The 266,927-nt window shown below is 30.0% G+C and overlaps 20 protein-coding genes across 51 annotated transcripts; 11 read left to right on the top strand and 9 right to left on the bottom strand.

Annotated features, from left to right (window-relative positions):
- Nucleotides 1-6,362: 6,362 nt before the first annotated feature.
- LOC126844179 (uncharacterized) lies at nt 6,363-10,752 on the bottom strand. The gene is made up of 2 exons (XM_050582125.1): nt 10,627-10,752; nt 6,363-7,826 (listed from the first exon to the last, which is right to left on the bottom strand). The coding sequence occupies exons 1-2, from the start codon at nt 10,633-10,635 to the stop codon at nt 6,462-6,464; spliced, it is 1,374 nt and encodes a 457-aa protein (XP_050438082.1). The 5' UTR covers nt 10,636-10,752; the 3' UTR covers nt 6,363-6,461.
- Nucleotides 10,753-11,562: 810 nt separating this feature from the next.
- On the top strand, nt 11,563-16,761 carry LOC126844180 (uncharacterized). Its single transcript, XM_050582126.1, has 5 exons — nt 11,563-12,243; nt 13,592-13,925; nt 14,992-15,063; nt 15,708-15,797; nt 15,859-16,761. The coding sequence occupies exons 1-5, from the start codon at nt 11,786-11,788 to the stop codon at nt 15,967-15,969; spliced, it is 1,065 nt and encodes a 354-aa protein (XP_050438083.1). The 5' UTR covers nt 11,563-11,785; the 3' UTR covers nt 15,970-16,761.
- Nucleotides 16,762-18,127: 1,366 nt separating this feature from the next.
- Nucleotides 18,128-22,981, top strand: LOC126844366 (beclin 1-associated autophagy-related key regulator). Its single transcript, XM_050582511.1, has 9 exons — nt 18,128-18,535; nt 19,137-19,242; nt 19,397-19,478; nt 20,370-20,610; nt 20,685-20,869; nt 20,967-21,120; nt 21,180-21,356; nt 21,500-21,623; nt 22,528-22,981. The coding sequence occupies exons 1-9, from the start codon at nt 18,351-18,353 to the stop codon at nt 22,663-22,665; spliced, it is 1,392 nt and encodes a 463-aa protein (XP_050438468.1). The 5' UTR covers nt 18,128-18,350; the 3' UTR covers nt 22,666-22,981.
- Nucleotides 22,982-23,402: 421 nt separating this feature from the next.
- Nucleotides 23,403-25,633, bottom strand: LOC126844453 (uncharacterized). 3 transcript variants are annotated; one of them, XM_050582661.1, is made up of 4 exons: nt 25,488-25,633; nt 23,918-25,395; nt 23,671-23,819; nt 23,407-23,598 (listed from the first exon to the last, which is right to left on the bottom strand). In XM_050582661.1, exons 2-3 carry the CDS (start codon nt 25,365-25,367, stop codon nt 23,674-23,676), a joined length of 1,596 nt encoding a protein of 531 aa, XP_050438618.1. In that variant the 5' UTR covers nt 25,368-25,395; nt 25,488-25,633; the 3' UTR covers nt 23,407-23,598; nt 23,671-23,673. The 3 variants fall into 3 exon arrangements, with proteins under 3 accessions (XP_050438620.1, XP_050438617.1, XP_050438618.1); XM_050582663.1 differs by having other exon boundaries at nt 23,403-23,819; nt 25,525-25,599; XM_050582660.1 differs by having other exon boundaries at nt 23,405-23,819.
- A 6,069-nt stretch (nt 25,634-31,702) lies between these two features.
- Nucleotides 31,703-43,481, bottom strand: LOC126844371 (uncharacterized). Its single transcript, XM_050582517.1, has 3 exons — nt 43,146-43,481; nt 38,778-39,067; nt 31,703-33,780 (listed from the first exon to the last, which is right to left on the bottom strand). Exons 2-3 carry the CDS (start codon nt 39,058-39,060, stop codon nt 31,949-31,951), a joined length of 2,115 nt encoding a protein of 704 aa, XP_050438474.1. The 5' UTR covers nt 39,061-39,067; nt 43,146-43,481; the 3' UTR covers nt 31,703-31,948.
- Nucleotides 43,482-47,961: 4,480 nt separating this feature from the next.
- On the top strand, nt 47,962-66,117 carry LOC126844561 (lysophospholipid acyltransferase 7). Of its 5 annotated transcripts, none has more exons than XR_007686599.1 (10): nt 47,962-48,153; nt 63,254-63,536; nt 63,614-63,740; nt 63,814-63,970; nt 64,037-64,188; nt 64,623-64,834; nt 64,917-65,078; nt 65,224-65,365; nt 65,435-65,710; nt 65,786-66,117. XR_007686599.1 is itself a non-coding variant. In XM_050582848.1 (9 exons), the coding sequence occupies exons 2-9, from the start codon at nt 63,328-63,330 to the stop codon at nt 65,621-65,623; spliced, it is 1,350 nt and encodes a 449-aa protein (XP_050438805.1). In that variant the 5' UTR covers nt 62,760-62,974; nt 63,254-63,327; the 3' UTR covers nt 65,624-66,117. The 5 variants fall into 5 exon arrangements, 1 of the variants encoding a protein (XP_050438805.1); XR_007686598.1 differs by lacking the exon at nt 47,962-48,153 and adding an exon at nt 60,357-60,422; XR_007686596.1 differs by lacking the exon at nt 47,962-48,153 and adding an exon at nt 62,760-62,974.
- A 2,457-nt stretch (nt 66,118-68,574) lies between these two features.
- LOC126844238 (eukaryotic translation initiation factor 3 subunit I) lies at nt 68,575-70,422 on the bottom strand. Its single transcript, XM_050582262.1, has 6 exons — nt 70,278-70,422; nt 69,945-70,191; nt 69,716-69,865; nt 69,280-69,407; nt 69,020-69,220; nt 68,575-68,935 (listed from the first exon to the last, which is right to left on the bottom strand). Exons 1-6 carry the CDS (start codon nt 70,278-70,280, stop codon nt 68,687-68,689), a joined length of 978 nt encoding a protein of 325 aa, XP_050438219.1. The 5' UTR covers nt 70,281-70,422; the 3' UTR covers nt 68,575-68,686.
- A 201-nt stretch (nt 70,423-70,623) lies between these two features.
- On the top strand, nt 70,624-74,614 carry LOC126844426 (uncharacterized). 4 transcript variants are annotated; one of them, XM_050582617.1, is made up of 4 exons: nt 70,624-70,941; nt 71,017-71,300; nt 73,161-73,285; nt 73,380-74,614. In XM_050582617.1, exons 2-4 carry the CDS (start codon nt 71,267-71,269, stop codon nt 74,124-74,126), a joined length of 906 nt encoding a protein of 301 aa, XP_050438574.1. In that variant the 5' UTR covers nt 70,624-70,941; nt 71,017-71,266; the 3' UTR covers nt 74,127-74,614. The 4 variants fall into 4 exon arrangements, with proteins under 4 accessions (XP_050438574.1, XP_050438573.1, XP_050438572.1 ...); XM_050582616.1 differs by having other exon boundaries at nt 70,625-70,916; nt 73,157-73,285; XM_050582615.1 differs by having other exon boundaries at nt 70,625-70,941; nt 71,036-71,300; nt 73,157-73,285.
- A 2,711-nt stretch (nt 74,615-77,325) lies between these two features.
- Nucleotides 77,326-78,226, bottom strand: LOC126844538 (mitochondrial cardiolipin hydrolase-like). The gene is made up of 2 exons (XM_050582810.1): nt 78,095-78,226; nt 77,326-77,955 (listed from the first exon to the last, which is right to left on the bottom strand). Exons 1-2 carry the CDS (start codon nt 78,103-78,105, stop codon nt 77,397-77,399), a joined length of 570 nt encoding a protein of 189 aa, XP_050438767.1. The 5' UTR covers nt 78,106-78,226; the 3' UTR covers nt 77,326-77,396.
- A 1,241-nt stretch (nt 78,227-79,467) lies between these two features.
- Nucleotides 79,468-121,601, bottom strand: LOC126844261 (vanin-like protein 1). 5 transcript variants are annotated; one of them, XM_050582310.1, is made up of 8 exons: nt 121,095-121,601; nt 107,239-107,474; nt 84,750-84,923; nt 84,300-84,443; nt 83,596-83,765; nt 82,634-82,848; nt 81,653-81,974; nt 79,468-81,473 (listed from the first exon to the last, which is right to left on the bottom strand). In XM_050582310.1, the coding sequence occupies exons 2-8, from the start codon at nt 107,455-107,457 to the stop codon at nt 80,918-80,920; spliced, it is 1,800 nt and encodes a 599-aa protein (XP_050438267.1). In that variant the 5' UTR covers nt 107,458-107,474; nt 121,095-121,601; the 3' UTR covers nt 79,468-80,917. The 5 variants fall into 5 exon arrangements, with proteins under 5 accessions (XP_050438267.1, XP_050438269.1, XP_050438271.1 ...); XM_050582312.1 differs by lacking the exons at nt 107,239-107,474; nt 121,095-121,601 and adding exons at nt 86,625-86,703; nt 86,889-86,950; XM_050582314.1 differs by lacking the exons at nt 107,239-107,474; nt 121,095-121,601 and adding an exon at nt 94,529-94,769.
- Nucleotides 100,563-128,776, top strand: LOC126844831 (uncharacterized). The gene is made up of 6 exons (XM_050583254.1): nt 100,563-100,597; nt 125,705-125,762; nt 126,036-126,112; nt 126,180-126,280; nt 127,040-127,686; nt 128,652-128,776. The coding sequence occupies exons 2-6, from the start codon at nt 125,735-125,737 to the stop codon at nt 128,774-128,776; spliced, it is 978 nt and encodes a 325-aa protein (XP_050439211.1). The 5' UTR covers nt 100,563-100,597; nt 125,705-125,734.
- Nucleotides 128,777-130,621: 1,845 nt separating this feature from the next.
- On the bottom strand, nt 130,622-134,020 carry LOC126844262 (protein SHQ1 homolog). Of its 2 annotated transcripts, XM_050582316.1 has the most exons (3): nt 133,893-134,016; nt 133,730-133,808; nt 130,622-132,225 (listed from the first exon to the last, which is right to left on the bottom strand). In XM_050582316.1, the coding sequence occupies exon 3, from the start codon at nt 132,213-132,215 to the stop codon at nt 130,869-130,871; it is 1,347 nt and encodes a 448-aa protein (XP_050438273.1). In that variant the 5' UTR covers nt 132,216-132,225; nt 133,730-133,808; nt 133,893-134,016; the 3' UTR covers nt 130,622-130,868. The 2 variants fall into 2 exon arrangements, with proteins under 2 accessions (XP_050438273.1, XP_050438272.1); XM_050582315.1 differs by lacking the exon at nt 133,730-133,808 and having other exon boundaries at nt 130,623-132,225; nt 133,893-134,020.
- A 1,579-nt stretch (nt 134,021-135,599) lies between these two features.
- LOC126844218 (piwi-like protein Siwi) lies at nt 135,600-145,488 on the bottom strand. Of its 8 annotated transcripts, none has more exons than XM_050582228.1 (19): nt 143,806-143,995; nt 143,532-143,707; nt 142,434-142,669; nt 142,320-142,362; nt 142,115-142,222; nt 141,630-141,844; nt 141,371-141,556; nt 141,114-141,293; nt 139,625-139,780; nt 139,409-139,557; nt 139,092-139,200; nt 138,727-139,016; nt 138,495-138,646; nt 138,149-138,273; nt 137,916-138,087; nt 137,706-137,827; nt 137,485-137,636; nt 136,162-136,305; nt 135,600-136,082 (listed from the first exon to the last, which is right to left on the bottom strand). In XM_050582228.1, the coding sequence occupies exons 2-19, from the start codon at nt 143,536-143,538 to the stop codon at nt 136,037-136,039; spliced, it is 2,592 nt and encodes an 863-aa protein (XP_050438185.1). In that variant the 5' UTR covers nt 143,539-143,707; nt 143,806-143,995; the 3' UTR covers nt 135,600-136,036. The 8 variants fall into 8 exon arrangements, with proteins under 8 accessions (XP_050438185.1, XP_050438182.1, XP_050438177.1 ...); XM_050582225.1 differs by lacking the exons at nt 143,532-143,707; nt 143,806-143,995 and adding exons at nt 145,238-145,324; nt 145,409-145,488 and having other exon boundaries at nt 135,602-136,082; nt 136,158-136,305; XM_050582220.1 differs by having other exon boundaries at nt 135,602-136,082; nt 136,158-136,305; nt 143,806-143,994.
- A 4,765-nt stretch (nt 145,489-150,253) lies between these two features.
- LOC126844336 (transport and Golgi organization protein 6 homolog) lies at nt 150,254-154,904 on the top strand. Of its 3 annotated transcripts, none has more exons than XM_050582463.1 (9): nt 150,254-150,373; nt 150,950-151,049; nt 151,122-151,362; nt 151,443-151,742; nt 151,807-152,025; nt 152,097-153,200; nt 154,019-154,211; nt 154,273-154,538; nt 154,602-154,904. In XM_050582463.1, exons 1-9 carry the CDS (start codon nt 150,316-150,318, stop codon nt 154,764-154,766), a joined length of 2,646 nt encoding a protein of 881 aa, XP_050438420.1. In that variant the 5' UTR covers nt 150,254-150,315; the 3' UTR covers nt 154,767-154,904. The 3 variants fall into 3 exon arrangements, with proteins under 3 accessions (XP_050438420.1, XP_050438422.1, XP_050438421.1); XM_050582464.1 differs by having other exon boundaries at nt 150,292-150,373; nt 150,953-151,049; XM_050582465.1 differs by lacking the exons at nt 150,950-151,049; nt 151,122-151,362 and having other exon boundaries at nt 150,259-150,373.
- Nucleotides 154,905-159,187: 4,283 nt separating this feature from the next.
- On the top strand, nt 159,188-160,706 carry LOC126844585 (TOX high mobility group box family member 4-like). The gene is made up of 4 exons (XM_050582875.1): nt 159,188-159,363; nt 159,453-159,558; nt 159,890-160,019; nt 160,083-160,706. Exons 1-4 carry the CDS (start codon nt 159,340-159,342, stop codon nt 160,198-160,200), a joined length of 378 nt encoding a protein of 125 aa, XP_050438832.1. The 5' UTR covers nt 159,188-159,339; the 3' UTR covers nt 160,201-160,706.
- Nucleotides 160,707-161,922: 1,216 nt separating this feature from the next.
- LOC126844297 (uncharacterized) lies at nt 161,923-171,790 on the top strand. 4 transcript variants are annotated; one of them, XM_050582387.1, is made up of 25 exons: nt 161,923-162,152; nt 162,861-162,982; nt 163,101-163,246; nt 163,401-163,460; nt 163,543-163,696; nt 163,813-163,976; nt 164,705-164,791; nt 164,856-165,024; nt 165,683-165,834; nt 166,597-166,690; nt 167,464-167,615; nt 167,718-167,789; nt 167,853-168,039; nt 168,382-168,515; nt 168,636-168,831; nt 168,896-169,095; nt 169,163-169,225; nt 169,299-169,365; nt 169,425-169,566; nt 170,250-170,454; nt 170,536-170,618; nt 170,678-170,801; nt 170,874-170,936; nt 171,048-171,165; nt 171,227-171,790. In XM_050582387.1, exons 2-24 carry the CDS (start codon nt 162,943-162,945, stop codon nt 171,150-171,152), a joined length of 2,859 nt encoding a protein of 952 aa, XP_050438344.1. In that variant the 5' UTR covers nt 161,923-162,152; nt 162,861-162,942; the 3' UTR covers nt 171,153-171,165; nt 171,227-171,790. The 4 variants fall into 4 exon arrangements, with proteins under 4 accessions (XP_050438344.1, XP_050438345.1, XP_050438347.1 ...); XM_050582388.1 differs by having other exon boundaries at nt 161,923-162,156; XM_050582390.1 differs by having other exon boundaries at nt 161,927-162,054.
- A 28,944-nt stretch (nt 171,791-200,734) lies between these two features.
- On the top strand, nt 200,735-253,620 carry LOC126844919 (papilin). 2 transcript variants are annotated; one of them, XM_050583403.1, is made up of 40 exons: nt 200,735-200,926; nt 220,258-220,318; nt 232,237-232,442; nt 232,872-232,932; nt 233,030-233,112; nt 233,193-233,343; nt 234,273-234,396; nt 234,534-234,614; nt 234,702-234,874; nt 235,875-236,010; nt 237,013-237,206; nt 237,399-237,545; nt 237,638-237,817; nt 237,893-238,063; nt 238,134-238,316; nt 238,378-238,519; nt 238,578-238,693; nt 238,762-239,686; nt 239,812-239,955; nt 240,034-240,280; nt 240,363-240,538; nt 240,815-240,988; nt 241,058-241,210; nt 241,273-241,674; nt 241,759-241,935; nt 242,480-242,656; nt 242,721-242,900; nt 243,718-243,888; nt 243,968-244,183; nt 244,496-244,666; nt 244,744-245,009; nt 245,076-245,208; nt 245,323-245,625; nt 245,706-245,894; nt 245,969-246,099; nt 246,590-246,740; nt 249,930-250,403; nt 251,640-251,795; nt 251,876-251,989; nt 252,100-253,620. In XM_050583403.1, exons 1-40 carry the CDS (start codon nt 200,904-200,906, stop codon nt 252,339-252,341), a joined length of 7,704 nt encoding a protein of 2,567 aa, XP_050439360.1. In that variant the 5' UTR covers nt 200,735-200,903; the 3' UTR covers nt 252,342-253,620. The 2 variants fall into 2 exon arrangements, with proteins under 2 accessions (XP_050439360.1, XP_050439361.1); XM_050583404.1 differs by lacking the exon at nt 243,718-243,888.
- LOC126844921 (uncharacterized) lies at nt 246,762-249,915 on the top strand. Its single transcript, XM_050583410.1, has 2 exons — nt 246,762-249,285; nt 249,355-249,915. The coding sequence occupies exon 1, from the start codon at nt 247,577-247,579 to the stop codon at nt 248,843-248,845; it is 1,269 nt and encodes a 422-aa protein (XP_050439367.1). The 5' UTR covers nt 246,762-247,576; the 3' UTR covers nt 248,846-249,285; nt 249,355-249,915.
- An 869-nt stretch (nt 253,621-254,489) lies between the features above and the next one.
- Nucleotides 254,490-258,962, bottom strand: LOC126844920 (probable Dol-P-Man:Man(7)GlcNAc(2)-PP-Dol alpha-1,6-mannosyltransferase). Of its 5 annotated transcripts, none has more exons than XM_050583408.1 (10): nt 258,748-258,962; nt 258,624-258,688; nt 257,966-258,146; nt 257,300-257,432; nt 257,037-257,210; nt 256,766-256,919; nt 256,521-256,665; nt 255,870-256,096; nt 255,535-255,792; nt 254,490-255,275 (listed from the first exon to the last, which is right to left on the bottom strand). In XM_050583408.1, exons 3-10 carry the CDS (start codon nt 258,089-258,091, stop codon nt 254,894-254,896), a joined length of 1,599 nt encoding a protein of 532 aa, XP_050439365.1. In that variant the 5' UTR covers nt 258,092-258,146; nt 258,624-258,688; nt 258,748-258,962; the 3' UTR covers nt 254,490-254,893. The 5 variants fall into 5 exon arrangements, with proteins under 5 accessions (XP_050439365.1, XP_050439363.1, XP_050439364.1 ...); XM_050583406.1 differs by having other exon boundaries at nt 258,775-258,962; XM_050583409.1 differs by lacking the exon at nt 258,624-258,688 and having other exon boundaries at nt 254,491-254,805; nt 254,876-255,275; nt 258,775-258,962.
- Nucleotides 258,963-259,062: 100 nt separating this feature from the next.
- LOC126844369 (sorting nexin-14-like) lies at nt 259,063-263,465 on the top strand. The gene is made up of 8 exons (XM_050582515.1): nt 259,063-259,357; nt 260,064-260,132; nt 260,280-260,448; nt 260,511-260,642; nt 260,883-261,082; nt 261,243-262,550; nt 262,609-262,952; nt 263,016-263,465. Exons 1-8 carry the CDS (start codon nt 259,260-259,262, stop codon nt 263,246-263,248), a joined length of 2,553 nt encoding a protein of 850 aa, XP_050438472.1. The 5' UTR covers nt 259,063-259,259; the 3' UTR covers nt 263,249-263,465.
- Nucleotides 263,466-266,927: the final 3,462 nt, after the last annotated feature.

Here is a 266,927-nt window from a genome sequence, read left to right as displayed (position 1 = left end):
GGCCTTTATATTACTTTTTTTTTGTTTGCGAAATTTTCCGTCGGACAAAATGTTGAATACTGAATCGGTTCAAAATAATGAAAAAATATTTTCCTAATTTGTTCATATTTATATTTCATTCCCTTAGTGCCTCATACCGTTTGCGCGTCAAATTTATAGCTACTTAGAAAAATATGCAATTTTACACAAGTTCCAAATTAAACTTAGGTACTAAACTGATGCAAAACCAAACACAAAGACATGTCAAATATTCAATATTAGATTAGTGTGTGATTTTTTAAAAAATATTCGACAAAAATGGTATTTTCTTTGCTAAGAATTATCCTAGTAGTACACTCAATTAAAAACTCGTGTAAATTTGTACATTTTCCTATTATTAATAAAACTTAATATGCAAACAATGAGGGGATGATTGGAGCCGAATGACGGCTATTATATAGCCATGTCTCGTGACTACCCTATTATATCATATAAAAAGTTACTTAAAACATTAGCTATTAGCTGTAATAATTTTTGGTCGTTTAAAAATGACAAAAAATAAGTGAATAAATTTAAACATATTTAAAAAGATTGGTATTTGCGCCGAATTTGTTGTGCTTAACAGAGCACTAGATTTGTTATTTAGTTATCATTGTGACAACCTGCATGCCTTTAATGTCAATAGGTAACTATATTAAATATGTAATTTAATTATGCGCGTATTTAAAAGTTCATCTCAAACAATTTATATTATACTAGTAATAGGAATCCGAAAGTCCGGATTTAAAAAAAAAAGAAAAAGCTATTTAAGCCACTTAAAAATCTTAAATATTATTACAGTATAAAACTGTGTTTTTCCTTTTCTTTACGACTTCAGTCGTTTGATTGGTTTGCTGAAGATCTCCATGCGTCCCTATCGTACTCAGTTCTTTTAACTCCTTGTAGTTATTCTTTCCCATGTGACATGTCTATCATAATTTGCTTCATGTACTCCATCCTTGGTCTTCCTCTTCCGATATGACCTTCAACGTCGCCTTCTATGGCGCTTTTCGATAGGCTATCATGGCGTAGTAGATGTCCTATCATTTTGTCTCTTCTAACTTTTATGGTACAACTAACAGTATCCCTAAACGTGTCCTCCCATAAACAAATCAATTTCCGATCAGGCACACGACCTACAGGCGCGATGTTGAAATGCTTTCTGAAGTTGAGTTGTGATGACCGAACGGCCGAAGGAAAAGTAGGCCTCCATGGCGAACGCGCGCTCCTCCTTTGTCCACTGCATTGTTGACATTGAACTAATCATAAAAAAAAACTTTAGATACCGAGCTTTCGAACGCGCCATATACCAACACTCTAGGAGTAATGGTCACTTTGTGGCGCGAGTTTCAAATAAGGAAGTAACCGCGCCCCACCCTGTATATAAATCATATTGATAGTAAAAAGTATTTCAAATACTTTTAAATACTAACAAAATGTTTAAAACTTATTTAGATTATTAATTTGATACTGCGTTTTGGTACAGAATGTCTCGCGATGGTGTACACACTCAAATATATATTAGGGCAATGGAGATTCGATTAGTTATTATATTATTTTGAACAGATTATTACAATATTTTGCTTTTCTTATTTAATTAATTATATTATGGCTTACAAGTATTAAAAATCTCGAAAAAAATATAAATACCTACAAAAAAATAAAAATATTAGTTTTTATTGAAAATCTGCAAACTGGACCGTCTTTAAGCTTCCCAATATTATTTAAAATATTGATCAAAAATTAAGATAAACATTTTCAGAATAAGGTTTCTGAAGATGTTGACTTGTAGTCGTAAACAAGTTTAGTAAAATTATTAATTACTTTTAGAGTCATTAATGTTTTAAATAGTAGGCAAAGTAAGAGATGAAGCGAAGCATATTATTTTTAATAACACAATTAACCTTACAGTGACACTTACAAGATTAAATAATTTAAAAAAAAACTACTTTAAAAAGTATTCGATATTGATAACAGTATTTTAATATTACTACACTAATTATGTGCATACATAATAATGACTAATGTAGTATTGTACGTTTAAAGGTGCCTGTGATTAATATTTGTAGTGTAGGTAACTGACAATCGTACAAAGAAAGATAATAATATAATATAACTTAATTTTAGCGAACTTGAAACTGCTAGTATACCTGTTTGTCAAACATTACAATATAAGAAGGAATTAAATGTAAAATTACTATAGCTAAAATTGTAAATAAAATTGATGTATACAGTATACGGTATATCGCATCTACAGAGAATAAATATATAAACCATTCTAAAATAAAATAAAACAGAAAACTCTTTTCATTTTTATTTTTTGATCTTACAAAATACCTTTTGGGCACGATTTCAGATCTTATAAACTTGCTATAATACCTATTTATAAATCGGTTCAATGGCTTAAAACGTATCATAGGTCAAGACACAGAAATTAAATTAAATAATATTTGAAAAACAATATTTTTTAGGCTTTGCATCGAAGCTAAAAGATATTATCACAAAAAACTGACTTACAAAATATATTTATTTGACTGATCGTAAACATATATGACTGGATTGAAAGAATGCCTCATATTAATTGGTTATCAGAATTTTGACATTGGAAATGTTTTTACGGTGTCGTTTCATTAAAAAATGCAACCACACTAAAATTTCGAAAACTGGTGATAATATTTTCAAAAAACATGTATTTTTGGAAAAGAGGATTTTAACGTTAAAAAACAACTAGGGTCACAGGACTGGATACGTTGAATTTATTTGCTTTTGCCTAGATAATGTAAAAAAATTAATTAGCATAGGCATCTATTATAAGCAATATCTCAACCATACCAATGAATTTTTCTTCAAAAAATGCACAATGAAGCTCCTGCAACCTTTACTCCTATTTCCAAATTCCAAGAGTAATTGTCCCTTTCCATTTATTGTTGGTCTTAGTAAAAATATAATTGTGTTTAATCTTAAGGACTCGGTGTACATTTATGCATAAACGATGTTCAAACTAAATTAATGAGAAAGTAACTGCACGCTGTAAACTGCAAACATGTTTGTGTAGGTGACTAGGTGTACTTAATATTCTTTCAATTTACTCGTAGAATGTAGGCGATATTAAAACTATTTATTATAATTACCTGATTATATTATTAACAATTTTATTATTGACGACATCGAAAAATACAGGGTGTTTTTTTTATCATGAACCACTCAATATCTCATAGTGTTTAATAGAAAATTTAATTTTTTTTTTCATATTATTTTTATACAATGTGATCTCAATTTTTCACTATTTGTTTTTGTTTTTACTTAGTTTTTATGATAGCAACTTTTGAAACTGAAATAGTAACGCTTAGATTTCATTAAATTTGTAAATTGAAAATAATGTACTAAAAATTTAGACTGGTTGATAACTAGTTTTGGACAACTATTTTTAAAGGTATAAGAGTTTAAAAGTTAGGATAGGAGGCTAAGTGCGGTTGGGAAGTGCGCGCAGATAAAAATAATACTACAATCCACCTTTCCTCCTGCCCTAAACTTGAAACTTTAACAACTTCAAAAATAGTTATCCAAAACTGGTTATTGACCAGTCAACATTTTTAGTAAATTATTCTCAATTGAAAAAGTTAATGAAATGTATGCATACCATTTCAAAAGTTGCTATAAAAAAAACTAGGTTTGGAAGGGGGAAAACTAAAACAAAATTGTGAAAAATTGAGATCACATTATATATAAAAAAAAAAATTGAGTTCAATTTCTTATTAAACCTTATGACATATTGAGTGGGCCATGATAAAAAAATCACCTTGTATACCTATTTAAACAAAGTTAGTTAGGTTAACTTATAATATAATTCGCATTATTTTCTGCGTAGTTGCAAATCGCACTGTTACACCAACTTTCACAAACATTTCAAGTTAAGATCATCACTTTTGTGCACACAGTATAAAGCTATTTGCTGACCTAATAGATATACATTTAAAGAAATCAAATCAAAATGTATAGCTGTTGAGGAGGCCGGCATACCTCATTAGGTATGCCATTGCAGTACTTTAGAAAGAGACAGTTGTCTCGATATGACATTAGAATAGTATAATACATACAGCAAGTATTTCACGCTCAAATGTAAACAGTTATATTTCTAACAAACCATCGTCAAGTTCATAAAACAATATTAAATTCCAATATAACATTAACATTAATAGTAACCAGTAACGAGATAATTTTTTATTAATAACTCCCATTTAAAGTTATACAGGGCGATTTATTAAGGATAAGGCACTCATTTTCTCTACAAATAACACATTTTATTGTATTTTTACAATATCAGACAAGTAATGTTGAAATGTTTATATTTTTTATCATACATAATCATACTTAATTAAGTGTTTAAATTCAGAATAATTTGGTAACCTTTTTGACTGACAGATAATCAGTTTTTTTGGATATATACTTTTAAAGTTACTAAAGTAACTAAGTTACCCTTCCTACCATCCTACATTTTAAACAAATTATTCAAAGCTGAATTAAAAAAATGCAATAAAACATTTACATTACAAAAACTGATAGAGCTCTGGAAAGTACTAAAAGCGATAAATATTTAGTAATTTTATAATACTCTAAAATAACATAAACAAAAGCGTTTTCAATAAGAATAACTACAATGTTGCGATTATTTGTAGAAAAAACGAGTGGCTGATTCTTAATTAATCGCTCTGTAGACGCTAAGTGAAATGCGGTAAACTGAAGTGAGGGCAAAGATAGTACGTGCAAATAAAAAAAATTATAGTCCTCTACTCTCCTAGCTAAGACTCAAGTCACACCTAGTCTAATACTACACTAGTAACAACTAGTCATAATTATTAGCATTACATCATTACGTCTAGTAAGCAAATCAAATGCATATGTTATTATTAGACTTTTAAAAGTTTTTCTTAAAAATTATCCACTAAAACACTAAAAACATGTTGTGATAATTTAATACAATATAGATACTATTTAATAATTTTTTAGCTCAAATAAGTATTTTATAAAAAAAAAATGGTTGTAAAGTAAAATTGTGATCACTTCGATTGACTAAATATTTGTATTAAATAAGAAACGAGCTTTAATTAGAAGGAATGGTTAATGGTATTTAATATTTTTATCATGTATCATTATTTATGGAGTCGAAAAGAGCACAGTTATTCACATTATCTGTACATTGTCATAGCCTAAAAAAGCACACTCCAAGGTTATTAACAAATTATTCTCTTTTTTTCGATAGAATAATTTTCTAAAAATAGGCTATATTTCCATGCTCTTTCGGGTTATACAAAAATAAAATGGTACTCTTTTTGGTTGTTTTTTCATGTTCTTTTGGCATTATTCATTACCAATTCGTTCTTTTTTTGGGCTAAGATTTAAATATACTATCTATCCAAAAGGAAAAAATATTTTATAAAGGTGGTTAAATTGTACTCTTACGCTCCATTACAACATTATTATTTTTTGTAATAAAATGTATTATTAAGGAATTTTCATGGGCTAAGAAACTAGTAGGAAGGGAAGTTGGTATAGCTAAACAATTTAGACAAATTAATTATTACGTTCATCGTCAAAAACACATTTTTAATTTATAAATTAAAAAACTAGATGAATTATTTTTAAAACATTTGTTCTTTTAACTTTGAACGAAATAGGCCCATATCAAAACAAATTTTTTGACCTTCTTATTTTTTTTTGTGACTTAATTTTCAGTAAGTTATACACAAATAAAAAAGTACTATCCAAATTTTCATAAGTCCATATCTTCGGTTTGAGGTTAAAACTTCAGCTTTCTTCGAAGGGTACACAACATTTTAGAAAAGTCCTAGATACAATATGTAGTCAAATGGGGTACGTATTGACTTGGAATATCCCAATTATAAATATACAACATACTGTTATGAAGGGATTTTCAGCCCCTTCATAATTGTTTTTTACTTGCACTACCAAATTTTATAATGGAAAAACTACAAAAAAGCAATGGCATCCACATATAAATGTCGCCCACTTAAATTAAATCAACGGTAAGGTATTTTATGTACCGTATTTTACAGCTTTGCATTGATACAATTTTTTATGAACTTATAAAGGTTTTATTTTTAAATTAATAATAATTATCAATTAAAAAAAAAAACTTTTTGCTATAACTTATAAGATATACAATAAATATTATTGTATATCTTATAATCATTATAACAGTTAACACTTAACCCTATTAAATATAGTATTGAGGTACCGTAGTTTCAATTTATGTAAATGCTGCTCAATATGCAATGGGTAGTTTTTTTTTTCTGTAAAATGAGTTGACATGAAATTGTGTTCGTTTACATAGAATTTATTAAAACATTTATAAAATGTTGTCTTACATAAAATAAATATTAATTTACAAATAATTTAAAAATAGAAATTTTCGATCCGTTTGCTTAATAGCCATTTCCACTTGAACCAGACGGTCCGGAGTTACCTCCATTCGAACCTCTTCCGCTTCCACCATATTGTCTAGCTCCAGCGCTTGCGCCACTGGCGTCACTTCCATACTGTCCGCCTCCAGAAGAACCGCCATATGAACCTGAGTTACCTCCATTTGGACCGCCAAATGAATTTCCGCCGGATTGATTGCCGTATGACTCTGATCCTCCGCCAGATTGGTTGTCGTAGGCCCCAGCTCCAGTTCCACCACGGTTTTGATTTCCAAAGGAAGAACCACCATTGCGCGAGCCGAAACCGTTAGGTCCATCGGATTGGCCTCGTCCACCTCGTCCAGAGCTACCAAAGTAGCTGTTAAAACTCACTTTAGCAGCAGGTGGAGCATTTTGATTGGGATTTGTACTTGCACCATTGGGTCCTCCAAAACCTCCACCACCAGAATTACCTCCAAATCCACCATTACCCCCTTGACCATAGTTACCTCCAGATCCACCATTACCCCCTTGACCATAGTTACCTCCAGATCCACTATTTCCCCCTTGGCCATAGTTTCCACCATTTCCACTGTCGTGCCTTTCAAAACCTCCACTACCGGCGTTACCTCCGAATCCACCATTACCTCCTTGACCATAGTTACCCCCCAATCCACTATTACCTCCTTGACCACCACTTCCACTGCCATATCCTCCGCTACCTCCATTACCACTGTGTTGTGCTCCAACACCTCCGGAGCCGCCAGCGTTTTCACTGCCATATCCTCCGGCTCCACCGGCTCCACCAAAACTACTACCACCATTGCCATAACCTCCACTGCCTCCAAGACCGTTTCTATTGCCACCGTAACCACTATTTCCTCCAAGCCCATTACTTCCACTGTTGTACCCCGCACTACCTCCGTTACCCCCTGCACCGTTCCTGTTGTTGCCATAACCTCCATTTCCACCTAAACCGTTGCCCCCACTGCTGTGCCCTGCACTTCCTCCATTACTCGCACCACCGTTTCTACCGCCATAACCTCCACCACTGGCACCTTGACCAAATCCTCCACTGTTTCCTCCGTATCCTCCACTGCCGCCACCTATTTCACTTCCAAAATTTCCACCGACATTGTTATCGTCGGGACCACAGCCAGAGGAGCCTGATATGCCACCGTCTTGACTTCCCGGACCTCGGCTGTTACCATATCCATTTTGTCCGCCCAGTCCTTGGCCTTGTAATCCGTTAGCTCCATTAGATCCTGGTTGCTTTCCAGACGCACCATATTTATTCGATCCCGAGGACGAGTAACCGTCTTGACCTCCTGGTTGTCCGTACTGCTGACATATGCAAAACCGCATCAAGGTAACCACAATAAGTAATTTCTGTAAAAAAAAAAAATAGTGTTCTGATTAAGTATAACAATTAAGTAATGAGGGATATTCAGTTATACCCGTATCACGATACCTACGAATACGACTTGTAAATTGAACAATCCGGTTAAACAATTTTAAGAAAAAAAAAACCGAGAATATTGATTATGTACCAATCACTTGCATTTGAATATATTGTTCATATTATTTTGTCTGTACGACTATAGCCATTACCTAAAGGTGTATTGTATTCTTCAGCTTACATCGTATATGTTACACAAATAAAAACGTTTAGGAAAAAATGAATGCGGGGGCCTTATGAATGCAAATATATATTATTGCGAATGAAAGTACTGGGTTACGCTTACCTACGTGTAGTGGAATCGTGTGGCCAGTGGCTGACATGTTAACTGTACGGTTGGGCAATACGCAACAAATATATTCGAAATAATAAATACATTTAAACAAAAATGCCTGAATAGTAAATCATATTTAGCAAAGTTATATTTTTAACTTAGATGCTAAGCAGAAAAATATTATACTTTACATACAGTGTAATTAAAAAAAAATTAAATTAGCACTTCTCAATATTATGTAGTACGCCGTGTATGATACGTTTTTTAATGCTGTCAGTTGAGCATATTGCAATTACTATTAAAGAAAACAACTCTAGTTAACTGGATAATCATAGTCTATATAATTGTTATTCATTTTTATATAACAATTACTATGTCTACCGGTCTACCTATACAAAATCGTGATTAAGGTTTAATTAAACCGTCGAGACGTCGAGTAATAATTAGCGTTTAGTTATTCAATTAAAGTGTAGTAAAATTATGCAATAAAAACTCATACAAGTTAATCGTAAAGGAAACATGTAATTATCAAATAACCTAAATAGGTAATTATACCTACAAAATGTTTAACGACTAACGTACTAAACTAATAGAAAGGGTTGAAAATAAATACGATTAAAACATTTTCAATACAAAATTATAAATCTTACCGATGGTTCATTACAATAATAGATAGTTTTAATAATTACATTAATTACAACAAGAGAAAATGTTTGGTGATAATTAATATGACTAAACGGTATTTTTAACAATCAATTACGATTAATAAAATAATATTATTTTAAAAATAAGTACGTTACAAATAACACAGTTAAATGTGTCGTGTTACTTCTAGAAAATATTAAATAAGAAAGCTGACTAGTTTTGAATGAAACAGAAAGGTTTGTAAAGTTAAACCTATACGTAAGGAATAAACAAGCCGCAATAGATTTAGAATATTCAGCAAGTGTGAGAAAAAAAAACTGATTAATGAAAGGCGATTAAATAAAGTGGTGCTATTGTCGGTAAAAGGTACTTATGACATGTAGATGTATAAAGTTTAATGGCTGGCTAACATGAATAGACGGATCAGTCCGAATGAAATTAAAGTAGATACTTATTAAAATTAATTATTACTCTGTACTTTTTCAGTTATACATGTTATCATAAAGATTTTGTTTTATGCGCCAATACCAAACATTAATAAAAAAAAATTGCTTTAATCAGGATTTATTTTTTTTAGTTAAAACAATAAAGCATATATGCACAATGCATTATAATTTTCGAAATTTATTTTTAATTTATCATTTTTTCAAACTTTTTATTTATAAAATATGTCATTTGTAAGAAATTTAATTATGCAATTTTTCTTTTTTGCGTATTTTCAGCTAAATCTGGGGTTTTTTTTTGTAAAATAGTCCGGCGTTTGTATATAATAAGTTGAATTTTCTTTTTTTATAAATATAGTTAGTTTTAAATTTATGATTTAGTAGTATTTTTTAAACAAAAACAAAAATTTATACATTTTGTACGATTTTTTTTGTGGAATCCGAATTCAACAGATGAATGTATTATCACCATTAAAGTTGTATCTAACCAAATTACAAAACAAAATAAAATTTTTCTAGATTTTGTCGTTCTTTTGCGTTTCAAAAAAAATTATATTAATAATAAAAGCTGTACATTCATTTTGAGACAAAATTTAGATTTTGAATTCAGCTTAAAAAAACATATGTATAGAATTTAAAAGATTTTAGATTTAAAAGACACGCTAGAGAAAATATGTGGCCCAATTGAGAGCAGAATTGAGTGCCGATATAATCGATAATATTTCGTTCAACTTAATTTATTGTGAATCTTTAACTTGCATATAGCCTAGTCATAAATTGTAATTTATAAACTGTGAAGTTTTTATTTTTGTTTTCAAAATTTCCTTTAAAATAGTTTTTTTTTAATTATTACACTAGTATTTAATATAACACATATAGCTTATTTTACCTATCTGTGTATTTGGTTGTATGAAATTAATATTTACATATTTTACATATCTACTATTATCATTTAAATTTCTAATGGCAACCTACACAGTTAATATTATTGATAATTTTATAATTTTTTTCAATGTATTTTATTCATCAATAACATAAAACATTTATCTACTTATTACATGATGCCACAGTAATTCTGAACTTTCAAATGATCTTGTGCTGGTTGTAGATCTAGTTGATGAGACCAACATGAAACCGTGTTTGAAAATTTATTTATACCCTTATTTTTGTTACACCTGACACCAGTATTCACAAGACTGACGGGTGTTGACAATAAATTGAAAATTTGAGGGTGTAAAAAAATGTTCAAACGTGGTTTCATGTTGAACTCGACCCAGACACTAGGTTACTTAGTAGCTCATATTAGTGAAGTATTATTATAGAACATCAGCGGTTTTGGAACGTTAAAACTTTAAAAAGCCGTCTTACCTTTGCCATCGTGGAGATTTGCGTCCACGTTCTGTTGGGTTGAAAACGTCCAAGGAACGGTTTATTGTGAAACAAAAACAAAAATCAGTCCGACAGTTGAAAGCACAAATCGTAAACTGGCCGTGTTCAGTGCATAGACGACTGGCGTTATATACTTGCCGACAAACGCGGAATATCCGGATAAAGTGGCCGAAGACCGGAGGTCTGACCTTCTTTCCTGCCGAAAAATGATATCATTCAACCTTTCGCATCTCCGAGGGTATACCTCTCGACCACCGACGCACACAATAGCTATACATACACACACACACACACACGATGATAATAATATGCCACTGCTGCAGTCGTCACAAACGATAGTTACATCATACTCGGAGCATAGTGCAACGGTGGCCTGTCATTCATTCAAATGTACCTATTTTTTTTTCCAACACCGGTCCGGCAGCGCAGGTATACATTGTGCACCCGAAATGGTTCGACTTGTAAAAAAAAAAAAAAAAAGCGGTAAAGAGGACCTTGGGACGTTTGAACAAGTCGCGACCACAATAAAAGAGCAATTTCGAGGACTTTCTATGTGTATAGCAGCAGCTGTCACTTGTCGTGCCCGGCCAGCCTTCAACGCGCTTGAGGATGATCAATAACGATTCGAGTGGCTTTTATACGCTGTTACACGCGCTGTTTGTTCAAAGTCGAACGAATATTATAATAATTATATTATATTATTATTATTATTATGTAGGTACAATAAATATCATGGCGTCGCGGCAACTTTAGAAAGCGGAAGAGCCCTCAGTGCCATAAGAATAACTGTCGTGGACGGAGACGTGTTAAGGATTTTCGCGGCCGGCATAGCGTATTATTATAATTATTATTGTTATCATTGTCGACGTGTTTCCTCCCTTGCCATCGCGAGGGTCAACACGTCATTGTGCTTTAGAACATACAATTTTTGAGAGTCTACACAACAACAGAAACCACTTTGACTTATCTGAATGATTACAATCATTTCTATTGTCTTTCTCATTCAAAATAATTTATCCCGTGTTTTTCGTGCGACGACAGTTCTTCGGGTTTTGTCTAGGCATTTTCTCTGCGTTCACCCGTGTTCTAAAAACAAAGGTCGTCAACGGCCCTAAACACGGCGTGTCACCCACCCATCATGGACGGTCCAAAGGCGATATTATTCGGACTTTTGACGTTGCAAATGTATTCGGTGGCTGATGTGATCGTGTCGCTCGTTAAGAACAGTTGGCCCATAACCGACGAAGACTTGACGACCAGACTGCAAACGTTAATCGCCAACGTGTCAAGCTTGGCCAGTTTGTACCTAACCGCGCTACAGGTGAGTCGACTGAGACAGGTCCGGCACACCATGTGTCCCGCGGCGGCCGACGGCATTCCGGGCGCGCAGGGACAGCAAAGCGTAGACTGTCACAGATACACGTGGGTCATCGTTACGATCATCGGGTACACGTACCTTAAGTGGGCACAGGTGTCGGATCAAGTGGACGGCGGTTGGTACAAGGTGACCGCGGCGGTGTTGACGCGGACCATAGCAGTGACCGTCAATTGCTACGTGATCAATTTGTTTATCGACCATGTGGTATTGGCAAAGAGGTCAGTCTAAAGCTGTGGATCGAGAAAACTCGAAAATTACTGAAAACCCCCGACGCTCGTTGAGTCATCAAAGGAAATTTATAGGGAGAATTTCGGGGTTTTAAAAACCTTAGAACTTAAGCTCGGCGCTGTTAAAAATTTCTACATTTTTTATTTTATTTTTTAACAATATATTTATTAAATACGACCAGTTAAACGATCCCAATTAAAGTTAACAGAGTTTTGAGTATACTTAAATAGCCCCCTCCCCCTTAGATTTCCAACAATACCATTCAACTAAACCGTTACACGGAAATCATCAAAATGTTTAATCTTGTAAGAAGCTTGTAAATTTTTAAAAATGTAGATAATTTCATGATAAAACTTTATTTTCGGTAAAATGTTTATAAAGAAAAGAAATCCACGATGACTTAATATTCGTTTCTAAATCATACACCGTAGCTGTTTAGCCTTTATTGTACAAAAACATGGTTCGAGAGATGTCCCATTCTAAGGAACTAAGCAGTTTTAGCGTATAACTACATCCATACAAAATTCTATTTTGACTAGAATGAGTTTTGAAAAAGTTATTAAAAATTAGGTTATAAGACATTTAATTTTAATTTTTACAAAGTCTCAAACTTAAGCCGACATTTCTTTAAAAAAAATAACCTTATCAAAATGTAGACAACGTTTTGGTCTTTTATTTTGTTTAAATGTATTTTTATGCTAAAACGGATCAGACTCTTCAGAGATGCGCTTTCTCAAAGCTAAGATTTTTTCGGGCCTGTACCAAATCTTTTAATAAGTTGGACTTGTAGAGTCCATAAGACATCCAGAGTTATTCAATATTAGTAAAAAATCTATAAACAACCAAAATATTTGAATATTGTATTATAATGATTTATTCGAGTCGGGTTTTCTCGAGTTCCTTGAATTTTCGAAAATACTTGATATGGGTGTTGATTTACATTTTTTTACCGTAAACTTTTAAAATCGTGCCCTCCAACTTATGTAGTTCCTTGTTAGGTTGTGATAATTAAAAACTATTTCATAGGCTCTGTCGCTATACAATCCTGGCAAATTATTTGCGGATTTTTTTAGGTGTTCTACTACCAAACTTATTACAGGTAAATTATACAAAACATGTAGTTCTGCAAACGTGGTGAACACAAGCCTTTTGGCCACGTGCTCTTCTGGTAGAACCCCTGGGCCCTTTGTATTTTGGTATATCGCCAAGATCGGAGAGCACTACCGCTGCTCAAAGACTTTTTTTTTTAATATTGATAAAAACTGCCACAAAAAAGTTGAATGGGTATTATTACGATTTTACCTGTCCCAGCTGATCTATTGCTGCTTTTGGTTAAAGGTTATTGAAAGCACTGAACACTCGGGTCGAGAATTTGTACGGTTTGACGGCCCCGTACGTTTACGTGGGAAACGACATTTCCACCATACGATCAGCCTACATTGATATCCGCGACGCTTGCATAATGATCATGCAAGTGTTTCAGACTCAGCTGTTTTTGAACATTGCCGGCAACATGTACGGGATAACTTTTATGATGCTCACGGCATTCAACCAACTGATGTCTGATAAAATTGATTCGTTTTATATCACATTGTCCTGTCTGTACGAGTCGATAGTGCGGGCGTTTCAATTGTACTTTATGGTGAACGCGTGTTACACAACTGCTGAACAGGTAAATATACGAGTTAACCCAAAAACGATACCACATGTTTGGTACAAACCTTGTAAACCTTGTTTGGATACATAACATAATATCGATGGTGACACGACAAAAGGGTCTAAGCGACATATTTCATAGCTTTCAGGATAGCCACTAAACGTTTTTTTGTGATTTTACTAAAACGCTAAAAAATTGTTTACAATATTTTCTGTTCTCTATTAAATTAAAAAAAAAAATACAATATTTAACTGTTCTAACCAATAGTAATAAGCCTTGTCGCTTAGACCCTTTTGCCGTGTCACCATCGATATTTGATTGAAACAATTTTCAATTGTATTAGCACTTAGCAGTGGGGTTTTCTACGAATTCGCCCACGAGCAGAACCCATTGCTCGGATGAAAATCGTTTTTGTTAAAAATAAATTAAAATAATTGTTATTATCAATTTAACGTAAGGCACTCATTTCCTTGGAAAATAATAATTGCAGTTTTACTTTTTATTTATGTTATTTTAAATATACATATTTTTAAATCACTAAATGTTAATCTTTTTCTGGTATTTTCCAGAGCCCTATCGACTTTTGAAACTTAAATGGTAACGTATATTATATTTAATTTAACGTATTTTTTTAAATTAAGAATAATTTGCTGAAAATGTTGACTGGTCGTTAACCGATTTTGAATAATTACTTTTAAAGTTTAAAATGTATGACGGAGTGTAGTATTATTTTTATCTGCGCGCATTACTATATCGCGTAGGTAATTATCCAAAACTGGTTATAGACTAGTCAAAATTTCGAGCAAATTATTCTCAAAAATTAAAAAATTCAATTAAAAGTATACATCACCATTTAAGATTTATAATTTGATAGTGTTCTGGAAAATAATTTAATAAATACAAATTTGAATATTGTAAAATAACATATTAAACTAGTGTCTCCAAAAATAAATATTGCAAAATTATTTTAATAAAAAATATCAGATATTTCTATACAGCAATCTGTATATATGTAATAATAATTGTAAGTGGATTAAAATGGATCATAATATTTTGTGGTTTTTGGTTATCAATTTTTCAGGCAAATCAAATTTCCATAACGCTTCAACAAAAAGTTAATGAATTTTATCTATCGAGTTATGCTAGAAAAAAAGTAAGTATACATATTACACCAAGAAGCATAAGCGCGTCCAAGAGGGAGGCTATAATCCCCCCCCCCCCAAACTGGTGCTTGCACTTAAAATTTGCCGCCGTTTTTGTACTCACTTAGGCACAATATGGTGATGATTTGACTTTTTTTTTGATAATTTGTTAGAAGAAGTTTCCTGAAAAACTATTTAACTTTGAACTTTCATCCTTTTGTGCATTTTTATCATTTTCATGAGTTTATTTTTCTTAAAAAATCCTTTAACAAAACTTTTTTTTCTCTATTAAAGGTATAGCGACAATTTTTTATCGTATTGCCGAGACGTGTCGATAAATATTGATTATTAAAATTGATAAATATCGATTTTGGAATACTATAAAAAAAACGTCATGCGATTACGACAATTCTAGTGCCCCACCGAAAAAAATCCTGAGGCACCCCTTATAAAATAAATTATATCCAAAAACCAGTAGTGTGATCAGGTTTTAAGGTGTTTGCGGTTATACTACAAATACTAAGTCAAAGACCATCTTTTGAAACCAATTTTTTTTTTGTATTTTAACGGATCACAATTTTACCAATAACTATAGTATAATATTATAAAACTCTCTAGGTCACAGTTATTTGCTTACGTGTGTTATTTTTTTCAGGTACAGTTATTTATTTTGGAGATGTTAGACCTTAAAACGGAATTTATCATTTACGGGTTTATACGCATTGACTTTGAAAAATTCGTCTCGGTAAGTGTACCGAAAAATGTACACAGTTTGTTATTTATTCGAGTCAATTATTAAATTACAGCTTATGGGTTCTATTTCCACCTATCTCTTGATTCTCGTACAATTTAGATCTTCGCCCGACAGTATGGTAAAGCTTAATGAAACTACTACGACCACGGAGAGCAACAACTGAAACTTGTCAAACACCAACTCGATGACAATATAATCGATTCGAACGGGAAAATACACAATACCTACTTCGTTTGGTTTTGACTTAAACCACTTGAGAATATCGAATGTGAAAAAATAATACATTTATAATTTATAGATTTATACCATTAAAAAAAAACTCAACTCAATTATTTAATTTAGTTACCCATCACTTATAAACAACTAAATTACTGGCCATACATACACTGCTTATAACGGCTAATGGATTAGGCAATTTATACTCACACAAGCATACTTGCAAACATATCCGTGCAGCGCACTGTGTAGGTGTTATATAAAATAACAAAATATTACACAGATTAACGATATAACAATTTATTACACTTGCACTAACCTAACCTATACCATTGAGTATATATCATAATAAATTTCAATATATTCCTATTCAATACGAATACCCACTAATTTACTTAATGTGATTTTCCATGATATATTTAATATAAAAATCAAACAAACAATCTAAAAGTCGATATTATAGTGATTAACTTAAAAGTACAACACACTATAACTTTTTGAAAAATACATTATTGATTATTTTTCTCTAGACCGTATGCAAATATAGACACAAAACGTCTTTAAAAAAGGAAAAAAATTATTAAAAAAACCCTTTAAGAAGTAGCTACCGGGAGAATCTACTTTAACGTTTTAACAGTCAATTCCTTTCCACAAACGAGCATTTATGTAGCTATTACTTTGTTTTGAGTATTTGCCTAGTTCTTGTTTTCTTAATATTTAGTTGTTGTTCATAGTTTGCTAATAAGGTAAATATTAGGTGTACAATTTCAAATTTGTTGATAGTCGCTATGTTTTTAAGACATATATTATAGTATTTATTATATTTACGGTTAACCTATTATACGACAAGCAATATTATGAACAAATACAATTTTAAAATATATTATTAATTAATTTTGATTTTTGTAATGTATTACTGAAATATATTTTATAGTTTTAGTCTGAGTCTGCAGTATCTGTATAGAAGTTAAAAAGTTTTGAAACTGCCACAACAGGTTGGGTACTGATCTGTATGTATTACACATTATATTTTACTGTCACGAACTTGTAACCATTTTTAATTTGATTATTTTAATATTACAACGATTAACGCTGACACATAATCAAGTGGTAGACCAAACGATTACTATTTCTGCCCACGCAGAAATGTATTATACACTATAGTAGATAATAGTATACATTTAAAGTTATTATTGCTGTGGCCTGTGTCCTATATAATAATATAATAAATAATAATTATACATAGTATACTAGAAATAATTATGTTTTTGTCGTGTATGTTCTAATATCAAGTGATTGTCCAACTATGTACGGCCGAGTCAATTTCTCCTTCAAATATCAATTATTAATTATATATATATACCTAACTACTACTATATTATGTTGTCTACCTATTACAAATTTTAACCTTTATTTTTGAGAAAATTATAAACACAGTATTACCTTTCATTATAGCAATTTTGGCTACTGTACATGAACCGATAACAAATTTAGATTAATTAACTCGCTTTTGTTCCAAAAACAATAATCTCACCTCACTATAACTTTTTTTATACTGGCAGTATTCATTTACTCGTATTTTACGATTTCATCAAGCGCAACGCAAATGATGCACTTTTTATTTATAGAGTTATTTGCAAAAGCAAATTTTGTATTTATATCATAGCTACAGATAAATAGACCTTTTACGCTATTCACTTTTTTGGCAACCTAATTTTGAACGCGTGCCTACATTAATCATTCAAATGTATCCGTTTTGTTATCATAAAGGTTGCCTTCTTTCATAATTCATACGCCCGTGCCTGTGGACTATCCATGTATATGTTAATTTTTAATCAATGGTTTATCTATATAAATATGTTTAGCTTTTTCTCCAATTACAATATTTACAACAGCAAAAGTGCTTCAATTAAAATATTTATTATACAATAGTGGGAAATAATAAAAAATAAATATGTATGTACTAGGTTATTAGTTATATGAATATTCTGATTTCCGATAGTTGTTATCAGTCGAAAAACCTTGAACAAAGGTACATCGAACAGCTGATTTATATATGGCTTGATAACATTATGAAATAATAATATTAAATTTTTGTTTTGATTTTTATATCATTCAATTCAATTATTTTTAATCATTACTGGTTAATCAACGTTATTACTTATTATAATTTATAATTATTTGTGTTCTTTTAGTTTTAAATATTTATTTTCTAGTTTCTACACTTAGGTTCATAAAAACTGGATAACTTGGTTGTGGTTATTTATTTACTAAACAGTAATACACTTCCGCTACTTTCAAGTTTATTTTGCATTGGATTTGTGACTTATGGATTATCCAGTAAGTCGGGGAAGTATTTCTCGAACAACCATTTATAATGTACCAAAAAACAATCAGAAGTGGTATTGTGGTACAGAGCAGTGTCCCATGTGTCGACATTTCCAAAAAACCTTTCATTGCCAGAATTGTGTGAGCACTGGCGATTTTGGGCATTCCTTGATCGATAAGGGCAAGTGAGTGTTCTTCAAATATCCAAGTAAAATGTTATTGTGTCGTTTATTATAAAACTTTTGTAAACTGGAGTTACGATTTTTCAATAAATCCGTAGCATGCAAAAATTGCATTCAGTATACACCTGAATGAATTTAGCTACCAATCACACAAAATAAAATAAAAATATTAATTACCACTTGATGTTTTGCAGTTTAATTTAAAATGGCATTTTAATATGATGGAAATAAACATTTACATATTAAAAGTCGGTTGGAGAAGGGGAATTCAGTATAGAATAGCTGGTGGCAAGATAATGTTCCAATATAACGTTTAACCTTTTAGTCAGCATATTCCTTTTGACTTATGTATAATATTTTATTTATGATGTTTCATTTGCTTTCTATCGTAAAAATGTCATTGAAAAGTTAAATAATATAACACTACCATTTATGTTACCAACAATAAACCAAATATATATAATTTAAACTAAAAATAATTGAAACCCATATATTTAGCTATTATTTATTAATGATAAATGAAAGAGTCCATTTTTTCCATGAATTTGAATCCACTTAGTTAATATGAATAATTCTAATGGTATTTTAAATTAATACTTTACAGATTTTCAAAGAAACAATTAAAATATAATAGTATTGTCTACAGTTGCGAGTCATTAAAAACCGATTGTACTAGAATATACTCGAAAAAACATCATATTATATTAAAAGTATGTATAAAAAAGGTTAATAAAACCTTTACCGTTAAATAACATTTATTTTAATTAAACAATTTATGTAATAAATAAATTAATAACAATATAAATTATTACCTATCATAATTGATTTAGATTTTAATATTATTGCATTGGTTTTGTTATTTAGAAAAATGAAACTTCAATATTGCAAGAAAAAATAAGATTGCTTAAACTTTCAATATCGGACAAAAATAAAGCCATTGTCGACAGTAAGATTTAATTTTTGTTCCTATAATAAATTACTAATGAGTATCTTTTGTGTATTAATATTAAATAGGAGAGGAGAGAAACACAATTTCTTACTATTTCATAAAAAATGATTTTATAATTTTAATACCTATTTCAACAACTTTAAACTGCGACACCATTCATTATTGTTTATTAACCTTAGACCACTCGTCAATACGACGAAGACTGATAATTTTATACTGACTATTTTAAGCATTTTTGTCGTATGCTATTCTACCCCATCTATCTCTTGTTTATATTTTTGCATATATTTTATAATAAAATACAACGACCTACTGTTATCAGTTAGTCATTGACCTTTGACTGTGCAAAACCCACATCGTCGAATCGATAAATAATACATGTACATTATTACATACAAAATACATGCTGTTAGTTTATCTATAGGCTGCAGGTTAGTTATAAGGGGTGATTAAAATATTACAAAATATTATTGTACTTATATTTATTAACTTCGATGAGAAGGTAATGTATTTACAATGATATGTTTTTATTTTTTTTTTTATAATATTATATTTAATAATTATATTAAAGAAGAAAAACGATCACAGTCATTTTAACATATTTATTTACATATTATATTATTCGACAAAAGGTTAGCAATAAAAAGGTAAAATTAGGGTTAGTGTTCTAGGGTTAATAAATCATATTTTAGAATTTTGTATTACTTTACATTACCTTAAGTGTCAATTATAAATATATTATATATATATCATTAAATATAAATTTTATATTTTTTTCCTTAACACACATCAAATAATTAAAAATTACAATTTTCTGACATTTTTATTAAGTTTATATGTGGATAGTCTTTATAATTATTCACATTTAAAATTATATTTAATTTATAGAAAAAAGCTTACTGAAAAAACTAAAAGTAGAAATTGATAGCCAAAAATCAAGAGTCGATCGTTATGGCAGACGTGTGGTACGGCTAGAAGATTTTACCAAAAGCCAAGAAGTTATTTTGAATGAAAAAATAGACAAATTGCTTACTATTAGACCAGACTTAAAAAATGTTATACGTGCGCGTATCAAACAACTTGTGACTCATATATTCTATTTAAACGAAGTACAACCAATAGTTTCACAGTGAGTAAATAACATAAGATTGCAGCTATGTCCAACTAATAATATTTTGTGTGTTTATTATTTGAATTTATCAGAAATGAAGAATTGGGTAGTAACAACAGTTTGAGCAACGCCCTTGCCGAAGCTTCTCAGCTGACTTATGTGTGTGGTCAGTGGGTCGACACTTGTGAAGAATGGTCGAGGCAAACTGAACTTGCATACCAAATTGTTGCACCAACGTTGCCAGCAAACGGAGACTATTCTTCATATTACGAATGGGGTTCATAATATATATATATATTTAAAATAAATGTAGTTGTTAATTAAGATTATAGTTTCAAATAATAATTTTTTTTTCATTTGTTTGGATTTTGCAGTTTCAGATAAAAATAAAGATTATGCATTTAATCAAACTTTTGCCGAACCCAATCCGGCGTGTACAATTAGTGCTGCATTAACATATACCTCACAACTAGTAAAACAACTATCGTTTTTCCTTGATATATTTTTGCCCAGACGACAAAATATTAGGTATAAAATTTATTAATTTTTTTTAATTTTTAAATTTTTCTTAACCTTTTTTTTTTTAGCGAATTTTGTGGAAATGAATTAAACGAAATCAAATTTTCAAAATATGTCACCCATTTAAATGCTAATATTTTGTATTTATGTTTTTCACAAAATGTTAATCCAAATTTATTGCATCCTGATTATACATTAAAAAATTTACTTCAACTGCTCAACACAAATATTAGCGACTTAGGAAGGTAATACTAGATGTTCTTAGTCTTACTATGTATATTAATGAATATTAATTCTATCAAAGGCAATTAACATAAACAAATACAACTTTTAATAAATAATTTTTAATTGAAAAAAGTATAGTTCATTATCAAATTTTTTTTTTTAGAGTTGAACCAGCTAATATTGATAAAAAAATATGTAGTATACTTGAGGAAAAAATTGCTGTACAATTGTATTCGTTCAGTGGTGATTCTGATTCAGAAGACGATAACTATTATGAATGGGAAGCTGTGAGTATATACTTTGTTTAGAGGTGTCATACAGAAATTGTCTCGTGTCAATTGATCAATAAAATTTGAGACAATATTGATTGTTGTTCTAATTAAAAACTAACAATGTTTCATACGTGTACAAAATAACTAGTCTAATTACTACCTTTTAAAATGTGGTTTTTTATTTAAGTCATAAATGTTTGGATTTGAAGATAATTGATAGTCTGTAATAGCATTTAATCACCGAAATTTAAATTTCTTCATGGTTGTTATTTGTTTCATTTATCTCTACGCCTAGGTACTTGAAATTAAGAACTGTTTCAAGAAGTAGGAGATGTGAGTTCTCCATGATTTATTGCTGTTTAGTGATTACCATATGTTTGGTCTTTGTTTTATTTATTGTAGTCCAATGTTTTTTAACATTTTTATTAGTTGTTCAGTACTAATTTTTACTTTCTGGCTATTTGATCCTAAAATTATGGTGTTATCATCATAGTCACAAGTATTCAGCTAATTCCACTAAAATTAATTTAAATGTTAAATCAAAATGTTTTATTAAAATAAATTACCTTAAAATTGCAGTATTTAGTCAATTTAAAACAATCGCTCAAGGTAATGGTTTTTAAAATGTTGTTATTCTCAAATAATAAGTTTAAGATAAAAGTTCAATTTAAAATCATGAATAAATTGTATTATTACAATATGATTAAAATCGTTAAGCATAAAACTAACTTAGTTTTTAACTTCAATGAATGTTTATTTCAGAAACCCCTCAAGTAGTACATAGGGGTTTTCTTGGTGTTTAGGTTTCTGAAATAAGCAATTTAAATAAATATTTTGCCTAGCGCTGTTTTGAGAAGCCTGATAATTGTATATTTATATTTCATAAGTATTAATAAACTAAAATTTTTTGTTTTTTAAGGTTCCTAATGTTGAATACCCGGCTGATCACAATCAAATATCGTTGCAGTCAACCAGCAGTGTGGTCAGAGCAGGCCTCGTAGCCAGTACGGCGGCAAGTTTAGCCTCAATGTGGCGTGGATGGACAACCAATAGATAATTTTGACTTCAGTATATAAATATTACATAAAATGGCGTATACTTACAAATTTTCTTTAATCCATTTTTTAAAAGAATTATATTTGCACAAACTTAGTTTGATTCATAAGTTTTATTTTGTATACAATACTATTTAAGTTTTTTTAGATTTAAACATATATTATGACAGAACACATTATGGAGAAGCTCTATTTTATATTCAAATGAACCAAATAATTTTTTTTTCTTGTAGTAAACTCTTGAACCAAACCTAAAAGGTTCCTTTTTGCCATAGGCAATTAACAAAATCAAATCTATTTTAGCATAATGTTAATTTTTATGACTAATTGTTAAGTAAATATATAATATTGTTAAATGAGTTCATAAAAAGGTTAAAATTTTCATTTTTACGCTGAAGAATGTATTACAGTTATTAGATTCTAGTAATTATCTCTCATAGTATATTTCCTTGTTTTTCAACTTTCAGAAGTTGAAAATAAAATGTCCAAAAAGAAAATTCTACTTTATTTGCCTTAAGGCAATTTTATTTTTTCTTCGGGTATACAAAAATCATTCTTTTAAACATACCTTATAAATAAAAATAAAATAAATGTAATCAACAATTTAATTTTTTTTTTTTATCCAAGTCATTATACTCTGTATAATGTCAACAAAGAGTTTTTATAATCAGACAATCCCAGTTATTAACAAAATATACTTAATATATTTAAATGTAAAGTAATATATAAAACAATAGTGATAAATATATATATGTATATATAGATAAATACAATTATTATTTGAATGCTTTTGAGCACACAATTCTTTATTTAGTATTTCTAGATTATAGGTTAATGATTTAAATATCTGGCATTTGTAAGAATAGATAGCCAGATTTTGTGGATTTATCAATAGCAGTTGAAACTTGTCAATGTCAGTCATATAGCACCTAATGCTACAATGAATTATTATTGTTATTAATATTCTAGTGACCATTTTAATTAAAGGTAGCTCTGTAGCAATATACCATTTAAGGTGTCCAAGCTGGATCGATATCAGAATCGGCTGAATCTTCAGCTGCTACGGCTGATTTAACAGCGGCCACAGTTTTTGACTTGGCCACACGATTTGACAACTGTCTTCGTTTGGGTTGAGTTGGTTTACGATTTTGAGATTCTAAAAAAAAAATGTGATAACAAATAATTTGTATACAAGAAAAGGTATTCAAAGGCATTAATATTTATAGTGTCATAGGGATTTGAAATATTATTTACTTGTTTGTTTTGATTCTGAAGTAGTTGTTGTCGATGAACTACTACTTTTACGTTTTTTCTTTGGTGAACCCTTCGATGCAATACTTGTGTTTCGTGTAAGGCTGTTTGCAGTTGTAGCGGTGGTATTAGTAATCGTCATTGTAGCGGCAGTAGTGATGGAAGTTGATGATTTTGTACTCCAGTAATGGTCTTCATCACTATCTGAAGAGGAAAAACGGCACGTGGATTTCGCCAATGGAAAGTATCTAGGATCGTCATCCAACGTTAATGTAGTTGAAGTTTTGGTTGTTGCATTACTTTTTGTTGTATTTAACGAGCCGGAAGCTTTTGGAGTACATACTTGAGGTGTTTTGACAGTGGGTTGAGTAGGTGGTAAAAGCAGTTTCTTAGCCGGAGGCGGAGCGTTAGTTTCTCGTACAGCAGCATCGCCTCCATTGATAAATTTTAAATAACTATCCATAAATGACGGTTTTGAGCATTTGACTATTGCAGGTAAACTAGATGCAGTTGCGATTTCCGATGCATTTTTCGAATTGCAACTGACTGGAGTCATGAGGTGACCAAGTTCCGATTCAATATCGGGTACGACTACACGTATTATTGGGTAACGATCCTGCTCGGCTGTAGGCGTTGTAATAGATTGTTGTAATGGTTGTTCAACACTATGCTGATCCTGCACTTGTACATTATTGTTATATAAATTAGACGTACTATTATAATACGTGTTTGGAATGTTATAGTTGTTTTGAGCTTGATTGGTGTTGGTATTGTATTGATGTGGCTGAATTAATGATTGGGATTGTGGCCAACGTTGCATATCGAAAAAAGAAGACGACGTTGGTGACGGTTCGACAGTCATACTATTACGGTTAGTTACAGGTACCCTATCATTATAATAGGATTGCGGCGTTGTGATGACCTGGGCAGTATTTTGTTTCATGCGCAAGTGATTTCCTTCACGACTCGTACTGTGCAGCTGATGATTAATCTGTTGAGTCTGCGTGGACGTACCGCCATCAAAGTAATACAAAGTGGTTGGAGCGTTGGAATGGTTTGCGGTGCTTGGCATTTGTATCGGGTTACTGACTTTGGATTGATAATAATTGTTGTTAATCGTGTGAGGTACCGATGTGTTTAGGTTGCGTTGCGTAATGACTGACACCACTTGTGGAGTCTGCTGTACGACACTGTAAGGTTGATTGTATCCATTCATAGAGCCGTTTATGGTTTTATTCACAGCAGTATTGACAGACGTTAATTTACGACTATTTTGATGTGCGTAAGGTGATGGCGTGGTAGTAGCGGCACCGGGTTGTGGTAACAAAAGAGGCATGGGTGCCGGATATTGTTGTTGGTGTAACACGGTGGCAGTATTGTTGACGACGTAACATTGCGGCCCCAAGCCACCTACTCTAGCCGACGGCGTTGGTGGTCCAATCGAATGGTTCATCTTTAAGTTTTATTGTAGAAACATAATCCTGTATGAAACAAATATGATTAATATAATAACATTGCACACGGACGAAAAATATCGATAAATGTTGAATTAGTAAAATGGTATAGAACGTACACACACACAAGGACTACACAAGAACCAAGAGCCAAACCTGGAGCGTAGAAAGTGTAACTGGAAATTTTAATTCCAGTCGTTCGGATTTTGGAATGAAAATTAGATTGTAAATTAAACAGCTATCAACAGCTATCAATTACCATTTAATCAAATCACTATCATATAAACATTGTCCAGCTTTGCGATTGATAACATGGAGGTACATTTGTCGGCGGAGGTAAATACAATAACAATAATAATACGAATGCCTCTTAGAAAGAAAAAAAAAGTATGTAATCACTACCAATCTCTCAAGTCGGTCATGATTAAAATTATGTATGATTAGAAATACAAGTATACTTTTACCCATAACGTAATCTCATGTACCTATCTACCTACAAAACGCATACCATAAACGGGTCTAGACGGTTACACGCCAAAGGAAACCGGTTTGTATCCGATTTCTCAAAGTAAATGTGTAGGAATGTGTGGTCTCTTCCCTCTGTGCTATACACCGGTGTTTTTGTTATTATTTTTATTTTTTTCACTACCAACGATAATCAAATAACTTAAGAGTCCGGTGGGTGATGAATACAAATCTCGAAATGTAGCCAGCGGCTCTATCATATTATCAATGATCTTAGGTCAGAGGTGAATTCCTTCGCGCTATGGTCATTGACAACTTTTCTTTCACATAGCATAATTCTTTTATTTAGGTAGGTATAAAAATTATACCTAACTTATACACGTATATTATTTTATTTTACACGTCTACCAAGTCACCAAGTACCTAGTCGATGCGTTGTAAGTATATACATAATAACAATAATAATACTATTTTTTTATGTCAATAATCGTGTTGTAGTATTAATATGGAAATTTCCAACAACGTTATTTGTTCTGTGTTCATGTGCCAAAAATACATTAGGTACCCGTTGTCATATTATAAATCTAGACTAGATAAACCCTAAGTGGTTTTTTGAAAAATATAAGGGTTTAAGTATATTATAGGTCATAGGCAAAACTAGACATTTCTGTTACACCAAAATTAGAGAGTTTTAGCCCTTTAATTCTATTAATCAAAAGTTAGTTATACCGTTTACAGTGTAAATCAAAACCCTTTTACACAAAATTTCAACTCGAGTAATACATACCTATAAAGTGTTTGTGACTGTATAGAAAAAAATAAATACTTAAAGAAGTGATATAGTAAGACACGAGTAAATTTAGAATGTTTACGATAGAGCGGGGAGTTTTTATTTTTTTACTACTAACACCAAATATTCTAAATATAGCTTGGTAGTAGTTGTGTTTATCATCAAAGTGAAGCGACCGCCCTTTCCCGACCTACCTTAAACCTGCCCCTTCAATGTTGTTGTTTTTTTTGGAAAGATTTACTTTCACAAAAAAATATCCATTTGCTTATTGCTTGTAGTCGTAGGAAGTGGTGGGGCTTAAACTATAGTTATCTACCAGGTTGTTGATAATTACAGGATAATACCTAATCGGTAATTACTTTTTTTTATTTATGGTTTCCAGGCGTTTTGTTAATCTATAGTTCATTGATCGAAAATAATGAATATACCTACGCCTTAACATTACATAAATGGGTATAGTTGTTATTATCTAAAAATAAATACAACACGATAATGATAATAATATGTTATTTTGGGCGAATTGAAGATTAGACACAAGTCACGACATTAACAACGAAGTAAATATGTCTTTCTCACATTATTTTATTTTATTATACCTACTTTCGTTTTTAATTTTTATTTTTAGAACATTTTTAAAACAATTGTAGGTATATTTTTGTATACTAGATACTCACAATTATACTTTTTTATTTTATGTTGCTCATTATTTGTTATATACAATTCTTTTAACAATAAAGATGTTACTGTTTTCTTGTTAATATATAATATATTTTAGTTCCCAATTTGTAACTAGGTAAACTTGTGATTGTAAGAAGAAATATTTTTGAAAGCTCGTAAGTGTATATATTTATTATTAATTAATAATAATTATTGAAGAACTAAATGTCATCCGAAAAGTAACATAATATTAATTTTGAAAAAATACACATTTTTTATTAAAAGATACTACCTGATAAGTATTGACATGTTTTCAAAATGTGTTTGTATTCCAATGATTTTTTCTAGTACCTAAGTAATGTATTTTTCATAACACTGATGTACGTATGAATGTCAAAAAATAGTTATAAAATGTTTTATTATCTAAATTATAGAAACAATGACTGAAGTATAAAATTTAGATTAAAATAATATCTACAATAACGGTCTAAATATAAAATGTAGACCGTTAAAATTGTGAAATATTATCTCGTAAAATAACATAAACCTACATTAAAATACAATTCTTCTGCGGCAATAAATAATAACATTAACAATAGTTAGGCTTAGACAAATTCCCCTCCCCCCCCCAAAAAAAAAGCTATAAAGAAATAACAAATTACCAATGTGGTAACAACAATGAATTTTTAGATTATAAAATAAAGTAGTACTTTTTCATTTTAATCAACTGCAATATTTTGTTGTCATTTTTTTTCTCAGTGCACTAGTTTGTTTTCTTATATGTTTAAACACATGAATACATCAGTGTGCATTTAAAAATACATTCTCTTTATTAGAGGACGCTACACATTTTTCCTTGAAAAATGGTTTTGCAGAAGATAGTATATGAGGGCGGTGTTTACTGTAACCGTATACAATTTTTACAATGGATACATAAGAACTTTATTGGTGTCTCGTGTAAATTATATTGTAAATATTTGGTTAATCTACTATTATACTGGCTTCACATATACGTCTTGTCCCGCGCAAAGAAGTTGATGGGAAAAAATTGTAATTTATCCACTGTGATAGTGTGGCGAAAAAAATGGCAATCAATAAAGAATTCTGATTCCTGTATTAATAATTATACCCTTTAGTTTCAGCTCTAAGTTAAGATTTTTCGAACAATTGCCTAAACTTTATTTCTTAGAAATGGGCGGTGTAGTGTCCTCTTAATGTGTTCGATTTCTTATTTTTTTAAGCCTATTGACATGTTTCAACATAGGATTGCCTTAAGTAATTACAGAGTTAGGCCTCACACATTTCACATTTACATATCATTTACATATTTACTGCCATCTGTAGTGGCTTTATGGTCTTATTTTGATACTTACGACGATAAAAATTATCTAAATAAAATGCAGAGAGAAAGCTTTCGCGAACACGCAATTTATTATAACACTTCTATCAACCTAACCCAAATACAAGGAGAAAACTATATATTACGATTGACACTATGGAATAGTAAGCTACCTAGCTATTTCGAATAACAGCAAATTGTTTAACTTTATTAGGTACATTTGTTTTGAGATTAACTCCATTGAAACGATGTACACATTCTAGAGCATAATTAATTGGAAAATTAAAACAAAGAAAACTAAAAACGTACTGTGTACTTACCAACTATTTTTCAATTCTATCAACTGTTATTTGAAAAGACAATTTTTTTAATTTTAAGTTATTTAAAACAAAAGTTTGTTTTAAATAGAAACGACTTTACTAAATATGTTTTGCTGGAATTAGGTAACGGCGCTTGATAAAGTGTCATAACTTGAACGTTTTAACTGTTTTACTTATAAATTAGGAATATATGTCTATGTGAAGTGTTCGTAGTGTGTAACTAATGGTTTACTTACTATATGTATTTATTAGTAAACAAATGATAAAATTATTGTATTATGATATGTGAATTTAGATAACTAATGTATACTACATATTTTAACTAAGCAAAACTCTCAGTCTATATAGATACCTATACTTTACACCGTGTTGGGACTAAATTTAGATTTCATACATTATGAATTTAGTCTTTAGAACTTAATCTCATACAAAAACACCACGACTATCTGCAAACTTTATTCTTTCCCATATTGGTGTTCTTAAGAATAATAATTTATGAAAAATACTTTTATGGGAATTTTATGGCTATCGTTTCATACCACGCATTCACCATGATTTACTTTTTACAGTAGGTAAATAGTCTGAAAAATATTAACTAAATACTTAACAATTTACAGTAGCTATATATACTTTGGTAAGTGGTTAACGCCACAGATTATATTACAGATCATATTACTGTAAAAAAGGTATGATTTAATATTAACATACTACTTCAGAAAATTAATTTTACATAAAACGAGATAGGTGTATCATATTTTAAATATTACCATATTTACATTAATGAGAAATGGCACACCAAGATGTTCAACATAATAGGCGACACGCCATGGCAATTAGACCATAATATATAATATTACCTATAATATTAACACGTTAAATTATGTCAACATCTTTCATAACTACCGGGTTACTCATTGATTATTATACTTGTTCAGTTATAAAAGAAAAAGGTTTTTTCCATTTTCTACAAATAGTCCTATCATTATAAAACCTAATACCGATAATATGTAGATACGCTATGATGAACACACAGCTGAACTGTAGAAATGAACTTAATTATTTGGTGAAAACGAATCAGAATAATATCGCAACTAGAGAAAACGGCAAGAAAACATTTTTAAACGGTTTCGTTTGTATCAAATGTGATTGTTCACTGTTTAAATTATCAATTATTTTGTTGTATGTATTATAAGGAAGTGAATTTAATTAAAAATATATTAACATTATTGTGGTGGTCGATTTTATAATAAGTCGCTGCAACTGGTCCAAAATAAAAATAAAATATTTTAATTTATTTTGAATACATTTTTTCTCCTGAATAGTCGGCTTTCGAAAAGATTTTATTTATTGGGAAATATATTTGTTTATTATCGTTTCATATATTTTTTAAATTTAATAAATCGTAAATTTGATCGTAAACATTTTTAATGGCATATATAGTTTCATAAATATCTAATAAGTTTGACTCGTTTTCTAGCAATAAAAATCAATCTTTGGCTTCCAATATTCGTACTCCAGTCACAATGTAAAGTGAAGGCTTTTAATTAATACTTAAGAGTTAAGTATCTATTGACTATCAGTATACGTTACTCAATTTCTCAAAGAAATGTACTTATTAAACCTGTGAGCTATGTACAGATATGTATATCGGTATATGATATTTTATTTAAAAAAATGTTTCAAAGAAAATGTGCTTAATTAAATTTGTACATTTACGAATTCTCTTACCTAAAATTAATGTTTTACAGATTTCTTCGAAAAATGTGTATTAACGCTTAGAATTTAAACTAAAAGAAGAAACTAAAAAGTTTTAGCGTTATATGTAGAAAAATATGGAGTTATAATAATTTAAGTTTACAATCTTTTTATATTAGTATTAAAAATTATTTTCAAAAAAAATATTATTTTCTTTTATCTACCTATTGGGTGGTATCTATGTATAGCTCAAGTTAAATTCTTACAAATTATAAAAATTAAAGCGAACAATAACATATTGCTTATAAATTATCTCGCGTTTAAAGTTCTTGTTATTCTAAAATTGGGTTCCGTTAGCTTTAGTACAAGTAATTTTTTGTGTACTAAGTATTATAACTAATGAGTTAGGTACAATTGCCATTCACCAAAAACTCATATGGCTATTTATCGTAGTTATTATTTTTAATGTGAGAACTGAATAGTGAATAGTAATCAATCTAATTTTGTTAGTTTTCGAATAACGTAAATAATGAATGTACTCAGTATATTAGGCATACCAGTTTGCTAATACTTTATTTTCTCTACTATATTTTATTTGAATTAATGTTTTAAAAATCAAATGTAATTTAATAACTCTACGTTATGAAGTTATTAAATGTCCGTTGATTTTTTGCTTACCTCATATGATGTTAGACTAGGTACTGAAATGTTAAGTAAATAGAATTACAGTATGACTTCTGTTTGTTTTACATTATGTAAATATGTCGACAATCAATTGTGGAACAATCTTTTTAGCACTTATGGTAACGAGATCAAATTATTTTACTACTGTTTTTGTCTTGTAATAACAATATGTTATTACAATATTATATTATTGTATACGAAAACTAAATTTTGCTAATATCTACCTAGTGTTTTTCATATTCATGTCGAATGGAGAGAGAGGTAAATCAATGTAAATAGGACTTGTAATAATTTTGTATATATTACGTATAAATAATCCATTTATAAACATATTATTGATAATATTTTAAAAATTTAATAATAAATTAAATAAAAAGTATAAAGTTTTTAAAAAGACAAATAGGTATATAAATAAAGTACATTATCTAGGTAAAGGTATTGCATTAGTAATAGGTATAAAATATTAATTATTTTTAAGTTTTGCATATATAATTATACTTATACGACATCTTTAATAGTGTATATATATATAAGATATTATATATTATGGCCAACTAAGAAAATAGCTGATGCAAATTCGGCAATCGTTTCCTTTACTTCCTCCGAATTTCGTTGAAAAAGGATGGTAGGTTAGGTATTAATCAATTTTGGCACCGAGCTGTTGGTCGGCGGCTTCCAATTTTTTGGAGGCGAGGTACCGGATATAGCGTTACCGGTGACGTTAATGCCGTTACTTCCCGACGACGACCTGCGCACTGGAATTTTTGATGGCGACACCGTCGTACCGTTTTGTCCAGCACCAGCATCACGGCTGATGGCCGTCACAGGAGCTTTAAGATTAGGTTGGAATATCACTCTGGGTACTTTGGTCGCAGACTTGTTGTGCTGTTCATTGATTAACGTTGACAGCGTTTCCTCCTTGGTGTCATAAGACCCAGGCTGTTGTGCACCGTTGCATTTGACTGGTCTCGTCTCCTGTTTTCCCTGTGTATCGTTATGTGCGGTGAACACAGACCTAACTTCTTCCTCTTGCTCGGATGTGACATAAGCTCTGCCGGTTTGGCTATGTGCTTCATCCGGCGGCGGAGTCTCTGATGACGCACTGTAGTTGCCGCCGTCAATCTCCTCGTCCGACGATGGTATCATCGTGTCCTCTATTAGAATACCGCTATCGGTGATATCGTTAAGATTACACACAATGTCCTCGATTTCACCGCCAAACGAGTTATTATCCGAGTCCGCATCGTCGGTTTGATGCATTTGCTCGACGGCATCGTTGCTGTGCACTGGCCGTGCAGCATCGTTTTCGAGCACCGATTCGGCAACATTAATTTTGTGCGTTGACTCGACTTCATCGATTTCCTTCACCGGTTTAACAGCGTCTTTTTGATGTATAATCTCGGAGGCATTCTTTTGATATGTTGGTTCAATGATAATACTGTTATGGTTCAAAGCCTTGGACAAATGGTTTTCATAATTAATTTTGGCGTTGTAGTTTCGGAAAGTGGACATCTCAAGTGGTTCTCTCTGGTATATTGACTTGGTCACTTCATTCTGGTGTAATGGCTCAGCAACCTCATTCTGGTGTGTTGACTCAGCAACATCTTTCTTGTGTATTACCTCGACAGCATCGACATTGGGTTCACTCGCCTTTGGCCGTGGATCCTCTGCTTCTTCAAATTTGCTAAATACAACGATTTTGGCTGAGGAGTCTGTCACAATGCTATGTTTTCTTGGAGGCGGTGGAGGTGGCGGTCCTCTCTCCTTGTCGTTTGAGTCTTCTCCGTGATGTTTTTTCAAGTCACCGATTAAAACCTCCTCGAGAGGTCGTTTTTCTGGATTTTCCAAAACAATTTCGTTCCGTACCCGTTCTTCGACGTTTAAAAACTCCTCGAGTTGACGTTTTTCTTGATTTTCCAAAACGCTTTCATTCTGTACCACTTTTTCGATTCTCAAAGTCTCTTCTTCTTGCGGCGTCTCTTCTTTCTGTGTCTCCGCTGCTGTATAGTCTAGGCTGTGGTACTCAGGAGACGTACCACTGTGTTGTTGGACGTTTATTTCATCATCTATTTGTACCACTACCGAATCACACTTGCTTTGTTTGGGTTCATCGAGTGTTTGCACGGCAATATTGTCAGAGCACGTGGTTTGTTCTGGTCCAGAGTTATTTCTCGAACGCGTTGTAGCTTGCCGTATTGCCGATATCGCGTTGCGATAGTACTTTGATATACCTTCTTTGACAGAGTTGTTATTGGCACTGGTTTCAATTGTCTTTTCCCGTTCTACATCAATGATAATGCCAGGATAACGATCCGACAACGTTTGTAACTCGTCCAAAAATTGGTGCTCCGATGCAGTTTTCCCGTTTATCGGTGCTCCAAATTTGACCAACACTTGTGCATTAACTGGTGTAATTTCACCAATATTTCCATTGTCTGTTGACTGGATCGTTGCGCCGTTATCTGTAAACAATTTAATATTTATTTTTTATTTTTAAAACAATGGAGCGCTTACAAATCGCTAAGAAATAGTTATGAATTAATAACTTGCAACACTGGTGTTATTATAATGTATAAAAGTTTATTTCTGTGCATATTAAAAAAATATTATTTTATAATTTATGAAGTTATATAGTACTTATTAACGATCGTGTTGACTATTAAGTAAGATTAAAAAAAAAATTACAATTTCGCTTAGGTTAAATGTCCGACTCCTCAGCCTTGTTTTAACACTTTTTTTTTGGCGTTGTGACAGTTGTAGGAATTTTGGGTGAATATAGTCTAAGGTTATATGATTTCGGTGCTTATGTTGAAAGAATGTGAGAAAATAAAAACACGATTGCTTCGAATTGCTTTGTTTATTAATCCGTGAGTTAAGGTTTCTTAAAATGTGATTTCTTACTTATGTATAATTTTAAAAATTTTTTTTATTAGAAAAATATACAATCTGTACAATACAATATTCGTAAAATAGGCTTATGGTATGGTTAATATATACAATTAGCAGTGTATCACTTGTTTGAAGAAACCATTCAGTGATGGAACTCCAATGGCTGGAAGAGGTCTATAATTTAAATGTAAAAAGCAGAGGTGCTATGATATTTATACAAAATCTAAAGATTGACCTACTAAGCAAAAATAATCAGGTGAAATTTAAGATTGATAGATTTCGTTTCCCATTATACTATACCGGAATTCATAACACATGAATAGTGAATTTAGCATCTTTTTTAACTGAAAAACATTTTTTAGCAATTATTCAAATTTCAGCCGAATGTAAATATTTATATTTTATAATTAATTATACCAATGTTTTCGCTATAATAAACCGCGTTATTTTTACATCAAGATCGAATAGCTATTAATATGTATCTATAATGCTATAATGTATCTATACACGGGTTTCTCTTTAATTGTGACCTGTCTATCGAGTTTTGCAGTATGATTAATATGCCTCGTACCTCGAGCTCACGTGCTGGGATACACTTATTTTAAGTATTTATGAATTCAAGCCCGAGTAATTTTACAATGAGTTTTTATACTTAGCTAAAACACAGGGAATTTCTATTTTATAAATATGTGTCGACAAAATTGTTCAAACCACCGACGTAAACAACTTCAATCTTCATTAAGTTGGACAGTCATAAGTCATAACTTATAGTCCGAAAAGGATAACAATGTGGCAACTAATTTATAAAATAATGACACCGTTTTAATAACTGAAAAAGGTACAGATATATCTATGAAAGCATAAACGGTACTTTTGAATAATGTAAAATTAATATAGGTAACACATACATTGGCTAAACAAATATGGAAAATGAGCCGTTCAAAATGATGTGGCTTGTGTACTCATTTAAGTTGTTTACATTACAATACATTAGTGGCAGTTTTAACTGCCATTTGTCATTATGGTAATAATTAAGCACTGACAAAACGAGAGGATAATTCTGTACCTGTTTACAGTTATAAGAGAACTTTTGATATTGTAATGAATACATACAAATGTGGTAAAAATAAGATTGTGTACAACAATCATGATATTTTATTTATTATTGTTTTATCCCATGAAAAATAGTTTTATAAAAATCACAATCGTTTTAAATAGAACTATATTATTTGTAAACGTCAGATATACTTTCAGCCTAATACAGACTTAATAAGTCCAAAAAAATCAAAATAGTTTATGTTTTTGACTGTATATGGCAGGATACATTTAAATATTTTTGTCATTTTATAATATTAGATAATATTTAAATAAGTATTTTTTCCAGAGCTCTATTATCTTTTAAAACTTAAATGGTAACGTATATTATGTTTAATTAGCTTTTTAAATTAAGAGTAATTTTGCTGAAAATTTTGACTGGTCGGTAACCAGTTTTGGATAATTACTTTTTAAGTTACTAAAGTTGGATGCGATAGAGTAATGTGTAATGATAAAAATGTATTACTATACTCCACCCTTCCTCTGGTTCTAAATGATCCAACACAGGTTATAAGCCAGCCAACATTTTTAGCAATGTTGACCACGACCAAATATACTTTATTTTAAAAGTTAAATAAGTATATACGTTACCATTATAATTTCTAATGTAGAGCTCTGAAAAAAAAAATTGTAGTAAAAAAGGTAATAACAGTAAATAACATTAAGTAATTTTATAATATTGTAAAATAACATAAAAAAACATTTTTTTAAAAAGAAAAACCACAAAATTGCAATTATTTGCTAAATAAATGAGCGGCTTACATTAAATTGATCACCCTGTTTCAAGTATTTTCGAAGTACCATTTATGACTTATAGACTGACAACTTGAAAAAATCGAATAGTAATTACCAAATTGTCGTGGGTTATTTTTAATACCTTAGCTCCGTATTGAAGCTAAAACGTAGTTTTAAGCGTTTTTATGTGCTTGTATAATTTATGCTGTCCTACTATAATTTACTTATTATTTGTCAAAATTGTATGATTAATTAGCATAGTGTTAAATATCTAACGGAGCGAAGCCGGTTGTAACAACTAGTAATATTTTACTGACATAATATAATATTATACGCAATAGATTTCCCTAATTCACCATTATTTATAATTGTAACTGCAAATGACTAATCGTATCACAGATGTATCGCTAGTATATTCAAGGTTAACAATTAATACGTCATTTAACATCTTTGTAAGGTACCTTAGTTAATTTTACCTCTTTTTAAGTGTTAATTTAATTGATCGTTGTTTTAATATTACTGACAAGTAAGTTTACGTTATACGTAACTACTTCTATTTCAGATTAATTCAAGTTCAGTTAGAGAGCATTTACAATAATATGAACTTTTGCCTTTATCTGACACTTATACAAATAACATTTGTCAAAAAACCAGATTTCAATTTTGAAAATACCAATTGGGTTGTATCTATATGAATAATCAAAATAGTATTGATATATTGTTTTTATATCAGTTAGAAGGCATTGAATATATGTTATATATAATATATACTAAAAAAAAAGAAAGAAAAATATTTACATTTTATTTTTAACTAAATCTACCGACTTAACATTTAATCAACATACTGTATAAATTAAATTTTGGCTCGGTCACACACTTTTTTTTTGTAAGGTTGATACCTACAAAACAACCCAAAATAAAATCTTGAAAAACCGGTTGATTTTTTTTTTTAGATTTTCCTGCTAAAAGGAGATTTTTTTTCTACTATTAAGTATTAACCCTTTAGTATTCTTTATTGCCAACACTATAATATATCCTCTGTAAGACTTTTTTTTACAGTTGTTCTACCACAATCACCATAGTACCTCCTGCAAGTTAAAAGAACGATACAAGGTCCGTATTTAGCATGCTATCGCGGTTTAATAGTTTTTGCAAAATATTTTTTTTCTATTTCTTTTGACGCACAAACCGGGCTTGTTGTGGTGTTACTAAGACGAATCGTCATCGACGTGACTTTCATTAGCCTTCCATATTTGATTTCTAGACCAGGGCCTGTAATTAATCGTTGACTTGTCCGGCCTCGGGCATTCATTGGTATGTGTGTATGTATAACATGTAAAATTGTATCCTATTCGTTTTCGGTTTGCGCAGAAACGACGAGACGTCGTATACAGGGTGATTCATTAAGGATAAGGCACTCCTTTTCTCTTCAAATATTCGCAATTTTCTTGTTTATCTTCTTGGAGACACTTTATGCATTGTAATTTAACAATATTAGACAATTTTCAAATTTTTATCTCTGTTAGAGATCTTTGAGAACTTGAAGCTCTGTCATGTTTCAAAACTTAAATGGTAACGTATATATTTAATTCGATTTTAAATAAAGAATAATTTGTCGAGGTCGATAACCACTTTTGGATAATTATCTAAATTTAAAATTTAGGACGAAAGATGGAATGCGGAATTACTTTACCGCAGCGGACTGATAAAACTAATACTTCAATCCACCTTTCCCGTTCTAAATTTTAAACTTCAATAATTTTAAAATTAATTATCTGGTTATCGACCAGCAAACATTTTTAGCAAATTATTCTTAATCTGAATAGGTAGTTAAGTATATACGTTACCATTTAAGTTTAACAAGTTATAATATTGTAATGTTATAATATTTTAAAATAATCTAGACGAATCACTTATGATAACCAACATAATATATATAGTAGAGAAATAAAATAATAAAACAGCTAGAACAGTGGGGTCGGGGCATAGTGGAAACGGGCAGGTCACAGTCTTCAGGAATTATTATAACTGAAAGTGATAAAATAATTTTTAAATAAACGAGTTGATGCGAATCTGTAAAGAGTGTAATTTGTTCCTATTTTTTTGGGGTTTCCTTCATAAAAAAAAAGTTTTACTACATATTTTTAAGAAAACTGTATATGTTAAAGCTCCGTTCTAGATCTACTTTTGGTCTAATTTTCAAACCTAAATCCCTAAAACTTTGTTTGAAAAAGTGTAATTAAGAAAACAATTCTATCCCTATTAGGGGAAAGGGATTACGGAATGTTTTTGGTTGGTCAAGGTTTATGTTACATTGTGTTGTACTATGCTTAAAAAATATTTCCTACAAATTTTGAACTAATTCGGCTATTTTTCACAAAGTTATAGAGAATCTTAATTTTACGTTGAAAAATATGTAAATTTGTTGGGTATTTTTCTCGATTTGGAAGAGGAAGGGGTGATTTTTTAAAAACTCTCGGCCCGATAAAATACCTTACAGGTACTGTTTCTAATCTATAAAGTTGCTACACGAAGAAATCGGTTCAGCGGCTTAGAAGATATTATCGAAGGTACAGACACAAAAGTATTAAAACAAAAACACATCATTGTAAATACAATACCTTCTCAGCATACATTACATCACTAGGTACTCGCAAACACGGTTATATCTACTAGTATCTAGTATCTAACCGTTGTTTGCAACGAAAATGATGTTTATTTTTCCCCATTAAATTATTACCTTTTACTGGATACGGCTGGTTATCGGCCGCGGTTTCCAACACAAGGTCTTTGCCGGATCGCCAGCAACACGGTAAGTTGAAGCAGGCGTTCGGGCATTGCCGTCTCCACGCTATGATACCGACGGCGACCGACAGCACCACGGCGACGGCCGCTATGCAAATCCACGTGACCGCCGTGCCGTCGTCACCACCGCTGCAGCTCCTCGTTTGGTCGTCGGCCTGGGCGACCGCATACCCCGACAGCAATAAAAAATGCAAACCGACAAAACTGTACCTTCGCATTTTCTTCCTGTAATAAATAAATAAATAATAATAATATATACAATTGCCGGTAAAAACGCAGTCTGGACTACGGCGGCGGCGGGTAGCTCGAACGGCTTGTGTGTATGTTTTAACTTTCTCTCGGGTAACCGGATACACACACATGCGCGCGCGCGCAATGTCACGGTCAGAGGAGTGTTGCCAGTAGAAACTAGAAAGTAGTAGCGTGTATGCATCTTTTAAACTCGCATCACAAGTTAAGTACCACAAGTTGAATTCTTTTCCGAATCACAAACACGCCGACGCTGTATCGTAACACTTAACACAGATACACAGACACACAAGCCTGGGTCTCGCATTAACAGGTTACTGCGGTCGAGTCAACAAATTCAGCTAATTTTAACATTTGAACCCGACCCGGTAGTGTTTCTGCTGTTTGTTAATTCGGTCGAGAATGTTTTTTGAGAGAATTTTTCCAAACCATACTAACATCCAATTGAGAATAAAACGGTAGGTATGGGTAATAACATTGAGTATAGATATAAATTGTACAATTACTGAAAAATACCGTACGATCAAAAAAATGTTTTGAAGAAAAATTCTCACTTGTACCTACTCTTTAAGTTCTCGTAAATTTAATTAAACTGTACGACTGTTTTAGGAACAAGAAACAAAATAAATTTATTTTATAGCATTTTGATCACTAAATCTGACATCATATTGTGTGTATAACTGGTTTTTCTAAACTCTAAAAGCAATTCACAAAATTTACGATCAAATTAGGATTTACCACAAAAAAAAGTCTTTACATAATATTAATATATTTTAGTTCTTGTTCCCAAATCGTTTCCTGCAGTGATATAATACTTATGTTTAAGGTTTTTTAATTTTTGCAATAATACCTTTACAGTTACAATTTATAACAACGCTCAATCAAGTTCCATCCTTTCAGATACAAAGTAACTTGTGAACATTAGGTACTTAATCATTTTTCTGAAATTCGATACAAATATGAAGTATAAGACTACTTCCCTGCTTCGTCTTCAAAATAACTCGATTAAAATTACCTACTAATTACCCCCCCCCCCCGTCTCCACCTAACAATAAATATAACCGACCATTTGTACCCTGTAATTTATTATTTTAAAATTGAATTTAAATATATTTAAAAAAGTAAATTATAACATAATATAAAAATACAATATAAATAGATAGGTAACCGGTTAATTGTATTAGAGATCAATAACTCCGAACAATTAGAAGTAAACTAATACCCTTTTAAACATTAATAAATAAAAACAATAAACCATTTAAATGAATCGGGATTTGGAGTGTGTTTAATAACTAAAGTAATTTGTTCACTTATTATAATAACTTATTAATATAATATATTTTGGTCAAGTTGTAATTATACATTCTCAGATGTAAAATGACCTATTTATTATAAATATCTATACATATATTTTTTTGTAAGCTAAATAAGACAACAGATATATTTTGTGTCCGACATCGATTTAATATCTAATTAATGGGGTCTACAAATTAATCATAAAAGAATGCCGCCAACTATGGCATTGAATACATAAGCTTATACTGTTCGACTGAATTAATTAAATAAATTTAGTTATTTTAAATTGTATCTAAACAATACTTTGTTCAACCTAACAGAGTTAATACAAAATCATATTTTTTTTCACCAGTCTTGTAAATATTTGGGTTTGCATCACATTTACTTATGAGGACTGTGTATTTTTTAGTATTAGGAATATCTGGGTGTACAAAACTAAACAAAAAAACATATTGATTTTCTTACTATACGGGGGCCCATTACCATTGTGATTTAGGTAAATTTTGGATTGTACTCGTGCTAACTGTACTATAACATAAGTTCTAGTAATAAAAAACAAATTAAATAATAGCATAACTGAATAACGTACTTAACAGTTAGTTAATAACATACTAATTATTGTATCAACGACTTTATAAGAAACTAAACCAAACCGATGTTTAATTTAGGTCAATCAAGATTAATTTAGTAAATTAATTGTAAAACTGCGGGGATCGATTTTAGATTTAATCATGACAAGCGTTCTCAAAATACAAAGTACTTTCAACAAAAACTACATTAACTTGTCCATTATGTAAACAATAAAAATAATAGGAACAACAAAATATTAATTGTTTAAAAACAAAAAACGTTAAGCTCTATGTACTAAAAAAAGTTCACATTAAACATAAAAAAATAATAAACATTTTATTAAAATGCTAATAATTTTTCAAAATTAGAGCAGATTTGTATAGTTTATTTTATAAATATTTGTACACCATTCTGTACATTTATATGATAAACTTTTTTGATTGATCGAAAGCAAAAACAAATTCTTGTTGAATAATAACTAGTTCTACTAACGCAAGCTATTATTAAAACGATTTTGCTAATCACTATGGGTTATTATAAGTTATGAACTTATTATGTTATACAAATATAGGCTATAGCAAACATTTAAATTGAAGAAGAGGGTCAAATTATTACAAAACACTAGAAATGCTAAATCTATCTTGCGTCGACTTCCAGAAACTTTATCGTCTCTATGAAAAGAATAATTGGTATGGTGTATATATTATTCTCATCCATTATTACAAAAATGTTGTTTTTTGTGTATCATTATATGTCTGTAATTCGGGTCTAAGAGGGTCAATTAAAAATCTGAAACTTGTTTTGGCAAAAATTAACTTTTTATTCTTAAATTAAAAATGTATTATTTATATCAGTATAAAAAAACAAAATGTTTGAACATTTTTTTTTGTATCATCCCTTCTAAAACGAATTGTTTTTTGTTCCGGAATAATTCTTTCCAAAACGAATAAGTTAAAAAATCAATATTTCTAATATATAAAAATAGATTTAAGAATCTAGAAACCTATTATATTGGCATGAAAGTTTTTAGTTCATAATTAATATGTAAATTTTGGCCGTACAAGTTCCAAACCCCCAGGGATCAATATAACTTTTTGCAACTTTTGGAATATGACGTTTTTTTTTATTTATGAATTTATGCCAAAGGCTAGGTAAGTACAGTAATTAACTATAACAAAAATACAATATTAAGAAATATAAGATAGAATAGTGAAATATAAAATGTTTTAAAACAAAATATTGATAATATTCGAATAACATGTATCATAACATGCAACGTTTTAAGATTGAAGGATTATCAGGTTTAAAAAGAAATAAAAAGAAGAAAATTTATTATATTCAACAAAAATTCAATTCAGAGGAGTCTAATATCCGTATAAAGTTTTATGAAATGAGATGGAAAGTAAGACAAGAACGAAAAAGTAATGGGGAACTTGGATTGGAATGGGACTAAAGTATTTTGAAATTTTAGATGAGGTTCAGTGTTATTTGTTTAAATGCTCCCAAAACTTTCTGAATTTTTGTTCGGGAGTGCCATTTTTTAACACAATGACATTATCTGAGGTATAATGGTCTAGCTCATTTATTCCAAATGTCGGCATTGATCCTTTAAGACCCCAAGTATAAGATACCTGCTTGTACTTTATTAATATAACATTCTAAGTTCACCTTAAAAAAAGTAATCTGGTCATTATGGACACTAAAGTGTGTCCCAAGGGTCGGAGTTCATTCGGGTGCAAAACCCGAATAAGCTCTAAGTACATATTGTTATACATGGTCCGTGGGAAAAAAAACAATCGTTTCTCGTGGAAGACACTCACGCTAATACTATACAAACCAGCGGGGTTTCTCATAATGACAACATAATATGTACAGTATTTCCCAGAATAGCGTAGGGTAACGCTTGCGATTTGTTGACTATGCGCGTGTTCAGTCAAAATAACATCTAATTAAACTGCATGTTTGTGCATAATATAGTGGCGTTTTAGAAGACTAAGAAAACAGCAATTATAAATCTCATCGAAAAAAGAACGGTTAATGGAATAATATTATGAACGTGCAAACTTCTGGAACGCACCGTATAATGTCGGGTGTACCAGCTGCTGTATTATACCATAATACGGCCTATTGTTATAGGTACGCGGCGTATTACCGCATGGAAATATTATTGTTATCATGTTATACGTACTCGTGATGAGGGCTTCTTCATTATATTATCGAAATCATAATATTGTTTTGGACCGGCGCATCACCATCATCGTATCGAGTGAGACAGAGACAGAGACCAAACAACAACAGCAGCAACAATAATGACAAGAAAAAAAAACCGCACAATTGTATCGAACGCGTGTGTAATGTGTACGAAATATTATAGTATTATTATTGTGTTGAATAATGGAAATGTTTTTTTTATTCTTCAAGTGCACCGCGCGCAATGACTGAGCATCGAGAGGAGGTGTACACGGTATACAAGCACCGCAGTATTTGGTCGGTCGTGGCGGCACAACGACTCAGCAGGTGTATGTGTGTGCGCCGCCGCCGCCGCCGCTGGTGGATCTGGGTGCAGTTTAGTTAAGTTCTGGTGGGGGACAACCGGATTCCGTATTAATGTGCCGTATCTTTTGCTCATAAACAAAACCGTACTTGCTTTTAATTTACATTTTCAAATTCCCATAACAACTGCGCGGTGCCCGGCGGCGGTAAAAAGAAATTGTCAAATCAACCGCATAAATAACGTCTTGTGCTTACACTCTACTGCCGTATAGGTTCACGAAATAAAATAATAATAATATCTAATATAAGTTCGACGAACTTGTGCTCGGTGTAACTGTAGTGGTGCAGATTCGAAATTCGGGTAAGGGGAGGCTTAAGTCCCGAAAAAATATTGACCAAAAGTGATACACGGGAGGTTGTTAAAAAATCTCGAGAGGCCTAAATAAATCTATACATACTAGGGTGGTCCTTAAAAAAAAGATTTTCGAATTTTAACCTCGACGCCCCCCTAAACATTTTCTAAATACAATAAAAATAAGATAAAAAAAAAATTGAAAAATATTAATTTTAACCCTAGCCCCACAAGGGTTGAAGTTTAAATGGGATTTAACATAGGATTTCGACACTTTTGCCCAGATCATGTTTACATTTTTTCCTACTCCTTAGTTTGAGGTGTGGTTTTAATAGTAGTGTAACTTGGAGTCTGCTGAACACGTATACCATACCCAAAAGTTCATAACTGTCAAAATTGCTGCCAGAAAATGAATATTTAACTAAATATAGGCGTTTTTAAAACCAAACAATTTATATTTTTCAAATTATTTTTTTGATCTTATTTTTATTGTAATTATAAACATTTTAGGGGGCGTCGAGGTTAAAATTTGAAAATTAACTTTTAAAGGACCACCCTATTCAATTTCAATTGTGTAAAAAAAATAATACTATCTACTATGTAGTGGAGTCGAATTATACCAAAAACAAATCTAATGCCTCAAATTTGCCAAAAACCTAATAGATTTTCCTGAAACCTTCCACAATGATCTTTTGAATGGATAAACTAAAAAGTATACCGATTAAATATGTACGTTTCTTAAACCCTAAATGTTTTGGAAAGCCCAATTTTTTATAGTACAATTTGTTTTAACGATTATAGACATAAAAATGTATTAATAATTATAAATTATAATTAAATTACATATTATTAATATTTATTGTATAATCATAATTTGTCGTATTACTCAATTACAACACTTATTACCTGGATTTATAATATTTACTGAAAGGGACAAAGTTCAAGCACACACTTCAAGGTGAACGCTAATAATATTGGCACCTGTCCGTAATCGCGGAAACTGGTAGACGGCTCTACTAATAGTGATTAATCGATTATTCATCACAAGCACAATAACTGCACTATAACGGATAACCAGATCCTACTAATGATAAAGGCAGTCCTTTAAAATTGAGTGAAGCACTTACACAATGTTTGTACTTTTATAGTATGCAATGGATATTATAATCTACACAAAATAGTATAGATCACACAAAAAACATTTTAGTATAATCATTCAAAAGTATTTTGTAAATGGTTTCAGTAAAAGCCATTAAATTATAAGTAATTCAAGGAATAAACCATATCTGACTCCATTAAGGTAGTAGTGCCATTACAATAGTGTAAATGTAGATAATATCTTAATACACATAATTTCAATTATAATACAACACTTGCCAAAAAAACTGTCACTACAATATTAATAATAACAACATGGTAACATATTATTTTATATCTTATTAAAAATTATGGCCGTTCAATAATTTTCGGGCCCAAGAAAAATGTCTTATATCGTTTGGGATATTTTACTTATGTATTACTATACAACTATATTATATTGATATATCTGACTAAAATGAAACTTTTGAATATTGAAACTATTGACTTAGCTTTAAACTTCAATTTTAAGATAACATAGGTTACTAGTGAGTAGTATACTAATCCTACAAAATATGTTTTTTCATTTTTTTAACAAAATTATAAATAGATTATCTCAAAAAACAAAAATGAGAAAACTTTTTAAAATATGATGGCAGGATCTTTGATCGATTTTAGATTACAGACTTTGGTTTTTGAAGTGGCACTGCGGGATTCTTTATTTAACACATCACAACAATCTCTACTTGAAATTTAAAAAAAATTGGCAGAAGAGAGGAAGACTTAAACGCTAAAAAGTTAACGATAAGGTATAAATAAATATATTTAGGTAAAATCAACATACCTACCTACTATGAACATAGCTTAGAACCTAAAGCCTCTATATATGATCTAGAGCTGTAGTAATAAAATTATTTCCAATTTTTTTATAATAAACTGGTCAGGGATGCGATATTGTGGATAGCTAACTTCTTACTGTTGGATTTTGATTGTGATATTTTATCCTGGCGTATTATATCATAACTGTATTATAATTTTAATAATAAAAAATAAAGTTCTTAAGAAAAAAGAACAATACCATAATCTTGCGGTGTCATAAAAAAAAATATAATTATTTTTCAATAATAGGTACTCTATTTTTTATCTTTCATGTTAACATTAATAGTTGTTTTTTCTTGAAAAGGTATTCATCAATTACAAATTTACATTATTTACCGTAGCTGATATTTGTGTTGTGGTATTTTAATTTTACTATCACTTCATCAACTTGCAAGAATGACTTCACGCATGTTATGGGGAAATTATTTTTAATTTCGGTACTAAAAGTCGTGACAATAATATAGATTTAGCGTCATCTTTATTGCGTATTCTACACACGACCTTTTTATTTTTAAAAAATAAATATTAAATAATATAATACAGATTAAAATTTATATTATAGTACCTAAAATATTATTGTAACCCCTCCCCCCTCATCATAGTGTTTTTAACTTCCATACTATATTTCTATAATAACTATACCTACTATAAGTGTTTTTTATTAAATTTAGCTTAATGTAAAATTAAAACTGGTTTATTTGCTTATCAACATTCAAGACATTAACTAAATGTTGACGTGAACGGTTGTCGATAAAGTTGTAAGGTACAGAACAACTGCGGACGTTCATTTTTTAACTTTCCCGAAGTTATACTCAAAAAGTGATCAAAGAGAACACAATATGTAAATATTTAAATAAAGTCTAAATTTTTAATACATAGATGAAATTTTACCATAAAACTATTTGTTTTAAGTTAATAAAATTATATTTTCTAAAATATGCTTTAGATGTAAAAAATAAAGTTGGATGACTCATACTTAAACCGTATATATTTAATAAAGCGTAAATATTCTTGGACAAATCCGTGATATACCTATATTATATAACTATATTGGTATACTTACTAAAATATTCAATATATGTTTATGATCAAATAATTAAACGATGATCATGTCTGTTTACCTAATCTATCAACTCAATCTTTTTTAAGGATTATTATTGAAAAAAAATAATAAAGTGTGAGAGCTACATCGATTATCCTTACAGTGTGAAATTCTTAATGTAATCACAATAAATCTATCAGCTTGGCTCTACTCCAAAAAAAACGGGTCGTTGGTTTTACTCACTCGAATCGTCAAGGAGTAGATGTTTTAAAATGACATGTAACTTGTTTTCTTGATATCGACGTTGATTAGGTATTTTTAATCAATTGGATCAGCCGTGTTTCGAAAAGAAATTAAGCTGGAAAGTACATATATTAAATAAATTAACATATTATTGCATAACAAATAGATATGTTTGACCAAAATAAATTAGTCTTGTATTTAGACATGATCATGATAAAACAAAATTATATTCCTATTGATTATTGGATAAAATAATATTATTATTGTATAGTTAACTGAATAAACTATACATTATTATTCAAACATTTCTTTCAAATAATTATTTATATATTATTAATTAAGATTTTTTCGAAAAGAATTGTATGATTCAATTCATTTTATGATTTTTATTTTAAGTGATTGCTCATAAGACCTCATTGATATTGGCTCTAAATTACTATTAGACATTAGTATAAAAGTGTAGCGGGTAAGAATTGTAAGTTTGACGTTTGTGCTTAGTATGTCCAGTGTATTGAATGTGTATACGAATAAATTAATTAATTAAAAAATGTGTAAGGTTAATGTAATTTTGTGATAAAATGTGAGAACTGAAACTAAAAAAACCAATTCAGATTTAATTGTCTTTATTATAATGACTTTTTAATTATGAAGTATATGCTGACAGTAGAATACTGTGAAAAATACATATATTTGAATAATATTTGTGGAAATAAAATTTCGCTTGCCTGAATTGTTACATTGTTATGTGTACATTATAATTTTTAATTAAGAGTACAATACAAAAAATGAATTTATTAATTTTATAAGACTATATTATTATATCTGAGTATTTCATTATCCTTGTTTTATTGTAATACTATACGACAGAGCTTAATTTAATCGCAGTTTTTCCTTTTTTGTTGCTTAAAAATGGTTTTCAACCTTCATAATGTTAGCAGCGTAACCTCAGCAGACATTAATTTAACTTATTCAACAAATTGGATAACATTTTGGTAGTTTGCTAGAGATTGTTTGGAGAAGAACGAAGTTTTGTTGGACCTTATTTTCGCCACTAGAGCTTTTTTAAAGTTTGTACTGCTAATTTTACTCTAACAGTGCGACTTTTTGTTGGTGAGTTTTTTTTGACAAAAATATTGTAATTGATTTGTTGGATTTAAATTATCACTCGACATAATAATAAGTTATAATAATTTGTATAACAAATAATTGTTATAACATTTAGATGGATAATTTTGGTTGCCTTGTCAGTCGATCATTTTCATTCATATTTTTGACTAATTTTAAGTATAATTATTGACTTATGGGATGTTCAACAAAGATTTAAATAGTTTGATTGTATTCTAGATAAATTTTGATTTTAAAATATTTATCTTAAATACTCAATTTATTGTAGACAGCAAAGTATATTTTATTTTATAATAAGTAAAAACAAGTATTGAAAACTTTACCATATTAACATAGGAAACAAAATAATTTCTGAATTTTATTTGTATAATATTATGATAACGTTTTTAATCTGTGAGAAAAAACATGTTATAAAAAAAACCAGCACAGTGATAAAATTGTTTTTAAATAAAAATTCTGATGTTAATTTTTATATGCTAAAAAATAATAAAACATTATTTAAAAATAAATATTTTAATTCATGCATTCTAAGTAGTAAAAATTGTGTCAGGCTTTTTGGTCTAAGACGTCAAAAACAGTCTGCTTTCAATATTTTTAAGAGAAAAAATATAAGCAATATTCGACGAAAAAACGTTTTTAACAATTTAAATTACGTTAACTAATTTATATAGGTTTTAGAGTATGAAATTTCATTTGGGTTGTAAAATGGGAATGAGGATGTCACCTCGCATACATAAGAGGACTTCCTACAGCCTACATCATGCATTGACCTTAGATTTTTTATTTAAATATCTTGACACTTTCACAGTTTTTGTGGTAGTCTGAACTCGATACATACATGTTAAAAATATCGGCTCTATCCCAAACATTTTAAAAGTTATGACTTTTATTGGTTATATAAGTGGAACTTACTTTATACCTTTTGACCTTGATAAGATTTTTATTTTGGCTTCGTTACCATGGCAATTTATATTTTTTTGGTTCCCCGTGATTTTGTTTCTAGTATAAGTAGAATTCGTTTTTGAGGAAGTAATGTGCCAATGATTTGGCAACGTTTTTTTCAGTACAGATAAAAAAAAAATACTAACATTTTATATTATATCACTAGAAAACACAATAATACAAATTATGTTCATGTAGCTGATCAAAGCACTATGTAAAAGAGCATTTCCGTAAGTGTGGTTGCATCACATTTTATTTTGCGGAGTTACAAACAAATGCAGTTATTTTCCGGGTTATTTGTCCAACGTATAAGGAAACTCTGATATTGCGATTGATTTAGACAAATTCAATAACACTGATAAATGTACTCTAAATATTTTGTAAAAAAGTTTGACAGCAAAAATTGCTTCTCCTAAACCCTTAAAAGGTGTCGTATTTTTAATTATAATTTGTGTACCATAACTATTATTATTTAACGAATATATAATATTATGTTTTAATGAAATATGGTGCCTCCTTTGTTCTAAGTAGGCGTATTTCCGGTTTGGTCTAAATGGGTTTAACTTAAGATGTTTAAAAAGTTATAACTTTTTGTTTATAACATTAATAGCCAACGCACAAATAGGTAACAGATAACAATAATTATATTGCGTACGAGTTCAATAATATTATTTTTTTAATTCTTGTAATCTATTGTCTTTAAAAAATGTGTAGTTATTTTCAAATATGGTTCGTGTTTATGTACAGGACAGCTACATATTTATTGTCATGTCTTAAGTTTTCAATATTACAATAGGGCGTTGAAATAATAACAAATATTTATTTTTTTTGCTCGGAAAAAAACGCACAGTTTAAGCCAACACCATTATGCTATGTAGTTATTATAATTTATGAATTGTCGCGAAAAAACAAATATTGTCAGTAATTTAAAAGATGTAGGCTGATAAGATGTCAGTAAAAACCATATTTTGTAATATCAATATTATCACAGCTTTGCGCCGAAGCTTAAAACGTAATACGTACATCTTGTTTCGGCAACGGCAGCTGTTGCTCGGCGTGTTTTTGTATTCAATCAAACGAAAAACATGCCAAAAAATAAATAATATAAAATAATATTTTTGTGTGAACACTGATATGGTTATATTATGGATTAGGCAAGACGATTTCATAAATGACGCAAGTAGTTGTTGTTGAGAATTACTAATTCCGGGTTTCATAAAAAATGTATACATTTAATGCACAAATTAAACATCTTCTATTGGCTAAATAAACCTTTAATAAACGTTTAGGTAACTCACCTAGACTTCTAAGATAAAATCGTTATTGTTGTTAGTGCGTTGTATCACTTTTTCCCTCATTGGCCAACTAGGTGTAACTTTTTCTCACACTACTTCCAGCCATTGTTTATGAAATGTGTTACTCTTTATTTACTTAAAAATAAATAATTTGTGATAAAAAGCAAGTTAAAAAAGTACATATAGGTTAGGGTGTACCAAAAAAAATTTTTTTTGTTCTTCTCTTGACATTATGTTCTTTGGGGTAAAATAATATTTCCCTATTTTTCAGATTTTTTAAATTATTTTTAGAGGTTGCGAGCATCAGTTTTCCAAAAAAATATTTTTTTTTAGTTTTAAATTTTTTTAAGGTATAAATATCAATTTTAAACAAATGTTGCTTGTATACAAAATCATCATTAGAAAAAGAGGAATAAGCCATATTTTTTTTTTTACAAAAAAAAACTACTATTCAACTAATTTAGGCCTTAGAATGTAAAATTTGCGAAAACATTGATATATATACCCTTAATAGTACCCTAAAATATTATTTTTAGGGGTATACATTTTTTTAAACTTATTCCTCATTTAGTTGTGAAGAATTCCGATTTACTTGTTTAACACATTATTCTAATTTTTTTGGTACACTCTATTACAGGTCAATAAGATTTTGTTGGATAATGAGATATATTTAATTTATGTTTTTTTATTTAGACTCGAACTTACAAATGCCGTGACTTGTTTTTAACTCAAAACGTACGCTTTGTATTCATTGTACTTTTTTTGTGTCACTAACCTACCATATTTATATGAAATATAAATTATTTATGATTCACAAAATTATTTATTTAATAGTATTTAGGAATATGACATGTTTTTTATGTATTGATTTTGAATATCTAAATGGATTACTCAAATGACGCAATTCAGTTAAGATAATATCAGCATCTGCAAAATAATTGCAACTATTATGACTAATTTTTTAAAGCCTACAAATGAGGGCAGATAAGTATATTACTTATTTCGAGGATAAAAGCAATTAGAATTATTTTGGCGGAAAATTCGATTCGATTATATTTATTAGTAATTTATGTTAAAGTATAAGTATTTAGAAAAAAATATGAATATTATTATTTATTAAATGAAGTGTAGCATTTATTTAAAAATAAATTTAAAAACGTAAAAGCAAAATATTAATGTAAATAGGTGTTGTTAATGTCGTAACGTGGAATATAGAAATTATATTTCTTTAAAAATGTTTACTAATTAAATACCCCGAATTTTAGTTGTGAATCGACGGAGTCATTTTTGGTTTGTAGTATGTTCTATGTAGTTTCGATACTTCTTAAATTGACTGTTTTCTTTGAGTTCATCTCTGATGTCATCAGTCAATTCCATTACCGAATGAGCTACTTCAAAAAATTGGCCGTCGCTGAATATATACCGCAAATACGCTATATAAGCTTGAACACTAAAGATAGCATCATCTATAGGTTTATTTCGAGTCTTACCAAGAAAAGATGGAATCTTGACGACAATTTCGGTGAAAACTTTTACCCTGTTAAACGAACCAGGGGAGTTCACGTCGTCCAATATAATCGGTGACTCGGTGTTACAGCCTAGCTTAGTCAAAATCGAAGCCAGCTCATTATTTATGTTATCTATGACTGTATTTCTAGCCTCTTCTTCTAAACTTTCTGACTCGTAGTACGCGAGTACGTTTTTAAAGAAGTAATCTTCATTTAGACATACGAAATCTACAAATTCCTTTAAATTGCTTTTGTATATATTCATAAGTTTGATTTTCTCCTCTGCGGTCTCCTCTTCCAGTTGTTGCATGTAGAATAAATGTTTACACGTTATCCGCATAATGATCGCCTTTAAAAAGTCGACGAACATGTGCTGGTACTTGCCAATATTTATGATTCCCTTTAAACCAGTGTTTTTGGCATCGGCTAGGGCATTTTTTAGACTTTCAAGCGTGTCAGCCCATTGTGCCATTCCACCGAAAACATACACAAAGTTGTTCATCGCCTTGTCCCTAGTTACTAAATCGTAGAAATACAAAAATCTGTAATCGATTTTATTTGCATCGCTATATTCGACACCGTAATAGATGTTTTTCTCTACAATATCATTATACAAAGCCATTTTATTGTTTTGTATAATGTCCATTATTTGGGCGCGACCATTTTTGCTCCTCTTCGCCTTTCTATACTTGTTAATCACTTCGCACTTGTCCCACTTCATGTTATAAACGTTCTCCAGTAGACAATGATTTTTAGTGTACTGTTTCACGTAGGCTTCGACAAAATTGTGCATGTCCAGGTTCGATTTTTCCATTTTCTTATCTATGTTGGCATTTGTTGTGGGAAGCTCGTTGAAATAACTTTGAATTTTGTGCGCGTACATGAATATCAGCAATAGTTCATTCAACTGTAAATCTTTGAATCGGAATAACGTATTAACCATTATCGACGCTTCCGCTTCATATGAAATTATTTTGACATTAACATCTTTCCTGTGCACCGCGAGCAAGAAGTCTTTGGTCATCTCCATGTGTAACTGTGAGTGAAATAAATACCCGCATTTGATTTGTCCGATCTTATATAATTCAATACGTTTTAATCCGTCTTCGGATACACCAGACACATCATACTCCTCTTCCACGGGATAGCCAGTTTTAATTTGTTGTAATTCCAGTAACCTCTTTTTTATCGGCGATCGCTCATTTTCATTCGAAGGACTGTCGGAGCATCTAATGACTTTCAAAACGCATAAGCCGATCAGCGCAATCGATTTGAATAAATTGTACATTTTCAAAATGACGTGAACCGTGTGCTAGAGTGTCTGCTACACTAATCAAACGACGGTGGTGTGTTAAGTGAACTTTTGCTTCAGATTGCCTTAAATAATAATTGTAAATCAAGTAAATAACAAATTTACTGATATCTGTTAACAGAATAATTTTTTTTCTGTAGATTTATCAAAGTAAATATAACGGTATGAGAGCGAACTGACAGCGAAAATGGATAATTTATCTTTCAGAATAATAAAAAAATGGGCGTTTCCCTACAAACGCATCGTTTAAGTGCACTTTTGTTACACTGTGAGTTTAACATACACAATACAAAGGTTAACGAAGGTTCATTTCAAAATTTTTTCTTATGTCTTTGTGGGGCTTATCAAATACAGGTTTATGAGATCAGACGTAAACACATAATTTTAGGCACATTATCGAATGCACAATGATTTCATCGATATTATAAACTTCTATCTACCGCAGATTCATAAAGCATGCGACCCGTGAAAAAAAAATGGTTGTATATGGTAGATTGTTGACAAATGGATTTTTTAGGTAGTCAAATAACCATTTTATACATAGTTACTTAGAATAGTCATTACTTATGTTATAATTCATAACGATCAATAAAAGAAAAAAAAAATTGTATGTAATTTTTGTTACAGTAAATTTTATAAAAATAACAGGCGTCATAGTTTGTTCGTTGAATTAAATTTTCTTGCCAAATTTTAGTTTGGATATTTAATATTTTATCCTTAGGTAACTGTAATCCTGATTTACAGAAATCAAAGGATTTTAACGTTAATGTTCATTTGAATAACATTGTTGGATGTAGTTCAGTAGCTAGTTAGTTATTTTTTACCTAATTTCTGATAAGCTTATTGATAACCGCTGTCTGCTGTAAAAGGCTACGGTGTTGATTATTAACTATCAATATACTACAGCGGCTTTGGTTTGAATTCTTAAAGGCATCACTTTTTTTTAACATTTCATAATATAGACATGATTTAAACAAAATTTCATTTATGCCTTACGTATGTATAATTGATTTCTGACATGAAGAAATATATATAAGGGTCCTGATGCCGACAATTTTAGTGGCAAACTATGGGCAATTTTTTAATTTCTATTATGTCAACTTATTTTTAGCTTTACTTTTAGTATCATTTTTGTTACACTAGTTGTAGCTATTTTTGTGGTGAAAATTAACTTAACGAAAAAATAATGACGTCTTGTAGAGTAATTGGATTTTGATAACTATTTTTGTGTTTGAAAGTGAAAGACATTTTACAGTCATTAAGTTACAGTTATTGGACTTTGAATTTTGATTACATTACTAAAATAATTTTAAAATAACAGGTTAAATTTTTTTGCAAAACGGTCATATTGAAACTCTTATTACGACCTATATAATTAAAATGTTGAAACTCGAAGTTCTATGAGAGTTATAGAAAGTTTTCTTTTTTCAAACGAAAAAAAATATCGACAAAATGGTATTATACTTATTTAACCAAAAATATTGTTTTGTAAGATATGTTATTGTCAAAAAACGCATCTGCTCAAGCCGCCTAAAGAGTGTTTGTTAATCAAACCGCCTTATTTACTTACCTTACACAATAGATTGTTTGTTTTGACTTTATTGAAAAAATACGCGGTACACTTAGACTGTATACGGGATTTAAGGTACTATATTTTCACCTTCAAATGTATATATTTGTTCAAATATAAAAAAACAACATAAGAAATTTTCGCCCAATCGTTACAACTGAGCGTTGTGTACTTCATTAAATCGGTTTCATACTGAGCACATTAAAGTGTCGATTTGACGTATATTATATTATTATACTTGTTGAATGCAAATTGCCGTTCGTTCTACAATAGTAAATCTGTTCGTTTCTCGTTGTAAGATGCATTTTTCGAGGTTTTTCATCATTTTTACCGTCGCGGCTTGCGCTCAACATTTAGCACATTGCATATCTTCGGCCGAACAGAGGTCGAAAGCTGAGCACGAGACAAAGGTAGCGGAGCTAAAAATTCTCAAGGGCTATGATACCGGTCACGAGAATACCAAAGAGTTTGCTTACTCCACAGCCACGACCGATGAAATTCAAAGCGAGATCGACCGGGTATACCATGAACTCAAGTGCTCTTGCCTGTTCAACGCCCAGGTGCACATGAATCTGACTGAAAATCTATTGAGGTACGGCGGAGTTCTTGAAACCCGCACAAACAGTATAGTTTGGTACGAAAAGATTGCCAAGAGAATGGTCAACATTTTTCTGGCCGCTAACAACGACGTACCGATGGATGAGATATGGATGTTGTACTGTTACGCTTATGATGTGGAATCTTTTTTCATGTTGCCGTTGTTCGTCGAAGACATGCCGTACATAAATGACATAATGACCATGCACGACTTCGTGGTGGAACGCCTCGAAGAGTTTACGAAAACCGAATGCGACCAGGGCAGCAGATTTGACGTTAAACCGCCGGAACAGAGTGAAGATTACCCTGACTTGTGGTTGCAGGCGATTTCAAAAAATAAGAAGACTATAGATAGTTTGTTACTCCGCAACGCGTTCCACAATAGCAGAGTCAAAGACTTGTTCGACTATAGCACTTTGTTCTTCAACACCGTTCCCCTTCACGACAAAACAATAAATCATTTATTATCCGTTTTCGCCGGACCGATGAGTTGGAAAGGCACCATAGAAACACTGTACGATGCCAACTACGAGGCCAGAAAGGCATTAGGGTTGAACAGTATAGCATACATTGGCACGTATCAATGCGCGTTCGTCGATTTACTGAAAACCATCGTGTTGCAGATATTATGGAGACACATGCTGTACTTGAACAGTATCAGTGCCGAAACACTTTCAGAGAATTACATGGCATTTATATCGCAAATTAAACAGTTGTTAGTCGAGTTCTCCAACCTAGTTGGTCTGAGTCAAGACGATTCTATTGAAAATGTCATTAAATTCTTTAACTCGCACGATTTTACTGTAGAAGACGCGAATAGCGTCATCGGCGATATCAAGCAAGAACTAATGGTGCTTTCTAAGACATTAAATTTTAATGTTACAGAACCCACCAATTTAGATACTGCCACCAACTCCAAGTCGTTTGATAGCATAAAAATGTTCGCAAACACAAACCTCAGAATAAACTGTTCAAAGTTAACAAGACACCATCCTATAAACGATACCATTTTAACTCTAGACGTTTTTGTAAGATATTTGAAGGATAAGTTTGTAAAGAACCCCGTTTTCAAAACTGTCCGATCGTTTAACAAAATGACAAAGGCTTTGAAGCAAAAAATGGGATTTTTTACTAACTGAACATTAATGCTGTTTTTAATATTTCATAATTGTTTCGAGACGTTAATAGTGCATCACAATATTGTTAAAGGTTATAATGAACTTATTGTACAATTTTAATTGTTATTACCTATTAAAAAATTTACATAAATAATAGTTGCGTTATTATAATAATTAATAATTAAATAATACAATATTATGCAACACTCATATGATAATACAAATAATAAAACATATAAATGATAATATTTTAATGTATTGATTTTTCCACGTAATTATTAGACAATGATTATTGGCTGTGTCTATATAACTATATGCATGCAAATTGCAATTGGCTGTGGCGGAGATAACGAAATCGAGAAAAGACGATTTCCGTGTTTCCAATATCTCATGAATAAATTATATAAAACGATATTATTAGTATTACAAACATTTCATGATATTTTGGTAATAGCGAAAAAAACTGCTCCACGTGTTTAATAAGAATTCGAAAAGAACTTTGAAAAAGATGTAGTGAGCCAAGCCGAATCGGATTTAAAAAAAACTCACGAGCCAGGTAGACCTATTTTTTTTTTAGATTGTACAATTTTTATAAAGACTTAAAAAACAAGAAATGACAAATGTTAAAAAAAAAATCTGAGGCGATAACAATAAATCGCGTATTTTTAGAATCCGAAAAAGCCGATCGAAACTGGATTTTTCAGAATGGTCGTAGAGACCTAATTTTTTAGCAGTTGTTAACTAAGTACTATAGTATATACAAATACACAGTTTTCATTTATAACATTTTTTGAAAGGCCAACTACTATTATTTTTACCTTTAAAAATACTCTATATTTAATCAAATTTTTAAGGTATTAAAAAAAATATTTAGGAAAAGTTATATACGTTTCATTATAGCATATTATCCAATTTAGTTATAATATATTGCTACCCCACTTCCCCCCCTTTTTTTCTGGTGAAAAACATTTAAAAACAATCATTTTTATTTATGGTTTTTGTATGAAATTCAACTCTACAAAAAAAGAGTATTAAATAGTATTCGCCAAACCGGCATAAAAATATACTATAAGGTATACTAAAACAAGAAAAAAAAATCAGCTGCAACTACTTGCAATTAAAGTGAAGGTGTTAGTTTAAAACTAAATAATTGTTATAATTGAGGCACACAATACAATAGTTATATAAATGAACAGATAAAAATATGAATTTAAAGTTGATTAATTACAAATATTTTTGTTACCTAAATAATTGATTATAAAACTAATACAATATTTGATTTCACTGACGCCAAAAACATAAGAATATATATTATGCAACATATGAAGTTTCTTTTAAACATAAAATCCTGTGACCTAAGTCACTTAAACTTCTAAAATACGGTTTTTATTTAAAAACATATTTTATATTTGAATTCGGTGACTCCGAAAACATACAATTTGATATGCAGCTTGACATATTTTTAAAATTTTTAAAAAATTCCCCCCTTACCCCCTAAGTAGGGGGATGATTCAAAATATTATTTCAAATCTGAATTCAATGACCCCAAAAACATATAATTGGATATGTTGTTTTGTTTTTTAATCAAAATTTTAGGAGATATTAGTTTCGATCGTCTTTTTTGGATTCTAGACCACTGCGTGAGTCGTCGGTGACTATTATAAATAATATTATTGTAAAAAGCGTTGTTTTTTTGTTTCGTTTTACGAACTTCAAAGTTAAACGTCTGTCATCGCTGTTAATGTAAATATTTTTGTAAAAAACACTTTGTCAATAGTAAAAAAAAAATAAACTATACGATTCGTCGAATTAGAACGATCTTTAGTTAGCTTTATCGACAAAACCTAATCTAACCAGGAAACAAAACCCCAATAGGCCAATTCCACATACGGTGTATGCCTAAAGGATATTATGCAAGATTTCCGGTTAGTTGGGACGTACAAAACGAGAACCGTGTTGTCGGTGTTGTTTGCAAATCGTGGCTAATAAGAAGTATTTGTTTTATATTGTGCGGTGGAAGATTCATTTTCAATATTATTTTTCCGTTGAAAGTTCAACGCTCTTTGCGGCTGTGCATTCGTGTTAAAACCGATGCTCCTTTTGATTTGAAAGATTTCGAATTGTCCAAGTATTTTTACAGTACAAACAGAATCGTCCGCTCTGCCAAAACCCAGCAATGAGATAATCCGAAATTTTCCACTAGACGACACTATTCTAAGCGGTATGGTGTTTATTGGATATTTGAAAAAATACATAGGCAAGTCATTTGTATTCCTTGTGATCCGTTCGTTTAACAGGGCAGTCAGGAACATGACGCACATAAAAAGTCATTACTAATTAAGTATAGCATAGTTAATTATAAGAATTTGAACACACACCATGTTTATATTATCTGTATCTGTGACAAAAAAGACAATTTAAAACAAAATACACACGATCATTGAATAGAAAAAAACCTTATGTCTTGAATTTGACTAGAGTATTCTTAAAGATTGTAAAAAATTGTACTTGAATTCCGAACATTACAGAATCATAGGCGTGCGCACTGGACGATTATACTTTTTCTTTCGTAAATTAAGTACTGTAATTAAAATTAAGTTAGTAAAAATGTGGTTCTTGGTTGAAAAAAAAGTTATCCCAGCTACAAATTAAAAAAATGATTTCCGGTTCATATGTTGTTTATTGTGTATTTAAAAGTTTAAATGTATGATTTACACTAAAATACTTATAAATACCGTCAAATAATTTACAATACAAAATTCAATAGCTTGATTTAATTATCTTTTTTTTTGAGATTTTTCCTTAATAAAAAAAAAAAATTTACTACAGATTTTTTAGAAAATTGCATATGTTGTAGTTTAATTCTAGATTGTAATTCAATCTAATTTTTAAATCTTAATACCTTAAACTGTACTTGAAAATTTTAAATGTGAAATAAAGTAAACATTTCTATCCCTTCTAGGAGAAAGGGTTTATGATATTTTTTGGATTGTCAATGTTTATCGGTAGTACTAGGTTTAAGGAATATTCTATACAAATTTGGAACTAATTCGAATATTTTTAAGAAAGTTGTAGAGCATCGTAATTTTAAGTTGAAACGTATGTAAATTTTTTTGGTGTTTTTCTGGATTTGATGGGGAAGGGGTGAATTTTTAATTTGTTTGCCCATTAAAGTAAACTTGAAACTTCAATAGTAAAAAATGGTAAAAAAATAGTAATCCGATAATGAGTGATTCACGATAAGTGGATTACTTTGTACATTTGTTGAGTGTTTTTTTTTTAATCGTGACTTTTTTTAATGTTTGGCCTAAAAAGTATCTTTTAGGCACACTTTCTGTTCTTTGTTCTTGCTTAAGACATCGTGAGTCTAGACACAAAAAAAAAAGTGATAATAATAAAAAAACATAGATATCATTGTAAAAATATACCTTCTCAACTCTTAAAATCATAACTTGCGTTTAAAGTACTATAATTCGACGATGTGTCACATATATTTTTTTATGTTGTGGGTCAGTGGGTGGTAACAACCCGTATTTTATTAGATATTGTTAATTATTTCAGAAGTATGCTGAACGGCGCGTGCAATTATCTGTCTATATATAATATATCTATATATATATATATATATATTTTATATAGACACTTTATAATGGCGAAAACAGCTGTAACCACCTGACACCAGAGCGTCCCCGGCAAAAGTTGCAAATCAATAGTGTCGACATAACTCGGTATAATAATAGTAAGACAGAACTCACAAGCAGTCAGTATAATAATGTGCTTGACTAACGCTGCTACTCAATATTGACTTGTTAATTTAGTGTGCATTAATATTTTAATTTGTCTAATGTTTCACTAATACGGTTAGGTCATCGTTACATCGTTTTTTTTTTGTAAATTACCTATTATACAGCTGTAAGTAAACTTTTTGTAATTTATCATGTTATTGATACCTACCAAAACGCCAAATGTTTCTATAATAAATGTCTACACATTAATTTGAATAGGTGTAACAAAAATAACACGAGCAACAGGTTTTTTTAATAGATAATATTTGTTTTTTGATCAGTGTTTAACGTGGTTATTCGCATAGGTTGATGGATAGTATTCAAAACAAATAACCGCTTGACCTGACCAGAGCCGCGAGGTTGCTGCCCTGAAAGTTTTGGAAGCCCAGGGCAAGCCTGACAATTAACGCAATACAGGTGGTTTTTTTATAGTGGGCCTATCAATATCTCACTGAGTTTAATTATTAATAATTTAATTTTTTTTTCATAGTTATTTTTTATAACGCGATCTCAATTTTCCGCAAATTTGTATGTTTCTACCCTCCTCCCAAATTAGTATTTTTGATAGCAACTTTTGAAACTTCAATGGTAACGTACATATTTTATTAACTTTTTAAATTAAGAATATTTTACCAATAATTTCGACTGGTTGATAACCAGTTTCAAACCACCATTTTTAAAGTTATAAGAGTTTAAAAGTTAGGACGGGAGGGGAAGTGCGCGCAGATAAAATTAACACTACATTCCACCTTTATTCCTGCCCTAAACTTGAAACTACATTCTACAATAACTTCAAAAATAGTTATCCAAAACTGGTTATCGACTAGTCAACATTTTTAGTACGCTATTCTCAATTAAAAACATTAATTTAAAGTATGCGTTACCGTAAGTTTCAAAAATTGATATAAAAATAATTAGTTTAGAAAGAGGAGGTAAAAACGTAAAAATTTCAAAAAAATTGAGATCAAATTATATGAAAAAAAAAATTAAATTAATAACTAAACCCAGTGAGGTATTGAGTGGCCGATAATAAAAAAAAATATATGTACCTAGGTGTTAAGCCGACCCCTCTTCAATACAATAGTCAAACATAGGTTATAAGTTTGAAAGACTTGAAAATTTATATGAAAATTGTTCAGTAAATATATATCGTTTTGGATTTGTTACAATAAGTTTTTTAGTGTTAAAATGATTGTGCCTTAACCCGAAAATGGAAAACTAAATTATGACTTTGGCTAAATGTAGATTTTAACTTTGATATAGGTATATATATGGGGCATTATAAGTCAAACAGCGCAGTCATTTTTTAAAATTTGTTTTATGTACTTCTTTTGGTCAAATATGAGACCTTCAATTTTTTTTTTTTAATAATGAAATTTTTTTTTGAAAATCTGAAAAAATGTATAATTTTTTTTTATTAAAAAAAAATAAAACATGTTTTGGTAAAATTTGATTTTTTGCATATTTTGAGAGTAAAAAGTGAAAAATGTACCCTACGAATAAAATTGAAAATGAAAATTTTCAGAAGTTGAAAAAAAAATTATAATTACTTGATAAGTTAGGAATAAAACTCCGGCCCATTCCCGTTATTAGACAAAAACATTTGATTTGGATCGCTGATTTTCTGATAAAAATTTCCAAATTTTCGGTCGAAATCGATTTTTTATGAAAAATATCATAAAAAACCTCCATTTTAGGGATAAATATGAGTGCTTAAAATTTCTAAAAATCCAAGGTCTTATATTAGACCAAAAGTTCATAAAACAAATTTCAAAAATTGTTGAGGAGGTCGGGCCGATATATTATATAATATATAATTAAGTACAAATCTAACGGAAAATGTGAATTTTTATTAACGTGGAATTAGGAATATAATCAGTTTTACTTTTTAATTTCAAGGGGTTGCGGTCAACATCAGTTGTTATCACAAACTTGTAGACTGTACTTTATCATTTGAAATTGTTTTCGCCGGTGAGCAAAAATTGTGACGAACGCTTCAATTATTTTTTGTCAAAATTTTATCACTTTCATAAACCAAATATTACTTTTGTATTATTATATTATTCTCATCGCACCTACCCCTCGGAAATTCCGAAGTACCAACTCCCAAAAGGAAATAGGATTATTGTACTCCTATGCAAATTGTTAACGCTCGTAAAAAAAAAAACAATACACCTATCTCAGATCTCCGTGTCCGTTACTAAATGCAATGGAAAAAATTCAAACTGATTTTACCGCTTTCAAATTGTTCGATTTTTACAATTGTCAATAGACCTCAAGCAAGACCACAGCATAGACTAAATTTTAATTTTTATCTTTTCTGTGGCGAGACGTCCATTGGTTATTGTTTCCTTGTTTGTTGATAATTTTTTTTTCGTTGATGCTGTCGCCGATCAGCTGATAACGAAGAACACCGCAAATAAATTGATAAGATTATTTTGTTTTGGGAAAATATGATAAATATGATCTTATTGGACGCGTTTGCTGAGTTTATTACGTCAAGTCTGTAGGTCTGTAGTCTGTAGTCTGTAGTCTGTAGTCTGTAGTTTGTAATCTGCATTCAGTTGTCAAACTCGAGTGTAATGATTTATTAACTGCTCCGAACAATTCTCGTTAATTACATTTAATGATGTATTCATGAACAATGTGCTTATTGGCAATGTTCTTTAGAGAAATAAGGTAAGACTCGATGTGCACTTGCAAATTACCGATGAACTATAAAAGTCACCTCTTCCTAAAAGCCATAAAGGTTATCATAATGTATTATGATGTATATATACAGACACATAAATTCATGTACGCATCCTTCACTAATAATGGACCATAGTAATTAAACGTTTAATGTATGTGTATATGTTTTTTATTAGCCCCTTACACAATACAATAAAATACAGTTATTATTTAGTACATTTTTGATTTTACTATTTTTATTTTAGTTAAATTTTTTTTGTTTTGTAGGTAACACATAAGAAATGACAAGCTTTGAGTTGTAAGCGAAGTTGACATAACAAAAAAAATCAAAACAGCCAACAATGTATTCGGACGATCAGGTGTATATTGGCTTTTTGATTCTGTCATTTTTATTTAGTTTTTTATTCAGAAAAGTCAAACATAAAAATATCAAACAATGGCTATCTACCGTTTTCGGAGTGTTAATCGTGCTATCCGTTTCGGGCTATCATGTTTTCCATCCTATTTTTTGTACCCTAGTCAATTCAATACTAATACAAGTCGACAAAAGGTTTGAAAAAATTACTATACTATGCTGTACAACAGAGCGTTTGAAACCATGTAGTTCAATAATTTTTTTTTCCTTAGGAGATGTCACATACTTAGTTTTATATTTACTTTTGGATACCTGGTTTTTTTCCGGACAACAACATACTTTGGTTTTCCATACCCGCCTGCTCATGCCAACTTGATACAAATGATGTTAACTTTGAAGGTGAATACATTATTGCTCATGCTTATTCGACCTCAGATATAATAATAATTGTTTTGTTTTTGGCTGTGATTAGTTGGTCGGCCTATCATTTGAAGTCCATGACAGTTACCAGATTTTGTTAGAATCAAAGGATAAAGATGTTGAAGCTAAAAAAAAGTTTAAAATTATTAATCAACCTAGTATTTTGGAGGTTTTTCATTACAGTTTTTGCTACATAGGAGTATTGACAGGTATATTTAGAATATTGCTTTAGTTTTACTTTTATCAATCATTTATCATTTAATCATACTAAACAGGGCCGTACATCACATATCGTACATACTGGGATTTGTTCAATCGACAACACTGGCAAAAGGCTGCATATTCTGATTTGTTGTGGGAAAAATTACGAGTTATTCCACCATTGATAATATGTTATTTCATTACATTTTGGTTATTTCCATTGAGTGTAAGTACAAACATAATAAGTTGGCAGTAGCTTATAAACATTTTTATTACCTTTTTAATTTACGAAATATTAATTTTACAATAATTACTATTATCTATTCTAAATTGCTTTGTGTTGGTACATTTTTTTCTAATATTTCTTTAAACTATAAAACTTATTATTATTATTATTTTTATCTCTTAAATCGGATAACAATTTGTGTTTACCAATACAGTAAATTATGAAATTTAATTATTTAATTGGTTATAATAATTAAATAATTATAGTTAAATAATTAAAAAAAAGTGCTATAAATGCTTAATTGTATTTATTATTAAATTAAATGATTTAATTTGTTGAAACCTAACATCATAAGTAATTTAAAACACTTTAAATTGCTATTACTATTTAAAATGTATATACTATTAATATTATATTTTTTTAATAAATTATAGGAATTCAATAACGAATCATTTTATACAGCCACGTCGTTATTGTACAGAATATGGTATATGTACACGTCATTTTTTATATATCGAACACGGATATATTTAGGTTTTATACTTTCTGAGCTTATTTGTATAGCTTCTGGAATGGGTGCTTATCCTGTATCAACTAATCCACAGTCGGGACGTGGACCAACCAAAAATTTTGATGTGATAGAAACGTTTGTTTTTTATTTTAATTAACGTGTGCATTCAAATAGTATTATTACTATTGTCAGTTACATGTTTTTTTTATTTCAATAGGTCATCTGAAGAGTGTTATAGCTTTGAGTGTATTAAGAGTATAGACATCATGAAAGTAGAATCTATCTCAACCGTCCGCGGTGCTACCAGAATATGGAACATGACTGTGCAATATTGGATTGCGGCTTATGTGTACACGAGATTTCCTATAAAGAAATTAAGGTAAAATATGCAATAATTGTTAAGTGTAGTCTTAGGGTCTTGGCCAAAATACTGGGGAAAATGTTATTATGTTTTAAAAACACTAAAAAATAAAAAATAATCCCATTGTCTCATTATTATTAATGTATTTATTATTATATTTTAGAACACTCTCGGCGTTTTGTATCTCAGCTTTTTGGCACGGTATTTATGCAGGATATTATGTTAGTTTATGCACGGTTCCATTGTATTTAGTCATTGAGGATATCTACGACAGACGATATCGAGATTATGCGGATTCAGCCGGGGTAAGTTTTTTTTTTAAAATATCATAATTATCATTTGTTTTAAAATTTATGTATTTGTTTTACATATAGAAACGCATATTGTGGACTTGTCTTTTGTACATAATGAAAATGTTCCAGTTTTCATTTTGGGGTTGCACCTTTCAGCTGCTTCATGTCGACCTTATACTGAAATACTGCCAATCTATTTATTTCCTTCCTTATGTTCTCATAGCTGTTATGTATACATTCACTCGGTACAGTAATTCACGGATAAGTTGACCAAATACAACACAATGGTCAACTTTCGATAACATCAAGAGAGTTCTTAACACGAACCTCGGGTGCTAACTAAACTTTTATTTTATGGTAAAGTTCACCATATTTTTTTAATTAAAATTTAAGTTGTTTATTAAATATATTGTGTTAATATTATCGTATCAGATGAGCTCTCTACAGTACCAAGTCTTTGTATACTAATGCTGCCTTTGGAATCAAGAGACAAAAGACATTTTTTTACTGTTTTTTTTTTCTATGCATTATTGCATACTACTTTCTTTTTTCTTTATCCATCACATCTATTAATTATTTTAAGTTTTATTTTATCACACTTGAATAGTTTAGTCATGATAGTCTTTAGATTAACAAAGCTTGCAACAATATCTATTGATTTTGTTCTAAAAAATAAAACTGAATCATTTCATTGTAAATAATATTTAATTTTGTAGCTATATAAATATCAATTACACTTGCATCTACCTTTTCGTTTTCAAAAATTAATTATATAAAATAAAAATATTAAGTGTATTTGTGATATTAATCAAACTAGAAGATCTTTAAAATAACTTGAACCTTTATGATAGATTATTAAATAATTAATTATATGTAACGTATATGTTGTTTAAAGAATTTTTAAGTTATATTTAAAACAACCATAAGTCACTTTTTCTAATGTTTGTTTTTTATTTATGTAGGTTTTTGTAAAAACGTATTAAATTAATTTTTTTCTATACATTTTTTTATTTTGTATTTTGATACTGAATTTAATATTGAAAAAAAAATGTTGTTCAATATTTACGCTTAGGGACGTTAAATTTATAAAACTTAATTGGTATTACCATGCATATGATTATGTATTTTTAATAAACAAAATTATAATATTATTTAAGTTGACAGTGTTATGAATATATCTAAAACGTATAACATTTTTGCAAGCATAAGTTATTGAATTTCGGTATCAGGAAATCATTGCCTAATAGTAGCCTGTTAGAAATATAAATTATATGTATATTACAGATGTATAAATATACACGTTAAAGTTCAAGTAATTAAACAGTATAAATCAATCATTTTAATTTTTATTATTTGAATTGGAATTATATTTTTGACATTATTAATCTTAAACGATTTTTTTTTTTGTATTTCAATAACTGTGTATAAAACGTGGATTCCCTAGCTTAAATGATTCAGAATTTAAAAAAAAACCACTCAAATTGCAGAATACAATTCTTTTACATTTATAGCCTATTATTTAAGTATACAGATTTAAAATTTAAGCTCTTTATTAATTAGTTATGTAATAATACATTAATGATAACTGTATACAAATCATCTATATCTGGAAAAATAAGTCAAATTTTTAACAATAAAACATAAAAAAACAGATGTATTATGTTCTTCTTTTGTTCTCAAATAATCAATTCGCCTCAAAAGGTACCCGGTCGGTGTCCAGTGGACAAACTAATCTTATTTTAATTTATTGTCTTAATAAAGTTATTTCTCTAATTTAAAAATTACCAAATTTTTTTTTTCAATATTTAAAATATTAAATTAAAACAAAGTTATAAAGAGATGATGTAGATGGAATTGTTTTTTTGTACAAAACAGTAATGTATGTTTCCTGAAAAATTGTTACATATTTAAATTAAGCAGGTAAATTTTATTCTTAAAATTTTAAACGATTCATTCTGTGTTAATAGTTATAATATGCGAAACTGGACTGCGTTTTATTTACTACCTACTTTTTGTTACCGGTTTAAGTTAATGTTTACTTAAACAGTAATAGTTAATTGTAGGCAACACATAAGTAAAACTTATCTTGTACTAATTTTTTTTTTTTAAATATTTGATTTCCTGTTTTTAACATTGTATACTGAAAAGAAAAACTAATCAAGCTTTATAACTTTATTGATCACTGATTTTTTACTTATAAGTTACAAATTGCTATTAAGCATAACGACCATTTAAAATTTATTAATAAGATACTATGCATTTTTTTAAATAATTTTTCTATAATAGTGGTATTAACGTTATTTAAATAAAGATACATACCAATCAAAAGCGTGTTTGGGTTTTTTATTTTCAACTAACGAACATGTTAAATAACAATTTTTCATCATATATTTTTTCAAGTTACAAATTTAGGTTTGCAAAAACTTTTTTTATTGGTGTATAGGAGTGTGCAATTAAAAAACTTTTGTTTGAACATATTTTAAATCATATTATGCAAACAAACTATAAAAAAGTTTGTGCAGTTCAACTGAACATTAGTTAACTTACCTTAAGATGACGTCATAACCCCAATTTTTAGCGTAAAAACACAGAATAAGTTTTACTTGTACCATGAGTTTTTGAGCATTAACACCCAATATGAAAATGTATTTTAATTTAAAGAAAAACATACCTTTTTTAACAAAGTATTAAACTAAATAATAAGCATATTAAAAAAACTAACGGCATTGTCTATAAAATGTTATCATCTTTCGATTTCATAATAGGTTAATGCTCTAAAACCTCCATGGACGGAGTAAAACACAGAAAGTTAACAAAAGCTAACAGAAAGTTCCTTAATAAATCTCTAGTATAATGCCCCATCTTCCTAAACTCATAAAGTAAGAAATCACAATAATTGCACTGTACACTTTAGAACAGATTTGACAAACACATGAAAATAAATCTGATAACATATTGGCTTTTCATTTTTAATAATAAATAATTTATTTTATCAGAAAATAATTCATCACAACAATACGTTTGGGTATAAACATTGAATTTTGTGAATATGAATTGAAGAACAATTATAGTTAGAGGAATAGACAAGGTTCATTCGTTGAGTTGTAAGCTGAAGAGGATAAGACGAGAACGAAGCTACAACTGATTTTTGAAAGCGTACATTGTGTTTAACACTGTGTACCATGTTGATACGGACATAGGTATTACTTATACTCAGTATATTAAATATATCAGATTTTTTTTATAATATCATAGATGAACAATATCGGATTCATCGGCTTGCAGTTTATTGTACAAAAAAAAAAGGATTTAATTTATCAAGTCTAGGAATAATCAATAATCAAATTTGAATTCTTTGTACGAGGGATCAAAAGATTGTACCCTAATGAAACCATCCTCTCCGCCAGTGCTAAAGCTCTCGCCGTCCGGGTGGAATGCCAGCGAATTGATAGGACCGAAATGGCCTTTTACTCTTGCAAATTCTTCTTCGAAAATTACATGGAAGAATCTGGCATCGAATTTCCCAGCTTGAGCCGCAGTTGTTGTTACATCCATAGCTTCTTGTCCACCACCCAAAACAACCTGTTAAAAATCAAACTCGGTTTTTAGTGACACTTACACTGTTTACATAATTCAGCAAATAAATAAATGAAATTTTAAAAGTACATGATCATAGATGGGAGAAAGTGCAGCACTGTTTACAGGTCGCTCAGTCATGTACACTTTGTGTACAGATAAATCTTCCACATCAAACAATTTTGCAGAATTATCTTTTGATGCAGTCACAAACATTGTTCCTTGTCGATTCTTTTGCATGTCATTAATCGATCCATTATGGTCTTTGACTGTTTCGATACTCTTTCCAGTCTAAAACAAACTCGGACAGTAATAATAAATTCTATTTTAATTTTCTAAATAAATCTCACTCTTAAGTCCCATTGCATAATTACACCATCCTCGTGACCAGTGATGATTGTTTTATCCAACGTTCCCCATATTAAAGAAGTTACTTTAGAGTCGGGTACAGTCATTCTAACGATTGGAGCGCTGTTCTCTACAAAAACAATAAACATACTAATAATAGTAATATATATATATATACATCAATACTACTAGGTACTCATATATTACTAGGTAATATTGATTCATTTTTATTTCCCACTAACTAGATTGCAATTTGGGTTATTCATTATCATCCAACACAAAAAATTAAAATATGTAAACCACATAATTATATTTACATATTTTTAATTAAATTACTATAGTTTACAAAACACCTATTTTCCTTACCATTAAATAATAAAAAATATAATACAATACATTTAAGAAGAATCTAGTAATACCGCAATAATAATGACTTACTAAAAGAATCGTCGTCACGAACATCGACAATAAAGATTTCACACTCCTGTTTCATAGCTTGATCGGTAGAATAACTAGCCATATTAGCAGAATAACTAAAAGAACAGGTACGTACGGCGGAATTACTGCTAATATTGCCAATCTCAACACCTGCAAGTTACCACATTGGTAAGTGTTACACACTTAAAATGCGTTACAGAGAAAAATAATGTTTTGGCCAAGAGCATACCTGTGGACACATCCCATAACCTTAAAGAATTGTCTGCAGCGCCAGACAAAAATTTAGACGTTTGCCAGTCGACGTCGATACACCACACAGCTCCAGTGTGGCCGTTGTACGTACCAAGACGTTCTCCGTTTAACGAATACCAGACATTGGGTGTAACGTCCTTAGCCGACGTGAAGAGTAGATCGCCTTCTCGGTTATATTTGATCTGAGTGATGGCACGTTCGTGCCCTTGCAACATCAAAGGTTTCTAAACGGTAAATGAACAATTATAACGACATTAGCATTACAACGACCAGATTATAATAGTTAATTAATATACACCGAATTATTTACCATGATTTTGACGAAGGACGACTGCGTTTCTCAGTAAATTAGCAATTAACCAGACTAGTTACCTACCTACTAAGATTTGTTAGTAAGCTGTAAAGTAAAAATTGTAAACGTAAATAAAGATATGCCAATCGGACCGGGAACACACCACCAAAAGTTAGGTTATGTCACTTATGAAATTATGATTATGATGTTGGAGGTAAAATTCTCAGTGTGGCCAACACTTGGTTTGGCAAAATATTGTACTGCAGTCGGTCTGTGGGGTCCAAGGTAGAAATATTTTTGTTTACAGTTGACACTGTAATAATAGTGTAATGCAAATAAAATAAATATTGATAATGCAATATTGTACACTGCCCGACTCGTAAGTATTAGGCATATGAATTGGCCAGTGGCCTGTACCTATTACCATATTTTATTATATTTTATTTGTAAATTGTAATTGTAATCTTAAAATAATGTTCGACTTCGGACACGAAAGTGTCAATACAAACATAACTATTAAAGTATCGATTATCGTATAGTTTTTATTTGTGTATACATATACACTTTTATATATAAAATAAAAGCAACAACGATATCTGTTTGGGTACTTATTTATTTGAATAATTTCATTCAAGTGATAACCTGAGAGTGATGAAGGTTCGTAATTTTTTATTGTTTAGTGGTAAGTAATAATTTTTAAATAACTTAATTTGCCCACTTTTTTGTTTTATTTCTAATAAATCTATTATTTCTACAGCTACCTGTTAAATTTTCAGTCGTTGGTTCATTATTTTATTTCCGTTATAAATAATGCCTCGTGTGTGTTGTATTGTGGATTGTCGAACTGGACGCAAACACAATACTGAAAAAGTTTCAACTTTTTCCTTTCCTAAAAATGAAGTCATGTATGAAAAATGGATTGAAGCAATACCTCCAGAAAAATTAAGGCGTTGTAAAAAGTTAACCATTTGTGCAAAGCATTTTACTGATGACCAAATTGTTAGAACATGGACTTCAGGAACTGGTCGGACACAAATAGTCGTGAGTATTTATATATTATAAATTAATATAAAATGTGTTCATAGTATGCATTTATAGACCTACTGTCCCACTCTAGAGAAATTACTACAGATGTTCCCTATTAGTCTTATAAGAAATTTTTTTTTTTTACTCGCACACAAACATTAAACATTCAACTTTACAAAATGTTTAGCTTATTTTCTTTGTGATTTACTTATCACTTTATCAAACTGAATACGTATATTATAAACTCTATGCTTTTTTGGATTATTAACAATAAAACGTTTAATAATAACCTACGAATAAGGCTCTCAGTTAACCAAAGAAAAAATCAAATACATGTTTCTGTCGAGGAAGACGAAAAGCAAAGAAGACATGAAAGACTTGAAAGCTGTCTCTACTTTCAACAAGTTAGCTGTCATAATTATCTAGGCGTTAATGTAAATAATATAAATTGTATGCACGAGAAAATCAAACTACGCCTAAAGTGTGCTAAAAAAACCTATTTTTCTATGGTTTCATTGTCAAAGTCTAGATTACTATCCAGAAAAACAAAAAGAAACTGTACACAACTTATTTAAGATTAATGTTACTTATGGCTGCAACACATGGGCCACAACAAAAGCGGACTACAATACACTTTTCGTTTTTGAGAGAAAAATTTTAAGAAAAATATATGGTCCTGTATTCGATGACAGTAAGCAAAAATTGAAAAGGAGGTCAAATAAAGAATTACAAAGAATTTGTATACAAAAAAAGATATAGTGCAGTTTGTAAAGAGTTCAAGACTTGCTTGGTCTGGTCAAGTGTGGAGAGCAGACGGCTTATTAAGATGGTATTGGTAAATCAAATAAATCGAAAAAAACCATGGGGACGTACACCCTGATGCTCCGTTTACTAGTATAAGGTCTATGCATTTTTTGTAGGATATTCATTTTTTTTTTTCAAAGCTTTTAGGAGCCCTTTAGGCTCTGCTTCTAAAACCAATTCACCCCGAATTTCTCATGCGTAAGCTAGGTCCGTGATTCTGTGCCAATCTGGTTTTAACACCTTTAGGTTTTTTTGACATTTTCATGTCTTAGCTCTGGCACATAACCGAAAAAAGCGTTATCAAAAAAGCATTCGTTACAAAAGGGTTCTTTACAAAACCGTTACAGGGGTAGGGTAGGAGATAGGGGGTGGGAGATAGGAGATAGGGTGGGAGATAGGGGTGGGAGATAAGAAATATGTTGTACGTTCAACGTTCAAATTAGAACTAAAAAAAAAATTTTAAATAGTTTAATTCTCTATGTTAAGTTACTTTTGGCCAGATAATAAACACTACAATTTTAGCCAGACACTTGATTGTACATAATTTTTTAATCTCCTTGGCCTTATGCTGTAACTGGAAGCTCCATGTAATTTTTTTTTTTAAATTATTATTCCACCACTACTCTAAATTTATTCGGTACTTCAACGAGGCATGAAAATGCTCTTTCGTGGTTGCAGACTCGGCTGAAAAACTTTTTAACAACATCAAGCCATCTTTACCTTAGACGTCCAGGACGCCCAGTCATATTATTAAATAGTGAATTGTATGTTTGTTCAAAGATGAGGGAAAAGGTTAATAAAAAGTTATGTTATTTCAATGAAATTTAAAAAGTTAATATTATAATTTTTACTTTTCGGTTGAGTTCCGCCGTCTGTGCAGTAATGTCGGCTCGCTTGAACTACATACATGCTTCATCCAGTAGTATAAAGTCTATGGAAAAATGTCATTTTCACTATTTTATCTTGTAAATGTTGATAAAATGTTATCTTATACATAAAATACTTTTGATTAACATAACCCCATGGGTATTTTCATCACATTTTTAATTTCGTTTTGCTATTTTCAGATAGATTTGCAGATGCCAAAGCTGAAAAAAGATGCAGTACCTTGTATATTTTTTGAGAATAAATCTAATGTAAATCCAGTTTTGCCCCCGAGCTCACAAGAGGATGACAATTTAATTGATATAGTAGAAGTAATTTTTGATCATATTTTTTTTATATATATATATATATATAATAATATAATACTTGTGTACAAATTTTTCTAATTTTTTTATTCTTGAATAGGTTGATTACGAAACGTTTATACCAACATCTATAAAGGAAGAACCAGATACAGAAACTTCTGAACCTGAACAATTTCATTCAGTGACACCAGAGCAAATTTTTGAAAACATATGTTCTAATATTACGAATATTATGCTGCCAATTAATTGGAAGTATGAAGTGTATAGAGCAAAGAAGCAATATATTACATTTTACACAGTTACACCAAAGGACACTGAATTGGGAGTTTTGATTGAAAAAGAAATTATTTTACAAAGTGATATGGTTATTACATTGAAGGTATATAATACAAGTTTTGATTTACAAGGTTTATCCTCAGATTCAAAAGTTTCATCTATTGACGAGCTGTTATCAGTTTTGACGGTTGTGAATGCCAAAAGAGTATGTGCTGGCGGACCTTTGGCTCAAGAATTTAATGGAATAACAGTCAGTTGTGCCAGTACAGATGTTCAGAACCGCTGGAGACATGATAATTGTCCGTATTTGTTTGACACATTACTCAACATTAGATGCAATTTTTGCAAAAGACTAAGAGCTACATTCCGTACGCAAAAATCAAGATTATCTGCAGGTCAGTCTTCCACAACAGTATCTTCACTAACAAATAAAAGTAAATTGGACAAGTGTCGACATAAAGCTCGCATTTTACAAAAACAAAACTTGAGAGCCAAGCACAGAATTAAGATTTTACAAAATCAGTTAAATGAAGCCAAAGAACAACTTAAGAGTTGTCAAACCACTTGCTAGAGGATCTTACTATTACTCTTTAATTTGCAAATATATATTTATTATAACAAAGAAATGGAATTCTTTTTAAATCCAATTTTAAAAAACAATTCTTTTTAATAATTGTTATTTGTGTTCAACATTTTCATTGTTTGTAATTATTCTTTTTCTAGATATTTGTGCAATATATTTAATTAAGTTTTAAGACTGTAGTGAAATACATAAGTGTTGTAGCATTTTAAGTTTAGCATAGATATATTATGGAATTTTAAACCTCGCCTAAGCCGTTCTTCTAATACAATGAATGCATGATAATTATTGTTTATTGAAAAACGGTAAATATTGAGTACAAATATGTTACAGCATAGAGATATATTTTCTAAAAAAATTGTATGTGTATTTTATTTTTATGTTTAACAGCACTTTAAAAACCAAAGAGAAAGTTTTTTTAACATTTATTTACAGGGATTATGTATCACTAATATTATTATTAAATATGTTATAACGCAGCAAAACGATATTGACATTTTACATTTAATGTACTATACACTATATATACTGTATATTAAGTAACTATTTAATATAACTATAAAATATAACAGTTATCTTCATAATATTCACATTTATAAGTTATCTGTGTAACACTAAAAAATACTAATTATAGGTAAATATATCAAAATATAAATGTTAATACCTATCTTATAAAATGTATATGGAACATAGTCGGTATTTTTGATTTTCAAATGTATAACTGCTTTGCTGAGTTTTTACTGTACTTACTAGTCGATATTATACTTGAGTTTTCAAAATCAAAAAACCTATTTGTATAGACATTTTTTTTCCAAATATATATTTAAATGTATAATATTATTAGTTATCTTATAAAATACCTAAAGTCGCATTGTAACTGTATGTAATTATCATATTTGTACTTAATAATGTTGTTTGTACATTTATAATATTTACTATAAATAATATTATCTCAATAAGCCATGGGCTAAAATTGTTTAGTTATTTAGGTACCTATAATGTATTAAACATTTGTGACCATTTTGGTATGAACAGATGGTATAAAATTTTTTAAAAAATGTATTGTTTTCGTATATTTTACCTATATATTCCTATACTAGTTAGTTTATTGTAAATTCAATAATATATAAATCATTTTTTTTTTCTATTTTTGGAAATGTATAAAAACTTTTTAACACTGCTAAACATGCTAGTCAATAAAAAAAAATGATGATAACGTTTTTCTTTAGTTATAGAATTATCTGGAATGTTCAAATAGTTAATGATCCAAAATATTGTGAACGACTGTCTTCAATAATGTGTGCAAAACAATTTCCTATTTTTGAGGAAATTATATATTTACTTACAGTAAATATATACCTGTGAATTATAGATCACCTTGTATTTCAAATCAATATTGCCTACTAATCTAATTCTCTGTGTAGCTTTCTCAATTTTTAGTGATCTGAACGGTTAATACAATACAGTTGTCCACACGTAATTTATGTTGATTTGATACAAATAAAATAATATTGTGATAACACAATAGTTATATCTGTATAACATCTTGTTGTAGACAATCGTTAACCAAAATAATGGTTGTTTTTTTTCATTCTTCACAGATAAGTACACATGAAATTGTTTTAAAATTTGTTTGCAATATTATTTGTTTATCGATTGTGATGGTCGTTAAAAAATTCTTCTTATTTATGTATTTTAGTACTTAAGCATAATTCATAAATATAAAATAATACATTTTATATCGGAAGTCATTGTTCGGACTTGACTCGATGAAGGTTCTAGTATAAAAATTAACTGAATGATTTATAGTTACAATATCAATTGACCAATTTCGAAATAATTCTTATAAAATGTTTAAAATTCGTACTTTACAAAATTTATGACTATAATCATAGATTAAGTAATACTTATTATATTATAGTATTATTTAATCTGTTTGTAGGAACGTTGTTTTCACAAAATGCTTGTCATAGTTTATAATAAATGTTTATCTAAAAACATAAAAAAAATTGTGCTAAATAATTTCATAGGTTTCTTGGTTAGGTATTAAAAAATGTCAATCAACAGTTGTAAAAAATGTACAAACCCATCAACAGCCATTTCTGTATTAATAGGTACCATTTTTGTTGACATGTAATTATATATTAATATGCAAATCGGTGGCAAGTGTGTATTAATAAAATATTCGTTGTGCTATACAATAATTATTAAGTCTGTCTAGAACTATTTTATTCTAATTTATAATTTGAACGAATTGAAATGAAATAGGAACTTAAAACATTAATGGCTGGTTGAATGTTCTTGCGGTTTCGCAGCTCAAAACTTTTTCATTATCAAAGTATAAATCAATTCACTGTACTTATGCAAAATGGTTAGTTTTTAAAACCGTCCTTTTCTGATCTGCGCAAGCGAATTCGAGTTTTAGAACAAATCCCTATATTAAGGGGGTTTGCATGAGGTCGGTATTTAAGGAGTTTTGTATAGGCAATAATTAAGAAAAAAGAGGTTTGATAAATGTCCACCATGTAAATTCATTTACCGGTTAAGTTGTATTATTGTTAATTTAAATAATTTTTTCTACGAGTAAAAGCCATTTTGGTTTATTTTAGACCAAAAAGCCAGACAAAATTTTAAATTATAAGCTGGTCCAACTTCAATTATGCAAAGAGATTTGAGTTCTTTGGCTACTTTACTATGTTATGTAGGGAGCTGATTTACATTTAAACGTTTTAAAATACGGTTTTGACTGACATAGCGTAACTGTAAAATATAACAAAATATTTATTATAATGTTATAGGTAATTGATATTTATGATAATTGTATTTAATGGTCAAATAATTTTATTACGACGGCGGCAAATATACATAAAGCAGGAATGATAGTAAAATAATTTAAAATAACTTAAATAAGTTATCGTTTAAGTAAGTATATGCCTTCTCTGAAATCATGATGTATTATTTTATCGCTTTTTTAGGGTCTTTAGATTTTTATGTTAAAATTAGTTGTTTCAACTATCTAAATTGTATAATAAGCTAAAATACTAAGTTAAAAGTTTAACATAAATAATAAACTATCGTTGACCGATAAAGATATTTTTAACTAAAAAAACATTTTCTTATTTACTATAGAACACTGAATATAAAACAAATCCAGTAGGTATACTTCAAATTGTTAAAAATTATTAAAACGTTAATTATAACAACTTATATTACAGCTTAAAAAGAAAAATACATCTAGTTACTCATTACACAATATAACCACTATTCAATGGAAATCCTGACCCAAACTCTATCAAAATATTCATTAAAAGGTCGAACAAAACTTGGATTGTTAGTAATTAAAACGCTTTCCCAATTTTGGAATGCCCCTTGATGAGTCCAATTCATTGATCCATTTATTAACGTTGAAGAATCGACAATTGCAAATTTATTGTGCATATATACGTTGTAGTCTGCTTGAAACTTAGTTTCCACACCGTATTTCATTAATTTTTTTACTTCTTTTGAATATAAAAGTACGCCATTGCTAACAACGACACGAACCAAAACACCACGGTTGTATGCATTTATAATTGCATCCGTTAGAGGTTCGCTAGAAATGGTATAGACACAAACATCGATAGATTTTTGTGCCAAATTCAAGCAATTTACTAAATCAGCGATGTTAGGACATGACGACTCTTTAGGACGGTAGAACAAAGGTTCAAAAAATAAAATTCTCATGTTGTATTTTTTCTTCATGTAATCCTGGAACAAGTAAGTTACGAGTGCAGTAGCACTTGTCAACAAGGTCCATGTTGTGAACGATTCTATACTGAATCTAAAATGAAATAACAAAAAAAACATGATAAGTAAAGTAGTTCAAACGTTTAATTACACTTGAGGTAATGTAAAATAATATGCTGCACGCCATGTAGTTATTATAAAGAATTACAGTAAAAAAAAACAAAATTTCTTACTTGAAAAACATTTTTAGTTTTACATCCTACGGCGGACCGAAAACAAAATTCAAAATCAAAATTACGTTAGTGGTTTGATTAAATAACTGGATCGTGATAGAAGTTTATCTATCAGTCAAAGTTTATAGATAACAAACGATTACGTACAAACCACATTTTTGATAACGCCACCATTTCCAAAATCCACAACATGTCCTTAATTTACATTATATTGCCCAGTGACAATTTTCTCTGTCATCCACTTGACCTAAACATAGATGAAATACTAGGTAGATAGATTTAATCTATGACCTCTGACCAAAAAGGATAAATAGATACCTAATTGGAAAATGTGGCTATTTGGCTGTTAGTATTTACTTTTGCTCCATATTTCCCAATTTTAAATAATCATCCCACAGAAAATATATTCATTGGAAAAAGTAGATATAAGCTAATGCGTTTTGGATATTTTCTTATTTTTAATAAATTAGATTATTAGTTAGTATTATGACTTTTATAGCAATTGTGTAACTGTAATTGTGAAATCACTCTACTAAGTATAATGTAATGGTCATACGATAAACCAGTGAATTTATCTTGTATCGATTTTTATCATTTGAATAATTTTCTTTTTTTATTATCTCTATTTTATTTTAGACCAAAAAGTCAGACAAAATTTCGACTACATATGCTGGTCCAATTTCAATTATGTAAAGAGATTCGAGTTCTTTGGCTACTTGACTATGTTATGTAGGAAGACGATTTTCATTTAAACATTTTCATTTTCTTGTAATTAAATAAATTAAATATGCAATTTTTTCAATATTAAAACCTGATTTTTTACATAAAAAAATATAAGATCTGTTTCCTACATAACTTGTAAAGTAGCCAAAGACAGTTTTTTTGACATCTAATAAAAGTTCACGTTGTATAATGTGTAAAAATATTATATTTTTTTAATATCATGATTATGGGCTATAGCCATGTTATTTTTTTATCAAAATATCAAGGAAATATTTTAATTTTTCAGTCAGTGGTGCACACGCAAAAGTAACACATTATTTCTATTCTCTCAAAAATACATTTTGGTTTAGGTGAATTTATCAAAATAATTGGTGGGTTTATGTTTTGCTGTTATAAAACAAATTGACAACGTTTAGTAAATTCGTGTGAAATTAGTTTTAAACTTTTTTTGTTGAAACTACCAAGTTAATATGTTTGCATTAAATCGTCCAAGTTTATTTAGGTACTTGTATTTTTACCTTTATTACACCGTGTCATAGCTTCATGCGTTTACAACATAATAATATAATATATTGTTTGTAAGTACCATTCGTGTAATTTTCAGTTGATGTCTAACTAAATAAGGTAAAAGGTAAAAAATAAAAATCACGTACAGGTGGTTCAGTCGTTTATTGAGACACAAAATAATATAAATTAAGTAAATAAAAAAATAAATAAATTAACATAAACATGTTATATACTTGATGATCCGTATAAGGACCACAGTGTTATCTAAAAACAGCTACTATAATAATCCTGAATTGTGCATGACATCAGACATATTAAGTAGGTAGGTACATATTTTATGTGCTGAGGGTGTTTACTGTGATTGAAGGATTACCGAATTAATTTTGCATTTTCATAACATGTGTTGGCAGTGTTATGCAAAAATGTCTATTAAGATGAAACAAAATACATGAAACATGAAAAAAAAAATGGTTTTTTAAAAGTAATAATTATTCACGAGCAGGTACGGCGAACTCTGAACTCTGAACGTTAAATTATTCGTCATACTTATAATATTCAATATTGTGTTGTTTTGGTGTCTACATCCGATTTAAGGTCTAATCTAATAAATTGCACAAGGTTTAAGTATACCGACAAAAATAATATCACTAGTTACTATTATACACACATTTACTGTTGTAAGCAAACAGTTACTATGATCTTAAAATATGTTCGTTTGAATATTCAATTTTTTTATAGGGGGGGGGGGGCTAATTGTAAAATTGTAATAACAAAGCAAGTATGCAACATTAAACCAATACAACGACGTTTTCCATACCCATCGCATAATAGTCTAGTCGACTACCCACTATTTTAATGGGACCATTACTTATAATTTGTTTACTCTCGTTTAAATAGTATAGTAAAGATGAAATTTTCGCGATAAACTAAGATTTACATTAATCACGAGAGCGTAACGGCATAAACGTTGTACATCTTTATTTCTAATACAAAATTTTTAAAAGATTTACATACATCGAACAAGCGTTGAAAGTATACAATTTTCGGTAACAAAAGCAGTTTTGATCATATATATATATATAAAAAAGCCAGAATTACCTTTAAATATTTATAAATATATTTTTACAAGTTAACTTACGCGAAACTAAATACATTAACTACTATACATTTACATAGAGATCAACGGTATACTAAAATAAACATAATCCATTATAGGCACTCGATGCGGTCCCGTTTTGTCGGTTATCATTGTTGCCGTCATAATCGTATACTATCATATTTTTTTTTTTTTACCACCAATACAGACATTATAGAAGAAAAAAAAACATGTAATATTACAATGTGCCAAGATTTACGGTTATTGTAGGGCGGAAAAAATCGTTATATTAAGATTGGACAATTTTATACTAACAACTAAGTACTAAACGATAAAAAAAAAAAAAATGATTTAATAATACAATTTGGTCCTTTCGTCGCACGTTTTCCATAACAACACACACGTGACGCGATGCCAGACGAAGCTGCAGTAAGCCTTAACCGGGTTTCGCCTGGGAGTAGGTGGGGGCGAGGTGGGGTGGGGCGGGGATGGCTTGATCAGTTGACCGCCACGTCGGTCCGGGGCAGTTTGTACAAGCCGAAAGTGATCAGGTTGGCGACGGGCTTGCACAGCTGCATGCTGACTTCGAGCACTTTGCGGCCGTCCTCGGCGGCGACGGTCCGCTTGGCGAACGTGAAGTAATCGTTGGTCAGCGGATAGCTGGCGGTGTTCAACGTGGTGGGTATGACGGCCGTGGTCAGGTCCGACGTCCGGGCCACGATGTCGATGGCCGTGATGGTCACCAGACTCTTGGGCGGGTCGTAGTAGGACACCCCGCCGCCGCCGGCCGAAGAGTCCCTGTACTTGTACGCGGTCAGGCCGCACGTCTCCACGTGCGCGCTGAGGAAATCGCCGAAGGTCCGTCGGCCCGAGTACGCGAACATGTTGTAGTCCGTGGTCGCGTTGTTGTTCTCGTTCCGCCAGCTCACGGTCATGGCGCACGCGAAACCGTCCTGTTCGTACTCCATCGACGCGGTCAACGTGTCGTCCTGCTCCAGCTCCGACCGCATCGTCTCCACGTGGAAGTACTTGAAACTCTTGTCCATGAAGAACCTGTTGGCACCAAGACGCGGCCGATTAGGGTCTGCTACGGTTACAAGCACAATACAGGGCGAAGAGCAGGATGTGTATGATCATAGGAGTCAACCGGAAAGATAGTTGAGAATATACGAGAAGGTTGCAAAAGAGAAGAACAGATTGATTGGCAAACAGTGTACGAACGCGGTACTGACCTGAGATCGCTGGGTCGGTTGATGTTGATTGGACATTTTTCTTTTCCATAAGGCAAGACTAAACCGTCGGACATGAACGTCATGAACGTCTTATCAATCGAGCACTTGCTTTTGCATATGGTGTCCGGATCGGGAAACTGTCGTTTGAGTACTCTGGACAACAGTATCTGCGTTCCTGGTCGATCGGGCATGACCATGACCAAAGGACCATCGCGGCCGGCGTATATACCACTGCCGCCCACGCTCATCGAAGGTGTATTGTAACCGGCCGCTATTAGATTCACGTCGTTGGTGTACGCCCAACCGGACTGAACCGAATCGGCTGTAACGACATCAAAGGGTGTGTTAATAGGTCTGTACTTTCAGGAAAAAAGAATGGTGGAGCAGATAAAAATGTTAACATTAAAAAGAATACATTTTGTGGAGTTCAAAAAAAAAGTGTACATAAAGCGTTTTAATTAAATACGAGAATAAATCAGCGGTGTACTTGACCTCCTTGAAATGCAACTATATACATAATTTACTGACAGTTCTAGTGGTTCAAATTAATTGACTCTCATTATAAGTGGTTAGGTACGCTAGTTTATGCACGTCAAACGATAATAATTGTCTAGTACAAAATAGCATGAAATACATGTTTTCTGTATACCTACGGTAACAAGTACTCGGTGGGAAAAAAATCATTCATTATAATATACCTATCCGAGTACCAAAGTTGATATAGTTAATATGTTGTCGATTTGACCGACACCGTACATTTTATCGGGTCTAGCCTTAAAAAAAACCTGCTGGGATTTTTAGGTTTGGATTTTTTTTGTTGCATACTCTGATCCAATAATGTAAGCGTTGTAATTCAATTTAGACACGAACAATGAGCTTTGTCTGACAATACACTCGTAGTAGGTATGTGTGAATGTCTTCTAGTATTTGTTTTACTTTGCATATACCTTTTGTGTGAAACTATGTATTGTATCGACTTACCCGTAAGCAGAGGGATTTCTGAAAACCAAGCCGTGGAATACACTACGTCCTTGACGCCTTTTTCTTGAATGACAAGATTCGCCGGATTTTGAAATAATATGTCAAAACATATGAACATTCCAAACCGAACCCCAAAGTCAGTATCGAACGTGCATAGTTCTGACGAGTGGGTAACGTTGAAACCACCTTCTCTAAATAAATTAAATTTCCTGTACCTGAAAAACATAAATGAAAATACAAATAGAATCACCTTCTTATTCTTCACTTTATTTCAGACAAGTCAAGTGGGCCAATAAAATCCATTTTCCCCCTATCCGTACATCTCCATGTTTTATTTATCCTTATGTGCTACTGCTCCGGTTAGGTTTAGAACATGGGTGACAAAGCCGATCCCAAATAATAGGGATGGAGACAAAGGAAAAAAAAACTACGGACTAGGAAATTCTCGGTCCATATTAATAATTTTTTAATTATGTAGTTCTGTCGACGATCATGGATGCATCCTTAATTTGTTTTCTTTTAAAGTGATGATATTAAATATAATTACTATACGACGACTATAAAATGGATGTCGGCATGGCAAACGGTTAAGTTTAATTACTGAAAAAAAACTACCGGTCATTATATCATATATATTTATGTATAATATGTGGTTTGTAAACGAGTTTTGATTTAACTATAGACTAGCCAACGACGTTTAAATCAGAAGAGAAAAATAATTAAATCGAAACCCGGTTTTGGTCGGTCTAAAGAAGAAACAACTATTTATATTGGCTACACATGTGGAATAAACGATGTCTAATTGGATTTTTCATGATGAATTAAGGAAATAAATATTATTATATTTCAAATTTACATTAAAGTTATAGCTTTTTTTGCAGAATATCGCGCGATTTAATCGGCTGCGCAGTAGGCCATTGCGCACGTTCTTAATATTTTTGGAATTAAACAATTTCAATTACCTGGCTACTATTGTTCCTTGTCTGTCGAAAACCACGTTTGTATTGTAATAATTGGCCAGGTCGTCCGCACACGAAGGGTCTTCTTCTTTACTACAATATTCGATTTCCGGCAAGTTGACCACCACATAGATGCGATTCAGACGAGCGGCGCACGACAATTTTTTCAATATCTTAAAAAAACAAACGCCACATTCTTTGAATTTCGTATCGATCGGTTACAGGCTACAAGGACATTTTTTTGGGTAGCTCGACAGGAGTGCATAAACAATTCGAACATACAAATGTCGGTGTTAAAGTCATTAGAAATGCTACAGCGTTTCAAAAAATAAATTCAAAATCTAGTAATATTGTTGTTGGAATTTTTTATTTGTAGGAGATGAATTTTTTGAAAATGCTTTTTTAATTTTTGCTATATCCTATTTTGTTTTGTTTATTTTCGCCAAACCCGTCACACTTCTGCGGTTATACTAATATTAACAAAGCACCGACAAATAACTATGCTTTGCACACAGTTAGGCGAAACTGTAAATTTTGTTCACCTAAGTATTTGTTATGGAAATGTCGATACATAGTAGTCATTATAACATTATTATTATTGTTCTATTGTATGCGAATTTGTTTGGACGATTAGTAAATATTCTAATAATTATTAAGCACGAGTAAAGAATAAAAATTATCTGTAACATAATTGGATATCGACTTACTATGCTGCATTTGTCCGTAAAACAAGGGATGGTATTGCTTTCCGGCGAAGGGATTTCTGTAACAAATTGTTGGATGTCTTTTCTGTCGTCGGGCAAGGTGAGCCCGGTGAGGCCGCCCTCCGGGAAAACCAATATGTCTACATCCTGTAATAACAATTATAATAATATCATTTTTTTCCCAATACAACACACGAATAGAGCTGAATAATTAGTCGCCCTATTTTTCTTTCTTGTAAATTTAGAGTACAGTTTTGAACAAGCGATATGGTACGTATGTATTTTTCCATAAGCGTCTCGGCTCTAATAATTAGTTTGCCATTAACACTATACTAGAAAATACTTTCACGGTAAACGTGTCTCTCCGGTGTATAGTATTTCGTAATTTATATTATTTAGGATATTTTCGAGAAAACAAAATATTCGATTGGTTGATTGTAAACATGCACTCACGTATTGACTAGCGTTTGCTATGATGTCTTCGTATACCGGAAGATTCTTTTGGATAGACTGCAACGGGTTTGAGCCTAATGTGGGCAAATATTCGACGACAGCCGCCACGTAATACTGGCTGTCACATCCTTTGTTTTTATTCGCTTCATTTCCACCGCTAACCATTAGGGTTAACTGTAAAACACACAAACGGTACATTGAAGATTTCAATTTAATATATACATATATATATATTGTTATCAAAAACGTTTATTCTTAATATTGTTTTATCTAAACTACTACGACTATAACGGTCGCCGCCATATAATAATATTAACTCGTGACTACAACATCTTAATACTGTTCGGTACTATTGTTTTTAGTAAAAGCACGTTCCGTTAATTAGTATACATTGTGTGAAATTATAAAGACAGATTTTCCACTATCATACACAGGAACGTGTAAAGCTAATAGTTTGATACGAGTTCCCTGTTATTTGTAATGTGTATATTTTATTTTCGGTTATACAGTGTGGTTTTTATTGAACTCTCGTATAAAATATGTGAGAACACATACATATCAAATAACATAAAAATGCGAACTAAGTATACACTATACGTGTTTGCACATCTTATATCTATGCAATAAGTGCCAATTGATATATTTTATTGCCCCTTTGGTGGCAATAAAATATATTAATTTATCAAGACTTAGGACTTCACAAATAATTTGTAGCACGCTGATTCTCAACTTATCACAGATAACTATTTAATTGAATTCAATTTAAATTCGTCAACTACGTATGCACTTGACTCAACTATTTTGAAATTAATACACGCTATTTTTAGTCACTGTTGATTTCATTTGATAAAATGGATACCTACTTTGAATTAAAACGTAGGCCAGGGATAGCGAGGTTGTAGGCTTTGCTTTTTTTTTATTAATAAGTCAATAATTAATAACCATAATCGACTATAAGACATTTATGGCAATTGTAAAAAATGAATGTCATGATTTTATTATAATTTGATTGCTTTAAGATATTATTTAATTGCAAGAAAATAAGTTGAGACGATGAAACTATTTTTTTTATCTAGATAAATGTTTATATTTTTACTTCCCATACTTTATCCATTTTAGATCCAGTACCTGTCGACTGGTGATTTAAATAATTGTTTTTGAAGTAAATACATTTTAAATCGTGATACAAGCAAGTGTAGTGTGCATAGATAAAAATTACTTCAATGTATCTATTCTTCTTAGACTTATAATATCAAGTTAAAGTTTAAGAGACAGGCAGATTTTAATGTAAATGTTATATCTACGTACTATGCACTCGCCCTAAACCGTCTGAATGGCTTGAAATAACTTTTAAAACGACATAAAATTATTTAATACTGGTTGTCTACTGATCGATTTTTTTTGTAGAACAATTTTTTAAACATAATAAAATATAATATAAGTCGCCGTTATAATACATTAATAATTAACCGTTGTACCGTCAGATCGAAAGGGGAGAAAATATGTAAATGGTGAAAAAATGGATAATTATGATAATGTTGGCATGACTCAGGCATAAAAAAACTGGTTTTATAAACATTTGTAATTTACTATGTATTTTATTTATATCATATCTCTAACTTGTATTTCAAAATGACTATACTAAAATAATACCATGACCAAATAATATCATGTACCATGACGTGTTGACCAGTAAAATGTATCATTAGATAACATATTTTTATTTAAGTTATTAACAGAGTCACTGAGCATCACCTGTATTTTAGTAAATTCTACAGTTATATAGTCGATGTAACAGTTTTGAGCGAAAAATTAATAAATATTAATTAGGCCTAAGTATTATTTAATTAAGCCTATATTATAACATCTACTTACCCCTGAAATGCACGTAACAAATACTAAAATCAGTAGCATTATGTAATTGTAAAAAACTGCCTTAACTATGTTCTTAATTCTAAAACAAATAAGTTGAAAATAATTAACGTGCATATTCATTTGGAACAAAAAATCATCTACTACTCGTCGAATTAAAAAAAAAAATAAAGCACAGACAATCATAAAAACATAATAAACGGATTATTGTAGCAGACTGTTCGGATGTTTATTAAAAGGCACGAAACGTATGTTTTCAATTTTTACCTATCATTCAATTTAAGCCCCCACTTTTCGATAATCGATAAAAACATTATATTATATTCTGTATAATATAATAATCTACTTATTTCACCACCTTTAACCGATTTGGAAGGGAGATGAATAATAATGAATTTTTTTCATTTTAATGATACTTAAATGACGTAAACGTCGCGGACTGAACAATATGTTTTCGACGAAAATACAAAATGAAACTGTGCTATTTTAAATTAGTATACAAATTAAATTAATGTTAAAGGTACGCTAAAGTGTCGATCAGTTCAAACTTAAACGTCCACATAATATACTTGTAACTTGATTAATAACTGTTACACCGGACTTTGTGATGTTTACAGGCGCTGACTGACCTCTAGTTTTACGCATGTTTTTTTTAGCATTTATTTTATCGATATTATTACAGCTCAGACGACGTATCATATATTATTATAATAAATTATTCCCGGAGGTTATTTTTCTTTGACGTCAGAAATAATTTACGTATATTATTATTTAATCGGTGTTGACAAACCCTGGTGGCTTTTAAGACCTTGAAAGGATAAGACTTACTTACGACAAAGGTGTAGTAATGCTTACAAAATATAATTGAGTTTGAAATATAAAATCGGTTTATACTTTTATGTATTCCTAACAATCAATATGTATTCATACATTGTTTTAATGTTAAAACGAAACCATTAATACAATTACAATTGTATATAATTAAGTTCGGGATATAAAAGACTTTTGACCTATGAACAAAATGCCCCTAATGTACATATTATGGTACAATAATGTATTATGTAGTCCTAAATCCTAATATTACTCTTTGATGTTTGAAATATATTTTAATTAGCCAGTACCACAAAAATTTAGCAATAAGCACACAAAAAACACTTATTCGTGTATTGAAGCATTATTGAAGTATTCTACACTAATAAAACCAACTATTCAAATCAGAATATTATTGGTTCTTGGTCGGTAAGACCAACAAAGGACCCAAAAATGTATCGACCTTGATGTCGCACCCTACTTGTTTCTTTCAGGTTTACATTTAGTCCGAGCCTTAGTAAAGTAATCACTGAGAATATAATAACTAATTAAGTATTGAAATTAAAAAAAAACCTATGACCTACCATTATTGAGTCGTGCCGGCAGCTATTATTTGACATAGGATTGTATTTGTATCTACACATATTGTGGAATTATATTGACTAAATACAATGCCAAGACAATAATAATAACAAAAGCCTTAACAAAACAAGAGTCTTAACTTAGACAACATAAAATCGATATAATAATTAAAACGGTAATCCAAAAAGTCTATGGTTTAGACTACCCGTGGCAACATTGATTAACGATAAACTAAGACCAATAGAGTAATGGTCTGTATTGGTTTATAAAAACGTACTTTGTACGGTCATCGGTGATGACTGTATAGCAATTATTATTAGATAAGTCACCTTATGATACACAACGTTTCGAGCTCAGGTTTTTTTATTCAATTACTAATCGCGGGTACCAATTATAGATTAACCTCTAATAAAACTCCCAAAAAAATGTGTTATTTCTAATTAGTAATGTATTTTTTAAGAGCTTTTTAAAACATTGATAATTAGTATAATATAATATAATAATAAAACAATAGTTGAGAGTATAATTGTATATATATATAATTATGTATACATAAACGTCATAATAGTTAATTGACAAAATCACTGAATGATCTCGCTACTCATATGATACCTTTGGCTATGTTGTAATCTAATAATTATCTTTTTTTCTTATTGTGCCTTGACGTATATATTGTAAACGTATTAAATTGCCGTTATCTCTTGTACCAAAGTATAACACTTGTCTGGTATCAGAAATTTCGTACTAAAGTGCGGGCAGTTTTTTTTTATGTATCGAGATTTTAACCCTGAGGTTAAAGTAGTTATAAAAAACATAATTTTAAACAACGAAACATAATTGAAGAATCAAGTTCATGGTATTTTAAATTATTAAAGCGCTGTTTAAAGGAATTATGGATGTTGAACGGACTAAGTTGTTGTGTTTTAAAATTATTGTTTCTAATTTGTGTGGTTAAGGGGAAATTATAGGTTTTTAGTTTTTAACCATAATTCAGTAGGGTTATACTTAGTGATATTTTATACAAATAAATAACAAAATAATTAGCAAAAAAACGGATTTTTGTTGGGTTTACAAAAACCTAATTTTTTTTGTTAAATATCAAATATTTGCTGGGCTTCAACAATAAAAAAGTTAGTAAACAGTGAAAAATATGTTTTCAAAAATAACAAATTATTAAATGTAATATAACCATAGAGTATAAAATATCATATCGAGTTAGTTTAGTTAGAGTAGTAAACTAGCTATAATTATTATTATTTATTATTATTTTTAATAAACCTAGTACAAAAATGGATAATTATAATCCATATGATATATTCATGGGATCATGATCATGGTTATTATTATTACTATTATATTGAATACTTTAACAACATAATAATACACAACACACGTTTGTTACATTTATACTAATACAATTATTATGCGTGGACTTATGGTGCTTATGTACGTGACCAGCGGGCAGCGACTGGATGTTAATTCGAATGCTTTATCATTTTAGCAGGACAATATCTTATATTTTTAAAACAAAATTAAAATAGTATACAAACAATAACGGTATAACGTGATAATAACGATTTACCTCTAGTTATAAGTAGTTGTGGTTTGATCTAAAATACTTTACTCCAGTTGAAAAATCGATAAAAAGAGTACTAAAAAATATATAAACATGTATATACTCTATAGTTAGTTATAACTAATCTATAACAAAGACTATCTTCCGGTACTTTCAGCTATTTCGTAGTTTACCGACAGTTAAATGTATACAGTATATAAATTGAAAAAAGATTTTTACACGGATAAGAGTGTGCGGAAACAAAATTTTCTAATTAACTATTCTTTTAATTCTAAAATTGGCAACAAAATTTGTAATTCTAATCTGACTATTACGTCTTTATATACATGATATGCACAAATTCTCTATGGTATATTATATAAAAAAAAATAAAACAAATTATGAATACATAATGTAAAGATTTAGATTTATTAGATACATCGTAACACAATAGGTCATTCAGTAATCATTGACACCCATTGTTGGTATGACGCACGTTCGTCCATTTTATTATGTACATAATATTTTTAATAATTTTTAAATAAATTATTGCTTTTAATGTATATTATGAGAATCCAAAAACACGTGGTATCAACCATGAGGTTAATAGGAATAATGATTGTACTATATCTCTTTGGACAACAATAAAAAAAAAATGTTAGACTTATATTGTACGACTATAATATGACAAATGTAAGTAATGTGTTGAATTTTGATAGACTATTCTTGTTTTCCCGCTAATCCTTTCAGTTTCCGCATTGGGACACGTTGGCATTGACCTCTATTATTACCTACCATGCTTGTTTGTACGGCAATCGCCAATAGGTTTGCCTTAATAGTTTATATTGTAGGCGATTACATTTCCGCAGCCTATTAGAAGAAAAAGAATGATCTAGTAGCCCGATGCCCTACAAATAAACATGTTTTCATCAATCATTACCACCAATGACTACTAAAACCATTTGGATTTACTGTAGCAAACGATATTTTTTTCACGATTAGCCTAACTGAAGATTTATAAAACACTATTAACTAATTACTAAAAATATTTCCTCGTGTGCACTAATTGTTTTTTTTTTGTACCGAGAGATTACAATGCTATGATGGTATACTCTATAGTCTAAAAATTAGTGGACATATCCATGTAGCTAATTCATATGTGTTGCACATATTTCAATCTTTAAGATTTTTGCAAGTACGAAAATTGCGTCTCATAAAAAAATGGTGTTTTAAAATAATAAATTATAATAGTACGAAGTGTGAATAGCAATTAGTACCATGTCGTTTAAAATAAATTAAGTATTTTTTGTCGACATTTTCTTTTGTCATATTTTTTTTATTAAATGCCAAAAAAAACTACTTGAAAATAGTTTCACGTGTAAACAAACACGGACGGCCGTGACAAGTTTTCAATTGATTAATTAACAAAAGTCTAACGGTAATTAGACTTCTGTAAATCTTTTCGTATCCAAGTTTACAAAATTACAATTGTGATATATTTATTTTTGTACTGTCGGAATACATATGCTAGTATTACTAAATCTAGTTAACTAGTGTACCTAAACTTTTTTTTATGATGTATTGCAATGAAAAACAAATTAATATTTATCACCTATATTGTGGTGGTAATGTGGTATGTTTTGAAGTAGTAATGCAATTTCCAAACAGCGGCATATTATGTATAATGTTAAAATTTTGCTTTAGCGATATCTACAAAAACATACTTAGTGACCATTACTTAGAGTTTTTCTTAGAGGTTTGTCTATAATATACAACAAAGTTGAATATTTGATTTCCACTAAATCTAGAACACATTTAATGGAACATTTTTGCGTTTTTTAAGGTTTACTAGAGAAAATAAAGATAAGTATTTTTCGAGTGTATATATATTTTTCACATATAAAAGAATATTTAATATATGATTTTTTTTTTTTTTTTATGCCAAAATCCAGCTATGGTTTAGGGTGTTTTTTTTAATAGAGCAATGCTCGGTCGCCAGGTACTTAATATAATCAGACGAAAAACCAATTGATTTATTCACAACCTTGAACCCACCAAATATTATGTATCACGATTGTATCTCGGTTTGAAATCGTTTATACATTCACTATTTGAATGCGTTATTATAGTTTCAATGTAAAACAAAAAAAATTCTCTTTGCACAAATATATTTAAAAAAAATACAATTATAATGATTAAAAATCATATTTTTGGAGGAAAAGTTTTTAAATTAAAAAAATGAACAAAATGTTTAAATATAATATTAATATGTAAGAAATATTATAATACAAATATAAGTAAAACTATATATTTTTGAAATATTAAAATTTTTTCAGAATGGGTTGTTACTATCGTTATTTTAATTAACTAATATACCTAAAGTTGCTTAATCTGAATAAGGTAAATTAATTCTATTGATTTCGACCATACTTCTACACTGAAACTACTGCAATTTAAAAAGTAAGATATATGTATATGAATAGTTCTGGTCACACTTGGATAAAATACAAAATTGCTTGAGTAAATTAGGTAATTAGGTCGAATGATGAAATGCGCTGTTTTTATAATATTCCTTAATTGTACAGTCCATAACAAAAATTGTTTATTATCACTGTTATTATTGCTTATACACAAAAAAATATCTTAATTTTTTTATGTACATACAAATTAAGAGACCGATTGGTGTTATTATAATTATAAATTATTATTTATGTACAACTATCTCTACTTTAACGAAAACTCAAATAAGACATAACAATAGGATGTATTATGTAAGTTTACATATACTACGCTATATGTATAAAAAAAGCTTTTATAAATTATCAGTTTAATATTAGAACATTTATATTGGTTTATATTATTTAAATATTATATTATAAATTATATAATACAGTTACTCACTGTAAAATAAAATTTTGTACTTTATTTATTCTCTAGGTATTTTAAAATATGGTTAATAGCTTAAGAAATTCTGATTTTAATAACCACTTAAAAGTATTACGTTTAGTTATTTGTACCTCATCTTTTAACTAGTTAATTCTGATTACTTAGATGACAATTAGCACAATTTTAATTGAAGGTCGATACACTAAATGTATTATTGCAAGTCATTGAACACGTTGATACGGCTATCGTAAAAACATCTAGAGTGTAATAAGCTTTTTTATAAATTAAATACTCATTAAATAAAAAATATTTTTTGTGAATTATTTAAATAATAATATACGAATAATTTAAACAATAAAAGCTATAGGAATATTATTAGTCTTATGGACCACCAGCAAATAAAACATAAAACCTTATCATTTTACTACCTGCGTTTATACTTTATACACCTAATCAAATGAAAAATTTCCAAAAATTGTCTGAACAAAAATATGTGCGATTGTTAATAAAAACTGTTTGTTACCGAAATAGGGATAGAATTAACACGATTTTTATTTTCCTAATTTCTCTTTGTTAAAAAATATTTAGTATTGTTTTGGAAAAGAAAAGAAAAACACAAGACAATGTAAAATATTGCATGTAATAATAACACTGTAATTAAACTAAGTTCCTTTTACCGAACCAACAAATTATTGTAAATAATAATAAAATGTAAACAACGGCGACCGTATAGGTATATCTATGTATGTATATCTAAATTACATCGTCCCACTGGCAACTTAAAAAGTAATCAATTTACTATTTAGCCTTGTCGAGTTAACAAATATAATGTCAATATATTGACATTACTCAGCAATTTCCAAAGAAATTATTTACTTACAAAAACATAAAATTGGCCTCTACGAGAGTTTTCAAGTAAAACTAAAAGTAAAAGAAAAAGGATTACTTTAACTAACAAGTATACAACTTTAGTGTAGACATTTTGTCCGACGCATAAGAATCAACCTTACTATTCAGTTAAATTGAATGTAGTTTAATTGTTTTATAAAAGAGGAATTTATTTTCAGCTTTAATATACTTTAAGTATTTATCATAGCACAAAATCACAATAATATTAAATATTATCATGACACGGAAGTAATAGTTTGTATAATATTAACGCTTATAATATCCTGTACACTAGTATATATTTATTTTTCAAACGATAAAACAGTGTTTTTTTATCAATTGAAGAGGGGCCATATAATATTAATATACTTAAATTATGACAAAGCAATTACAGCTACAAAAACAAAACGAGACCAAATTTAAAAAACACGCAAACAAAATATAGCTAAGCAAATTGTAACTTTTTTTAAGGAAATTTAGTTTTAATAAAAATGTGATAATTAAATTTCCATGTAGTTCAAATGTAATACTATTGAATATAAATGATGAAATACAATAGATTCTCAATAGGGTGACACCGACTAATTTTTAAAATTAAAATTAAATGTTTTAAATAATTTTGAAGCGTTTCAATCGTTGATAATAATACGAAACTATTGATTACTACAAAAATAATTAAACTTTAAATATTCAAAAACTAAATACTCTTTTACCCTTTATATCACTCACTGTGCTATTTAATGTTTAAAAAAAATATATTTGAATAATGATGACCACCGTTTTAATTAAGAATACTATATTACTTTTATAATAGAACCTATAAAAATAACGGTATTTTTACTAATAAATAAATAAATATTTTGCATTTACTACGAGTCGCTTGATTTATATACATGTGTTTAATGTATTTACAAAATTGCAAAAAATGTTATTCTAATATTTTTGAAAAATTACTAAAATATTTCTACAAGTTTGTGAAATAATGACATTTTACTTCATAGTAGTACGTGACAGCCTACGGTTAAAATGTAATGATTATAGAATATGAAACAATAACACCTTTGGAATAATATTTTTTTTTATGTATAGAATATCTTTTAAGAAAATTGTTGCAAAAAAATCACGCGATAGAATTAATTAATGGTGTGGACAAAATGTTTATATTATAAATCACTCAAGCCCTTACCTCTTTGGTTAGTTATCCTTATGGCGACACATACAATATAAACTGATGATGTTGATGATATTGTTTAAAAGACCAAACGATTTTTCCGGATTAAACGAACGGTTGCTGTACGAAACACGAACTGGCACGGGTCGCAAACAGTTTGTCCCGAAGAAAATGACGAGAAGGAAAAAAAACAAAATCGTCCAAATCCAGTCTATCTAAGAATCGTATTACTGCACAGCTATTGAGTATTATTATATTGAGTCGTTCACCTTGATGGCCGTGTGTGCGTATGATCAAACCAGGAAACCGTGGTCAGAGTGCGGTAGCGGATCGGAACAAGATGCCGCCCGTCTACACACACGTTTGGATATCTTTACATATAATTATTATTATTATCATTATGGTATTGTTTGGGAGCAACAGTATGACTGCCAGATACGGCACCGGCCATATTATGTATATTATATGTGTATATTATCATCATGTTATGACCATATTACATACTGAACACAATATTTTTGTAAACAAGTACACGACGTACAATATTCGATAGTGGCCAGTTTTTTGTGTATAGATTGTTTAATGATATCACTTAGAGATTTTTTTTCGCCGCCCGCCCCGACAGATCTGATTCTGAATTGGTTGGTTTTTTTATATTTGTTGCCCACGAGGCTTGCGTCAACGGCAACTGTTCATTGACGCGTTGGATTTTTTTTTCCTTTAAGTACAATTTAACTATCTTAGCACAGCAACCCTGAGTGGGAGGTGATCTGCCCATTTGCGCTCGGAAAGTACTTACAACCACCTGGCTTGAGTAATTGTAGCAATGACGTCAGGAAAACAGCAGACACCTCTCTCAGTTCTGATAAAAAATTGAAAACTTTTTCTTAGCTTTTTGAGAACAATTCTGGGCCCAATGTCCCCTGTCCAAAAGGCGAGCAAGGAAATACGAAGTCTACTTTCCTAGGAGTTAGTAGACAATGACACAAAAAAGAGGAGGTGGGATTAGAGGAACTTACTCTATCCCCGCCAAATTTCTTCAAGCCCTCCTAGAATATATTCGAATGTGTAGGAGATATTTCCTACTTACACATACAATTTTATTTCTTATACTATTTTCCCAAATTAAGAACTCATATAGAATTTGTAGTTTTTTAAAAGAACAATATAATAAGTTTCTGATTTTTGTTTTGAAAGCTGTAACTTTGGAGGCAATTCGGAAAATAATTAGATGTGCTAGGGAAAATTTTAGTTCAAAATTGAATTCATTATGTTTTCAAAAAAAAAAACGTTTAAATCGAGGATACTCTAATTTTCATTGCGACTAGGTTAGGTTCGACTGGTCACTAAAAACTTTTTTTCTACTCTGCATTCTAAATTATAATTAGTTTTAGAAAAAGTTAATGACATTATTGTTTTCAATCAAACTTGCTGATAGATTACGTAAAATAAATTAGGATTATGTTTTTTTAAATGGGAGCATGAGTTTTTAGTTCTAAAATATGTAGACAAAAATTTCAAAAAGAATTAAGCGTTTGAATTTTTAATTTCCATCAACCTGTTTGCTATGACTTAGTAAAGATTTAAATTTAAGATCAGTATTCGTTCGAGATTTACAACACTAGCATTCTCATTAAGTAATACATATTAATATTAAATAATAATATTGACACCCATCGATAACACTGACATCTGTGACAGTATTTGAAAATGTATACAAAAACAGCTTGTTATCATTATCTCAAAACATTTCATTGTGTCTGGTTATCGGTGTATTCGTCTATCGGACAATGCGAGCATAAATATTCACTTTATGGGCTACTGAATTTTGGAAAACCATAGTAAATGAGAATTATATGGGGAAATGTAATATCTTTGTAAAGTTATAACAAATAAACAGATTGATGAAAATCAAAAATTCGAACTACTAATCTCTACTAATATTGTATAAAAAAATAAAGGCCAATACAGATTTCAAATATTTAAAAAAATTCATTTCAAAATACTTTTCACCATTTCGAAGATTGTTTTTTTTTTATATTTTATAAATATAAATAAACATGAACAATATCCGATTAGTAATAATTAGTTATAATACTATGTATTATAATTACATACACATATATATAATATGTAGCAAACTTGGGCTGGAAACTTCTGTAAAGTTGTATGATAAAGGTTTATTTCTGAAAAAAATTTAATTTAATTTAAGAAACATGTACCTGTCGCTATTAATATAGCTCATATTATATTTATAATAATGACTAAGTACCCTAATAAAAATTATTAAACAAATAAATGCAATTGTATATATTAACACGAGGTCAATTGAAAACAATGATGCGAATGGAAATTATTCTTAATTTTGATATTCATATATTAAAATAAAATAAACGAATAGGGTTTTCTAGTTGTTTGTGATTTTCAAGGTGTATATCATATAATTTGTAAGTCAAATAAAATAAAATTGTAAATGTAGTACGATATTAGTTTAGAAAAATAACTTTATGGGCTACTGAATTTTGATAAACCGCAGTAAATGAGAATTATAAGGGGAAATGTAATATCTTTGTAAAGTTATATCAAATGAACAGATTGATGAAAATCAAAAATTCGAACTACATTTTTGAAAACAATTTTGGCTACATATATTTTAAAGAATTAAAAACATGTTTCCATTTGAAAAACGAGTTTTAAACATATTTTACGTATAAGGGATGAAGATAAAAATGTTTAAAGTAATGAAAACTCAAGTAAAATATGTACCTATACGTATGGAAATTTTTTTTTTTTTCAAAATATTTATATTTCCAAAAAAGAGTATATTACATTAGATGAATCATTCTGTATATTCTACATTTCATAAGATACTGTAATTGGTAGGTATATATAATATATAAATATAACAAACTCGTAGATTATTATGCATTTAGATTAAGTAGATTCAGCAATGAATAGATTTGCGTAACATTGGTGCTTTTAGGAATCGTGTGTTGTTTAGTGCAAACGCATTACGGAAAAGAATAATAACAATGAAAATTATTTAAAAGAATAATCATCCATTTGTGTTCTGCGTAAGCAGCATGATGATGGTAAATTCTACCTTAAACAGTCGAAAGAGGTGTATTTGAACACCTTAACTTATGAAAACTATATTAGTAAATTTGATGAATAAATACATTACAATGAATATGTTATACACATGACTTGAAATGACAGAGGAGGGAAATCATTATTATTTATCACCAATAACCACAGCGCCAAATAAACGCAAAACAAGTGTTTCACAAATAATTAAATTAGATAGTTTTATAGCATTTTTTGGTAACTACAAAAATAACGTAATGTTTCTTTAAAGAAAAAACAACCATAAAAAATGTCTAAAAACTAAATTTCTTTAGAATATAGACCATTCTGTATTATATACGTAATTAAAGTATGCTATAATAATTACTGAAAAGAAAACATGTGAAAATTATTATCTAAAGAAACTTAAAAGTAATTAAACAGCACTCATTTCTATTTTTGAATTTTTTTTTTATAGTCTGTTTTTTTTCTATTGTTTATGCGGTCTATTGTTTTAAATATTGTGGAAATAATAGTTATAATATATTGTATTGTATTAACGTGGGTATTCTAAATTCTATGGTGAGTTTATTTTATTAATTTATTTATTTATAATTCTGACCTTTTATTATTATATATATATATATATAAACACTTTATTGTAAAAAAAAAATACAATAAAGCGAGTTGACCAATGACGTAACGTACTAATTAGTAAATTTACATACTGAACACAAATAAATTAAAATTAGATAAAACAAAAAATTTCAAAAGTAACTTATTTAAAAAAAAGCAATAAGAATAATAAACTAAAAAAGTAAATAAAGAGGAAATATTTTATACCTACAACTTTTCCTGATTATTGCATAGATGGCAAATCTAACCGTGCCACAAGCAATATATTTCAAGCTCTTGAGTATTACAGGACAAATTACTATAGTACGGCATACTTTTACGCAAGAAACACATTGCTTCAAACCGATTATCATCAACGTTTTGTTTTCAAACTGATGTGTTTACGTCGAACCAATCAATACCTTAGTGCGCATATTATAATAATTATAACATATTTTTTTGTTTGAACCAAACTGTATTGTCGGGCGATCGTTTTGTTTTAACCTACTTCTAAGCTACAGTCGTAGATATACAGCGCAGTAGGTATAGTTTCTTATAAAAAAAAGGCTCTACTACCAAACTTTTACCAGATCTTCTATATACATATAAGTAAGGTCTGTACAAATTTCAGAATTTATAATTAAAGCCCTAAATAGTTAAAGACTCTTAAATATAGCACTTTTTAGTAAAATGCCAAACTTTGAAGTTCCGTATACATCATAAAAAGAAAATTGTCCAAAAAAATTATGAACCAAAAGAGTGGTTAGATGTGAAGAATAACATTTTTTTTTTGAGATTTTCAATTTTTAGTTACTTTAAAGTTTGAAAAAAAAAATTGTTTAAGGATATAATGAAAAAAAAAACATTTAAATTACAATTGTTCAATTTTATTTCAATGTCTTAATTAGTCTTTAAGTAACGTAGTCGTGAACTTAGGTGTTTTTACAATAAGTTTACGAAATATAGCAACTATTTGCATAGGATATATAAGTTTGAGGCATTTAGAATATCCACTAGCATACACAACAGGGGAATTGGCATGGAATGATCATCTAAAAGTTTTAGTAATTTTATTGGCTAAAAACAAAATCTACTCCTTTAGGCCCTTTACCCGTTAGTACGAAAAAAACTAAAATAAATATTTTTTATTGTCTACATTTACCTTTAATATACATTTGATATGAATCAATTACTAGGCATTGTTTTATCAAACGCTACCCTCATACCTAAAACTCATTAAAAAATGTTCATGCTTAGCACATGTGTTAACGTACGATGAGTTTACCCATGGGCGGAAATTTGGTGGGGGGGGGGGAGCTTGGTATACTAAAAACCTTAAAACTTAAAATTAGTGCTTTTCAAGATACTTACATTTATTATTTAGTGAGAGATTTGTTGAAATAAAAATAAATGTAGCACAAATTTTAAGTTTTAGGTTTTCTAAAGGCTTTTAGAATTTTTATTTCTACTAATTTAATATTTATGAACATACACGCTATAGAATACATCAACAAATCTTTGTTTGGTGAAATGCCTACTACAAAATGTATAGTAGATTATTTACTTGAATAGTTACATAAAAAATAATAAGACTACAGAGTTGGACGTGGTAATACATTTGAAAGCGATTTCATCACTAGAAAGGTGAGCGCTTTATACTCGTATACAAAACAATTTTCGAGAGGGATTTTAATAGTATAAGATAAATTTGAGAAAAATCGCCGGTGAGCTAGGGCGTTTTATTACAATCATGAGTGTATTAATACACCCAATGTGTTACTATACACAATCTATCAACTTGACCTACAATCGATAAAGCACGATTCACGAGTACACCATAACGAATACACTGTATGATAGATTGAATAACCGAGTGGAATGTGTTTTCGGTCTTTAATAGTGAATTTAATACTAGTGTTGGGTGTCATATTGCATGTATCGAGCCATTATGTCGTTGAAAAAATAATCGGCCGTGTGTGCAACTCAGATATTACTTTTATTGTACACGTTATGGCTCTAGTATTGCGTTATTCAATGGTGTCGATGTGTCTATCTTTGTTCTCCGCCAGTTTGTCTGTAAGTGATTCTCTCGGGAATAGAATCTAAAGACGATGCAAAGCAAATAACTCGAAACGGTCAGTATGATTACTTTAACTTACAAATGAATAAAAACGCCAACAGTGATCTATCGAAAAAAAAAGAAACTTATAGGCTTATTTAATTAAGCGCGTGACTGTAGCATTAAAATATTTGCCTTTTATAGACAGAGAAGGTAAAGAAGCAGCCTTAAAGAAAGAGATAGAAAGTGCAATGAAACAAGCAGCTAAAATAAATGTAATGCACTTGTTGACACTGAGCCGGAAAATAAAACACACAAATAGTGTCGTTAAACACAACTCAAAAGTAAATAAAATTGAATTAACTCAGTTGTGTAAAATCGTTCCACTGACTAAAGATAGGAAAAATTAAGCTTAATAGGTTTCACGAAGCATTGGAAACTATAAATTGTTACCTCGTAAATGACGAGATTATAAGTATAATCAAGAAGCGTGTAAAGATAAAAATATCAAGCAAAAACTTAATGGAAAAAATAAAATACAAATTACCAAAATTAAAAAAAAAAAAAATAATGAACACAATTTCAATTATAAATGAAATGAAGTCATAGTTGAGATGCAATTTTCAGATTTTCTTACATAATTATAACTATACATTTTCTTGTATTATTTGTATTCATGTAGTAATCATTAAAACCTTAAACACTTGAGTACTATTAACATTATTTCAAAGACTAAAGAAATACACGTCGTATTAACCTGTTTTACTTTACAAGGTAATTAAAGTCAAATTCAACTATCACAAAATTCAGTCGTTTACTAATAAATATCGAGCCAGCATTTACTAATATTGCATAAAAAAATAAAAGCCAATTCAAATATTAAAAAAAATACATTTCAAAATACTTTTCACCGTAGTCTAGGATTATTTTTTTTAATATTTTATAAATATAAATAAACATGAACAATATCCGATTAGTAATAATTAGTTATAATACTATGTATTATAATTACATATACACACACACACATATGAAGGGCTGCGGGGAAAAAAGATCAATGTCAATTTTTTTTGAAAATGAGATTTTGGTATCAAATTATTTGCATTGATGTATTGTATCTTTTATGCGCTCGAACCAGGAGAAAAAACAAATAAGACGAGAGTAACGACCGCCGGAAGTTTAGGCATACAGGCAAAATGTATTACGTTTTGAAATTTTCTCAGAATGTTAAAAAATTGACATTGATCATTTTTCCCCGCAGCCCTTCATTTATATATATGAAGACATTATTTCAATGAAGTGCAACTTAGAGACGTCGAATATGAGTTAGTCATTTTAGCAAACTTGGGCTGGAAACTTCTGTAAAGTTGTATGACAAAGGTTTATTTCTGAAAATAATTTAATTTAATTTAAGAAACATGTACCTGTCGCCATTAATATAGCTCATATTATATTTATAATAATGACTAAGTACCCTAATTAAAATTATTAAACAAATAAATGCAATTGTATATATTAACACGAGGTCAATTGAAAACAATGATGCGAATGGAAATTATTCTTAATTTTGATATTCATATATTAAAATAAAATAAACGAATAGGGTTTTCTAGTTGTTTGTTATTTTCAAGGTGTATATCATATAATTTGTAAGTCAAATAAAATAAAATTGTAAATGTAGTACGATATTAGTTTAGAATAATAAAGTAAAATGATCAGTAAAAATTAATATATGTACATGCAATAAATAAATTTATAAGGTATTTTGGTTCATATTCGATAAAAGATGTGCTTTCAGTTTCATTTTTTTTTTACATTATATACCAATATTAATAAATACACACAACACCTACCTTGTGAAAAACTGTTTTAACTTTACATACTCTAAATCGTTTAAAATGTATTTGTTGATAATAACAGTCAAAAATTGGTTTTAAGGAAGTTTTTATTTTGAAAAGGAAAATCGTTTATATAATATTTATGTTACGTCTTATATGTTTATTATGTTAATACATGCTCTAGTAGATATAATTAAATGTAGCTCAATGAAACATAAATAAATATATGTATATATTGATTACAATGCATAGAAATGAGTAAGAAGATAATTTGTATACTCCCATCCCAATTAGCTGATAAGTGTTTTTCTTTCTATTTATTTCTAATTATTTACATTTGGTTATAATTGGCACAAACTGACAAATCAACAAGACAAATTTAATTTTACATTTTTACAAATATACTTATAGTATTTTAACCGTTTAAAATAGACTGTCTCTATCAATTAACAAGTAATGCGTATTACGCCATAACATAGTTTTTCAGCAGCTAAAGGTATACCCAAAGTTTTTTAACCACATTATCATGTACTGCCAGACCGAGTGTTTGTAACAATGACTCATATTATGGTTCATTCATCGAGTAGAATAATTATTCGTTGGTGGACGATGCACGCAACAGGTTTTAAGGTATTTTTTGTTTTTGCCATTTGCATTTTAAATACTGCTGCTGCTAGTAGGACAGGACAAGATCACACAGCCTACGCACATAGTTAACCCTGGAGCACGTGTTCCGGATTATAATAATATTATTACAATGGCCTTGTTTTGACGTCAATGAACCACGCAATTGAGTAAAATACCCAAACTATGAAAGTTAATAAATAAGTAAATGAAGTAAGCACGACGCGACTAATGACACACTGCGAATAGGTTCATGCGTCAGTGTTCAGAAATATTGAAAATAATAATATTCAAGTTTATGTTTCGTTGGCTATTTATAATTATAATTAATACGAACAAACCGAGTAGTTTGTCAAATGATTAATAATAATCTTTAGACTGGTTCACATGAAGAGCGGTTAACGCGCGTTTACAACTACATATAATGCAGTTGCTATTAAGTGTACATATGACTAACGCACGAAGTCATATGTACATATGTCATATGTACTTATATCACCCTTATATCGAAGGTGATGAGCGATCAGTCAAAAGATAATCGCAACTTATTGGATGTATACCATGTATAAACGTCGTCTTATTTACAACAGACCCCACACCTAAGCTTTCGATTATATAAAAGGATAGAAAAATTATATATTTGGAAAATGATTCAAGTGGGGAATTGTATTTACATTATTTACACAACATGTGGACACTTCCACTCGAGTAGCTTGACTTGTCTGCCGTGTTTGGCAAACAAGTCAAACTAGTCAAGTGCGAGTATTTGCAAGTTGTGTAAACAGTGTAAATAATTTGTATTAATTATTTAACTAGATTTAAAACGTATCTGTACTCTTGCCTCAATGGGCGTCATTATTATAATAAATAATATATTTATTTATTTCTGACTTTATCTATCCTTGTTATCCCACAAATAGACCTCAACTACATACTTGAAGTTATAATTACTGCTAGAAAAAGAAATTTATAATTGTTTGTCTGTAAATTTCTTGTACACATTTTGCGCTTATCCAGTTTATTAAAATATATTTTAATAAATCATAGGACACTACAACGCACATTATTATAGCACATCAATACAATATTATGTTATACACAATTAGTTTTAGAACAGCTGTGTTTTCGAACAATGAAACTGTATCGCACCAACTCGTTAAGATATACACAATCATTATACTTATTATACTTAGGATTTTGGCACGTTTTGACGTATTGTAGAACTGAAAGATAGTTACTGATAGTTAACTATCTTTAATAGGAACTAGATGACTTCCTTCATTATACAAATGTGCTCATCAGACCTTCTTCGGTAATGATAATAATTGATAAAAACAAATCTATTTTTATAGCTATTATTATATCAAAACATTACTCTTTTAACACACTGAGAAATAAAAACAACTTTTTAGACATTATCATCATTTTGTCGTTACGCCAATAGATTGTTTATCTAATGATGTTTAATCGGATAATTACATTAGAGATTGCTTACGGCATTGAACTGTTTAGCTGATTATTGTTGTCTTTGAACGATTTATTTTACTTAAAGCTTTGACCCATTTTATAAAAACAGGTGATATTTTTATTTATTTAGATCGTATTAGTACCTATAAATGTAATGCTAATGTATTGTACACAGTTATTTTATTCCTCGGTTAATACTGATTTTTATCATTATTTCAACTAATTGTATTCACTAATCTAAAAGCTATGACCGAACTTTCAAATTCTATAAAGACATTAGCTGTACAATATACCGGGTAATCCAATTAACGTAAGACACTTTTTCTCGAAAAAAAATTACAAATTTGTTACGATATCATCAACTAATAAATATTTACTTTATAATATTTTCTATAGAGCTATTAAATTATGAAAAATTATGAAATGGTAATGTACAGATTGATTCATTAAGGATAAGACACTCAATATTTTAAAAATAATTGCAATTTTGTAGTGTTTCTTTTTGAAAATATTTTTGTTTATATTATTTACAATATTATAAAATTATTAAATATTTTCCTTTTTTAGGGATTAAGTTTCTTGCAATAAATGAATCACTTGTATGTTAAATCTTCAAAAACTCCAGTCATTATAATTCCAATGTTTTATTCATAAATAAGAGTGAGCTGCTGCCTCGATTTTGTGAAATCAGATTACCTATACAATTCGTGCGCTTTACTACACTATGTAAGGAAAACATTTATCCCGAAAAGATTGAGCGTTATCTAAAAGTAAAAACTGTTTGCTGTATTCTAGGTTGGGTTTGTCTAGATCTGTATGGTAGACACGATACAAGATCACCGCTAAAAATTCTGTGTGGTCACCCATCAGAGATCAAGCAGAAACTGACTCTTTTGTACTGTTTGTATAATTTTTAAAAATAATAATAAAACTTCCCATAGCGCTCATTGTTGTCCGTTGAATTATTCACTACTGATTTGAAATAGTATTATATTTACGGTTTTGTGTGATAAAAAATATAAAAATAACAGATACGACTTAATTGTTTTAATTGCATAATTATTGACCAGTTATAAATTACTTTGTTTCCGACTAACGAGTTTTAATAATTTAAAAACACCACATTAAAAGCAATTTTTTGCTATAATAACGTACTTATTAGGCTCCTTCAAGTTTAAGTATTTCACATTTTGCGTGAAGGCCAGGCTTCTGCGCTCAAAGTATTACAGAGATTCACTAGTGGAACACAAAAGTAATAATAATATTACAAATGACGACACTTCACAAAAAGAAGGAAAAAGTAATTTGTTTCGCAAGATTTCTAATGCACATGTAATTTATATTTGAACTATTATCACGCGTAATGCACTAAAAAATTAAAACATGGATATTATGACTGTGAACGTTGGATTATAATATGCCTGTACGAAAAATAACGACATTTTATCTCACTAATAATGATCTGCACATAATATATATATTATAACTTTAATCCTTGATGATTCTTTAATATATTAGATAATTTTATTTTTACAGTAGATTACATTTAAAAATACATTTATAAAAAAATATGTTTTTATGGCTTTTCTCACTAGTTTAGTTTATAAACTAAGCATGGTAACAATAATAGAACAATAGACTAAACTATACTTAAATGTCAACCCAAACTGGTTACAACGGCCAGTAATACTTTAAGTACAAGGGTATAAGCTTTAAACTGTCATCCATGTGAGTCTTGATTATTTTGTTTATTGTTTGCATGGCATTGCTGTATTTATTTAATTATTTTATTGAACAAGTAACAAATGAGGTTTAATATGTTTAACAACTCAACTGATGATGTGTTAAAGTAATTACATAATTTATTAAATATGAAAGATTAAGGATTACCAATTGTGGTTTATTTTCAATAGTAGACTCATAAAATATGACAAGTAGCGGTGGATTTCTGATTTAAGCTCAATTGATATAAGAATCCAGTATAGAAGCTAAAATGTAGTTTTGTTATCTGCGCAATACGGGTCAGTAAATCAAGTTTAGGAAAAATAATATAATTACTATTGAATTAAAAAAGATGAATATATTTTTGGACGTAATGAGTGACCTCGGTCGGTTTTACTAGCCTCTATAATATTGTAAGACGTAGGTATTGTTGAAAACCAATTAAATTTTTGAAATTTAGAAAAAAACATAAATTGGTATAAATTATAATAATTGGCTTGTATACAATGCTCAAATATTCTAAATTTTGTATTTTCAAATTATGTACTTATTTTTTAATTTGTTGCAAAAAAGATTTTGAATATGAAGTCTGATAAGATATTTAAATTTGAATCTCTTACCGATAAGATAAGACATTATCTTACTTTTGGCTCTCAGCCGCAGAGAGCAGATTTTTGTTCAATTGTAATATGCTGTTTAATCATTAAAAAAAAATTGTCGTTAAAGATAAGTTATACAATATGTTTATAAAGTTGCTATAAGAAAGAAAAAAAGAGTACTTATGTTTTCTTCTATGTTGACTAGTGCTTAAGTATTAACGAATTCAACAACTTCTTATACCGTTTTTTACATACATCAAATTGTATTAATTTTAAGTTATAGATATTTATCGATTATCATGTATTTTATTAGTCCAACTTTAAGAGGGGACAATCAATATTGATTTGCCAAAGAACCCAAAACTTCAAAGATTATCACCACTGGGCGTTGGTATAAGTGCTCTTTGTTAATCCTGTAGCTTTAATGTCCTCAGTTAATTCGATTACTCATACATTTTTTTCTTATTTAAATGCGTATCGGACAACGTCGTACGTTAAATGGGATAAACATGTCTTTGTTAAATGTATGACCACGTGTACCCCATCGTGCACTAGCAAATGCTATGTAAACCTGTTTTAGTGCACGACTCTTCTACATTATATCAGATATGGCTGTTTTACCAACAAGACATTGGGATACGTCCAAGACTCGACAAACACACCGAATCCGGTCCAGTTTAGCGTGTTTGAAACTCGGATGAAAATATAAATGCGCGACAGAAATTTCCACCTTACCTGATTGGTGGTCGTGACTTTTTTTTGCTGGACCTTTGTTGAGACTTGACGATCGACAATCGAGTAACACCTGCGTCCGGCCAAAGATTTGATAGCCACGGTCGACACCATTTTGGCCAAAAGCCTTAGGCCCGACGTTGTCTGTATCTTGTTTTTCAACCGGACTACCCAGTTGACTAATACTGCTGGCATGTGCTTTGGTCGAAACACACCGCACATACGCTTTTATACAATACCTAAAAACACAAAGACACAATAATATATGAATAACTGTTGAAATTATCAAATCCAACACGTAGAAAACCAAAAAGATCTACAGGGTTTAAGTGTACACGCGAAGGAAGACGACCAAAAACGATTTTGTAATACGATATTAATATATATATATATATATATATACATATTAGACATGGAAATAAAATCGGGAATTACGAATTTCAAATTCAATTTTTATATTGGTATTGGTTTTCTAATGATGTAATTTTTTTTTGTGTTCGTGATCAGGATTAATTTCTTTTCCTGTGGACCGATTTACTAGAGTAACAACTCTACAGAACTGAAATCATATGCGATTGGCATTAAGTCAAAGGTTGAAAGAGTCCTATTTAAAAAAGGGAAAACGGTAAAAAAAACTGTATGATTTTTAATTTAAAACTTTAAATCTATTATTTCAAGAAAAATGTTTGGATCGAGTTGAAATTTTTAAAAAATGTTTATTTGGTGTGTCCGTATACGTCAAAATTTTCAATTTAAAATTTTACCCATTTCCAAAGTATTTTATCACTTTCGGTTATAATAACTCCTGTAGACCGGTGATGTCCCAGTCCCCACTATGCCCCGACCCCACTGTACGGGCTTTTTTTATGTATTATTAATTTATTAAACCTATTTTTAGTATATATTTTTACGTCTTGCTGTACACTATACTGACATTTTTTAAATTTAAGTTAAACAATAAAACTACTGTTACACAAAACGTGTAAATACCTACATTAATAACATTTATTATTGTGTAACGTTAAAACTAATTCTAATAAGACTAAAAATAATATTTGTATTGTATTTAACTTATAAAGCCATAAATTCAACAAATCCGGATGTCTGAAATTCGGATATTCCCATCACTAACTATATGATTTAATGAAAACAATTCGTAAAATTTAAAACTGAAGTTGACGATAAAAATTAGTATTTAGTGAATATTTTTAATATCTGATATTTATTGAAAATTGAGTGAAGTTAATTTTGTCATTTAAACATTGAATGTTTTTTTTTTAGAATATACTAAGAGTAGGCTTATCCTGGAAAAAATATAAACAATACTATTTCAATTTTCAAACAAATCTGGAAATAGAATATGTTCTTGTTTATATATTTTTCTATGTTTAGCATTAGTTAATTGTTACCTAGTATTACCTAACTAAATTGTTAACCTATTGTTACCTAATACACAATTAAACGAAAATTATAAGTGACATTTAAGTGATTTATAAATTTCTAAATAACAAATAATTAACTTACAAATTACTACACAATAAAATGTAAATAGTTGGTAGTAACTCTCTCTACCTGGTCAACATTTTTATTTTTAAAAAATCGGTAAATCCTTAAAAAAATACATTTTTAGTTCCACATTGAGCTAAAATATTATCAATATTGTACAATTTTTAAAAATATAGATATAAATATGTGCAAGTATATTTTAATAGTATTGTTTAATTTACATGATAAATAAATAGAAAATTCTTTAAAAGAAATAAGGAAAGAATGTCCTGAAATTGAATTTTGCAGATAACATAGTGTTAATAGCATAAAGTGAAGAAGAGTTAAGTGTCATGTCATGTTATCGAAAATAAATAGTATCTTTGACGAATACAATATGAAGAATAATAAGAATAGAACCAAAATATTAATATTTAGTAAACAGCAGTTTAAACTCAAGAATAAACAATCGAAAATGAAAAATTGGTTACAGTGCAAGGTATTTATGTATATAAAAAAATGATGTTAATGTTCAATTTAAAAATTATTTTTACAAACATAAAATTTTTTTTTTTACAAAATACAAGTACATACAAATAAAGACTTGTAATTAAAGGTTATTTCAACAATTCATCACGATAATTGTTCTTACCCAAATTAGTATTATAATTTATAGGGTTTTTCAATTATTACACCATATAACATTATAAAACCAGATACTTAAAATGCCTTAGAAGTAGATGTAGCTGAAGATCATATTTTACAACAACAATTCAGTTTCAATGTTGACCTCTTATAGTATAAGACTAAAGAATATAATATATAACTTAGATGCTAGAGCTATGTTAGTTAGGTATGCCTAAAATAGAAATAAAATAATACTATTTTTGCATCGATGCTAAAAACAACTCATAAGACTAATTCAGTAAATACTGAAAATACATATATGTACATCAACTATACTTAAATTGTATTTATGGTGGATGCAAACGGCTATAATTTTCTAATTTGCATACACTATACAAGTTCACTCCAAACTAGACGTAAACAGCCATTGACTATAAAAGCATGTTCCTCATATAAAAACAGTAACTACGTTACAAAATCTAAGAAAATTCCCATTCAGATAATTAAAAGTTGTAAGGTATCACTAAGAGTAGGACGTAGGCGTAAAGGATACGAGAACTAGGACTTCGGTGAGAGAGTGTGCACAATGGACCTAAAGGTCTGAGTGCATGGGCACTTCTTAGGCCCACCCACTAACCAACTAAAACTAAAGGTATTGCTAATGAAAGACAATGTTCTAGTGCATAGAATAATATAATAGACTGTATATGAGACTTGAGCAAAAAAGTAGATGACCATTTACAGAATGTTCACATATTCAATGTTAATGAATTATTTGGATGTTAGTTCTTGAAGGTCATATAAAAATATACATACAAACAAATGTTAAAGAATAAGGAAACTTAAATTAATGATATATTTTGTTTAATATACATTAACAAGTAGTAAAACTAGGAAGAATTCAAATTAATAACATTTGAATACTTTTATAAATTATTACTGATAGGTTAACGGTATTAAAATAATTTTACCATAGTTTATCGGGTAAATGTTTTTTAATAACTTTTTTCTAAAACCTTTATAATTTCATTTCACTTGCAGTTTTAATAACATTTTTTATTTTATTTATTTCATGTTAGTAGTATACGTTTAATCTTACCTTATTAAATATAACATACAGGATGTAAAAACCAGAATCTTACAATTTTGTACTTTGGTAGGTGCACAATTATCGTACTTGGTAGTTAAAAAATATAAAACAGCTTTACGAGTGAAAAACATCATACAATTTATCTAATATTCAAATGTTGACGGTAGTTGTAACTTAAAATTGTCTATTCTCAACCACTTTACTCGCTGCAGCTGTTGTGATATTTTATGATACAAATTGTTATCTGATAATAAGAGATAACCGATAAGCTATGATAATAGCATAAAGTTTATAAAGCACTTATTTATAATCGTGATAACGTTAAACTTGCAGAGCTATTGCTGCCTGTTAGCCATAGGTAGAAACCTAACAGAGATGTTAGCAGTTTAATGTTGAAACTGTTGATTAAATAACAGATTGACATGGTTGTATATATGCAAATTCTATATAATATAAGGTAATCCCAAAAATGAAAGATAAATACAATATTACTAACGTTCTAGGTACAAACAAATTTTTCAATTAATGGACTAAACAGGGCAATGACTCGTTATACACTTAAGTAATACTAATTGAATGTTTATGAGTCATGGCATAAGTCATAGGTTATTACTAAAAACCAACTATATAGTGTTAAATCAGCAGTTTAGGTAGACATTACTCTGAACACGCGTCCAGAAATTAGAAAACAGAAATTATTTATAAAAATGTCCTACCATTCAGAGATATAATATATGAGTTATTATATTACCTTTAGGCTGGGACTCAGTTGGGTAAAGTTGATGCATATATTATAAAAGCAAATTTCGAACAGTTTTTTACTATTTTTTTGAAACGTTAAACAAAGTCACATCAACAAAAAAAGTTATTCGGTAAGGTGAATTAGATAATATATTGTTTATATTGTTGCATTACTTAAGCTATTTTTTTCGTCGAGGGATTGTGAATAATACAAATTTACATGCTGAAATTCAACGAGATAAGGTACCTACTCCTATGACTGACCGAGGTCCATGAAAAAACAATCTTGAAGAAGGCCTTGAAGATTTAATTAAGTACAATTTTCCCTACGCCTCCGTTAATTTTCATTTCTTGGTTTTCGATTAGGTGTATAAATAACCTTTGCATGTAATTTATTTATCTTGAATTTATTTTATAAAAATAATACTACACACTAACGTTTTTATAGTATACTTTGTGTTTGGTAAATCACTCTCCGAAGTACAATACCTAGTAATTTTAATTACTTGAAATAATTAAAACGCAATTAATGATTATTATGTCTATGACAGTAGTGCATTGCAATCCCACACGTAACTATGATTTTATAAAACAAATTATCAAGCTGGATAAAGTTACATTTTCAAAACGATAAATAATATAAATTACAATTTGTTAAGTTCCTTAATTACTTAAAATACATTTTTACTTTAAAATTTTCAAATCTTAAAACAAATATTGTTGTATTCATAATATTTTCCGCCAAACCACAAAAAAAAAAATGTTTGCAATTGCCAAGTGGGATATTCAAGTAAATATTTGTATGACTCAATAGACATTATTATTAAGGACAACTATAGCGGATTTAATTTAGCATTATGATTTCAGGTTTTGTATACCTATTTATTTTCATGAATAGGTTTAATAAAATAAAGCTTAAAGATTTGATGATTAAAGTGTTCACACGAAAGAAATTTATTGAGCGATTTTTTTCAAAAAAATAATAGTATTAAACTGAGCAACTCAAAACATCTCCAGCGAACTGGTTACTGGTTAGGTGTAGGTATCCACGGGAAATAGGTATTATTTACCAAAATTGCATAGAGTGAAATGTCATGGACACAAGGACACGCTTCGCATTAAGCCTTACATAATCATTCGTAGGTTCACATAATAAAACCTATGAATATAGTATTACATTATGTATTGTTTTTTTTTCATAAAGAAAATTATGTTAATCTATGTGAACGTGAATATTAAAATCCGGAAATGTAGAGAAAACAGTAGAGTAGAGTACAGTCGTTTTCAAGGTCCGTTAGATAATGTAGATACACCTTTAAGAGTCACCGTGACTTTTAAATCATGGTCGATTCGTTTTAATAATCATTGTTGTACTTGCAGTGTCAAATAAGAAAATTAACTACGTAAAGGTACAGTAATAATATTATTATTATGTAACAAATGATATATTATGTGTTTATTTCTATCTACTAAACACTATTTGTTCAATGTACACAAATCATAAATTTGAAATTATCCCACAACGTATATACTTTACAATCAAAATGATAAAATATTTAAACTTAAATAATAACAGACAACCCCTTCTTAGTGTCACTACAGAAAATATATTATATTCGTTGATTATAAATTGTTTTTCTCTGTAAAAAAAAAAAAAAATATTATTATGATCAACTATAACGAAAACAATAAAAAAAAAAAAATATATATATATATATAAAGGTAATTTTTTAAGTATAACTAATTCTATAAACAATATCGAATTTAGAAAAAATCCTTTCGTGACCTTGCCAACAAAATTTGTAATTATCATTTTTTTTTCACTCGACTGTTTATTTAATTTATTATAATAAATGTATTATAAAAAATAATTGGAAAAAACAACTGCATACCAAAAATACGTCTGACCTATATATTGTATCTGATAGGCAATTTGATATAAGATATAATATAGTATGATCAATTTATGATCATAAGACACTCGTTTCTTGGAGAATGATGACATTTTTTAGTATGTCTTTTTCAAAACACTTTTGATTATGTTATTTTACAATATTACAAAATTACTAAATATATAACTATTTTAGTATTTTCTAGAGTTCTGTCAAATTTTGAGTCTTAAATAATAACGTATACATTTAAATAACTTTTAAAAATAAGAATAATTGTCTAAGAACGTTGATTGGTCGATAACCACTTTAAAAGTTATTAAAGTTTAAAATTTAGGATGGGAGGAAAGGTGGAGTGTAAACTTTAGTAGATTTAATAGTATTTATCCAAAACTGGTTATCGCACAGTTAAATGTTTTTCAGTTTAAAACATTAATTCAGTATACGAGTATACATGACTTCTTATTAAAACTTAAATAAGCGTTATGAAAAAAAGCTAAGACATTAAATTAAAGATTAAATATATTTAATTCGTATACTTTACTCTACTATAACATTGTATCATCTGTACAATATCTCATTTTTTTTTTGCGACGTAGGTAAAAACAACAAACTACCTTAAGAAATTCGTGCATTGATTAACGATATTATAAAAAAAATTATTAATAAAAAACCGACACATTTTTTATAACTTTTTTTATAACAATTATAATTAGTCACTACGCTAAACTCGATACAAAAGTAGAAAAAAACATAAAATATAGTTTTTTTAGGAATACTAAAATATTAGCATACACATTACTCATTTTACCATAGGTAATAATAATATTAAATGAATATATATATAATATAGCCATCAGGATTTTTTTTCAAAGCACAAAGGGTTAATTAAAATTATATATTGCATAAAAATACATGAACTATTTAATACATATTTAGTTTTATATTTAACAATAACTTATGTTTATTTATAAGACTATTTATTTGTATATTCGGATTCCTGACGAGTAAAACTTTAACGGGTGTTACATTTTTTAAATTATTACTTATTACTAATAACTAATGGGTTATACGTTTTCGTATCAAAAGTTATGGCTAGTTAACATGTTTCGCCAGACGATTTTATTACCATATAGGTACCTCAAAATTATTAGAAATAACCTACATTAACTTTTCTACAACTTATCTACTCTAAATTTCTAAAAAGGACACCAGTTTACAGGACAGTTTAAGGTTAAGAACAGTAAAATCAAACGTCGAAACATGATCGAATAGGAAATATAATATAATTCCTAATCGATCAAACTTTTTTTTATAAATATTCTTTTTAAATGTCAGCACAGTTTTTAAATATTGAAAATTTTACGTTACTCATAAAAATAGAATCAAAGCCTAAAATTACCCGGTTCTCCTTGGAAAATATTTATGAGAACATAAAAAAATTTATTGGATTTAAATGTGTAATACATACGCAGTTTGATTGCGATGAGGGTACAACAATAGATGACTTACTAACTATTGAAATATATCGAAATTCTTTGAAAATGGGAAAATATTGTTTTATGAACAACTGGTTTTTTTACTGCCGAGAACAATACAAGTTAATAATAATTTAATTATATGTGAAAATTTCACAATATTTCGTGGTAAAGTACATATTATACTATAATACCCAAACAGTAAAAATATAAATATGTTTTTTTAACGTATAAAAAAATAGTTTTACTTAATAAAATCGAAAAAAAAATTTGAAATAAAATATTTGTGACTGTGTCCAATATATATATTTATATAATATATACTTCCTTCATTGTATCCACCATAATACTAAAAGTATAATTTTAAGCATACTATTGTAATTACATTGCTTTTATCTATATTTGTATATTTTGTATTATCTATACAGATTCACACCGAAGTGTTGATTTGAAAGTGATTTTATTTTCATACTTTCAGTTATAATAATTTCTTTAGAACTGTGATTTCCAACCTCCCCTCCTCCCGCATATGCTTTATCACCATTATGCCCCGACCCTAGCTAGTATAGCTTTTTGTATTATACTTAGGACCTATACCGGATAATACCACTAAGACCAGGCTTTAGAATTTTAACACGCTTAACTAACCGTTCAAAGTGTCGAACAGAAGGAAATGCTATTTTATTAATCATTTTGACACAAATAATAACTATAAACTATTATTAGAAGTACCTACTTTTTATAGTACGATATTTTACGGAAGTTAGCGTGAATCGTAGTTTGAACAAGTGAAAAAATTATAACTTGTAGAAGGTCAGTTAACAGGTTTTTTACATGAACTAATAACAAGTAGATACACCAACTGGATTTTAGTTGCCGATTAAAAATTAAGTTGACTGGTGCGTCATTTGGACCATGCAGGTTTTTGTCCGAATCTTGACTTTGTAATATAAAAGATTATGTAACATTGATATTACTGATTTTTCTTTTTCAAAAATAAACATACCCTACTGATTTACCCATCTATAGTTTTGAATTTCTTAGTGGTTTAGATTGATTCTTAGATTTAAAAAAATGGTATAGTAACTTAGAATTTGTACATAATAAGTGCGAGACTTGTTCGAAAATAGGTAGCGGAGTGGGATTTAAGACTCTTAAAAACTTTTTAAAACTATTTATATCCCCTCCAAAATTTTAATAATCTACTGGTGTGGACAAAAAAGCATTTTTTTTTAAATGGACAATTTATACTTCTAATAACTCGGAATTATTATATACCTATTTGGATTTATCTATTAACATAAACCATTTTTCTGTTAAGTATGAGAGAGTAAAAAATAAAAAAACAATGACATAGGACACGTACTATCGTTTTTTATTTTTATTTACCGTAAATTATGTGTACACAGCAATTTTTTATAACAAAGTTACACAATAATTGAGTTGTAAGCTGTTATGCTGTAAGCTACTACATACTAAAAAAAACTAATTTTAGCAACAAGTAAAATTATAAATCTATTTTATAGCGTTTTCCCGTTGGATCCAAACCCTAACCTAGATTTTCTGGAAAACTGGTAACTTTGTTTTTTTTTTTAATCGCTTCTAATTAGATTTAACCTATATTCTAGTTTTTAATATTCTAAAAATTATTTAGAAAGCAAAAATTTGTTTGTCAAATTATGTAAAATTTTTTTTTAAATAAATCAAAATGCAATATAAACACGGAAAACCATAAATTCTTAAATCGTACAACAGTGTAAAACACTTATATGATCGGTAAGGGCCACTCATAACTCATAAGCAAAATCTGAATTGGCATTTATTTTTGCGTATTAAAAAACTAGAAATCATAAAACAATTCCTATACTAGTTCTAAATTTACCAAAAAATATCAAAATTAAAATTTTAAATAAAAAATATTACATTTTAAAACTAACAAATTGTATTTTTTAAAATTGAAAACATTATTATAATTGATGTAGGGAGAAACAAAAAAGAAAATTGTTTTCAATGTGTTATTATGGGTGATGTTCGCTAGTTTTCGTAATAACCTTAAATCTCTATGACAAATCTGATTATACAGGGTTATTCAAATTGCATGTAACATTTTACATTGGAATGTTTCATTATTTGTTACACGAAATGTGTATGAATAACCCTGTATAGTGTGTGTAGGAGTTTTTATCTCACCATAGGCGTAACTAAGTTTCTGACTAATAAAAATTTTAACTTATACAATTTTTTCCTACGAGTATAAACAAATTTGTTCCTACAATGAACTAATTTAGACCTAAAAACCTGACAAAATTACGTTTACTTACAATAATCGGATTTTAATTCTATACAATAATTTAAGCTCATCGGCCTTTTTTCAGGTTATTGTGGAAGTCGATTTTTGAAAAACTATTTCATTTACCTAAAAAAGACAAGGAGTGAATACTAAAAATTTGATAACTTAAAATAGGATTCGAACACAATTTTAATTGAAATATCAAAAATCGATTCCCACAATAACCTAGAGAAGAGGCTGTTAAGCTCAAATATTCTTACAGAATTGAAATCGGCTATTCTAAGTAGGCGTAATTTTGTCAGTCTTTTAAATCGAAAAACGTCCAAAAAGCTTCTCCGTAGGGCTGATTTTTTATTAAGCTTTTAGAAAATTGGTTAAACGCTTATAGTAAAATTTAAAAAAACCAAAAAGAATTTTATAACAAAATACAACACGTTTTTAATCACATTTTAGAAAGTAGGGGAGAGATGGTGAATGCCGGTCAGTGGCTAAGAACGGTCACGCTGGTAATCCCAAATAACATGATTGATAAAAATCCGTTTTATCACGCATATGATAAATTATTGTATGATAACTTAAAATTATTCTTCCCGCCATAACGGTAACAACTGATAACAGAAAATCGCTTGTTTTAATTTTTTCGACGTTTGTATAATACAAAATATTTGTTCTTCGAAAAAAATGTATGATGTGTTTAATTCATCTAATTAGGTTAGTTAATAACCTGTTTGATGCTAAATGTTATGTATTTTAAGATGCATGCAGTGATAAAACTCTTGGTTGATTTATTGTTTGAGATACAATGAAATAAAAAAATTAATTATAGTCTGCCAACACCGGTCAAACTAATGGGGTAATCCCGATTACAATATATAATATGTGACCGGTTTTGACCGCTGATAAAAATACAAGTTTAAAAGTGTAATATTTTTTTTCTTTTGTTATTACTTATTTCTGCAATAAAATGATTTATTAATTTTGAAATATTTAATTTATTTTTTAATATAATGATTTGAGAACAAAATGTATTTTTACAAAAAAATATAAGATGATTTAAAAAAAAAATTGTATGTCCTATCTATTTATATGTATTAAAAATATGACCAGTATTACCTCACAGTAAGGGTAATACCGGTCATTTGCAATTTTTTTTAAAAATGTTATAAACGTCATAAAACACACGTTTAAAGATTTTAAACTCAAATATATTGAAAATATATAGCAAATATATTATGTTTATAAATCAATTTTGAGGATTGACTTAAATTTCGGAGTTATAATTAGTAAGATATTAGAATTTTCCCTTAGGTAACCGGCATTCACCATCTCTCCCCTAAAATCGCTTTTAATACTTGATTAAATATAATTTTGTACTTTTTTGTTACCTTAAATATTTTATTTATTGCTTGTTTTCTAAATTATCATGTAAACTTAACAAAAAATAAATTTTCTTCTGAGCAACCGCATTTTATTCTTTATCAATTATCAGTTATCTCATATTTATTTCATAAAACATTTCGTTATTTCAGAAATTAAAAGCTTTAATATACTAAATTGAACATTTTATTTTTACTAAAAAAAATTGATAGACATTTGTTTGCATCTTTGTGGTACTAAATTACAGTCTCGGTAAAATTGTTGAGTATTTAGTGCTATTAATTTCGGACTATAAAGAAATAACAATAATTTACAATAACAATAACAATTATTATGAATGAACAGTGAACTTATTACTAAAATAAATTCTAATTACATTTTTTCGACTACAAAGCAAGCTTAAGGCTACAAGCATACTACCACCTTCCTATCCTGTTGTAACCTTGATTTAGCCAAGTTATATGAATAAATAAAACCAGTACATTTATTATGTCTGGGTATAGTGGGAACGGAGCATATTGGGGCGTGGGAGATCACAGGTCTACAGGAATTATTATTATAACTGAAAGTGATAAGGTCACTTTTAAATAAACGCTTCGATGCGAATCTGTAAAGCTAATAAACATAAAAATATCGATCTAAGTCTTGTACCTAATTACAATAATGTGCTTAAAATAGTATTTTTAGAACAAATAATAACACATCACGGTTTAACCTTTAAGTTAAGTTTTGTAAAAAAAATTGCCTACACTTTTCACTTTTCACAATAATTTATCACTTAATAATACCAATTTTGCTATCTATTAAGGTTGTAATAATTTTAGATGATAAATATAAATAATTTTACGTATATAAATAGATGTAACGACGTATTGCTTTCTTTTACATGTTTGTTTTTAATAGCTGAAACACTAATTATTACGATTTGTAAAATTATATTTGTATTATCATCGTATTCTACGTTAAAACATACACAAACGTTTTTTTTTTTAAATCCAATAGTAGGTACAAATTGTAAAAATCGATTTTTAAGGGCGACCCTAATGTTTACTCTCACATAGGCAACTCAAAAATACACGAATATACGACCTCTGCGAAGTTTTACCCTAAAAAAAAAAAAAGCAGGCATTGAAACCAAAAAAGTGGAATAAAAGTACGAAAAAGTGAAATAAAGAAAAAGTTTACAATAGGTATTTATCGATAATGTTCAACCTAAGAATATTCCATACAAATTTATTAATATTCGACTACTTTTAAAAAAGTTGTTAGCCGTTTTAATTTGGAATATATGTAAGCTGGATGTTTTTCTCAATTTTGAAAGGAAACGGGTGAACTTGTTATATAAAAATTAACTTGTTGTATAAAAATATCATACTTATATTGGTAATAGCGATTTATAAATATATACATATATATATATATAATGCAACACCGAAAATGTCGTTTTTAAGATACCTGAAAGGCTATCTTAATTGTGAGAGTATATACTCCTGGTACCAAAGGTAAAAACGACATTTTCGGCGTTGCGATGACGCTGTACTATCGATTTGGGCAAATCCATTGAACTCGGTTATGAATGAAAAGAGGAACTACCCTTCACTGTACGACTTTTAAAGTAACAGGAGCACATAAGACCGACGTCGTCGTCAAAAGCTCGCCGGCATAGATAATACATTAATACCTTTTTAAATCTTTTTTAGATGCACCTTTAGTAAATTTATAAAAAGAATTACGAATCTCAAGTTTTACACATAGACGAGGAAGGGGTGGCGGGCATGTACTTTGCCATCAAATGGTTTGAGTCTAAATAACAATCATATTTTCTGAGAAAGTTTTAGTTTTACAATAATGCGTTTCTATTTTATACCCAAAAGGTACTTTTTGTAACCAAAAAGTTCGGGTCTTCTCAATTGAAATAAAGAAAAAAACAAAAAATTTACGCATTATTAAACTTGATATCACGGGCCATTCATTTAAAAAAAAATTCATTCAACTCACACGTCATAGCAACCAAGAAATTTGTGTATTGATCGTTTTTCGCTTTGAACTTTTTAAATTTTTGACCCAATAAAATATCTTTCAGCTTCAATTTCCGATATATATACGTGCTACATGAAAAAATAAGTTTACCAGCTTAGAAGTATCGTGGCGAAAAAAAAATACAAAAACACATAATTGTAAAAACAAAACAATACCTATGAATGTGTTGAAGCTTTCGCGGATTGAAATATCACATGAAAACAATACCTCATGCATCGAAGCTGAAATCATATCATTAAATTAATTAGAAATATATGTATAACTAAAATTTAGAATGACTATCTATTATACATGAAAATAAAATTGAAGAGTTTATCTTTTTATCCAGGCTAAACGGCTAAACCAATTTTGACGCCAATAAACTCTCGGGTAACAGCTAGTATCTAATAATAATTTAGATAATAAAACAATTTAAACTGTAATATAATAGAAACTTATTGATGTTTTAATACCTTTAGCTATATGGCACTCTAGCTAGAATATCGGAAAAAATCATTTAAGTACTCAGTTTCCCCTCCCCCAACTATTCCAAGTGAAGCACAGTAGCACGTAAATAAATAGTAGTACATTATTCTCGACGGTTATAAATTAGGTTATCGATAAAAAAAAACATTGTATAATGCGCACACAATATGTTACGGTCTCATCTCGACAGTTAAAAGTGTTTTTTTGTATTGTTAATAAATTATTGTAATCTATTGTCTGTTAATAACTTGTATAACATGTATAAATAGCAGATTTTTTCGGCACAAGAGTAGGTAAACCGAATTTTATCCATAGTCATAGTATGAAAAATATTATTTTACTCTTAGTTGTGATTTGTATATGAATAGTGTACTTACTCAAAATAATATTGTGTTGTCCAATAAATAGCGCCGATTTATTATTACTTAGGTAGGTACAACCAGTAGTATACTTGTCTATGGGTACAACACTCGGGTGATAAGACGTTTGGCATTTAGGCAGACATTATTCCGTTCGGCTACTACATGAAATGCGGTTAATCACAAAATTCACAACAGTAATACTATAATCTATTATTATAATATAAATATACAATCATCAAACACGAGTTGTATTTATCGGTGTTATCTTTAGCCTCGGTAAACGGCCGATTAACCGAAGCTGTTTGGTCTTTTGGTCGTAAGCCGCTGACCTATTTACGTGTAAACTATAACCGTGTTTGGTGTGTAAAAAAAAAAAAGCTAGGTATATTATTTATTCATAGTATATTTTAGACGGAAGTTGGAAGAAATATAATATATTATGGTTAAGTTGATAATAGCAACAGGCAGTTAGTTGAGCAGCTGTTGACTGTAATTTACAAATGGAATCGGTTGTGCGAACGGAACTGACGCGAACAGCAAACTCGATGGCGACTGACTTTTTTTTTTTATTATTATTATTATTTTTTTTTTTATTAGCAGAAATGCCAATGACCTTGGCCGACACGAGACAGAACGCCGGAGACGCGAGAGAAAACTAAGAGAGATAAAACAATATTTAAATTTCCGCCGACCGGTTTTTGTTGTATAATAACAATAAATGGTTACTCGTCGGGACAGCTGCTCGAGTGTAAAACAAAATTGTATCACGATTAAAAAATACATGTATAATAATTATAAACTTTGCAATGTCGTTATATATTTATATATTTTAAAAAAATAATTAAATTAGTTTAATATTTAATTAAACAAGTATAATTTAAATGTTATAATTTGATTTTGTTGTATAGATGATTTTTATTAAGGTAGGAATGTCAGTCCTCCCTCCCCCTGGTGCTAAGCACTACCAACATTTTCTACAGTTCATACATTACGTTACATGGGAAGGGGGCTTTATTCAGTATTTAACTCCATTACTTCTTCCAATTTTGTTTAGCGAAATGCGCCACTGGTTGACCAACCTGGGTCCAGACGATTTAAGAGGCAAACCCTTGGCGTCGTCACAAATTATTATGAAGGGTATATACACTTACAAATCAGTGGCGCAACTGGGGGGAAGCTAGGGAGGCTTAGCACTCCTTGACTAAAATTTAGCCGCACCCCTACCCAAAAATATTACTTGTTGACTTGAATATCGGTTAAACTTTATTATTTTGTCATTTGAAAAATTGAAAAGTAATGATTAATGAAAGTAATAAAAACTCAAAATGGTTTTTCAAGTAAAATTGTTATAGATTATGTATTGTCTGTGATAAAATATTGATGGAAAAAAAAATGTTTAGACTATTCTGTAAAATTGTTTTAACTCGAGTTGTGCTTAACTTACAAGTGTCAAAGTTTTACAGTGTATAAGTAAATTCGCAAGTTATCTACTGATAATGCTTGATAACAAAATGTTTTCAAACACATTTTGTCATTTTTATAATTAATTATTATTTATAAAAAAAAATGTTTTTAGTTTTAATGGTTTAATCATTTCACCATAAAGTATCTTTTTATATCCGTGTATTAAGCATATAATTGATTATATTGTACAGTGACACGAAGAAGAGAACCAATATCGGTTAACCTTGAAAACAACTGTTGACTAATGTCCAAAAACTATAAAATTATTATAAAACAAGATTTAAGGAAAAGGAAACAAATATGTTGAAACAATAACTTATTTACGAGGAAGTGCCCAGTAGGGTGTATTGAACAAGATGTAGAATTATTGAAAACGTTTCCACAATATCTTACAAAAGTAAAGTATTGGTATTAATAAACCAAAAGTAATAAAACCCAAATTTAACAAAATGAGTTAGATTTTCCGTCATAACTCAAAATATTTTAATACTTTAGAAATAAAAAATGAACACTGTTTCAAAGGTAATTAAATTCTAGAAAGTGAGCATATTTTATCTAAAACATTAAGTATTTCATACCTAAACAAATAAAAAAATTATATTTTTAAATATTTTTAATTTTACTTTAATTTTAATTTGATAAAACAATTATTTTGAAAACATATTTTACAAGTTAGATACGACTAAACCAATTTGTAACATATAATAATATAATATATACGACCAGATTATATGTACACGTGTCATGTTATCGTAAAAGCGACTGCTAAATTATATACCTGGAATTTGTGATTAAAATAACTAGTTTGGTTTTGTAACAATAATATTATTAAAATTCAAATATTTTAATTTACAATAATATAAACACAAAATGACATTACATTACAATTATTTACAGAAACAATAAAAGTTTTAAAGAATATGAATAGGTACTTTTTTTCATTTTAACATACGTTTTTATAAAAGTGTAATCTATTATTTATAAACTTATTTTAACTTTTTTTTGGGGTAGGGAATGGAATTTTATAATTAATCAATATTATATTTATGATGGTAAAGCCTAAGAACTTGTAGTTTTAATAACTCTTTATTATTATGACAACACCTTCCAGGATAATAATAATACAAATTCCAATGTATATCAAGGTAATTTTATAGCTCTGACACTTTAGGTAAGCTAATGGCTATCAACCATTTACCTGAGGTAAATAGTAATAACGCCAAGTTCTTCACGGGCCATTATATTAAGAGTTATGACGCATTCGGTTTAATTTATTATCAGCGACAGAATCTTTACTATACAAGAAAAAATTAGTGTTTAAACAATTTTCAAGTTTTCAATTATAGATGTACAACAATGATTATACAGTGGCTTTATAGTCATTATTCCTGACTCATTACTTTTAACCGGTACGATAACCAACTCAACTAGTTTGTAGAAAGTAAAATAGTATAATCATTAAAAAATATGACGTGATTCAAAAAATCATTAGTTTTGTCAGTCAAATTATAAAAAAATCTACACCTATTAAAATTGAAAAAAATGTTTTCTAAAGTATGTCAATCTATATTGGTCCTAGCTATTACTAATACTTGTTTATGTAGTTAAATTATTATTTTGTTGTCATGTTATAAATATTATGTACTACTTTTGTACGATTAAAATATACAATACTGATGTAAAAATAACACAGCTCATCATTCTACTACTTAAAACTGGTTAACATTTTGAAAAGTACTTAACGTCGTAGTTTTCATTAATGAATTTCTCTTCAAGTACAATTTATCTCGGCTGATGCAAATTTAAACGAAATCTGTCTATGTCCGTTTGACGGTTGAATGTACCAACATATAAGATATTTTAGATATAGATAGTTTTTATTTGGGAAGCGAAAATAATTATATTTTTTATTTATTTCAAAATATACGTTATTTTAAAATACAAATTGAAAGATCTGCATTGTTTTTTTTCCTATATAATAATATTAAGTAATATATATACTATACGTACAATTTTATAATTACAACTAGCCTTAATGCCCACAGAAATAAAAAAAAGATAATAAATTACAAATCCGTATATTTTAAAATATGTACTGGGAATTATCGAGACAATTTCGGAAGAGACAATAATTTTATTTTATATATATATATATATTTAAATTAATTCTAGCCGCAGACATTGTTATTAAAGTGTACACAAATATTCATTTCCATGGTGTCACGTTATAATAGTTAACAGTCCTAAAAATATTTTTTGGGCATCTTACAATGGCAAAAACTATTATTAACGTTTTTATAAAGCCCATAATTTCATTTAAAAACGGTATTAAAAATTAAGGAATGTTATCGTTTTTAGGAATTTTTACACTTCAGGTCGGAGTTCTTGTTTTAGCCACATCTTTTACAGTAAGTACCAGCTTGTTGAGCGTATTCCACAATTTGTATATTGGATGATTTAAATATTCGTTGCCTGATATTATAACTAATTCTAAAACTTTATTTTTACTTTTGCGAGTTAAAAAAACCAATCGCATTTTCCAAAAATGAAATCAATCGACATGGTGTAATTTAATTTAATTTTACAGTAACCAAATAACCTAATGTGTAAGTATGACAAAAAAAAAATGTATTTTACCAAAACTGGACTTATTTTCAAGTACGTCAAATCTTATGTACATTTTAAACAAAATAACATATCAAACAAAACATTTTATTCTCTTTGTTTTGATGTATATTTTAATATTTAACTAGATTTGTTGTATGAAATAAAATAATTCCCAATAGTAATTTTGGTAATATTTCACCGTTTATATGTCCTTTTTCGGGAACATCTACATCATCATTGATAATCAGCAATTTTGTAAACAAATGAGTTTTTTTAAAATAGCTGTACAACCTTGAACTCCACCCCCCCCCCTTTTAGGAATTTATTTTAAGAAGTCTTTACTAAACGGATGCCTACGTCGTACAAGGAACCTACCTGCCAAATGTCTGGTGTATATAGGCTTTATAATTCCTCAAGTTTTGTGATGAGTCTGTGGTATTTCGCTTGCATATAGATAATGTTAAGCTTTTAATATTATATTTTGCACTGTCTGAATTATTATATTTATTAACTATACATGTTTTAATTATATAATACATATTTTTTCTATTTAGACTTTAGCATTTTGTTCAAACCTCAATAATATGTTGAAATTGGATTCAGAAACACCGCGTAAGTCGAAGCTTTGTACATTACTGAAAGTGCGCATTTTAGAGTGGGGGAAGGGGGATGGGGTATATTTACCTTTTCTCCCCCGATTAGTATTTTTATTGAGTATATATTGTGTACAATGTAATAATATACTCAACGGTATTGTTTAATAATGCTCGCAGAAATATAAACCTTAAACGCTGATGAAAATTACCCTCCTCCCCCTCTTAAATGGTGACAGATATGTGCTTGTATTATTGAAATTTATATTATTATGTTGTATTTTATTCGCAGTACCGTGGGTGATCATGTTACTTTGTAATATATACATGATAATAACTTGGGGCCTGTCAATTGTAGGAGCAGTTTCAGTTAGTAAAATTTGTTGTATTTTGTAAAATTATATTTATTTTTTTACACAATACTCAACGGTTTTAGGAATCGTTCAAGCTAATCAGAAGTTCTTTAATCATGTGGACCATTTTTATTTTTGTTTGGATGTCACTGTTTATTTGGTCAGTGTTTCCTTCCGGCGTCAGGTAATTATATAAAGCTTTTAAAACTAACAAATGTTAAATTTATGTATGCTTGTTTTTCTTAAATTATGACGGCTAAGTTCCACAGGGATTCCGTTTTAATTTTATCCAAAATAAGAAATCGCTAAAATTTCAAATCCATAGGCGCAATTTCAATTTTTAACTTGGGGGGGCTGGAAATTTTTTTAAAATATATATATATAAGTAAATATATTTTTGTATTTCAAAATTGTATGCATAACCTAATTTTTTGGGGGGGCTAAGCCCCCCTAGCCCCCCCGTATTTGCGCCTATGTTCAAATCCCTAACTCAACAATCAGTTCTTCCTCATGAGTTTTTTTTTAACATTTGATAAAACGTTTAACTTGTTAACTTGCAAAAAAAAAAACACGACACTTTAAAATCCTTCTTTTGATATTTCGTTATAACAATTTTGTTATAGCAAGTTTTCCATTAGTTTTATTGGGGCTGTAACTTAAAAGAAATAATTTTTATCGTGAAATATTATGAAAGTGATTATGAAGAGTACAATTACTTAAATATTTTCTAAAACTGGAAAATTTAGAATTAGTTCACAAGTTAGAATTTTTCAAATGGTCAAATGTAATAAGAAAATAATTCACGATGAATTAATTGAGAGTTGAGCTTGAGGGATCTGTAGTTCTAGAGATTTCTCATTTGAATAGACCATATGGACTGGGGTAGGTCTCGCTCTATTTTGTTCACACACAAACCAATGTTGATGGAATTTGGTTCTTTCAGTAACGTTTGCGTACGCGACCATTGCCCAGAAAGTTTATGGCTGGTAGACAACGCCTGGCAAGAGACCGTTTATTGCGACGGAGCTAACGCTGCTAACCCTCCAGCCGATAATAACGACAAAGGACTTGGTGAAAACGTTACAGCGGCGACGGCGACAGTAATAGCGCTCAAGTTTCGCGACAGTGATACAAGTGGTACTCTGAAAGTTCTAGCACACCGGAGTACAGAGTCCAATGAATATTATGGACTTGGCGAAAACGTTACAGCGGCGACGACGACAGTAAAAGCGCTTAAGTTTCGCGACAGTGGTGATACAAGTGGTATTTTCAAAGTTCTAGCACACCACAGTACAGAGTTCAATGAATATTATGACGACCCCGACAACAGACTTTCCGCGCAAAACGTTACGACGACGGCAGTAAAAGCGCTTAAGTTTCGCGACAGTGATACAAGTGGTACTTTGAAAGTTCTAGCACACCCGAGTACAGAGTCCAGTGAATATTATGACGATCCCGACAACAGACTTTCCGCGCAAACATTCGAAAGCAACGGTATGGGTCCAACACGAACACAAGCCAAGAAGAACAAATACCGGAGCCAACAAAGCGCCATCATCATCATGGTGCTCACATTGTTGATGTTTTTCGGTAAATACCGCCAGAGCCGGATTTAATGACTCGGGGATCTGCCCGGATCCTGGGCTTCCTGAGACCCGTAGTAAATCAATTACCGCACAACAACTCGACCGAACCTGGTCTAACGCTAACAAACACTATCCAATTTGGCAATGTAACTCTGATTACTTTTGATAGCATACAGAAAATTACCGAACTAAACTCTAATCACAAGTGTAGATGAGCGTAATGGTGGTTTAAAGTGAGACGGGGACGGTGGGCCTATAGTTTGCCCGTTTACGATATTTACCTGTTAATTTATAGACAAGCTAGTAGAGATTAGAGTGAGAGGAGAGACGGTTGACGAACGTAATCAAAGTAAGGATGAAAAATAAGGATCTTCATGGAACATTAACATTTAACCATCCTAACTACTCGCCCTACAATCACTTAGAACTATGTCCTTAACTTTTCCGTCTACCCTTCCAACAAAGGCACACATCATGGTATTTTGAATTAATAAAGCATATCTAGAGAGAACTTTTTTAAAGTAAACGGTCGGATAGAACATTTAGACATCGAAAACCGCTATTCCTACATTGTTCCGATGTCTATTTAATAGAAATACAAATATATATATATATACCATTTATCTAGAATTTGCTCTCCCTCGATAACATAATCACATACAAAAGTTATATTTAATATAACTTCTTTTTTTTTTTTTAATCTTTTCGTTCTGAGTGTATTAAAGATTTTTTTAGGCAAAAAACTTTATTTTGAATGTTTAAAAAATGCACAACATTTAGCTCAGGTAGCTAAATCGCTTAAAAAAACATTAGACGTACGATAACAGTCAAAATATTATACTGTATAAATTATATTATTTTTTACTCGTTTATCATTGGCCATAAAAACGTATTCCGCTCATTTGAAAAATCTCATGTATTAAAAAAAAAATGTTTACCCCAACATAAAAATATTGAACTGTGTTTCAGGTTATTTCATATTTGCGTGGGTGATTCTTCGAAGTTACATGAGGTGTTTAAAACAGAAAATCATATGTGAAGCATCAAGAACTGCCGGACAGCCCTGTGTAAATGAAATGCATGGTAGCTGCTAAGACTTCAACGACATTTGCATTTAGCGAATGTTACTAAACATGTAAAAAGCAAAAAGAAATCTTCAAAAAAAAAAAGTTCCTACAAATGAATTATAATATTTTACAATGAACGCTGTCCTATACTAATATTCGGTGCCTATTCGTTTCATAATATGTTCCTAAATAATAACCAATTCTATTGTTTGTTTACTATTACTGCAAATTGCATACAACTATCCATTGTTATTAGGTACCGATTCAGTAGCCCAAATGGCAAATTCTAAAACAATGTCCGAAGATATTATCTGTAATTGTCTGTATCTATAGCTGTTTATACACGTCATGTTAAATTGTATTTTACTGTTATATTGGAATCACCACAGCTGTAACAACCCTCGTGTGATAATTTTACTAATGTCAAGGATTCCAACGCTCCCACAAAATAATGTGAAACCCAATTTTCTATCTAAGTATCGTATATTATATATTTTCTTATAATATTTGTCTCCAAGTGCTAGTTTAGTGTTTAGTTTACTTTTAGCCAGACAACGAACGATACCTAAATTTCTTTTAACACTTGTTTTCGATGGTCATTTAACTACATCTAAATTTACCAACCATAATGTTAAAATCTAGTGGTACCTATATATCCGATTGGTACCTACTATTAGAACCATGCGAACGTCCAAGGTCCGATGATAAACTCTTTTTATTTAAGATCAAGGCTTAAGTCTTACCAAAAAAATCAGGCCTCGTTTGACCAACAGCTCTCAAGGGTAAAGACTTCTAGGGTTTGGTAAATAATATTATAACGATTGTATGAGATTGCAATCTATTAACTGTTGAAATTAAATCAAAATTAACTACATGACTAAACTAAAAACTGAATTGGTCAAGTTTATGCCTCGGGCTAACTTTAGCAATGGCTACGGTATTTTCTGCACTTAACATAGCTACAACTACAGTATATTATAGCTATGAACATTAAAATCTAGGTAGTAGAATATTCAATTCTATAGAGATTAGCCGTATAAATCATACACTGTTCGCCACATATAATTCTTCATATAAAATATTGTAAATTCTAAATTTTATAGAGAGAAGTCTGTTAAACGTTATCACTAATTATTAAATTTTATTTAAAAAAAATGAAAGGTAAGGCTACTCCTGAATCTGAGTCTAACAGTTTAAAATTAAAAGAACAAATTAAATACAACATTTAATTATCTATTTGTACGATACACCCATATTTTAAGGTATATACACAATATTGTCTTTATTCAAATAAAAATTAAAAAATTATTTTTTAAAAAAGGTATTTAAGGGTATATTATGATGTAGTACAAATTGTAATCATTTAGGTTGAATTTTTAATTTTAGGTCATTGCTTGCATACCAAGTAAACATATATGAAACTATAAGTAATTGATCACTTCATTGATACAATGAAGGACCATTCATTACCAAATGATAATAAACTATCGTTGCAATTAATTTTTTCTTAATACCTAATCTACCGATGAAAAAAACCATAATAACATGCCAATTAGATAAAATATTAAAATTTATACTTACATTTAATTATAAGTTATTCAGTTTGATTATATTTGTATACCGATTTGCTGACTTGGCGAAAAACTATTTAACATTTTCCTTATACGACATACGTTTTGTTGACCTGATCAATATTGTCTAATCTGTTTATCTATTGAACAATATAACAAATAAATGATATGATTAAAAATATTTTTTCCTATTAACTAATAGAACAATCAAGCGAAGCCAGTTAAATCATATAAAATAGATTTATTAACCATTTAAACAAGAATTTTTAAACACAGAATTCTCCTTTTAAATACCTACATTGAAAAAGGTCGTATCATTGTGGAGTTTGTATTTAAAATTATTTAACTAGGCAATAATAAATACAAATATTATTAAAATATTCTTACGGCACAAGTTTTACAGTTCTCAAGTTCTGTAAAAACCTTTATATTATAATAACGTCAATAGTGTAAAAAAAAAAATGTTTACTACTAATAATATTAAATATTACAAACAATTTGTACAAATATTAATTTTTACATAACAAACGTTCTTATTGAAATGTAAATCAGTCATCGCTATCAGTGTCGTCCGAGTCTAAACTACTGTCTGAACTCGATATTTGTAATTTCTCTAGTTGATTTTCAATACTAGCATCATTATTTTTTAAAGTTTGTTCCAATATTTCCTTGTCTTCCATTACACTCATAGCGGCCATTTCTAATACATCTAAATCCAAGTTGACAAGTTCCTTGGTAATGTTGATATTATCATCAAATAATTGTGTAATATTTTCAAATTGTACACTGTTTAATTGTTGTACCCATATGCAGTAATCTTTAATATAGAGTTGGTTAAAAATGTATCTGGGTTCGTCAGAATTAAATATTTTATAAATATCTAACAAACATTTGAGTAAACATATGCAACCGTTTTCAAATATCTTACAAACATCATTTAGGACCATAGTGCTCAATTTCCAATTCCTATATAAAGGATAGCATAAACTCCGTCGTACACAAGAAGTGAGAGTTTCATCAAAGGTATTAAAACTTCGGAACCACGAAAGTGTCGATGACAGTTTATTGATAAGCCAACCTGACTCACAACTTTCATCGCCCATAAATATTCGAACATTGTAGCTATACGCATACATTATATCAACTAAAGATAAAATAGCTGATTTTTTATCCTCTTTACTCAGTATATAGTTTTTATTACCAAATTGCTTTAAAACGTCTTTTTCCGATTCATTTAAAGTTTTCGAGTTTTCAAACCAAAATGGTTTGAAATTTATAATTTCTTCAATTTCGTCTGGTTCTGCCATCAAATCAGCTAAATAATGGTCATCGGAAAAATCAACGAGTTCTTTAGCGATTTGTAATGATTTTCTTTGATCAAAGCTTATATCATCAGGATTTTGAAGTTCAACAATTTCAAAAAATTCATCGTTCAGGTTTCTGAAAGCATTTTGAGTTTGGTTTGCAAATCCATACTTCATACTGCTTTTGTTTTCATCAGATAAAGGCGTTTGGAAAAATTCACAATTTATGTCATCATCAGTTTCATCGTACGAACTTTCACCGAGTATTTCAATGGATGGGCTTTGAATAAGTGGTTTTTTAGGTGTAAGAAATTTGTTTATGAGATTTAAATCGGAGAAGTGTTCTCCGGGAGTTGCTTTGCTCAATTTGAAAGTATAAGTATAAGTATCCCAATCATAAGAGCCAGAAGAAGAATCGTTCTCGACAACTTCTCCTGGTAGATGAAGTCGTAAGTAATACGGGGAAGCATAAAATGTAAACTGATTACCATTTACGTCTGTATCAGTATCCGCCACATTAGCAAATCTAGCCTTGATTTTAATGAACAGATGATCAGCCGTTTGACTCAACTCGAAATTAGGTGTAAGCATTGTCGAATCTCTAAAACAAAAAATACAAAGTTAGTAATAGTATAAAATGTATTCTTAATTATAAAACTAACTACTAATTTTTTTATGGAAACTGAAACAAATTGATGAGTTATACAATTTTTAAATTAACTATTCTTGTTTTTAATAGACGATTAATTAAAATTAAATTATGAATTGTGTAAAAAATTAATTTCAAGGTTTTGGTTATATCTATTGAGTGTGGGGTGTAAATTAATACTTTTAGTGAACTTTTACCTATTTAACTCCAAACTTATGAAATATTTTACATATCTCTCAATTTTGAAACTAAAGAAATACATATTAATAATCGCTTTGCCTCTCCTCTAAATAATAACCAATTTGAATGAAAATTTTGCTAGAACATTTATTTTAGTTTACTATGTTAAAACAAATACGAGGTCGTTTTTAAAACAAACTTGTTTTTATATCATTCTTATAAGATGTATACTACTTAAAAATGTTGGTTATTTATATTTTAAATAAATGTGTTAAATTAAATTATTGCCATTTTTTTTTATACATACATATACATAATATATAAATTAATATTATACATTTTTTTATTTTCAATATGTTAAATTGTAATTTTGATTGTTTACACTAAAGTTACTTTCTCTTAATATATATTTTTGAGCTGTTTTGTAATTTAAAATAGAAACGATTAAGAAATAAAAGAAAAAAAGTGGTTATAGCAGATAAGGATTATTTTCTTGATAAAGATACACTATTTTAGCTTTGATCATAGCTGAGAAGTCACTGTTTTTACAATGTTTTTTTATTATTATTTTTTTTTTTTTTTGTATCTGGACCCACAATTACTTAAGCAAGAACAAATATTAGAAATTGTTTCTATAGGTACTTTATTGTACCAAAAATTAAAAAAATTCATCCCTTTCCTTTCAAAATCGAGATAATATCCAAACAATTAATATATTTTTTAACTTAAAGTTACGGCAGACTAAAACTTTTTTAAGTATTGTTTCAAAAATTGTATGGAATATTCTTTAGAGTTTAGATTAAGTACTAATGATAAACGTTGAAAAATAAACAAATTATCATAAACTTCTAGAAGGGGTAACAACTATTTTTTTATTTTATTTTTTTTAGCGATATTTAGGATTAAAAAAAAAAATAATTGAAAACTACACATGGACCGCAGTTAATTTCTAGGTTACATGTGAGTGGTGAGTGAATCAACAGTTAACGGGTATTTGAAAATATTTTCATTATACCTGTTGTTAATTACAATATATGAATAACAACAGCAACTAAATATTATAGGCACGAGATCAACTCTTAATCATAATCTCGCGAATACTCAAAAAAAAAATTTATAGAGTATTATGGCTTTTATTTTTTTGTTTTAATATACAACCTAAACTAACCATGTTTACACGGTTCACTCTGGACGATCATTTTGAATGAATTCACTAGAAATAAACCCTGTAAATATCAAAATTATCCATAAAGATCATTGGGGATAAACAACTTACAAGTTGGGTCAGGTCCACTTCAGTTCACTTTAGACGGTTCATCCAAAGTGATCATCCTGAGTGAACCGTGTAAACTCGACTTAACATTACAAATAATTTATTAGAACATCTCCACATGTACAAAAAAAAAAGTCATGAGAACAACAATTTTGTATATACTCACTGTTATTTTAATTTTTAACCGTTCCAGTTACAACCGGTACAAATAAATAACAATAATACACAACACTGAACACACGTTTATTCAAATATCATCATAAAACAAATTATTTTTTCATTTAAAACATTTTATCACGGTCAGATAAAACAATAAATTTGTTATCAATACAAACCATCAATGTGATACCACAGATAAGATAAATCATCTTATCTGTGGTGACACCTTATCACTGATAATAACGAACAGATTCAGAAATCATAATTCGGAAGGAGTGAATTGTTATAGCAAATAACAATTAACAATTAACAAGTTCTGCTGGGTTGCATAAAGAATTAATACATTTAATGAACCAAACACGGGCAATTAAACACCTTTTGGTTCATTAAACATAAATTTACACTCATTAGTCATTAAGCATTAATTAGCACTACCAAAATACATTTGAATTGTATGTTTTGAGGAACGGGCATGAAGTATTATCGTTTAATTTTATGAGGCCTGACAAGGTATGAAACAAATAAAAAACTAAAATTCTAAATAGGTACTACTTTACATATTACAGAGCAATTAAAATATTTCTTAACCGAACAATGTTGTTATTGAAACATTTACAGTTTATAGTAAAAAAACAACGATTTCAAAAAGTTGGTTAGTATCTTAAAATCATGTTTAACAGAAAATTAAATATTTAAAAAAATACTATTAAAAATCTCCTTTTTTTTTTTATGAAAAATATTTTTGTTAAAAATGTTTGAACATTTTTAAATCATTCATATTTTATTGCTGTACGAGTAACAATGGTTTTGTGGATAACATACACATAAACTGAGATCAACAGCAATATAAATAGTATTGAATTTGATGAATTATTTTTAAATAAATATAGTAGTATGAATATAAATAAATAATGCCAAGAAAGTGTCTATTAAAAGTTCTTATCATTCTGGATCAATTCAGTAGACCATTTTTTAAATTATAAAAATGATATATTATGAATAGTGCATATATTCAGAAACAATCTTTACTGGCTAGGTTATATGGCTCACTTCTCAACAAATATATCCGTACCCCAGAGCGAAGGGTATTAAGTCATAAAATGTAAATTTTTCAGGAGAGCAAAATACAATAATTATTTATAACTATTAATTAAATTAATTTAAATGGATAAACTTAGATGGGCTCATCTAAGAGTCCAAATGTTGTGAAAGGTAGATCGGTGAAAAGAGCGCAAATTTAAATCTAGGTGAACTAAAAAACTGGGAAACCAAAATTTTTGACCCGATACACTTGCTCTAAAATACAGATCTTGCATATACTTTATTTTTTCACCGATAAACCTTATCAAATTTCAGAAAAATCTAGAAGATAATAACAGCCTTTCAAAATTGTCCCTTAAATTAACTAATTTTTAAGCAAACTGGCACACTTTTGCAATATCATGAATAGACGCAGGGCATATAATTTACACCAACACTAATAGGTACTGTTAATTGTACTTTCGTTTAATTTGTATTAAACATTAATGCCTTAACAAATTTAATAATAAGATGTAATAAAATGAAATTAATAAAAGCAATATGTACACACAAAACATATATAAAAAAATAATAATATAATTAAAAAAAAATTAAGTATGTTGTTGTATTATAATGTTAAGTATAATTAAATAAAATACATGTTAACAATATATTATAAACTAAAACCCTGTATTTAAATTATTATGTCAATGTCAAGTGAATCACAAAATCATAAAAATAATATAATAAGTAATATGTAAATAATAATAAATATGACATTATAACTCATGTAAAAATAATTTAACTCACATTTGTGCAAAAGTAATAACTATGTCAACCAAAATATTTAATTTTTTTTTCTATTAAATTTATAACAAAAATTGATCTAGTAGCCATTTTTAATATTCTGCCAACTAATAAAAAAAATTTGAAATCGGATCGTGGATACTTCATAATGTTATAGTTAAGTTTGTAAAAAACTTGATGCTTTCCATTCCTCTTAATAATTGTCGTGTTAATTGCATTTCTCTGCTTCGTTTCTCCCAAGGTTGAACGGCGATTATAAGAAGTACATGAGTCGGTCCAAAGCAGGGTTAGGCGCTCCCGCCAATGTTTGGCCAGTGAAATATGCTAATTTATGTGCGAGTTGACAAGGTGCTGGTACACGAATAGTGCCCTACAACAAAACACATCATTTTTATTGGCTATCCAATTACATCATGCTATTGAATAATTCCAACAGTCTACTTACAGACCAATTGTAATACATGTGACATAATTTGTATGTTAGTGTTTGCATGTATTCAGGTTTGAGGTTTAAAGTATCCTCGATAACGCGGTAATGTGTAGGCGTCACAGTGCTATGTCTTAACTGTTGAGCAATGAGGTAAAAATCATACCTGAAATTTAAAAAGAGAAAAAAAACGGTATCAATAACTACAGAGTTCCATGTACTATGTTTATCTATAAAACATGATTCAGCGTTAGCCAAATATTAATTGAATAAAAAAAAATAAGACCCCTATATTTTTTAAATTGTCCATAAATTTCTATATTCCTTTAAAGCACACTTAATCGGGAATCGTATTTTTAGTTATACTCCAAAATTATAATACAATTTTACCAAACAATGTTTGGTTTTCTTTTTAATTTAAAAAAAATACTATTTGTACTCATTCCATACTTGAACTAGGTGTAACAAACACATTTTTTTTTACTTTTAAATGTCTGATTCTATAAAAAAAGTTTTATTAACTTTGAAAATGTCCATCTTTATGTTACACTCAATTTCAAAATATTTAAAAATATATAGGTAACATTAAAAATTGTTGAAAAAATTAAGAAATTAGTGGTTTCATTGGGCTTAAAAGATAAAAAGTTATTTGAACTCGTATATATTTATATATAATATATTAAACTATATAGATTTTGAGTTAAGACAAAATTGTATATACAGTATAAATAAACATTTCTATGTGTCAAGTGACATTATTTTTTAAATTATTTTGTGTAGGGCATTTTGCTAAATAAATAGTACAATATTTTTTTTAAATGCCTGAGAATTGTTTATAACTAAAGATTTATTATTTTAAAAATTGTATTTAAAAACTATGATAATGAAAAATTATTTACAAATTTAAATTTAAAAAAGTTAGGTTAGGTCAATCGACACTGCATTAAAAAGTAAAACAAGATATTAGCACATGGATTTTTTATGCTTTGAACAGTATTAAGTATAATATAACAACGGCGGCCTTGACCAAAAACACTAATTAATGAGACAACAGGCTGTTTTTTGCCCAAAATTTAATTTCTAGTTATTTGCTCTACCATTTAGGATTTGTATGCTCTTTCTAACATTTCAGCGCGAGGCCCTGGACGTGAGCCCCATCTGCTCCAGTGGGTCAAAAATCCAAAATGATAACATCAAATAAGGTATTATGTATGTATTAATCAAAAAATCTATGTAATAGTTCAAAGGCTTGGTATAGATATAGGTATTTTGTTTCAAACATACTACAACAAACTAAACAACATTTTATAATAAAAAAAATAACAAAATAATAATATTTTCTTACTTGGTAGGAACAGTTACGACACTATCAACGATTGTACCTGCTGGTGGATTTTGAAGCCCTTCTTTAGTAAAAAAACGGGCGGTTATTCGTTTAGTAACAATTAAAAACGCCATCGGAACAGAATTCTCGCCATAGAATTTTTTGCAGACAGCCTTAAATTACAAATAAATTTTAGTAACAAGTTGTTTGTTGTAAAACAATTTATTAAAAAAATCATTCACTTTTAACATTGAAACTTCGGTTTTATGCACATATGGTATTTGCCCTTCACCAACTCCATCTCTGTAGATTATTAGGTATTTAGGCAATTGATTGTTTACAATTCTATATGAGTGCAAAGCCTCTGAAATTATATTATACTTTAGAATAACTTTTAAGAGAAGAATTTGCTAACACATTTGCATAAGAATAACTTATCATAGTTTACTTACTACTCATACTAGTAGCAAAATGATTTGACAATTCTTCTCCGACTGCATGGGGCTCGACACAGCTAAATACAGAGGTATGCGAGTCGCCCAACGTGGCTATCAATGCTCCATAAGAGATTTTTCTACTACCCTTTAAGGTATGATACACATCAAAACCGACTATCATCATACCCTAAATAATTTAAATAATTTTTAGATAACATGGTAGGTTAATCATTTTGTGTTCTGTATACCTTCCTAGGTATTGCAACGTGCCATGGAGCACCTCCGATTTTACAATTCATCTGGATAGCGATTTTCGTGGCGACTGACAAATTGTTTTTTCTAACGTTTTTCAGTAACACCACTTGAGATGGTACTAAGGTAAAAGTTTACACAACATATTTTAATAAATGTACATCACACTCAAATTAACGCTTTGATGCGAAACCGTGCTATCAATGGTTAAGAATTATTAATTATAAAATATATTAACCATATTTTGGGGGTTTTCTAGCTTAAACATTCTTCTTAAAAACTAAAACCTTCGCATCAAAGCTAAAATTATGCATAGTTTATAGGATTAAAATGGGTTTTTACCAGCTCTGTCTATACACAATTTTCGTTTAATTACATTGTATAGCTGTCCACTAGGTGGGATTGCACAAAGTACCAACGTAGGATTGTATTCGTTTATTTTTTGTTCCAATTTAATTAAAACAGTATCACATCGAGTATTTGGCACTCCAACTCTAACAAAATAGATAAAACGTTAACATGTAATTTGTCGATACGTTGACATAAATCTCAATTTAATAAGAATAATACTTACATAACAGGTTGTGGTAATTTAAACGACATTCCTCTTGCTGCCTTTTCAAGAGACGAAACAAACACTTTTACATCATCGATGTCTTGCTGAGGGGCTAAAATAACCCAACATTTCATCAATGCACAAGCATACATTGGTTGGCTACGTACAAATGTAGTCCAGTCAGCTTCAGTGCCTCCTGTATATGATTTTGTGTTGCTAGAAATGTTTTCGTTCTTCAAAACACGAGCAGGCACTTCAACTAAAGTTTTACTGAATTTCAAGTCCCAATTCTTTAGTTCATCCACGGACTTCATCAAATAATTTACAACAAATTGAGTTTATTTCTAAAATAATATTTAAAGACAAAAACAAAAATTACTTACTTCTTTATTAGACACCAACTGTTCCATAAGAGAATAATAACGCTTGATACGCGCGTTTGGACTTAACTGTGTGTAGGCAGCCACATCTTTCATAACTTTAAAGTTATTTCTGTAATATAAATTATAACAAAATAAGATTAATTCTTTAAATACTGAATAGTTAATTATAGATTTTATTGTCGATGCCCAAGACTAAATTATTGACCAACAATAATAATTATATAATATAACAACAATGGTTATTGTTCAACATAACAGAATAATCAAATATAACGTTTTAATTGACATAATAAAGTACTGCAATACATTGTAATTACCGCAACTCATTGGTTAGTCCAGTAACTTTACAAAATTCAGGAACTAAATACACTAGAGTATCTTCCGCTCCGAATTGTCGCACAGATTTCTTTTTGTATTTCGATATCAACATTGGTTGTCTTCCACCCCGTATATCTAAATTCCATTGCTAAAAGTTTAACAAAACTCTATTTTTACAACAAAATTCAGTTACAACAAAATTAAATTGTCTATACTTCTTTATAATATTGCTGATACGATATTTGTGTGCCATCTTTTTTAGAAAATGTTGATGAAGGATCCGAGTTTTCATCGACATCGTCAATACGATATGACTCATTGTTGTACATAGTCATAACAGTAGTTCCAATAACGTTATTTTTAAACGCCATCTACAAATGTAAAATATTTAAATACAACAATAATAACTTAATGGAAAAAAAAGGCCAGCAGGATATCGGAAAATTCCCATTGGGCTAAAGTCTAGCCACTAGACAGTTTGTTTGTCTTCTAAGAGGGTAGGCTAGATACAAGGTTTAGTCAAACAACTAGTTCCTTAAAATAATTTTTTGTAGAAAATTTTAATATTTTTTTAAGTTAAAGTACTAAATACTGACAAATTATAGTGAATACACAATTTCCCGCATGTTTTCTAAATTAATGTATTTTTTTTTATTTTTTAAATAATGGTGAAGATAGATTTAGTAGGTCAAACTTACTTTTAAAGTTATTTAATAGGCCTTCGTATATTTCATTTTTTAGAAAAAAAAACAACAATTAAAGTAACATTAAGAAATTCAACTTAAATAAATATTAATTAATTTTTAGTCGGAAATTTTTGGTTAAGAATAAATTTACATAATATTTGTATTTTTCAAGTGGTGAACCCAATAAAAAATGTTGTTTTTTTTACAGAATTTAAGTATAGGTGGTACTCATGTATAAATGGGGAAAGCCTATGTGTAAGTCTATGTAGAGTAATATATAGAGTATGAAGATGAGGACAAGAGATTGATGGGATAAGACGAGTAATGACAAATATATTGTGACGTAGTAAACGAGGTTGAGAGTTTTAAGTATTCAGGATCTTATAGGTCTTTTGATCTTTTTTACAAAAGAACGATGGCTTTGATGAGGATGTAAAACATAGGATAAAGTGTGGTTTGTTCAAGTGGAGAGAAGCGTCAGATGTTTTATGTGATAAGAGAACTCCAATGAGACTTAAAGGTGAATTCTACAAGAGTGTTGTGACACCGACTATGTTGATCACTATGTTAGAAAATAGAACAGATAATGGTTGTAGCAAAGATGAGAACGCTTAGATGGATGAATGCAGTGCCGAGAGAAGATAGGATAAGGAACGATTACATAAGGGGTAGCATAGGCATGGCTTCGATAGAAGATGAAAAGAGAGAAAATAGACTGAGATGATTTGGGTATGTCAGATTTGGGTAGAAAGAAATCAGAAGCAGGTAGAATGGTAATAAATATAAACGTAGAGGGATAGGAATTTGGAATAGGAAAACCAAAAAAAGGTGGTTACAAGCGATTGAGAATATGAGGACTACTGGTGTATGAGAGGATAATATAAGAGATTGTGTTAATTGGAAGTTAAGAACAAGGGTGGTCAACTCAAATTAATTGGGATGAAGCCAAAGGAGAAAAATATTGCAACATTTCATTAACACCTAAATCTAACAATATAAAATACAAAAATTGAATTACCATCCATTCTGGATCCTTGTTTCTGGTAGCAGCATACTGATGGAAAATTCCTAATACTGTTTCTTGACGCATTACTCTTGTCGTTATATCCATACAAAACAATATTTGATTATTTTCATACCTTGCAATCGACGTCACGTATCCTGGCAAAAGTTGGAGTTTATGTTCTGGTATGTCAAACTAATATGAAAAAATATACATAAATTAAAACTAACAAATATTTGCTTTTAATTTAATATTTAGAATAATGTACTGACTTTAGCTTTCAGATCGAAAAAGTTTTTACCGATTAATTTCAAATCGATATACTGAATACATTTACGCATAAGTATACTGAACACTTGGATGTAAGCGTAATCACTATTATTCAAAACATTTGTGAACTTAATTTTTAAAGTAAACATCTTATTATCATGACGGCGTTGAGATGTCAATTCAAAAGACTGAAACAATAATAGTACAAAATTATTCAATACACCATACAAAAAACCACACATTTATTATTATACTACTTGCCTCAGGTTGTAATCGAACATTTGTAAAAATCCTAGTTCCATCAAATAAATAGCCACCACCAAAACGTTGACGATGCTGGCCTAACAAGTTTTTTTTTACTCCAATATGATCTTCTTCTGGACTAAAGGTAACATAGTACTGGTATAATTCCCAGGTTGTATGTGAAGTTATTGGAAAATAGTTTGCAATCAATTTCAGTTCAGATCCCATAGAACCTTATAAATCAATTACATTTTTTAATAAAGCTATAGACAACTCTACTAAATCATTTGTTGCCAGTAGTCAGGAGTAATCTATGGACAATTAATGTTTGACCAAAATAGAGCCAAAAGTAGAAAGAGTAGAAAAACTTCTGGCCAAAAAAATTAACATAAAGCATGAAATAGAAAAATTAAATCATATCATTGTGAAACCGCCAGCTTTTTGAGTTATCTAATTATAAATACAAACAAATATGAAGCTTATAATTAAAAAAATACAAATACCTCTTTTTCCCGTTTCACCTAAAGAAGACTCGGGGCGAGGTATTATGTAGTTTTCATTAGACTTATTACGATCACTTTTAAGTGGCGGACCAAGTGATACATTAGCATCTACACAAAAAATAAGACAAATTAAAATAATTTCAAAATACATTTTTTAGGAAGACTTATATCATTACACTATTATAGAATACAAATTAAATTTTACCTGCTGTTACTAACTTCTTTAAATCTCTTGTAACCTCATCCACCTAAAAAAAAAATGTTGATAATATATGTTTATAAAAATAATTGTTTTGCCAATTTATTTATTTTATTTTACTGGTGGCGTAGAAGTAGACGCATTTGGTTGAACTTGAGGTCTTGGTAGTGGACCTGGTGGGCGCATTACTGGCTGCGAATTATTTAGTCGAGGACCAACTGGTCGTAAGCCCCTTGGAATAGGAGGACATACTGGGCGTGAAGATATGCTCTGTCTTAATGACTTGCGATTAATATTATGAGCTCTACCTCTTGAATTTTGACCTCTTATTGGTCTTACACCCTCCATATTTAAACCTGTCAAACAAATTCTTCGATTAAATATTAAGATGAAAATCAATGTTCCGCTATTAATGAAGTCAAGATCACAACTAATATTGAAAATAGTTATCACCAAAAATCTTATTCATCTTAAATTATAATCCTTTTGCATAATTTAACTGTTAGTTAGAGTTAAAAGGGCATTGACTATGCAGAACACATTCTATTTATTCATGGTGGTTTCAAAGCCGAAAACACTTATAACTAAGTCAACAAAAGATTATTTTTTGAAGAACATTTTTAAATCTGTTTTAGCTTTAATTCAGCTAGATGAGCTTGATTAAAATCGATAAATAAAATTGAGTTGCTTAAGATAAAAACTTGTTTGCTTGGTGCCGTCCCTTCATTTTGTTAAACTAAAAATATCCTAGGTTAGCAGGCTACAGTCTAGGAGGAGGTCGCAAAACAGTATAAGAGGCACGAAAACCTGTGACCTCCTCTTAGACTGTAACCTGCAAACTTAAGATATTTTTAGTTTAGCGGAGCGAAGTGAAGGCGTTGAGCGAGCAAGTGCCAAAACACTCGGTGACCTGCTGTCCTATAGTGGGACAAGTAATTGCTTCATTAATAAATGTGTAGTGTTAATTCTTTTATAAAAATGTATAACAATTACAACCCGTTTAAAAAAAAATATTAATTTAAAACATACATCATGAAATGAGCTGAACAATATTTGTTTATTTCATTTCATAACTATCAATCAGCATTTCTTAAATACCAAAAAAAAAATAATAAATAATATTTTATAGGTATTCCATAATAAAAATTGTACTCGAAAATTAGATTATTTAAAAAAGTGATAACTAACAAAACTTGAAAGGGTTTATTAGATAATAACATTGCATATTTTATTTTTATACCATTATTATGATTTAAATATCGGTGCCTACTAGAATACTTCACAAAAAATTTATTGAGCCAATGTAGTACGAGCGACTAATTTAAGGTCTGGTATGATAATGATATAATTGAAAAGTTCTCCGGACAAAGGGCACATATTATGTAAAATGACGTCTTTGAAAAAAAGCCAAATAAAGTTTGTCAACACTTTTATTGTAAAAAAATGTATTAAAATCGTTAAGACTAAAGACCTTAATAACATAATTAATTACCTAATGAAATTATGTGACATATGGGTTTTTTCAAATTATTTCTCTAATAATATGGAGCTTTATGTGCACTTTTTCCGAGGAACAAAAAGTTTTCTTAAACTTTTTTTAAAAACGACATTTTTAAAAAAACAAAATTTTGTAAAAAATAAAAACTAAAAATATATAATCGTAATCAAGATAAGCATTAAGTTTATCTATCACCAGCACGAACTAAGGAGTAAGGACTGGAAACGGCCGCCCATTAATTAGAATTTAGCGACTGTGGTGCGATCTATCTGAGATGCAAAATATTTCATCGATGCCCGGCAAAATTCAATAGCATAAAATCTTAGTTCGTGATTATCAGAATAGTTATTTTATAAATGCCTCAAAATTATACATCCTATGCAGACAGTTCCTATAGTAAAAAGACTCTTAAATATATAATTTTTTAGTAAAATGTCAAACTTTGAAATTACATCACACCGTAATAAAAAAATTTAAGAGCCTGTAACTTCTTAGGGCTTAGGGCTTGAACTAAAAGTAAAAAGATGTTATGCGTAGTTCCAAAATACGGTATTTGAAAAATTCAAGTTCTTACAGCTCATGGTAAAAAAAAGTCTCCATTACCAAACTTTTACCAGATGTTCTGTATTATAGTACTGTACTTTTTCGGTGGACAGGTTAGGATATGTACATATATTTACTCAGTCAGTGTCCTTCACAGACATATACATACTACAGACATATACAGACATGTACGTACTACAATATATACAGATACAGGATGATCAATTTATCGTGAACCACTCACTCTCACTCGGTTTAATTACTTATTTAATTTATTTTTTTTTTCATAATGTTTTTATACAATACAATCTCAATTTCTCAAATTTTTTTTGTTTTTTCGACCCTCCCAACTTAGTTTTTTTGATAGCAACTTTTGAAACTTTAATTGTACCTAACGCATACATTTTATTAACTTTTTTATTTGAGAATAATGTACTAGAAATGTTGACAGGTCGATAACCGGTTTTGGATAACTATTTTTAATGTTATAAGAGTTTAAAAGTTATGATGGGAGGGGAAGTGCGGTTGGGAAATGCGCGCAGAAAAAAATAATACTACACTTCACCTTTCTTCCTGCCCTGAACTTGAAACTTTAAAAAACTCACGTGATACCACTACTTAAAACCCCATTTTACCATGTACCTATTACACATTTCAGTACAGCAATAACAAATTTAATTCATTTAAAACGAATTTACAATAGTGTGACAACAATCGTATTTATCAAAATTATTAAATAGTTTTTTTTTTAAGTAGTTTTGAACGATTCTTGGGCATCTTTAAATGGGTTTTATCAGATCTAAGGAGCGAATCGTTTTTTTTTTAATTTGTTTAATTACAAACCTATCTAAAACCGTATAAATGAAAAACGACAAAATCTTACTTGAAATTATAAGCAATGGCAATGAATCCGTACGTCGAAAATTCAAACGTTGTATGTTTCTTTATGAAGTGCGTTCAACAAAATTAACTGAAAAAAAATGTGCCCGGTAGATTTATACTATTTTATATATTATAATAAAACAATCGCATGTAATTACAAAAAAAAACTAACTTCAGTAAATAATATGAAAGACATTTTACCACTTGGCGACCGACGACCGACAAATACCTTATCCACAAACCTAATGAAGTCTGTGCACTGTGCAGACATTGCAGAATGCTACTGGCGACTTGTTGCCAACGGAACAACAGCTGCAGTGGTGGGGGTTCTACTTTCAGCAGAATTTGGAATACTGAAACCAAATAAACGGTTCACAAATAAGATCCCTTGTAGAGCCTAGATAGCATTATCTAACAAATTGTTTATACAGCCCTTTTTATTATTTATAATAACATGAGCAATAATACTGCTTACTGTAACATATTATGTAAATACATATATATATATATATATATATATATATATAAATCAGTGATTTAAAATCACTAACTAGAGTAATCTTCGAGTAAATTCTGCTTAACAGACATTTGTTTACAACGATACCTTTTTTAACAACGTTTTTTACAATATTAACTACTATCCGGTCACCCGTCACACTCATGATTATTTTGTTTTGATATTATTTCCCCAATATTTTTCATATCACCGATAGCCCGTTATAGCGTTAAACCTACCAATGCCAATTTAGAATGATTTTCAAATAAAAAATGTAAAAAACTATACGTGTCTGGTTCTATTAATATTTGTTATAAAAAAATAAAATAATTGGTTATATTATTGTCAAGTTTTAGCGCATACAAGTGTACCCCCTTGCATGTAGATTCTTCTTTCTGTAGATTACACGGTACAAAAAATATTTTGAAAAACACATTTTTCAAATTTTAATACTATAATATTTGTAAATTATATTTTATAACGAGTAAATTAATCTGAATCTGCGAGCGTATTCATTATTTGCATTGTAAAATTAAATCGGTCGTTTGAGAAACGTCAGAATTTTTTTTCGATGGGAGGGGGGAGGTGTTATTTAAAAAAATATAACAAATGAATTTGTTTTTAATTTTGAGTGATGTACATAATTATAAATTGTATATTATATTACTTTTATACATTGCTGTATTACATTTATAAAATGTTAATTGCTGATTATAGAAAAAAAAAGAAGTTAAAATATTTTAAAATACATTTTTTAATTGTATCTAAATTTATTTAATTTTTCGTTTTGATGATTTGGAAAGTTCATTTACGACATCATTTATTTCTGTATAGATGATGTTTTTATCTTACGAAGATGTCGAGCCAAAATATTTAAAAATGTTATTTTTTGATTCTTTGCTCATTTAAATAATATAAAATAATTAATAAAAAACTAACAATAAAATCTGAAATTACAGTTGTTGTTCTGCGTTTGGTGTAAACACTAAAGACTGACTGTAATTTGTACTGGCATTTCAGCATAGACAATACTTTTATGAAAAAAGCTATTTTAACTATAAATGTAGTCGCTGATTTTCCTTGCAAAGATATGGTAACTTCATTATGTTCACTGAATATATTTTAAATTTGCATATTTGTTATTTCTATGAGTCATTACTCATCGCAGATTTTACGAGCGGTGGCGTTATCGACATGGGTAATAATAATAATATTATCATTATTCATTTATCATAATATACATCTGTCTAGACGGGCCGGCCCTAGCTTTTGCGGGGCCCTGGACAAAATAATTTCCCGGGCCCTTTTTCCAACATATACGTTTAAACAAAATACCAATGTTGTAATTTTACATCAATATAGTTGTATATATATCATTACTACTATACATTTAGATACTTTAAATGTTATGCAGCTTAATAAGTCAATTTTATACTATTAGGTACTTAAACTCTATAAAGAAATGCGAGTATGACACGCTAGCAGTAAATCTAATCACAACAAAAATCCTCCAATAATATAATAATAACACGATTTTTTAAAAAATGTAAACATTTTTGTTTAAAATCTAAAATTTTAGAAAAATGCCCTACATAGTACAAAAATTATGCCCCACGCAGGGCCTAAACATGATATTTAGTTAATAGGCAATAATGGGCATGACTGGGACAAATTAACCAAATTACTTTAATTATTTGACAGTATCGACTACTGATAAAAAATTACGATAAAATTGTCCGCGTCACAACGTGTACTTTTTGAGTATAAACACTTAACCGTTTGCCATTTGGTCTAGATATAGTGCTTAGTTTTATAATTATTGTACTATTTCTTGCTCCTACACAGTCCCTGTTGTTTTGAAAAAATATGTCCTCATATTTTAAAGTTGTTATACAATAATAAATATTTCTGTTTAAAAAAATTATACTATCAAGTTAAATATGGAGGCTGTTTAGGATAATGATTAAGAATAGATTGAAGGATTTATACTTCGTCTTATTTTGTAAGTCGCTAAAATTTATCAGTCAATTTATAATTTTTATAATTTGTAGTACATATATAATATTTATTAAAGTAGTTTTTTGTATTAATTTGTAATTATTTCTTTTGTTTTTAAATCGTATAATTTTGTTTTATTTCATTAAATTGACCAAGACGAATTCTTTCATTGTATACATCAAATATTGACAAATGAACATGCCATCTAGTTTTGGAAATATCGAGGAATATAAAATAAGTCTTTATTTCTGATATTATGGTTATTTATTTTAAAGTAAATATTGGATAACAGGGAGGCCGGAGGAGTCGTCAGTATTATTATAAAGTAATTTAAATGGTAATCTCATATAATGAACTTTTAAAGGTTTTAAATATAAATAATTAAGAATATCTTCAGAGTGAGGGAGTCTGTATAAATTGCATTTAAAACAAATAAAACGAAGAATATTAAGAAAACTTTTTCAATATGATAACTAGGTATGACCCAGACTGGAAGTATATTCCAGTTGAGGAGATAATGGAGATAAAAGTAATTTTAATGTGAAAGGATCATTGAAGTGGAAGTAATTAAGGGAATTCATTCATTGTGAATATTACGTGGATATCAAATAAAAGTTTTGAATCAAAAATAACTCCAAAATATTTAATTTGGGTGGATCGAAACAAATTTTAACCAGATTAAGTATAATTAAAGGAAATAAAATATTGCTTTTTATAAAATAGATGCTGTAAAATTTATTTATATTAAGGAAAATATTATTTGATATACACTATAATTTTCGCTGTATAAACACTTTAACCGTTTGCCATTTGGCCTAGATATATTGCTTAGTTTCATAATTTTATTATTTCTCGCTCCTACTACAATAACATAATATACATAGGTAATTTCAGAATACATGAGAATATATTATGAACATTTTATGGTCATAGTTTACCTAATTATATGTTCATAATAAATACTTAAGAAATCCATAAAGGGGTATGTGGAACCTCTGGTATACACCACACACACGGGACACGTAACTTAACAAATTTAGGTCAGATCAGATGGTGTTTGATCCGTAGTGATCATTCTTACGAGACAAACTGACAAAATGTGATGTTAAGAGCCATATGCTCATATTAGCGAATTTTTAAAGAAAGTTATGCTCTTGCAGTCGTTCAACATTAAAAAAAAAAAAAATTTACCGTAGGCATACTTTAACTGTTAACAGATCAAGTCAATACATCAGCCATCAGGCACCTAAACCATTTCCTACAGTATTGTAATTTCAACTGTACTGTACACGTAATAATTCATAATTGTTATGTTGGTGTCATAAAAGTGTCATACGCACAGTGTATTGTAATACATATTAATTAATCAAGGAAAAAAATATGGTGCTTTTGACCTATAATTAGGTAAAATACCTACAATATGATGAAATAATTTACATAGGTACATAGGTGGGTTATGCACTCCCACGGGAAGGGTTCTTTTAGAAGACCAACGGACTAGTTACCTTACACAATAAATTAAGCCATACTGGAAAACCAAATTAATAAACACAGTGCGCATTGTATCAATGGGTAATTTTGTATTTAATTTGTTGTATTTAGAGATAATATTATACATCAATTCCCATTGGAAGTTTTCTAATGAGCACTGATCGTACCGACTACTTTTACAGTATTTATACGCATTTACATGGACGTCATCCGTTTCCCGCTACCCAATCATATCGTTTTAAAAGAAAACCAACGCCGCGGTTGTGACCATCTGTTGCGGCTATTTCCACCTGCACAACGAGCAGATGTATTATTAATAAATAATTTGAATCAACGTTTTTTGTAGTTGTAACAAATAGTGTACATTTTGGCTTGAAAACGTTTCAATCCCCGATTATCAGTATTAATTACTTGTACGAAATGTATTCAATCATATAGGTATGTCTGACATAAACGAACTTTAGTTTATATCGTTTCAAAAGACATAACTTAACCTTCAAATGTTTTTACAAGTTCAAAACCGGTTAAGCTTGATAGAACTTGGCTATCCAGTATGTCAAACAATTTGCATTAGTATTTTTTTTGGCGAATTTAAGTGAATTACAATCTCAAGATTTTGGGTATTAACAATGTTTTTTTTAAACAGTTAATTGGAAGAATGATGATTCTAACAAAAGTAGCCATAAAAATACAATCCTAGAATTCAACTTCCAACATTGTCGTATCGTTAGGAGTTATTGCCAAAAGGTCATCGAAAAACAAGGTCCATACATGGCCCTTTTTTTAATATTTCAACCAAAGATAAAGATAATGGTTGAATTATAGTTTTTATTTTATACATTAAATTAAAATTGAAATAAATAATAAAAGTAAACATTTATACTTTTTCGTTAAAATTTAAATATTGATAAGTGATAACAATTAATTTAAGCTGATTATCAAGGCTCAATTATTATCAACCAAGCCTTTCATTATCACGAGTAGTGATAATGTAATACCAATAACAGTGTTTACTTTTTATGCCGCCGTTCGCGAGGTTGTTATTATTATGATATATAAATTTAAATTATCAAACGAAATACAATTTGCAAACCATGGAAGTCCGTACAATTATAAATTTAATGTCGAATATGACTTCTACCAATTGTTCCGGTAAGTTTTATAACATAAAATATCATAACGCTATGTTAGCCCGAATGTGTTGATATCGGTTCAGTTTGTAATACAATTTCAGTAGTTTCAAAATTGAACTTTGTTATGCCAAAATAAAGTATAATTTTCCAGACAAACAATTAGCTTAAAATTTTTAAAGCTAATACATATTTTTTGATGTGAACACATCTGTAAATTCAGTGCCATTGCTACGAAATGAGTGTTACTAATACATTTTTTTTAATATATGGGATGTAATAAGGCGTACAGTCGACAGGGTTAGATTGTGACAAATCACTGTAGTGTCATTTGATAGATCGGCTTAAGCTCTTAAATGTACTTCCTTAGAATTGCGCCACATTGGGAGCTTGAGGCTAAACTACTGGCTCGATTTACTTGGTTTTGTTTGAATTTGTAGATCAATCCTCGAGAAAAGACAGCAAGATGTATTCAGATAAATATCTCCAGTTGTAGATCTGACTGTAACCTAATAGTTTTTTTTTTAACGCCATTATAATTGTTTAAAATTTTAAAAATTTATTGGTCGATAATAATCGCATGCATTACATTTTTTAGAAGATGGTATTTTAAAAGTCATTGAAAACAATTTAAACAAAGTTCTTTCTATTGATCCTACTCTTGGTTCACACAATAAAGACAAAGAACAAAGTAAAAGGTAATCATTTTTACTACTACATTTTTATTATTATTTATGTATTGACAAGTTAAACACATTTTTCTTTTCTAGGTTTTGTTATGTTTCTGTAAATATTGATCTACTTTTTCGCTTAAAAGATTGTTTGCGTAATTCTCAAACCAATGATACTGAAATTTTATTAAGCGTTACTCAATGTACTACAGTAACTAAATGTATAGATTATGTAGTTGGTTTGGGCTTAATACCATGCTTTGTACCAGCATTGTGGGCACCGTTTAGAAGTACGCGAGAAACCGTTATTAAATTCACAGAGGATATTCCGTCTAACATAGTAATAGTCAATTGTGCTTTATTTAAAAATATTACTATATTTTGCAATAATACAACTTATTTTTTATGTTGTTATTTCAGAAATATGACGAGCTGAATTATGTTATGAATGCATTTGTAGATTTATTGAAAGAACCAACACTCAATAGACTAATTTTGGCTACTCAGGCTAAAGCTTTGTTTGCAGGGTTGTGTCAGTTATGTTGGTTACCAATTGCTAAACCGGGTACAAAAATTGCTATTGAAAATTCAATTAATGAACTGAAATATGAACAACTTATCAAAGATCAAAATTATTATAAAAATATATTTAAACAACTGATTTTACAAGATCACAACCCTTTGATGATAAGAGAAATGATATTTATAATTGGACAAAAGGTCATTTTAAATTAATGACAACAAATTATCAGGAATTATAATCAACTATAATTAAATGTTCTAGGATTGTCAAAAACATTTAAGAATTAGACTAGGCGAAGTATTTGGGGATATGTTCAGTCAGCAAAATGGAATCAAAACATTACTCGGAGTGGCTTGTGATTTGATCTCTGCAGAGCCTACGCACAATTTTTATCAACATGGACTTCACGAATGGTCGAATTTGTTACATTCTTATTTCACTAAATCAAAGTCAAAATATGTATCATCGATTGTTCCTCAAGTAAATAACTCGATAATATTTTCAGATTAAAATTAGTTTTCACGCGTTACTAATATCATTATATATTTTAGATTTGGCAACTGTTGAGAACTAAAACAAAATTGCACGAAAAATATTTTCAAAGTATAGCGGTTTACTGCATGCATCTAATGTATGAAGAAGATTGCAATGAGTTTTTCACCCATTATATGAATCCAATGGTAGATCAGTTGAAAAACAAAAATAAAATTAATGTTGAAAATCACTCGGTGTCTCAATGCATTAGTGATCTACATATCAGTTTTTTTAAATTCAAAGATAAAATGTGGTCACTAAGTCCAAAGTTGTTGACGACCGTTGCCGGTACAATCTACAATATATACATTACAACAGCGACTAGCGTCTATTACCAGAAATCGCTGCTAGAAGATTTAGTGTATTTTATATTGGTACATTTTTCTGACAACAGAGATGTTTTAAAATTAATCATTTTCTCCCAATATCGAATTAGCGTTATATACAATGACTGTGATGGAGATATAGCTGTTAAACATGAAATAAGGGAGCATCAATTGTACCTTGAAAATGAAATAGATATGGTTTTGAATCTTATGGAAAGGAAAAATGATTTAGCGTTGATGAAAACGATGTTTACGACATTTTTAGACATGTACGCCGATTCAATGTCAAACGAATATTCAGTTATGGAAAGACTAGTTATTGTCAAGAGTATTCAATATCTAATAGAAAAAGATGAAGTTCAGCAATCCATATCCAAAGATCCTTCAATGGTATTGAATTTAATCCAATCGTTACTAAAAAATTGCTCTGAAGAAGAAACATTTGATGTTCAAGTACTATCTATTACGCTAATGATACTAGGAAGTATATTAGAAAAAAACAATAAACAAATTATTGGCTCGCTAAGTGGATACACAGAATATTTAGTAAAAATTGCCAATGTTATGGAGGATGGAATTCTAAAAGACATGGTGCTGGAAACAAAACAAAAAATTCAAAATAATTACTCTAAGAAGTCTGAAAATGAAAAACGTTCAATTGACGATATACTGTTTAACACTAGAGACCCGTTATTGCCGTGTAGAGCACATGCTTTAATCGAGTTAAAAAAATTGGTGGAGTCTAGAGATAAAGATGTACTAGCAAAGAAATCAACTATTTTAGTAGTAGTGCAAGTATGTAAATTAGATATGAGTATGTTATCTTCTTCTTCATTGTCTTAATATAAGCCATTAAGGCTTTTTGCCACAACCATTCTTCTCCGTTTATCCTTATCTATCACCACTTCTTTTCGCCATTATTTATTGCTAGCATTTTGTAAGGCCTTTCAGATTTTTTAGATTTTCATAAATAGACGGAAATTGTGTTGGGCGCTCTGGAGTCTCTTTCTCTTTAGGGTCCATTTTACATTTTTTGGATAATTTGTTCTTAAGTCCGCCATACATGTCCTGTACAACTTTCTCTTCTATTTTTCAGTATTGCTTACTTGACTACAGGATACAATGAAAGATTTAATAAATAAGTCAGTATTTATAATAAGTAGTTAATAAGTCAATTCATGTTCCACCGGTATTAAAAAAACTGATTTTTTAACAAAAAGTTCACTATAGACACAGTTAAAATGCTCTAACTCTATCATCCTGGTTGTGTTATCATTTTAATTTTTATTGAAAATTATGTAACCCAATTATAGATCTGAAAAAAGTCTTTGCCAATTTTTGCATTGAGGTCTTCCAGCACAATAGTAACTGTGATATTTAAGAGTAAGTCATACACCACTTCTAATTGGGTTTAGAATTCATTTTTTACCTCATCATCTTTTTCTTCCTCTGGGGCATAACAGTTAACTAATTCGGTGTTAAACAATTTACTTTGAACATTTGAGTACCATTATGCTCTAAGCTACCATCCTAATAATATGTACATTGTAAATGTTTTAATGTTGAGTTAGTCGCATTATGACTATAACGTTAAAAATTCTTTATACTTTCAGGAAAACTTGAAAAATGCTGATTCTTACTTGTATTTAAGCGCTATATTCACTCTCTCATCTTTATGCACGTTTTGTCCCAACGACATTTTACCAATACTTTGTGAAGAATACTGCATGCCTGATAACTATAATCACTCGGCCGAAACTCGTTTGAAAATTGGTGAAGTCCTAATGAAGACCGTTCGATTACTAAGTAAGTAAATATGTTATTCGTTACTAAAACATTTTCACAAGTTCTATACTTTTTTATTTAGATGAAACTATACCATTGTATAAGAATAGACTTTTGAATACTTTTATGGCCGGTGTTCGAGATAACGATCATTTAGTCAGAGCATCGAGTCTATCAAATCTAGCAGACCTGTGTCGTCTTTTACGTTATAACCTGGGCTCTATAGTATCCGAGGTTGTAAGCTGTGCAGACTACATTTTACGTTTTGACCCCGCAAATGAACCTCGACGGGCTGCTGTTCTTTTGTTACAGCTTATTATAGAAGGTGCAGACACAGAACTGCTCGAGGTATACTATTCTTGTTTAATCACACTTGAATAATAGATAATTATACTGTTTTATTTTGTTTAGATATTGGGTAGTAGTATAAAAGAAATTTACAACATGTTGAAGTTTCATTACAGCCACGACAAAGATGAAACTGTACAATTACATGCAGAAATTGCAATTGAAAAACTAAATAAGATAATGAAATCTTTATTTCTAAATAAGGTTGATACCAAAAAAAATATATAATATTGTTTTAAAATTATTTTAAATTTAGATGATTCTTATTTATAAGTAAATGTAAGTATGATAACTAATATATTACTGTTTTTTTATACTAGCAAACAATAACATTTTTCCAATGTTACATTATGTGCAAGAACTTATATTATATTTGAAAACTCATTAAGTGTAATCACTGATATTTATTCGGTTAACTAAACATAATGATGAATATTATTCTTACTATAGTATTAGTATTATTATAATATTGATAATTCCTATCATTAGCTTTAATTTTTATTTGTATCTAAAAGACTGAATTGTACATATTATGTCATGTCATTTTTCCATCGTATTGGAAATCGATGCTTGCTTCTGTAAAATGAATAAAACTGTTTTTATAATAAATAATTATAAATGGTTTTAGTTCGACTTCATAAATGTATGATATTTGTCATTTGTGATATGTTTATGAATGGTTATTGGTTGATGAGTGCAAATGAGATAAAAATTTTAATGTTTTTATTGAAACTCAGAAAAAAACAAGAATTAAATTATTGATTTCTAGTGTTTTTAAACAACTGGAGATAAACACGAACAAAATTGAGAGAGCTAGTGAAATATTTGGAAGAGGTTTACTCTCCAAATTTCTTCTTATGATATTTGTCTTTATGATTCCTTGTGGGTGCCCTTGCTGTGACAGTACATATGTTTAATTTCTTACTCACTTTTTATAAAGCAAGTATAAGAGGCAATTATAAAGCTACTGTTTATAACTTTATACATACATAGAATTTTTTTCTATTGTCATCATAATCATTTAGTTTCTACTTTAGTAACTGCTATGAAAACGAATGTCTATCTATAAACTTTTATTACTGTTTTTCGGCCCTAATGTCAGTGATAAAAATAAATAAATAAATACATTTTGGCCATTCTACAATATAGATACTAATTGCAATTTGAAGTGGTAGGTACCTATCTACTGAAGATAGACTATACGTTTTTCGATAATTTACTTTAATTTTTAAGTATCCCGTCTACAAAATAAATCGGAAAAAAAACAATTAAAAAAGGTATATTAAAAAAAGAGTGTCATCACACTATTTATTGTTATAGAATATAAATATTTAAAGTTTATTGTAATAGAAGATCAGAAGTACAATTTAAAAAATGTATTATGTCATTATAAATGTTTACTAGAATCTTTGTTGGAAGTTGGAATATATAAAATTATTATTTCTCTCTCTACCCTAACTAATAACTTAATCACAACTGTGCGGATATAATGCAATTTTCTTTAATTTAAAAAAAGTATAAATGTTATTTTCGTAAACTTTGTTACTCCTTTGATTGTTTTTTATTCGGCTATTTTTGAATCCACGTTATCCACGTAAAACATCACAACCATACACAAAAAGCAATTTTGATTGTGTGTATTTTAGAAAAGGTTTTCAAATAACCCAGCGTTCAGTTCAACAACAATAATAGGGTCTTCGATCCAATTTTTAAGGAGGTTATAAAACGTAAGTAGTAGGTATTCATATATATATATATATATATATTATTATTCTTTCCCGAGTTGCCCCACGTGGGAACCTTTTTATTATAACCCGGAAAAAGAGAATTGCAGACACCTAGGTACCTACCTACCTTCATTGTTATAATGCATCTGCACATATGTTTACACAAAGGATATCTACAGTATGCATACACCTGGACCTCTCAATTTCTACATGAGAAAAATCAGCTGCCGGTTAAAAATGTTCCTGTACTGAATAAGTCCTTAATATTTAGAGAAAAAAAATATACCTATGTGGTACTTCGTACTTATACTTACTAGGTGTCATGGGTATAGCCTTTTTTACAACCTTTTAGACTATTTTACTTCATATAAATATTAGCAGTGGCGAAGCGTCATAGAAGACAACGAGACGATATCTACCCACTTTAATATTTAAGTTAAATACGGTAACAGCTATTTGTATTTCAATTTTGAGTGATATAAAATACAGGGGCTCAATGATTTTTTAAGTAGTAATTCCTTACTCGTGAGTTGAGAACAAGTCTTCTGGACAAAAATTTTAAGAAAACAACTGATACCTAATTAAAAACTTGTTTAAATTACTTCAATAGTTGCTGACCTGTAACCATTCATCAAAATAAAAGTTAAACACAAACAAAATTAAATAGTATGACAAATAATTTTTTTGATGTTTACAATACCTAGTTTTAAATATTTTTCCCGTGTTTTTATAATTTTAAAAATATGCCCCATTAGGAACCTACGGCAAAATCGTACTCCATTTTTTATAACACCAGTTTTAGTGATTTAAAAAAATATTGACCTCTTTTTTTTTTTTTTTATTAATTGTTTTTTGTTTGCCTTAAAAATCATTCAAGTTGTATGTTTAATTAAATATCGATTGGTTCTTTATAAGAAAAAATTTAGACAGTTACTAAGCTTACAAAAAGTAAATAAAATAAATTAAATTATAGGTACTATACATACATACATAAGTAGGTATAGAAAACGTTGATAATACAATTCAAACGACAGGTACAGTAACATGAACTTTAAACCATATTTTATATAAGTAAAACGAGTAAACGACTAAGAGTAATAATTTAGGGATACCTCGTGGTAGTTTCTACGCTCATCCGTGCTCGGAAATTTGGCAACAGCGCACAGTTGGTCGGCGAACAAATAATAGCATGTTAAATAACAGTTTTGCAGCTGACCCCTGTAAACTGCGCAGCTGTGAGTTTACTTCCAAATAATCAATAGGCAGATGGGAATTGTACAACCCTCCGATTTCCATGGAAACATGCGGTACACATTATACATTCTTTGTATATATTGTATGTCACATATTGTCGATATACTATAATTTCAAATAGGACACCCTTTAAATCGGTTCAAAATGTACGAAAAAGATAAGGTCCTTACAGCCAGATGAACCCATTTTATTCAAACTTGTTTTTTCGTGGAAACGTTATCTACATTTTGATGGAAAATAGTAAAACCCGATTATTCCTTAATATTACAAAAGGCATTTTGCCCACCTAAGTCCTGAAAAATTAAAAAATGCGAATTTATTTGGTTGTTGCCCAGTCCCTTCAATTTCAATAGTAACACTTGTTTTACAACGCATATATTTTCATGATTTTAAAAGCATTCTAATAAGGTTTTAAGGAAATTAATATCGCTCTATATAGGGTGATAAACCGGAGGGGAGAGCTAAAACTATAATTTTCGACTTTCTAAAAATGTTTAACTCCTTTTTGGTTTTTCTAAACGTTTTTTTAAGATCCCAGTTTGAAATTTACTCATTTTATTCGTAAAATTATCTCAGCTTTTTTCAAAAAATATTAGAAAAATTCTCAATTTTTAAGCAACACGAAAAAACAAACTTTTAGTATTACAAACTCAATTTTAATTATTTAATGTTATCCCCCCTCCCAAAAAAAAATATTTTTTTCAGAAAGCTGAGATTATTTTACATAAGAAACTGATTCAATCATATGTTTGATGGCCGATGATACTACAAAAAAAAACGATAAAAAAAGATTCAAGAAAAAAAATACTTTATACGACTATGGCCAATTTGTTGATATTTCAACATAATACGAGTATACTAATTTTAGCTTCATATATGACTTATTGGAAAATTGCCTATAGGCTATTAGTAAGCTATTCACTATTATAGTTACTCGCTTTATAGCATAACTCAGTTATGCCATAAAACTGTACAACACTTGTGCTGCATAAGTGTTTATAAACTTTTACTATATCTATAGGCTATATATTAATTTACTTATACATGTATTTTATAACGATGTCACGCCCATAAAGACGCCGCAGACCGCAAGTGACATGACATTTTGTAAACATTGTCAATTTTTAAATATTTGTAAATAGGTTTAACTATATAGCTCAATAATGTCTAAATTTCTAAAGAAAAATTATAAAAACTTTTTCTCTGAACTCTAAAAATTATTTTAACTACCTATATTTAAAAATATATTAACAAAGAAAATCGTTAATGTTTTTCTAAAAATGAACGAAATTTAAACACGTTCCTTCACACGAAAAAGGAACTCGATAAGTTCCTGAAAATTCAACGACATAAATATAATGAGTTCCTTTGAACCCGTTCCTTCCAAGCACTGCTTTTATTATACTTTCTAGATTTGTTCACGGCTTAGAAGATCTTATGGCTTAGATCGTAAACATATACAGTATACTATATATTTATGCAAATAATCTATGGTTCACGGTAAAAACTAAAATCGTAAAATTGCAAATCCGGAATGTCTACATGAGCCATGACACAGATTAAAGGACCAAGATACATATACCATGGTTGTGGTGACTAGGCGAAAGAAACATTGGTAGTAGATCTTATTATCTTACCGGTTTTTTATCACAATACACGAGCAACAAGAAGACTTATAAACAAAACATATTTGTTAACGGGAAAATTGAAAATTATAAATTATCTTATTTACCGTTTAATGTTTATGTATTTTATCAAACATTTTAAATCAAACTATTGATGGTCGTTTGCTTGTTTCACCGAAATTCACGTAACTTATTATGTCCGCAACATCATGCACAGAAGTATGTCATTTTAAATTATCTGGTTGTATTCCATTAGAATATAATTTAGTTTTTTGTATAGTTTTAATATTTTAGCTTTATTAATTTAGGAACAGAAAGCAAGTGATGTATTCCAGTCAACAATCAATGATAATAACTGCAGTAACCCGAAGGAACTAGAGACGACTCAATTAAATACAGACAACTCAAATAAAAGTAAGCTGTTCGCTTAGTGTAATATCTTATTACTGTTTTTAAACAAAGAACAGTGTTCTTTTATTTCTTGCACAGGTTTAAGAAAAAAATGTTTGTTTACATTTATTGGGCCTTAAAAGTAGTTCATCAATTTTAAATTGACATTCAATCTATATTTTAAAATACCTGATTAGTTCTCTATTGCAGAAATAATGTACACATATTTGGTAAACAGTAATATAGTACAATGTTCTCTGTATTTGTTGTAAAAACCAATTATTTTATTATGAAGATATATAATTTATTAATATAAATGTCTAACCCTTGTTTTGTTTAACTTGAAATTGTTTAGTCATGAACTCAAAAGAAGATAAAAAAACCCCAGAAATGTGCATACTTGAAGGTTGCAAAAATGCAGCCATATCACATCCAGAGTGGGACAATGAATATTGTAGTGTGACATGTTGTTATGAGCATTGCAAGTCAGTATATAATCATTAATAAATTGTATTTGTGTAGCATTAAATGTTAAATGTATATTTTAGGACAACATTTCATTTATGGCTAGAAGGTAATAAAATTGCAATAAAAAAAGTAAAATTAGCAATTGATAATTCAGATGCTCAACCTCAACCAATGGATAGTGAACCAGGAAATCTTTGAACACTTTCTTTTATAAACACGACTTAAATTTTATAACACTTGTGGTACTATACATTTTTGCATGAATAAACTTGTAAGTATATTAGCTCACTTACAGTTGTTTATTGTACAGATATTTCAAAAGGTAGATAAGCGGTTTTCAGGGTAATGAAGCAATTTAAAAACTAATGTATTTTGTGGGCATCTAAAATTAAATTCCGTCATGAATAATGCTTTGTGTAAATGTACATGATAAAGTTAGTTTAATTAGATACATAATTTTGTAGTGACTTAAAACAGACAAAAGATTTAATATGAAATGTTAACAATTATTTTATAAGCTAATACAACAATTCACTTTTAAACGCGTGTCATAAGTGCCCTTCTATTTTAGATTTTGATTAAAAAATAAATGAGAAATGTATATGTAATACAGCAAAAACATTTCAAAATCTTCTACTAGTTTAAACTTATTACTTTGTACTTAATACTTAAGTAGGTATCAAATACATTTAATATTGAACTTGAAATTCATATAGTTATGTACCGTTGTTTTACATTGACGTTAAATATCTACTTAACGTAAATATTGCTACATTTTTATAAATTACATGTATATTATTTTAAATTAATAAAACAATAAAATGTGTGATGTACTTCATGAATTTACTAATATTAAATATTTGTATTATTATGTATTGCTTCAATCTTTGTTAATTATTTATTTGTGTTATATCCAAAACTTACTCAATGCAAAAATTATTTTTATTGAACCAAATTTGTATTTAATAGGTTTTTTTTATACTAATAATAAAAATATAATATTACATATTGTGTTCTTTTTTTTTGTATTCAATTTTTTAAGTGTATTAATGTTTTAAAAGGTGAACAGGAATAAGGAACGTATTGCTTGTAAGCTATATAATTTAATAACAGAGCAATGTTGTAAAACAAAAAAAATCCGTTATATTTCTTGGGCCCATTGTATAAATGTCATATTTTTTTAAATGTTGATGTTTCTTATTTGTTCTAGAATATTTTAACACAGTGGAGTCAGGGCAGCTGTAATTTGTTGATTATTCACAATGCTATAATATTACAATAGAAATTATTTTATTTTTAGTAAAAAATGTTTCATATTGGACATTTTTTTTTCTTTGAAATAGAATTCCCAGTTTTTTATCCAACGTCAGCTAATAATTTTTTTTTTTACATAATCTATCTTGATAGATATCATTTATGTCTGTGTACATAGCAATTGTTGTTCTTTTAAACAGTAAATAAATGGCTTGTGATTGCACTTTGAATTAATATAAAAATTAGTTAGTAAATTGATGAAAGAAACTAATGTTATCCACCGACCACCACGAATCAAGTATGTTAATGGATATTATTAAAATTGGTCGTTTTAAACTCAAATGTAAATACTGAATTGTCCTAATGAGTAAACATTACAAACATACACTGTAGACATGCAGTCCTTCTAAAGGTAACTTGAGTATTTTATACGACTTGAGCTAATCTACTTAAAATATTATAATTTTATATGGCCGTAGACTGAATAAATTTACTTAGTGTCGTGAATCTCTTGCACTAATGACTAAACTCAATAATGAGCAGTGGTCTCATGTCTTGGCGGTGCTTGCGATTTTCTTATCTCTAAAGTTGATAACAGGACTTATCAGTTAAATTGTAAACATGCACATTTTGTATTTTGTAATCATTATACCTATTGGTAAACCGCAGTTTATGCCACAATGAAAATTGTATTTTGTAAACATTAGTTTTAAATAATTGCTAATAGAATGCTAAAGGAGCTGTCACAAGAAGTATTATGATTAAACCATAAATCATAACATACAAAAGATAATAGACGTAAATTATTGTTTTTTTTTACATTATTTTTGTAGTTTGTTGATATATGTGTTTACAGTACTAAATGGCTTGTTAGACCACTGAAACCTAATTTCGGCGTAGGTATTCTAGTTTGTTAATATTTATTATGTTACGTGTTTAATCGTATCAAAATCATATTTTCATAATACAATTTTATTTATTAATAAAGCGTTTGATTATTAAATCAGTAAATAATATGACCCAAGAGTTTCTCAATGAAAAATTTAAAAATCTCGGATCAATTTTTTTGAATATGAAAAATTAGGGCATTTTAAATTGAGAAGGAAAAATGCAAATTATTATAGCGTTTTAATTTGTATTATTCCATATATTAAAATACTAAATATTTTCGTATTTAATTTTATTATTCACTCTTGAAAATTAAGTTTAACGCACCAATCGCCAAATTAGAAATTAAGTATACATTTAAAATTTGTATTGATGATAATATCTAACCAACTAAATTAACACGGAAGGGTGAAAATATCTAAGTAGTCTATTGTTATACATACACCACATACTGTAAAGTGTCTATGTAATACAAGCAGAAGTATTTTGTATCTTATTCTCAAATGCTTGTATAACTTGTAAGTACACATAAAAATACTATTCTGTCAAGACATTTATCACATACCAACACCTTTTTTCTGTTTGGGTATTCTATTTCTATCTTATATGAAATTATTTGATTCATTTCCAATAAAATGTTTCTGGTTCTTATACCATTCCTTGGTATTAACGAAATTGGATTATTTTAACTAACTTTATTTATGCTTTGTTTACAGTTGAAACAACCAATGTACAAATAAGATAGCTAGTAAAATGATTCACGAAGAGTGACATAGAAGTACTATTTGCCCTATTGCGATGTCAGCGTATTGTACGGATGATTCTAGTTCTGATTCTGGTAAGAGTCGTAATACAATCAACAATTGTTGTATTGTTTTCATTAATTTTATGCATGAATTTTATGCGTTGTATGCACTCAAATAATATGTATCAATTATGTGTGTTATAATTTTCAGATACTCGTGGATCCCAAGAAACATTTTTTTGTACTTACTGTCAAGATGAAATCTCAAAATTTCCTAGCAGAGCTGAGAGTGGTTATGATTCAATGACTATTGTTGTTCGCTGTGCAACTTGTGAAGATTTCTATCTCTGTTTGATGGTAATGACCGTTGCTTTATGTAGATAAATTAAGATTATTATTATTATTATTGATTTTCTTACCAAACTCAAATGTTTGGTAAGTTATAAATTTATTTTAATCAAATTGCTGTATTCTTGTTGTAAGCTTCATTGATTTTCCTGTTTAATTTTAGTGCTTTTCGAGTGGCGCTGAAATTGGACATCACAAAAACTTCCACGACTATAAACTAGTTGTATGTACTTTTAAATGCTGTATTTTTGAAAATTATTAATTATTTAATTTCAAATATTAAATTGAAAATTATACTATTGCAGTCATTTTCTAAACCAAATTTGTATCCCGAAAAATTATTAAATGCTATTGAAGAATGGGTATCGGAAGATACGGACAGACTTTTAGGTGTTAATAAAAAACTAATTGCCGGATGGAAAGATGTCGCCAATTCTGTTGGGTCAAAAAATCCTGAAGGTGAATACTTTTTACATATTTTATTTACTAAGTAAAAATAGTTTTACTAGGACATTTTAGAAAATACTGGGTTTGAAAATTGACTAATAGTTTCAATGCATTTTATTTTATTATAGACGTCAAAAGAGAATACACGAATACTTATATTGATGGTCCTATGGGTCAAAGGATTATTAATTTAGTCAATCAACGCATTGGCTATACTCCACTTGTATCATTAGACCAAGCTATAGCAATGGGTTGTTTTAAAAATATTCCATCCTATTTTCCTAGTAAAAAGGTATGTATATTAATAGTTTAAACTCAAGAGTTTAAACTTTTAACTCAACTTAAGTGAACTCAAGATGGGAATGTTGTTTGAAAACGTTTTTAAAAAAGTGATATTAGTTGAAAAAAGTAAAACAAACACAAAACTTAAAAAAAAAAATGTATTATTGTTTGTAATTACATAAATACTAATTTTAGGTAACAATAAATAATTATCTCATCTAAATAAATGTAACAATATAATATACTTATTAATTACATTACAATAACTGTATTAACTTTCCAGTTGACAAACAAATTTCAATAGTTTAAAAATCATTTTTGATATTATAAAAATATTTTATTAATTTTTTTGACCAGAAATTTAGTTGTCTTACAAATATTGCATGTACAATATTTGTGTGACATTAATGGCTGGCAAAAACCAATTGTAAAATATTTCAAATTATTATTCTCTATTTATTTGGTGGTTTAAGTTTTACATTTAAAGCTTAGTGTTTATCTTGTACTCATTAACATCAAAATTGTAGAAGCTTATTATATAAAACGTTCTTTTTAAAACAATAAACGAAAACAGTATTATAAATTTATAAATAAACTTAACCCTTCATTAGTTTGTTGTCAAGAAATATCACAAAATCTCTTATAATTTAGGGTTTAACTAATAAACGCCAACGCACAAGCAAAGAGTTTTCATATATTATGTATATTGTATTATATTTAAAATTGTATATAATATAGATTTTAAAAATACCAGACAACGAAGATAATTTAGAACAATACACAATCATTGACGAAGATGAAGATATTAAAAAACATTGCAATATGGTAAGATTATATGTGTGTTATAATGTTTAAACACCTCTTTATTATTTTTTTAAAAATATTTTAGAGTAAAGCAGTCACAAAAAGAAATAAATGGGACTGTTATCAGTTACAATGGCTGTTGCAATGTACTGCCGAACATGGCTATGGAAACTGGGAAGAAGTTTCTAAACATTTCAATAGACTAATTCGCGAAGAATACAGCAGTAACGATCGTATTTATCGAACGGCTGAAGGTAATTTTAATGATGAATGGCCTATAAATTAAGGCATCAGTGTATAGTGCTCACTAACTGTGGATTGTCATACAATAACTGACGGCTTTGTTTACCGAGCGAGAAATTATTCAGTGCATAGAAGCCGATATTTCCATCTCTGATAACATACTAATGACTGGTACAGAAATGGGAATGTGTTGAAAAACGGTTTTCTTGAAAGAAGCAGTCCTTTATAGCATACATTTTTACCTTATTTAGTTGTCAAATTAATTATTACAAATTATTTATTACAAACATTTATTTTAAAAGCCAACCTAATTATTTAAGAATATGATAATAAACTTGGGCAAACTCTTTTTAAAAATAAAAATAACTTGCTTAAATAAAAACCATTTATATAAATTTAAATAAAATATAAAAAATTTCCAATTTTAACTAAATAATGTTATATTAAATAAAATTGAAAATGATAATTGAAATACCATTAAAAAAAAAACTTAAATTTATTATTAAATAAATATTTAAAATAATAAGTTATTTGTTAGAGTTAAATAAAAAATACAAAATTATATAGTATTATAGATAGAAATGTATTACAAATATCATTATTTTTTAAATAATTATTTGTTGCTTGAATATTAAATGCCCAGATTTAATTAATGTATATATTTTATAGAACTAAAGGACGAATACTTAAGGAGATTCATTGAAATTCCTGCATTGGGTAGAACTTGGTTACCGATCTTAAATACAAGACCTGCAGTACCTGACCGAACAAAACGTATTGAAACACCTGCATCTAATGATGATGATGTTATAGATAGCCAGGTAATAATTACTACTTTTTTTTTTAATAATAATCACAAACATTTGTTTTTTTTTTAAGAAGAGTAGTTACAGTTATATACATAACTTGTTACAGTATACATTTCCAAAAACAATTATTCTTTTTTATGTAATATGAACAAAAATTAATATCACAATACGATAGAGAAATATAATTTCATTAGCCTTCAATTTCTTATAGTTAAAACAGAAGAAGCCTTATTTTTAGCTTTTAATAGGGGATAAAGAGTAGTAAATGTTTAAAATATTAGAATAGAAAAATTAATAGTCTATATTCGACATGTTACTTGTTATTTTACTTAAGACTAGTCTCAACTTAAATTTGTTAAAACTAGACGTATAACCTAATCGGGGACTAATAATTTGGCGGTTTTCACTGTCACCATATTTGTTTAAAAATTAACTTAATGAATTAAGACAAATCGCTTCATAGTCCTGAAGTTAAAGAGCCAAATCACAAATAATACAACTATGGGTGGAGTTCCAATAAAGAGTTTACAATCATCTATATTTTTTGCTTGCATAACTTCCAGAATATTTTTTATTCGTCATAATTATGACAATTGATATTTGCCACAAATTTAATTATAGTAAATTTAAGTTTAATGTTTAACTAATTATTAGATTAATTAGTAAAATAACAAGTTACAGATTATCTTTTAGGAAAACTACTTACAGTAAAATATCATATAATGGTTTTTTTTAAATTATTTATTTTCATAAAGTTTATTTAAAATTAAACAGGTATTTCTGAAAGAAGAAACAGGATTTTGTCTAACCTCGCCAACACTAAAAGAAAATACTGCTAAAGAACAAATAAAACCACCAGAAACGGAAAGTAAGACGCAATATTGTTATAAATCAGATTTAATTAATAAGATTATATAGACTTTACTTCTAATTAATAAAAAACCTGCAAACGGAGTTGGATCTCGTTAAAGCGGGAGTAGATCGCAGAACTACAGGAATTATAACCGAAAGTGATAAAATCACTTTTAAATATACCATTCAATGCTAATCTGTAGATGGTAAAAATACAAAATGATCTAAATAAAAAAGAGCCGATCCATAGAGTTGTTCGGTCCAGTTGTTTTACATTGATTGTGGGTCCAAACACACAAAAAAAAAACACATCATTGTAAAAACAACACCTTCTCAGTTTCGCATCGAATCTTGATCAAGGAACATAATATGTCCAGATAATACTTTTTACAATTTTATCAATTTATTTTCCATTTGTATAAAACAAAATACAAAATATATAAAATATAATAATTAAATAAATTATAAAATATTATTTCCAATTTTAAACAGATTATGCTTACATACACACACACACACACACACTCATATCAAATATGTATATAATAATATTATAAAATACCCAACTTTTAAATGTTTAAAGGTAACATTGTTATTAAATTAGAAATAAATGTTGTCTATTAATGTCAGATGAACATTAAAAATAAGTGAAAATTTAACAAAGGACAGGACTAAAAATATCTAAACTGTTAATATATTTTATCTATTGAGTTGGTTATTACTTTTGTATTTACTTGTTGAAAAATAAAATATAAAAACATCTATTAATCTAATTTATTTTATTTTTAGACGTGATAATATATTGTACTTATTGTCAAGAAGAAATTAATATCCTCCGTTATAGGCCGAGCGAAGATATAAATGCTAGCTACGATTACATAATTATTTATGCTCGCTGTACAAACTCAGAAACTTGTAAAGACTTTTACTTATGTATGACGGTTAGTACTGTTAAAATTTTGATTTATTCTCCTGCCGTCATTTTTTATTTGTGTCAATTATTATTTAAGTAGATCATTTATATTCTACTGTTTTACTTATAGTGTCTCGCTAGTGGAGCGGAAATTGGGAAACATAAAAATAACCATGGTTATTGTTTGGTATCTAATGTGGCTGTAGGTTCAAAGATGTTATAATTTAAAAATAAGGCTTATTAAACATTTTTATTTTCTTTGTAGAGATATTGTAGTGATGATTGTTTTGCTGGATCCAATTGGAATCTGATTGAAGAACTAGCTCTATTAGAAGGTGTCGAAGATTGGTTTACCGACGACAGTGATAGATATTTGATACAATCAAATGATGAAGAATTAGTGACAGGCTGGGAATATATTTCTGATCATATCCGATCGAAAAATCCTTTAGGTGGGTATTAAATAAGAATTAGACACATAAGCCTTTAGGTTCTGCATTTTATATTTATTACGATATAGCGGCATCGAGATTTTGTTCCGAATGATATTTTCACATTGAAAATCTATATCAGAAAATAATGTAATATGAAAATGTTTGTGAAATGTTTGTTGGAAATATTTAAACTTATGCATGTTTTGATGTTAATTGCAAAGAGGTTGATTTTGTGCTTGTTATGACTAGTCTAGACTTATGCTACATTAAAATTTCAAGTGCTAAATTATTCACATTTTTTTTTTTTTAGTTAAATTAATATTTATATATTATTTAAATAATAATATTTAAAACTTACAGAAGCAGAAGCTGAATTTACAAAAATGGCTACGGAAGGAGTTGTTAGTAAATATTTAAAAACTCATTCTTGCATTGATCAATTAGTTTCCTTCGAACAAGCTGTGGAAATGGATTGTTTTAAAAAGCCAAAACGAGTAAGTCAAATAAAACAACAACTGAAATTATACATAATTTTAACAATTTTGTGTGTATAAGTTCAGTCGATTTGAACTTGACTATATTTTTAATAAAAGTATCTTTGGTGTTTAATGTAGACTATAACTGTAACTACCGATGGGGTAGCGTATCAAGAGAAGTATTCGTGGACTAAAGCGCAGTTAACAATGTTATTGGATTATACGGCCATTTATGGATACGGCAATTGGGAAAAGATTGCTACAGAATTTAATAACAATGTTAACTACGAACATTATGGTAAACCAAAGGAATTCGTAAAAAAAACTCCCGAAGGTAGGTGTTTTTTTTCCTTTTAATTTTAGTTCACTCAATTGAAATGAAATTTGTTACTGTATAGAAATCAAAGCCGAATATATAACTAAATTTATTGAGACGCCAATTAAGCGTGGGCTGTGGAAACATCGAAATAGCACTCGACCTATTATAGCGGATCGAACACGGTTATACAAGCCAGTTGATATTCCACTCTATCCTGCATTTGAAATGGAACTTTTCACAGAAGTCAAATATGATTACTATGTTGACGACTATGAGACAGTGAGTAAACTGTGTTATAACAGTATACTGAGCTCATATTTAAAACAAATTTTCTGTATTGACTTAGGTATATTTAAACAAGGCTGAATCAATATTAGACATTTTATTTCCTGAGCCGACTGAAAAACCAGTAAGAAAATTGATAATGTTCTAAATTAGTTTATTTTGTGATTAAATAATAAAAACAATTGTTGTCTATATAGATATCGAAAGAAGTGGATGTTAAAAAGAGTAACATGGAAAAAAAAATCAAAGAAAATTTCGATGAAGGTAAATATAAGATTAAATTTAAATTGTATAGTATGTTATGTTATTTTCTATTGTTTCAGACATTGCGTTGATTTGTTTACAAAGATATAATGATGTCTTGAAAATGCGGAATACGGCCAAAGGATTAGTGCATGATTACCGATTAATCGAACAGTTTCTAGTTTATAAAGATAAGCCGGTTATGCCAAAAATAAAACCTTTGTAAGCGTTGACAATTATCTACATTAATAGTATATTTTAAATATTTACTAAAAACCAGTTATATTACTTAATTATACAATTTTTTAAGTTTTGATGCAAAGCTGAGAAGGAATTGGTTTTAAAATTAATATTAATTTAAAAAATCTGTTATCACTTTTTTTTCTATTGAGAAAACTTATATTTGTGGCGCATAGAACCAAAACAATAAAACTTAAATACTGTTTTATGTGATGAAACATATCAGAATGATGACGTTTCAATACTAATATGGCTCAGCCCTCGAAAACGTTTTTCCCGGAATTGATACATAAATAATAATTTTCAATGCCAAAATGGCCTTTAGTTGGTTAATGTTTTACAGATGGCTTAAAAGGCATGGATTTATACATACTTATAAGCGTTTATTATATTTCTTAGAGTGGATTTAATAAACAATTTTGGAAAATAGTCAAAACTTTAATTGACCGCCCTGCATAAATACACTTTTGTGGGCTGTTTTGGTTCTATGCGCCTCATTTATATTTTGTAGATTTAATTATGTACTGTTTCGCATCAAAGCGGTTATTTGAAAATTATGTTAGCGATATCAGTTATAATAATTCTTAAGACTTGTGGAGGACTCCAACCTTGCTGTTCTGAATTTTTTGTACACATAATAATATTTTCTATTAATACAATTATAGTGCTCAACAATGTTTCGCCGAACGTATATCCAAGATGGCGTTATTCATGAACGTTGATAGTCATTCGTTACTTATGGTCCGAGAAAAGGATGAAAAGTTGTTGACAGCTCGTTTTAAAGAATTACGATTGTACAGAATGATGGGAATCACCAAGTTCTCCGAAATAGATATGTTTCATACCTTGAGAAAATACAAGGGCTATTTAGTAAGATTAACGGCCGTTTTTATTTATGTTAAACTGTTTAATAAGGTATTATATTGATTATGATTGGGTTTTTCTTTGCAGAAGCAATTTGTACCGTTGTATTCGAGTGCAGGATGTACGCCTACGAGTAAATATCTGGTACCGGCTTGTTCTGACGGAAAAGGGTAATTTTAGACAATCAAATGTATGTTTTCTTATGTTTAACTTTGTTGCATAATTTTAGCGAAATGAAATATCTTCAATACGCCAAGACCGATTTCTATAATTCTCAACTAAGAGGCAAAATACCATTACGTTATTTAGCCAACGATATGTGTGAAGATTTGTTATCTGTTAACGAAAAAATGGTAAGTTTCTATTAGTAGGTCCGTTCTTTTCGCATCATTTATTTATACTATTAACTGTGACTTTATTTTTAGTTGTGTCTAAAATATAATGTATTGCCGAATGATTTTTTGAAAACTAAACGAAAAATAATAAATGTAAGTATTCCGTACTAATTTGGTGTACCTTTATTATTATTAATAATTACTATAAAACTCTTATTGTGACAATCATCCGAGTATGTTTAAATGTGTATTTGATTTTTACAGTACGGCGTTGGAAAGAATGCTCCTAAATTAGATCGTGTTATTTACAATTATCTAGTAAAATGTCACAAACTCGACTTGTCGAAACCGATTCCATTTGTTGTATAGCTGTTACTTTTTGGTAAGTATTGGCTTTTTTGTTATTTAATTTTTAACTAAATAATTTATATTTTTTTTTACAGAAATATTTTATTCTACATCACAGACCGAATGATTATTTACAATAGTACAATTTGTTTTATTACCTTTCTACATTAATCACGTTTGATTTGTTCTACCAGAATAATTTCAAAAGAGAGTATAGATGTTATTCATAGTAATTGTCTTGTAACATTAAATTTAGGCTTGTGTTTGTTAGTTTAGTTGTTTTAACAATAATTAATTTAATGAAAAAAATAAATGGCCGGTAAACCAACGAGAAAATGCTCAACAATATTGACAGTATACCAAATTTAAATGTAAAATTATTTTTGTATTTACATAGTACAAAAAAAAAGTTGATTTATATATTTTAATAAAGTATTTATTTTCGAGACTACTTTTTCTGAAATGAAATACTTTTTTAAATTCATTGTCATTTATTTGATTGATAACAACTTGTAATAATTGAGTTTTTACAATTTTTTTTTTTTGGAAATGTGTATTATAGTAGTATAATTGTTTATTTATTGTTTTGTATTGGAATTGAAGCTTTAAGAGAAATACAAATTAATATGGTGTAATGTATGTGTTTGATAATACTTATGTTGGATTTATGTTCAATTTGAATTTAGTAAGTGATTTATTCTTTATAAGACTGTTAGGTACTTAATAATGTGTTTTTAATAGTCTAAGAAGTACACGAATGTGATAATAAATAAGTTTTTTTGTACAATATTTTAGTTATGAATAACTACATTTTTCTTTTACACTAAATGTCGATTTTTCTTATCCCGCAATGTCCTTTATGCCTCATCCAATTACTAAGTTGATTACAGATAAGATTTACGAAGCCAAAACAATCGTTAGAACTTAAATATTAAAAATGGCAATATTTAACTCATATTTAATACAAATGTTGAGTTTAAGAAATTTGAATCACTGCAAAAACTGGTTATTAAGTTTTTTGTGACTAGTGTAAAATTTCAATTTTGTGACTTGTGTCGTTTTTGAAATGACCGATTCAATTGTATTTCACAATAAAACCACTATTTATCGGAAATCTTTATCCACTTTTTCAAAATATTCACTAAAAAAACGATGAAACATGGAAAGTTAGTACAGATAAAACCTTGTAACTTGGGGTATTTTGGATAATTTGGGACATAGGGTAAAATAATATACATTGGTTTCACGGTAATTTAAATACTTGTAATATAGCATAATTGTAAAAGATCAATTGTTGAATACATTATGTTACGATATATTTGTATTGTTACAAGCCATGTGATTATTTTTTATAACCGGTTATAATTTTAAAATTCTAATGGATTAAAAATATTAATTGAACATTAGGGCACCCGGGCTAAGGCAGTCCGTGCCGCGGGTTTCCGAGAGTAAATAAAAAATGGTTCATTAGATCAATTTAGAGGGACACTTAAAAAAAAAATACAAGATTGTTGAACTACAGTCACAAACATGTTTTTTTAAATTAAAAAAGGTTGCGGCTTATAAAAATTATAAATTTTGTAGCAAAAATGGGTCGATAAAATCCATAGTTTGGAAGCTTTTAAAGCAATTTTTATTTATTTGATGCGAGTGTGTGTGGGTTATGTAGTTAGCGTGATTTAAAACTCATCATCGTCATTAAGATCTTCATAATCTGGAACAAACAAACATATATACAACTAATGCAATAATAAAGGCGAATGTTAATATTTATACTAGTATAATTCATATTATATGATTATTAAATATAATGGATGTCCTGTGAAATGCTAAAACTACATTTTTTTTTCACCAATAAAATAATGACCGTTTACTTAAAGGATTTGTTTTTTTTTCTTTTAGGTCAACTAATACATACCAGCATCATTTTTATAAAGAACAAAATTACTAACCCTTAACCACAGCACTGGTGCATTTTATACACTCAACTTTAAATTAACTAATTTTTTTTATTAAACAAATTGTTACAATAAAATATAAAAATCAAGCTCTTTTTTAAGTTGGCTAATAAAAAAGCATAATTGTATACGATGCCATTTTTTTTTGTGTTAACTGTAATGGTGTATTAAATACATTGCGCGTGTAATAAATGAAAAAACAAATAGAGCATGGAGTTATGGGTTGAAGGAAAAGCAATTATTAGATTAAGTTGTGTACAACAATATTATTAATATCATCGTAGATATAGTATAATATACGGACAGCCCCTGTAAATGGATTTGACTAAATTTGTTAGATTTCATAATAGGTTGTTACATTTATGTTGTTTAACTAAGTATATTTAATTTATAATATACAATGTGAAAATAGATTTATATATTTTACATAAGTGGATATGGTGTTTTATATTTGAGTCGGACTTATTAATTATGTAGTGTTAGAATTACATAACTATATTTTTTACTTTAGAAAAAAATATAGATATGTAATACAATAATAAAATATAATTACCGTGAAAATAATCTTGCAAATTTTTTTCATTAATTTCATACAACACATTGTTTCCTGTCTGAAAAAAATAGGTAATGTAAGTAATCAATTTATGGACATTACTATTATTCTTACTTCATCTTCCATGTCCATAGCTCCACTTGTTCCTTCTGGAAACATTTCATCAGCAACTACTACTGGCTTCATGATTTATGAAAGATATGGAATGCTTACGATAAATTTAACTAGAAAAATATAGAAAAACAATTTTTTTTTAATAATAAAAGCAAGTATAATACATTTTACTAGTAAAATCCTAAATGCTATTGTGACTGAATTTAACAAAACTAATACTCGAGATTAAAGAGCTTTTGTCTATATTCGACAGCCTTATTAAGATCATTTAATCTGATAAATTATATAATAAAGTAAAAAACTAAAAACGAACTCACTTAGAAAGACTTCCAACGTTTTGCCGACTAATTATTTTTAAAATATGCAAATGGCTTATTTTATATTAGTGTGGCATCGAATATAATAACTCAGACTCTAAACAGCAAGCTTTTGTTTGTATACACTTTCGTTTGCTTATATAAATTATAATATATATTTAATCAATAAATTAAGAACGGTCGTCAAGGAGGATGTATATAAACCGCGGTTATGTTGCGTTACCGATAAATGAGAGTATTGTCGTTGGGTAACCAAATTATTATCTTAAATCGTTGTTGCCAACCGCATTTACCAAATTGCATAAATCCCAGTTTCGTCTTTTCTTATAAAAAATATTGTATTTTGTTAAACTGCATTTATTATTGTTACTCTGAGAACTGCAATGACGCAAGTGGGTGGGACCTAATTTCATTTGGATTATTTTTAACGGATGAAAAGTTAATTAATTATAACTCACCGTTTTTCCAAAGGAATATTAAACATATGTCACGTATATCTATGGAAAAAAATGGATTTGGGAAATCATTTTGTTTTACTAAACCCACTCATTGCAATTTCAATTTTTAACTTAGGGGGGCTGGACATTTTTTTAAAATAAATATATAAGTAAAAATATTTTTGTATTTTAAAATTTTATGCATAACCTAATTTTTTTAGTGGGGCTATGTCTAGCATTGGGGGGGGGGGCTAAGCCCACCCTAGCCCTCCCCGTATTTGCACCTATGCTACTCAATCCCATACGAGTAAATTATATTAATACAGTTACTGTATTTAAAGCAACTTTTAAAACGGTATCTATTTTTAAAGTTATTGAAGTTTCAAATTCAGTGCAGGAGGAAAGATAGAGTGGTATTATTTTTATCTGCGCGCCCTTCCCAACCACACTTCCCCACCCCATCATTACATTTCAACTCTTATAACTGGTTAAAAGTTGCTATCAAAAAAACTAAGTTAAGAGTGGGGTAAAATCTAAAATAACTGTAAAAAATTGAGATCACATTGTACAAAAACTTTATATTAAAAAAATTACTTATTAAACCCTTTGAGATATTAGGTGGTTCACGATAAAATGAATAATTAATTTTAATAATTTTTTTTTTGTTTACAGAATGAAAGTAATAATTTGAACGATCAGAAAACGAAAATTGTTATTAACAACTATTTTTGTGACGAAAAGGCCAATGTAAGTATTGCTTCTTTTTGTTCTTCCTTTTTTGATTTTTACTTATAGTTTATGTTATTATATGAAATTTAAAACACTTTTTTGTTATAATTTGTATTCGGTACTTTTTTAATAATGTTTTTTTGTTTACAGAATGAAAGTAATAATTCGACCGATCAGGAAAAGAAAGTTATTATCTAAACCAATTCCATGGCTAACTGGTCAATGTAAGAATTGCCCGTTTTTGTTTCAAGTGTACATAGAAATACTACAATTATTGAAATATCACATAGTCCTTCCTCTTCTGCTTTGGTAAGTTTAAATTATTAAAAGATAACAATGCATTATCTAAAAATACGACCGTCATGAACAGAACCGGCTACTTTGCTAAAATGTCGAATATCTCACAATCTACTAGTCCCCATCATCATCAACAGATTAACACCATCCTTTGTAATAATTTTTTTTTTTACAGAATGAAATTACGAACGATCAAAGGAAATATGCATTGCAGTTTTTTTTTATACATTTTTATTTAAATACCTATATATGAAAATTTAAATAACCAAAATTTCATATTTTCTTTTCTTTTCTGCTTTGGTTTAAGCTCATGACCAAATTAATAAATCTTTAGAAAATATATATCGTCTTAGCTATTAACTTTGCACGGCTAAGATAACAATATTCTAGTAATATAAGGTTCAATAATTGTATTTACTTTTTTATTTTCAATACCGGATTTAAATTTTGTTTTGTTTATATTTTTCCATTATTTTTAAAACATTTTAACGGTAATTAAATTAAATATTAACACTTGTGATAAAGTTTAATTTCTTCAATTGAGGCGCCTAGTCAGCACAAGGGGTATGAGCGACATTTTATTGATTTCGAAAAAATCAACCTCAAAGTTTACATCCAGATGGCGTTTTCGTTTGGGGGTTAGGTGATTTGCTACAAGATCGCAGCAATTGATTAATAATTCACTTTCTATCCTTACCACCATATGAAATGGACAATTTGTAGTTTAGCTGTGGACTTAATTCGGATTTTGTAAAAATGACACTTATACTCCTTGTGTTCTAGGCGCCTCAATTGTCTTGAGGAGGTTACTATGAGACTAACTGCGCAAGAGTCAAGATTAGTATAATTGTTTATTTATTGTTTTATATTGGAAGCTTTACGACAAATACAAATTAATATGGTATAATGTAAGTGTTTAACAGTAAGTGATTTTTTCTTTATAAAATTGTTAGGTACTTAATGACGTGTTTTTATTAGTCTAAGAAGTACACGAATGTGATAATAAATAAGTTTTTTTGTACAATATTTTAGTTATTTATTTATTGTTAAATCGTATTCGATTTTTTTCTTGTGCATTTTCTCAAAGTACTATGTCTCGAAAATCTTATCTGAAAATTTCAAGTTAATCTAAGGAATAGATGACTCGATGTAAGTAATTAAATAATTAATATTTCTATACATAAATCGAGTATACAACTTTTTAAATGAGTTTTTCTCGAAACTAAGTTTTCAAAGTCGGTGACCACTATATTTTAAAAACCACTTGACAGATTTATATGAAATTTATACAGCTTATTAAAAGCATAAAAAACTAGAGCCTGATCGAAGGATTATTTTTTTTATAAAAAATTATATTTTTTATAAACATTAAACTTTTTTCCTTGAAAATCCTTGAGTAATAGTCAGAGGTCGCCATTTTGTTTATTTTCAAAAAAAAAAAGCTTCGATGAGGCACTCGATTAACTATTGAACTAATGAATGATTTGTTTAGGTTTGATTGATTTTAAATTAATCAGTAAAATTGTATGTTGGTCACCGTTAAACACGACTTGTGAGACGGGGTCCAACAAATATAGCGATAATTTGGTCTACAATAATTTTTTTTTTAAATTCTTGACAAATAAAGTTAAAACATAATAAAATAACTTGGTATTATTTGTTTTATAAAATAAATTAAACTACTGTCAAAAAAAAATTATTTGAAATACTCATTTTTTCATTCCGCTGACTACCACTAACTCCTTAATAAAAAGTTAATTTATTATAACTCACCGTTTTCCAAAGGAATATTAAACGAATGTCACGTATATCTGTGGGAAAATATGGATTCGGTGTAATCTTCTTGTTTTACTAAACCTACTCAATCCCAAACGAGTAAATTATATTAATACAGTTACTGGCTGTCCAATATTGATCAGAAAACGTCTCATAAGCAACATTAATTGTTTATTTTTTAAGCATTAGTTTAAACCTATTCCTAACATTTCTTAAAATGCCTCTGTATCATGTTATTATTCCTGGGTACATATGCATTATAGCAGCATTATATACAATCCATAAAATGGAGCTTTTTTCTTCGCCACCGAAGAATATCTGGGTAAGTACTGCTAAAACTACTATAATATAATTACACCTAAAATCGGTAAGATACCGCCATACAAGTTAATGGCGTTGATAACGGCACTTAATATTATTCAGTTATTAGTGGCTTATTCACGGGGGGGGGGGGATCTATCCCTTGATTTGTGTTCCCCCATAATGTTTTTATACAATGTGATCTCAAGTTTTTACAATTTTTTTTAGATTTTATCCCCCCCAACTTAGTTTTTTTAAAGCAACTTTTAAAACGGTATCTATTTTTAAAGTTATTGAAGTTTCAAATTCAGTGCAGGAGGAAAGATAGAGTGGTATTATTTTTATCTGCTCGCCCTTCCCAACCACACTTCCCCACCCCATCATTACATTTCAACTCTTATAACTGGTTAAAAGTTGCTATCGAAAAAACTAAGTTAAGAGTTAAGTAAAATCTAAAAAAAGTTAAAAATTGAGATCACATTGTACAAAAACTTTATATTAAAAAAATTACTTATTAAATCCTTTGAGATATTAGGCGGTTCACGATAAAATTAATAATTTATTTTAATAATTTTTTTTTGTTTACAGAATGGAAGTAATAATTCGAACGATCAGAAAACGAAAATTGTTATTAACAACTATTTTGGTGGCGAAAAGGCCAATGTAAGTATTGCTTCTTTTTGTTCTTCCTTTTTTGATTTTTACTTAGTTTATGTTATTATATGAAAATTGAAACACTAACGTATATATATGGGAGAGATGGATTTAGTGTAATCTTCTTGTTTTACTAAACCTACTCAATCCCAAACCAGTTAATGGCGTTTTTTTAATGACCAACCCAGTGGGAGGTTTTTTTTAAATATTTTTGTTCAATCAAAACCCAAATCAATCGCAACGGCTAGATTCGTGATAGACTTTTGAAAAGTGTCAAACGAAGAAACGATTAGAAAATCAGAAACGGTCAATGACCTATTAAAATACCTAGTAAAAACGCGCGTGCCTTAAGTAAATTACTTACAAATTTATAACTATAAATTGAGTGGATGTAGGTATGAAATAATAATACCGGCTATGTTGAAATAAGACCACATATTTATTAAGAGCTTCGGACTATAAGCAATATTTGACAAAGTTTTAGTTTTAACTTAAAATAATACATGACTTAGACTGCTGATTTTTTTCAAGTATTGATAAAACAAGTGCTAATTATCATAATAGTTAACACTTTTAAAAAATATTAAAACACTAAATACACTGAAATTATTAAATAAAAATTATATTAGGTAATTTATATTGATAACAGCATTTAATATTATCCAGTTATTAGTGGCTTTTAGTGGCTTATTCACGGGGTGGGGGATCTTCCCTTTGATTTTTGTTCCCTCATCATGTTTTTATACAATGTGATCTCAATTTTTATACTTTACCTAGGTCTCAACATAGTGTTTTTGATAGCAACTTTTAAAATTTAAACTGTAACGCACCCATTTTTTAAACTTTTTAAATTAAGAATGATGTACTAAAAATGTTGACTGGTCGATATCCAGTTTTCGATATCAATTTACTTTTTTTAATAATGTTTTTTTGTTTACAGAATGAAAATAATAATTTGAACGATCCGAGGGAGCAAATTGTTATTAAAAACTATTTTGGTAGCGAAAAGACTAATGTAAGTAATGCTTGTCTTTGTTGTTTCTTTTTTGATTTGTAGGGTGAAGGAAGGTATTTTCGTGGCATAAGCAATTTCGTGATATAGTTGAAAATCACACTGATTCTTAAAATACAGTTATTTTAACAATCAGTGTGATTTTCAAGACAATATTCTAATAGGGAATTACGCGATACGATCAACAAACTATATCACGAAATTGCTTATGCCACGAAAATACCTTCCTTCACCCTATTTAGTTATTTTATGAAAATGAATACACTTTTTTGTTATAATTTGTATACGGTACTTTTTTAATAATTTTTTTGTTTACAGAATGAAAGTAATAATTCGACCGATCAGGAAAAGAAAGTTATTATTTACAACCAATTCCATGGCTAACTGGTCAATGTAAGAATTGCCCGTTTTTGTTTCAAGTGTACATAGAAATACTACAATTATTGAAATATCACATAGTCCTTCCTCTTCTGCTTTGGTAAGTTTAAATTATTAAAAGTTTACAATGCATTACCTAAAAATGCGACTGTCATGAACAGGCCACTTTGCTAGAATGTCAAATAACTCACAATCTATTAGTCCCCGTCATCATCAACAGATTTACACCATAATAGCTTTTAGACAGTACTTTTTTAATAATTCTTTATTTTTTTTTTTTTTGCTTATAGAATGAAATTAACAATACGAATGATGAAAAGAAATCGAATGTAAATGCATTGTTTATTTTTTTGTTACGTTTGTATTTAAAAATATATAAATAATTGAAATGACATACTGTCCTTTCTTTTCTGCTTTGGTTTAAGCTCATGACGAAATTAATATATAATATTTAGAAAATATATCGCCTTAGCCATTAACCTTGCATGGCCAAGATAAGACAAGACCCCCGGTAGACGAAAAAATAAATTACTCTTAGGACCATTGCCGAGAAAAAACAATGTAAGTTCTAAACATCAAGAGGATGATTTTAGTCAATTTTATTTCAGCAAAGGAAACAATTCGAGTAATTATGGTTCAATAATTGTACTTACTTTTTGACATTTTTATTTTCAATACCGGATTTAAATTTTGTTTTGTTTGTATTTTCAATAAAAATGGATCTTATCAATCATTATTTGGTTGATTTACGACTTATAATTTTATTTTCTAATTTCAAGATTTTCTGCAAGTCGCTTTAGTCAGATGTACCTAATTATCTACAACTATTTCTGGGAGTATTAATTCATGTGCGTCAATTCCTTGTCTTATTAAATGTTTTTATTATGTTTGGTGCAATATTTTTTACCATGCAAAGTTAACACTAAAAATGAGTTTTATGTTAAACAATTTTTTTTACTTCAATAAATAAAAAATAATTTCATTATAAAAAAAAAGGATTAAATATTTTGGAAAAATCTATGTATATCTCCAATAATTTTAGTAACAACATCTTAATTGGTAAGTTAATAGGTTGCAATAATTGTGTTTGTAGTACTAATTATTTTTATTATTCACGGTTCTTAATTGAACTAATTGATAGACACATATTGTATACTCACTAATATTATTATATTTCCTATATTTTTATATTTATTGTTGATCGTCGTATGAATTAATGATAAAATAAAAAAATTACCTTATATTATTTTAATACTCCGTTTTCTTTACTACGCCTATGCATGACCACACTTATTACTTTAATGTTTATACAATTATTAAAAACAATTGGATACTTTGAAATTCCTATACATTGTACAAGCAAACATTTTAACATAATATACGACTAAACTCTAAACTCTTGTGTGTACATTTATAGGCGCTGTTTATACTTGTTTAATAATCACATTTATTTTTATTTCTACTATGAAAACTATGAATACACCTACGTTTATTTGTATAATAATAATATTATTAAAATACGGTGTTTATGTTATTATTCATCGGTTATGAAGTCTATACGCACTACTCTGAACACTATGGCGGTGTGTTTACAATAATTAGCAAAATCATTAAGAATCACACTTAACACAAGCGTGAAAATAAATACAACAACAATTACAAGCTATGACGAATAAGCTTTATTATTGTAACGATTTGTGCTGGAAAATGGAATCAACAACATTAGGTATGTCATGTGCAACTCATGAATAAATTTGTAGCCAATCCTGTACACAGGTTCATTCGTCAAACAGACTCGGTGTGAGAGCTGTGATCGAAAGGGTCCACTCAGGCCATGGCGGACAAAGCAAACACCTCGGCTGTGATATTATGTGAAAATCAAAAACCGACTGTAGCTAGTCGGCACCAAGACAATACTACAACTAACGATATTATGGAAACGGATAAAACGCCGTCGTCGTCGTCGAAGATCGTCGAACTCATATCCATGTTCGAAACGGAAGAACCCAGTTCACGTCATAAATGTAAGTACTAAACGTTTGTACTGGAATCCATCTCTCTCTCTAATGGCTATGCAATGTATCTGAGTTCGCGGTGTCTTGTACAAACCTACTCCGTACAACTAGTGTGTGAGATAATGCTCTTGAGAATTGAGATGTTCTAAACTGCGCTCTGGTTCTTTTGTATATACTCGTATGTATAAATAATTGTAAATTATTGTAAATAAACGATGTCGGGCTGGGAGGGAAGCAAAGCGAAAGCGTTCCCCTCCCAGTCTGGGCAATTCAGCAATAAAAAAAAAAAGTGGACCAACAATTTTTTTTTGTTCTTCTTTTGACATTATGTCGGAATTCTTCGCAACTAAATGTGGAATAAGTTAAAAATATTTTACACCCCTAAAAAAAATATTTTAGGGTACTATTAAGGGTATCTATATTAATATTTTCGCAAATTTTACATAGTAGTTTTTTTTTGTAAAAAAAAAAATATATTGGTTTATTCCTCTTTTTCTAATGAAGATTTTGTATACAAGCAACATTTGTTCAAAATTGATATTTATACCTTAAAAAAATTAAAAACTAAAAAAATAATTTTTTTTTGGAAAACTGATGCCTCAACCTTTCATTTTTTTACATTGGAATAGACCGGATAACATTTGAAATAACGCAAACCGGATGTGTCATCACTATAAACCAAAATAATAATATTAAAGTCGGTGTTTTCTACAAAAGAAAAAAATGCTACACTCCACATGGTGGACGATTTAAACAAATTTTTTATTGTAACCCGGACTAGCGTTTTATGATTTTTTCCCCTGTCGTGTGCAGCGTTCGCGAAAAAGCGTCTCATGTTCGAAGAAACCCCGGAATCGGACAACGACACGACGACGGGTGGTACGGCGAAATCGAGTAGTCGGCCGGCTGACGAACAGGCCGAAGAAGGATCGTCTCAAACGAAGGACATCGACGACGACGGCGGCAAAAAAGTTTGCCGGCCACCGGCGGGCGGATGCGGCGTGGCCGTCAACCTGAGCCGTCTCAAGCAAAGGGACCGGGGATCGGCCAACTTGCTGGTGGTCATTCATCCGTGGTGCATGTTCGGCAAATCGCAAATGAGCAGGAACGCAGAATTCCCGCCACCCGGTTTTCTGGAACAGCTCAAGGCCAAGTTCTTGGCCTTGCAAGCAGAACACGACCGACAGTCGTCGACGGCGACGGAGAACACCAACAGGCGGCGGCGAAAGTGGTGTGTCCAGTACGCGTTCAGGGGCTCGCTGTGCGCGGAAAAAATCAAACTGCTCAACCAACAAGCCAATCTACTGGTCAACAACGATTCCTCAAAGACTTTGTAACAATCGTTTTGACATATTGATCAATGATCCTGAGACCTGAGTATTCTTTTGGAATTTTAATCCACAAGTCAGCTATACGATTTCGGTTTGAATATTTGTCCTTGGGATTTTTATGTTGTCCCTTTTCTTCAATGTAATCGTTAAAAAAATCATACGACATTTATTTATATTCTTTTTTTATTTTGACAGTTATTCAAATCAGAAATGTGCGCGATGGCATGCTTAATAATAAGTGTAAGAAGTAATTATTAGTCGTATAAGCCGCATCAAGTTCTTGGCCTTGCATGCTAAACACCACCGTCAGTCGACCAAGAAAAGCAACAGGCGGTAGAGAAAGTGGTGCGTCCAGTGCTCGTTCTTGCGGTTATATTCGGCTTGAAAGGCCACAAACTTGACGCTGCTTAAACGACTAATGATTAATTATTACACTTATTATATTTTAGCATGCCATGATGCACATTTGTATTTTAATGATGGTATGTAACGAATAACTGTCGAAATAAAAGAATAAAAACAAATGTCGTATATTTTTTTTAACGATTATATTGAAGAAAAAAAGACAACATAAAAATCCCAAGGACAAATATTCAAACCAAAAAAGTTAAGCTGACTCGTGGGTTAAAATTAAAAAAAAACCCTAATTGTAAATCGCCTTAGTTATTTTCTCAGGTCTACCAGATTTTAGGATCATTAATCAATATGTTTCAACATTATTGGTCCACAGGGGCGTGCCGAGGAGGTGGTTTTGGGGGTTCCAACTACCCCCAAATTGACTGGCTTATTTTTTTTTCAACATATGTTATTACAAAATCTGTTTGTTTTTTAAACTAATATAGTATATACTTACATTTATTTGAATGATATTATTCTAAGTTTTGATGTTTAACTTTAAAAATTTAAGGTTACACTAAACCACCCTTAAGAAGAAATCCTGGGCACGCCCCTGCTGGTCCATACATAACCACCGCGGTTAAATGTTTTGACGTGATTATTATGATACAATAACATTTATATTGTATACAAAATTATAAATATAGTTAAAATAAATACAATTGTGTAGTTTTTTTTTTTTGGAGATTCTTAAGTTTATGTTATTTTACTATATTAGACAGGGTTTAAACTTTTACCTTTTGACATTTTGATGTCTTTGCTTTGGCACACACACGGGAATGGAAATGGGAGTGGGGTCGGGGACGGGGATGCTACATTTTTTACATTATGTATTGTTATCATAACGAACAAACTTGAATGAATGGTTAAATTGATTCAAAATAACCAAGTGAATGTTTTGCCAATAAATCGATTAAGGCCAATTATTAAAAAACTTTTGGCTACAACATAAAATGAATCATCACCTAGGTTTCATTTCGAGTACCGTGGTTACCATTGTTACTAACCAAATGTTTTTATTTTGGGTTAGCAACGAAAAATATTTCAAGTGGTATCAAGGCGTACGCGGAACGAGACATACAAATTTATCCCGTAGTGTTGCGGACTCGAACGCAAGTTGTTAAAATATAATAAGTAATACCTATGTGAATTTTCCATTTTCATGGTGCTCTATTAACTTTTAAACCTTTAATTGCCACGTATATACCTATTTATTTAAGTCTTTTAGATTAAGAATAATTTTCTACAAAACTTAAATGGTCAATTAATATAAATGTTATCATTTAATAAGTAAGTAAAAATCAGTCTCTTATGTTAAATTGTATCTTGACTCTTGCAGAGTCTTGAGTCAGTCTCACAGTAAACCCTTAATACAATAATTGAAGAAATTCAATTTTATCACAAAAGTAATATTATTTAATTTTATTATCAATAAAAAATTTCAAAAAGAATGGGAAAATATAAACGAAACAAAATTTAAACCGAACAAAAATATTTAAAATTGACTGAAAACCATCCTCGTGATATTTAGAACTAACATTGTTTTTGCTCGGCAATGGTCCTAAGAGTAATTTATTTTTTGTCTACCGGGGGCCTTGCCTTATCTTAGCCGTGCAAGGTTAATGGCTAAGGTGATATATTTTCTAAATATATATGTATTTCGTCATGAGCTTAAACCAAAGCAGAAAAGAAAGGACAATGTGACATTTCAATTATTTATATATATTTAAATACAAATGTAACAAAAAAATAAGCAATGTATACATTCGATTTCTTTTGATCATTCGTATTGTTAATTTGATTCTGTAAGCAAAAAAAAAATAAAGAATTATTAAAAAAGTACTGTCTAAAAGCTTTTGGGTCATTCCACGTGAAATCACCTAACGGGTGTGCGACTTTACTTCAAAAATGTTTGAAATTTTTACCATACATTCTTTATAGGTCTTTAATGACAAAAAAATTAAAATACAATTTTTTTTTTGGACCTTGGTAGGTCAAATTTTAAAAAAATGTATCCTAAAACGCCTCATGTTCCCGACTCTGTACTTTAACCGTCGATAGTGGTATAGATATTAAACCTGCACAGTTAAAATTCTAATTAAGGGGATTGCATGCAGTTGGTTTTTAAGGAGTTTTGTATTGGCAATATTTAAGAAAAAAGTGGTTTAATTATATTTCGATAATGTCAATTAATTCACCGGTTAATTTGTATAAACTTCATGGTATTATTTAATTTAAATTATTTTGTTAATGAGTAAAAAGCATTTTAGTTAATATAACATACAGTTTTTGTTCCATCGCACAAGCTGAACCAGTGATCCGATAAGTAATCTGAAAATAGATTTGAATTCGCCATGAAGTTTACTTATGATCGGTCAGGGTACTTTTTTGATATCTTATTCCTACTATGTATACAACACATTTGAACATTATTTAAAATTTCAAATTTTAAAATCAAATTTGGAAAGAGTTAAAATAAGTGAACTAAATGACAAATTCAAATCTGTTTTTAGATTGCTTATCGGATCACTGGTTTGGTCTGTGCAATGGAATAAAAATGATGTGTTTTGACTAAAAAAACCGACCGCATGCAATCCCCATAAGTGTTTAACCATATTTTAAGAAAATATACTTTTTTTAAATTTTTTTACACTGGTAAATTTTTAAAATTTTAAAATTTTTCAAAAACTATTTTTTGGGTCAAAGAGTTAAATTAATAACAAATATTTTGTTTATATAAAATTTAAGTTATGTTCTTATGGCCCAAATCATCTTTGAACCAATTAAGTTTTTTCTGCTATTAATTTACGGCTTCAAACATGGGTATTTTGCTTAAAACTACCTACTTTATAATGACCCACAAGTTGTGGGTCACAACACCAATGTGACTGAACGAACATTTTCCAAATGTATGCAATACTTACTTATAAATAAGTAGAACATCATGTAAAAGTTTGGTGATGAAGAAATTATTCTAATATCAGTGGTAAGCGTTCAAATTTTACTTTTTACACTTAGTGGACAAATTTTACACACAATTTACATTTACATTTTGAACCTTTACCACTGATGTTAGAATAATTTCTTTATCACCAAACTTTTACCAGATGTTCTACTCACTTAGTAGTAAGTATTGTATGAATTTGGAAAATTTTCGTTCAGTCACATTTGTGTTGTGGGTCATTAAATTAGGTAGTTATCAGTACAATACACATGTTTGAAGCCGTAAATGAATAGCAAAAAACAACTTAATTGGTTCAAAGATGATGTGAGTCATAAGAACATAACTTAAATTTTATATAAACAAAATATATGTTTTTAATTATTAACTCTTTGACCTCAAAAATAGTTTTTTAAAAATTAAAAAAATTTCCAGGGTTAAAAAATAAAAAAAAAGTATATTTTCTTAAAATATGGTTAAAGTACACTTAATTAGAATTTTATCTGTGCAGGTTTCAGTCTATACCACTATCGGCGGTTAAATTACAGAGTCGGGAACATGAGACGATTTTGGATAAAATTTTTTTTATTTATTATAAGGACCTATAAAGAATGTATGATAAAAATTCCAAACATTTTTGAAGTATAGTCGTACACCCATTAGGTGTTTTCACGTGGAATGACCCTATTATGGTGTAAATTGGTTGGTAATGACGGACTAGTAGATTATGAGGTATTAGACATTTTAGCAAAGTGGCCAGGTTCTGTTCACGACAGTCTTACTTTTAGGTAATGCATTGTTCATTTTCAGTAGCCATAGAAATGGTTGCAAATAACAATTTTTTTTTCCGAGTCGTTCAAATTATTAATTGCATCCTGTTATCAAAAACAAATTATTAAAATAGAACTGTATAAAAACTATGCCAAAAAAGTGTTTTACTTTTCATATAATAATATAATGTAATTACAAATCAAAAAAAGGAACAACAAAAACCAGCAATACTTACATTGGCCTTGTCCGCGCACAGCGAGCCCCTGAACGCGTACTGGGCACACCACTTTCGCCGCCGCCTGTTGCTGTTCTCCGTCGCCGTCGACGACTGCCGGTGGTGTTCTGCTTGTAAGGCCAAGAACTTGGCCTTGAGCTCTTCCAGAAAACCGGGCGGAGGGAACTCTGCGTTCCTGCTGATTTGCGATTTAACGAACATGCACCACGGATGAAAGACTACCAGCAAGTTGGCCGATCCCCGGTCCCTTTGCTTGAGACGGCTCAAATTGACGGCCACGCCGCATCCGCCCGCTGGTGGCCGGCACAATTCGAACATGAGACGTTTTTTCGCGAACGCTGCAAACGACAGGGGAAAAAAACATATGAAAAACAAAAATCATAAAAACAAGCTGGACAGCGAGAAATAAAAATGATCAGATACCAGCATAAGTAAACAAAAAGAGGGAGGGCATACAAACTGTAAATTTTAGGAAAAGAAAATCATTTGGACACCAAAACTTTTAAGTATAATTTTTGGCAAAAGAACCAGAGCAAAGCTTAGAACATCAAGAGTATTATCTCACACACTAGTTGTACAAGACACCGCGAACATTGTTCGTGCAAGACACTAAATTAAGAAACTGCTAAAGATTATTCACAAGCTTCAATGACAATGAAAAGGCATAGTCTTTTAGATGGATTCCAGCACAAACGTTTAGTACTTACATATTTGACGTGAACTGGGTTCTTCAGTTTCGAACATGGATATGAGTTCGACGATCTTCGACGACGACGGCGTTTTATCCGTTTCCATAATATCGTTAGTTGTAGTATTGTCTTGGTGCCGACTAGCTACAGTCGGTTTTTGATTTTCACATAATATCACAGCCGAGGTGTTTGCTTTGTCCGCCATGGCCTGAGTGGACCCTTTCGATCACAGCTCTCACACCGAGTCTGTTTGACGAATGAACCTGTGTACAGGATTGGCTACAAATTTATTCATGAGTTGCACATGACATACCTAATGTTGTTGATTCCATTTTCCAGCACAAATCGTTACAATAATAAAGCTTATTCGTCATAGCTTGTAATTGTTGTTGTATTTATTTTCACGCTTGTGTTAAGTGTGATTCTTAATGATTTTGCTAATTATTGTAAACACACCGCCATAGTGTTCAGAGTGGTGCGTATAGACTTCATAACCGATGAATAATAATATAAACACCGTATTTTAATAATATTATTATTATACAAATAAACGTAGGTGTATTCATAGTTTTCATAGTAGAAATAAAAATAAATGTGATTATTAAACAAGTATAAACAGCGCCTATAAATGTACACACATCAGCCGATCGCCGTGTCAATTGAACTAGTCATCTCCAACGGGGTTTCAAGTGGTAAATGATGTATGAGTTATGAAATAATTTAGCACAATGCAATAAAAAATGATCTATTTTTTTAAATAAAATATATTCAATTTACTCAGTAGAACACACTGAAGAAAACATATTTTAATACCAACGTGTATAGACGTTTAGCATTTATCATTTTTTTTTAGAGTTTAGTCGTATATTATGTTATAATGCTTGTTTGTACAGTGTATAAGAATTTCAAAGTATCCAATTGTTTTGAATAATTGTATAAACATTAAAATAATAAGTGTGGTCATGCATAGGCGTAAGTATAGAAAACAGAATATTAAAATAATATTAGATAATTTTATACGTCGATCAACAATAAATAAAAAATATAAGAAATAAAATAATATTAGTGAGTATAATTGTATACTACTGGTAATTTTTTTATTTTATCATTAATTCATACGACGATCAACAATAAATATAAAAATATAGGAAATATAATAATATTAGTGAGTATACAATATGTGTCTATCAATTAAATCAATAAAGAACCTTAAATAATAAAAATAATTAATACTACACACAAAATTATTACTACCTATTCACTTACCAATTAAGATGTTATTACTAAAAATATTGGAAATATATATCATTTTTTCCAAAATATTTAATAGTTTTTTTTAATATTGAAATTATTATTTTTTTATTGAAGTAAAAAAAATTGTTTAACATAAAACTCATTTTTAGTGTTAACTTTGCATGGTAAAAAATATTGCACCAAACATAATAAAAGGTGCAATTAGGGAATTCAAAACATTTGATAAGAGAAGGAATTGATGCACATTAATTAATACTCCCAGAAATAGTTGTAGATAATTAGGTAAATCTCACTAAAGAGACTTGTAGAAAATCTTGAACTTGTAAAATAAAGTCATAAGTCGGAAATCAACCAAATAATGATTGATAAAAGACATTTTTATTGAAAATATAAACAAAACAAAATTTAAATGAGGTATTGAAAATAAAAATGTCAAAAAGTAAATACAATTATTGAACCTTTTATTACTCGAATTGTTTCCTTTGCTGAAATAAAATTGACTAAAATCATCCTCTTGATGTTTAGAACTTACATTGTTTTTTCTCGGCAATGGTCCTAAGAGTAATTTATTTTTCGTCTACCGGGGGCCTTGCCTTATCTTAGCTGTGTAAGGTTATATGCTAAGGCGATATATTTTCTAAATATATATGTATTTCGTCATGAGCTTAAACCAGAGCAGAAAAGAAAGGACAATGTGACATTTCAATTACTTGTATATATTTAAATACAAACATAACAAAAAAATAAACAATGCATTTACATTCGATTTCTTTTCATCATTCGTATTGTTAATTTCATTCTGTAAGCAAAAAAAAAATAAAGAATTATTAAAAAAGTACTGTCTAAAAGCTATTATGGTGTAAATCTGTTGGTGATGACGGACTAGCAGATTGTGAGATATTAGACATTTTAGCAAAGTGGCCAGGTTCTGTTCACGACAGTCTTACTTTTAGGTAATGCATTGTTAACTTTCAGTAGCCATAGAAATGGTTGCAAATAACAATTTTTTTTTCCGAGTCGTTCAAATTATTAATTTCATTCTGTTATTAAAAATAAATTATTAAAATGGTACTGTATAAAAACTATGACAAAAAAGTGTTTTAATTTTCATATTGTTATATAATGTAATTACAAATCAAAAAAGGAAGAACAAAAACAAGCAATACTTACATTGGCCCCTTCGCCATGGAAATGGTTGTAAATAATAACTTTTTTTTCCTGATCGTTCAAAGTATTACTTTCATTCTGTAATAAAAAAAAAATTATAAAAAAAGTACCGTATAAAAACTATAACAAAAAAGTGTGTTATTTTCATATAATAACATAAAATTAATACAAATCAAAAAAGGAACAACAAAAACAAGCAATACTTACATTAGCCTTTTCGTCACAAAAATAGTTGTTAATAACAATTTTCTTTTTCTTATTGTTCGAATTATTACTTCTATTCTGTACCTAAACAAAAAAAAAAAATTAAAAAAGTACCGTATAAAAACTAGTTCAAATGTTATGATGAGAGGAGAAGTGTGGTTGGGAAGTGCGCGCAGCTAAAAATAATACTACACTCTATTTTCCTCCTGCCTTGAACTGGAAACTTCAATAACTTCTAAAATAGATATCCAATACTGGTTATCGACCAGTCAAAATTGTTAGTAATTATTATTCTAATATATATTAAAAAAATTAAAGTGTACTAATCTAATTCTTTTTTTTAAAATTTTTTTTACCAAATTTTTCAAATGGGTACCTTAGGTGGGAGTTCACAGGATCTAGGTCCGGAGCTCGAGGAACAGCATCTTCGTTTTTAAAAGTTCAAAATAAATTAAGCATGACAAACTTAGTCAAATTATGTCCAATAGTAATATGTGCGCTTTTTCGTCTATATCTAACTTTTTTTATACAGGATATCGGAAAAAAAATCTAAAACATCATTCTTCATTATATAGAATATTATATTTATACATCTATACAGGGTGATTCATTATAGATAAGACACTCATTTTCTTCTAAAATAGTATGCAATTTTTTTTTTGAAAACATTTTTTTTAAGAAAGCTGGAATTTAATAGTAATTTAGATTGTTAAATATTAATAAAAAAGAGAGAAATACAGAAAATATAAAAAAACAAAGATCAAGGGAAGGATCTATCCCCTAACTGGATATTAAGTGCCGTTATCAACGCCATTAACTTGTATTGCGGTATTTTACCGATTTTTGGTGTAATTATATAGTAGTTTTAGCAGTACTTACCCGGACATTCTTCGGCGGTGAAGAAAAAAGCTCCATTTTATAGACTGTATACAATGCTGCTATAATACATATGTACCCAGGAATAATAACATGATACAGAGGCATTTTAAGAAATGTTAGGAATAGGTGTAAACTAATGTTTAAAAAATAAACTATTAATGTAGCTATGAGACGTTTTCTGATCAATATTGGACAGCCAGTAACTGTATTAATATAATTTACTCGTTTGGGATTTATCGGTAACGAAACTTAACCGCGGTTTACATACATCCTCTTTGACGACCGTTCGTCATTTATGGATTTAATATATATATATATATTATAATTTACAAAATATATGTAAAACAATTTACGCTTTCCGGTCCCCTTAAGCTGCATATTTGTAAGCTAAATATGTAATGAAAACATTTTCAATTCACTATTTACAAAACTTAAACATTGTGTCATTTTACCTGAAGGGTTGTGTAAAATGACACTATTTGTATAAGTGACCAGTTTATATTTGGTAAGGAAATAAATTATATTGGCAATAGAAATTACCTAATATAATTTTTATTTAATAATTTTAGTGTATTTAGTGTTTAAATCTTTTTTAAAAGTATTAACTATTAAGATAATTAGCACTTGTTTTAACAATACTTGAAAAAAATCAGCAGTCTAAATATGTGGTCTTATTTCAACATAGCCGGTATTATACACTCACTTTATAGTTATAAATTTGCAAGTAATTTGCTTAGTTTTTACTAAATAGGTATTTCAAAAGGTCATTGACCGTTTCTGATTTTCTAATCGTTTCTTCGTTTGACATTTTTTAAACAGTCCATCACGAATCTAGCCGTTGATTGATTTGGGTTTGGACTGAACAAAAATGTAACAAAAAAAATCTCCCGCTGTGGTTGGTCATTACAAAAAATAAAAAAATCTATTTATGCGTACAATGTTACAACAATTTTTTTTTTAATAAACGATTGTGTGTTTTAACGACGAGGGCGTGCAAAATCTTTTGACGGCAAAACGGTCCATCAATGTCCACGTCGATCGTACATCCGTTTTAAGTTAGATAACATACGTCCGTGACACGCTCCGGCGATAACCCGTTTCCTGAATTATTCCGGACTTTCGTTTTTTTTTAATTTGTTTTTTATTCACTTCGATCGTCTACAAATTGTCGTTCACAGGAATGACAAATTCGTCGGAAAGTCAATGGCCGTTTAGACTGTGTGGCACGTGTAAACTAATAAGTGTTTTTCACTAGCCGATCCACACCGCTTTTTATTAAAGTGGCAATACTCTCCTGCGTGATAATAGCACAGAATATTATAATATGACGTCAGTAGGGTTTCGGTGTAGACAAAAATGAGATGGCCGTTTTGTAAAATGTTTTTTTGTACAACGTTATATCTATACACAACTAATAATAATGTGTAGACAGATAGGATAACATTATATTGGTGTACACACAGAATTTCGAAATGGTCACACTGCGACATCTAAGATGATGGCCGCCGCTTTTGTGTGTATTTCTTCTCCGTGTTAATTGTTATCAGTGCCGAGGCTGATAATAGTCCAAAGCTTCTGAATAAAAGATGTGGTCAGAGGGGAACGCTCAAAGCTTTGTTGGAATCCTTTCTTTTTAATATTTCAAGTTTTTCAAATTGACATTAGGTACCTCACTGTCATTTTCGCTACAATAAAAAAACGGAGTAAGTATATAGGCAATATATTATTCTTTAACTGTACCGTTAATGTAGTGTAATGTCGTTACGGGCAAGGTCGATTTTAAGTAAGGGAGACTGGCTTAATAATATGACCTACTACTTTTTGATTTGGACATTTTAAAGAAAATATTGTTATAACACTTGAGACTTAAGGGGAACGGGAAGCGCTATTTATCAAGGGACAAAGCATAGGCATAGGCAATATTTCACAAAAATTGATCTAGTAGCCAATTTTAATACTCCGACTAATTTTAAGTTTAAAAAAATATTGTTTTTCTAGTTAGAATACGTTTAATGTGATTTTTCTCCGAGTTATGGCAAACGTTTGAAAGAAAATGACTTCGTAAAAGTTATTTTCTAGCGTATCTATTGGACGAAGTTCAATTTTTTTTAATGGGTGCTAATAGACCGATTTTTTATTTAGCAATTAGAAAATTAGTTAGATTTATTAAAAAGTACTATAGAAAAATAAAAATATAAATGCTTATACAATTTTTTTTAAAAACAAAAAAAATCAGCCTTTAAGCCCACTTAGAGATGTTAAACTATATAAAAAAAAATATAATAATTTGAAATCGGTTCGTTAAACACAGAAAGTGACTTTGCATTTTAGTCTTAAGTTGTTAAAAAAATGACGCTTTCCGTTTCCCTTAAGCTGCATATTTGTATTTTATTATGCATACATTTCTTCAGTCAAATAGTAAACCAAATATATATTATAAACTTTTTTACATTATGTCAGTATGTCATTTTACCCGAAGGATTGTGTAAAATGGCATAAGTACTTACACTGTGTAATTTCTAGTATTTAATATTTTAATATTTTTTATAATATTAACTTTTAAGATAATTAGTGTTTGCACGTAGTTTTCCCATTGCATGGGAGCATTCTTAACTTAAAATAATTACCTTAAAACTTAAATACAACATTTTAAGATAAGTAGGGCTTAATGACACACCGCTATGTCATTTTGCCTCATAGATATCGTACAAGTTTTCTTCAAGGTTGTAATGGAAAAAGTACTATACACTATAATATTGGTTGATTTGTTACAAAATTGCAGTAAGCTTATCTTTTTTTGTTTCAATTTAAACATACAAACTGATGTATACATTAAATTGTATAATTTTAAATTAAATATTAACAATTGTAAAAAACTGATATTACACAACTTACAATTTTGTCCGCCAGTTCTTTTGTAAGGTACAAACATATGAATTAAATATTATGTATAATCATGTATAGAAATTTAAAGTCATGTATTTAGAGAGTCCTTATTTTTTAAATATCAATATTTCTCATCAAAACATCAATGTGTTGTATACCCTGGTATGTCTTATTAGGCTAGTTTCTCCAATCCCCAAACTTTAATTTCGTGTCCTACTACTAGAACATTTGTGTATTGTAGTGATATATTTAGGCAGGATTTATTTGTTAATATCGACTTTATAACTTATTTGTTTTATAGTTGTAATTTGTACGTTTCTAAATCGTTAAAAGTATAATATTATATTATCACCGACATTATGAGAGATCATAATACAAGTAAATACTTAATTGGTACAATTATTTTTTTTAACTCATCTAGTTACAAAATCCGTGTGTTCACACGTTAGCCATATAATGTATTATAATTCATTACTTTTGATTAAAATGGTACGTTCTAGCATGAGGGGTTGACAACGTTTTAAAGTTTCGCGTTATAAATTTTGCTCCAAGTAAACGGCGATATTTACAAATAAATTATAGTCCAAAGGAAATCATTAATAATAATAACAACTGTAAAATCGTACATTGTTGTAGAGAATTTGGCAGACTCGGGCGATGGACAATCGATCATCGGTATACATTTTGTCGTTTTTTCCTCGATTCTGAGTAAAACAATAATGAGGCACGCCTCCCGTTGAGATTTGCCGGCATGATAAATAATATTTTCGTTATGATTTTACAAAAGAAAAACATGTTCGTTTTTGACATTAATCAACAACAGTCGTTGCGGTGCGATTGCTTTGCAGCTTAAGATGTCACCGCCAAACCTAAGCGTTTCCACCAGAGGCCACAAGAGTTCCCCAACGCCGTCACAATAATCAATCATCTGGTCAGTCGCCGAGGTATTATTTCTTTAATAAATCAAACGAGCTTGAAAAATCTTTAAACGTATATAATTACTTCCACCTTATTAATGGGAAATAATTGAAAGACTCAAATCCCGTCAGGCGTCAATCGTCCCAAAGCATTAATAATGGCAAATGCCCTGCGTATTAACGGTACTAAATGGAAAAGAATGTAGATGAAAGTATCCAAGGCAAAAAAAGAGAATTGGTTTGAAAATGTGTTTGAATTGTGAAACATTTAAACTTGATCATTGAGGAACAAATGCCTAAGTCTATACTATATTAAGAAAAATATTGTTTTAAGGGGAAGGGTAAAGTGTTGAAATCCAAAACTTCTTAGATACGGTTATAGCTTGACCTAGATATAGATTTTAACCACTTTTTTAAAATAACTTTAAAGTAGATTTTAACGTTAAAACAGTAGAAACGTAGCATGTATGAATGTAGAAGTAGCTGATAATATAAACATTACAATCCGGTCGACTTGCTTATATTTTATAAATGTTTTAACTCGGGAAATAATTTTGTTCAAAACAGGGTATCTATTAGTTATTGATTTTAGCTGAGTAATTTTGTATTCATTATGTAATGATTCGTCTCTAATATTCAAATAGCCTCAAAAAAATGGAATGAATAAAATGTAGTTTAACCTCCGATTGATAATTTTACTATTTTATTTTTCCCAAAAGCTTAAACATTTTTGCGAGATGATTAAGCCTACTCAGACTTTTCCTTAATATCCGTTTGAGATGTGATTTGAGAAAAATATTCGCGTTACATTTAGTGGAAAAATGTAGACATTATTGTGAATAATTGTAGCGATAAAACGTATAAAATAAACAATATTATTTATTTATTAATTTGTTAGAGATACTGGCCTACTGCTAGCTTTTAGTAAGTGAATTCTATGTATATGTCCAATGCTCTTGGCTATTGGAATGTAACATTAACGTTTTGGGCTATATTTCCGGTCCACGAAAAAAAGACCCACGCAGAATTCAAAACGCATTACTCCTGGTTGCGCAGGCTTATGTGCAGTAAGTTAAGTGTAGTAAGTACTCAAAAGTAAGTAAGTAACGCGGTTTAGTTTTTGCACAGGTATTATCACGTGCGCCGCAGTCGCAATCCGCACGTTACATTGTACTAGTTCATTCTTTATGTATATAAATTCATATACATTATAATATATATATATATATATATGTGTGTGTGTGTCGTTATTACGGAAACCTTATAGATGTATAAATGAAATGAAAAACAGGCCAACGGAACTTGGAGGCGTCCAAAACACTTCCGCCAGGTCCACAGTATCTCTTATCCACATTGATAATAAAATTCATTGAACTAAAATTATTTTTGGTGTTATTTTTTGCTCGCTACAATATTAAACATATATTTTTTATCATACAAACGTGGTATTTTTTTATTACTTTAAAATGGGAATCACAGTTTCTCCTGTACTAAAAAAAATCATTAATAATTATGAATTGCATTGGTACCGGGACTATTTCATATGTTTTTTTTTTAAATTGCGATTGTGAATTTTTGTCAGTCAATGTTAATTAGTCATATTTTTATTTTTATCAAATTAATTACTCATGAATTGGGGTCTCTTAGATGAATAAACATGTCTACCAAATATATTCAATTTTTTTTTTATTATGTTTGCAATAATTGTACGGAGTAAAAAGCAATCATCACTAATTTTTTTAAATTTAATTTATTTATTATATTGGGACTCGGGATATTTTCAAAACAGCTGAAACGATTTCCTCATGAAGTAATTCTAAATATCAGCAATGGTATCTATAAGGTACCTTACTGGCCCAAAAATTTTAAAAATTCACCCGTCTAAAATCGAAAAAAACACCCAAACAAGTTTACATGTTTTTTAACTTAACACGCTATAAATGTTTTAAAATTTGTCGAATGAGTTCCAAACATAAATATATGGAATATTCTTTAGACATAGTTTTATCAAGAAACGTTGACAAACCAAATAAATATCAAAAATGATTTCCCTTAAAAAGGGTAGAAACTTTTTCTTTTTTAGGGAAGAAATTCTGAAAATTAGACTTAAGGTCTAATGTACATGCCATTACAATTTTCACAAAAATCTGTAATTACACTTTTTTTTTGTTATGGAAAAACGAAAGAGAAAAATATACTTTGACCGTAGGAAATGTCTAGGTTTCTATGTGATGGTGATTAAACAGTCAACAGGAAATAAAAATATTTTCATTAAATTGGTAATTACGATATATGCCATATGGGTGGGTAACTATGACAATACTTTTCTGAAAAATAGTTTCATTATGCAATTGTTGCTAATTTCGATATATGGGAAACCATGCAAAAAATTATTATAGACAAACGATCAACCCTAATCGTATACTATAAATAAAATATTAAGCACATTGTTGCCTTAACAACAATGTGAAATTTTATCGAAATTTTATGTTTTCTACTATTACAGATTCGCATCAAATCCTAACCCGTGACCTTCCCGCCCCAATATGCTCCGTCCCCGACCCCATTGAACTGGAGGCTTTAAGGTTTCTTATTTTAATGCCACAGTCGAAATAGTGTATTTTTTTTTGCATTCAACGCACCTTAACCAACTGTGTATTCCTTAAAAAGCGCATAAATCTGTCATCGGATCAGACACCGTTCTATGGCCTCCATAACCGTGTATCGACGTTAGCTTGATTTATCTGAGAGTAAAACAAGTATTTCGCTGTTTCTCGACGGCACATGTGCTTTCCGAACTTCCCCATAATCGTTATGCTTTTAATGCTCGACGGTTTGTTTTATTTTTATCCTTTGCCGATCGTTAATCACTGTTGCGATTAGGCGGAGCGCACGTGAGCTGCTGTTAGTGTTTACTTTGTGATGCCGCAATCAATTCTCTGAGCTTCTTCTAAATCTGATTTTCGTTTTTTGTTATATCAGCACAGCTGCTAAGAAAAATAAAACAACTACATACTCGCTGTAGGACCACCGGCAATTTTGTTGAGAACTTCTCTTGACGGTTGCCCCGTGCTTGTGTGCCTATATTATTACCTATAAAGTTTGCGCCCATGATTGTTTACCTATTCAGAAAATCACAAAGTTCTAGTACGGACGACATGTGCCGTCGTCGCCGCACTAACTAGTAATGTTGTTCTGACTTGTCAACTTATGAACAATTTCGCCTAATTCAATTTTTGGAAACGTACGCCGAGTTAATATATCCAAAAAGTTTTTCTCGTGACAAGACCGTACTCGTTGGCAAATAACTTTGACCAATCTAACGATTTAACTTATCTGTCTATACGTTCTATAGTTTGTATGAATATCATTTTTAAAGTTTGTATAATAATTTATAATACTTTGTACGGTTGTATGTTTTTCAAGTGCACTCTAATTTCCTCTACGAGGAGGAACATACAAAATACATGTCGAAGAGACTTATAAGCAAAATTGTAATAGATTTTTGAGTACAAGTCTATATTTGGGCAATTAGTCTGCCTTGACCAACGGGAAACCATATTTAATAACAAAACAAGAACAATATGTTTCCTGTCCCGTGACACTCCAAATTATTATATAACCTTATTAAACTACATAAGAAAAAGGTGTTAATTGGTCAAATTTCTGGCTGAAGGCCAATATAAAGTATTAAAAATAAATCACCAATAATAATTACACCAAATTATTTATTTCGTTTTGAAAAATAATAATAAAAACTATTTTGAGCTTCATGAAATATACTGTATATTAATTAAAAATTATTTACTCTATATTATGTAATATGTTTTATATTCTATACAATTAATTTATTATAAAGCCTGTGGTTATTTTTTCGATAAAACATTTGTAACATTTTATTTTTTTAGAAACAAAATATCATGTAAAATAATATTTTATAAAAGCGAGCGGGTACGTGACAAACATTTTTATTGCTCGCATCTACAGCAGCAACATATACTCTAGAATATCTCCTCCCACAAGCATTATAATTAATATTACATCGATGATATGATATTATAAATTATAGTTGTTCGGTTCTGTTCCATGACTATACACTGCCACCACATGTTTTCAATTAATTCGATATTTTTTTAATACGAATAAATTCGGAAACAAGAACACGATATAGTCGAACATTGTTACACTGTAAAGTAAAAAAAAAATCAATAAAAACCCTTGAGCATTACAAAATAATATTTATTTGGAAAACTATCATGTTGCACATTTCAAAATATTTCATACTAAATTTCGCCACTTTAAGAGCCCTAAAAAATAATTGTGGTTTGCGAGATAAAAATGTAATGGAAGTAGACGGTTTTACAGTTTTTTTTTCTGCCAAATAATAATCATTATTCATTGGTCTCGCCGTAATCTCTTATGATTATTGACTAGTGACTGCTATATAGTTAGTGTCAGCAGCTCATCCGTTTTAAAGGATATTGTTGTAGTTTTTGACTTGCAACGATAATTATGTTATTGCTTCGTACACCGCGTTATTGACATTTAATTAAATACAACAAATTACTAATAATTTTGAGTAAAAAATCAATAATGAATAACTTTTTTAACACTATTTATAATTACTAAAATTACACTTATCAATATAATAAAACAACACAAATAATAATAATAAATAATTTACTGAGCCTTGAGGACTGATCAAGTTACTAACATGTAAAATATCAAATCAATATTGGCTTCACTATGTTTTAAACATGCAGTAGTCATTTTAAAAACATCGTAATTTTCTTTTTTAATCATATCCCCCTGTGTCAGCCCCTTGAAATGTAATTAAAAATCAAGGTTTTTTTTTTATAAGTATACTACACTTACTCTAGTGGCAGTACTTTCATTACCACGGTAGCCCATTTGACGTACGCACTATGTCGACAGCCTTACCTCACACGACCGGATTAATTTGAATGGAATATCTCGTGTTTGGCACCCTCTCTTTGGACATACAGCGTTGGCCTCTGTTGAAACTTCTTAAGCGCCCATTCGGAGTCTCTGGAATTAATAAATTAATTATTCCGTTCTTGCGACTTGATACCGGATGGTACTATTCGTTGGCTAGAAATGGTCAGTACCTTTACATATTATATGTATAATAATAATATATTTATATACACACATTGCAAGGACTACCGCCGGGTTCGGGTGCGTGCAGTGCGGGTCTACTCGGCGTCGGCAGCGAAGACCTCCTCGCTGTGTCTTTCTCTCTCTAGGTTTTTATCTTTCCTTTGGTCCGATCCTCTATCGCCGACACCACCGGCAGAGCACCCGCCGCAGCATCAGCATCGACGGGGGGGGTCCCCCGTCAGAAAAAATCATTCAGTCGCCTTTTGCCGCCACGAGTCAGTGACGACCCACCACTGGTGAGACACGGTTCGCGCGCCCGTGTGTGTCTCTAAAGACAATATAAGTATTATATATTTTTATCTATACACATAAGCATAAAGAACATAGAAACGTATATATGTGTTGACGGTCAGCGCATTATTTTATATTATCCTTTCCCAAATGGATATCCTCGGGCTAAACAAGTAAGTTTTTAATTTTTTTTTTTTTTTTAATTTATAAAATTCAATTTTAACGCAAATTATACAAATTTTTTTTGTATTTTACACACCGGTAGAAAATATTATGGTGTAATTAAAATCAAATAAAAAAAAAAATTGGTTGTTTTATTTATTATTAATTATGTACAACACATCTGCAAAAATTGAAAAATACTATTATTATGTTTTTGTGATCCGTTTAAAATTTTTGCCACAAATTGTTGGGTTTTAAGTTATTATTTTCAAATAAAACTAATCTGTAACAACCTAACCCTTTTAAGGGTAAAGAAAAAACGTAGTTTCACTGATTTTATTTGTTTTAAGTTTATATTTAGTTTTGTACTAAGCTGTCGATCGGTCTAAATGTGTTAATATGAATTAACATTTTGTAACTTATAATTATTATATTTTTTGAACAAATATGTATTTGTGACATTTTTAATTGGGATTTGTTTAAAACACGGCTAATGAGCTGTAAGTACTGGTTCTAGTTTGGTCATAAAGTGACACTGGCTATTTTTGCATATCTATATGTGCACAAAGAGTGTCTGTATTTGAATGTCTTCTACGTTTTATAAATACATTGTAATTATATTGGATTTAAAAAATCATAAATTGGGGTATTTTTTATAAACCGTAGATCTCACTACCTAATAAAATATTACTTCCGAAATTCAATTAACAGCATATATATTATAAAGCGATATAAAAAAAATTGGTTATTATGTTTAGTGGTAAATAAATAAATAATTAAATACATTTTGGGACGGATGGTGGAGACGTAGGAATACTAAATCAGATATAGGAATGTTTTCGCCTTCCTATCCCATTGTTCTGCTAATAAATATATATTACAAAATACCATTAAAAAAACGGTATTTAACGTGCAAAATAATTCCCAATACAAAGCGGAAAATATTAAAGTAAGTTTTTAGTCAAATACCATTAAGTATAAAGAAGAAGTAAAGCTTAAAAAAGGATAGTGTTAATTATATGTGAAAACCAAAGAATACATTTGAATATTATAATATTAAAATTAAACACAATTTTTTTTTTTTTTTTATCGAATATTAAATATAAATATATCGTAGGTATTAAATTAAAGTTATAAAATTTAACATTTCCCCTTTTACAAAATTTTAGCGAAGTTCTAAATTTTATCCTAAAGCCAAATTTACTATTGAAGAAAATGCAAACATAAATAGGCATTTGCTAAAGTAAGCATTGTATGTATACTGATGAATTATTTTAAAGCAAACAAAGGATTTAACATTTTATTTATCGTCTACTCCGTTTTATTGTATAAATTCAGAAATTGCTGATCAATTATATATTTATAAGTTATAACTAAAAACAGGATTTATTCGAGTTTCTGAATGATTTCCCCGTGGTAAAATATTTTATTAAAACATTACACACGTGCCCTCCTCTATAATTTTTCCCGTATGAGGTAAAGTATAAATTAAAAAAAAAGACCTAAATTATTAGAGTATTAAATTATTATTATGTAATATACTTCAATATCTACTAGGTCTTAAACTTCTTCGTTCAATTCTGTCTATGGTTACTCATTGAATTTAACAACATCGTATTATACATTTGAACCTGGCACGTGTGTGTTGTTAAGTTTGTACTTTTTTTTAAAGAATATTATTTTAGTCATATGATTATTGAATTGCAAAACTATATAGTTGCGCAATAGGAGACTTTAATGCATCGAAGTTGGTGTGTTTTTGGGAACTATTTTGCTTATTATTAGCGACTTATATTATCATTTCTCATATTTACATATAAAACATGATAGATATAAAACAAAAAAGGGCAAAACCAGTTTTATTATGACTTATAACCAAAGTCAGTAGTTGTGAATATTGAATGTTAAGACTTAATCGGTAGTTTTTGGTCATACTTTATTATGTGAATTTAAATTCTCAAGTATAACAGTTGACATTCGTCACAATTTTATTTTTGCTCAAATTATGTTTTATGCCTAGCGTCACACCAGTGCATGCACTGATATGTTTACTGTTTAAGAGAAGAGTTAAATTGCGTTCATATTGTTTGTATTAGATTTTCTACTAAAGCCAGCCAACTGTGTGTGTTTTTATTTTACTCAATATTTATTTCTCGGTGCATAATATGGAAAAGTAGTATTTTGTTATTTCTTGTTTAACGGTTTTCTACGAGATAACCTAATATCGCGTATATCTCTCCCCGATGACGTGTTTACGAGCAGGTATGGTACACGGTAAAGTGTATGCCTTATTTTATATCTTTTGTCTTCATACCTTACTATTCCTAGAAAGTGTAAAGTATAAACTTGCCGTTTGGCATTCGTCCGATCATCGAGTAGGTATAATACGAAACGTGCATTTTGCAAAAACGGTCAAAAAGTATTAAACGCTATTAAAAGGAGGAAACCGCTCTAAGGAATAAAATTGATTCATGTATATGTTTTTAACATTACGGATCTGTGTAACCACCACGGTTAAATGTTTCAACATGCGTATTATGATATTATTATACTGTATACATATTTTAGTTTAGTATAACATTTATTTCCATCGCAAAAAAAAATACAATACAATGCACGAGTAAATATAATTAAATTATTAATATTGTACTAACAATAATAACTAAGCCACTAAGCTACATTTCCGTAGACATAATTACGAGTAAGTATCTGATGATACTTACTCGTACTTACTCGTCATGATAGATTTCATGTATCTATTCTCAGTGCGTGCTCTTTCTAGGAATGACACTGTACACACTAAATTATAAATTGTCGGACGCAGGTCGCAGGTATTTAAACCAAATTGAAAACTCGTATTCTCCTATTGAATTCTTGAATTGTTTGAATTTACGGAGACGCGTTTGAAAATAAACGTTTAGGATGTATTATGGTATATTGTGTCTATAAAAAGTACAGCTACCCATTTATTTGAATTAATGCTGGTTGTGTTGTTTTATTTTATTTAAAACCTAACACTGCAGGAAACTATTTATGTATTTATATATATTTTTTGCAAACTCAATTTTTCTCTTATAATTTTACCTTTATTACAATAGATAATTGCGCATGCCATTGCGAATCCTCTGAACCGTGAACGCGGGTACGTGTACCTATAATACCTTTATATAAATATAAGTATAGCTATACACGCAGTAAAGTTTCTGTCACAATCAAGATCTGCATGTACTTCTCGTGCACATCCGCCGCTGCCTTTTTGTTTGAAAAACTAGTATATTTCCATAAGACAGTACATTTCATGTTGAGAATGATATTTTTAATAAAACACTATCTTACTAATGAATGATGCGTGTGTTCAAAATGTGTTGCTGTAAAGTTTACAAAGTAATATTCAAAACAGTATTCGGAATTTAGTTTTCATTATACTGCTTTTAGGTTTTCTTGAACATTATTTTTCCATATATAGTTTCATGAATTTTCGTTTACACATTATATATAATAAAAAAATTGATATTGCTGTATAAGCTTGGTTTTAAGCACCCAGATGTAATAGTAGCGTAAGATAAAATCTCAATAGGTCGAAAAAAAATATCAGTTTTTGTAATGAATATTAATTTTACAGCTAAACATTTTAAAATGCAAAAAGTCACTTGTATGCAATGAAAGGCTTATTAAATGTCAAATTCGTAATAAATATAGTATAACAGTGAGCAATTATTGTTTATTATTAATTTATCATTAGGTCGTAAGTTGTATGTATAATATATTATTATATTTTGACAACTAACAAAAAAAATTATAACTGTATTGCTTATTATTCTGATAAATAATTGCTTTTTGAAGTTAAATTTTAGCAAAGATGGTAAAAAAAACTCGGCAGATAGTTTTGTATAGACCTAGAAATTTATTGCTATTTAACTACCTAACAAATTTATTTTTATAGACTTCGTGTATACCCAAATTACTCGACTGGGTAGGATTTAAAAAAACCCATTAGGCCAACGCTGGTTTAACAATTGAAGACTGTAGTTGATATTAAAATTATTTAAAGGGTTAGAAATTCGTATCGATTCATTGGGCGTAGAACATACCTACTGGTGATTTTTTTCATAGGTATACAAAATTCTTCAGCGTTAACATCTTTATACTACATTTGGCTGAATAGGTACCTGCTAAAAAAATGTTAAGATAGCCCGCAGCCCCGGCTTGGGTATGGTGCATGTATACTACATTCTGCGGACACAATTTCAAACAATGCACGACGGTTTTGTACCACGTGTTGGCCGCGGGCATTATTAAAATATGTTTTTTTTTCTTAAGTTTTCTGTAGCCACCACATTGTAATCGTTTAATCGGTATTAATGGCCACAGTTTCACGATCATGATTTGGTTAAAATAATTTAATAAAGTTTTTTTATCTGACCATCGTTTATGACACCTCGCGGGCAACCTTTAACATAAATTTCCATCTGAAAGCGATTGTTTTGAATAATGTTAACGGCGATTTTGCACTCTATAATTATTAGTAATGATAATATTAAGCATGTCAGTCATTGTCCGTAGAAATTCTATCGTATTGCCGTTTGGCCCGAGTTCGAACCACGAGTCATAATTTATTATCTATTTATTATACACAAATCATTGTGGAAACAAGTGACACCAATCCGGTACAGTATCGGTTCTAAAAAACTGCTGGCCCCACAGTGGAAACACAGAACCCCAACGACCATCATCAATAATAATGATAATTACCTATAATCAGCTATGGTTAACAGTTGAACTTTTATAAGTAATACGTTTAACGTCCCAAATCGTGCATTTGTTTTGTATTAAATAATGAAAATGAATTTATTTTATTTGTTATGTCCTTTAAATTCAATGTTTCTTACTGTAATGTGTATCCCTACGCCATATTTTACTTTGAGCCGACAAAAAGTTACCAGCTATTTTTTTTTTTAAGTACCCTTGGGCCTTGGCTAAGACTTGTTTGATAAAAATCAAACTGGTTTTGTCTATTCCGAATACATATAAATCAAATAAATAAAAACATACAATTTTGATACCCACATTGAATTCCACTTTAACATTTAACGTAAGTTATTACTTTTTAGGCGAAAAGTTAAAAATTGTATTGTTCTTAAGCAATACTTAATATTGATTTTTGTAATAGTTACTCTTTGCCTAACACGAACAAAATTAGTTTCATAAAATAATAAACAAATTAGTTTTTTTAGAAAACGAAAACGAATGTTAACACATATCGAGATTTTTTAAAAGATAGTTTAACCGTTCAATGTAGATCAGCTATATTTTACACATGCGACTTAACTACTAAATGAGTAACGAATAAAAAGATCAAAAGATACTCACGTAACTCTACAATTGTTTGTTTTATTTTTTTTTGTTGCAAAATTACTTAGTCGTTGCGCGTCGATTTTTTTCTTAACCTAACCGATCGCTGCTGAGACGGTGCATCGCTTAGCTCACTATTGTTACGAGCGGTTGTTTAAAAACAATCATGGAATATAAATCCTACTCGAAATTTCAAGTGGTTCACAGATTCTGTTCAGAGAGTTGGTTTTTTTTTTTAAACTGTCGATGAATCGAATCGGGATACCTAATGGTTCATCGCCACCATGCCCTACTATGCCTTATGGGTCTATTTTACCCTTAACACCATTCCCGAAACCTTTTCTTCCACATCTGTCACTAAGGGCCGCCGAATTCCAGACGGTACACTTATTTTCTGCGACAACGTCCAACAAAACACCGTGGTAAAACATAGATGCGGATTTCGATTTGTTTTCTGTTGGATATCTTCAAATACCCTTAGCTGTGTTTGTCATTCACAAACTGTGCTGTTCATTAATAACTGATACAATATCATTAGTAACATATTGGTTCCTTTATTTTGATTTTTTATGAACAATTTTATTTTCGTCATCTCTTTGCATTTCTTAGTTTGTTTTCACGTATCATATTTTATTCTCAACTACAGCTTTACCGAGTGCATGTGTATTGGATATTATATCACGGTGAAAAATTGGATTTCAGACACGTTATGAGATGCCCATTATTATAGCTTGGGCGCCTGTAATTCTTTTCCGGTGCCAAACGATGTGTACTTAAATCCAAGCGAACTACCACGACATCATTGTTTCTTACCTGGATCATGTCTTAATGAGCTGCCGCGATGCTACAGCCGCAGTGGGCTACACTATAGGTATACTATAGATTGGTCGCTCGGACTGCACGCTAGAAGAGCCGTGAAAGGGTGTCTGATGAGAATACTCACACACTCTAGAGGTTCATAATCGAAATTCTAGTCACGATGATTGGTAATTTTTTTTCAAATCGTCTCTCGCCACCAAAACTATTTGATTTTTCTATATTTGTTTAATGGGGAAAAATGGACGCGTTTATATAGTGACTCCTTGGCTTTGTCATGCGTTTCCATTAAGTATATATATATGCCTACTACATTCTGTTCGGATATATTTCTTATTTTAGACTACTGTAAAGACACTCATTCGAATTAAGACATCCGGGGTGAACACTACAACTCCGGGGTAGGCGTATGAGTCATGCATTACATTATATTGTATTATACTATTAATACCATTGAGTATATTATGATATCGTATTAATGACATAAACAATCCTAATATTTTCCATAATCGGGTCTCAACAAAATATGGTTAAACTTATTAATTTTTTACATGCAAAAGTTTAACTCATTAAAGTATAATATTTTAAATATGACAAGAAGTTTTAATGGTCATATGGATATATTTTAAACGTTTTGCTTTGTGTGCTAATTCTATAAAAAATTGCTTATATGCCTCTAGTAAATATGTTGGTGGCACCTTTTTCGGAGGAGATACTCCCAAAAATCTGTAAACAATACATTTTTTCTTTTAAAAAATAAATTGTCCATTAATAAATAGTGATAATCAAACAGTGCTGCCTACACTAAACTACAACCCAATTATTTTTCTCCCAGTTTTCATAATTTAACTCAGTTGTCAAACACCAAGGTTTAAAAACGTCTGTGGTTACTAAAATAGCGGGGTGCTAAACTGGCCAACGTATATAACATACCTTTAAGTATTATAAAAAAAAAATGTAATTATTGTATTAAAATAAAAATGATAGTTTTTCACTTTAAAACTAATTTTTTTTTTTGGATAATGATAACAACCACAAGCCAATAGGTTCTAAAAAAATATACCTAACTTTAATGTTCTAGCCAAAAAAAATACAAGTGTAAAAAAAATACCACAGTCAAATGTCGAGAAATTCCGTTCAGTTGAATTGTTCTGGAAAAAAAGGTTTTACTTTAAATGTTTTTTTTTGTTGTATCAAATAACAATAATAATAATTATTATTATTTTCACTAATAAAAAAATATCATGTATTTTTTCACACGTAAGCGTGCGTGTAGTCTGCCCGTCTGTACTCGTTATATATATATCTAAACGGTCCCATATGGATTAAGAAAAAAAAACGTATACATAATAGTAATAATAATGAATAATAGCGTTCAACACGATAATCATTTTAGGGAGCCGGTTTTGACCTAAAGTATATAATATACCTGTCTCCTCCTCAATGTCGACCGTGGTTTAACCATACACCGAAGATTATAAGCCGAACGCGGTGCCGATAAAACGGTATCATATTACCCACAGCCTCACTGATATTATAATGATTGGTCTCATGCACGCCGGCCGTCTACTTCCTCCCCTCGATCTCGGTGTATTATTATTGTTATTATATTATTACCATTAGTGTCTTTTATGTACACTGCCGGCCGATTCAAATTGTTGAGTAAATATTGAGTAAAGACAGGCCTGATGGCCGAATTGTATTTTATTGTAGGTACACTTGCTCTCGACATCTGACCATTTCAAAAAAAGTATACTTTTTAAACTTGGATACATTTACTATGCGTTTTTACGGTTGTGTCACATTCATAATTTTTGAAAATATTTCAACCGATAAATTTGAATTTTAAGCAATAAGAACGTTTTAAGTGGGCACTTATTTCGATACATCTCTAGATATCACTCTGCGTTTACCAGATTAGATAATACCGCGCGATATAAATTCAATATAAATTACCAAAAAAAATGTCCGTGATCGTTGTTAAATTTTTTCTTAGGCGTTTTTTTTTAAAGATAATATTACGAAGATATCACAACTCTTGTTTCTATTTAGTGGCGCAGATAATATGATTATGATATAAATGGTTTAAACTTTAAATTTCGCTTTTGTATTATGAATGTCTTGAACGGTCATTCTCGGTACCCACTAATCACTTAATTGTAGTTATAATTTGGTACATTTTTGTTTTGAATGTCGAGTTAGGTTTAAATTATATGTATAATACTCGATTGGCTGATTTTCACGCTGGTTATAGTTCGCTCGGTTTGTCGACTCAATTATTATGCATTGCAGTTGGACCGTTATAATAAATAAATCAACGGTTATAAGAAGACAGAATACATTTTACCACGGTCGTTCGTATGAACCGTGCTACTGTTTGAGTATGATTTATTAACAATATAATAAACATACTTAAAACGCGTTTTACGACAAATCGTAAACTTGTGAATTTGACAATACACCGTCTGTATGTAGGTGTCATCTAAGGACTTAGTTTCGCGCCAGTACTCAGAACGGCATGGCGGGCTTGGTATTAATACCACTCTAGTAGTTATTATTATAGCACATTATTTTAGGCTTATTCACGGTATGATGAACATAATAATATAACAGATGAGTTCAGGCATCCCTGATCCAAAAACTATTGTTACATATCTGGGAAACACGCGACATCCGTCTAGACTTTTCGTGTAGAATCGGGTATGGGCGTTTAAACATCTCTTTGTGGGTGGTTTTGGAGGTCTGAGGTCATCAGTGGTAATTGCACTCTATCATGACAACTGCGTCTAAGGGACGAATGATATTCGTCCGGTCTTATTTTTGTATATATTGTTGTTATAAAAAAAAAAATAGTTGATTTTATTTGCACAAAAACAAGTTCTACTCTTGTTTTATTTTTCTCTTTCTCACGTTTGTTTCTTTATATATTTGTCGAGTGTGTAATCTTGATTTTAACCAGAGAGGGTGAACCGCATGCACGGTTGTATAATGTGCCGCATTGATAACAGATCTGTAAGAGAAATATGTTATGGCCTTTAATACGGGGATGAATATCAATGTTAGATCGGCGTTTTTGAAAAATCTAGATTATTTGTTGGGCGGAACGAATTTATTCGATTCTGACCAGTAGATACGTTTGGACGCCTGTGGATTCTGTTTACATAATATCATGGCACATACGTGTAAACCTACAAAAGGGAAAACAAATTAACATTATTACGCATTGTTAACACAACCAGCGACAATAAAAGAATAAAAAAAAGGTATTCAATTTATCTCCATAGTATACCCTCAAAATATATGGGTTTTTTACACATTATGTTACGTTCATCATTCAAAGGATTCTTATGTACTTCGCTGTTATTTCATTGTCCGCTATCAATTTGTAGTATAATTTAATTGTATAAATAGCCAGGGATGTATAGTTGAGGGGGAGGGTAAGGTCAAATACACCACGTTGCCCGGACGGAAAATATATGTCACGTATTTTTCTTGGGACAAGGGGAAGGTAATACCTTAGTACCTGTACAAATATAACATTATCTATTGTTCATATTAAGCATCGTTAACCATTCGAAGGCCATACTGCTGTTAACCTATGAGTGAAGGCTTAGCAATACTTAATAGAACAGGTCAAATAAACATTATATTTAAAAAATCGAATTAAGTTTTGTCAAGTCTTCTGGATACATCATACATGACAAAATTACTACTCAAAAATGGTTCAGTTATACGGAATCCATACAGACGATTAGATATCGACAGCATTAAACATGTCCATAATCGTTTTTTGAAATTTATATCTTTTAAACTTAATATACTTATTGAAAACCTTAACAACAACCCAATCAGATCAATTTTGAATATTCAAACCTTATTATTATGTCATGAATCATCGGGTATTACTTTTATACATTAATTAATCAATAGTCATACTAATTCTCATTTTCTTCTAAGTTATATTTCTATTCTCTTTATAGTTTCTTCATACAGGATTCGTTCAGTTCCCCTTTTTTATATCCCATCTTACAGAACCAACTATCTTACTAACTCACCCTTTCCAAAAACGATGTCGCTTTGCAACAAGTCTTGGCTCGTTTTATTCACTTATGTATTCATTTGAATTAATATTATTATAAATAAAAATTAAGACTTTTGTAAAAATAGGTTACATATGTACTGAAACTTTAACTATGCTTTACATATTATACTATCAACTATAAACATTTATTACTTATACATCAACAAATGCATGTATATGTATTTAAAAAACCTGATTTCACACTATTATAATTTACAATATACAGTATTTTTAAAAATCATTAGGTTAGATTAGGTATGTCATTAAATGTAATCTTATACACTCACTTCTTTTTTATCACTTTCGTTATAACTTTAAGTTTTATAACTTTCGTTGATCAATATATTATTCAGTATTTCTAGCCGTATCGCATTTAAAGGAAAAAAATTGCCTGAATGTTAATGCTAATTGTTAAATAATAGTTATTACATACAATTTATCATAATACGCCTCTAAATAGAATGGCTGTTGAGAGTAACAAATTAACTTCTTTTGATTTTTTTAAACCCGATAGTCCGGCATTACTGAAAAGCTTCTTAAAATAATAACTGTTATTTGAAAATTATTAATTTTGCTATAAAACACTTTATATTCTAATTTTTTTTGTTAGTATAAGTTTGATTGTTTATTTTTATACTGTAATAATGTATGTTCTCTTTTCTATCTTGTAATTTAATTTATCACTATAATTAATTTAATTACTATACTTGAGCCTTTGGCGTAAACTCAATAAATAAATAAATAAAAATAAGTCCATAATTCATTATACGGCCGCATAAGTTTCTATATCTGATGTCTGTATTTTGCTAGTAATATATGAATAGTGAAGTGGTTTGTCTACAACTCTAATATCCTTTACTATATCGTTTTGTTATGCATTGCATTCTCAACTCACAGTAAAATATAACAGAGTTGCTAGACGAACGACTATTTTTAATCGATATCTTCCACGACTTTGCATTATATATCTTTTGACTTCAAAAAAAACCCTCGTATCCCTGACAGACAGAATGTTTTTCACGTGAGATAATCTAATAGCGTTGACGACACGTTTGGAAATAAAAACATCACGGCCATAATATAATTTTGAAGACCACGACCCCACATCGGCGTTGGTGTACGGAAATATTACCGGAGGACGGTATAATAAATGATTGTAGTCTATAAATATAATAACGAATTATAAAGTGAAAACAGGGTAGACGGTCGTAAAAGCGGAGATGTGCTTTCACGGTTGTCTTGTGGAGAAGGAAGCAAAAAATACTCGGGACCGGATGGGAAAAAGGGAAGAAATAGCTGGAATACGTATAAATATATAAGTGTGTGTGTGAATGTGTATATATTATTATATAGTACCTTTGAATGAGTGACTTGTGTGTGTGTATGTAAATTACAAACAAGCCCATTGTGGGTCTTGTATAAATACTAATTAAAACACTCGAGATAAAGTAGGAACAGGACAATGCACACCCTTCGGTACAATCTAAATTCGTAGCAATAAAATATATGGTAAAAACGTGATGTCAAAGTCTTTGCAGTATTAGTTCTACGAACCAATCAGTTACGGCGTGGCGTTAAAAAAAAAATACATATCCTGACGCATTTTACAGTTTTAAGTTCTTCCGAACAGAATTTGTTATGTGCAATTTTTCGGTCCGTTAAAAACATAAACCCTCCTCGGTACATCTAACATAGGCGCATGCGGTTCAGACCGCTTATAGAACACAAGTGGCCACGTGTGGTAGTAAAACAAACTCTCAAACAACTCTTAATATTCACAAGATAATGTTACTATCATTACTTTCATACGAGAAGGGCCAATAAAAAAGGACTACTCAAACTCTGGATTTATCTACATGATTTATTATAAATGATTAAAAAAAAAAAACTATTATACACGTCCTGAGTAAATAAGTTGGTCAAGTTTATATTATATTTTGTATTAAAACTAAGTCAAGTTAAATAATATTGTCATCGCATATATTGAATTTCGATTCGAAAAATAATAGACTTACCAACAATTAGTTAAATTAGAAACTAACATTAAATAACTAAATTCAAGTTAATTTCAATATTAAATAATTTAATCTCGAGTTTTAAGCCTAGATTTTATAATGTGCCTAAGTCACCCGCTCAGCCACGCGTTCTCTGAAATATAATTTTTACTTTTAGTTACACCAACAGTCATATATTCATTGAGTATTCAATGTTTATCAAAAGAATAGGACGTATTTTTTTTCACAAACAAGTGAACGATTTTAAAAGCTAAACGTTGGTCGTTTCCTTTTGGTTTTGCTAATCTTAAAAAAAAAAGAAATTTTACATCAACAAACAAAATGTAGTTCTGATTTTTGTTTAATCATCTTTCGGATGAAATCGACGTAAAAGTTCCGCAACATTTTATTGTTATACTATTCAGTCGTAAATAGTAAAGTATGTAAATGTTGGGTTTAGTGTAGGCTACTGATTTTATTGTCTTCGGTCTTTAGGAGAATAATATAATTTATGACATGATACAAAAAAAAACACACTACTGCGAAAGTGTTACATTTTATTCTGTGGTCTTGTGTTTTGTAGTGTACTTATTGGTTAGTCGTATAGTTCTACTTACAATAACAGTTATAATTCCAATAAAATGTTTCCTTTGTTGAAATAACTATATTTCAGTTTGAAATTGAACGTTCTTCGCGTTAGTATTTTAATGGGAGGAGAGAAGACGATAAATCACAATAGATATACTATCTTTAAACATCGATAAATATATTAACCATATAAACTATAATAACTAACCATATAAAAATAACTAGATATATGATTAGGGACGAATCCTAATGACCGCCCCTATGTAAAACGTCTAACGTTAATCTATGTGTGTTATAATGATTTGTATTTTCGAATCAAACTTTTTATGTAAATTCCGCGAAATTAAAAAAAACGAATATGATTAAAATGTAAGAATACAATTTTTGGAAAAATATACAAGAAAAAATGTAATGTAATGTAAATTGCAAACTTAAAATAACACAATCGTTCAAACTTTGGCGATGTACATGGCGGAATAAACACCCAAAGAAAGGTTTACACGCAAGATAAAATCGGTCCTAAAAATCCTTTTTATATGCGCATAATAAATTACTTTGGAAATTGTAATTGAAAATATCATTTTTACAGCTTATTCAATAAGACGTATTTCGATACCGAATTTGAATTACAATAATTTGTATTTACTGATGAACACTGATGCAGTTATATCAGTGGTATTTCTCGTTTGAAAATCTAATTCTAGTTTATAACCTAAAAAATAAATCTATTCAATTATTGAAATATTATTTGAATTTGTTATATTATAAATCATGTATTATGAAATGATACATGATAAATGGACCACCTAAACTGTTTAATATAAACGCAATTAATTTTCTGTTGCATGCGGTACAACCCAATTGCCCGCGGCTGTAAATCTGTTGGCTATACGTGGTCCAGTCTTTTTATAACATCAATAGTTATAAATTATAATATTCAATTGGTCATTGTGCTACCTAAACGGTGCAAATTAAAAAATATGCTGCCAAACAGGGCATATTCTTCCGGTTACAAGTCCACATGAGTATTATTAATGTAATGTATAGGTACATAATTTACTTCATTTTTCCCGTATGCTGTAAACTGATTTTACCAAAAAAAAAAAACAATAAATTCTTAACGGTAGTGGTGAAAAAAAATACTTTTTGTACAAATTATAACAAATAAATTATTTCTAAAAGTGTTATTAAAAAGTTATAACAATTGTTTTAATTGTCGGTTCTTTTTTTACCAGTCGCACATAATTGTCGCAAGTATTGTCCTGCTGGTATTAAGGAATTCGTTTTGACTTTGCCTCTATAGACGAGACCTACTCGAGTTTCACTGACTCGAGGGTTAACTTCACAACGTCTTATGCTGTATTATATATATATATTATAGCGAGGAGAATCGTATGCGTAAAACTAACAAAACATCCCGTCCAGACTGCTACCACCAGTCCACGGGGACCGGGAGGCGGTCGCAAGGACAGTTAATAACGTTACGAACCCGCTCGGTACCGACCAAGTAGTATTGTTCGAGTTATAATTATATATAATATAATATATATATATAAATATATATATATAAACACACACACACACATACATATCTCAAGTCTTGGCGTTTAAGTCTCCTCTTGCGCCCGGGTGGTCTTCCCCGTCACACACAAACGGGCAATATTATATCAAAACAAGCAGACGGTCACTTTAAGCTCTTCTCGTCCTTTTTTTCTCCATCGATGACTTTCACAATTATTCATCAATCCGTCTTATCGCCGACGGCAACGTACCAGCTACAAATCTCGTCACTGCATTGTTGGTTTGTCCTAGCTCACGTCATTCTTATCGCGTCCTCTCGTTTTTGTACGTCCCTCGTCCGTACTTACAAAAATAAATAAATCAAACTTATTTGATTCGTCGTAAGTTTATGATCAAGTCAAACAGCAGACCGTCACCAGTCAAACCTCGTTAAAGGGAAAAAAATTCTATTCAATCAGTTTACAGTGTACATCATATAATAATAAATAATCAATGAATATAATCATTAAATTTGTACTCAGGACTTAGGAACAATGTAAACCATATCGTATAATTAATTGTAAATGTTAAGTATATGAAAACATCGTAAGTGCGTTAATTTAAGAAATCTAAGTATAATTAAAATTAGGTAGGCAATTTTACTTTAGATTTTCCCTCTGGACTAGAGCTGGTACAGTCCAACCTTAATATCAATATTGATGCTTCTTTTTCTTTGCCTTATCCCATTTATAAATAGAGCTAATCAGTCACATTAGCTCTGATCTCCATCCATACTTTTATACGACTTTTTTTATATCTACCATCCAGTTCCTCTTCGGAATACCTCTAAATTCCTTTTTCACAAATATCTTTAACCCACCTCACCGCCTCCCTTTTCAACACTCCCGAACTATGTAAATCACTTTTATTTTTGCTGCAGTGGCGTCATTTGTGCATGCGATAATAAATTAACATTTCTTAAGGTGGATAATTTTCTAATGATTTTAAATCTTCAATCTTATGGTGACATTTCGGACTCGTTGCAGAGTGGCTCGATTATTTTCTACCGCTATTAAACCTTGAAAACACCGTCTTATCAAGATCAGGGGATGTCGTACGGCAGAACACCCGGGTTGAGATAACAAGGTGCTTTCAAGGATGTGGAAACAAGTGAGCCAGTCGGTATAGTCACGACATCAAAACGGTGACTATCACTGCAAAGATGGATTCTGAAATGAGTCCGAAACGTTAGCACAAAACTAAGACGTGGAAACATCCGAAAATTATCTACATAAAATATAAAATTATTAATACGTTGCATTATATGGTCGATGAATCGGCATTCACCTTTTACAAACGTTATACTTATACAACATTGTTATAACGCGAGTAGTTATTCAAAATATAAACCCTACCTCGTTTTCCCTTTTCTCGCGGTACATTATATTATTATTTGATGTGTCTATACCTACGTTATTATTGCTACTTATACACCGACGGGTCACAATAAAAACGTCCGGAGCTGTAAATAACGTGCCGGACGAGAGTTAGAAATGTAAACATGTCGGAGAGTTCACGCAGGGAAATGATTGTTATTAATCGACAGGAGACCGTCCTTGCATCTCGTTCGACTAGGGCTCCAAGGATTGAACGAGCACCTCCCCCCCGTAGAGGTAAATTGTTATACGGTTGGAAAATATTTCTTAACGTCCGGTATGTATTTGTCAATGGGGCGAAAGAGATGAAACTTTCAGTATGACACAAGTCACGCTGACAGATTAAACGTCGTCATAAACATATTTGACATCAGCTCCTTTGACCGTTTCACTATTTACCCAACAAAAGTATTTGAGTATTAACAAAAAAAAAAAAATAGTTATTGCACCTATACCGTCTGATATTTTCTCGTCTTTGGCAAAAGTGAAATAATTTAACTGCAATTTGATAAAGGGTTCATGTAAGTTAGGTTTTAAAATAAAATAATACATTCTATTTAAAATCGTTTAACTATAAATCCAAAGTATTAATCTAATGTATACGATTAAAGAATATCTAAACGTTATTTGTTCGTTCTACATAAAAATTACAATTACATTTTCCCAATTTTTTCAATTAGGCAATCCCCCTTCCAAGCTGGTAAATTGAGTGTGCTTATTGTTTTTGGATATCTTCAAAATTTATGGAATCTATGCGTCTGTTATTGGAAAATATAACCGTGTACCTATTGTCATTTATAACTTATGGATAGTTTTAAGTATATTTAATTTTAGCGGAAAATGTTTTATCATAATGAGTTAATGTACAAAAGTTGTCGATTTTTAATAAAAAAAAACTTGTATTAACATTTACCCCATTTTTTGAAAAATAGCTTATTTGCAACGATTAATTACAACTTCATATAAAAAATATATTTGACATTATATAGAGTAGTCAGAATAAAAAATATACGAGGGACATTATTAAAATTTTACAGGACAGAAAAATAAAAATTGTACTTTTAATGTGTTTTTATCGGCAATGTTCATTAGTTCTTTTTCAATACCTCCTTAAAGAATGGAAGATAAATTTAAAAATAAATAAAAGTATTTAGAAAAATATGTCAATGCCAAATGACGCGTGATGAAAAACTTATTTTTCAAAAACATTTTACTTTTTCTTATCACTTTATATAATAAGTTTGTATGGATATAATATAATATTAAAAGAGTAAATAGTGAATAGTCTAAATTGTTTCGGGGGTCTTACCTCTATGGAAATACTGTCCCGCTAAATAAATTAATACAACAAATTGAGTTTCTAAAGTTGGAAAGGGGAGAGAGGAGACAGTAAGTTATACACATTAACGTATAAAGCACCGGTTCGGCTAGGCCAGTGTTTACGTGATCAAATTATTAATAGTCATCCCAACCAGTGCAAAATAAGTCTGTAATACAATTTTATAGAAGACACTTTTTATTTCCGGTAGATTATTGAAAACATGTTCGGTCTGGTACCTACCAATACATTCGGTTTGACAATATATTACAAGCTCTTAGTGGTGTGAATTAATTTTGTGTTAATATATTGGATAACAATATTAAACCACATTTTCACGGTATTATAATTTTCGATTACGTCGGATTGCCCCTTTTGGTCACCGTTACTGTCGGTTACTTAAAAGAGTATTTTCCCTTGCCGCCGGCTCAGCTGTCGGTTCACGGCAATCGCTTGCCGGTCGGAATGCGTGTCTCTTGATACCCGATTAAAACGTTTAAACTGTATTTTTCCCTTCTTTTCCTTTCACCCCGAACATTTTTCTCCTTTTCGGTCTAACGTGTATAAATAATTTCGCCCGTACTTGTGTGTATACAATTAAGATTTATTTGTCTGTTCGCTTTGCCGTGTCAACGCATGTACGGCCGCTTGTAGTCTTACACCGTTTTGTTACATTTACAAAAACATACCTTTTAAATATATTATATCATAATATGCGATCAGGGTAGGCTTAATGGCCAAATTCATTAATTTTGAGAATCAAATATGGTCGAGTACGATTTAGGTTTTACTTTTCGCGACGATAAATCTTAATGTCGCACACAGCTCACTTTAATTGCATTCCGGAATTTGGTTTTTTTTTTAGTATGCATTCTTGACGAATTAAAATTCCTTTGGATAATATCGTGATGCTGCAAAGAAACCTCAGGCGCTGGAAGAAATGTAAAAAATACTGGCATTTTCAATAATCATTTTCATTAAAATTTATAAATAATTAATTATAAAAGTGAATCTACTATAAAACGACATTAATTAAAATATGCATTCAATTTTACACGAAACGTGAATGTGTTTTTAATCATAGACACATGTATCATGTATTTTTTCATCCGGTTGCGGTCGGATGTACGCTGACTCTGTACCAGATATTATTAATAGATTAATTGTAAAAACTTTTTTTTTTATAGACTTCTTCACTGACTACAGCCATTGAGCATCATAAATGTTTTACGTTAACTAGCCATTAATACAGGAATTAACAGCTAAAATCGACGTTAAATATTACATAAGCCATCCTTGTATTCTTTGACTGACGAACAAAGTTACGACTTAACGTCACTTAAAAAAATAAATAAATACACGTACTGTCATGATAGAGTCATAATTATCTTTCACACAAATTATTAAATTCACTGTCAAAGAATCTATTTGTTGTCGCTTAAAGATTTGTTGCAACCGCAAAATCATGCATAATTGATTACAATGCAAAATCCGAAGGATAATGAAATAACAATATTTCAAGCTGGCAAATAGTTGAAACACTGGATTTTTATTTATTTTTATGCAACGGTATAAGTTATAACATTGCATAAAACAATTTTAAATTATAATTCATACGGTGATTATTATAATATTTATTATTTTCCCCACTTCACCGTATAGTATTCACTATTTAAATGCTTATTTTTTACTTTATTCACTATTGAAGTTAATTCTTCTCATTAACACATAAAAATTTCTATCTCATTAAAAAAACTTCCCCAATACTGCTGATTATTCAGGAATGACCATACTCGAGCTAATTTAAAACGAGCATGTTAAATAATATTTCCAATCAACTTTTCATCCATTTTTTTTGGTATAGTCATGATAACATTAAAGTACTAATATTTTTTTTAAATTCATTTATGTCATTCTAATAATTTTTGGTATCATACGTCAAAAGTTCGAGAAAATCGAAGCGAGATAATAAGCAATACTTGTTATATTTATGTCAAAATTTGTATTATTATATTTTTTATTATTTTATCTATAATTTACTAAAATTTTAACGTTATAAATAAAATTATGGTAATCAACTCATAAATATATTTTACAGTATAGTTAGGTATTGTTTGCTTTAACTTCAGTTATATTAACTCCAATAATATCTTAAACTATATTATTTAACAATATTTTCTAGTAGACAAGCATTATGTATAAAATATGTTGTAATAATTATTTTTATGCAATAACTAACTGCGTTTTATTCTTTCAGGCACTTGGCGCTTTTGATACTTATTATATCGTTGAATATATCCTCATCGCTGTCTAGACAGGTAAGAATATATAGTTTTTTTAGTGTAGTAGTAAAATATAAACTAATGGTCGGTAAAAAGTACGCATTATGACATGTGTTATTAATCTAAAGTAATTATTTTTTTTATTAACGAACGTGGTAGTCAGTGCGATAATATATAAATAGATTTAGTTATATCAAAATTAATAGTTAAACAAATGTTTCTGTTCTCTGTTTTTATTTTTCTGAACTTACCTAAAAGTTTTACCGTAAAGTAAACCTTTTTGAAAAATATATTAGGTTCAACTCTTTTCCTTAATTCCTTGAAGAGTGAAGTCTATGTCCCTCTCTCCTTTCTCTCCTTACACACGTTATTGATCCGCGCCGATGTGAATCTAAGGCAAAATGTTTAGAGTTAATTAACTATAATATACAAACTAAATAATTTAAGTTGTATTTTTTATCCTGTTAACTTGTGTAAATGTTGATTGATAGTTTATAATCGTATTATAGCAGCATCTTTGTATTTTTGTTTCACCGTGTAAGATTTAAGTAAAGGTATATCATTATTAGTATAGTTAAAGATGTGCAAAATAACCAAAAAAATTAAGGTAGACACTAACTTTTATTTTACATCATATAATTCTATTTTGTTTTATATAATTCGGTTATTTTTTTTGTTTTCAAGATTGAAACCCCTAAAATCTTCCCCGTAACGGTGTTTTACCGATTACAATTTACTCATAAAATTATTAATACGATTAATCATCAACTGATAATCAGGGGCGAAATGTATAGTGGGGGTGCTATTATACCTACAAGTACAAGTGTAAATGTTATTTTATAAATTGGATGTATTATTTTGTATGTTTTTTTTCCCGCGCCATAAATGTCGTTGCACTTGTTGCTGGGAGGTATATCAATTTGATCACAACCCTCCATTCATCAAAAACCATACAACTTATACACGTGCTGGCCATGTGCGCGTGAATTGTATACGGCTATTGTGAGTGTGTGTGTTTGAGTGCGATTCGGATCATCAAAAGGGTCTACCGCCGCTAATCGGTTGCCTGGCGCGTTTATTAAAATGTGTAACACAACGCCTGACGGTTATAATATTGTAGACGGTGAAAGACACTGCCGGTCATAATTAGTATTATTATTATGTCTAAGAATGTTGGCGGATTTTCATAAACGAAAAATTATCTCGCCAATCAGATAGTTTTTAATTTAAATCGCATTACGTACCTCTACCTACTCTAATTTGTTTTAGTTATAAAAAAACAAAACAAAACAATAAATGTTTCCACCTTACTCCAATCAGTATTGTACCTAATATGTGTATGTCAAAGACTTGGAAGTCAGCGTCTCTCTGTATAATAAAAAAATATATTTTCAATCTGAATCGAATTTTAACGGTTGAAAATAAATAAAGTATAAATGCAGAACTTCAGTAGCGTAATGCGTAAAAATAGCGGCTTACTTAAAAAGGAGTCGGCGGATAAGACACATTGTGGCTCGCTGTCTTTAGAGACACATTAGGTACAATACTTCACCACTTTACTCTTAACTCAGATACGTTTTTCTTTGGTCGAATATCAGCTGGTTTATGACGTCATTATTTTACATTAACTAGCTGTCTGCAGTAGTTTAAATCGTTGACCTTATGTCAACCCATTTTTTCCTAAAACGTCTTTATTATAATTAACACAGATTATTCCCACTACAGCTTATAAACATTATTTAAAATATTATTTTTAAACACAAAACAATTGTATAATATTGAAGATATAAAAAATATGTCTGTTCCAATTAAATTATAAAATTTAATGTCTCATAATTAACACACTATGAGAACATATTGAGTCGGCAAGCACAAACGAAATTTTTATTTTTTCCATCTCAATAACGACGATGACATCATAATATAGTCATTAAATTCATACATAATTAAGTTTTTGCTAAATTAAAAAATAGCACAATAATATTAAGTTAAGCATAAAAAAATAATTATATTTCATTGGCTAAAAAAATTAAATATGTCACTATTAAGTTTATTATTAAACATTTTTTTTGCACCACTTAGCTTTCAAGTGCAATTTTTGTATTTTTTATTATCAAATAGTACATTACATTATAATATTAATGATACTATAATGATATTGATACTATGAAAGCAATCGTCAATAATGTAAGGCATGCAGTTGAGTCCATAAACTACATTATTTCATATGGATAAGTACATATTGAAGTTATATAAACAAGTGTAGATAAAACAAAGTTGAGTTGATTTATAAATATCGAATAAAATATAAGCTTAGAAGTCATCGACCTTGCGTTTTTGAAATTTGTAAGCCACTTCACTTGTATCTATATCCGTTTCTTATAGTATAATATAGACACTGCTGATGCGTACAATGAGGTTTTTGTTTCCACTTGACCACTTGGTCATTAATATTGAGTACTTCATTTATGTTTATTTTTTTATTATTATTATTTATTAGTGCTATAAAAGCTTTTTTATGGAATTATTATGGCCTAATGTACCTACTTTATAAGTTTTCTACAGGTTAAGGTTCCAAATGATCGCCAAATCACCACATGCCTATTGTCGAGCATACTTTTAAAATATCTATAGTCTTTGGTTAGTCAAATTCTTATTTAAGATTCAAAATTACCGATATGTTTTTTTTGTCTGGTAATATTGTACCTTATTTCAGTTTGTATACAATCAATTTACATTACTGAACGTATAGACGAAAAGTTTAAAAAACGCCTAATCTTTTCGGCTGATCGTAATCCGAATTTAAAAGCCGGTACTACCAAAAAAAATGTAATCTACTTACCAACATTTTAATACGACATTAGCCCCATCCCTATACCTATACACCTGTTTGATGACATAGTTATATAGAGGTAGAAGCCGCCCTTCTAAAAAAATATTGCTATTCTTCTTTTTTCTTAACTGAGAAAAAAGGGGTTAAATGTGATCATAAATCATGTGTGCGCACACATACGCTGCTTTTTGTCCGATAAAACGGAAATATAATGGTCACTAAAAACTATTTATCAAGGTGTCTTAATGACGATTTAAAGCCGAGTTGACACAATGGACATGGAAATATGACAAATATCGTTTTGCTTTGTCAAGAATTAAATTATAATTGTTAAAAAAACAATTTCAATGGAAGATTAAGATGAAGAATTTCCCTCTAGTACTCGCCATTCAGCATTTAAAATATTATGTAAACGTCATACAACGTAAATTACTCGTTACCTATATTAACTACAATAAAACTTAATTAAGCCATGTGTGACAATATCCCAGACGTGATTGCAATAGTTTTATATTAAAGAGAATTATTAAAATATATAATAAATATTTGAATAACTGTCAAGTTAATCAAGATTATTTAAAGTTAATTTCGTACTTCATAAATATAATTTAGACTAGCTTTTTAGTATTTTAAATACCTTTTAAAATTCAAACTATTTGGATAGTCCCTAGTTGCGATATTAATGTATTTGTGTGTACTTTAGATTTCCGTTATAAATCGTATTAAAAAAATTTAATTTTGATTTTAAGATTTAAATCTTCTTTTTTGCAATGTATGTAAAAGTCGATTTTATTCTAAATGTTTCAAGAAATAATGTTGAACATTTGATATACTTAAAAAGAAATTGAATCGCGAGCAATTGATTAAGTTTTTTACAGCGTTATTCAGTTAAAAGAAGTTTTTTTTTTATTAAAAAGCAAGAAAATTATTTGTTAATGTAAAACTAAAATGTCGTTTAAAAAAAAAATACAAACGTTTTTGACATTTTATACTTATTTTAGTTTATTATTATTTAAGCATTATCAAAATACTTATAATGTTTTTTTACTTAAGTGTTTTTAATTTTTACAGGCTATTACCCAGTAAGATATAAATTTAACTATGTTCACAATTCTCTATATTACTTACACAAGGAAACTTTAATTATTTAAAGCAATACATTTCCATAATATTGCCACCTTCGACTAATTTATCCGAATATTTATTAGTATTTCAATTGACGAATAATTCCCATTACTGTAGGTATTAAGTACCACCGCCCTTCTCGTTTTATGTACCAATGTATATAGAGTCAGACTTATAGGTTAAACAATAATTATTTAAACACCACTGAGACAAATAGCTGTTATATTTGTTTACCTTTTGGTTATAATTTCGAAAGGTTCGACAATTGTGGACTGCAGCCGCCGGCCAGACTAAACGGGTTAGTGCAATTTTTTCTATTCATTGCGTGGCTCTCGAGTTGTGTGTACAATTCCAGGTCGTAATTGTGTGGCAATTATTTTGTTTTAGCCTGTAAATAATATGTTTGTAAAAAAAAGTGTTTTTTTTTTGGCTTTCAAGCATAGCTGAAAAGGTATTTTATGATGTATTATTGACTTGGAAATACGTGCTCGCGAACCGTCCGATCGAACGGCGCGGTATTGAGCAGACGAATTTTTAAATTCTCCCTTTAAACAATAAACTTCTTCTCTAACAACATTATTATTATTATTATTATTATTATTATTATTATTACTGCTACTATATTACAAGTATTATTGTTGTACGAGCATACGGGCTTGCTTGTACCCGACGTGGTTATTTGTTAACCGATTAGGTTACCTATGTGGACGAGACGGTAGTTTATAAAAAGAAGAAGAGGACGAACAATAGGCGTTTTTGAATTCCGCTGTCAACCGTCGCCCGTGATTATCATATTATTTTTGTACATCAAATCACATGAAAAAAAAAACATTCAATAATATAATACATAAATCACTTTGTGCTGTAGTTGTACAGGTATGTCATTTATGATTAAACTGAAAATTGGAAATATATATTATCTAATTACACTAAGCAGAGTATTGTGAAGTTATGTGCACATAAAAAAGTTCTCAAAATTACTGAACTCAAAGAAGTATATTATAAACCCTTTAGAATGTCAAAATCTAATATAATATTACCTATCTGAATTATATAGGGGGTAGGTGGCTCTGCTTCTCCTAGTCCTAACAACATTTTTGTCAGGAGAATAAATAGTATGGCTCGTTACATTTTTTGGTAAAATTTGGTATTATAGTAATTTGTAAATTTAGGTACTCCCCAAGTGGAAGATTTGTGTTTGAAGTCGAAATTGATGAGTATGAGATTAGCTTATGTATTTAAGTCTGAAATAAAAATTTGTATGCAAAAGTGTTTTCTATTATTAGTCAGATAGACATAAGTCTATTAGCTGTTGGTAAAATATTGGATTTTTGAAAAAATAAGTACTTGTTATAAGTTAAGAATACAACTTTTCAGTGGATGCCTCAAATGAACAGAATAAAAGTCTTCTTAAATTGTTATTTATAATATATAATTCGCATAAATGACAGTTACATTTTTACTTTTTATTTAAATCGAAATAAAATAAACAACACGTAAGTAACGTCGCCGGTTGTAATATATGTAGCTGAAATGAAAATGAATTATGAAATTAAGAATAATTTAACAGTTGAAGAGGGTGTTTTTATGTAACTACTTATGTACTTATGTATGTACTTACTCGTCATTTTTTGACACTTACTACTACAGAATTACTTCGAAGACAGAAGAGTAATCATTCATCAACATTAAATGTTGAATAACTATTAAAAGAGGCTGACAATGGGATTTAATTTTTACAGTAACTCCCTTTTTTGTTATTTCTAGCTTTTAATTATTTGATGCAATAGAACACAATTTAATTGAATCTACCGAGACATAAAATAGACTTAATATATTTGGATTCTAGTTTTTTAGTGGAAGAACAGGGTGGTAGATTAATTATTCGTTTATTAATTTATAGTTCTTAACGTGCAGTTCTCTATGGTTTTCTTGAGTTTAAATGTTTATATTCATACATTCATAGGAACCATTGTTATCAAATATCATCGTTTTTTAATATAATATTATTAAAATATTTAATAACTGTTATGTGTAATACTATTCTTATAGCGTAAAATAATACACGGTACACTATTAGGGAATAGCTAAGAATATCACTTTTTGTACGGTTTACCTAACGTTAGGGTATAATATCATCGGTTAACAAAACTGACGTGTAAAATGTAGGTATCGACTATAAATATAGGTGGACTAACCTCACTAACTTATCCCCTTCTGCAAGAAAATCAATTTCGTGTTATGTTTACAAGTTGTAAGCGATAAAAATATTTTTTATAGTATGGTAATTGGCTGTTTGAGAATACTCCATCTCTACAGGGGTGATTTTTACATGGTACCTACAATCTACATACAATTATTGACTATACATTTTCTCAAAAGCTATTGTTGTTCGGTGGCATTGGTAATATTGTAATGGATGCTTGACAATGAATATTGAACAATGGAAAGGATAGTGTATATATATCTATAAACTGTTGTGCTTTTGTACCTAATAGCACTAGTGTAATGAATCTACATAAATATTTTAAAACAAATTTAAATGCATTTATTGTGCTAATTAACAATGCCCTAAGGATGAAATTAATTATACATGGGGTATAATTATGAAATCCAAGTGAAACTGTTGGTAAACATAACGATAATGTTAGAAAAACATCCCAAACAATAAAATAGATAAGCCTATTCATACAGTAGTAATATACTTAATTTAAGATATCATTAAAAACCAAATTTTTTATGTACTTACATTTTAGACAGGTGTTAAAATATTTTCGCCACATTTTCCCAAGAGCCGATGATTATAAAGTGTTAGCAAATTGCCAAACGGATGTTTTTTTTTTGTTCACGCGAATTAGTTAGTGTAACAAATTAATAAATGAGTCGTCAAGACCGACTGAATTTCGTGCGTTTTCATTTTTTAATTTTTTTTTTGGGTCATCGAACTGTTTTAATATTTGCGTGTACTGTTGTTTAGTGTAACGTACCCGAGTTCTAAGAAAATACAATGCTTGGTTGTCCGAGGGTCGTCCTTGATCAGAGATATTCCGAAAACCCCAAAGCGGAGAAGAAGACGTTTCTGTTTGAAAATCACAATAATGACAAAATATTGTTGTGTTCACGATACAATAGTGCATGTGGACGGTAACACGAATCACGATCCATAGAAAATCCGTCCATTTAACCATGTTTTTTCATTGTAGACCTACGCTGTTAATAATAATCATGATCTTGTAATAATTTCAGGAGTAATAGGTATCTACTGTGCTAATAGGCATCTCTGCAGTGGCCTAGGTTTCTATACTGTGCTTAGAACATTGTACACGAAAATTGTTTTTTTTTTTAATAGTTCAAATTCAACTAACACTGAAAAACCTAGGAGTAGTAAATAATATTTTGGTTATATATTGTAATTTAGATTTCTTAATTATTTGAAAAAGGATTGTTTAACGATGAAAAATCGTATTAACGCATTCAATATATTTTATTGGGATACACACGTTTTGTACATTTAAATGCGTGTGTCGATTGTAAATAACACGTTTTTATACGGTACTTAAAACAATGAACTACCTACCAAAGAACAACGACCGTTAAAGACTTATTGGCAAATAAAACAAAATCATCACTCTTAAAGTGCAAACATTTCCGTTTGCAGAAAAAAACAACTAAAATGTCCTAATGGTTTTCCGGCTACGTTAAAAACTATTAATAAAAATGATTAATATGAATATAATATGTTTTAATATTTGAGTATGTGAATCTAATAAGTAAATACAATTTTGTCATTCGTCTGACGCTCTACAAAAACTAGCTGACAATACATTTATCACAACAAACGTGGTGGCAGTTTTATTTTTATTTATTTTTTTTAATGTCTTACAGAACCAAGATAAATATTTATATCCATACCTAATTTCATCTATGTATTTTACCTTGATTTACATACCTCGCAAGATAACAAAGTTCAAATGAGTTTCAAATAAAATTGGTATATGATCACCTTAATTTTTCCCCCCTGTATTTCATTTAACCGTTTATTTGTTTTTAACAAATGTTGTCGCCTATGATACTTAAATCATAATATGAAAATGATTTTTACGGTTTTTTTTAAATATATTTTATTACCTGTGATATTTGCACAGAGAGCACAATTTCTATGATGCAATTTATATAATTGCAAATTTTGCAATTATATCTTAATAAAATATGCATATTAAAAATAAAAATAATTTTTTTTTTTTTAATTCATCACAGCTGCAATTTTCTTTTGGTGCATTTTGTTTAATCACAGGTTCTGATTAAAATATGTAATGTACAACAATATGATTGTTGTGATGCCGTGAAATTACTTATCGACAAGCAATATTGAGAGAAACAATTTCTGTTTTTAATTACAACTTTTTTTTATTTTAATACAAAACTGAAAACGCAGTTTCAAAATAAGTACTTCCAGCTATGCATTTAATTAAAGCTTCAACCCATTGATTTTCTATGTATATTTGGAACTTTTCATAGTTAATCAAGTAATATTAAAAAGAGAGAAACAACTTAATTTAATTAATATAGCAGACTGCCTAACTATTAGGTTAACAAACTACACAGAAAAAAAAAATTATTTTACGTTGATATATTTTTTTAGATTTTATATAAAATGTTATATATCAAAAATTAAAAATATAAAAATACAAATATTTTTACGACGATCTTGAATATAAACGAAGTGGGAAAAACATTATTACTAATGAAATACATTTAACGTTACCTAAAAAATAATATTGTGTATTCATATTAAATGATTTTCATACTAAAACATTTTTGCAATACATTTAATTAGTCGTAAATTTGTAAAATTATTATTACCTATATTAGATTTTGCAAGACAAATATTATTGAAGGTAGCAATTGTTATTTTACAAAGCACCCTTTGTAAATACATTTCAGCGGTATTAGGAGTCCATGAGAAACACAACTGTTGCCGCCTTGTCGCAAACGAATTGCGGGTGGATTGACGTCGATGTATGAGTCCCTGGTAAATGGAGCTTCATTTGCTTTTGCCAGTATTTTCACTTTTAACGGCAAAAAATAAATATAATTATAATTTAGTTTTTTTTTGTATGTATCACATTTAAGGTCAAGCATGCATTTAAAAAAAAATGGGGTTAATGCAAATTCGATTTTTAAAATAAAATTGTATAATTAGTTTTAAGAAGATTAAACAAAATACAACTATTAGTTTTTTGGCCTATTCAAAATTACATTTTATTTTTCTTTATTTATTTCTGGCTCTAAAGAGATATTTATTAAAATTGTTGAAAAAGTTGTAAAAAAATAATAATGGGTAATTATCAATATTCAATTGAAAATAATTTATCCTATTTCAGTTGGTGGGGTTCTATTCTATTTTTATTTTAAAATATGACAGTTCATAATAAAATATACATTTTGGTAAACATTTTTGATTTTTGTAGACTATCTAACATTATTTCCCACGTCTAAAAGCTTTTATAGTTTACACACTTAGTTTAGGTGACTTTGTGTGCGAAAGACTTTAAAATTAAATAATAAATAGAATTGTTCGGCAGTGCCATCATGAACTAATCATGTATACCTTTATTGATCATTCATTTATTTTTTTTAACTACTAAACTATCGAAACCGCCCATTTTTAAAGTGTTTGATTTATTGTTTGGATAAAGCTTTGTCAACCTCGGCCTCATCGTTGGAACACTATTGACCGTGTACACACAAAAGCGCATACACGCATATCATCATAGATAAATATCAATTCCTCTTAGACAAGTTTTTTTATTAACATATCCACACACATACACAGCCACTCTTTAAGAAATCCGTGATTCACACGCCGGGCCCGTATAAAAGTTACACACACACATCCGGCGGTGGTTGTTTTCTTATCTACCTGTATAGGTACGGTATACTTAACCTAACCAGAATATTATGCGTTGTAATCGGTATCGGAATCGACGTTTCTTCGGTATTTTACATTATTTTGCTCGCCATATTTTACCACAGTCCGCCACGACCGTCGCTGATGATTAGGGAGATCGTGAGAAGCGCCCATTCCGTGACATGTCTTGGCTTTATTTTTAACACTCCATTAATCACCTCCTCGATTCTATCCGCCCATGATACATGCATATAGGTATATTACTTGTTGCCTATGGTACATTATATTTATATCTGTATATATGAGTGCATTAAATCAGTTATTACATCCCAAGCTGCCGCTGGGGCCGTTTCAATATCATCCACCGTGTATGTACTTTTTAATAAGTAATTAAATCCCCCAGTGGGTATTCGCCGCGGTTGAGGTACCGGCCATTATAATATTATTACCCAACCGAGTTATTCGATTATTTATTTGTTAAAAAAAATATATTCATGTGATACGTGTAGTGTATTCATTGACGTATTCGTGAGAAAACATCGTACTGTACAAGTACTGATCTTTCTTAATACACGAATAAAAATAATGTTAAATCGACGGTCCAGTTAAAGAAATGAGACTTTCTAAAAATATGTTGCCCGTTTAACGTTTGTTTGAAAACATATTTTCCAAAGTTCATTTTTTTTGCGCACCTACACTTTGTTATTTGTTTTACCTAATAGCCACAGTCCAATAGTAATTTAACAATTAACTAATTAAATATTTATTTAGAAAAACGCTTAAGATTTTCATAAGACATACTGACACGGAGCACAGTGGGATCGGTGAGGGGACAAGTCTTTATTGTAATTTATTTAATTGTATTAGTTATTTATTAAAGTTATATATTTTTTAGTAAATAACAGTTCGATACAAATCTTAAGGTCGTGAAAAAAGAGAAATATTCATTAAAAAACACTACCCCTTATAAATAATTCTAAAATCAGTTGCATAAAAATGTATCTGAATGCAAATAAATATAGCATCTAGTTTTTAATTTTAACATTAAGAAAAACAAAAAACTGTGTTCTTCTTGTATGTTTATCAATTATGAAAGCAAAAAAATGTTTTAGTTAAATTCATTTCTAAATGTAAGGAAAAAAAATGAAAGCTAGAAAATTGTTTTTTAAAGAAAACCTCTAATTCAAATTTTTATTAGTTATTGTTAGAGTTTTGTATATGTATGTGACACTATGCATATAATTAATAACTGTTTTTCTGAACAAAATACGATGTGTTCAAATCATTTGTTCTGTACATAATATTGGTTTTGTGTTACACCGAGCCCACACTAAGGTAACATTTATTAAACAAATATGAAGCAATATACAGCAACACAGTAAGTTGCTAAGTGTTTCAACTTAGTATGGACAGGGTTTAAGCTCGAAGTGATGACTATTATTGAATAGTAACAACAATTTACAAATATATCATTGTTAAAAATAATACAGGGTCATTCAAAATTTAAATGTTATGATACTTAGCAGATATTCGTTGACATACTCAAAATAGGAAAAAATTACCAATTACAAATATGTTTTTATACTTCATGATCTGCAATATTATAAAAATACCTTTTTTTAGTATTTTACAGAGCTCTATCGTCGTTTGAAACTTAAATCATTATTTATATATTTAATTATTATTTTTAAATTAAGAATAATTTTCTGAAAATGTTGACTAGTCGATAACCAGTCATGAGAAAAATAGTGGAGTGTAGTTTTATTTTATTTGTGCGCATTACTCTATCGCTTTAGGACCTTCCTTTCTAAATTTTAAACTTTATTAACTTAAAAAGTAATTTTCTAAAACTGGTTATAGACCAGTTGTAGTATGTTGTAGATTATGTAATATATAAACATATTTATACTTGCTCTTTTTTACCTATTTTGAGTATTTCATCGAAATAAATGCTAAATAACATAAAATTTAAATTACCTGTATATTATCAATAATTTGTTGTAAATTTAGTTTTTCTATTTTTTTTTTTTTTGCGTTTGTATAGTTTGTTTTATTTTATATAATTTTTGGGTTTATTTATTGTAGCATCGCCTCCGACATGGCAGACACAAAAGACAACAGTGGAACGCTACGTTTAGCAGTTCCGGATTCATACCCGAGTACCACGTGTACCTTGAAGGAGGCGGTCCTGAAGGATATGGCGAATGGACTCCTTGGTCAGACGATAGTCAATGTTCCCGGAGTTGCGGCGGAGGAGTCGCTTACCAAACTAGACGGTGTTTAACATACAGGTTGGTCAGATTTCCTGTCAAATGGCCCAAATTGTATTATCCAACAACTCTACAAATATTGTACTAGGAAGTCGTTCTCCTTTAAGTATAGCGCTCCATAAAAAGTGCAGTCTCTATAAAAAATAAAGGAAAGCTTAAAAACGATTGTATTGTATTAAAATATGACATGCTATAATTTTTTGGAAAACCTTGTGTACCTACCTATAAATTGCAATTTTTTTCTTCAATAATCTGTAGTTAATCTTCTTCTTTTTTATTTAGGTAAACCAAAACCCTAATAACATTTATTTTGATGTATACATATTGTTTTACCATTTACGGATTTATATTAAAGTGGTTTTTTTTTTTATGTCACTTGTTATTTTCAGTTATAATTTTTTTAAAACCTTTGACCTACCTAAATACAATGATTTTTCATTTGTTTTTTAGGCCAGATGGTACCGAAGAATGTACAGGCCCATCGAAACGATACTACTCGTGTAATACTCAAGTGAGTATTTTCTATTTTACACCAATCCAATTCCAGAGACGCTTTTCTGGGATTATACTGTATTTAACGCTGTCCTAAATATACAAATGTGTTTTAGCGGTGTCCGCGGGGCAGTTTGGATTTCCGCCTCGAACAATGTTCAGCGTTCAATCGCGTTCCATTCGAAGGATCGACATACGAGTGAGTTTGGCGACCGCATCATTTGATGTGACTCGGTTGGCAATTATTTTTGATAAATATATTTTGCCTTGTGTGTACAGATGGATACCGTATACTAAAGCGCCGAACAAATGCGAACTCAATTGTATGCCTAAAGGCGAACGGTTTTACTACAGACACAGAAACAAGGTGATAGATGGCACAACATGCGACGAAGAGAGATTGGATGTTTGCGTCGAAGGCAAATGCATGGTAGGTTCGATGCTTTGATTACAGGAGCGGTTCCATAGTTTTTATTTTGGGAAGGCCAAAGTCCATCGATATAGATAGATTTTCATAGTAAACTTAGGCCTCTGAGATTTGGCTTCACTCAAGCAGTTCTTCACCTTATAATTTTTTAAAGGTTTTTTGTTCTATAGCCATCGTGTTTTCATCAGGTTTTTTGCTAACGGGGACATGTTGCATAACTGTAACTTTTTTATTTTACCGTGTTTATTAAACTAGATTTTACAATAGATTATAGTGCTGTAGTATTGTTCAATTTATAGAAATAAATAAATAATAATTCGACTACAATACTAAAAGCACTAAAAAAGCTGATAAATGGTTCTCGATTACGTTGTAGTTAAACCATAGATTGTCCCCACCTAATGAGTTAACTATTGAGTATTTACAAGTAAGTAATAAGAATAATGTCTGTTGTTGAAGGGTAATTACTAGGATTAACCTTAGGATTCCTGTTTCGGTATTTTAAATGTGGACTCCTTGTCCCAAAAATTTGTTGTGAAAGACTAAACAACTCGATTAAACGAGTCAATAAGTCTATTTAACGATTAAATAAATTCATAAGTGATTTATGTCAACAAGTATTTTATAAAGTTTAACTATTTTAGTCGTATCCCTTCTTAAGCTACTCGGTCTCTTTAAAATGTTTTTTTTCGTCAACTAGTTTTCATAATGCATGTTACTATCTTGATACATGGCAAATAACTAAAAAAAAATCACTTAATTATTTTTAAAGTAATTTACAAATCGGGTAAACGATTAAATGAATCGATAAAAGAATGAAACAATATTTTAATGGGATAGATTTTGATCTCACTAAAAAGTGTTTGGTCAATTTTTGAATTGACCCCCAATTATGAAACATATTTATGTAAGTATAAATTTTTCAATTTTAGCCTGTCGGATGCGACAATGTCCTCGGTTCTCCGATCAGGGAAGACCGATGCCGTAATTGTGGAGGCGACGGCACAAATTGCAATACAGTCCGAGGTGTTTTGGACATGAACGACTTGCAGTATGGTAAGCATTTCAGTTAAACAAGCAAATAGATAAAATTGTAAAAAGAAACAAAATTTAAAATCAACTCATTGTATCACCGTTGCAACATTATACGTTTTTATTATGATTTAATTCAATCCCTTAATGATTTTTTAAAGGATACACGGATATATTGTTGATTCCCGCGGGTGCTACCAATATCAGAGTCAGAGAAATTCAACCGTCCAACAATTATTTGGGTACGTTTAAGAAAAAACAGAATTTTCAATGATAGTTTACTAATATTCAAGATAAGAAATAATTACTATTTTTCGTTTGGTATCTAGCCATCAGAAATGTAACCGGACACTATTACCTGAACGGTAATTGGAAAATCGATTATCCTAGGAGTTTGCAATTCTGCGGTACCGTGTTTCATTATGAGAGAAAAAAAAGAACTTTGTACACTCCCGAGATTATAACAGCGTTGGGGCCAATCACGGAGGCTATTTTCATTGTCGTAAGTCAAGTTTGGTTAAACAACACTGTCTCCTCAGCAGGAATAGACAATAAAAAAATACCTTTTTTTCGCCAAATCTCCAGCTCCGGAGAGGGGAGTGTTTTCACATTACTACCAATACCACAATGCTGGGTTGCACAAAACTTTATTAGTTCCATAAACCTTCATTAGAACACTGTGATTAGTCCAAACAAGGTTTATGGAACCAATACATTTTTGTGCAACTCAGCATTGTGGTATTGGTCCCACGCCTAAGTTGTAGCATCTGAAATGTTGAATACAAAATATTTTAAAATTTAAAATACAAAATATAAAAAAAAATTGTTTCCCATTTTTTAAATTTATGACACTTATTTTATTTATTTATTTTTCAATATAAGACTATAAAATATCTTAAAACTAAAAATCAAACATTGATAACAATTTTTTTTTATATATAAAACAGTTTTGGTTTTATATTACTTTTATTTTAATAAAACACTTGAATTAAAATCTGTTGATTATAAAAAAAAAATCAATATTTATTCTCAGCTTCGCTTGAACTAGTAATAACTTAATAATATATTATTTAAAAACTAAGACTTAAGTTGTAAGACATGATGAGTATTTAAAATGCTCCAGGGCATGTTTAAAGCATTGTTTTTTTAGGCATAAGCCAGAATAATCTTTCATTATATTTATAGACTTATTCTACTCCAAAATATATATTATTGCTACTATAGATAAATGTTAACTATATTTTTATTCGGCTTGTTTAAAAGTAGTAAAAGGCGCTGCAGTTCAATTTCGCCGAATATAATAACTTATAGGTTTTTTCGGACGATAGTAGTATACTTTTGCCTAGAAAACAATTTGGGTATTGCATATTTAATTAGGTACCTACTGGCTACTGTCCGATGCAAACGTTTTGTTTTTGTGCTATTTAGCAGCAATAATACCGGTGGCGCTTCGAATACTTATATTATTATTAAAGTAATTGATGATTATCCTCTTTCTATAGCTGCTGTACCAAGAATCGAATCCTGGCATCGAATATGAATACAGCATTCCGACCGACGCTGTAAGACAAACCCTGTCCAGAGGTTACAGCTGGATGTACAGCGAATTCACCGAATGTAACACGAGCTGTGGCGGAGGTAAAAAGACATTTTTATGATTTATAATTCCTAATGCCCAATGTCAAAAAACCATTATTATTATTATATATATATATATATTTTTTTTTTTTTTGAAACAAAATAACCTCTAGACATGATGGTTACTGTACGGCAAGCTTAGTTTTAAGGTTTTCCTTATACCAAACGCGTTAATTGTATTTGACTGAAAATAAATTATAGTGAACGCCGCCCCGGGTTTGCCGTATACTTTTGCCCTAAGTGACAGTTTTCTAGTTAATAATAACAGTAAAAACACAACACATACTTAAACTACTATAAACACTGATGTGAGTTTTAGATATAAAAATTACCATGGCAAGCTAACCGTGCACATTTTACTGATAATTTACAGAAAAACTCCTGATTTTTTATTTAAATACCTTTTTTTCAATGAAAAATTAACATTATTTATTTAAACATAATAATTGTAACTATTCGATTATTTTATTGGCACAAAAAAAACGAATTTGGAAATACATTTTATTTGTTTAAGTAAATATTTGATTAAAAACTCTAAATAACACAATATAATGTATCACATAGAACTCAAATCCAACCAATGAATAGTATTACTCTTTATAATTCGCTTGTATGAATTTTTTTCTGAGATGCACAGCCAAATTTATTGCACACAGATATTTGAAATTTTCACGTTCGTTTTCCATACAAACATGCATTCATAATATGTTAGGTTAGGTATGAAATACGGAATACTTAGTTTTTAGCAGACTCAATAAGTGATATAAGTCATTAGACTTGACGGTGTAAATATCTTGTACCTCGACTTGTCTAGTTTTAGTTAATATTATTTTGGGTTAAGATATGGACACGATGGGTTAAGTAAAACATCTATGACATTATTCATTTGTTATCACTATATATTTAAGTAGGTACATTGAAAGTTTTGGATACTATCTGTTAATTACCTACAGTTGTTAAGTGTATAAAACAATCTATTCTAAATCTCAACTATGTAAACAGGAACAAGAACAAGAAATGTTTGGTGTGCTCAAAAGAACGACTCGACATCTGCACCCTCAGAACTTTGCGATCCTGCTTTGGAACCATTGAGTACCCAATCTTGTTCAATGGAACCCTGTCCACCTAAGTGGTCACCAACCAGTTGGTCGGAGTGTACACACAAATGTGGAAACAACGGAACTCAAACAAGAGACGTACGCACGAGATACATTTTTCAATCATTTTTTAATTTTTTTAATTGTACCTTATGCTAAGCGATGAACCGTAATTTATTATTACGGTTTGCACTACTCTAAATTTCAGTAATGCATTTTAATAACTACGTTAGGCTAGAGGACTGTTATAATAATGGAATAATAAGCATATTTTTTATTATTTATGTTTAGATCAAATGTGTGCGGCGAGTTAGCGGCGTTGACTTGCCCATAGACAGCGCCTATTGTGAACAGTATGATGGAAAAAAACCAGAAATCACACAGCCTTGTAACGTTGGCCTAGAATGTCCGCTTTGGCACACTGACCCGTGGAAATCTGTAAGTTTTTAGATATCTGGAAAACGACACATAATGCGAATTAATGTTTAGGAAACACATTTACAGATTTAATAACGTTAATGTTGTTTTAGTGCGATCAACTGTGTGGTCCGGGAAAGCAGACAAGAAAAGTGACATGTTACAGAAAAGTGGATAAAAAAATCAATGTACTCAACGACAGCGACTGCGATAGCGAAAAGCCCGAGACAGAAAAGCCGTGCGAGCTTCGCCCTTGCGAAGGCGTCGATTGGGTGATATCTACGTGGTCGGGGGTAAGATTATGATGTTTACTCTTGAATCTTTATGTATACTGAATTTTCGAACATTTTCTATGTTTATTCGCTCAGTGCGGCGATTGTAACTTGGACGTTGAAACAAGACAAGTGGTGTGCGCAAACTCAAAGGGCAAACAATATGACTCCAAATTTTGCAAACAGTCAAAGTATCCAGAAACGTCAAGAAATTGTACACCGTCGGACGCTTGCGAATTTCAGTGGTACGCCACTCAGTGGAGCGAAGTAAGTTTGCCAAAATTTGATTTATGCGTAACGTGACCTAAACGTAAGCTTTTGCATGTGGTGTTTTTAGTGTTCTTCCAAGTGCAGCACGGGTGTACAGGTTCGCAAGGTATTTTGCGGCACTCTCGTCGGGGAGACAATAAAAAAAGTCGACGTAGCCAAATGCGATCCTAACAAAAGGTACGAAGACACTAAAAACTGTACCGGAAAAGAGACTTGCAAGGGAGAATGGTTCTCGGGACCTTGGAGTGCGGTGAGTAATAGTGATGAGGTCTTTCCTAATTGCCCTTATCTTTATGCCTCTTTTTTTGTAGTGTACCAAACCATGTGGCTCGGGTGAGAAGAGCAGGCAAGTGTTCTGCATAATCGGTAATAAAACCGTGACTGCCAAACAGTGTAACGAGGATACCATTTTGTATGCCAGCGACTCGTGTAACGACAAACCGTGCGGAGAAGGTAGTTTGGTGGATTTACAATAAAATCAAATTTTAATACAACCTTTCTCTTTTTATAGATCAAATCTTGCCGGTAGAATCGAAAAAGCCGATTTCCGAAGAAGATACGTCGGACGACGAATGCGAAGACGAAATGATCACTGTCACTCCATTTGCCATCGACCTGGACAGCGAGGTAATCCGTTAATAAGATAAAATTAATATTTAGAATCTACTGATGTGAAAACCATATGTTTGTAATAGGTTACCACTATACCGTACTCGACTGAAACTGACAGTCCTCCTGAAACTGTCACAGACATAAAAGAAACTACTGTTGCTGCAGTCGAAACCACAACGCAAGAAGAAATGACAGTTACAACAACTACCGAAGAATCGACGACGACCACGGTAACACCTAAAACCACTACCTTTACACCAAAGACAACAGCCAAACCGAAAGCAAGCAAACCCTCTGGAACCACCAAGGCTAAGCCCAAACGACCTAAGAGAGAAGCATTGCCGGATGTCGTATTGAAATTCGATAAATCGTCACCGACCACTTTACCATCCGACGTAATATCGTCTTCAACTGATTATTCAACCACCGATATGTCGTCTACGGACATGTCGTCTACGGATATGTCGTCTACGGACATGTCGTCTACGGACATGTCGTCTACGGACCTGCCGTCTACTGAGCTGTCGTCTACGGACATGTCGTCTACCGATGTTTCGTCCACTGATATGTCATCCACCGAAATCAGTTCTACTAGTTCTACCGAATTGACTAGCTTGAATGTCACGTATCCACCGGTGCTCACAACTACCACAGAAACCTACACAAATACAACGGTAGAGGTTACAGAGACCAGCAGCAGCGATGCTGTGGACACAACTTCCAATACTGAGACTTCCGCAGAGTCCACATCTTCTATGGTTACCACAGTCCAATCGTTTAGTAGTTCCGAATCCGACAGTACTCTGGAAACCGAATCGAGTTCCATGTCGAGTCCACTGTCGTCTTCTTCGCCGGCGTCATCTTCGAGTCCAGAACTTTCATCTCTTTCTTCGACCGAGCCTATGTCGTCCACTACAGACCAACCAACGGGTTCCACTGATCTCACACAATCGTCTACAGATTTGTTATCTTCCACCAGCCAAGCCACTAGCACGACGACCAAAAAAGGTAATTTCAACCGAATATAATAATATATAGGTATGGCTTAACGTTATTAATTATAAATAATGTTAGGTCCTTGATAATAGTTCACTAATAGTATTATTATAACTCCAATACACCATAAAAAACAGGTACGCCTAATGTAAACCCGTTAATTCGTAAATTGAACGATTCGAAACGTAAGTGTAAAAAGAAAAAGAGCAGAGCTTGCGAGAAGTCTGAGTTCGGGTGTTGTTTCGACGGCAAAACACCAGCCAAAGGGCCGTTTAGTTCAGGTAAAGATTTTTTTAAGTTAATAAGATAAACTCATTTAAACAATTAAAGATTATTTACTGACGATTTCAACGACTCAGGTTGTGCCGAAGTACATACGTGTAAAGACATGGAATATGGATGTTGCCCGGACGAAGTATCGCCAGCAAGCGGACCCGACAACGAAGGATGTCCTCCGTCTATGTGTAACGAGACTTTGTACGGATGTTGTCCAGACGGTTTTAGTATTTCTCAGGGTAATGACAACGAAGGATGCCCTGTTGAATTGACCACCGTCCCTGTGATAACCACCACGGAAGCTCTTGAAATCGGCTGCCAGACTTCACAGTAATTTATCATTATTAGTATAAATAATATACTAGTTTTTATGGTGTTAAAGGCCTGTAAAATAATTTTTTGACTTGGACAGATTTGGTTGCTGTCCAAACGGAATAACACCAGCCACTGGACCTAGTTTCCAAGGATGTTACGAGTGTGCTGAAGGATCTGGAGAGTGTGATACATGTTCGGAAACCAAATTCGGTTGTTGTGCGGATAACGTTACCGCAGCCTCGGGACCAAACTTCGAGGGTTGTCAGGATAACAGTGAGTAGAACTTAAACAGTAGAATGTCCTAATCTACCCTAATTGTCTATTTTTACATTAGCTCGAATTCACAGTCGTGTTGCATTTTGAAATTATAGTAATTTTTAAACTCATTACTGGTTTTATCACTTGTAAAATTGTCAAAGACATCAAGCACGTGTTACAAATATTTAATGTATTTTTCTAGAATAGATCCACTTAAAAAAAAAATAATATGTTTATTCTAAAACTTGTTATATTAAGTGATTTAAAGTCAAATAATAATTGGTTTCCCAGTGACAACTGATGGTTTCATGCCGGTTTCGTCTACTACCGAATTAAATTACGATTCTTGCCAATCATCCGAATACGGTTGTTGTCTTGACGGAGTAACTTCTGCAACAGGAAACAACTTGGAAGGTTGCGTAGGCGTTGATTTCGATAACTGCACGTTGAATGGAAATGACACTGGTAATGCAAACATTTTTACTATTTATAGAACCAACTCAACAATCGGCTGATGAGTATTGATATTTTCAGATTGCTTGCCAGCATGCGCGAATACAACATTTGGATGTTGCGACGATAACAGTACCGCCGCGCATGGACCTAATAAGGAAGGATGCTGTTTGGATACTCAATACGGTTGCTGTCCGGATAACATTGTATCGGCCGACGGGCCCAACTTGCAAGGTAATAAATGCTCGGACTTGATACTTATCATTGATTTGAATAAATCATTTGCTCGCTTACAGGATGCGGCTGTACATACACTCCCTTCGGTTGTTGTCCGGATAACACAACTACCGCTAGAGGACCAAACAACGATGGATGCGGTTGTCAGTACACCGAACACAAGTGTTGTCCCGATAAATTCACCCCCGCCTCCGGTCCTCAGTACCAAGGATGCCCGTGTCACACTTATCAGTTTGGTTGCTGTCCGGATGGTGTGTCTAGAGCGATGGGTCCGAATTTGCAAGGTTGCGGATGTGAAAACTCACAGTTTGGATGTTGTGGCGATAACAAGACACCGGCTCAGGACGCATCTAAAAACTGTAGCTGCGAGGCTTCCAGGTTCGGTTGTTGTTTGGACGGCGTCACGGAAGCGCGGGGCGAGAACTTCGAAGGATGTTCAGCTAAACCGGCAGTGCCGGGAGGTAAGTAGTCACGGTATAGTTTTAGCAAGTTTTTTTTGATGTCTAGAATAGATTTTAAATTAAATCGGATCGATCAATTTTTAGCTAACTGTAAGGAACCTAAAGACCGCGGCAGCTGTTCCGAGTTCACTGTCAAATGGTTCTTCGACACAGAGTACGGCGGTTGTTCTAGGTTCTGGTATGGTGGATGTAACGGTAACAACAATCGCTTCAAAACCCAAGAAGAATGCAAAGCCGTTTGTGTCGAACCCACCGGACGAGGTAAGACGCTATAAAAAATGATTATGATCGAAGCTTTTTTTGAGCCCAGTTTTGCTAAATCTAACAAAGGAAACACAAGTCGTTCGGATAGGATGAAGGATGATTACAGGGGTAGAATTGTTGGGAGTAGCATATAGGGAGTAAGGAGTAAAGTTAAATGTTTTGGAAACTAATGACAGAAGTACCAAATGAGATAAGCGTTATCGTAATTACGAAGTGGTAGCTTATAGAAGAAATGGGAAAAACGATACTATCGAACAGAAAGGCTTGGAAGAGTTAACACATTGACGGACATTACTGCTATAGCAGTAATAGGATATTTTGACATTTTGGTGGCATTAGTGCTATAGTAGTAATATGAAAAATTCATGTTATGGTATTACAGCTATAGCAATAATCTTTTCAATGGTGTCAGATGATAAAGGAAACTCGACTATTGGGCGAACTATTCAGTATTGGAAATTTCAAAAATTATGAGTGTCCATGAACGTGTTAACGCTTATTATTTTGTCCTTTAAAAATTGTTGCTAAATGAATTTTATAGACGTGTGCTACCTGCCGAAGAGCGTGGGGCCTTGTGAAGGATACTATCCTACTTGGTATTATGATAGCGACCGCAAACAGTGCGCTCAGTTCATCTATGGTGGCTGTCTCGGCAACAACAACAAGTTCCAGACTCGCGAGGAATGCGAACACATTTGCGTCATTCCCGATACTTTGGGTAAGTACTAATTGAGTCATAGTGGTCTAAATAATGATGTTTGTTTGACTTTTCGACCGTTCAGATGCTTGCGAGCAGCCCCTTACGACGGGGCCGTGCCAGGGCAACTACACGCGATGGTTTTACGACAAAACGACTAGGACTTGTTCAGAGTTCAACTACGGCGGATGCAAAGGAAATAAGAATAATTTCATGTCTAAAGAATCATGTGCACACAAGTGCATAAGTCCGTTAAAAACACAAGGTATGCGCCGGCCTAGTGGTCGACCCTTATTTCAATGCATAGTAGTGTACCTAAACATTAATGATTGTGCTGAATAGATTTTTATAGCAGTAGTGCGCATACGCTATTGACCAGTTTCACGGAACATATGCTTGACAATGTTCAGTGGAACTGAGTGAATATAATATATCTAATATGTTTTTTGTGTTCTGCATGAGTAAAAAACATGCTATTGATTATTGCCAAGGTGCCGAATAGGCCACAGTAGGTACCGTTTGACGCGTTCCCCGATCAAACGCCGCCGTTTTCGTTAATAATTTCTTCTAAGAATCTCGTGATCGTTTTTATAATGTACACGTTGTTTGTTTAGAAGCAGATACTTGCACACTGCCCAAAGACTCTGGACCGTGTAACGGGTCTGATGTGTATTGGTATTATAGTGCGGAAAATACCACTTGTAAGAAATTCTCGTACGGAGGTTGTGGTGGAAACAAAAATAGGTTTTTAACGTTTCGTACTTGTGCTGCAAAATGTTATTCGAAACAATCCCTAAAAGGTATCGAAAATAAATTAAAATACAGCAATCACATACCTAATGTATTTCTGCACCCAACATAACAGGTGGACTTTAATTAGGCACCCCGCACCTGTAATCGGCGATTGGTGACAATAATATATAATACATACCTATATAACACGTGTGTAAATCGGTTATTGTGATACTAGATCAAATTGTTTGGAGTTAATTAACATTTTAATTTTATTAGCGAACGTTAAGTATAAGTTCGCACGCTATTAACACGCATAAACGCTTGTTTGGGTTTTGGTGCATGTTTAGAAGAATGTTTGATGACTGCGGCTCGTGGTAGTTGTGACAAGAAAATTCCACGGTGGTATTTTGATAATAACGAAAATGCATGTAAACCCTTCTATTTCACCGGTTGTGGTGGGAACGCTAACAGCTATGAAACGCAAGAATCTTGCGAAACTAAGTGCCCGCCAAGGCGAAGTAAGCCAAATCTTCATGTCTGAACGACGTTTAGCATCTACCAAACGCAGCAAAATTAATTACCGTGATCGGTTTTCAGAACTCGACACTTGCAAGCTACCGGCTCTGGTCGGCGAATGTCATAACTACACCAGTCGTTGGTACTTTGACGCTTTGGAAGAGCGTTGTAGACAATTCTACTATGGAGGTTGCGGTGGTAATGAAAATAATTTTGTCTCCGAGTACGCTTGCGAACGACAGTGTACCGGCAGCAGTAGCCGTTTGACGACTTTACCTCCTGCTGGGTTTTCAAAAGGTTGGTGATAGCATAAATGTTAAAATATAAAAATATTTAAAAATTATAACTAAAGAATTAACGGGGGATTGAATACAGCAAGGGAATACGTTTTAGTCATCGGCGAGTGATAATTTAATACAGTGGGTGGATGCCATTTATTGTGTCCGTCGTTTTATGCTATTCGAATCTCTGGGATTATTTTCCTCGATGATTGAATATACCTATGCTTGTTCAAAAACAAAATAATTAAATTTAAATTGAATGAATGTCGAGATGGTTGGAGACAGATTCAAAACATTTGGATACATTTAAAATTGTGTTGCTTTGCAGACAAATGTTTCTTGTATCAAGACCGCGGCAACTGCACTAACGGGACACCGAAGTACTTCTACGACAGTCAGGATGGAGTGTGCAAACAGTTTATGTATGGCGGCTGTGGGGGCAACGAGAACCGTTTCGAAACGAAACAAGATTGTGAAAAACAGTGTTTCGACGCGCAAGGTATTTGGTACCTAGGAGTTATTTATATTAAGCTTAATATTTGACAGCATTGACTTGCACGGTAATTTGCCTTTTAGACATTTGCATATTACCGAAAGTGGAAGGACCGTGCAGAGGAGACTTCAGACAGTGGTATTACGACCGAAGCAGCGACAGGTGTTTCCAGTTTAGATACGGCGGATGTCAAGGTAACACGAATCGATTCAACGATCGCCAGTCTTGTGAAGGTCGATGTGTGCGCAATCCCACGAGTGCCACGACCGTCTCGCAGTCAGCCGTCGTTCCGTCTCGACCTAGCGACGCTTGTCTTTTCTCACTGGACCCCGGCCCGTGTCTTCAAACAGTGAGTATACTAGGTCGAGTGAACGACTTGAGTATAGTATGTTGTTAATTATTGTTCCACTTACAGGTCGAGATGTGGTACTTCAAATCGTCTTCGAGACGTTGCGAGACGTTCATCTTTGGAGGCTGCGAAGGCAACGCCAACCGCTTTGAGTCGGCCGATGTCTGCGAGAGAACCTGTCAGCCGTACATTGACAGTGGTAAGTGCATAACCTCCATTTGATACTATCCTGTCATCGTTGTGCAGACTAGAATAATTTGAAAAGTGTGCTACATCAATAGCAACTGTGCTTATTGCTAAACGTTTTTTCTAGCAAATCAAATTGACGTCGATGTGCGCATACCTCCTAAAGTAACCGAAGAACCGGCGATGGTGACGGACATATGCGAGGCAGGTCGAGTGCGGTGCAAACAGTTGACGGAGGAGGCGGCTGCTCAATGTCCTTACGGGCTGGAGCATTGGGTGAACGCGATTGGTTGCGAAGACTGCCGCTGTTACAACCCTTGTTTGCCAGGGGCCGACCAAAAATCGGTATGCCCACCCGACTACCAGTGTATAGTAGACGTGTTTACATCTGAGAACGGAGATTCCAAGTATAAGCCCACGTGCAGACCCGGTAAGTACTTGTACGGTGTGATTTGCACCAGACTGTGAGTTAACCTCTGAATAGCTAATATTTCATTAATTCGCTTGTAGTGTTCAAACCTGGAGAATGCCCACAGTTGGCGGTTTATCAGAGTGACTGCGCCGAACAGTGTAAAACCGATGCGGACTGTATAGGAGACGACAAGTGCTGCTACAACGGTTGTGGAACATTCTGCTTGCGACCACTACCGGTCAACCAGACGAGCACGCCTGTTCCGGTCATTGCTTCCCAGGAAAAAGGTCAGTAAATTCACGAACAGAGCTGTGGTGGTCGACCATTCAAGTGTTAATCTTGTGTATTTCTTATCTCACAGCATCACCACCGCAAATTGTAGACGTTGCCGACACCAAAGTCGAAGCAGAAGAAGGTAACTACGCATCCCTCAAATGTTTGGTGGTGGGTAACCCTACGCCCACAATCGTTTGGCAGAAGAACACGACGTTGGTAAGATAATTAGTCTCAGTTAAAATAACACACTTTGCATAGTATTTACATATTTTCCCATAAACATTTTGGGTTAACTATCCTAATATTCTCCATCTGATTTCTCTGTTGGTCATTACTAGGTCATTAATTCTTCATTACCCTCATTTAGCATATGTCAATCTTATTAGCATTTTGCTCACACTCTCCCTTTTCAAGGACCAACACTTGTTTCTAGTCTTCATCTCTAGCCTCGCTATAATATTGACTCTCGACTATAATTAGTTGGTATTGCACCTTCCTTGTCCTGTGCGTATACGGTTGAGTCTGACCCAAGTTTTTCTAGATAGGTCCATACACAGTTCAGATTTCTTCCTCATCCTCATCTGGAGTTACTTTTTTGGTCTCAATAATCCCAGGGGATTAGCAAAATTGCTGAATATGAAAGAAGTCGGGAAGCATCCACATACTGTGCTGTATATATAGATATAATATGATTTTGTTTGATCAGATTGACGGAACTGGAGGTCGTTATAAGCTTTCGTCCGACGGCACGCTGCAAATAATCGGTTTGTACAGATACGACTCTGGTTTGTACATTTGCATAGCCACAAACGGAATTGGCGATCCCATCAGGAAAGAAGTTTACTTGACCGTCAAAGGTATGTGGTTCCAATACGGTTTTCATTTGAGCACGCTCTTCTATTGTTTTTTAGTTTGAGTAATCTTAACGCTTAATACTTATAAGAGTACAAACAATATTCTCAAAGGTTCGCTGTGTGCTGGTGATGGGTAGCGACTTATTACACTTATATTCTGAACATGAGCCCATTGATGCTATACAGTGTGACCAGAATAAAGCTTTCCGCTCAAATCTTGGACGGTTTTATTAACTTATATTTAGCATTGACGCGAAGATGAGATAATAATAGTTTCCCAAATATGTGTTAATCAAAGGTTTTTTTTTCTTATGTGCGGTCTAGCCTCTGTAGACAAGATATCGCACTCTCAAAAGATTTGGTTAGATTCTAGGTTTTTATTCTTTTAAAAGTGTACATGGATATGGTATAAACGGAAAAATATGGTATAAATGTATTTTCCAAAGTACTTGTATAAGGTAAAAATTAGACTACTCGACTGTGGTTCGATTTATTTGAAGCTATATAGAGAATTTGTAATGCATAACGTTCCCATTTCTATTTGAAATAGTTTAAATATTCATTGTGGTCGCTTTCGTTGCTTCCATAGTGTAAAAGAAAGAATGCAATAAGATATTGGTTCGAGTATAAAAACGCAATACAACCGTCGTCGTCGTTGACAACTTTAATTTTACTATTTCGTTTGTCATCTTAGTATTGTGTTATTCAGCAATTATTTTTTTTCGTTAAAAAAACAATTGGTGGCTTAATATTTTTGGATTGTTGTCATTTTCTGCGTACCGTTTTGGCCGATTGGTGTTTGTGTGCGTCAATCGGCATCAATCCGTTCTCGTCATTTGATGATGACTTCAAGACTAAAGCCAACGTACTCGGAGAAGCTTGAAAAGATCAACTCGATGCGTTGGCCTAACAGACGACACGACTATCGTTTAAGGGAAGCGCTTTATTTCTGGTTGACCGTGCCGGATAATTTGGATGTTTCGGTGCCAGAGCCGAATTCGACCGACTTTGAGGTGATCCGGACGCTGTCTGACGAGGAAAAGTACCCGAGCAGAATGAGCCGATCGCAGCGGAGGAAACTGAACATACGCAAGCGCAAGGGCTGCAACCTTTATATGGAAGCCAAACAAGAACTGTGGAGGGAGGCGGCACGCGTCGACCTATTCCGGCAACGCGTGTCCAACGTGTACGGCCTGGAACCGGAAGACGTGTTGCCGGTAGTGTTTCGCGACGAGTTGGGCAACACGTTCTTCGCGGCGCTCAATGAGAACACCACGGACGCCGACGTGTTGCGTGCCCGGATATATAGGTTCAGGAAGCTGGTCCGCAGGCTGAGGTTGTCGCAAGGGGCGGCGTTGCGGGCCGTGTGTTCAACCGAAATTTTCGTCATACTGATCAACCAGGTGTGGGAAGCTGTCGGCCTGAAAACGGAACAGTACCTGCTCAAGATGGTCGAAGTGACCGCCATGTGCATGTCGTTTATCGAGATGGCCGGGCTACTGCACGACCCCGTGTTCATCACTATGAGCGGCCATCTGGACAAAAAGCAATTGCACATGTTTGAAGCGCTTGACGCCGTCTCGCAAGAATACTCGTACGCCAACAAATACTTGCGGTACGACCTTTACTTCAACGAAAACCACAAGCCCGAAAACTGGTCGGCCATCTCGCTTACGGAACACTCCCAGAGGACGTTGGCCTTGTACTTCAACGACTCGTGCATTTACTCGCCGCATAATCCGGACGACGCGTGGCGCATCACCATTCCGTATTTGGGCTTCACCCTGGTCGACTGTATCAAACACAGCGTTGTCCACAACCGACTGCTGTTAGACGCGTACACGTTGTTCACGTTGAGCGTGTGCGAAGAAGAGATGTTCAAGCACAGCGTCGTGCCCAATGAATTGGGCAATGTCTACATCATATTTGATGGTTCCACGCCTGCCCACCGTATTTCGTACATCCTAACCACAGCGGCCTCGTTGGCCGACGAGTTTCTGCACGACCCCCGTTGCCGAGGCCTAAATCGCCTCATGCACTTGGTCATGAACTTCAAGGTGCCTGGTTATTTTTGTGCAAATACAACACCCTGGTTAAGTTGTACATAAAATTGCTTGAATTTTATCGACAATGCCTACAATAGATCTATTTATTTATATAACGGAGTTTATATTAATATTATGCTATAGTATTCCGCCCATAAGCTGAAATCGTGGGAGTGGGTGTCTTATGAGGTGTTAACCCAAGAATATGAATAAGGAATACTCAAATGGTTCTGTATTATCAGCAATTCTAATATTCACTGTACAGTTTTTAGATTCATCATCTACTCTTTCTGTTCATAAGTATGTCTCTTTAATTAAACGCTACTCAGAACCCGTTGAATACTTGTACCCACAAATGATAAAACTTCATACAAAGTTACATTAAGAAGCTATCTAAAATAATTTTTAATTTTATTTAGATTTTCATTTTGTGTTGGTTCTAAACGTTGTCAACACACGTAGATCCTGCTATGCTTACAGTATCTGATCTAGCTAATGTTTTGGTAAGAAGAGAATTCGTAATATCTTTACGCATCTGCTGAAACATTCTCATTTAAATAAAACTTTTACAGTACTATTTTATACGTAAAAAATCAATTTATTGGCAACACTACAATCATCTGCATAGTACCTGCAAAACCCAAATAACTGGACTGATATTATAGTCTAAGTATGATGTTCATTAGTAAAATCATCCAAGATATTGAGCGGATCGCTTTATTAAACTACCTTAGTAGAAATTACAAATGGGAACAAACGTCTCAGGTACTTCCTACGCCCTACTATTATTGTTTTACGTATGAACAAGTGTATTTAGTTACAATCGAGATCAGTCAATTCAGTCTTCTAATTATGTCAAAGAAGGGAACTGAGGCTCAATTTAACTGGATCCGTGTTCAGTAAAATTACCTACAGTTGTAATTTAATTTTAGTGTTGGCAAGGAGTCGCCGAATTGAGTCCTTGATCATTTTCGTAATTTCTGCTTAGGTGAACTAAAATCACCTTGCATTTAGCTGGGTCTATAACTGTTTGTGTTGTGTCTTAATTGTATCTTGTACTTCTTTGCTCGCGTGTCCTAATCTCGTTGATGGTGATTGCATGTCATCTCTTGTGCTGCCTGGTATGCCTTCCACTAACCTATAACAGACCCGGTACCACATCCTGCCAACGTGATCGGCGAGGACAGCACTGGTGCTGTGGTAGCTCTAGACGGTCCCGCGGTACTGCAGTGTTACGCAGTCGGTTGGCCCCGACCCATAGTTACCTGGTGGCGTGCAGACCGGATGCTGCCTTTGAGTTCAGATCAATACGAACAAAGGCGCGACCATTCGCTGATCGTCAAGCTCGTCACTGTCCACGTTTTGGGTCCTTACACGTGCCAGGCATACAACGGGCTGGGACGGGCCGCTTCGTGGAGCATAACGCTCCAGGCGTACGGTACGCCCACGGCCGACCAGCTGGACAACCCGTACTTGGTGCCACCGCCAAGAGACCCGGTAACCGGTCACATTATCCGTTACAAACCGGTCATGGTGAAAATCACCAGACCGCCGCCCGTACTTAGACTGACCACTAGCACTCCGGAAGTGATCGAGTCCACCACGTCAAAGGTGTTCACCGGTACGTATGTCACCCCACAATTACACCTAATCAATTGCTTGTACTGTGTACAAGCAAATTAAACGAGATTAAGACTGGTTAGCGGTAGTTTGTATTCGGTAACGATAGAAATAAGTCTGGAAGTAAAGAAGTGTTAAGAGAGCGAACAGTATTATTATAACATTGAAGAATTAAAGTTTTTGCAATCACTTGGGTACATATGAAGAAAATGTAGCGATAGGAACACTGTGTGATTGGAAAAAAGTAAAATGGTAATTTAACACAGATCGATTGTGTAAGAAAATGGGTACCTATCATCAATTAGAATAGAGAACATTTTAGAAAATCGAGCGTTTTTGTAGAATATCGAGAGATGAACAAATGTAAGTAGCCGAGAATGAGAATGTTTTGTATGTTTACCGATTAACCAGCGAAAAACTTTTCTGTGTATGTTATACCAACATATTGGTAAGTACAGTTAAGTCCAATTTTATTTATTTTAACTATTATTCTAAAACAATTTTTTTTATCTAATATGTAGTTTGTTATTAAACACGTTTAGCTTTGGGTTGGTGTTTAGTTTTAACCATATTTTTATATCTTACATTCTTCTTATTACTCGCAGTTACCTATTTATTTATTTTTTAATTAGTTTGTAAACATTTTGCTGACAATGATTTATATTATTTGCTTATCTGCACGGTAGAAGTATATTATAGTATAGTTTTTTTTTAATTTACTGGGTGTTCCGCTATTAGTTTCAATGAGATTACGGATATTTAGACTAAATTGGAAAATGAAATCTTTAAACATAAAATCTTTAAATGAAGAATTAAAAATATTCGCTTGAGTTGATTTCAAATGTTTATAGATAGATTTCCCGCGTATTATAATCTGATTTAAATGAAAAGTAAAACTGTTGAGGGTGGTTCACCCCACTTAAGTGTGAATGGTGATTGAAGACTAAGAGAGAGGTCGACGATATTTACAATCGTTTTCTAAGTACCTATTATGGCCGATAACGTGAATATGCAATTCACGTTAGAGGCGTTTTACTTTATTTAGAGAACAATTACCTATTATTAAAAAAACAATGTTAGAACACGTTCTAACTCCTAGCGATGGAAAGAGTTGGGGAGAGTTCGGGTTAAGGGATCGTTAAAGAATCTAATTTTCGCAGTTCGTACACTGTGTAGTTGGCCAAATGAAAATACATATCGGTTGAACAGTTATTAACATTTGTATTGCTATTTTTAGTACCCGTTCGGGTCAACATAACGATGCCGGTCACCACTTTTGGAGTAGGAGGTGACTTAACCGTACCTTGCTCGGTGGACGGTTACCCTACACCGTCTGTGGTTTGGTACAAAGACGACCAACTGGTCCGGAACACCGAGAGGACTCAGACGACTGGTAATTAATTATTATATGTTGCAATAATTAAGTCATGCCCGTGCAAGCTTAACACACACGTTCTGTCATTCCATGTGCAGAAAACAATCAGCTGGTAGTGGTCCATACAAACTCATCGGATTCCGGTGTGTACAAGTGTGTAGCTTATAACGCTTACAGTTCAGACGAGAAGTCCGTCAACATTACAATCGAAGGTAATACCGACAAACATAATATCATCACGGCTGGGTGAACCTTGCTAGAGGCCACCCGGATCGTCGTGCCTGTTATTTATCATAATATCATTTTGACGAATGCCCCACAGGTCTATACATTCATCCCAACTGCACGGACAACCGGTACTTCGCCAACTGTGCGCTGATCGTCAAGGGATTCTATTGCAACCATGCTTACTACAAAAAGTTCTGCTGCGAGTCGTGCACCCGAGCCGGTATGTTACCTTCCACGGGCAGCGGTTCCAATCTAGATTTCCAGTACATCGGCTCCACCCTTAGACGGTTCAGAAGAGATCTAGTCAACAAAATCTACAATTTAAACTTGTTCTAAAACCGCGTACATAGTATAGCCTCCGATATATAGGTACATGTATTGTTTTCCACTTCGTTTGATGTCTTACAATATTATACAACAATAACAATAACATATAATTACTAAAAATAATTTAATCCATTTTCCTTATTCGACCCAAAACCCTTTTTGGGGCGAATAAGGGAATGACCCTTGGTCATTGTGAAATCTAACGATTGCGGACACTCAACTGTCCGCCGTTAACACATGAAATAATAGAACAAAGTAAATACCATTCGGGTACCTATACAATTTTAGTCGTACCCGTTGCCGTTTTTGGATAAATTCACTTATATTTAGCTGTGTAGTTTTTAAATTATTATATTTGCCATCATATTTGCAATACCTATGTTTAAGGTTTTAGATTCTTCATAAAGGCTTTCTCCGATCCGACTCTCTCGAAAGTATTTATTAGGCGAGGTTTTACTTTTCTCATTAAAACGACTATTTAAATTTTTCCATTAAATCCGACTATGTACACACATTTAATATTTTTAAAATCGCGTCACTCCGGTCACCGACTGATAGTTTAGGACCAAAATTTGTAAATAAAAATCAATATATACTTCCTCCTTTTTCGTTAGTGTCGTCTCTTGTAATAATCTTATAGAGGCAGACTTCACGAGTAGGTAGCGCTGTCGTTAACCTAGTATAGTTATTAACACCATAATATTATTATAATAATAATATAACATTAATTATATATTATATTTATTGAGTTTTATATGTGTTTCAATATTTGAATAAATTTAGCATGTACGTATATCTGTATTGTAGTGTTTTAATTATGAATATAATTAATAGGTAGGTATATATAAGTACCTGTTCGTGTAACCAAATGTAGGTACATATTTATAGTTTTTAGTTTAGCTCCTAATATAATATTATCTATACCTGTAGGTACCTAGGTAAATACAAATATCAAAACACCTAGGTATCTAGCAGAATAGGTATATTAGTAATATTATATAGTAAGTTCAGTTATAATACGGTTAACATTGTCGGCAAATTGAATAAGAAAAATCAAAAAATGAAAAAAATGTACATTGGTACATTATTCTACTAAATTTTGGTAGTTGTATAATTTTTAACCATTTTCCTCACTTCGCGATGAATTGTCCTACCTATATTCTTTATTATGTATATGTAACACGTCTATTATTTAAGAATTATATAATTATTACTACTTATTATGATACCGACCTTTATTATAATCTCCTTTTCGACTTATATTATTAGTTAATAGTGATGAAAAATTAGCAGAAACTATTCGTTATATATATATATATATATATATATTGTTTTAGCCATATAGTAAGTTATACGTTTTTATAACAAGATTACAAATTTATATATACCTAACTAATTAATGTATAATTATTATATACAATATATTATATTATATCCAATTAAAAAATTATACTGTAATATATTGCCTATGTTTTTTCGAATAAGAATAATATATACTCTTCTATTATACTTACATATATTAGTATTTATGTTTTTCTGTTCAGTGTTCAGATTTATACATTATATTAATACTTAGTTACCTCTAAGAGACACCGATTTCTATATTCGTGGCCATTTACTTTACTACTATTTCTATTTAATATAATTATATTTATTAATTATTGCGCTTATAGGAGTACAGGAATCACGCTGTTTATTATTGCTGTTAACTAAGCCTATGTGAATTTAATGAAGATACAGTATAAATGGTTGAATTTTTTTGATCAACACCTGAACAATAACTATTTATAAAAATGCTTAATAGATTTATTAATCAGTTCATCCAGCTTGAAATTCAACACACCGTATCAGTAGGTAAATATTCAAACAGATTATTATCTGAAATTAAATTAACTCAAAATCTTCGCTGCAGTAATGATAATACAATTATTACTTTAAAATAATTTATTACATTCAGCTCATTATCAGGTTTATACATACTTTTTGTAATATAAAATACATCAGCTATGTAATAATTTGTATGAAGACTAAATTTTAAACTTAACTATATAAAAATAAATTAAATTAATAATTTTTTTTTTTACTTATTAATCTAAACAACAATTGATATTACTAATTACAACATAGTTTTTTATCATGTTAGATGTTCATAGACTATGTTAAAATTTAAAAGCTAAAAATAATTATTTTTGAAATATACAGTATCGATCCCTAGTGAATACAAAACATATACCTATCTAGTGTTTTAGAAAACTAATTAAAATTGCCAACAATTTTACATGAATTAAAAAAAAAAATCTCGTTTATATAATATATAGTAGCTTGCATTATGCAAATTGCATATGAATTAATAATATGACTGTAAATGCAATCTGTTTTTAGGTTAATCAGCTCATCAGGTTTCATAAATGTACATTAAAAAAAAAAAGAACCAGCTTAATGTAGGAACAAATCGTGGAGCTTTGCAAATGTCCTAAAAAAAAACCTTAACTATCAACAACTGGTTTAGAATTATGTTTTCTTTCAATAGTTTTATTAAGTACCTTTTGATCAGTTTAATTTTACAAATCTTTGGGTTTTTTCACCTTGACTTTAATGGGTTTTGTTTTTTTTTCCAATAAATTTAAATTTAAATCAATTTTCTCTTCTGACTCAAGTTCATTTTTGTAGTCTTCAACTATTTTTTTTATACTACTTTTCACGCCAGATTTGACTAGGTTCTTTTTCAATATAAATAATTGTGTTTTTGTTTTAATTTTTACTGGAGGGAACATATTATAATTAAATGAAACGTGAGAAAACCCAGTCACCGTAGAAATCACACTATGCGTATGACGGTATGGCAACATTTCATTGTTGTCTCGACTGCTTGCTCCGACAACCAAATGAGTATAAGACATGAGTTCGTCACATCCTGGTTGAAGATTTTCTGTTTTCTTATAACTGTATAAAAAAAAAAATTGACGTTATTATACTAAAAAAATAAACCAAAACTTAGAGAGTAAATTTATAATTGTATTATAAAATAAAAATTGGCATTGACGATTTAATCCAAATGATTTTTTCAGTCAGTCACGTTTTTTAAAAATGTATTGTTTGTACAATATTTTAATTTTAACAATATCAAGAGTGAAAAATAGAACATTCTATACTGTTGTGATATTCTAGTGTAAATACTAAATCTAGCATTAACATCACTTACATCCAGTGATCACTCAGTTGTGTAAATCGGGTGACGCCAGTTTGAGCGGCAAGATTACCAATATGGACGGAGTAATTTGTTTGAAAATTATTGTGTTCGTATAAATGCAACAGTGTCATAGCGTTGCCTCCGGGATAATTTTGTTTTGCTGCACTGGCCAACAGTATAGTAAGAATAATGTTTCCTACTATGTGGCCAGCACAAAATGCCAACGAAATTAAATTCGCTAGTCCTTTTGGATTCAATTTTGTCTGCCAACTAAAAAAATCATACAACCACAATATAAGTATAGTATTAGGGTAGTTTACAATAAACAAATGGTCGACTGAACATACATTCTATTACAATACACTGCGGTGGATACATTCAACACAGGAAAAACATAAATGATAAAACGGAGTTCTTTGTGTGGCAGTATTGAATATATCAAAACAAATATTACTGCTGGGATCACAAGCCTTATAACTCGAACGTCATAAACCATTCCAAAGGGTATTAAAAATATAGAGAATCCTAAGCCTCGCGGTATTGCCGAATAAAAGTACCACAAAAACGGTGAAGTCTAAACAATAAGTAATTAAGGAAAACATTTTTTAAAACCATTATTAATTATGTTTCCTTCAAACAAGAAATAATTATTTTAGCATGGAACATGCTTTAGCCTTGGACTCCCAGCTCGAAAACGACAAGAAAGTAGCGTTCTTACTTTATACGTTTAATAACATTTAAGATGGTATCGAAATAATAACGAGTCATTGTAGTCATGCAAACGTTTTGGCCAGAACATATAATTAGGACTATACTATCATCATAAATCGCAAGGAGATTATAGATCAGAAATAATTATTCTTCAGGAGCCAGCAGGCTAAAGCATGTTTCATGTTTTATAATTTTAGCCGTTAGGCTTAAGTAGACGGTAACTTTTTTTTCCTACTAAAAATAAATGTATGAAATAAATAACAAGAAACTTAACACAAAAAGGATACGCCCCATTGGCTACTTTTGTTTAATATCGCATTGAACCACAACACTTCACCTTCAGGCCATAATAAATGACCCCAAAATACAGAATCAATAACAACAGTTAAAATTAAAACTGCGAGGGCTGACAAACAACCAATTTTCAACAATCTGAAATGAAAAATTAACAAAAATACAGACAGGTTATAATTATTGTTCAATCTGACAATTAAGTATCAAAAAATAAACATTTATTAATTATTTAAGAAACCTGAGTATTTTAAGACGACCATAAAACAGCTCAATTAATATAATAATTCCAAGATAAATGACTAATTCTGAGCGAAACACCAAAACAGCCGCTGCTGAGCTCCATATAAGTGCAACATGTTTTCCTCTGATCCACGAACTTAACGCTACCATCACTATAGTCCTAACAAAAAAACAATATAAAATAAAATTCTTTTCACTAATATAATTTAGAAGAAAAAAAATAGAATTGACTTATACCGCCCATTATAATATGTTCACGATTCACTGACCTAGAGGAAATGCAAAGATATTAGGAAGAGGCCGACTCGAGTAGAACATCAAATGGTACTGAGATGCAGTTACGACTATGAACCAGTCAGCTACGCCTTTTCCAAATATCTTCGTGATACTTTTTTGAAAATATCTTATACTAGTAATAACAACCACGCCTAGAACCGCTCGAACTGTAAAAATATTAAACTTATAAATACTACCAGGTTTAATCATTCAGAGCATTATAATAATATATTTATGGAGATAAATTTGTACGTACCTAATAGTTGGCTAATAAATTTGTTGTATGCATAAAATTGCAGTATCATGAATATTGGGAAGGATAACATCGATATTACTAAAGGACCTATAAATGTTCGTGGAACAACTCCTGGAAACTCTAAGTGATCATACTAAAACAAAATATTTTTTATCTCATTACATTTTTTTAGACGCGTTTTTTTTTACTATGAAAATCAAATATTATTAAAATAGACAGTTTGGTAAATTTGTATTTTTTCCAAAAAGCAAAAATGGATAATATTAAATAAAAATATAAGAGAATTTATGGTAAAAAAGTGTTTTAACAAAAATACAGTCGTAGTTATATTAAAACACGTTAGGTGACACGGGTAAACATGAAAAACTAACAGAAAAACCAACAAAAAGTTAATTATATTCACTCAAACTTAAAATAACATATGGATTACTTCATAAAAATAATGAAAATATTTCAAATTAATCAATAATTCTATAATTTGATTAATTGATACAAATTTTAATATTTAAATGTCCTCATATTGCGTAACTTATGGAATTGCAGGCAATCCCCATTGCATCTAACATGTTGATGGTTATAACTAGTTTTTCTAAGAATATACTTATTCCTTAAATAAATACAATAATTATCTACTATTAATTAGATTTTTACATTTAGATAACATACTTGTGATAGATTTCCTCTCAAGTATAAGATGTCATGTATCGCTTGAATATTAAAGCTCTCTTCAACTTTAGTAAAAGGACAAAGAGTCAAATGAACTGCCGAGACTATGTACAATATCTTGTCCATAATGTATTCAAAAATATGTAAACCTTTATTGAATCAATGATACTGGAAACTTGATCTAAAAAAGTATTATTTTGTATGCCATCGATTAGAATAATTCTATGCAATAACATGACAAACATTAACAAAATTATTAATTAATTGTATTATGAGTTTTAACAACCATAATAAATATACTAATATAAAAAACAAACTTTTATACTAGTGGCTAATTGTTGTAAACAACTATACTTAATACAAAAGAAATTCTATAAAATCTACTTCAACAAAGAATTACGTATTTTATTTTTTTTTTTATTTTATAATGGTTTTAAAATTATTATCAGAATAAATTTGCTTTACTGAACACACTTTGTTTTAGAAATCTTGTTAAAACAATATCATAGCATTTTCAATGATGATTATAAATCCAAAGTAAAGTAATAGTAATGTTTTAAATAAAAGTCGTATTAATTTTTTTTATAAAACTGTTAAAAAAACCCTAATTTTTGTAAAAAAAAAAAAAAATAGGGTGGCCGCTAAAGTAAATTTTTACCTTATTACATTGTAATAAAGTGAATTTTTAACGTGGATTGGTCGTTTTATCAGCTTGCATACTACCTAGGTAGAATATTTTTAAATCTTAGAATATTAATCATTAACATTTTGTGGTGATTTACTTGATTATAGTTTAAAAGTTTTCATACCTAAAACATGAATTACAAACGAGTGTTGGATTGATAACCTAGTAAATAGCGAAAAACACTTTGTACCATAAAAAAACGTTGTTAAAATTAAAAATATCGTTTTATTATTATCGTAGCCGGTCGATTTGATTTGACATTAGTAGTATTTTCGAATAGCATTTTTTTATGAATATTGAATAATTAAAATTGAAAAAAATCATACGTTATCAACAATGTTGGTGTTATCAAAATGTTGTGGGATAATAATTGATAAGCGAGATCATCGCAGGATTTGGACGTGATAAGATAAGATGGTGTGTAAATTCAGTGTTAATCGAAATAGGAAAACAATAAATACCTACCTATGTAATGAACAGTGTCTGTGTTAATTATTAGTCATTACAAGTACCTACTTACCTAATATGAACGGATCTGTGTGAGGAGTGTTCGGTTCGAGCGTTTGATTTATCTACCAACGGCCACGGGTGTGTTTGTTATGGAGCAAAATGAAAGACGTTCTCAATCTGTTGGCAGATGACAGGATCATTTTGTATGGTGTAACAGCCCTCATATGTGTTCTGCTGTTTAATTTGTTCGTGTGGGGGTGAGTACTAATGATGAATTACTAGTAAAAAAAAAAAAAATGATAATTTCGAGCTGTATATTCTGATTACGAAGGTAACAGATATTCTTGATAATATTCATTTGAAGAAATATTGTACACCAGACTACCATATGTTAAGGATTTTAAATAATATTCTTAGGCTTTCAAATTATAAATTCGAGTGCTTTATTATTGTATGTGAACAATTGGATTTCGTGTTTTTATAGAATTTGATAAATTTATCTGAGACTCGATTTACCAGCAGTCAATACCCCTTCTTACTTGTTTTATTTAATTATTACATATTATAAAATAAAACAATATATTACCTGCAATAAATGAGAGGGATTGTGTAGGCATTTATTGTCACTATCTGACTATAAATCAATTTAAATATTTTTTATTCATAAATAAGAAACCCATTTGTAGATAACACTGCGTAAAATTGTTATTTAAATTTATTAGCCATTTTTATTTACCAAAACATAGACTTCTAAAAGAAAATAATAGTTTAAATAGTTAAATTATTGCCTCGCATCAAAATCATTTGTCAATTTCCATAACCAAAAAGAGACATTGAGTTAGAGATGTATATTTCTACTAAGTACTACTAAACATTTTGTTGATCTTACATTTTTGATACGTACTATATGGAATTTAAAATACGCTATTGTTTATAAGTAATAATTTAAATTTTATTTTCTAGATATTTGAGTTTCATCATTGTCATTATTTCATTATGTGGCGGTAATTTCATGTTCAATTATGTATACAGGTAAATAAATGAGTTATTATTTAAAATCAGGCTAGATCTCCAAAATACAGATAATTCAATTTTATCTTATTAAACTGTAATGTTACGTGTAAAATAATAAAATTTAAGGTATAAATTAAATAACATATTTTTTTATTTTTATTATAGAAAACATGTTCCAGATGACTATTTTCAATCTAATAGTCAAACACACTCCATATACAATAATAAATGTGTGAAATGTAATATTAGTTCTTGTACTGTACATTTAAAAAATTTACATTCACCATGGAATGGATTAATGATATCGGAACAAATTGATATAGCATTGGATAGAGTATGAATTAAACCTTTTAAACATATATTATCTATTTACTAAATAAATGTATATACTTTCAGTTGTTCTCAAAAATAATTAAAGCGTACGTGACCACTTGGTATGCTAACATTTCTGAAGATCCAAACTTTGTTAAAGAAATCAAACAAATTATTAAATTTGCAACAAGTACCATATTAAGAAGATTTTTACAGGTTAATACACAATAGAGAAAATATATTATAGACAATAATTCACTACTAGTTAATTTCAGTAATAGTGTTTTAGTGAAAATATTTCTGCATTTGCATTTTATTTTACACATAAAATAATAAAATAACTTTTAATTACTAATAAATATTTTAAGTAGATAAAAATTACATAATTGAAAAATAAAAATGTTTTGATTTGTTAGTTATTCTATTATTTTATATTTATTTATTTATAATTTGCAGGCAGATTGTGAAAACGTTGTGCTGTATAAACTCTTACCAGTAGTTTTATCACACATAGAACACTGTAAGCAGTTGGATAGCGGTAAAAAAATTGTTCGACATTATGCTGTTCTTAATCGCAATGCTGAAATTAAATATTTAAGAAAATTATCATCTAGTGTAATACCATATATTACACAACAAAATGATCTTCAGTGCAGGTAAGAATTTGTGATTTAAATGCAATTATATTTAGATTATGGTTAATATTAAGAATAGGATTTCACAAAAAATACTTTAGTTAAAACCATATAAAATATTGTTATATTTGTACTTAATTGATCAATAAAAATTATTTTAATATTTTTTTTTTTTTTTTAGGATATTTTCTATTATATCGAGAGAACTTCTTTCACTGTGGGTCCTACTACCCTTATCTGACGTTGTTTGCAATCCAAACAACCTAATATTTACATGGTCAAAACTGTCTAAAATGTCTACAACTTGTCACAATACAACATTCACTGACGAACGAGTAGAATATTTATCAAACTTTACTTCCAAAGAACCACGTGATTCAGTTTATCTTGAAATGCGTAGCATATATAAAGATTCTACAATTTTGACCGCATTCATGAAGTTTTTAAAAAATAAAAAAGCAGCGCATTTATTACAGTTTTGTGTTGATGTTGATAGTTTTAATAAGCGAATGTTAAAACCTGAAATATCGTCGGACGAACTTGATGTTTTGTATCGCGATGCGTGGGATATTTTTTCTGTGTATTTTAGTACACATTCACCAGATTGCATATGTTTTGACGCAGAACTTGTAAGTCAGCTACGAAAAGTGTTATCTAAAGATGTTATTAAACTTCAAAATTCCAAACCACTCTCCCAGGCATATGAACAAACGTATTCAATTTTAGAAAATAACTACTGGGCCGAGTTTCACAACTCGGATGAGTATTTTTCATGGACATGTGGATCCCGTAACATATTAGACTCAAATTCACCTCAAGAACAGTCATTATCTAATGATAATAAAAATACCTCTTCCAAAATGAGTCGAAAGTTAAACAGAATTAAAGGTGCTCTCAAGTCAAGTACTATTTATGATGGTCAATTGGATTCTTTATCTTCTGAAGGTGATCCAGAGTATGGTGAAGATCTCGCCGTTGATAACTCAATCATTAACAATAGTGAACGTGATTTGAGCTCTTGGATTGTAACAGATGTGACGTCGACTCTTAAATTAGAATCTGGATCTAATGGTGGTCAATCAGTGGTGTTTATCATATCATTAGAGACAACTGAAAACAATGATGTCAAACAATGGTGTGTGGAAAGAAGACTTGCTGACTTTTACACATTGAAAACTAAACTTACAGAGTTTCATGGAGTATTTCTAGATGCTCAATTACCTTCGAGGCGTATTATATTGCAACGAGCTGAAAGTGATGATACGTATAAACAGTTTCTCAATCAACTTCTACAAAAACCAGAGCTCAAGGGTTCGGATTTATTGCACATGTTTTTAACATCAGAAGAAAATTTTGAAGATTCAGAATCTGCCATCGGGCGTTTATTAAGAAAATCTATGCCAATTAATTTACGAAAAGAACGGGGACAAAATTTAGAATCATTTATTTCCATTTTCATGGCATCAATAGAAACCAAGTTAAAGCAAAAGTAAATAAGCTTCATGTGCGTTTTTCATGAACATTTAGTAATATTAAATTTGTTTTAGGTATGAATGGAAAGACTTCAGTGAAGAAATTCCACCAAGGAAAGTAGTAACGGCTGAAAATGCAGTGTTTGGAAATAACTTTAATGTCCCTATAGAAAGTAACGACTTAATTGAATCCGAAAATGTATCTAATCAAATTCCCCATATATGCGGCCCAATTAGCTGTATAATGTTTTTGGGAATTCACGTGTACAACATATCTAATACTGTTGTGCAATTGATATTGGCTATAAAAACAATATGTGGAAGTCTTATAGACTCTATTATACAGCGACATGTAACTATTTATTTGGTTGGTTCCATTACGCCGTCGAAAATATCCAACTTGATTGAAATATTAGAAAGTATATAAGACATTTGCATTGTTTGTTTTATGATGTTTTTAGTAACCCATTTCATTGTTTCAGATTCATTATTCCCCGCGGACGAAGCGTTACAAAATAATGAATGTCATACTATAACCATTGACCATATATTGAAGTCCAAGAGCAATTCTTTTTTGCTACCATTGTACACATGCATACACAAATGCATTCAAAGTAGCGTCATGAATAAGCAGTTATTCTACAGACTTCTAGATGTCATTGCCGTAGAATTGTTTCCGGAGCTCCAAACAAAACTAAATGATCAATTATCTTGATGCGACTTCATTGCTGTGATACTTTTGAGTGATACTTTTAAATTCCTTGATGCCAAAAAAAAAAAGGTAGATATTATCATGTATGTATCATTTTTCCAAAATCATTTGTAGAAATAATTGTAAATTTTAAAATGTGTTTCGTTAAAACAAAATGTTTGATATTGTTTACAATTTATCCGTAAATAATTAAATTTAATGTTATCTTCGAAAAATAATAACATTTTATGTTTTAGCGCCTTTTTAAGTATTATTAGCATTTCAGAATAAATTTGATTGCACTTAGAATAGTTTATATATATATATATTTTATTATTGTACCTTTATTATAACTATTATTATTATGTCTAAATAACCGTAATAATAATAATATATTATACTATTTTAACAAATGAGTGAGATAATTTTTAAGTACAGATAATGTTTTGTTATATGTTTCAATGGATGATAGCATTTAGAAAAAGTTAATGATAAATATATCCCATTAGTTTTAAACCCATAGTTAAAAATATACTTTTTAAACTATATATTTTAAACCGTGGTTTTACCTTAATTTACAATATTTTTAGGAGTCTAACTGGGAGTTACATGTGTATATACATCGAAATAATATAACAAACAATTTTTTTAAGACAAACAACCGTTAAAATTCTAATAGAATTTGTTTCCATTTTAATAATCTTTTTTTTTTATTTATTAAAAACGATCAAATTAGCATGTAAAACAACTAGTCATAATTTTGCTTAAATCCAAAACTAATTACATAAGATGTTATAAAGCGTTCCTAATTAACACTATATTTAAACTGCACACACATATATATATATATATATATATATATATCATATGTATGTGTATATTAATTTATATCAAACATATATATTTCGATACTTTTAGGTACATTTATTGTTAGTTACCACTTATCAGTTGTATACATATTATTTTTACCAGTTGGACTCTATATTTCATTTATTGTTATGGAGTCATTCAAATTGATATAAACTGTTGTAATATAAACAAGTATTATTACATTTTAAGTTTCCTAATAATTTAATATAACATATGTATATTGTATATATATATACAACTATATTATCAGATTTATATTTTTTCTCATTAATTATCTATATCTATGAATTTTTTTAAAGCTCAATGACATACTGTGAAATATGAAGTGTGTTCTATAAATATTTTGATGGTTATAATCAAAATTATGTAACTATTTTTATTTGAAATTACACTTTGTACACTTACTAAAACTAGCATGGAGTGTAATGTATCGGTTATTCACACATTTCATACATATCTACTAAATATGTATCTAGTAGGTATTTATTTCCCGTTATCATGTTTTACTAGGCTGATGTTAAAAATATAAAACTTTCGGAACGACTAGGACATATCTGTAAGATTTATAACTGATGTCCATTATATTAAAGAAACTTATTTAATATAATTATTAAAGAAATATATTTTTCCTTATAAATATTATTTCAATATACATATATTTATAAAATATGAGAATGTTTTGTATCCTACTATACTATCATACTTGTGACTACTACTCATATTTGAAGTATTCATTATTACTTTAACTATCTAGTATATTTATTATATTTCCTTAATAGTTCTTTATGCATATTGAATTGTTTTTCTTTAAAGTATATTAAATTACATTTTGAACATAATTGCCTCCCACGCGGCTTTAAAATTTAATTGGTTATAATATTGTCTTAAAAATATAAATTATTATACTACTTGGTACACATAAAGTCAATTTTACAATTTATTCTGCATTTATGTTGACGTTGGTACCTATTTAGTATTTAGTAATTAACTTTCATGATTTGTTTTTATTGTATCGTCAATTTAATATAACATAAAATATTGTTGATAAATAATAAATGTTTCAATAAATTTGGGTCCAACAAAACAGTAATTATTTATTGAACAAGAATTTATTTTTTTATAAAAAATGTACCATATTGTTTATTTTTCATTATTTCTCTGTCACATTAATTATTTTGACCTATATTCAAATGTAATAGTATTGATTAATCTTTAAAATTGCAGTGTCTAATTTATGTGTGGTATTACTATTAGTCGAAAAACACTAAGCTCTGTTTGATTTGTTTTTAATAAAATGTATTGTTTTCCTTAATTTGCCTGTAAATTGTCATACACTAGTCCACTTATTTGTTTGAGTTAAGCAAACTAAAATTTTACAACAATTGAAGTACCTCGAGAATATATACATATATTTTTCAAAACACTGTGATTAAAATATAATGATAAAAAATTTACTAATATATATTTTATTATGATATTAAAAACGTACAATTTTATCTATTGTAAAAAAAGACATTAGTTTTTGTCTGATAATAATTATAATGTATAATAATAATTGTCTAATATCAATATTGTATAGAACATAATTTTATTTCAATATAGTTACCATTATTTTGTATAATTATCAATAGTTGGAGTATAGAATACATTATTTTAATAGGTAAATTATGCTTTGCAAATTATCATATGCTTAAACATAATCAAATCACAGTATTGACTATTGTTATTAGCTAGCAACTGATTATTGTATACTATATATAATATGGCAAAAAAATGCCTTATGTAGATTAAATTTAAAAATATTTAAACAATAAATGATATGAATAATTCTATGATTACTTTAACATTGATTATAAAAGCTATATTATTTTATATTACATATAATCAATGATATTAATTTTAAAACGCTACCATCTATTTAATAAATACCTACAATGTTATATTTTGTAAAAAAAAACCTACTACAACATAAGTCATTAAGGAGATTTCAGTGTATTATAAAAACTAACTATTTCAATATCTCGGTAATTAAATTTATTTGAAAATTGTAGATTATATTCTATATCATAAAATATATAAAATTAGAAATGTCTACCACACAATTTTGTTTATTGTTATCTAGTTGCTGAACAAAAATATTACGGTAACTATTATATTTATAACTAGTAAAACATCATGATTAAACTGTAAAAACGCCAGTTGCTTGTTTTATAAAATAAGAAAAATAAAAATAATCGCACATATATGATTATATGATGTATATATCATTATATATATTGTGTTATACTTTCCATACATTTTGTTATAAGTAGATGTCGGAATAATATTCTTTTGCATATTTTTTTTTGAGTCTTTTTAGTCAGACGGGGGTTTAAAAAACATACGAATTGTGAAACGTATAAATCAATGGCAAATATTTGTATATTTGAGAATATATTAAGATAAAAGAATATTTCGTTTAATAAAGAACCAGAGTCAAAGCTACACAATGCACAACAATGGACGGTAATTATATTATAGAAATAATACATAAAAATACAATTGCGAGCAACATCATATAATATTATGTGGTACTAGAATGTGTGTCAAAAACATTTATATATTTATTATATATATAATTATAGATACAAAAAAAGAAACAAAAAATGTAATCGGCAAGCTGCAACTATTATTTTATAAATATATATATATATATATATAACGTATAACTATTATATAGTGCTGACTGCTTCAAACCGTATACGATTGTGCTAATTTATTGTGAAAAGCGGTGATAACGGCGACAACGACTACGGAAAATGGAAAATTTGGATTTCATGACGACGATTCTTGT

Source organism: Adelges cooleyi, unplaced genomic scaffold (assembly GCF_023614345.1).
Source record: "Adelges cooleyi isolate 19-005CV unplaced genomic scaffold, UGA_ACOO_1.1 ACOO_flye_CR_arks_rails_tigmint_CR_PRNA_651, whole genome shotgun sequence".
In the NCBI taxonomy this organism is placed as follows: Eukaryota; Metazoa; Arthropoda; class Insecta; order Hemiptera; family Adelgidae; genus Adelges; species Adelges cooleyi.
This window is presented reverse-complemented; position numbering and strand designations above follow the sequence as displayed.

What these genes read in the sequence shown, in the direction of transcription:
- LOC126844180 (XM_050582126.1), top strand. Translation starts at nt 11,786, where the DNA reads ATGGACGGTCCAAAGGCGATATTATTCGGACTTTTGACGTTGCAAATG. An exon ending in CGAGTTATGCTAGAAAAAAA is followed by an intron (nt 15,064 to 15,707) that starts GTAAGTATACAT and finishes TATTTTTTTCAG; the next exon opens with GTACAGTTATTTATTTTGGA. An exon ending in ACTTTGAAAAATTCGTCTCG is followed by an intron (nt 15,798 to 15,858) that starts GTAAGTGTACCG and finishes ATTAAATTACAG; the next exon opens with CTTATGGGTTCTATTTCCAC.
- LOC126844921 (XM_050583410.1), top strand. Translation starts at nt 247,577, where the DNA reads ATGATGACTTCAAGACTAAAGCCAACGTACTCGGAGAAGCTTGAAAAG.
- LOC126844831 (XM_050583254.1), top strand. Translation starts at nt 125,735, where the DNA reads ATGTTGAAATTGGATTCAGAAACACCGC. An exon ending in CAATTGTAGGAGCAGTTTCA is followed by an intron (nt 126,113 to 126,179) that starts GTTAGTAAAATT and finishes CAACGGTTTTAG; the next exon opens with GAATCGTTCAAGCTAATCAG. An exon ending in GTGTTTCCTTCCGGCGTCAG is followed by an intron (nt 126,281 to 127,039) that starts GTAATTATATAA and finishes TGGTTCTTTCAG; the next exon opens with TAACGTTTGCGTACGCGACC.
- LOC126844426 (XM_050582616.1), top strand. Translation starts at nt 71,070, where the DNA reads ATGCCTCGTGTGTGTTGTATTGTGGATTGTCGAACTGGACGCAAACAC. An exon ending in CTGGTCGGACACAAATAGTC is followed by an intron (nt 71,301 to 73,156) that starts GTGAGTATTTAT and finishes TGCTATTTTCAG; the next exon opens with ATAGATTTGCAGATGCCAAA. An exon ending in ATTTAATTGATATAGTAGAA is followed by an intron (nt 73,286 to 73,379) that starts GTAATTTTTGAT and finishes ATTCTTGAATAG; the next exon opens with GTTGATTACGAAACGTTTAT.
- LOC126844920 (XM_050583408.1), bottom strand. Translation starts at nt 258,091, where the DNA reads ATGGACAAGATATTGTACATAGTCTCGGCAGTTCATTTGACTCTTTGT. An exon ending in TGAGAGGAAATCTATCACAA is followed by an intron (nt 257,433 to 257,965) that starts GTATGTTATCTA and finishes ATTTTGTTTTAG; the next exon opens with TATGATCACTTAGAGTTTCC. An exon ending in CAACTGAGTGATCACTGGAT is followed by an intron (nt 255,276 to 255,534) that starts GTAAGTGATGTT and finishes TTTTTTATACAG; the next exon opens with TTATAAGAAAACAGAAAATC.
- LOC126844261 (XM_050582310.1), bottom strand. Translation starts at nt 107,457, where the DNA reads ATGTGCGGTGTGTTTCGACCAAAGCACATGCCAGCAGTATTAGTCAAC. An exon ending in AAGTCACGACCACCAATCAG is followed by an intron (nt 84,924 to 107,238) that starts GTAAGGTGGAAA and finishes TGTGTTTTACAG; the next exon opens with TTAACCCTAATGGTTAGCGG. An exon ending in TTACGGACAAATGCAGCATA is followed by an intron (nt 83,766 to 84,299) that starts GTAAGTCGATAT and finishes TGTTTTTTTAAG; the next exon opens with ATATTGAAAAAATTGTCGTG.
- LOC126844238 (XM_050582262.1), bottom strand. An exon ending in TCGTGACGACGATTCTTTTA is followed by an intron (nt 69,408 to 69,715) that starts GTAAGTCATTAT and finishes TTGTTTTTGTAG; the next exon opens with AGAACAGCGCTCCAATCGTT. An exon ending in TTATGCAATGGGACTTAAGA is followed by an intron (nt 69,221 to 69,279) that starts GTGAGATTTATT and finishes AGTTTGTTTTAG; the next exon opens with ACTGGAAAGAGTATCGAAAC.
- LOC126844218 (XM_050582220.1), bottom strand. An exon ending in ACAAGGATCCAGAATGGATG is followed by an intron (nt 139,781 to 141,113) that starts GTAATTCAATTT and finishes TTACATTTGTAG; the next exon opens with ATGGCGTTTAAAAATAACGT. An exon ending in TTTTGCTACTAGTATGAGTA is followed by an intron (nt 137,828 to 137,915) that starts GTAAGTAAACTA and finishes ATATAATTTCAG; the next exon opens with AGGCTTTGCACTCATATAGA.
- LOC126844585 (XM_050582875.1), top strand. Translation starts at nt 159,340, where the DNA reads ATGTCCGCAACATCATGCACAGAA. An exon ending in TACAGACAACTCAAATAAAA is followed by an intron (nt 159,559 to 159,889) that starts GTAAGCTGTTCG and finishes GAAATTGTTTAG; the next exon opens with TCATGAACTCAAAAGAAGAT. An exon ending in TGTTGTTATGAGCATTGCAA is followed by an intron (nt 160,020 to 160,082) that starts GTCAGTATATAA and finishes TGTATATTTTAG; the next exon opens with GACAACATTTCATTTATGGC.
- LOC126844297 (XM_050582387.1), top strand. Translation starts at nt 162,943, where the DNA reads ATGTCAGCGTATTGTACGGATGATTCTAGTTCTGATTCTG. An exon ending in CAAAGAAAATTTCGATGAAG is followed by an intron (nt 169,366 to 169,424) that starts GTAAATATAAGA and finishes CTATTGTTTCAG; the next exon opens with ACATTGCGTTGATTTGTTTA. An exon ending in GCTTGTTCTGACGGAAAAGG is followed by an intron (nt 170,619 to 170,677) that starts GTAATTTTAGAC and finishes GCATAATTTTAG; the next exon opens with CGAAATGAAATATCTTCAAT.
- LOC126844369 (XM_050582515.1), top strand. Translation starts at nt 259,260, where the DNA reads ATGAAAGACGTTCTCAATCTGTTGGCAGATGACAGGATCATTTTGTAT. An exon ending in GAAACCAAGTTAAAGCAAAA is followed by an intron (nt 262,551 to 262,608) that starts GTAAATAAGCTT and finishes AATTTGTTTTAG; the next exon opens with GTATGAATGGAAAGACTTCA. An exon ending in CTTGATTGAAATATTAGAAA is followed by an intron (nt 262,953 to 263,015) that starts GTATATAAGACA and finishes TCATTGTTTCAG; the next exon opens with ATTCATTATTCCCCGCGGAC.
- LOC126844919 (XM_050583403.1), top strand. Translation starts at nt 200,904, where the DNA reads ATGGATATCCTCGGGCTAAACAA. An exon ending in ATCGGCTGCCAGACTTCACA is followed by an intron (nt 240,281 to 240,362) that starts GTAATTTATCAT and finishes TGACTTGGACAG; the next exon opens with ATTTGGTTGCTGTCCAAACG. An exon ending in CATTGCTTCCCAGGAAAAAG is followed by an intron (nt 245,895 to 245,968) that starts GTCAGTAAATTC and finishes CTTATCTCACAG; the next exon opens with CATCACCACCGCAAATTGTA.
- LOC126844262 (XM_050582315.1), bottom strand. Translation starts at nt 132,215, where the DNA reads ATGCTTACACCTAATTTCGAGTTGAGTCAAACGGCTGATCATCTGTTC.
- LOC126844336 (XM_050582463.1), top strand. Translation starts at nt 150,316, where the DNA reads ATGGAAGTCCGTACAATTATAAATTTAATGTCGAATATGACTTCTACC. An exon ending in GACTTCTACCAATTGTTCCG is followed by an intron (nt 150,374 to 150,949) that starts GTAAGTTTTATA and finishes TACATTTTTTAG; the next exon opens with AAGATGGTATTTTAAAAGTC. An exon ending in CAGACACAGAACTGCTCGAG is followed by an intron (nt 154,539 to 154,601) that starts GTATACTATTCT and finishes TATTTTGTTTAG; the next exon opens with ATATTGGGTAGTAGTATAAA.
- LOC126844561 (XM_050582848.1), top strand. Translation starts at nt 63,328, where the DNA reads ATGTATTCGGACGATCAGGTGTATATTGGCTTTTTGATTCTGTCATTT. An exon ending in AAATGATGTTAACTTTGAAG is followed by an intron (nt 63,741 to 63,813) that starts GTGAATACATTA and finishes GGCTGTGATTAG; the next exon opens with TTGGTCGGCCTATCATTTGA. An exon ending in TTTCCTATAAAGAAATTAAG is followed by an intron (nt 65,079 to 65,223) that starts GTAAAATATGCA and finishes ATTATATTTTAG; the next exon opens with AACACTCTCGGCGTTTTGTA.
- LOC126844371 (XM_050582517.1), bottom strand. Translation starts at nt 39,060, where the DNA reads ATGCGAAGGTACAGTTTTGTCGGTTTGCATTTTTTATTGCTGTCGGGG. An exon ending in CCAGCCGTATCCAGTAAAAG is followed by an intron (nt 33,781 to 38,777) that starts GTAATAATTTAA and finishes AATTGTTTACAG; the next exon opens with ATAACGGCGCAACGATCCAG.
- LOC126844366 (XM_050582511.1), top strand. Translation starts at nt 18,351, where the DNA reads ATGGATTATCCAGTAAGTCGGGGAAGTATTTCTCGAACAACCATTTAT. An exon ending in AACATCATATTATATTAAAA is followed by an intron (nt 19,243 to 19,396) that starts GTATGTATAAAA and finishes TTTGTTATTTAG; the next exon opens with AAAAATGAAACTTCAATATT. An exon ending in GTACAACCAATAGTTTCACA is followed by an intron (nt 20,611 to 20,684) that starts GTGAGTAAATAA and finishes TGAATTTATCAG; the next exon opens with AAATGAAGAATTGGGTAGTA.
- LOC126844453 (XM_050582660.1), bottom strand. Translation starts at nt 25,367, where the DNA reads ATGAACCATTCGATTGGACCACCAACGCCGTCGGCTAGAGTAGGTGGC. An exon ending in TTCAGAATCAAAACAAACAA is followed by an intron (nt 23,820 to 23,917) that starts GTAAATAATATT and finishes TTTTTTTTTTAG; the next exon opens with AATCTCAAAATCGTAAACCA.